We start from the raw sequence: 288,358 nt of genomic DNA on the forward strand, positions 1-288,358 counted from the left end.
CCTCCAGGACCAGCCACCTTCCCTATGTGGGCGCAGATCTATTGATGCATAATCTCTCCCCCCAGCGTGGCCTCCTGTATTCCCTGAAGTGCTGGATGTCACATGGGACGTGCACCACGTGACAGGTGTACGCAGTGCACTGCAGAGGAGTTTCCAGGGCTCCAGTGACAAGGTAAGTTTGAATGAACGGAGGGGCTGCTCTAATGTTTACATGAAAAGAAGGGCTGCTCTAATGTCTGAATGAAAGGGGGGGCTGTTCTAATGTTTGAATGAAAAGACCGGGGGGCCTGCTTTAATGTCTGAATGAAAGAACCAGGGGGGGGGGCCTGCTCTAATGTACGAATAAAAGGACCGGGGGGCCTCCTCTAATGTTTAAATAAAAGGACCGGGGGGGCCTGCTATAATGTTTGAAGGAAAGGACTGGGGGGCCTGCTCGAATGTTTGAAGGAAAGGACTGGGGGGCTTGCTCTAATGATAGGACTGGGTGGCCTGCTCTAATTTTTGAATGAAAGGGGGGCTGTTCTAATGTGTGAAGGAAAGGGGGGTAGTTACTATAATGTGTAAGGAAAGGGGGGTATGTTGATATAATATGTGAGGGAATTGGGGGTTCTTAATATAATAATATCAGGAAAGGGAGGGGGCCGTCTTAATATTACATGGGTGGGAGGTAGGCTATTAATTTAATGGTGAAGTTTAGGTTGGGGGCTAATTATTCAATGGGTGGTATATTATTTGTGTGGTGATAGTGGGACAATTTAATTTATTGGTGGGTGTCAGGATGAGAGCATAAGTCTGATATGATGAAATAGAATATTGAATGTCAGGGCCCAAATAAATCTTTGCAGGGCTACATACAAATTAACCTGATCTTCAACTCAGATAAATGTGTGACCAAATGTTTTTTTTTTAATGAAATCATGAGCCCAGTAGGAGGTGATTAAGTTAAGCAAACCCTTTTTGAAGAGACCAGCTTAAGATATGCAGACCACAGACATCCACTGTATTTGATCATGTATTTCCCTAGCTAATTGACTTCCTTTCAATAGGGTTGTAAACACAAACTAACCCCTAGGTGTAAATTGGAGAGTCATACGCCTAGGTGAGAATCTTGGAGACTCTTGTATAAAACCTCTATGGTCTTTATGCAGGTATATAGAAATGTGAACTTGAAAGGAAATTAATTCATTTTTCATATTTTGGGAAATCTGTGTGCTACTACATAATGAGGACCAGAAAACACACCAGGGTTGTGAATGACAAGCATGGGGGGTATCCGTGAACAGCTAAAATCACATATCTTTGGAAAAGCTATGTCACATTGTCATAATTCCATCATGTTTGGTATTTAAATGTGCGAGAGATTATGACCGTTTTATTGAACGGGGAGTTATCTCTCTGGGAAATATCTGTGAGGAATTACCCACAGGTCAAGACTTTGGAAATATTTGTGAGAAAAGTATAGTGACACCCAGGGTACATCCCTGCCCCCTATTAGCATTAAACACGGCCCGTGTGAAGACCATCCCATTTCATTTGGCTTAAAAAACCTGTGTTTTGGAAAGGACAAACTGTCAGACTTTTTGGGAAATCAATTTACATTGATAAGCTGTCCATCTTCCAAGCCAAATTTCCCTTGGCCAGAATGCAATTCATGTAAGTGCAAATCTGAATGTAACCGTTTATTTTAAACTGTTTTTGCTTGTTGTGTCAAATATTAATTGTTTATTCATTATTTTTCTTTATATCTGAATGCCCTGTATTTTTGTATATTAAATCTATAATTTAATAAATTGCGTCCTTGATACTCTAACGGATCCATTAGCCTATTAGAAGAGAGATTGCTCGACCAGGCTAACCCTTGGAATGCCAGTGTGTGATTTGTTGATACATTTGATTAACAAGCTGTGTGTGCTTGCATTTACATTTGTGTAACAGTCTGGAGGTGTGAAGAGTTGTGGGTCTTGTTAGTTTGTGGATAACTAGAAGCCTGTGTGCCAGTGTGGGACAGTATATTGGGTCCTATTGCCTATACTCAATAGGTGGTGGCAGAACCTGAAGTGTCTGGGGGTGTGAGAGCACTGTGTTTGGGGGCGATTCCGTAGGTCTAGAACCTGTGTGATAGGTGAGAGAGACTGCGGGCTGGAATCGTGTGTGACCTCTTACAGCAAACACCCCAAAGTCACGGCAGCTGGGAGCGTGTTCGTGACAGTGGGCTATTTAATTTTAAAGTGGGGCCTATTAAATTAAGATGGGGTGACAGGGCCTTTAATTTAATACTGGGGTGGTGTGGGTGTATTAATTGAATGTGGGGCTGAGTTTGGGGTGTAGGACTTGTTTATTAAATCTGAATATGAATTATTTAATGTAGGGGACGGTTGTGGGAAATGGTAATATTAAATGTAACAGCTATAAATTTGTTTGGAAATATGTATTTTTATTAAATGTGTATATTATTAATTTAATGTCAGGGCTGGTTGGAGGGAAATAGATCTATTTATTAAATATGAGTATTATTATTTTAATGTTGGGGCAGGAGGGAGGCCTGATTATTAAACATGGGTGCTATTGATTTAATGCCGGGTCTCACGCTTCGCTCCCGCAAACGGGTACCTGTCTCGGTACACGCATCTCATTGACCTGGAAACTGGCATGTTCTAGCGTCAGGCTCACACCACTCATTTATCTACTGTCAGATCTGTGCAGGTGCAAGGTCTGTTGCACTTCAGGAACTCCTACCTCTTTCTCATTGGCTAAATGTTATTTGAGCACTATTTAAACCTCCTGGATTTACCTGTCTGATGCCTGTTCTTCAAGCTCACTTCCTATAGCCTGTGGTTCTGGTTCCTGTCCTCCTTGTGGATTGCGTGCACTTCAGCCTACTCACAGCTCGTGGCCTGTGTTGAACTATCGCTGCTCCAGTATCTCTATTACCATCTCCAGAGTACTTCATCGTGACAGCCTCAGTTCTCTCATCGCTACCTCTCAGAGCCGCTACTACTTCTGCGACTCATCAGCTGTTGTCCAGAGTTACCTCTGCTACTTCAGTCTGCTCTCAGCTCGTGGCCTGTGTTGAACTATCACTGCCCCAGTATCTCTATTACCATCTCCAGAATACTGCATTTTGACAGCCTCGGTTCTCTCATCGCTACCTCTCAGTGCCGATACTACTTCTGTGACTCATCAGCAGTTGTCCTGAGTTACCTCCGCTACTTCAGTCTGCTCTCAGCTCGTGGTCTGTGTTGAACTATCGCTGCTCCAGTATCTCTATTACCATTTCCAGAGTACTTCATCGTGACAGCCTCGTTTCTCTCATCGCTACCAGTCAGAGCCGCTACTACTTCTGCGACTCATCAGCTGTTGTCCAGAAATACCGCTGCTACTTCAGTGGGCTCTCAGCTCGTGGCCTGTGTTGAACTATCACTGCCCCAGTATCTCTATTACCATCTCCAGTATACTGCATTTTGACAGCCTCGGTTCTCTCATCGCTACCTCTCAGTGCCGTTACTACTTCTGTGACTCATCAGCTGTTGTCCCGAGTTAGCTCCGCTACTTCAGTCTGCTCTCAACTCGTGGCCTGTGTTGAACTATCGCTGCTCCAGTATCTCTATTACCAACTCCTGAGTACACCATTGTGACCACTTTGGTTCTCTCACCGCTACCTGGCAGAGCAGCTACTACTCCCGTGACTCATCAGCTGTTGTTCACTATTCTCCTATGTTGTTTTTTCCTCAGTGACCATCAGTATATATTACCACTGTTCCTGTATCTCTACCACTTACCTGCTGGTACCTATGTTACTTCCTGCATCACCTGGCTCCTCCACATCGTTCTGCTGTTCACTCACTCACGGGACCATGACCTGCAGGTTCGGTGCCGCTAAGACCATACTTCCTTGCGGGGGTTCCTGGTGAAAACCACTGTCCTGTTAGACTCCACGCCCGTGGGTGGGCCTAGCCATATTCAGCAGAGCCTAGGGATCTATTTCCATTATTGCCAACCATGACACCGGGGCTCATTGTCAGTTTCTAAATTTCATGTACCCATTATTTTTTCCAAATAGGGCACCCAACATTCCAGGATCCAAACAAGCAGCAACTTATCAAAAGACACCAGCAGCCACATGGAGTGGCTGTGACAAGAACAGGAGGAGAGAGGGCAGTCTTCCAAATTTGGTTGACTGTCTCACTTAGTCAGGATTTGGTCCAACTATAAGGACAGTTCGGAGGTATGTCCCACTTTACACTGTACTGCTCATGACTGCAGAGCTGAGTGCACCTAGCAGTAGTACACACAATATTGCCTGTGTATTTGCCTAAAATGTGTCTAAAATGATAACCCTCCTGTCTTAAGTGCCCCGTGCACCCCAGAGCCTTATTCCAGCTCTGTTGATAATTTAGTGGTTCTTGCATTGATTCCATTGCCTGCCTTCTAGCTTGCACTGGTTCTATCCTCAGATCACTTTGTTGAACATCTGGCCAGCCCCCATTTCACTGATAATATCATTAACCCTGCGTCCTTTGCACTTACTTCATTATCAGCAAACCCTTGGAATAGCTCTCCCCTTCACTTATGATACCGTCTGCCAACCCTCCCTGCACTGTTATTAATTGAAACCACCCCCAATCACTGGGCACATTTAGGACTCATACACATTTGTCATAAAATAATTGTTTTCTTGCAGATGCTTGAAGCATTTCACCTTTGTGGTGATTGCACCTGGACAGCCATTTATTATAAGGATTATTTTAATGCATTTTTGAAAGACACAGTACACACATTTATATATTATAGAGAGAGATTTGACTGTTAGTTTGCATATCATGACATCAGGGAAAAATGTAACAGTGCGTGAGGTGTTCATGTGCAGACTGATCAAATATGATTGGGCCAACATGTTTTGTAAACTTATTAAACAAAGTCAGATATGTTTCTATGAAGAGAATTTTTAGAAGGATGTGTTGGTAGACAACTAAACAAGTTGGAGCACAGAGGCATAAACCAGTCTCAGATAATGCAAAAGGATTCATGCAATTTTATAACACAAGACTGTCAGTTTTTGCCCTGCATTGCTTTAGAAATGATCCACTGTGTCTTAAGTAATCACATCCAGGGTTTCCTAAATGTTACTACAACCAAATTCCAGTAGTTCTAAATCCTGCCTACTTTTGTGTTGGCCCCACCCACAGCTGATTTGGTCTCGCCCACATGAGGCCCCTTCAATAATTTTTTCCAGGGGCCCTTCAAGTTCTCAATCTTCCCCTGACTGAAAGCAGTTATCTGAATAAATTTCTTGGTCGTACCTTGCTGCCTCCATATTCTGTTCATATTGACAACCATGAAGAGTTTCTCCTAGAAAGGATGTTGTCACACAATCATCATTATCACAATTTATTTATATAGCGCCACTAATTCCGCAGCGCTGTACAGAGAACTCACTCACATCAGTCCCTGCCCCTTGGGGCTTACAGTCTAAATTCCCTAACACACACACACACACAGACAGACTAGGGTAAATTTGTTAGCAGCCAATTAACCTACCAGTATGTTTTTGGAGTGTGGGAGGAAACCGGTGCACCCGGTGCTCCGGTTTCCTCCATACAAACTCCTCACAGATAAGGCCATGGTCGGGAATTGAACTCATGACCCCAGTGCTGTAAGGCAGAAGTACTAACCTTTACGCCACCATGCTGCCCACAATACACTAAACATAAAGGACCTGATTCAAGTTTGAATGCAAATCAGATCCAATTTACGTGTTTAAAAAGAGCATGCAACATTTGCGTACTTCCACCTGTATTCAAATCAAAGCAGTTCTTAAAATATGTTACAATTTGATTATTGGTGGTAATACGCTCTGTATAAACAGTACTTCCGTACATATACACAGTAGAATGCGTATAGAAAGTATATGCACATGTGTATGTACAATCATTTCACATCAGATCGCACTTAATTTTTATTTGATCATAATTTAACACAACAATTGGAAACAATATAATAAATAAAGTTTTTCAAATATAATCGATAATTTGTTTCATAAATTATTTTAAAGAAACAAAATTATTAATTCAATTCATGATATGAATTTCGTGCAACTGTGTTCACTGTGTAAGTTTGGTTTCTGGGCATGCGCAGTGTGAAATCACGCAAGATACGCTACGCGGTCATACGCCCAGACTTTAATCAGGCCCAAACACTCCAGTATCAGCTCTTATCTAGGGAAGGAGTGTTTAGAGTGCTTCCGCTGCTGCTCAATGATGTGGGTGAGCTGTGCAGAGACATCAATTGGAGACATTGCCACTCTGCACAGAGTTTGATCCCACATGGAGCAGTGGTGGTGGGAGCTGCTGTGAAGAGCAGATCCTCCTCAACCGGATGCTACAGATCGTAGGAATCTGTTTGAGGTGAGAGCCTTGGCGCACATGGGACAATGGTTGGAGATATATATGACAAGGGAAGAATGTGTATGACAAGGGGAGCTCACTCTCCTCTTGCCACATATGTTCCTCAACCATTCTGCCCTTGTCACATGGGAGGCGGGAGGCACTACTCCTGACACAGATTCACTAACTTCACAAAACGCAAGTGGCAGAAGGTGACCAGAAATTAATCAACAGCTAAATATCTTACACAGTCATTCACTATACAAACAAACAGAAAATATAAAAGCAGAAGAGTTACACTGGAACTTCCCGTGCTTGTCTGTCTTGTAGGATCATCATGTGGTCTCAATGCATTTTCAGACATAAACAAACTGTGAACAGATATGACAGCTTTAGTAAGCACATACATATTGTGTACAATATTGGCATATGGTTATGGCATTTCTTCTTCAAAGTCCTCATTTTTTTTCATGGTATAAAAATAAAATTCTACCTGAAATTTGTACCAGACCACAGTTTGTTCCATGAATTTGCGTGGACCCTGCAGTCTTTCAATATTAGTTAATAATCCAAAACTATCAGAACAAGAGTGCTCACGTGTAGAATCATCAAAGCAAATATATTATTTATATATATATATATATATATATATATATATATATAAAAATAATTTAAATATTTTTGTGGTTTAGAAAAGACTATAACCTTAACTAATTCTAGAGATCAAAGGAGGATTTTAAAGCAGATAACCAGACTGAAGTAAATTACTGTTATTTGCTGTCACATTGTACTGAATGCTCTTTCATTGAGGAGGACCAGAGGCTAGTGGGAGCAGGCAGAGATAGGCAGCTGCTGTGTCTGCAGCACTGAGAGGGGCAGCTTATAAGCAAGTCTTTGTACATCATAAGGGCACGTAGTTCACATATATGTTTTTATGATGTGTGCATACTATAGTTGTATGCTTCTATACATTTTAAAGAACACTTTATACTATTTAATAATTGTCACATTTACATTTTTGAACACAGAAGCTATTAAACAATAATAATCATTACATTCTCATAAAAAAAAAATATTTACATCTTATTGCTATATCTGTGGAGGGATGAGCTGTAGTTAGGTAATTTCTCTGCTGTGCTGGCTATGCTTTCCTTGGTTTATATGAGAAGTACAGCCTTGGCAACTACAATGAGTTGTGGGGAGGCCACAATGGCTTGGCCTAGAGTAGAGATGCTCACTGACCCCCGTGTTTTGGTTTTGGATCTGGATCACCTTCGTGTTTTGGTTTTGGTTTTGCAAAAGCGCACTTGCGTGTTTTGGTTTTGGTTTTGTTTTGCAATTTTGTTTAAAAATCAATGTTTTTGTGCATAAAATAACCTAATTCAGTGCTCCACCTGTTTCTTGGATAAGTAAGGTAATTCTAAAGCTAATAAATTAGGAAGAAAACAGTTTAATCCCTGGTAGGCCGTCCTTAATTCTCCACACAAACCTGGTTGTCATCCTCTTCATCTTGGCCTATTGGCAATGCAGTCATCATCTTTGAGTGTATATTATACCCTCCACTTGTAATTGAATAGAAAAAAAGCATCCTTCATAGACTGTGGAATTAGAAAGTAAAAATAAATGGACCAAGGTAGTTTGGTATCTGTCTGCATCAGACCCCCTCTCCACTAGGAGTAAAATAGTAAACTATTCAACCGTTACAGAGTCTAGAATATAAATAGAAATTGAGAAAGGAAATTTGGCATCTGTCTGCATCATAATCATCAAAATCATCATTAGTGCCCTCGTCGCCTACACAAATCTCCCCCTCATCCTCTTCTAATTCAAAAGTGGCATCCTCAATTGGTGTATCACCGACTACACTCGGGCTGTTAAGGCACACATCAGTAGAACTGCTGAAAGGAACCTTCTTAATGGGTACTATGTCACTAACAGAATGCTCACGATTAGACATACCACTGGTGGATGGACTCTCCCCAGGGATTGGTGTCATTTCTGATTCAGAGCAAACATTATCCTCTAATGCCTTACTGTTTTCTTGCAGCTCGGCTTTCACGCGTAACAGTACTTGTGCACCACTTGTAGGCTCAGTAACATTTTTTGATCTGCCACTAATAGACAAAGGTGAAGGCCTCATTCTCTTATGCGTGTATAGAATGGCATGTTGGCAATTTTTTTTTTATCGGCACTTTACTTTTCCTCAGCTACACTTCTTCTGCGCTTCAACACGGTAAAGTTTTTTGGGGTGTGTGTTTTTTTGACTGATTTCAAAAGACTGTGTAGTTTGACATTGCATTTCCCAGATGACGTACTGGGAACACTACCATCAGGACTGGTGACAGAACCTGGTTGCTGATTCTGCTCATATGTGGACTGCTTAGAATCCATTATGAGCCCAACGCACTTGTAGTGCTACAAATTGTTTTAGATACTGCTGACAAATATGACTTTTGACAGCCACAAAAATTAATGCAAAAGAATGTGGGACACCCCAAAAGCACTTGGGAGTGCTAAATAATATATTTGAAGTCTGCTGACAGATAGTACTTTTGACAGTCAGAAATATTAATGCAAAAGAATGGGGGACACTCCAAAGCACTTGTAGTGCCAAATATTGAAAAAAAAAGACTCCTCTATGCTCCTATCTTTTCTATCGTTTGTTAGCAGAATTGGAATCAGAATTGTATTGTCTGTCCCTGCTCTAATCAGCCTGTGACTACACCCTGCTCTCTCCCTCTGTTAAATGGCGATAGATTGCTGTGGAGGCAGGTATTTATAATTTTCAAGTATCTCGAGAACCGAGCCCCGAGATCCGACGACGTCGTTCGGCCTCGATTTGGATTCCGAGCGGGCGGGAGAGTACCGAGCCTGCTCGGCTCGGTACTCGGATAGGCTAAGTTCGGGTGGGTTCGGTTCTCGGAGAAACGAGCCCGCCCATCTCTAGCCTAGAGCAACAAAACCCATTGGAGTTACCAACAGGCTTCCTGCAAGAGTGGAGATATCTGCAGAAACTTACCAAAAAGGTAAACGATGGAGGCAGATTTTCACCTTACACAGCTTGTAGTGAAATGTGTTGTAATACATTGCAGTGCTCTGTGAAAGGTACAGAGAGTGGCAAGTGCACAAAAATATTCTCGCTTTCACCTTATGGAAGCCCACCAACATGTGTAAATGTGCTTCTTGAGAGAGTTAGGGGCATATTACTATCAACCACATTTTCAACACTCTCCCTTTCAATTCTTATCGCAAAGATAAGAATTAAAGTATTGTGACTATTTATTAAAAATCTTCACTAGGAACAGCAGTCACGAAAAACTGCTGTTCCTGTGAAGACCTGTGTCTTATGTCCTCTATGGTCTCCACAAAGTGGCCACCTATGCGATAGTAACCGTAGGGAGAGCAGGTAAGTTGCGGTAAGGGATCCGATGATCCCTCTACTGCAATGGTCTCCCCATAGGCTTCAGCTGGCGTTAGCCATCAGGCACGTGTTTCGAAAATCTTTGTTTTTCGGAACTTGTTAAATTGAGTAATACAGCAGTCTACAATGTCTGCTGTGATGTCCTCTTAAAAAATTGAAACAGTACTTCAATGTGCGTCTGTCCGTTGTCCGCCCATTTTCGGAGGATTTTCACAAAAAAACCGATTCATAAATAGGCCCCTTATTCTGATTACACAAATCTTAGAGTAGCCTTTTATAAAAAAACAAGTTTAACATAAATTTATGGTAAATATACTTTTAAAGAAGACATAATGATTATCTATTTTGCTTGCAGGACTAGATTTGTGAAAAAGGCCTGTTGTTCCCTAGTTCCTATCCGGCATTGGAATAGTCCCAATTTGGCATTGAATCATGGTATGCTACATTAATGTTAGGTAGGATGTAAGGAGCATGAAAAATAAATTAAAAAATAAATCTGGATTTGTTCGTTTGCATGAAGTGTAAAGCTTTACTGGTTTATTGTTTGAACAAATGTCTTTACAGACATTGCAGACATAATCTCTGTAACTTTTCTCCATCAGTCTACAACCTTAGTGGCCTGAGCCAGGCTGACTGATTGCGTAGAGAAAGATACAGGGGCATAACAATTGTGGGTCAAGTGGGTGCAGCAGCTATGGGGCCTCGAGGTTGAGGGAGGCCAGCAATGCTCCAGCTGACAACCCACCAATGCCCTCGTTCTGCTCTCAAAATTGCAGAACAGGGTGCCTGGGAGGCTAGTGCTGTTTGTCAGACTCCTACCCAAATTTTCCTACAGGGGCAAGTGATGTATGTTGGTATGGGTAGGAATGGAACAGACTAGATGGATAATTATATCCCCATATATCCAAAGTGTGTTCTGCCCTTCTGTAGGTACCATGGATCAAATAAAGGTATATTTAATGTACACATTTTAGTAAAGCTAAAAACAATATAAAAGAAGCACACTCCTGATGGGGCAATGATAAAAACTTAAACGTCACATCTTGGTACTGCAAGCTGCTTTGTTGATCCTTTGGATGCCGTTCCATGCTGGTATTATGGCAGCTTTTCTTCCAGCACTAACCAGTTGAGAAAATCGCTATGAATCAAAAACGTTTTCTGGAGAAGCAGATTACTTTTGTACATTAATATGAGGCTTCATTCATTGTACTAAAGTATATTGAGCAATCTGCATTGTGGCTGTGATTCTTTTCTTTATTTGTGTTCGGATCTCCCAAATCCAGCTAAGAAGCTGCAAAGAGCTGTTTTATCAAAAGAATTACACCTGAGGACTGATATTCTGGCATTTAATTTTTTAACTTTTGTTTATTGAATTTTAAGTTTCTTTATTATTACCAGTGTCAACTTTTTGCAATTTAAAAAAGTGAATTGGTGCTTTATTTTTAATTACTTTATGCTCAAACTATTTTTATAAGCTTAATTAACAATTATGTTTCATTTTTATGATTTTTTATGATTTTACACTAGATATAATACTTCCTGGGCAAATATCCAGCACTTTCCAACTAGGATCTAATCCAAGAACAGTGCTAATTGTTCTTAAATTAATTTCTCAATCTGGATGCCCTGCCTTCTCCTACCGGGCTCTCCATTTCTGGAACAACCCACCTGAGGTATTTTGACACCTGTCTTAGACCTTTCAAATCAATAGTCATGTGACAGCTGTATATGATGTATCCAGGACAGAAAGGTGACTTTTAATGTTATTTTTTAGTACTAAAATATTTTATGAATAAATAAAGTGCTCAGAATTTTGCAGTTAAAGGAACTTCCAGACATTAAGAGCTATTTACAAACATGGAAAAATGCGCCCCTGCAATACATTCTGCTTGCTTAAATGTGCCTACGTATTCACCTATCGTAAACATACCAGGTTTGGGAACATACCGCACATACATTTACATTATTGCAATCCTTGCTGTAAATGTGCATAGTGGAAATAGCAAAAGCCGTTACTTGAAAGTCTAGACTACTAACACTTTAGCAACACCCCATTTAAATGTGTTTATTTTGCTCATTTACGCCTAATTTATATTTAATTAGTCACGAGAGTTGACAACAGAACTGTCTTTATTATATGTGTGACTTTATGTGCTGGAATTTATTAGATGGGTCTTCACATAAATACATTTAACAACATCAAATGTGCTTTGTAGGTAAAAAAAAAAAAAAAGATATAAGATAACTCCCCCAAGCATCTCCTGAACACCTGTAAAAATCAATTCCTTTTGCTGGGAGGTCCTGCAGCCATATGTAGGCCATGGAACACCCCCGCCTCCACCCACCCCCTGCATAACCGCATACACTCAACCCCTTGAACCTTACTTCAATGTATCATTTTGCAAAATTAAATCTGCTTTTTACATTTTCCTAGTCGCAGTCTGCATTTAGCTTGGAATTGCCCAATATGGCCAGCTATAAAACTAAGTACATCCCCAAATGGCAAATAATCTGGGAGAGGGTGGAAGCGCTTTTTTGCACATTTGTAAATGACCCATGCTTGCAGAAATAAAAAAGTGATTTGAAAGTGTACAGTCCCTTTAAAGCTTTGACCACACTGTATTGCAAAGCAGAAACGTCTGCTTCTGTCAGCTTAAAACTCTGTAATGTACTTTTGTTTTTAATAAACTTTGAATTTTGCAGAGCGATTTTAAGCAAAATACGGTACATCTCCGAATTACCGTTACTTAATGAATCAGGCCCAAAATGTCTATCTGGCTCCTAAGTTCAAAGTAATATTAGAAGTGGGGGAAGGCCTACTCATGGATCTGATAAGACCTAGCTGTTCATAGACCCTCCTCATGTCCATCTACTGTAGTGTTAAATCATGTGTGTCCTTACATTAGTTTAGCCGTATCACTTTTTTTGCAAGAACAAAAAAAATTACTTTGAAATGTTAAAACAAAATGTTTTGAAAACACATTCAAATGTTTGTGAAATATTATTATATTTATGAATGTAATGGTCAAGTTTTGTTTCTCATATACAAAATAAACAAAAAAGGTGGGCATATACTAAAGGTTAGTTAGTAGAAAAATGGATAAAAACACTATTTTTAAGTTATTTATAAGTTGATTTCCTCATCACTGACTGTATTAAAGGCACATTGAACTATAAATCACCAGTATTACAAATCTCCCATAAAAGTTTACAGACATTGAAAAATCACCAAAATCACTAATTTCATATAAAACATATTAACAAAAATGTTAACAAATGAATTAACCATTGTCTCTACTGATGTGACTTAAAAAACCTCATTAACGCTGTTGAGTAGCCCAGGCAACATGAAAAAGCAGAATCATTTGGAAATTACCTAGCAACTCCAGAAGCAGGACCTGATTAAGGGCTCTGGCCGCCCTAGGCTAATACAGCTGTATCAAGCTCCCCCCACTTAAATCATCAAAGGAAAATTCAGGAGTATTTTCCTGCAAACAAATTTAGACAGATTCTCTTACCTATTCTTGCTGTTATTTCTTGCTTGTTCTTGCAGCTTTGCTGTCATTTAGCTGTCTTCTGGAATGTTAGTGTCCTGTTTTGAAAATGTACAAACATTACAAACCCTCAATGATTAGGCTCTGAGAGAGCATTCTCATGAATGCCACACAATACAGAGATCATACCCACCCACAAGCGGCCATTTCATGAACACCCCGACCATCTAATCACACCGCAACGGCCAATTCATGACTCCCCTGCACACTGTCCTCCACAGAACACATTCTGTCCCCCCCTGCATAACACAAATCTACTTACCTGTCTTCTTCTCTTCCGTTGGCAGTCAGCTCCTCTCACTGCAGCTCCTCACTTGACATAGTCGGGACGGGATGATGACATCACACCCGACAGGCAGTGAGTGAGGAAGGAGGAGGGAGAAGAGGGGAGGAGTGGGTAGGAGGGATTGATAGTGCAAAGGGGGGGGGGGCATGCAGTAAAAATAAAAAAATATAACATGCTGCTGGCGTTGCACCCCCCCCCCCCCCCTCCGGGTCCCAGCCTATTGGTTTATCAGGCCCTTTCCAGAAGTGTTCCCAGATGTCAAACTATTCTATAACTATCGCAATAGCTAGTAGCGGAAACCTCCATAGACAGGGCTCTTACCATTCAATTCAAGATCATAAGATCATATTGGGGTTACCGTCTTTTGTGGTAGACGGCAGCAAAATTGGAGCCATAGGGGCATATTTATCAATCAAATGTTTCATTAAAATCCCCTGAAAACAGCATTTTTCCGGGGACTGACACATACTTAAGTATTGTGTTAATTTATGATTAGGTATTGCAGATATCTGCTGCTGTCAATGTGTCTTCAAACGCAAAAGCAGTCCCCATAGATTTCTATCAATCAGAGATTTTTGGAACTTGTGCCCGATGGCGTTAGCCATTTTAAACCTAGAGAAAGAACATTGTGTTAGAGGGGTCTTTGGATCCCTCACCGCATCTTACCTGCTCTCCCCTCTGGTCACTATTGCAATGTGCCCACTCTGCGATGGTGACCATAAAATGACATAGGACATAGCGAACTGCTGTCCTGGCAGAACACTTTTAATAAATGCTCACAATATTTCATTCCTTATCATTGTGATAGGGAATAAAAATGATTGTGGAAAAAAAGTGGTTGATAATAAATATGCTCCATAATATGAAATTGTGTATGTACTATGTCATCGTGGTGTGCACTAAGCAACTTATCTTAAATGGGAGCAAAGCTCTTTAACCATTTTCCTACATGGCCAAAAGTAGCTCAAACCTGCTAAAAGCAACAAGAGCAAAGAAAACACCTCTAGCTAATAAGAAGTCAAGTCCGTGGGAAAATGTCAACCAGTGTCAGTTCATTTCTTAAGCAGATGTCCCATTTCCTAATTTCTAATTAAAGTGGAACTAAATCCAAAACGTAAAAACACATTTTAAATGTACTCAATGTAAGAGACTACTATCCTTACATGAGAAAGATGGGAGATCATCTGAGAAGCAATGTAAATGCAGAACTGATATAAGTCACTATCTGTATCCACTTGAGGGCAGATACATCATGTGCCCGTGGAGCTTTCGCTTACCGCAGCTTCAACGGCTGCTAAAGATCATTGATCTCTGCAGCGAATAGTATGATAGTGAGTGTGTGTTGCACATTGAAGGGATGGGCGGGGCCTGTAGTCACAGCCCAGCGTGGTCAGCCCAGAGCACACACTCACACACATACACAGCTCTACTTGAGCTTTCTTCCTTACTAGCTGTTTTTCTTGTAGTCTGTGCTTACTACTTAGGAAGGGAGATGTTTTCTTACCTTCATCGTCACTCAATCAATGTGGTCACCATGGGAAACCCCACGGATTAATTACCTGCTGCGGCTGTGATCCTGCCAGACACTGTGCCCAAATCTCCCCTTCTTTCTTGCACGTTTCCTTGTCTGCCTTGCGTGTGTTTTCCTTGGGCCCTCCTCTCTGTCTGTCTCTCTCTCTATGCAGGAGAGAGAGATGGCTGCAGACGGAGCTAGATCCAGGTTTGGGAATTTGGGCCACCGTGGAGGAGGAAGCAGCAACAGCAGCAGCCCATCTTCCAGTCCCAAACTGGGGGGCATGAGCAGAACACCACCTCAGCAGCAGAAACATAGCCCTTCTTCACCTGGCAGCAAACACCAGCAGCTGAGACAAGCCCCTGCTTCTCCAGGGCATACCTTCAGAAAAGTCACCCTCACCAAGCCCACCTTCTGTCACCACTGCACGGATTTCATATGGGGTCTGGCTGGCTTCCAGTGTGAAGGTAAGGAGCTGTGCAGACCCGGAATACTCTGCTTATTATTATTATAATGTCTCACACATATTGTTACACCCACTCCTAATGAGTAAACCTTTGGAAATTTATGTATAGGTGACCGTGAGCTGGTTGCTGGTATCCTAATATGAGGGACGTATTGTAGTATATATGGCTGTTATTGTCCGCAATTGGTAACCTTTAATGGTCATTTTAATTGCGGCTGCTGACATTGTTACAATCACGATTTGTCATTGGATAGACAGAGGTGTGGCTGACAGGTAATGCAATAGAATGTCTGAACAAACCTTTAAATGGCAGTTCTTCAGCCTGGAGAAGGACGTCTTGTGACGAAGAAAGGGCATTTTGGCACATACAATCAGAGCATCTAGGGATTCTTCATCATCTTGCCAATGCTACCCAGGCAACAAGTACTCAGTACATATATACTACATAGTACTACTCGACATAGGCTTTTAAATGTTAATAAATAATGTATATAAACTGGATGCAGCATATTGTTTGTGTGTAATTGTATGGCTATTGATCCGCCACCCCTTGAATGGTGCTACTGTCTGTCATATATGAAACCCCTAAACTTCTCCTGATGTGTATCCTCACTGAATTTTATGTGTATCTGCTTGTGGTTTCAGTTGTTTTTTTTTTTTACAGCGTGATCTACTATGTGTATAAATTGTATGATATTATCTATAAAACACATGTTTCCTCTGACTAGCAGGATGATTAGAATCTTGCACATTCATAGCTGTCATGTCACTGTCTGAGCATTACAGAGCTTTTACAATAGACTCCACAGGTCATTTTCACTTACAGTTTTGTTTGTTTTGCAAGCAATAAATCGCAGTAAAACAATGTAGTAAACCATATGGTGGCAAATCTGCTATTTCATAGCTATGATCAGATTACGCTTATCTGTTGAAGTGCTCATTTTGTTGACTGATTCAATACAATTAACAAATTACATGTTTAGTTGTCAATAAATGAATAAGGTACAAATTAGGCATCAATCCATAGATAATTATTTCTCTCTCCTTTTTTTTTATTTATTTTTTATTTTTTTTATTTCAATTTTTCTCATATTTGTCCCTTTTTTTTTTCTTTACATTTTTAACAGTTGTCATTTTGGCAATATGGATTGGACACTGTGCATACAGTTTTCTGTTTTTGGTCAGCAAAACAACATGTTGGTATTTAAATACAAACAGAAAATACTAAATGAAATAATGCATGTTTGCTTTGCAATAATAATAGTGTTCATTTCAGTTAGTGTTCAGAATTACTTTGTAACTGGCTGATCATTATCTTAACAGCAGTTGTGCTGCTCTTTTCCTTATGATGAAAACCGTTTGCGCAGATTGCAAAAAATGATCTCCAAATTTAGTGCATATTGTGATTAATTGCTCATCCACCATGGGTGAGCTAATTGGCAGACGACAGCTTCGATGTTGTTCAGCTCCAGGTCATTGCTGTCTTTCCACTGAATAAATATTCAGGTTCACAGGCTTCTAATAAGCCACACTTTAAACATAACCCTGTATGGGCACAGAGGATTTAATCTAGTGCGGTCCAAGTATTTAATTAGGTAGAGCTTGTGGTGATTCATTCTGAGGCAAATGGTCGCACAAATGCCCTATACTCCTGAGCTGGCTTTTATATGTAGTGTTAAGTTGGCAACTTTTAGCTATTTGGACCAGTAGAAGCAATGTTTATTGTTGCTAGGTAAGAAGGAATATACCATTGATCATGTTCAGGAACATGTAAAATCCCACTGATAACGTCCAGTCAAATACAGGGCTGTGTTAACAGCATTATAGGCCCCCGGGCAAAGCAGTGGACTGGGGCCCTACATGTACTAATTGTACAGTACCATTAGTACGTGTATGTTGTTTTCAAGGTCAACATATATATTCGCATCAGCAAGATCGCATGTACAGACAACAGCTGATAGTGAGGAGATTATTCCACCTAAACGTTTTAATAAAGAGGGTTTGAAGGTTCTGAATAAATTTCCGGGAATAAATATACTAAAAAGTTGGCAAGTGTATAGGGGGGCCTTATGTTCGTGGGGCCCCCGGTAACTGCCCCAGGGGCCGGTGCGTTAAGATGGCTTTGGTCGAATGTAGTATGTAATGTTCAAAACAGTGTAATATGCAAATAATAATGTTTGTGTCATGTAATAATGGCCAATGGAGAGCAGTATATCATGTGCAATTACTATTGTTTACTACAGAAGTCTTCTGGTACGTATTTCCCTGTGTTCACTGTTGTCTTCCTTTTTTGCCTTCCAGTGGTTCCTTTTGCCCATTAATCCTGCCTCCTATGCAAGTGCCTAATGTCCCATTAGATTGGGGTGTTTTCTGTCAGCTTCTAAGTAGCCTCTGTTATGTCCAAATTAATGCGGTGTTGTGCACTGCCCACAGTTTTTAAATTAAGAGATGCATATCTTTTAAATTAAGGCTGCCTGGGTGCTATTGTTGGGTTATCAAAATAAATATGTATAGCTAGTTGTTGCCCAATCACAGCCATAAAAATCATTTGCTGCAACCAAGGCCTTTACTTATTCTGACAAATGTAGTAGTACGGTGGCCTCCAGTCATATTGGGACAGTGGCCTGGGGATAATATTGCCCTTTGCCTCTTGTCAGCCTGCGTCTGTTTTAACCTTGGGACTGTCGTTGTTTCACCTTGGTAGCAGCTAGAAGAGCTAAGTACTCATGTATATTAGTAAGGGAACTAAAATTATATATTTTTTTTAAAGGAAAAAGTGGGCATCCAGAGTAATAAAGTGCTATGTTGTTATGACAGGTCCAAATTTCATTGCAGTTAGATAAATATTAAATGTTCAAAATTATGTTAACCCACTAGTGGGAAGCTGCCTTGCTAGAAATACGGAACCACCTTCCCTGCTTGAACAAAAAAAAAAAAAATAGACAAACAAATCTAGTAATGGCACTAAGCAATACATAAAAACACAATACAAAGTGACAATACAAAATATAGTATAGTGTAATACTGTTGGAATGTGGTAACCACTACCAACCATATACAGACAATGGAAAGTAAATATGGAGAAATCTGTTAAAATATAACAATGAATTAAAACACATATCCACAAACAGAACAATGGGACTCGTACCGGAACAAACTTTACTACTGGTGATTCTGGACGTATAACGGGGAATAGCAGTGAAACATAGCTGCCATATTACTATTAGCACCAATTTCGGACATTGTAATTGGTTCCCATGTATTTATATATGGAGTTTGTAGTTTTTGTCCTCCCCACCCGGGCAAAGACATTAGAAAGTTCAAAACGCGTTGATTGGTAGGACTTCATACCGTGTGGACAAGTTGGCATCACATCAAAGAACTCTTTGACCTGGGTGTTTACATCTCTGGAGACTCTGCAAGGCTTATTTGTCAGCTTGTTCTGGTACAAGTCCCATTGTTCTCTTTAGGGATAATACATTGTTATATTTTAGCAGTTTTTCTTCATCCATATTTCTTATTCTATTGTCTATATATGGTTGGTAATTCTTTTTTTTAAATCCAGTATTTTTATTGAAATTTTTTAAGATATAAACATACTAAACAACAAAAAGAAAAGAAAAACAATCGCATACATATCGGAATTAAATGACGGAATTTACAAGATTACATTAAAGCATAATAATAATAAATGTGCTATATTCATTCAGGATCATACATCGTAAATGCTTATACATAAGTATGTTACACATGCAGGGTTTATTACATGGACTCAGATACTTATTATAAGAACTGCGGTAGCCATACATTGGTAATTGGTAATGGTTGGTAATTCTTACCAAATTCTAGCAGTATTTCACTATGTAGTATTTTTATAATTTGGCATTTGGAGAAATACGGAAAAGCAAGAATGCCATTTTATCTATAGAAGATTCTCGCAGAAATCCACTGAGATTCGTAAGAAACTCTATTGCAAGATATCTGTGAAACGCCTATTTCCTATCTGTACCACATGAGCGAAATGCCACATGTTTGATATGAGAGATTTTGAACATTTTTTTCTTTTTGAGATTATTGATTCAAGGTTTGTCTGAGAATACTGGATTGGGTAAAGATTTGCACTTTATTGTTAACTTTTTGATATTTCGTATTGTCACTTTGTATTGTGGTTTTTTTTTTATGTAGTGCTTAGTGCCATTACTAGATTTATTTGTCAATTATTAAATGTTGTTTTCAGTATTATTGATATTAGTGGTAGGCAAAGGGAGCACATACAGCCACTGAGGGCTCTATTGTGGTCCTCTAGTATTTTTCTCATTTCTGTAAAGGAGCAGTGAGTTCTTCTCGCTCACCAACCAGCATGTTATAACCTGTTGTTTAGATTAAAGAAAAAGTGTTCCCTTTGGCGCTAAAAATGGCAGTGGTTATGAGATACCAATGCGTGAGGTCTGCATCCTCAAAATGATAAAATATATATGGAAACTCAGGCCACTAATGAATTACTTGTACACTGCAGGAAATCTCAATAATTAATATTTATTTGTTAAAAAAAATACATAACCTCACATAATGTCGTGAATCTATTAATCAAAAAACACAATAGATGTAAAAACTACTTACACCTTGAAATATAAAAAAACACAACAAGTGATTCAATAGGTGCACCTATATATTAAATTTATCTTATATGTGGATTCATCCAGATGTCAGGCAGAATGTTAAGAGTCACAATAGTAATATATGTTTGTAAGTGATTCAGACCAATCAATCCTGTTCGATCCTATGGGGAATATTACTGATGGAGTAGAGAGTATGGACTAGCAAAACAAAATTGTTTACTGGAATAAGTAGATGAAATTGAGCAAGAGGATGGCAATCCATATGGTACAGAGTTGAATAAAGTCTCTTACCAGATCCCTGGAAGAGCGGTATGTTGTTAGACCTATTCCTTCACGAAGGTTCTTATGAACTCTTAATTGGAAAGTGTTGCCAAGAATGATTTCCCCGAATACAATTGTGCTTGTGTCCAGTTTCCAATCCTGCACAGACTCCGTGCACACGTCTGTGTGTCTTTTCCCCAGATCACAGAGGCTGTTTCCTATGTAGCTTGGTACAGCCTCACATGAATATTAAAATGTCTCTCCTAGTTATCCAGATGAAAATTCAACAAAGCCCAATATCTGCTAGGTTATAGATATGTCGTATTCACAGCAAGAAATAAGATTGTTAAAGTACCGGACTGACGCGTTTCATCGCCAGCAGGCAATTTCATCAGAGATGTAGTTCAAATTCTTCTTAGAGGTCATTTTATATAGTTCAGTTTAATTTAATTGAACAACTTACACCTGTTGTTAATTTAGCCATGTGTCCGCAGTGCACAAATACTTCAAAAACTGGTCTACATACCTATATAGTCTAAAGAGAACAACAAATATGTTCCCAAAGTAATTCACATTCTCTATAACTTTGATTGTATTTATAAAAAACTTTTATTGAACCAGTAATAAATACATTCAGACAATACCTATAAAAACTACAAACAAAGAAAATATCTATCGGTATCAAAATATCCCAGAGATAAGTATACGACACACTGTATAACAGTGTATTATTGTAAACAAAATAACTAAAAGAAACTAAAATACCTCATATAATAAACATACTGTGGCACTATACACAACTATATAGAGGCAATCTCTCACTAAAAGATATAATGATCTAAAATACTCATCCGTTTAATGGGAATCGAGGGAAAAAAAACCCCAAAAACAGCGAAACATAGTATATAAAAATGTCAGCATATATTCTCCCATTTTTTAGATCGCATGAATATGTGTAAATACTCTAATAACATGATGGGTTCCAGTTGTAACCAAAGTGGGATTCCTGTTTGATTTTAAAATCACCAAATAGAATTGCTTGAAGGTCCATTGCTAAGAGTCGCACATGAGGCCCTTAAAAACTGCCATGTGTCCCATTGCTGATTTCTAGGAAATTTGGCAATGATCACATCATCACTGCCAGGCTTTATCTTTTGCACAAACCAACTATACAAATGACAGTACCGTTATTATTTCCTATCTTTCTTTCTTTTTTTAACTGATTACAAGGTTTTGAAACAAAATCCAGTTAACCATATCTTCTTTCTAAGGGGCATATTCAATTACTTTCTGGTATTGCGGCTGCGCTTGGCAGCGCACATAAAGTGCAATTACAGTACCGCCACATTGCAGATTTCCCTTTGCAACCCTATTGGGTGCAAAGGGAAATCTACGGTGTAGCGCTATCAGGAAGGAGGTGGCCGCGCGTTGCCATCATCTGGGAAGGTAATTGAATATGCCCCTAAAAGTCTCATAGTTTTTCTATGGGGAAAATACTTCACCAGACCAGCGACATATAATTCTATTGAAGTTATAAAGTGTTATTGTTTTTGGAGAGGATGTTTTATAGGAAGAAAAATATTTAGGGACACTGTTTTTAAAATAAAAATAATAGCCTGGTTGGTGTTCATGACATCCGTGACATTACCATACTAACTCCATAGGTCTGACTTCTCTGTGCTTTATCTCTGTCCAAGTGTCTGTTTTAATCAACATTATATAAAAGCAGGCTTTTACTGGGGAAAAATATGTATTTGTGTTCTAATATAGTGTATTGTAACCAAAAAATTATATATGGTAAGTAGATATCCTCATTAATGAACTCAAAGAAAATAAAAAATAAATAAACCTCCAAAAGTAAAAATGTTGTAACAAGATAATCAATATTATTCACAAGACTTTTCAGCGGTTTAAATGTTGTGGCTGATTGCTGTGTATGTAAAATGACAGTATATGTGGGCAGCACGGGGGCTAAGTGGTTAGCACTTCTGCCTTACAGCACTGGGGTCATGAGTTCAATTCCCGACCATGGCCTTATCTGTGAGGAGTTTGTATGTTCTCCCCGTGTTTGCGTGGGTTTCCTCCCACACTCCAAAAACATACTGGTAGGTTAATTGGCTGCTAACAAATTGACCCTAGTCTGTCTGTGTCTGTGTTAGGGAATTTAGAGCCCCTATGGGGCAGGGACTGATGTGAGTGAGTTCTCAGTACAGCGCTGCAGAATTAGTGGCGCTATATAAATAAGTGGTAATAATAATAATAATAATATTTTCATTCTAAAACATTTTTCCTGTGGCACACTTGGACTGGTCATCCACTTAAGTTCTTGTTGTATTGTGCTTAACTTTTTGATTCTGCTTTTGTTCCTTGTCCCTAGTCTGACTTTATTACAAACATGTAATGTGCTGCACACATTGTTAGTGGTAATAAAATACATCTCTATTACACGTCCTGTAGTCATATATGAGGAAACGGTTTAAAAGAACACCCTCCCGTCCTGCAGTAATTTCTGTCTCTACAAGCATTCCTGATAATATACTAAGAAATGAATGTGAAATGCCACTTCTTGCATGGATGTTAATCATATACTGTGATCTGCAATATATGCTGAAGTAGAGTTCCTCCCACTACTAAAAATGATGCTATAACGCCCACTCCTCCTCCCCAAAACCTAGCAAATGTTGGTGGTTCTTTGTCTGCAGCCCGAACCATTTGTAAGATTCTAACTCCTCAGCGTGTGGTAAGTGGCCATTGTAGTATGAGACTAATAAGTCTCTGAGATATAAAAGTAGCAGTCTTGATTTGCTGTTTGTACTGATGATGATGCATACATTGCAATGTAGTTCATTGTCTCTTCCAGCTGTTCACATTTGTTGATATAATAACCAAAAATAGCAGACTCAGTATCAACAAAGAACTTTTTGCTGCTGGATAGCATTATTAAAGCCTTATTATTTAACAATTTATTACATGGCTTGTGAGCAGGGCCTCCTTACCTCTGTCTGTATTATTTTATTACCGTGTTTGCTCCCAATTGTAAAGCGCTATGGAATTTGCTGGCACTATTCAAGTAAATGTTGATGCTGATGGAGTGCTTAAACTTACTGTTGCGGCGCTGAAAAATTTACAGTAAACATTATGTTTCAGCTGTTTGAAGTTTGTTATAAAAGGCAAAATGTTACTGTATTTTGTTTTTATGCAGCAAATCACTTGATTGCATAGGACATATTTATTTGTAGTCTACATCCTGACTCTACAAAGATTTGCCATAGTACATGCTGACGTTATCATTAGTTTATTGTATCTGAGCTGTGATATGTTGAGCTGCTCATATCTCAGCAAGAGACTGATACAAGGTGGAAGAAGCTTTGTATGATTGGCGCTTTCCGTTAATGCTATCATTTACACATTTAGCAATGCAAATATGCCTTACTGGTCCATTAGCCCAAAAAGAGAGAAAGCACTCCTGTGAAAATCTGTTTAGTAACGATAATACAACTATATTCATAACCTAATATAAAACAGTAATTCTACTTTACAGATTGATATGTATATAGCATACTGGCTTAAGCTCTTGCAGCCGCTGAGGGATTTCAGATACTAATCAGCAGTGGATAGCCGTGCACCGTTTATTGCTACAAAACACTGGATGAACACTCCATAGTACTGGCGCTCTATATATTTCACCTCTATTGGCTCATCATAAGCATGCTATAGGGTGGGTTAGACATCCTTTTGTATAAATACATGTATATGTTTGTAAACGGTCGGTGAGGTAGACCATGACTTTTGTGGCACTCAATAGCTCCTAAACTAATAAAACATAAATATTTGACTCTTTGACAGTCAAAACTTCCTGGATTGCTCAAAGAGCATGAAAAATGCTTAAATACATATAGCAAACCAAGGGGTATATTTAAGAAAGCACGGTAGTGCACTATCGTGCACTTACCGTGTAAATTAGGCCACGATGTGCACTCCGCAAATTAATTTAAGGTGCATCGCAGCAGATATCATGGATATCTATCTGCTGCTTTGCACTCCTGATCGTTTTTGCGAGCAGTCACCATTCAACAGAATGGTGACTGCTCCTGGCCGCAATCTAACAAGTCCCGAAAAAATGTTTTTTTCGGGAACTTGTTGTGTTAATGTACGCCAGCTGAAGCTGAAGTTACATCATAGGAAATGCTGGTAAAACTTCTGTTCTTCGGTATGTCCAGCTCTGCTCCGGAGAGCGCATGCACAGGGAGTGATCTTGTGATCCCTCCCTGTCACAGCCTCAAGCTCTCCGGACGGCACATGCGCAGTTGCATGAAGAAGAGAAAGTACACCGAAGAGGAGGAGATCGGGAGACAGCGCGACGGAAGAGGCAGTGGTGAGTATGGTGTTTTTTTTTATCACAGAAACAGCAGTTTTTCGGAACTGCTGTCTCTGTGTTCCATTTTTCATAAATTTGAGAAATGCATCAATCCTTATCCATGCGATAAGGATTGATAAGTATTTCTCACTTTCCCCGATACATGATAAATGTGCCCCCAAGTCCTTAATCTAAAAATAATTTTCTGTAAATAATGAAACATATTTTCACTTAAGTTCTTCCTTTTCTAGTTGCATTTTGAAGCCTTTAGTAATAAAGCATTGGAATTTGTACTGTGGTCGACCACAACAAATACTTCTGCTGTTTTTATTCGTCTATTCACTTAACATAAAAAACATTAAATATTATATTTCCTCTTGCAAATTTAACATATTCATTAACAGAATGTTATACGTAGGGCTTGTACATGATTTTGAGTTAGGCAATCTCTAAATAGGAACGCTGACTATTGGATTTCTAGACCCCCGATGTACGTAGGTTAATAGAATTGTTAAGAATAGACACATTTAACCTTTTTAAACCAGTTTGCATCAGGGGCAGATCTAGAAATTTTTTCTACCCCGGGCGATATAGGGGGGGGCGATTTAAGCCCCCCCCCCTTTCTAACTTCTAAGGCTGCCAGCGGCTGCACAGTATGTGCAGGTCCGTTCGGCAGTAATAATGTGCTGTCCCGCTGCTCTGATTGTGTTTAAAACACAATCAGAGCAGCCGGGCAGCACATTATCACTGCCGAACGGACCTGCACAGTGTGCAGCCGCCGGCAGCAAGCCCCTGCTAGGGGGAGCGATCGCCCCGATCGCCCCTCCCCCCCCCCCCCCCCCCCTGGATCCGCCACTGGTTTGCATGCAAAAGGAGAGATATAATGACATTAATAGACTTGCGAAACTCTGTCATATGGGTATCCTAGATTTAATTTCTTAATTATTAGAGCCCTGTAACCATCCAAGAGAACAAATTATTAAAAAAAAAAGCAAAAAAAAAAAAGCATTTTACAGGTTTGTTTATTAAAGCCATATCTCCGGTAAAGACCCTGCATGATAAGAAATAGACCTACGACGCACCCCTCTCCCTACTCTAAATCTATCTACACTTATTGATGTCTGCACTGCCAATGTGCAAAATTGCACTTTATAGCTGGATTGCAGAAAAAGTTAATGGTGTCTATGATAGAAAGGTTAGAACACACAGTAGATTGTATCTTGCTGTGTAGCCGCATACTGGTCAGAGTGTCCATGCTGACCCCAGTCCACCACCGAAAGCTCCTATAACGGGCACATGAGAGCGAGAACTGGATCATGGAACAATGGAAGAAGGTGGCCTGGTCTGAAGAATCGCGTTTTCTTTTGCATCATGCAGATGACTGGGTGCGTGTACGTCGTTTACCTGGACAAGAGATGGCACCAGGATGCTTTTAAATCGTGTCCAAGCAATGTAAAAAAAGGTTGTGTCCAATCAGGGGTTTAGCTAGGAATAAAGGGGCTCCTTAGTAACTTCTAGACGGGCTTCAACCCTTGCTTTCATACCCACACACACAACACTGCTTTTACAGCTGCACTTATTAGCCTAGGGATCTCTCTGCTTTTATGTTATCTTGTGCATAACAGGCAGCTAGCTATACGTTTACACACACACACAAGTTGCTGGTTGAACAGCTTTGATGTAGATAATTTTTTTACTGTTGTTTTTACCTCTACAATATAGCTTTTGAGAAGGTTTTAAGTTCCATGTTTAACTAGTTCAGTGATGGTAAAACTTAAATAATTAAAGGGCCACATTATCCATAATTTCACAAATTAAAAAGAGACCGGAATAGCTAACATTAGTTATTGTTAGAATTTATTTTTTTCTTGTTTTGTTTTTTATTCATTATACACATTGGGCTGTAATTAGGGAAGTGTGATCTCCCAGGGCGCAATACTGAGTGTTTGTCGCGGCTGGGAAAGGGCACCTACAACTAACAAGATAGGGTTGGGTGCCAGTGCTCTTTCTTGCTCAGGGCACTAAAGTCTCTAGTTACGGCTCTGCTCCCTCCATTTTGCAGAGTAGGTGACGTTATGTTGAATTTGGTTGCTCCTCGTCACTCTTATTCTCTGCTTTATAAGCAGAGAAAGACAGATCAGGCAGGGTCTGAAGGCTCACCGGAGTGTTGCCCACCACTGAGCTAGTTGTTCAGGAATGCTGACATTCAAGAGTCTATATAATTTATATTATTGTAAGTTCACTATTCAGCTGTTTGAAATTGGCTTTTACAACTGTACATTATATATGTATATGATATAATGTTATAATTACCGTTAAATAATTCATTTAAAGACTGTGCCAGCTTTCAAACCAGTGATGTAATTTTAATCAATTTAAAATACAATGACATCCCCCTTTGACTGTTAGGGAAAGATTGTGTTTATATCTGTGCCTATAGATTGACTGTAGATCCTGGTCGCCATTTCAAACTGGCATCTGCATGTCATTCTTTAGACGTCATAGAATTTACAATGTCAGTATTGATGTACTAGAATTTTGATTCCTTTGATATAATTTATATTCAGGATATTGTTCCTTAGTGCTCATGTTATTAAAGACTGGTAAACATGATTTGTTTGATAGTTTAAAAAAAAAATGTATGCAGGAGTGTTTGCTTCACTTTGCATCAACTTCAGCATTGCCCGCGGTGTTGATGAATGTTAACGCTCAATACAAAATATCAGGGTTCTATTCAGTTCAACTGCTGGACCCAGAAAGTTCAACTGTTTCCATCTCTGTTCCTCCTCTGGTCATCTCTGCGGCAGCAGCTTCTGCCACAACTTCTGTGAATATGGGGAACAAGTGTCCTACCTATGTGTTCAGGATCTTTTATATCTCTATCTTCCACTCCTCATGCCAACTATACCACAGCACTGGTAGTGAGTGGCACAGAAATCCCACCCGTTAGTGGCTGCTTTAATATTTGTGGCTAATAACGCTTCTGCCTTACAGTAGCCACATGCACTTTGTGCACCAGCAGTACAATTGTTATTCCACTACCTAATGTATCAATTGTTCCCCATACTAGTTAGATTGGAAACTCCTTTGGTCAGGATCGTCTTTGCCTACTACATCATGTTAGTTATTTGTTTCACATCCCCTTAATGTACAGTGCTACATAAAATGTTGGTGCTTTACAAATAAATAATACAAATAATATAACAATACTCTTTGTATGTAGATTGATATGTTGAAGTGGGGCTTTGACTTCACTTTTTGAGCATCTGTTAAAAGTGAGGACAAAATACCAGACTGTGTCTACAATTCCAACAGACATTTTTCAACGCCTACAGGTACAAGCTCTTAGAAGGATTGTTTTGAATTTTTTAGGATAAGGTTATAAATAATTTATTTTTCAACCTTACAATTTTTATATTTGTAGATATGGATCAAATTACTAATGATGCTTTTTTGAGCTGCCTGGAGGGGTTGTATGTTTTGAATAAATCAATTTGTGTTACTATTTGTTTTGCAAATTTTATTGCTTATTTTAAGGAGCGTCTTATGACTACTCTAAACCTTCTAAGACGAACTGAACTCCAGCTGCTGTGAGATCTTAGCTGCACTCCTGGGATTTGGACCTCTTCCTGGAGCTGCATTTAGCTTAGAGGAGGTGATAGAACAAGAGAACAAGCCCTGGAAGTAAGTCTTGGCAGGAGATCTATTGATTAATTCTCCCAATCCAGCCTACCAGACACCATTGTGGAGAAGAAGCTAAGCCCATTGACAGCTGACTGCATGTGGACAGTGAGACAGACATGCCCCATTGCACTATAGTAAATGTCAAAGTATCCAGCTTGACCATCGTGCACAGATGATGTGCGACGTCTGTCCTGCTGTGCTCCTGTGACCAACAAAATAAAGTTTACGCTTTAATTCATCTCGGTTCGGCAGTTGTTTTGATTAAGCAACCTGAGCCTGTTCTCTGCCTGTGGTCTCCAATGATTCATCCAAAGTAGTTCTGCAGCAGCAACAGAGTGCCCCAAAAGTATAAGCTGTTCCAGGTGTGCAGTTGACACTTACAGCTTTGGGTTGGATGGTTTGGTCAAGTGGCATTAATAGTTGTAGTCAGTGATGACTAATTGCTGGTAACTAGTGAAACCCATAAAGCTTTGTGGAGCAGGGTGGCTGAGGAAGACCACCCTGTCACTGTTTACCTTTTTATATTTGAATTTGTAATTGTATAAAATTATATTACTTAAATTGTGACAGTTGTGTCATGAGCACAAAGCAAAAGAATAAAGGTCCGCTCCAAAGAATGAACTCCTCACTTATTCATTACATAAAAAATGTATAAATACTTTTGATGTTAAGGGATGCTCTCCAAACTAAATATAGGGACACAAAATTTGTCCTATGAGATCAGTCACAAGATTAGAGGTTGCTTTATGAGACACTTCGGTCCAATAACAATCATAAAATCATTTTTATTATAAATATATTGAAACATATGTCAGTCTAAGTTTATACCAGTATCTGAAGGCAAAATATTACAATAAAAAGTGAGAAGATATGAAAAAAAAATCAGTGAATTAAGATATTAATAAAATAACAGTCCTTCCATTGAAGTCGGTAAATGATTAGTGTGTGTATTAGGACTTTAGGGATAACTATCCCAAACACTCAGGAGGAGCAGAAAATAAACCAGTCTTTATTAATTCTAACCTCTGTCTCTCACATCTCCTTCTGTTCTCTCTTGCATGTTTTGAAATCATTGTGCACACATGATCATTGAATATATTGGAGTACTTGCGCAGTGGCTGTATAAATCAGCTGTGGACCAAGAGCATTTTAGTTCTGTCTTAGTGATCTATGACATTGTTATGTATGTCTACACTTCTTACAATAATGGGGAGAAGTGAATATGGGGTCTCAAAGATATGTGCCAGTTGTTATAATAAAGAGAATTTATTTAAACTAATCAGAAATATTTATTATTTTGTTAATGTTTTTTTGTAAATTTTGTTTGTATTTTTTATGTCTTATTTTATTCTCTCTCTATTTTATTTTGTATATGTTATTTTTTGTTTCATGTTGTTTGTTATTGATTGCTTTATTCTTTACTCTCAATTTGTTCTTCTCTTTATATTCAATAAACTATAATGGCTCAATAGTTATTGCAATTCTATTCATGGATATCTTTACCCTGTGTTGGACCCCATATACTCATTCATCCAGATTGCAAATAAATTAGGTGCCCATTGTGCAATGAAAGGTTTGGAATCAATGTGCTCAACTGACATAAAATATTGATTTAGTGTTTAATCACCAGGCTTGAATCATCCACATTGGGCTCTGTGCACAGGGCCTTTATATATCTGTGTCTTCCTTCCAATCCTGTTTCAAAAAGCGTTCTCTATGGGATAAAGGAGTGCCTGTGCACACAGGTGCTTACACAAGCTAATGTCAGAGTAGGGAGAGGGGGGAGTAGAGCACGTTTTTCTTCCCTCCATCCCTTCTTTGTCATCATTCTCTCTAAGTGTTGTGCTAAGGAATTATATAAAGAGCAATAAAACTTGTGGTTGCTTTTTATGACTAACTTAAAGCATGTCACCTAACTGTTATTTTCACTACTTAAAAAATCTAGCACTTAATTAAGACAATTGTAAAGGGGAAGGACTGCATTCTTTTTCCTATTCCTATTTTGTCTGCAGTATCATGAGACCAAGAATACATCTTTATTTTGTCATCAAAATCTGCCAGGAACATGACCTTCAGCTATCACTGACTGAAGATACTTGTCTTGGTTTATGCTGACCAACATCTGTCCAACCTTTAAATTTTAACCCAGAAAAACTGTCACTGAGGTTTGTAACATGGTTAATAGGGTAGTGTTTAGCCTCAGAATTGGATGTGAAACATCTACTTGCCTACAGGGCTACATAGTCATACATAAAATCTATATTTTAATGTGCTTTCTTCAAGCATTCTAAACACACTCTGATATCTGATAGTAAAATATTTAGGTAAATAAATGGACATACACACACACACACACATACACACACACACACACACACACACACTTACTGTCTGATAAGCTTTCACTTTGCTTTGCAGCAATTTTAATATTGCCTGTAGCGTTCACAAGCACTAGCACTTAGTGCACTTAGTACAAGGTTTCACTTTTTACAGGTGCTGTTTTTGCAAACCTGTATGTACAGGGTCGTAGAGCGCTGCAATCTCCACAATTCAGAAAGTTAGTTACCAAACTTTTTGCTGCAGCTAGAGGCAGCACTTCTAGCTAAGAACAAATGGATTGCAGCCACGGGGAGCATGCGCCACGTGTTTGATCATGCAGCTTTGAGCTTGCCAGACTGCCATTGATGTATTTTCTGGCGGTACATACACCCTCCTTTAATCTCACAAAAATAACCCTCTTCTGGCGCTAAAATTAATCTGTCTAATTTTTCGCAGCAGCTGCCAAAGAAAATTGCTGACTCAAGGGGGCAGATTCAATTCTCTGCGCTGTTCTAAAGATCAACGCAGGCCATGCACTATTATCGTTACTGCAGTAATATTAACGCTGATTTTTGTTCATAGCTCTGCCCCAAAGTGTAAAAAACAGCGCTCAGGCAATATCTGTAATGATTTATGAATCAATCTGGGAGCAAAAAATAAATATTTAAAAATCTAAAGACATTGCACACCTGTGAATTTGTGTAAACTAGAATTTAATACGTGAAAAACTTCACAAATACAATATTGTAGATTCAAACTATGCAACATCATCCAAAGATTTATAATAAAATGATTAAATTAGTTCAGGTTCTGAACTACAAACTCAAACTTGTTATGATTAAAAATATAAATAAAAATGAAGTCTCTAGATGCTCAATAATTCTTAAGTGGGAGCTAGTGCACATACCAAATAATTAGGGACCTCATAAGTCTTAACGAAGCAACTTCATACCTGGCTACTCTCCCGGCATTCCCGGGAGGCTCCCGAATTTCGGGGAGTCCTCCCGGACTCCCAGAAGAGTAGGCAAAACTCCAGAAATTTGCCGAAATTCACGGGAGTGAATAATTGAGGGGGTGGTGCTTAATCGCATCATTAAGCTCTGCCCCCACCATTCAATGCTGTGAATTTTGGCTTTCCCATAATGGGGGCGGGGCTATGGTGACGCGAAATGTCGCCACGCCCTCCTCCTACCCCGTGTCACATGACTTCTCCCCCGGATCTCCCAGGGGGAGAAATCTTAAAAGTGGGCATGTATGAGCAACTTAATGTCTCAATCATAAGTTTGTTTGTCATGAGGCAAACGATCTTAAAACTCGAGGTACACACAATCCCAGAATAATCAATCTTTATAACGTAGCTTATAATTGCTATAGAGATTCAATGCTCTTCATAAGATCAAATCCTCTTAAAAGGGCTTGCCAGCCATTTGGCAATCTCCCTTTAGAAACTTGCTTTAGGTATTTAAAATATGTCTGATAAAAGTTCAGAAGTCTTTAGATGGTAAACAGTGGTTGCTGCCAATTATTGAGAATAAAGAACACTTACGCATTTATTGCAAACAAGTTACACCCTCCAGTAATGCGTTTCCTAATTTCTCCCAGTCCTTTGCCTAAACCCTATTTTGTGTGTGAGCGTGTGCGTGTGGTTTGTTCCATTTGGTGTTATGACAGCTTACCATCACAGAGCTGCCAAATATTTGTTTTTCATTTTTTTATAGTATTGCCTGTAGTAATGTTTGTTCTGTTACTACAACTAAAATATGGTAATCTATTGTAATACGTTATTTGCTTGAAAAACTTAATAAAATGTATATAAAAATAGTGGTGGTTGCTGTAAAGTAAAATGAAATATAAGGCTTGGATATTAATAGAACAGTGCAGCTAGAATGTCCTCCAACATAATTAAACATCGCATTTCCAGAGTCAAAAGATGGATTACAGATATGCAATTCTTTTATTTAGCAGCCCACTTGTCTCAAATTGCGTTCACTTCTCACCTCTTATACCTCTCCTGGTGTGATCTCTTGGGTAGACATTGAATTCAACCTTCTGGGCATTTTTTATTTATCCCAGTTACAGAGCTTTGGTAAATTATACAGACCTTTCCTTGTTTCTCAAACCATTCCTGAACAATTTTTGCAATGGGGCATGGCGCATTCTCCTACTGAAAGAGGGCACTGCTCTCAGGAAATACCATTGCCATGAAGGGGTGTACTTGTTCTGCAACAATGTTTAGGTAGGTGGTACGTGTAACATTCACATAACTGCAAAGACCCAAGGTTTCCCAGCAGAACAGTTAGGGGAGGGCTGGCAGATGCCCCCCAGCCCACCCTGCCCCTGAGAACAGTGCCTAGAGAATTACACAGTCTCTGCCGGCTTGCCTGCCCCCTTACCATCCATTGAAAAATCCTCCGCTATCTCCATTTGCAGCCTGGACTGATTCCCACTAAAACTGGGAGACCATGGGGTCACCATGTCATAGTCAAGACTAGTCCCTGGTCAGCACAAGGCTGGAAAGATGAGGCTGCAAAACAACAGCATGCACCCTATCATCCCAGAGACTTCTAGATCCGCACTGAAAGTATTGGGCTTCTTTCCAGCACCATTGGGCAGTAGGGATTAGAATTGAAAATTGACTACTCAGGTGGCAAAGTTGCCATTATTCCTACGCTGGCCAAACAAGCCATAAAACGATCCCTCTCATCTGGTTGTGCATATCTGGTACAAAGCAATGTATATCTGGGGGTAAATGTATCAAGCTGCGAGTTTCCAGCAGGTTGGAAAAATGAAGATGTTGCCTATAGCAACTGATCAGATTCTTGTTATCATTTATTTAGTACAATATACTAAATGAAAGCTGGACTCTGGTTGCTATAGACCACAGCTCCACTTTTCAAACCCACCGGAAACTCGCAGCTTGATAGTTACCCCCTGGACTTGTCAAGGACTAAATCACAGCATTCTTTCTGTACTGTCATCAAACTGATGTGCCTGTTCAGCACTAGATGCCTGTTTTACCTGCTATTGGGAATCTTCCCACCACTTCAAACACAATTTTAAGTTTAAATTTAGAAATGCAATAATTTTCTATTTTGAAACTTGATAAATTATAGGTTAACCTTTGTTGCCTAATTACATAATTACATCTTTATATAAAATTGTAAATTCCAAATCAATGGGAGAGTCCTTTATGCATGCGTTTATAATCAGAGTATTAATGCAATGTAACAATTTGCTATTTGTACTCTGGTAATAATTAACGTCAAATACGTTGAATCAAGGAATTTCATTTCATATAAAGGAGTATTTCTCTGCTATAACTATAACTGTTTGTATTATACTTGGTGCTGTTCGGTATGGTGAATGTAATAATGCAGTGACTTGCTACAAGTTGTTTCTCACACCAACTACTCTAAAGTTCTTTGGAATACATTTACAAACTAACTTAACAGACTATAATGGGAATATGGCAGCATGCAGTGAATGAACAACTGTTTTGACATTCAAAATATACAAAGCAGTGCAGTTCATACTATTAAGTTGACCACACAGACTGACAGTTTCTTATCAACAGATCTGTGTTCAACAAGACCACAGGTATGTGTCCAGCATTGGTATCAAAGTATTTGTGTTGGTGTTACTTCTTTATCCTATGCCACGTATTTGCACATTGATATTTCAGTACAACAAAAGCTTCATAAATACAGGTTAATAATAATGTATAAATAGTTGGCTGTATAGGGATTTCAACATACTGAAGTTGAAGTACAGAGGTCAATTATGCATGTTCTAATTTGTAGTGACTCACTCAATATAAAAATAACTTCTTCTTAACAAATCTTTGCTTGTGCTGATGACTGCACTGATTCTCTCCCTATGAATCATGATAAATAAATTGCCTATGTCAGGCTGTTCTGCATTAGTCAAAATAGTTTGCCTATAATACCAGCAGTAGATGTGAAAATTACGGTCTAGTACTTGATGATGACATTGTACTCTTGATTTAACGATGCAGAATAAGGTTTGCAACACTCTGCAAGGCGTGTCTGATTACTGTCTGTATGTAATACAGTAATCATTAGTTGTCGTCACAAAATAAAAAGAATTGAGAAATACAGCCCACACAGAAAACAAACATGCTTTCTACAATGTCATGTTTCCTGGAATAAATCCTCTCCCACCAAGAAGAAAACATATATTGCTTTTTAATAGAAAAAAAAATATTGTTGTAGTTTTATGTTCCTTTTTAGAGGGCACAATGAAACACTCGCTATACAGATTCATTTCAAATGTATATAGTTGTGTTCTAATTTATACATTTTTATATGTACACAACTCAAGCACTTTGAGTATTGTATGAAATTGTCCATATTTTGACCCAGAATTTGTTTCCACCCATTTGCTAATGCAACATTTGTGTTCTCATTTGGTGAGTGTGGGATCGGATTTGTCCTGTAAAGCAATCACATGTGCTCACTAAAGGCATGTAACCTAATGCACCCAAGCTTCCTGATTATGGATGATTATGAAAGCACAAAAGGGCAGTTACATGGACAGTGTTAAATTCATTTATATACTAATTTTTCATTTTAAACTTGGGTAGTTTGTATACTTTTGCAATTAAATCTGCTTGTTTGTGTTTCATAATTATGCCTAAAACATTTGCATGGTATAGAAAAACACTGAAATATAATATGCTTATCTACACTTTTTTTTTCGCTGTAAAATTATTGTTTATATAGAGCCACCATATATACGCAGCGCTGTACAGATAATATTTGGCATTCACATCAGTCCCTACCCCATTTAAGCTTATAGTCTAAGTTCTCTACCCCACACACACAGACTAGGATCTATTTTAGTCAACTGCTAATTAACCTACCAGTATGTGTTTTACCATGACAATTACCACCTATATCCGTTTAATCCGGTTGTTGTTGTTTTTTTTGTATGATCATGGAACGGGTGACGGTTTCATTTCAGTTGGACATATTTTCTAAGAATGCACTGACCACTTGCTAGTGTAGCTGTGAACTCATAGTAGAGACAGCTTCTAAAAGTATATGCTTTATCATAGTAGGGCAGAAATTATGGTCTTATCATTATTACTATTGTAGTCACCATCCTTTTATGTAGTGCTATACAGTTAGGGAGACATTAAAGCTACATTGCAGTAAGGAAAAGTGACATGAAACAAAATAACACGGCTGTGCGGAACTTGTCTAAGGTGGGAATTTAACTGGTCGCGAGGTGTCTCTGGAACAGTCCACGGAGAGACATCGCAAACCTACACTCATTTTCCGTCCCCAACCAGGGAATGGGAAATGAGTAGAGATTTCTGGATGGTATTGGGCAGCATGGCGAGGTGATCTGGCAGCACCTCGCAGCCAATTAATTTCCCCCCTAAAGGTAAGATACTGAAGATTCAGTGGTGATGATTCTAATCTTTTACTCCTTAACAGACTTTCTGTTAGTAATCTCATTGAAGGCCACTGCAGTCAGCCTCATTCAGCCACCTTTAGCAAAAAATTACTGATAATAGACAATAGTAGTTGCTTGCAAATGTCACATAGTGCAAGTGCTGTGTGGATTTTTTAACTTTTACATATATATTTGTGAGTGTTGTTAACATGTTGAGAACACTGGTAATACCAAAAAGCAATCAAGTTTATTATTAGTTACAATAAACTTGACTTTTATGAGGACGTGGCACATGTACTCACCTGTGACATAAGTAGCTGCTGCTAATGCTAGCCATTCAGCATAGCTAAGATGCTGTCATAGAAATACAAACATTCACACTGTTCATAAAAAAAAAAATAGGTCATTGCTGCTGCATTGAGGCACACCAGAACAAATGACAGGTTTAGAATAGTACTCTGCAGGTGTAAAGTAAATTAAGTCCATTAGCATTAGTTGAATTTCAGCAACCTGCATGAAAATTGCATACTGCAATTTTAGTAGAACGTCTTAAAACGTTGTACTGGTAAAATAGGTTTCCTTTATTGGTAAGCCCCCAGTTTGGAGCTCTTTCTGATGTTTTTCCTCAGAGACTTAACTTTTTAATGGAAATTGTTGTTGTTTGCATTATTTTTTTTTTATTATTATTATTTATTTATTTTTTTTAAATTGTTCTAATTATTTTGTCTTTGCTGTTTGGCTTTCAAATAGTCGCAAGTGTCTCTGGAACGACTATGAGACACAAAGCGGTGGAGGTTTGACAGAAATATCGGGGCATAGATTTCTCACTGTAATTGCCCACAATGTACGTAGTGCAATGTGAGTGCCACATCGCCAACAGTTGAATCCCCCCTCCCATAGTGATATTTCTGTGAGGTCTACTTGTTGTGTCATAACATAAAGACTTATGGGCCTCGTGTGTTGTTTGCTTTGTTTTTATTGTGTCCATGATATATTCTTGACCACATGATTGGATTCCTCATGTAAACACTAACAAATTATTTTATTAAATAAATGAAACTGTATTCTGTTAATAATTTTACATAAAAGGCTTTTTAGATATCACTTTATTGCGTGAGCCAAGGTCAGTTCAGTCAGAAAGTAAGTGGTTAAGAGAACATCAGGCGATTGGTTGACATTTGCATGTCTTTCAGCAACTGGATTGCTGCAGTCGGGGTGACCACTGATTTATCTAGCACTCTCTTCGGGTAAAAGCACTGCCTGCTGCATTCTTCTACATTAATTCCTGGTTGCCTGGAGTTCACTGTAGGAAAAGACAGGAACTATCACCAGCAAATGATCGAGATGCCAGAAACATCTTTCCATAATGCTGTGCTGTTACAGAAGACCCGATCACACTGTGTATACCAATGCCATTTATACCGCCACTGGGGTTTTCCAGTAAATACGTAAAGACAGCTCTGTTGGCAGAAATAACATAGTGTTGCAGAAAGATGTGCTGGGAACCATTATGTTTTGTCCATTGTTTCTTGTTGTTGTTTCCTCATAAAAAAAACTGTTCTGTGGACTCCCCATTAGGCCACACTGCTAATTCAATAATTCAAATTAGATTTCATATCACAATTAGAGTATGTAAAGGTAAAAGTACAAAGCAGAATATAAATTTATCGGACTAGCCATATATTCTAAACATAATAAAATACAACTTTGAGTGGGAACGAAGTGATTTTATTTATTATAATCTACTATCTTATTAAAACATACTTGATGTCGGCAATGTAATGCTGTTGTTTTTTGGGGGATATTCTCCATCTAAGAGGTAAGAGTACGTTTAATGAAGTTTACAGCCTTGTTATCTTGTCAACTTCTCGCATCTTTTAGTTGACCTGGAAAGCCTAATTAGGATTCCTTTTGCGTGCCTCCTTTTCTTGTTTTGACATACTCCCACAATATGAATGTGCCAGTTCCAAGATCTGCTTTCAGCATTCTGAATTTCTAGGGACTGTGCTTGTCAGACTGACAATTACTATTGATGCATAGTCAGAATCTGATCAGTTCTTTCCCTTTTCAGTAGATCAAAGACCATATAGAGAATTGCAAACTAAGCAACATAAAAAGGACTGTCTTGTTGGGAACTTTTTTGCTTACAGGGGCTCCATTAAATTGTCACTCAACAAGATGTTCTTTCTTCAACCTATGTTAATTAAGCATTCAGTTTCCCCTCTTGGCTTTTACTTTGTTCACTCCCTAGAAAGTAACCATGCTCCGTTTTTTAAATTCTTATTTTCCAGTGTAGTACAGCATTTGTCAGGAGAATGGGTATAGATGGGAAAATGGAAGATAAATACTTTTCGGCCTTGTCTGCGATCATCCATGAAATATGAATGAGCTTGGCATTAGTCAGATGTAGTAAGAGAGATTATAAAAATTGCACAATGAGGGATCATACACTTTATTCAAGGTGAATATCTAAGTGGTGAGGTCAGAGTAATATCATGCACTTCCTACACCTAACCATATCTCATTTACTACTGTATTGTGACCATGTCTGTATTTTGAATGAAATAACATATATATTCATGTGAAATTAAATATATAACTTGTCTAGGATGCAGTCATATTGGCTTACTAGTATGCCGCATAGCATGACAAATTGTGCTGTCATATGCAGCTTTTGGGCTTGAGTTATAAAGGAGAGCAAAGAAAAAAAAAAAAAGTAAGTTTGCTCATGGACAAACCATGTTACTATGCAAAGGGTACACATTACTTTATTATTTTTCACATATGTTAAATACTGACTTTTTTTATGTAGCACACAAATCTTTGCTGGCTTTATTTTTATTACACTGAAATTTACAGTTGATCTAGGACATGCCCTGCCCCAACTATAAAACTGTCTCCACATTACGTACGTTTACCTCCCCCTCCAATGCAACATGGTTTGCCCAGGTGTAAATTTTCTCCTTTTATATTTATGCTTTGCTCTCCTCAATGACTTGGACCCTCTGTCTTGAGTACTTTTTAAGTGGCAATGGGAGTATCTTAATTTCATCAACAAGAAAGTTCTAATAACAACAAATGCAATTTTAATGTGTTTATCATAATGAGCAAAGTATACTCATTGCTAATATGTAGGAATCTTGATTTAATTGCATTTACAGTGGAATTATAATTTTGTTTCAAAGTTTTAAAATCTAGCTATATGAAAGGCCTGCTCTAACTCTAATAAAGAAAAACATATCATACAATTTGACTAGTAGGATAATAGGGAAATATATAATATTCCTTTTGGTGTCTTTTTTTTGTCTTGGATAAGACATTATGTTCCCATGTCTAAGAAATATGTTATTAACTTAGGCAATCCAAAATTGACACAGTCCACAGAGGCTTACATGAGCCAATCACCGGCACATTACGTGTAGGTAGAGCATCTCTGTTAATTCCCTTGTCTATATACAAATGATTCCTTGCCCAATACAGGATTTATTTCTTAAGTGGATGGGTAGGCAGGATGAACATAGTGATAAAAGCAACAAATTTATTTGGCAACTCATTTTGAAGATGAAACATATTGGCATATAGCAAAAACAGGGAACACTGTCATACTCTTCTGTTAATGATTCCTGTTAAAAGTATATTTAAAGGATAGTTCCCATGATTTTTCTTTGACCACCGATAAAATAGGTAATTAAATAACATAAATAAGAATTGAAAGATTTGTTCATTGTTAATATGATTTAGAACCAAAGTGAAAGGTCAATTAAAAGTGAGCAGTTCAAGTACTACAAATTAGGTTTTGCCTTCTGTTGCAAAATATACACTATGGGCTTGATTTATTAAGGAAAGGAAAACAGAAAATAGGAGAGTAGCTTTTCACCTCGGCAAAACCATTTTGTATTGGAGGGAGGAGGTAAACTTAAAATGTGGGGACAAATTTATAATTGGGGTAGGGCATGTCCTAGATCAACTTCAAATGTCAGTGTAAAAATAAAGCTATCAAGTATTTGTGTCCTACATGAAAAAACAGCCAGTATTTTCCTTATGTGCAAAATAATAAACTAATTTGCATCCCTCAAATTGCAGCATGGATTTGCCAAGGTGCAAAGCTACTAATTTTTTTGCTTTTACTTTCCTTAATGAATCAGGCCCTATAACTTTAACTCCAACAATAGAAAACACGTGTATTAAATCACAGAAACTTAAATTGTTCCATTATTGTAATGAAGTCAACATTTGTTTTGTTTCTTTTTAATCTGAAACTAAAAAGTTGATTATGAATGTTAAAGTATAGAAACATTTCTATGTTTAAACAATAGCACTATGTTTGCCCAATGCATTATTTATTTTATAGTAAGCTCACCACTATGGCTGTAGAAACTATTTCATGAATCCAATCTTCCTGTAAACAAGTTCTTCCTAGTGGTGCCATTCATTTCCTTTAGCCATTGCTATACTGATGGGCATGAGTTTCCAATAATTTACCATGTTATCAGAAATAATTTAAAAAATGATACTCAAACTGTTGATGTGAAGTTTGACATTTCCCTTCTCTTTCTTTCTTTCTCTTTTTTTTTTTCTTTTTTTAACAGTTTGCAATTTTATGTCTCATGAAAAGTGCCTAAAGCACATGAAGACCATCTGTGCTTGTATGACTCCAAGTCTAGTCAGGGTAAGTGATCAAAAGCCTTTGATACATTGTTTCTCTTAGTTGTAATACTTAGTTTTTGTTTGTTTTTTAAAAAAAATTGCTAGATTTCTAATAGATGTGTTGAAGACTCTATAATGATGGACTGGTATAGAATAATTTCAGAGGTGGAAAGGTCAAAGAGCTTACCATTCAAAACAGTGATGAGCACTTCAGGGGCTGCATGGGCAGCCCTCTAACCTTCAGAAGGACTACACAGTATCCTTCATCGCAGTTTTAATGTAAAACAATACATTTGGTCAAAGAAATATGCACATCTGTAATGCCCTATCAACAAGCATTTTAAACAAGTGTTACAAGCTATAGCAAACAAATCTGCCAATGAAGCATGAAAAAGCTGGGGCCACAGGTGTTTTCGTAGAGGGCTGTCTTTAGCTCATTACCGGTCTAGAAGCTGTGAAGACAAGTTTACAGATACTACTAAAGTGTTGCTTGAATTTAAGGTCACTAAATCCTCACATGGAAAACTGGAATGAATATTTTTCTACCAAAGCAGCTGTTTGGATGTGGTTATCCAGTGTAAACACAATAAATATATATATATATATATATATATATATATATATATATATATATATATATATATATATATATATATATATATTATATATATATATATGCTATTTTTATAAGATAAGTATTTACAGAGACCTGGAATTCCTAAAGTAGGCCTCCGTCTCTGAAGTGCTGACGTCTTTACATTTTTTAAGTTAAATAATGCCTGAATTAAAATCACTTGTGTTAACAATGGATATGCTTTGTAAACAGTGTTTCAAAGCTTGCCCTTCCCCAACCATCCAGAAACTAGTGTTACATTAATGTGTAGCAAAAACACATTGGTAATGAAGGCCCACCTGAAATTTATATATCAAAAGTCAGATATAGCTATTAGTATTCATTAATTAGAAGTCATCTACGTTCAAAATTCCTAAAGCAATAATTGAAAAATGCATACCCAGCAAATTTACTGTATAAATTATAATATATTGCAAAAATTCATGAATTAGTGCTAAACTCCAGAATTCATTAAGTGATACAATGCAATAATTAGTTACAATGTAGGTAGTGTATAAACAACAGCAAAATGTACAAAAACAAATACTTTGTGGTCTGACAACTGTCTTTTTAAAGGTATTCCTAATAATGGTAAGATAGGCATAGTTAAATATTGTATATACCAGAAACACTATCAGTTTGGCAGTCGTCGACTGACCTTGTGCCAAAACATCATGGCATTTGCAACCATCACCATAGGAGACACAGTGCTATGTCTGGGTCAGTAAGAACTCATAGAGTAATATATACAAATGAGCATTAAATACGAATATATCTGGTCTTTCCTTAGGCAAGTCCTCCCCAAGCACTAGCAGCCGTGGGATACCTGGGACTCACCTGACACAAGTTGGAATTAATCACTGTAGAGAATGGGGTGCAAGAGAGATGGGACTTACATTATATAAGCAACAGAAGATTATATATAATATAAAATATATATATATATATATATATATATATATATATATATATATATATATATATATATATATATATATATATATATATATATATATATATATATATATATATATATGAGAGAGAGAATGGATAATGCTACCCAAAATGTTTTGGGTGGAATGATCCCTTTTGAAACATTCTACCAATTTTAAAGTGTTTAGCAGATTCATATGCATGTTTTTATTTATTTATTGTTTATTAATAAAAATCTGTTACTTTTTGTGAATGGTTGCTCATTTTTAAAAGTGAGAAGTAAGATGTAATGTATGATCGAGAAACCAGAATGCTGCCTTCCTGACTGCTATTTCTAGGCTTCGTAAACAAATAAATACTTTCTTTGTCTCCTAATATGTATAATTGAGGTGTCAACTTATATTTAAAGGAAGTGGACATAGGCACACAGCACAAAAAAGTCATCACCATGCCTTTACCAAGAAAGTTTAAAAAATTAATCTAAAATATAAAATGTTTTGGACAATCTCCTTAAGAGAAAAACATTTATCTGGAATCAGCTGTTTTCTTTATCCCCTGGGGATCCCTGAAGCCTTCAATGATCTAACATCAGTCTCGGGGGTACTTCCTACACTTGACGGACTTAAAGAGACAGCAGTGCTGTTGATGTGCCTCCTCTGGGAATTTTCCATTCGCATATGCCTAGACCATTGAAGGCTTTAGGGATCCTTGTGGATCAAGAGACCAGCACATCCCAGGTAAGTAAATCCCTGGGGTTTATCTTAAATATTATACATTGCACACAACTTTTACATAAGTTCTCTTCAAATGAAATGCAGCAATATTTGGAGTGTGTGGAAATGGATAGTTGATTATATAGTTTATTATATGGACCAAGCTGACATGAGAACAAAGATTTTGTTTTTTGTTATAGCCTGTTATTAATAAGGATTTTTTTTTTTAAGTCTTCTATTAAGTCTTTCTCCATTACCTGTCACTTCTTGGGACTTTTCCTGTGTTACCCATGCCTTCCAAGTCCATGCTGTTGACCTCTCGTATGAGGGGAAAGTGGAATGCACTGGTATTTGATTTTGGTGTCTCTCTCCTATACACACATAATTAAGCTGACAAATCAGGTTAATAGTTAATCCGGTTGGAGAGGAGGTCTCAGTCTAAATATTTCCCCAAAGTGCAATAAATTGGGGGCTGGTTTTATGCATTGCAGCAGGAAACTACTCTATCTCTTCAGGCAGATATGACAAGTGACTGGGCCAGTACAGTATGATGGATTTGAGCCTCCTGATTGGTGCTTGCCCTTACAACCACTGCACTTTTAAGTTCAATTTTCTGTACCCTGGATGTCATTTTCCATGTATCGACTGATTCTTTGACCATGATTGAACTCTGCCAACCCTGGCATTTTGACTAGTCCCTGAACATTGTACCTTTGCTGCCAGTCCTGACCTACTACTTCAATTTTGATTACTGATACCTGCCCCCTATCCTGACCTTGGTGCCGTTTTGTACCTTGATATTCGGACTTCTGTCCTGATGCCGGCTTTGGGAATATTGGGCCTCTTCTAGCCTGAACAAATACCTACCATTGCTGATCTGCATTTAACACACAGTTTTTGACCATGTAACCTTCTCCTCCTCGTTTCATTTGTCTGACCCTGATGTGCTAATGTTCTTGGAGCAACAGAGAATTAGTGAGCACTTAATTATTTGTTCATCAATAACTGCTGCCACCTCTGTATTAAAGCAGAACCTTTGGTAGTTTAATCTGAAGTATTCAGGTTTGTGTTATCGCAATGCCAAGGAGAAGCTATTTTTGCTGCACACCAGTCTGCCAAGTCCAAATCAACCATCAGTGAACAGAAGCAGCACTGAAGAAAACAGTGGATCAGAATTCCTCAAATATGCCCTAGGATAAACTCGTAAAGAAATAATTACTTCAAGTTACTGTTGCTATAGGTAGTACTGAAAGCTACTATCTTTTTTTTTTTTTTTTTACATATGGCCTATTAGTGTTGGCTTATTTTTTTGTTGAACAAATGATCTGTTGTAGGTGGTTTGTCACATGAGGCTAGACTTGTCAAACTTTAAGTCTTGGTCAGTTCTGGATGACCCACCAACCCACAGTTGAGGGTGTACTATGTAAGACTTGTTAATGCAGATGTATGGCTTTTAGCCTCACAAGTTAGGATTTTGCTTTATGCATTATTTCAGGAGGGTGAGAAATAATTGTTTTCACAGCCACAGAAACCATAAACTCAATAATGACTTTTCAGACTGTCATGTACAGTCCCAGTCCAAAACCCTTCATACTATCTATGATTGTAATTATTGATTGGAAACAGTCTGCAGCACTGAACAGCAACATATGATAGACCATAAACATCAGTAGCTGCAAGCAAGTACATACAAGTATGATGTGATGTTAAAGAATTGTCTCATATCAGGACACTTCACACACAAGTGTACCTTAGAGGATCTCTGTATAATATGACAGGCAGCCTGTGGGGAATGTTGTCTGTGTCCTTGGCTAAAGTCAAAGCAGGGACCTAGACTTGTGACCTTTTTGTGTTAGTTAATTCATGTGGAAATGAAACATTTCCAGGATGGGGCATCACCAAAGAACAATGTGTCACCTCCAGCTAGAGTGATGATAAATCTCTACTGTCAGGGGTGCCTGGGGACTAATGTTGGGAACCTCTCTGATGCTAATTTGAATAGGGCAGATTATGTACTCCTGTCCCTGCAGGTCTCTATGTACTAGTGTGTTTCCTGCTTTGTCAGTTCTAAGTGTGTATGCTCAAAAGAGAAAACAAATTTAAATACACATACACACAGTATAAATAATGTACATTTATAGAGGAGCAGGCCCTTGCTTCTGCACAGTTAATAGCACAGGGAGCCTAGTCAGGATACCAGAAGGTATGGCCACATGAGCAGTTTATAGTTGGCTTTTAACTTTCGTGTGGAGAAACTCTTCAGTTCGAAACCATATTGCAAGTTGGCCTAATTATATTTGGGGCAAAAGTAGTTTGTTTTAAGCAAAACATATACAATTTTATTTTTTATTCTATAGCTGCTCACTTCTCGGACTATAGTTCTTTAAATATTCACTGCAATGATACATAAGTAAGAATGGATATTTGTCATTCCATATACAGCTGAATTCTTAGTGATGGTGACATTGATTGAGGATGTTTTGAACCTCTGTGAATCTGATCATCCAGAACTTGCAGGCATTTCTGAAATGAAAGGATCTTGATAAAGTTTTGAAGTTAATTTGTGCCCAGGTAGACCCAGAGGGTTCTGACCTCATTCTAGTAGAGCTAGTGCAGCTCCTGTGTACATCACAACAGAAATCTTGCTAATGGTTTATTGATTCTAATAGTAGTAAAAAAAAATATTTGTTGCATTTTCATATATTGCTGCTTAAATATACTGCGTCCATTTTTAAATATAGGTCTATAATGGTATAATATGTCCACAAAATGGTAGGAAACAGCCCATGTATGTTCTGTTGTAATGACAAATTGTATGCACATGGACAACATAACTTCTGTCTTACTGTTGTATACTGGAGGCACATTTTTGTTTGTGCCATTAATCGCCCACAGAGTTAGCATGTTTTAGTCATTCACTTGTGATACATAGTTTTGTAAATAAGGGTAAAATAGGGCTTATTTAGGTGGCTATATTTCACCAGCGTATGTTCCATTACATATCTCATGGTACACACACGAATTCCACATGGATAATTTAATTTGCATAATGATCATTGATAATTTTTCATTTGTATTTGTTCACACAACCTTATCAGGGCTTTATATTCACCAAAATGGTACATACACTATTTTGTTCTGTGTAAGGGTACTAGTTTTGTGAGAATCCTAACATTAAAATTTTGTACTACATCATCATCATCATCATTTATTTATATAGCGCCACTAATTCCGCAGCGCTGTACAGAGAACTCGCTCACATCAGTCCCTGCCCCATTGGAGCTTAGTCTAAATTCCCTAATGTAGACACACACTCTAGGGTCAATTTTGATAGCAGCCAAATAACCTACTAGTATGTGTTTGGAGTGTGGGAGGAAATCGGAGCACCCGGAGGAAACCCACCCAAACAAAGGGAGAATATACAAACTCCACACCAATAAGGCCATGGTCGGGAATCGAACTCATGACCCCAGTGCTGTGAGGCAGAAGTGCTAACCACTAGGCCACTGTGCTGCCCATACTACTACATGAATTTGTTAGGTATTTTGTAATGGTAAAGTCCAAGCATTAAACTTTGTTCCATGATGTTTTTTCCATATGCCAGATGAACAGGTCTGAACATATGTTTAGGTTTTTTAGGCCATGTGGGACCAAACCAAAAACAGAGTGCATGCAAATATTGCTTCCAATAAAGGGCTGCACATCAGATATGCAATGTAGGTCTATATGCAGTCATCAATTGTGACAGACAAATACAGGTTTATGCAGCCTCGGACTGGCCTGCCGGCCAGCCGGGCTGTAGACCGGTAGGCCCGGCCGTGATTAAGCCCCGCCCCCTCCGACATTGGGGCGGAGCTTGCAGGGAGCACCTTGTAGACGGTCGTCTGCAGCGGCAGTGTAAGAAACACACTACCGCGCAGGCGCAGAGAGCCGTGCCTTGGCTCTCTGCGCCTGCGCGGTAGTGTTTTGTGAACTTCAGCAGGGGAAGAGGATGGAGTTTCTACCGCGGCTGTCTTCTTGTCACTAGCCGCGCCGCCCAGAGGAGCAGGATGCCGGAGCTTTTCAAGGTAAGGTAAGTGGCAAAACGAGGGGTTACTATTACTACTCGTTTCCCACAGTGAATGAGGGATACTTTTCACCTCTTTTTTTGCCCCCTCTTTGTACTGCAGGTACTGTTAAAATGCACACAGATAGCTGACTAGCATTCACCATAAGTGTGTACAATGCTCTGGATCTTAGGAAAAAGCTATAAAGGGTTAAGTAAAATCAGCAGTGATTAGACTCCTTTGTTGACATTTATTGTGGGAGTCTATTACATTCAGAATTTATGGAGCAACAACCAATGTGAGGTCCAGAAGTAATGCGTAGCACCTCACTCCCTGCCAATCGAGGAGCCAGAATTGGGAGTGCCCAACCTGTACCCAGAAGCCTCCACAGGAGGGGGACCCAGGTTAACCAGTACTAGCAAGAGGTTACGACTCCTAATGTACCAACAAGATGCAGAGGCTGCAAGGACCAGATATCTTTTTCCTCATTGCCTGTGAGCCTTGTATAAGCGTGTGCCCCAAAAACAGGCTGTCATTGGAGCAGGACTGCCTTGCTGGCTGTAAGAGGGGGAGAATGCTAGTTACCACAGGACTGTGCCCAGGGGTTGGCTAAAGAGAGACTGATAATTATAACGTATTCAGTTGTTATGGTATAATTGTTTAACCTTTTAATAAAAAGTACTATAGCTCCGTTGTGTTAAATAAACTTAAGTTTTCATTATTCAGATGTTTGCCTGGATGTGAAAATACCAGTGTACACAATTAATGAAAAACTTTTGTTTTATACATCACGGAAACATTATCATTGTAAAATTCTGTAGATGGTTTAGCCAAACGGTATTGTCACAAGGCTTAGCAAGAGAGTTCCCCTGCTTTGGTTCTATACACTGTTAAAAACACCACAACTCCTGGGAAACAATAAAGAATATATATATAAGTGTGAATTGAGAGTACTATAGCTGCACAGAGAACACTAAATGCTGAGTTGGTTTGGGTCTATAGTTGAATGTGGGGCTGAGTGTGGGGAGGGGGGCTATCTATTAAATGTGAATATTAATTATTTAATGCTAGCAATGGTAGTGGGAAATGGCTGTATTAAACGTAAATGCTATTGATTTATTGCTGGGGCCGTTTGGAGGGAGGGTAATAGGTTTATTTATTAAATGGGAATACTATTAATTTAATGTTGGGGTTGGTTGGACGGAAATAGATCTATTTATCAAATGTGAGTGCTATTACTTTAATGTTGAGGCTGGAGAGAGGCCTAATTATTAAATGTGAGTGCTGTTGATTTAATGGCAGGGATGGTTGGCGTTTCTAAATGTACCCATTATTTTTTCCAAATAGGGCCCTCAACATTCCAGGATGCAGACAAGCCGCAACTAAAGAAACCAGCAGCCACAGGTGGTAAAAGTGACAACAACAGGTAGGACAGTCTGTCAAATGTTCTGAGTCTAGTGTAGGCTTGGCTAACCTGTGGTACTCTAGGTGTTGTGAAACTACAAGTCCCAGCATACCCTTCCAGCAATAAGCTGCTATATATTGGCAAAGCATGCTGGGACATGTAGTTTCACAACACCTGGAGTGCCACAGGTTAGCCAAACCTGGTCTAGTGGGACAATCCTGATTTTTGGTGACTGTTCTGCCCAATCTAAGAGGCAGGTCAAGACTGTGTATTCTTTATACACACACTGCATTCTTTATATACTACACTAAGGTGCTAGCTGTCCTTTGTGGGCTGACCACTCCCCCTCTAGTGTCTGGTCCCGCCTCTATGATGGCTGACCACACCACCTCTGGTGGGCCCCTAGTGTTGCATTCCCGGTGGGCCCTTCATGCCCCAGTCCGACACTGGGTTTATGCCTTAATTGCCAAAAGTAGCTTATATGAAGTAGCCATTTTTTTTAAATTGTTTTTTGCAGACTTGCTCCGCTGATGTCCTTGCTCAAGGAAACCAGCAATTGGATATTCGGAATGTAGTTTTAATGCATAAAAATTAATATTATCTGATGTGTGGTCTCCATTGGAAGGATTATACTATTTAGGCAACCTTCTTTTGCTTTACTGCCACATGTTCTTCGCAGTACTGTGAATATTGGCCTTCCTGGGCATCTTTTGTTAGGTTGCAGTTCATCTGATACAGAGATGTATAAAGTCCAAAAAAATGTATTTGCACTTCTTTGCCCAAACCTGGAATAAAAATGAAAAAAATTGACACATTTTGGCCAATTTACTTGATATACTGTTAATTGAAATTCCCATGTGCTTCCTAGCTGTGTGTAGAGGACTACAGCACTGTCTACATTTAAACTCTAATTATTCTATTCTAACAATCTATTGAAGAACAATATGTTTGTAGGGAATTTTTTACATTTTGCATATTACACATCTTTAGTCTGTGATAAAAGGTTTGTGAATTATATTATCAATTTTCACATATTTATTTTTATCATATTACTGTTGGTAGCTGAGAACTAGAAGTAAAGTTTGAGCTAAAGAAACATGCCGCTGATGCATCCTCATTAAACGTATCCCAAAACTTTCAGTTGTACACAATACAAAGCAATTTGGGTTTTTTAAATACTGATGAAATGTCTCATAAAATTAAATTACATTAGACAACCAATTGTCAGAAAAAGCTTGCGAGGATGTGTAAAGTGCTGATGATGAGGAAATGCAATGCAATGTCAATAATGAAGAATGTCTGTTAAAATAAAAAGTCTAACTGAATATCGGGTACCTGACCCAAACAGACTCTCTGTTCCCTTGGGAGTGCTGTGTCCCAATATGTTAAACAATGATGCAGTTGGTGGTTCCTTGTTGTAAGTCGGGTAAGCCGGTGAGGCGGATCATTAGGGACATGTAGTTGGACGAGTGGGAGGATGGGAGGTGTGGTGTGCATTTCTCCGTGGAACGCAAGACCTGTTCCTTCCTGTATGTCATCAGATGGGGCGTTCCCAACGCGTTTCATCTGGCTAGCAGATCAAATGCAGAAATAAACTTACAATGTATAAACATCAAATAGGCATATAATATAGAAGACTTGATTAGCCTAAAAATGGAAAGCTTGCACTCCTACCAGAATGAAGAGGACATAAGCAGTCAGATGATGTTAGCAAGGTTCCTGGGAAACAGCTATACTGGATATGTACTTCAGAATAGATGTACCAACTCCTATCCTCAAATGTTTTTAAACCTTTTGCACCTGGCCTTTCTCAAGGTGACCCATCTGCTTTTCTTCCTCTCCCAGTCACCCAGTCCATATGATTGGCTTTGATGTGTTATATATGTGACAATAGGGATAAGTAGTTGGGTGAACAGAAAAAAAAATCCTCTGAAAACCTAAATGAAGCAAACCTGCATTATTGTTTACACTATGTAGCAAGCACATGAGTAGTCTGGGCTACTAATACTATTTACCAGAGAGCATGTATAGATGATTTCCCCTAGTACATTACAGTCAGAATGAGATTCAGAAACCCTTTTATAATGCTATAGATTTGGGACATTTTGTTGAAGCTTGCTGTTTGGCATCTTTAGCTACGTGCACTGTGGTTGGCCTGAGGGGGGAATTCAATTAATCTCATACTCCTTTTGGAGTCTCGCATAAAAAGGGTACACTTCCGGATATAAAACATCACTGATTTCATGCGAGGCTCCAATCGAATATCACTAGAAATTGAATTCCCACCCCTTTGACTTCTTGAAGCCGACAAAAGTGTCTGAACGCCATCCAAATTGTAGAATCATTTGAATTGATCTGCCCACCTCTGCTATTGCCTTTTTAGAGACAGCAATATAGTGAGAGCCATAGTATTGGTTAAATGGATTTTCCACTTTGGACGACCATTCCTTAATTAACAATGTATTCCTAATACATGAAGGCGAGAGCAGGCTCTCTGCAGGTTTTTTGTTGTTATTGTAGGACTGTCACTAGCAATTCAATAGAGCTCTTACAGTACTTCTTCCATAGTGCCCTATGGGAGAGCTTTGCCTGGGGTTTTGCGTGCTTGGTGTGAGCCCTATTTAGAATGTGCTGGATTTTAGAGACTGATCACAGGGATAGGTCTCTGGTTGGAACCTCTACTTAGTGGTTGTACGTGGGGGGTGGGGTACGCATGTTTGATTAGAAAGTGTTGACCAAAAGTTGTCAGTTCCCTTTAAGACAACTGTGGAAGGTTGTCATTCTAGATAACCAATTTCTATGTCTTTAAATAATGTACACTATGTGGACACCCCTTCTTTATGATAGTATTTTTTAAGCCACACTATTGATATTGTGTAAGGGTCAATAATCCATATTCATGTTCATTATCTACACTGTGAGATCTGTTCCATGGGGAATGTAGTGCAGAATGCGGCAGGTCTGAACAAGAGGCACACCCTGCTGGAGGAGATTTTCTCCCTTATTTTACCAACAAGTTTTTGGAACGAAAAATGTATGTGAAACCAAACTGGAGCAAGACATCTGACAAAGCCACCTCAAGTCACTGAGTTCTAAATCTTTTTTTTTTTTTTTTTTATATTTAATGCAATATTTGATGCATTATAGATTTCCATTGTAGCAGTTTTTACGTAGACTTTCTAGGATAGTTTCTTAACTAAGCATGAAACAAAGATGCATAACTCTGTTTTCTATCTGCACGTAAAGACTGGTAAACAGCAAGACCAGTAAAAGGTATTTCCTGTGTCTGTGTGTGATACTGGCATGTTTGTGGTCAAAATGAGTCATTTGTAACATGAAGGATGCTTTGCAGATGCCTTTCATTACATGACTATTTAAAACAGCTTTTTGGTAATCATACTCCATATTACATTATAAAGCACTTAGGGAAAAAAATGAAGGTATTATTTTTACATACAATCATATTAACAGAATTAATGAATTTGTGTAAAACATATATAAAATCGTTTTGTGAAAAGAGTACAGACCTGTGCCAGAAAAGGGAAGTGGTTAGTGACGTTGTGCCATCAGTTTTGTTTTCCTCTTGTGAGACCTTTCACAAATTCACAAAACATAAACCTCTGAAAACATAATTTGAACCACAGTGTGTATTGTTGGTGCAATAAGTCTCTGTACGTATACTTCCGGATTCTTAAAGATGTTGCATACGTTAGACTGTGTTTGTGGAAAAATGTGTGAAAGGGTTTGCTGGTTTTCTTAATAAGGCTATTATTAATAGTGCACAGGAAATGGGTCCCCTCTCAGGCAGCAAAAAAAACCCAACTAATTTTAAACCTGCATTTAAGAAAATGAATAAAAACAGAAGTCTTATTTGCATAAACTTGCCAATATATTTTGAGGCCATCTGCCACTTTACAAGGTCCCACTCTCAATGGGATGGTCATTAACTATATCCAATGATAATACCAACATTGGATAAGAAATACAATTCAAAATTGAAAGTGAAATTTGTCTTTCTTCTCATTCATACTCCAAATTTACTAACTTAGTGTTTGACAGTTCTAATTCTAGGGGATAGTCCCACTGTCCTGACAATCATGACTTTTGTAGTGACTGCTGGGAATTTTAGATGTCTTGCTCACTGTAGATGCAAAATGTATTATTATTTTTTTATGGAAATACTATGTTGAAGGAGGTTTGCTACTGTAGTAAGGACTGAACATGGAGACTGTCTTCTATTCTATATGAATGCTTAGAGGTTAGTGGCTTATTGGATGATTTGGTTTCCCGGACAATTCACTGATCTTTTGTTTTAATCCAGAGGTCTCCGTTATAAAGTTACCTTATAAAAATGTTCTGTGCAAGCACTATTAGTTGTTAGAGGAGAAACATAGACATAGCCATGTAATGTATTATCTGTTCATGTTAAAGATATGGCTGATTTCAAATAAAGAATTAATACACATGACTTATACTATCTAAAAGCAGGAATCTATCATGAAAATATTTGCTTCCAGTAGACTGAACATACTAAACATATATAATTTGTACCTTACAGCTCCCACGTGACCCTAGATTCCATCTCTTCTTCCTGATTCTCCCTTTCCAGCACAAACTATGGCTTCCTTGTTGGTGCCTGCCTTACTATTCTGCGCTCTTACTTTACATGGTGCAGTAACGTCATGCTACTGCCCTACAAGACTTTACCACCTCTTTATAAATGCTACAGGCAGTAATGCCTTTACCCCCCTTTCTTATACTAGTCAGGGAGAGGGAAGCAATTTGTTAAAAAAAATAACTAAAACAAAAAGTTGAAACGAGTGATTTTCTTCAATGACCATTTTGAACGTCATTGAACATTTTCAGAATGTGAGATGTGCAGGTTTCTTGAGCACTCAAATGGAAGAAAAGTGGTTGAATGCAAAATGCGAGTCTTGCATTTAGCAAATAAATTAATAAAAATGTAAGGCTATTTTACAAAACATTTCAAATTGTAAAGAGACAAGAACAAAACGGCTTTAGGCTTCCCTCTGCATTGAAAAAGCTTGTGCAAATGATCACGCACTGAAGTCATTGATGTCTGCTTCTGTTTGAAATGGAATTTAAAACTGTTGGCAGAAATCAGACATGTATATTTGCCTACCATATATAGTTGTTTTCTTACAACAGGTAATTTTTTCCCTTAAGGTGAAGCATGCAGCAACTTGTTAACACCTCGCTTTGTTTGGCCAGAGATGCATATGTAAGTTTGTTTTAGTTTTTGGCAGGTGAGCAATGTGAAACATTTTCCATGCCACATCTCAAATAAGAGAAGCAGGAAAGGATCACTGTGACATGGCCTCATAATATAAATTGTGATATGTGTTTTAGGGCGTGAACCAGTGAACAGACTTTAATATCTGCCTTTTTTCCACATGTCTGATGCTTTGGGGTAGATTTATTTTGGCATTGAATGTTTTAATCAGTTCCCTGTGTAGGGCAACATGGTAAAAAGGAAACATTCAATATGATTGTTAAAAGGCTAAAGAGGTTAATTACCTTTTTAAGCATGCATCTGATAGTCATATTGGCTATCTTTTTAGAAATCATTATATCTGTTCAAAAGCTCTCTCCAGGTGCCAATGAAGGAGCCTGGTGGTGGCAGCCGAATCCTCCTACAACTATTGCAAAGTTGTCATTCGCATTCGGCGAGTGTCTGGTGGCAGGTGACACCAGTAGGAGTGGTCAGTTACAGTTGGTTTCTGACAGTGAGAAAGTAACCCGAGATAATCTGTGAAACATCACTCAATCTCTTCCCCCACAGACCAGGTACAAAGTAAGCCCATACGGTCACAAATGGAAATAATGTTTTTGTAATAATTCACAAAAGTATCCGGTACAACTTCTACATACTTTGCAAGGAATCGTTCCACCAAACCTCCTGTCAGCCTGTGCAAACTTCTGCTCCTCCATGAAAGCAGCTATCTTCTACTACAAGTGGAAATCTAGGAGCATTTGGATCAATTGAGGCGCACAATGGGAACAAAACTGATTTTGCACTGACATTTTGTTTGTAAATGACCGCCACTGTATTAAAGTCTCCTTCATATGTGTATTTATACATTCACCCGTGGTGTTTTACCTTGCAGTGCAGTCAGTGGTTAGGTCTAGTGATCAATAACAATACTTACTAACCGTTATTTATTAACCCCACCATGTGCAGTCACACAGCTCACTTTAGTTTAGTTTTACTTTTCGGTTTGCCAATGTAGAATAAGGATGCATCTACTTCCGCATTTGGACCACCCCTTCATTAACGTCAACGTCTCTTTTTTTGTTGTTTTTTTCTCCTAAAGTATGGTTCAAGCATCAGTTAGGTCTTTTACATATTAATATTATTCTTAATATTATTAATTTTTATTTATAAGGCGCCACAAGGCATCCGCAGCGCCGTACAGGGACAAACAAATTACAATACAATGGGAGACAGCACAGTACAGTAAACAGTAAGCACAGTAACTCAGTAAGCTCAATGCACAGCTAGAGAGGGCGGGGAAGGGGGAGGGAGGATCCGCAAACGACGGGGCCCAAGAAGGAGGGCGCGGAAGACAGGGAGACCCTCAGGGGGGAGGAGGGAGCCAGAGTGGACGTGGGGTGGAGGACCCTATGATACCATTGTCTCCTTATGTTTCAAATGAATAACTTCCTGAAAGCCAGAAAAAAAAAGTCAATTTACATAGGAGAAGACCACCCATTTAAATACCTTGTGCCTTAAAACAAAATCTATGTATAACTGATAATGCTGATGATGTATGTGTGTCAGTGTGGATGTAAAACAACTGTGTGCTTGATCACACTTAACTGTATACGCCCTGATTCGATCCCAAATTTTCACAATGATGCATAATCCTTCACAGCAAGCTGTCCACTGCCCATAAATTTGCCATTTGTACTACATTGCATGTTCATTATGACCCTCACTGTGTTTTCATCAAAAGTCTCATGGACTTTGAGTGCAGAAAAAAATAACTCTGATTAGGCCTAATGCCTAGAACATTGCACAAATGAAGCTTGTCACAGTAGTAAATCTAATAAATGAAGCATTACAGTTCAAGCATATGAAAAAGTGTCACACACACCCTGTTGCACAATTTTCCCCTGTATTCTCCACAGAACTCGCATAAGACTGTTTTTATTGCTATTTGAAGGGGCATAACTAATAACCAGCTTACTATGGACTTTGTCTCTTTAGTGACAAAAAAATAAATAAAAATTATGACTAACCATATTTTCTCCTTTTATTGTCAGGTACCAGTTTCACATTGTTTTCGACCACCAGGACATTACAAAAAGAAGTTCTGTGCAGTGTGTAGAAAACTTTTGGAGGATAGCTTGGCATTACGATGTGAAGGTAAAACTTTAATGCACACATTAATTATTCTGTATTGTGAAAATATAAGAAACTTAATGAAAACTATATAGATATATATATATATATATATAGATATATATATATATATATATATATATATATATATATATATATATATATATATATATATTTTATATATATAATGGTGGAACACTACTACAATGCTGGTAAAAGTGGTGGACACTACCATTGGAGCTTTGTAGCAAAGGGCAAACGCACAGAACTGGTGAGCTACATTCGTACATGTATAATTAACATGTGCAAAACAAAAATAAACTTCAGTTATTTTACTATAAGATTAAGTACAAGTATTTTTAAATAGTTTTATTTTAAATCTGGGATTAAAAAAATAACTTTGTTATAGTAGTAGCTGATAAAGATAAATCTGGCTCTATATTTCTATATTCTATATCCCACCCCTTTCTATGGTTCTCTCTCCCCACCCTTCCCCCCTTTTTTTCCCCTCCTCCTTATTCTACTCTGGTTCTATCCCCCTTCTCCTCTTCTCTGGTTCTCTCCTACCCCATTTTGTCAACCCCCCCCCCCCCCCCTCCCCCCAGTAATTAGCTCCTCTCCAGAAAACAGAGCCCCAGCTTCTCCTTTAAGAGCATTAATGTGGGCTCTGCGTTGTTACCATAATACCAGTGGTACTCTACGGCTGACATGGCCAACCCTGAAGTGCGGGTTTGTGTGTGGTTGCACCCCCGAAAAAAGCTGTCCCTGTAGCGGTGACACTTGTTGTCTGGACTACTCAGATGCTGACTAAATGCATCTGTTGTTCAAGTAGCATGGGCTTGGATAATCATTAGAAAGTATCCTTCCAGATCTGACATGTGTGCTGGGCAGGAAACATGTACCTGCCCATCACTTAAGCCTTCCACATCTGCCCTTTTGTCTCGGCACATGTAATGAACGCTGCTATCACAAAAAATTAAATACATATTCAGCAGTGTAAATCATATAGTGGATATAGTGTTGCTATTCCTGGAGACAATCTATGGAAGGAAAAAAACAAGTTTAGAGATGAATACCAAGGCCAAAGAGACGATGCACAATGGTGATCAGAGTTGTTCAAAGATCATTTAGAATATTTCTCATTTTCACATTATCCTTTTATGTAATTTTGTAAATCTTTAATATTTTTAACTACTGCTAACTGTGTAGGACTTATTTAATTCTCTGATTTCGTAACAACCAAATCAATATTTCAAGTCTTACTGCAGGGTATAATTGACAGAGAATATGATATCACACGGGCATTCCCTCTAAACTGGGAGTTAATTATTCTCTTGGGCCTATGCATATGGTAACAATTGACAGTATCTTTATAGAACGTTCAGACCAGCATAGAACAGTGTACAATTGCTATTATGTTTTTCCTCTAACCACATCCCCAGAGAGTGGTGTCTCTGTTACGCATGGTTTCTTTAGACAGGTTGAAATGATGGGTTGCTTTGGCTTAAATTACTTAAAACAGGTCCAGAAAGCAAAAGCAGGAAACCTAGAGGCCTAGAGAATATGCTGTACTTTATTCCACGTAGGAGAAAAACAGGTTTGGCAGCCTGTTAATTTTGATCACAGTAACAGGAATTTGCTGGAGAAACAACAGATTTTTATCTGTAAACTGGTTATAGCTTACTGGTGTTTGTCATTCGTACAAACATACACACATTTTATGTGTATTCCCCGTTCCTCTTATTTCCAGCAAAATAAGTAGTTTTTTTTTTAATTACAGGTAGCTTTTTCCTGTTTTATTGCACACTAATAATTCAAAGCTATTAAAAATCTTACAATATTTGTATACAGAGTGTCCACATTGGTCATGCAATGCTAGACTCTGTCATCAGATTGGTTCATGCCTTATATGCCCCCAGTATAGTTTTCTCTATAGTCTGTACAGACCATAAGGTACACCCGAGTCCTTTTATGCCCTTGTGAATTGGTCATTGCTATGGAAGTATAGACAATACTGGAAGGTAGCTGAGTGATTAGCAAAGAAAGCCTTTCCAATGAGTGGAAAGACCAACATAAAGATAAGCTATATAATATTTGTAGCGGCTTCATCAACTTACATTCAAATTATATTTTATAGAAGAACACCATGCAAAGTTGAGAGATATATATATATATATATATATATATATATATATATATATATATATATATATATATATATATATTATATAGAGAGAGAGATATATAGATATTAGATAGATACACATGTGCATAGAGTAGCATAACAGCAGGATTTCCATGTCCCAGACAGCGCACTAATCCTCAAACTTGCTCTTTCCTGTGTTGATAATGGGTCAGTTATCCAGGGACTGACACCATGGAGAACTTTCAAATAATATTGTGCACAGCAGCCTAATCTAATTAGCATTCTAATTGGACAGATTGTACCGCTTGGTGCATCCATTGCAGGCAAAAAAAACGACATACAGGTAAACTCATAGCAATAAAGTACACAAGATTGGTGCTGATATATACAATTCAGGAAATAAACAGCTGCTTTGGGAAACCCTATTTTGAAGGTTCAATGGACAATGGTGTTTAGGCCTAAAAAGAACATTTTTAGATCTTCAAAACTACACTCTCCCTTGCCAACCAACACCCATGATTTGTCATATTTAGAGCCAGTTTGTGACGAAACGAGTGTACATAATGTGGATTATAGCAAATACTTTTTATAGCCCTTGCTTTTGTTCCCCAGCTTACCAGACTACAAATGCATTGTCCAATTACATGTGGCTAAGGGGTCATTGTAGCTCTTTGTAAATATGTATATTGTGTATTATATATTGATGACTTGCAGTATGGTTATTCATTCAGTGAAGCCAGGGGGATTATGGGTAGGGATCGGGTTACAATGTGCTGGAGTAGGAAAACGAATCGGTGTCCATTGTTCACACCAAGCTAGTACAGACAGGCTATCTAACAGGGGAGGTTCTCTGGAAGGACAGCTCATCTTCACTGCCCTCTCCAACCCCCCTAGTCCAGCACTGACCAATGGTTAAGGAGAATAGACCCAGGGGTTTGCCTAGGGAGGGGAAAACACTGTGGAAATTAGACCCTAGATATAAGGAGCCACTCCAAGGGGGGAGGGGGTGTTCATTCTGGGATTTCATTCATGAACGTGCAAGATCTAGCTTTTGAGTTGTCGTTCTCTACTAGTCTATATATGCAGCTGAGAGAGATCCATGGGTCGTGAAGTCTGGACAGCCAGGTGACTGTAACTCCTTAAGCTATTGGGGTGAGGGACAGATGATGTGGTAAATCTACCTGACATTTATTTACTGTGTATACATAATATTCTAGTGTTGTTTGTATGACAAATGTACTGTTGTATTTTTATAACTGCATTTGCCTGAGTGACCATACGAATCCTAGAAGGTACTGGGTAGACTTCCCTGGCATAGGAAGGCACCTGTGGGTGGCCAGATAAACCCGGTATCTTCACAGATATTATTTGGGGCCTATCTTTGCTTTCTAATATTTCAGTACAGTGAAGCCAGGTACACACAAGTTTCCCTTCAATCTAAAAGAGAAGTGACTATTTATCTAATCTTATGAAATCTAACACATACAGGAAAAACCTGCAGCTATGAATTGTGTGTAGTGATATGCAAATTGAGCATTGTATATCTTTCTTGCAGACAGGGCTGCCAACTTCATGGGGCCCCCCAAAAAATCAGGCGGCACCAAAATTAATTAATGTGGGTGTGGTCATACTATTTCGGGCGTGGCTATGCATCATTGGGGTGTGCCTAGCAGGTGATGAAAAGTGGTATGCCACCCTCCTACACAAAAAAACCCTGCATTGTTGTGTACACCATTTACATAAGGGTGCAGTGCCCGCTTGACGGAGCATGACATATGTCCCTGCACTCCTGACTTTCAGGACATCTAGCATCATAGTGTAGTATAGAAAGAATGCAGTGCGTACATAAACAGTTCACAGTCTTGGCCTGCCCCTTAGATTGGGCAGAACAGTCACCAAAAATCGGGATTGTCCCACTAGAATCACAACATTTCGCACAATGTCCTACCTGTTCTCACTTTCACCACCTGTGGCTGCTGCTTTCTTTAGTTGTGGCTTGTCTGGATCCTGGACTGTTGGGGGCCCTATTTGGACAAAAAAATGGGTACATTTAGAAAATTACAACCAGCCCCGGCATTAAATCAATAGCACCTACAAATATTTATTAGGCCCTCCTCCAGCCCAATTAAAATAATAGTATTCCCATTTAATAAATAAACAGATTTCCCTCCCTGCAAGCAGCCCCAGCAATAAATTAATAGTATTTACATTTGAGAAATATATCTATTTCCCGCAACCATTACTGCCATTAAATAATTCATACTCACATTTAATAAAGAGACCTTATTCTCACCAAACTCACAGCCACATTCAATAGCCCCAAACAACCCCATCTTAAATTAATAGTCCCCACTATTAAATTACCCCACCATCACCCCACAAACAAAATAGCACCAATTAATTAGCCACCACCTACCTCACACACAGTACATTGCCACAAGCCCCCTGTGCCCCTTCATCACAACCATGCTGTGCCCCCTTATGATCACACTGCACCCTCCATGTTGCCTCCCCAGGAGCGCACTCGGGGGGGTTTCTGGAGACCCAGAAACCCCTCCCCTCCGCTAGAAAAAATGCCCTACATAGCGGCACTGTACTATACAGCAGCCGCGGCGTTGTCAAACAGCACAGCCGTGGACGCTTCTTTGACAGCGCCGCGGCTGTTGTATAGTACATTGCTGCCGAAACGGAGCTGCTGCGCATGCGCGGCAGCTCTCTCACTTGCTTTTTCTGTGCGCCCCTGCTCCCCCCCCTTCTTCATCACACTGTGCCTCTCTCCCCCCCTTCATCGCTCTGTGCCTCTCTCTCACCCCTTTCTTTTAACAATTAAACAAATTACCACCTATTCATACAGCTTGGCAAATTTTTTAAAAAAAGTTCTTGCAAATTATACTTATAATATGCATTTTCTTATTGACCTGTATAATTTTCTATGCTTGTTGGCACAGTTTGTATACACACAATAGAAAATACTGCTCACTAACCAAGGAATAGGACCTGTGAAGCAGCTATGTACAATAAGCAAGATGATCCAACCTGCATTAATAATATAAACTGTAAATGAAGACCAGCGCTAAACACAGAAACTTGCTCAGGTGATATAATGTTATGTATTTAATATAATGGTTTTAATATTTTATCTTCTAGTGTGCGAACTCCATGTACACACAGACTGTGTCTTGTTTACTTGCAGTGACTGTCGACTGTGCTACCATGACTTGCAGCAGGATCATGTAAGTTTGCTAAACAATGCTCTTATACCCATTGGGTGCAAATTAGACATTTTAAAGTTTTGGATTTTATGTTAACAAAGCAAAGTGTGGATGGATATTCACTTTTAAGAAGATAATGCTGGATTAAAAGCATTATTGTTATTACACAGTAATTATAAAATGCTCTAATTTTAAATTGTGCTCTACAGTTTGTAGAAGTAAACATACACTTGACACTGAACACATACCAATGCAGATGGATGAAGCAAGTTCTTTTTAGTAACTCCTTGATATTTTTTTTTTATTTTTTCTAATTGACAATCAACGTGGACTACAAAATTTTGCATAGGACAGCACAATTGCCCTTGCTCCACATTTCATAATAATGAGAGTGAAAATATTACGGTTACCACAGGGGCCAGTTCTCCAACAAGTGGAACCAGGGCAACAAGGGCACTTGTGCCAGATAAGTTTAGGGTAATACTTACCAGTAAGAAATCAGCTTTTTTGTGTGGCACTACTGGTCCCAGCAAGCCCTGGCAGCCATAAATTGCTTGGGTATGCTGGTGCTTGTAGAACTACATGTGCCAGCGTATCTGTGGCTTTACCCACAAGATTTTTTTTTTCATCCATAAAGGATAACACATCAAATCAAAATTAAAGGATTGGAAACATTTCCACAAATGTATTAAATTGAAAAACAGAAATTGTGACAAGTAACAAGTGTTTATACCCCATGAAATTGCAAGCTGAAATTTGCACAGGTGCATACATTATCCAAACAAGTCAAACAATGTGTGTATTGTTCATTGTGTAAAAGATTAGTGGGGCGCTTGTTGCCAATACCACTCTCTCTGTGAAGTTCGATAGCATGGTGTATATATTTTTAAGGATGAAAACACATTCCAAACAAATCAGTGATTGTGTTCATGTATGATTATTATATGCAAACCTGTGGAACAGTACTAGCCCATTGCAAACCTCAGTGCAGTCACTTGTGCAGACATAGAAGAAGTATGGAACTACAATCCTACTGTCTAGATAAGTCCACCCCACTAAACCTACTTTCTGTACAAGAATGGCACTCAATAGGAAAGCTTCTGTGAGGCCAGCTGTGGCATTAAACATCTGAATGCTAAAATGTATGTATTGTGCAAGTCAAACTGAACACCAGGTGGGTACATTGTCCCCACCATAAAGTATGGTTATGGTCACCCTATGAAGATGGTTTTCAGAGTCGGTGAATGTTAATCTTAATGGGATCAGTTGGAAAAACTGCTGCCCTCTGCCAAAAAACTCAAATTGTGAGGAAGTTTGGCTTTCAACAGGACAATGATTTGAAGCCCAACAGCAACACTGAAGTGAAAATGAAGAAAATAGTGTTCTGAACTTAATGGAAAATGAGTGACAAGACATCTGCATCACCACCTCTCAACTAACATGACCAATCTTGCGTCCTTTTTCTAATAGGAATAGAAAAATAATGCTCTAGCTCTGTGTTCAAAGTTAATAGAGATTAAAAAGACTACCTGTAATAGCTGAAGCATCTCTGGCAGCTAACTATTGACTAAGGGTATGAATATGTATTTAATTCTAATATTTTAGTTTTTTTACTTTAACTACGGAGGTACCTTCATGAAATGCATGACTCACAAAAAAAATGTGCATTTATTTAAAAAAAAATTCCTTGATTGTCAAGTGGGGAAAAAAAAGGATGGGAGAATGAATACTTTTTAAAGGTACTGTGTGCACACACTCTATAATTTCTTCATACTGTATAGCAAACATATATTGAACTAAAAAGGAGAGCAAGTTCAAATGCTCGTGCAGTGCAAGAAATTGCTCAGTAATCTTTATTTGTATTTCCAACAGCCCAGGTATTTTTTTTTTTTTTTGTACATAGCAGAAATTGTGCACCAGTACTGACTTCTGTATGTGGAATGTCCCAAAAGATGTATTTTAGTTTTGACATGCTTATGGGCATATTGTTGTGTGTTGTATTTAGTAGTTCTGTATAGCTGATTGTGTGTATGCTTGTAACAACCTGTCCACTTGCGTCATCAGTAGCAATAAATACAGCCTCATCTAAGGTTTGGCAAGGTTTAGAGAACACTGTGCTACAAACTAACCACAGTCATGTGGGCTAAACGAAACAAGGTACTTTATATGCTGGAAACTCATCAGACACATTAACAAAACAACAAAGTTTACTCTAGATAGTGCTGAATTCTTTGTAAATGCTATAGGTCCTGCTTAGGTGGTGGTTGTTGTTGTTGTTGTTGTTGTTGTTGTTAATGATATAATTATTATTATTATTATTATTATTATTAGCCTCCACTGGCTAACCAGGAAGACTTGTTCAGACTTAAAGGTGTTATCCACAAACCAACTTCTCTTTACATAATGCCCTCTCATCTTCTTGCAATTCAGGCAGTAGAACGGGAGCCCAAAGAGCCATAGGGATCACTAACCCCTATGGGACCACAGTTAAACATGCTTGGAAATTAGGGGCATTTGGGAATTGATTGTTTGTAGATTTCACTACACTATGGGCCTGAGTCATTAAGGAGAGCAAAGCATAAAAAGGAGTAACTTTGCATCTGGTGAAAACCATGTTGCATTGGAGTGGGAGATAAATATAAAATGTGGGGACAGGTTTATATTTGGGCTAGGACATGTCCTAGATCAACTTTTATATTTCAGTGTAAAAATAAAGCTATCAAGTATTTGTGTGATAGGTGAAAAAACAGCCAGTATGTAACTTATGTGCAAAATAATAAACTAATTTGCACCCCTTGCATTGTAACATAGTTTGTCCTGGAGAACATTTACTCCTTTTTTTTGCCTTACTTTCGTTAATGACCAGTTTGTACCAAAATGAATTTAAAGCTGCAAGTAGGAACATACATTTTGCAGCTTAGGTATTTGGACAAATTTAAGATGATTCAACCACATCTTTCTGTTGTTTTGGGGAAGCAAAGAACACAGATGATGGGAGTCAGTAAAATTCAACAGCGATATGTACAGTATCATTGATTCATACACGATAAAGAGTGTCTGGTAGAAAAGGGATCATGTAGCAAATATATTTCCTAACACTGTCCTGTATACTAAGTAGGTGTAACTGTACAGCTGTTGGGAAGACGAAAACCTCTCACTGGCCATGTCTTTTCAAAGGAAAATGTACAATATAAAATAGAAACACCAGTCTGTGGGCCAAAGCAATAATCCCACCTCAACCCCCATGGGTCTGCCTAACTGTATTTATGAAATACCCCCCACTACAACATAAAAGAAGGTTGTCCATTATTAATATACAAGTTAACCCGTGCATGATACTCATGCATTCTAGTCAAATCAAGCTACTTAAGGTGTTAAAAAGGTTCTTGTCATGCATTTGGGCCTAGCCCAGGCCTCCTCAGGGGAAGAGCATTACTTCCCGACGCAAGTGCCCTTTTTTAACGTGGTTTTGTCCACATGTCACCACCTCATCATTTTTCTCCATCACTTCTTCCTTCATCTTCATCGCCACATCCTTCATCAAGCTACTTAAGGTGTTAAAAACTCCCCACTGTCACCCCCGGCAACCACCAACCACTCCCAACTGTCACTTCTCCTTCAAGAAATATATAGGTCAGTGTATAACTCTGCCCAGCAGGTGGCGCTGCAGCTTGGTGGGTTTTTTTTCACACACGCCACTAGGCATTTATATAGTAGATATAGGGCTTCCATTTTTTTTTAAAGTAGAAAATTAGAACACCCACATGATTGTTTCCTCAATCTATACTTCCCAAACACTTATGTTTGGCTACTAATCATGTTAATCTAAATGTGAAAGAGCCTGAATTTCAGTCATTTAAGTTTTCTAGTGGCAAAACCAAACTGTCCTTGGAAAACCAACATACTTGAGAGTCTGGGGCGTCTTAAACTTACATCTTTAAATAAAAGTTTTATGTGTTTTGCTCTGTAATTTTAATGTGTGTAATAAACTTTAAGAAGTACTTTAATTAAATCTGTTAATAAAAAGTCCCACAAGAAATATTGTGTGACCATCATATTGCTAGCATATTATGTGGAGCTACACTAATGTCTTTGGAATGACTACTCGTGATGCATCAGTTTTAGAGAATGTGAATAAATTGGTCCCTATCACCACATACGCAGGTATTCTCCCCTGTAAAAAGCTTACAAGTACTGATATGAAGTGTTTTATGTACTGATGAGATGAAATACAATCAGATGGCACTGACATAATCTACTGCAGTATATACATTTACCTTTTCATTTGCTGAAAGTCTGTAGATTTTTGCTTTAGTAGTTTTCAAGATTGACTTCCATTCCTCATTTATGTGAACCTGTTCTAATATACACATTGAAGGTAACTTAGACTTATTCTTAGAAAAACAACCGGTCATGATAATAATTTTGCCAGAGATAGGCTTATAGACTTGGCTGAGACAACCTGCCTGTGCCATAAAGTAATTTTGCTAGGTTTTTGACTACCCCATGAGTTTTTATAATAAGTGATTTAAAAATCACAATGCTCTTTATTTTGTCAGCGGTTTTTCCCCAATTTTTGTAACCTGTATTTTGAGAAGGTAACAATCTTCCCAGGGACTGCATTGAAAAAAACCCAAAAAACTATGCAGTTTCCACGCTATTAATATGGCATAGAAGAAAACTTAGCATCTGTGCAGGTGCTCACATCTCTTCTCACATTTTTGGATGTGTTTTGAGTGCTGTTTGTTCCCATACCTCAAGATACCTTGAAAACACATTAAATGTGTATCTATATGGCTGCAATCAAAGGGCTAAAAACAAAATAAAAAAAAATGGTGGAGGAAAAAGTATTACCATAGTAGTAACCATAGCAAAGCCCTATAATATAATTATCTCATTTTGTAACAATTTCTAGAAATTATATGGAGTAAGTGGATTTCATGCGCTACTCTATATTTTCATAGAATTTATCTCAAAGGCACACTATCATAAAAATGAATTGTTTGTTTTTAAATATAGGACATTGTCCGCTATCACAGTAATTACAGTTTTATTGACTTAGAATCATTGTTTGTTTAATGTTGGCTATACATGGAACAATACTGATAAGCTGGGCCATTATCATTATGTATGTGACCTTAATCCGTATCGTGTGTGTGTGTGTGTGTGTGTGGTCATTTACAGACTGCACTAACGTGTCTCCATTTGTTCTGGCTGATCGACCGGACCTTTCCAATCTGTCAGTTTACAAGTCTAGCCAATTTAGAATCTGGTCCACTTGCTAGATGCCGTCCATTGTGTTTTAGCAGCAGTATCAAGGTATTCCTTTGTGATATCTCTTGCTCTATTATTGCTATAGACCATAGTAGTTAAGATGGCACCACATGGGACCATTCTGCCACTCAGAGTGTGCAACAGGAGCAGTGTCATTTTGGACAAACATCTGGCTAACTGTTGGTTTGGTCTGAGTGGCAAGGTTATCTATGGCAGTGATGGGCAACAGATGGCTCTCCGAGCCTTCGTCGTCATCATCATTATTTATATAGCACCACCAATTTCGCAGGGCTGTACAGATAATATTTGTCACTCATATCAGTCCTTGCCCAGTGAAACTTTGTGTAAATTCCTTCGAGTTAATTTTGGCAGCAGTCAATTAACCTACCAGTATGTTTTTGGAGTGTGGGAGGAAACCCACACAAACATGGGGAGACCATACAAACCATACACAGATTAGGCCCTGGTCGGGAAACAAACACATGACCCCAGCACTGTGAGTTTAACATGCTAACCACTGAGTTTGTGAGATTTGTTTGCTATAGCTTGTAACACTTGTTTAAAATGCCTGCTGATATGTTATTACATATATGTGTCTCTTTCTTTGATTAAATGTATTGTTTTAACTTATTACTGAGATGAAGTGTAATGGGAGGCCCTTTTAATGGTTAGAGAGCTGCACCATGCAGCCCCCAAATTGTTTCTGTTTGCCCATTACTGATCTGTGGCATTATTGGGTCCACTTAGTGCAGTTGGAAGGTGATTGTGTGCATATGCCATTAGCAGTCTTCCACATTTTCCAAAATGCCCAGTAATATTCCTGTTTGTTTTGATGGCTCATTATCCACATTGTACTTGTCACCAGACCACAGTAATATTGGGCTATTTGCCATAGTATTAGTGATTAATACTGACATCCTGTTTTAAGTACAGTAAAATGTGCCTTTGATCATTAATCATGGCAGTGTTTGGAATCTTCACACCAGACTCATCTGCTATGAGACAGAAAGGAAGTATGAAGACTGCTGGCATGTTCATCACTCTAACTACTGATTTATATGCAAAGGAACACCGACTATACATTAGAAATATAAATAATCTATCAAAAGTTATTTGCTGCACCAGGTCCAGCTAAGCCATTGGCTGCTTCGATATTCCTAGTGATGACTCGGTTCCAACTGTGATATTGTTCTGCCGACTAGCCAGTCACATGACCTTTGCATATTTATCAGAAGCTGACGGGTTCAGGCAGTGCTTAGGCCATGACTGATGATGCCATATTGTTTGCTAATCATACTAAAGCAATTTTTTAGTTTTTGGGTCAAAATTTTAGCTGGTAATTTTACAAGATGTTTCGCCAAATGTCCTGACCTGTGTACACTTTCGTCACACATGTAGTAGTAAGGCAGTATTAACAGATCCCATGGTGCCCTTTAGTCAGCTGATTACATCACATAGTGATTATTGTAGTCTCTGTCCCACTGCACTGTAGGTTGGTGATGTTTGAAACCCAGATGAAATTTAATAGTTCCTGGCCATCTTTAGTGGCATTTGGATCTACATCAGTGATATTGTTCAACAGAATTGTCACATGTGTAGCCAGTTTAAGGTGGAAAACCACGAAGATAGCAAGACTTTTCTACAAAGGCTTATCTATAGAAAACAATAACTGCTATCCGTTTCTGGAACTTTGCTGGGAGATTGCTATTCCACAGCAGGAAGTTACATATACGGCAGAATCCAGTGCTCATGGCTATTGTGGTCAGTGTTATAGTTTGCAAGTCTATACAATGAGAAGATTGCACTAGCGAAATATCTTCTTAAAAACCATTCTACAAATACTGAAGTATAATTATCTTTGAAAGAACACACAGCATGATTCAATAGCAAATGCTTAAAAAGATATCCATTTATAAAAGTAAGCTTTATTCTTAGCCTGTTATTATGGCTGTGTACAAATTAAATATTTGTGCTGATTCTTATAAAGCCAGTTCTTCTTATCTTGTATTAGGATACATTTCATCATCACTGGCGAGAAGGAAACTTGTCTGCAAGTGCCCGCTGTGAAGTCTGCAAGAAAACATGCGGTTCTTCTGAAGTTCTTTCTGGCATGCGATGTGGATGGTGTGGAATTCAGGTATAGGAAGATTTAAGACTGTATGTCTGCTATAGAAGTATACACTAACTATGGATTTGTTTCCTTATGCTTTTAAATCATATTAAAACACTTTTATTCTGTAAATTTCACTGTCTGTTCTTATTCTATACGTATAGCCCATACTTGCCAACTTTTCCTCGTTGACTTCAGGGAGATCCCGGGGGAGGAGGGTGTGCTGGGGCAAGGCTTGACGAATTGCATAATTTTGGCACCGCCCCCCTAAACGGTTTTCACAATTTTGGCCAGTTACAACAGGGGGCAGGGCTAAGATGACACAATATTTGCGTCATTAAGCCCACCCCATCACTTATCTATTGCGGGATCGGGAACCGGAAGGCTGCCCTTCTCTCCCGGGAGCCCGGGAAGTCTCCCAGAAATGCAAGAGTCTCCCGGACATTCCGGGATAGTAGGCAACTATGCATTAAAGAAAAGCAGCTAATGAATATCTAGAGACTGAAGTGTCTCTTACATTTCTGTCTCCATTTCTGAAGTCATGTTGTCTTACCTTTCAGTCTTTGATTAAATCTTAGTCTCCATGAAAATGGCCACCTCCATAGGCATCAATACATGAACATAGGACACAATTTCTGAACTGTGTCATGCTACAGATGGCGAAGCCAACCACGTCTTGTACTGGCTCAGCATCAGGGAGAATGCCAGACTCTTCAGGGAGTGAGGGAGATCACCCCTATTTCAGGGAGTCTCTCTGACATTCAGGGAGAGTTGGCAAGTATGGTATAGCCAACTGCACAACACCATGTCTCTTTTTCTGTATGTGAGGTATAATTCCCATTGTCCATTATTACGTGCGTTGCTCATGTCATTTGTCAACCTGGAGAAGTGTTGTGTATCTGGTGGCACTCAAAGCATTTGGATATGACCCTTCTCTTTCATCTTTTTTGTTCTTTCTATATTGTTTTTGAAACATGCAGATATAACTGGTATTCAGCATATGTAATCAGTCTGAACTTTTCTTCTTTTTCAGGCACATGCAGCTTGTTACATAATCATGAACCATGATTGTGCATTTGGAAGATTAAGAAACATGATGCTTCCACCAAACTGTGTGCTCTTACAGTCCCGTAACTTTAGCAAAATGCACGTCTTCAGAATATCAGAGAGTCTCCAAACAGAACAAGGTTTGTGTTCAGCGTTGACCTCTCCTTGGTGTGTTTATCTCATTTATCCTTTTCTAGCAGCGCTCTTAGCATTCTTCTTAATGTGTTTATACTTCTGTTCTTTTATTGGAAAGCAATGTTATCACATTTTCACATTGTTAGGCAAAAGCAAGTCACAAATCTCCAATTAAGTACAATGTTAATTTTTTGTTAAGCAAGCGTGTATGGAGCTGGTTCTTTTACTATTGTAATATTGTCTTATTTTAAAAAGCAAAATGATTAACGGGTCATTTTGTTCGGTAAAATTAGAACAGTGACTGTAAAAGTACCGCCATAAGAGTTAATGAGGAAAGAGATCCAAGGGGGATGTGAAGGGAGAAGAAAGGAACGCAGGATTTTTAAATATGTTAGTCACTTTCAGTCAGTTGTGTTCCAAATTATTAATACTACTTCATACTTAAAACAGAAAACATTGTCTTTATAAAATACCAATTAACTTGATGCAATTTAATCATGAATCCATCAAGTTCCATTAATCCACAATTTTCAATAGAAAAGTATTTTATAGCACAAATTAGTATCCGCACTTTATATTAATTCTCAATGCAGTTTAGCCATGGGCACCAATGTAAGGGTATTATATTAGTGGGACAAATATGGTTTTGGTTACTTTTTTTTACAACTTTCAGTATAGGTCTTTTAGACAGCAGACTAATTATGTAAAGACTACTGAAAAGATTGTTGTCACATATTGTATACAAGACTTTTACTTCATACCATGCCAATCTAACATTCTGATATCTGTCTCCATTTATAGATTATACTAATTAATACATCACATTGCTAGATGGAAATTAGGTGCTAACAACCAGTAGGAAACAACATCAAACAATTGAAAAGAAAAAAAGAGCTGGCATAAATTGGTGCACTACAGTCTTGTTCAGTTACCAAATTTGTGATATTATGTATACACATATTGGTTGATAAAATGGAACCTTTATTAAGTTAAACTAAAATAGTCTAATGTTGTTAAAAACAGGGAAATATACAAAAGTGATTGTGAATAATATAGTGAATTAAAATAGCTGTGTGTGTTTCCCTGCTTTCCTTCAATTCAATTCTTGCTTCACTTGTAATTGGACATTCTATAAATAGATATATATATATATATATATATATATATATATATATATATATATATATATATATATATAATTGCACACTGATATCTTATTATACTAACGGAGCCTATAATAATATCATTGTGGATTTATAGAATGTCCAATGTAAAGTGAAGCAAGAATTGAATTGAAGGAAAACAGGGAATATTTGTATATTTTGCTGTTTTTATCAACATTAGACTTTTAGTTTAACTTAATAAAGGTTATGTTTTATCAAATAGGGGTATACATAATATCACAAATTTGGTGATTGAATAAGACTAGTGCACCAATTTATGCCAGCTCTTTTTTTCTTTCCTTTTCTTTTGTTTAATTATAAAAAGAGAGAGGAATTCTATTTCATCCCCAGTCTGTGATCCCACGATGGTAAGACACATTTCTAAACCACAAATAACTCAATGTTTATTAAAAAGTTAATATGATAGTTACTCACTCAAATCAAATGTCTGCGGACCTACGGAGTAAAGGAGAAAGCTGCCAGGCTAACAAGACAGCAGGCAATTCTCCCACACGGGTGCTTATTAGCTTGAACGTGGTCAGGGACATGCCTTGATGACACAAATGAACAGTTAACACTGATTGGGCAGGGGTGTAATGATGCAGTTTGTATCATAAGCTTTGATCTCTCCACTTGATGATACAAATAGTGTGCCAATGCTTTTAGAGCATTTTGAAAGTAGACATATTCATTACTCCCATGGTATGTTTTCTTTCTGCTCTAGAGTGGTCTTAAAATCCACAAGAAAAAGCTGCCCGTAAATCTTTTCTGCTGTCCGTATGCAAAATACGTCAAAACGGTTGACAATGCTTGTTGATTTCTATAGGTAGTGGTTCCTGGGAGTACATAGAGACAGGTTGGAAAAATAAAGTCTGGACATACTTGGAGACACGAGTAGGGCATGCAGAAAATAAGGAAGTGGTGCAGGCAGAATCTAAATGTTTCTGGTTGTTTTGACAGATGAAGACCATGACACAGATGGAATAACCCAAGGAGCAGTGAAGGAAACCCCCACTTCTACTGATTCAAGTATGTGTGAGGATATGCTTAAGAATGTTTGTCGCACAAGATTAAGTACAGTACTTTGCTTTTATTTGTAATATCTGTTAAGCTAACATTTCAGTAAGTTTAGTTAAAATAAAGTGAGTGTTTGCCTGGTTCAGGTTAGTGTTATTACATTACATGTCTGTAAATTTCCCGTATCAACCTTTTCAATGCAGCTGGTGTGTGGTTATGCAACTGACTTTCTTATTTTTCTACTCTCCAGTGTTCTAGGTTATGTTGTGGGCATAGATCTTGGAAAACAGTTTAACATACAGACTATAAACTCAGGGTGGTTTCATAATATCTGTGCTGGCAGTGAGTGGTTGGATTTGGCAGCCATGGATAGATTAAATAGCGAAAGAGCTGTTTACATCGTACATTAATTAATTAAAATCTATGGTTAGGTGAAGCTTTGCAGTCATACGATATGATGTGTTAAGACCTGAGTAGGAGTACATAATAATGTCGCCCATTACTAAAAAATAGATTGTTTTCTATAAAGTCACACTAGTAACTTTAAGAAGAGCCGTCATTTTAGATCAGTGTGTACTATAACAGATCCTCATGAAGAGGAGAAAAATAACCTCCCCGATTGTAGAGTGTATCAAGATTAGGTACAAGAATAATGCCAAACTAATATACATGGGGCCTATTCAATCCCAAGTGAAGTTCAGCCAGAGAATCCACAGCTTTATCCAGCCGCAAATCTCTGCTCATTTTGGCTCAAACATCAGGGAGGTGCAAGCAAAAATGTGTGGAGATTCCTCTGCCCTATTAATTGGAAGTGCAAGCATGTGACTTACCCCCATAGGGTTCTCTTAGCAAGAAGCTCAGTTAAGTTTTTTTTTTTTCATTTATCAGTGTTTACCTTCAATCTGGACAGTTTCTCAATTTCTAATTTGACAAATTAGGTAGACAAGTTAATAGTCTAGTCAGACATAGAAGTAAATTGTCGAAAAAAGCCTAACCTTATATTTCCTCTCCCAGAGTACAACAACACAAATATTAGAATTTGTTGTACTGGTGTTGACTAGGATGCCCAGAAGCAGAGCGAAGAGAGCTAGTGAGAAGGATCCCCCTATTTGGGGGATCAGTCTGTAAAGAGGAGGGGACCCTCTCATGGGTTGGATCTATCAGAATGTTGCAAAAAATTAAAATCTCTGCCCAGATAATATGTGAACAAATAATCCTAGAGAATTTTGCAACCATCTTAATTAGGAATTATAATGTGCTTTATGTGGGTATATAAGTTCAGGCTATACATATTGGACCTGATTCAGAGTTGGATGGAAAAAGCATGTATTTTGCCCATTTCAAAATGCATCCAGCTTTAAATCGGTAGCATAGACTCCAGACTTGCGACAAGCATAAAAATTGCGTGTTTATGCCCATTTGCAGAGCCTTATTGGAAATTAACACTTCATTATTAGTATGTGTACAATTATTATGGTATTTTATGTTGTTAAAGCGCCCTCGTATTTTAGTATGATAGAAAGATAACCTTTTTGATCAAGGAACCAGTCACTTTTCTTTTTTTTTATCTTATTCAAATAAGAAACGCGCAAGGAAGCAACTGCTTCATTTTGTTAAGCGGCTGCAAGCAATGAATGAATCATATGGTGAGTTAATTATACAATCATCAGCGACTAGCTGTGGTTGCCTTTCAGCATCGTGTGTTTGCACTAGCAGCGTGAGGGGTTAATCTACAACCAGCCAATCAGAAACGGACAATTAGTGTTGCCCATCATCCTCATTAGTATTTATACCTGAGGTTGAGCATCCACAAATGATACGGTGTATGTATTCCTGTGATCAGGTCTGAATCGGGTCATTTACCTGAACACACCTTATCTGTACTTCTCCTAATTTGTAATGCCCTTTCCCTCCTCCGGGATGCCTCTCTTTAGGGGTCATAAATAGTGTATGCATCTGATCCGTAATGGGGGGCGTGGCTATGCATGTAGCACTCATACTGGATAGCTTTATTTATACACTGCTATTTAGAGTTGAGCTAGGACGTGCGCCTTCTCCCAACTCTAAATGTCTGCACATTTTTACATTTGGCCTTGTGCTGTGCAGCATGGTTTCGCCAGGGTGCAAAATTGCACTTTCCAGATTGATATTTACTCTGTATTCTTAAAGAGACCAAATATATTTACTGCCACCTACATTTAAACATGAAAGTGCTAGTGGCTTTTCTTACACTCTTACCTACTACTACTTTTAGAAATGTGAAATTAAAGAACTGTTGGTAGTAAATATGGCATTAGTTGTATACTTGTAATTTGTCTGTTGCGTGCTTTGATTTCCTCAAGGCTTTGCTATGCTACAGGGATCAACTACAGACATGTCTTATTCATTCATTTCATTTTCAACTACTGAGAAGCCTTAATTGGTGAAATAGCATTGTGAACCAGTGTCATCTGGCAGTGGCTTGTTATATTCTTGGCACACTAATTGACTGGCAGTGCTCCTTGTATGGTGCTAAATGTACTAGGTAGGGTGATGGTGTAAGAAGAAAACAGGTATGACTGGATTGCCATTTGAAAGCCAATAGCCACATATTAATCAAATTGTGGGAAATACCCTGTAATTTAACATGATTTATGAGATGGCGTATTATTACTGCATCCGTTTACATAACTGAGAAGTCAAGAACCACTGCAGGAAAACAAATGCACGTTTCTAGACCTTTAAACAGGAGAACAACAGGACACTGATGATGCAGTCCACTGGAGAGATTTCAGTTTTATTACTCGATCAGATCCCAAATAAGATTGCTACTTATGAGTACAATCCTATACTGGTAGATGGCAGCAGCACTACTTAGTAAAGGTTAATGTAGGGCTTGTTTCCTTCAAGGGCACAGGCTGTCTCAAAATACATTTTGCTCCAGTAATTATACTAGGCGTAATCAGATTTTGTCCCGATTTATAATGCAAGGTCCTACAGGTTTTCATAAACTTTTTTTGGGAACTTTCCAGCACTGATCGTGTTAAAAGAGAAAAGAACACAATATGTAGTAGGCAGAATATAAGTATATGTGGATATATGAAAGTTTTCAACATATAAATGCCTCTACCTATCAGTTTAGGGTATAATATATACGGAAAAACTTGCAGAACCTATGATACACTCTTTCCTTATATATATGTGTATAAAAAGAAATATAAACACAGTGCACATCATAAATCACAAACCACGTCTGCCACACAGCTCCAAGCCACCTGAAAATCCCAACAAACAAATGAAAACAGAGAAGTCTCTGTTTGTTGCTACAATAGCAGTTTAAACACTAGCACATTTTCATCTAGAAAAATGCATGGACTCCTCTGGTGACCGTTTATAGTGAAGAGGGATTGCTCCTCCCCTTTTTCACACAAATGGATTAAGCCAGGGTTTCCCAAACCCAGTCCTCAGGGCTCCCTAACAGTGCAGGATTTCCATATCTCCTTGCTGGAGCACAGGTGTATTCATTACTGACTGACACATTGTAACAGATCGACAGGTGGTCCTAATTATGTCACATGTGATCCGGAAAACCTGCACTGTTGGGGAGCCCTGAGGACTGGGTTTGGGAAACCCTGGTCATTAAGCTATATGCAACGTTCTCTGATCTTAATTTTCCATGTGACAGGAGAAGAGCATCACCCTTTTTCTTAAACCTTTCACTCTGGGAGCAATCGACTGCTTATAAACACTGTGCATTTTCTACTGTTTAAAGTGCCCATGTTACACCAACCTTTTACAGCATACCCCAAACAGAGAATCTTCTAGCTCCGTGTTTCCCAACCCTAGTCCTCATGTACCCCTAACAGTGCAGGTTTTCCAGGTGACCAGTGATATAATTATACCACCTGTGGATCTGTTACAATGTGTCAGTCAGTAATGACTACACCTGTGCTCCAGCAGACAGATATGGAAAACCTGCAATGTTGGGGGTACTTGAGGACTAGGGTTAGGAAACACTGTTCTAGGTGAAAGTGGTCATTGAAAGTTTGGGCAAGTAGCTGAATCTCTTTACCAAAACTATAGCAATAAAAACAAAGTTTTAGTCAACCGAACACAGATATAAAATATATGGTGTCAAGCAAAAGCAATGCTTTTATCCTTTAGATTACTGATACTAACAATTAACCTTGTTAAATGCTTTGCTTTTACCAAATTCGTCGTGGGTCTTTTCAAAATACAAAATCAAAAGTAGGACAGGATTTCCTACATTTCCAGTAAAAATCAAGATGTAAGAACCCCAAAGCAAAAACATAGCTACAATTATTATAAGTCGGTGTGCCTATAAATGTGCATCAAAACTGGAAGGAAACTTGGTCATTTGAAAATAGTCAGACACAGGAAAGGCACTAACTACACTGTATAGTAGACCTTGGATTAGTTTCCTAGCACACCCCACCTTCTTTGTGTGCCCGGAAATCCTTTTAAGCATAGTAAATTTTCCTGCAAGAAATGGCTTCTATTTATATCCTTGGAGAAAAGACTGGTACAGCTAACTGTCTATACATCACTTACATTCTCATATTGTATTACTGGCTGAATGTAGCATGGGAATGCTGTCTTTTAAATACTTTTGGGCATTCCAAAGAGTTGAATTATGAAATTATGATAGTTAATATAAAACTGTAATATTTACCTTGCTTGTACTGCTCCTTTTTCCCTTTAGATTATAAGCTCTAATTCAAAGCCTCTTTTTAATCTATTTCTATTTGTACGTTGATGCCATTTCAGATGGCACAGCACTGCTAAAATTGTTGATACCTCTGAATAATGATACTTGTTACATTATTCATCTGTGTTTTTATATTCTGTTTCCACTTTTTGTCATTGCTTTGCAGTTTAATCTCTCTATGTAAAGCTATATTAAATTACAGTATTGTGTGAAAGAAGATGATATATTTAATTGAAATACACTGCAATTTTACAAAGCATATAATAATGTAACTTGCCATTTTTTCTTTAACTCTTAAATGACCAGATCTATTTTGTTGCTTAAATTCTAAGCCCATCTCACACTTTTTGCTCTAGTATTCTTTTCCCTTTTCAAATAGAATTCTTTTAACCCATGGGCAGCACGGTGGCTAAGTGGTTAGCACATCTGCCTCACAGCACTGGGATCATGAGTTAGATTCCCGACCATGGCCTTATCTGTGTGAAGTTTGTATGTTCTTCCCGTGTTTGCGTGAGTTTCCTCCAGGTGCTCCGGTTTCCTCCCACACTCCAAAAACATACTAGTAGGTTAATTGGCTGCTATCCAAATTGACCCTTGTGTCTCTGTGTCTCTGTGTCTCTCTGTCTCTCTGTCTCTCTGTCTCTCTGTCTCTCTGTCTCTCTGTCTCTCTGTCTCTCTGTCTCTCTGTCTCTCTGTCTCTCTGTCTCTCTGTCTCTCTGTCTGTCTGTCTGTCTGTCTCTGTGTGTGTGTGTGTTAGGGAATTTAGACTGTAAGCTCCAATGGGGCGGGGACTGATGTGAATGAGTTCTCTGTACAGCGCTGCGGAATCAGCTGCACTATATAAATAAATGGTGATGATGATAAATGGTGATGACGATGGTTGTCTGTTGAATGTCGGTGCCTGATTAGGTGACCATAAAAGCATTAAATAACTTTTTTTTGAGGGTAGGAGCGGTTAGAGGGTACTTGTTAACTATTCAAGCACCACCACTTAGTTCTGCCTAAACAGATGATTCTACAACTTGGCTCCATACAGGCTTTTTTTCTAATCTACCAAGCCAGGCAGCAGGAGCTTTCAGCTATGTGGTAAGTATTAGAAGTACCTATATGGGCACAAACTAAACATCTCTGCTTGATCTCCGCTTTCTTGATCAATTCAACAATATCAGCTATGTGATCCGCATTTCAATATGGCCACCATTGACTAACTGGATCTCAAAGCTAAAAACTGTGATTGAGTCTGATAGTGGGAGATTTGATAGCAGCTGACTTGTGAACACCTTATTCATTACTGGACAGTTACAATAGCCTATACTGTGAATCGCAGAGATTCAAATCTGCTGCTTGGCTCAGTGCAGTGAATGAATTATGTTGGTCATAAAGGAGTTTTGAGACAAGGTTTGAATTGGCTGTGGAGCTACTCAGTCAGTTAAAGTTAGTTAGTGGTGCCTTTATAGGCACCTGTAATGTGAATCACAAAGCTGAAATATCTGGCTGCTATTCACTGATTTGAGCTGATAGGATTGTGGAAACTACTGTTTTGGTAGGCATGATAGAGTAGAGCCCCTATAATTGACTAGTATCGGTTGGATAACATATTTAGTAGCTTAATAACCTAAAATTAAGGGAAAAAATAAGTAGTTGTGTGATGGAAAACCAGGCAGCAGATTCCAAACCCAGAGATTTCGAGCCTCCTACTAACCTGGAATTTTACAGCTGCGATAGTGCTGACAAAGCGAATAGAGCCTTTTGGTTCCCAAATTTTTTTTTCTCCTAGTGTAGATCATCAACACTGGGGATTCTCCAAGGAAACAAGAGCACTTCCACTTCTGAATTCTACTGAATGCTATACATGCTATGTATTTTTAAATTGTTCTTGGCTTTATCACAAGTGACAGGAAGAGGGCTTTGCACTCTGGAACCCTTTAAAATGATTTTCCATTGTAGGTTTCTTCTTTCTGTACAAGTGTCCATTGAAGAAACGGGGCCTTTTTACATGAATTATTTATACATGGTAAAAGCTTCTGTATGAGCACTTACCAACACTTGTCAACTTTCTGTCTATATGCTGAATATTAAGTGCTTAAGACTTGTCCTTGTGCAGACCCCATGCCATTTCAGAGGTTAAACACCTGACTCCATTTAAATTGCTTGTCATAGCCTTGAATAGAGATATTTGCACAACCTTTCATTATGCTCCATGCAGAATCTAATAGTTCAGGAGCGTTTAATGAGAGTTGTCATTCAAAAATACCAGTAAAACTGCAATATGTGGTTTCTCATATTTAAAACTGGAAGAATTAAACGAATGTAAAGGTAGCTGTCTGGCCTTGTAAATTGTGTGTTTGTTTGCGAGTCTGTTTCTTTGTATGTATACAGTCTTTTTAAAATACTTGCTCAGCTATGTCCCCATTTTATTGCGGACTTGCCCTTAAACACCTAGCCCCTGTTGCTATTGTGAGGTATGTAGTGGTGTAGTTTTTATTGTATGGATATCAATTCACAATGACCAGCATATAGTTGCCTGAAACATTAGATATTGTACAGCCAAACACCAGTTTATCATACCACACACATATACCCTAGCTGAGATTCTTTACTATAAAAAGCGGTAATGTGCGCAGCCAGACATCGTGGCGACCAGCGTCAAATATATTTTGAGATGATTATATAGGATAGGGATAGATATATATTAGAGATGTGCGCTGACCCCCTTGTTTTGGCTCTAAACCAGACCAGCACTAGTGTCTTTGTAGAAGAGTATAGGTTTAATCGAACATGTTGCAAGAATATCTTCTCTAAGAATGTTACACCATGTCCCAACAACCATTTCAGTACCAAATAGACTTTCATCAGGTGAACACACTACGTTAGTATCACAGCAGCCATTGCTAAATCTCCACCATGCTTTGAATAAAAAGGATACAGAATAGGAGAGAATTACTGGTACAAAGCTGATTGTATATGTACTAGGAGACTCCGCCATTTGGCTGAGCAGCAATCCACTCATTCATCACTGTTCTGGAAGTGTCAATAGCAAACAACTAGTAACAGGAAAATTCTTTACTCTCCCCAACACAGGCACCAAGTATGCATGTATAGACTGAACTGTGGAAGCAAACTCATCATTTATGTCCTGCAATAACCTTGCTGATTTCTCTACTTCTGTCCACTTTTTCTCACCTTTTTCCTTTATTATCAAATATTATTCTGTACTATTTATGTGCCTGTTTCTGTTCAGATTCACAGGCTTATATAGGGCGTCCATAACTCTATGGGCTCCATGACAGAGTAACTCTTTTCTATCTACTGCTATTTTTCATTTGATTCCTGTGGTGATGTACATCGCTGTTTGAAATTGTTGTTTCACATAGCATTATATGTGGGAATTCCTTTTAATTAGGCCTGACATCATTTTGAGAGTACAATGGCGGCGTAAAAACATGCATTTCGGATTTTCATTTACCAGCTGTTTCTCTGGTGGATAATTAACTCTTTGGTTTCAGCACCATTTATGTGTGTTATACTGCTGTGACACAGTCTTGTTCCCCTGATGAAAGTCCATCTGGGACTAAAACGATCATTGAGACAAGGTTTAACGTCAACTATTTTTTGAGATGTAATTTTTGCAACATGCTGTTTTAAACCTACACTCCTCTATAAAAGTGCCTGTGTTGCTCTGCTTTTTATAATATCTGTTGTGGAACCATAAATCCAAGCATTATACACACACTCTTGATATTATAGGTACACATTGCATGTACACACCGTTCACACATATATGTTTTAAAAACGAAACCCTGTAAATATATACTGTATATGTATGTGTGTATGTGTATATATATTTATATATATATAATTAATAATAATATAAAATATGGTCTTATGTCCTTCTTGTATGTATTAACTCTCTTCATATCATGTCCCCATTATTTTGTGTGTGAAGCTTTTCATTATATTACTTGTCCTACACATAGAAATGCACTTTATCTAGCAGTGCAACATGGGTCTCATACATACTTTAAAAATATTTGGATTGTTTTTAGGTAAACCTCATGATGTTAACCTCCTAATATTAGGTTTACTCGTTAAATATATGCCATATGTGCTAGCCATCCATGTCCCCATACTAATTTAGTCATGATTTCATTAGGGATTGATACAATTCATCATTCATACATTCTGCTCACTGTAATTATGTAGGCCATGATATAGTATCATGTTGCCACTGAAATGCTAAATAAATCTGTATTTCTGCTCATTTGGACTTGGATTCGTGCATTTTAATATTTTGATGCTGTCAAGAATTTTGCAGCATAATAGACCAAGCTTGAGTCCCAAACCATACTGCTTTCTCCAAAACAGCTTCCACTGTAGTTACCTTCAACAAACTATAATTTTAAGATTTTCTCACCATATGTGTTTAAATGTTCCTTCACCAGAGCAATTCCTAAAATTATTTAGGAAAGGAAACTGCATTTCCAGGTTGAATAGATTCAAGAATTGCAATTTTATAGGGAAATGTCTAAAGAAGTTATAAAGATACAACATGGATAATACACAATCACTATTTAAAATGAAATTAAGTAGCTTGCCTTGGATTTTAAATGTCGTCATATGTTCCACAATTCAATTGTTATCTACTACAGCATTTTGAAGTTAATGTGCCAGAAATTAATAACATGGTAGATGAGTCGGCAGTTGTCGTGTAAACAAAACTGTTGGGAAAATTGGCCTAGGAAAGCAGAAATGACTTTCCACAGAACATTGCTAGACAGATAACATTGGGAAACAGGTGTAGCCAGGGTATGTGGCAAACAGCCTGATCTCCTTATGAGATGTATAAGGAATGCATTTACTTACCTTTTTGTCAATCTCCTTTTACTTCACAATTGCTGATTATAAATACACATGTATGATTTATTTTAAATACATCCTCTTTGGCATGTTAGTTATGATATGATTAATGGATGTTATGAATTTATACATATATTGTTCATATAAGATTAAAGGTAATATATCAAACACCAATCAGAAAAGAAGTTGAATATATGACATAGGGGACCTTACATTTTATTTTAATGTTTCTATAATAGGAGCACAATGTTAATTATGTGCAGTAATAACCTACTTGTCGGAGGAGAAGTTATCTGGTAAGTGTGGATCTGGGAGTTGTGACGCTCTTGTGCCTTTGTAACCTCACCACCTGTCGCAATTTCAGCAATGTGGGAAAGGGCCTTACAGTGTGAATTGCGTCATTAAACCCAAATTCGCCCCGGCTTGCGGGAGGTTGCATGCTGTTTCGGGAGTCTGGGAGACTCCATGAATTTCCAGGGCCTCCCAGTCATTCTGGGAGATTAGGCAAATATAGCTAATAATCATTCAGAATGCTACACTGATGATAAAACCTTAAAAATAAAGAAACAACATAAAATAACTATAAACTCCTCATCAAGCAAAATAATGGTGGACATGCGATTAACCTCATGTCCACAACACATACGATGAAGCTGTAGCCATTTTTAACATGTACAGTTGGGAGATATGTGAGTGGCCCTCAAAAGTCTATTTACACTGTATCATACATGATATGATGAGATACAGTAAAAAATGTGGTAATATTTTTGCACGTTGGTAAGAAAAAAAAATAGATATCGGTGAATATGATACCTTTCTGACACTTTCAGATTAAACGTAATTTACACTACAGCAATGGTTTTGAATATGTTCACCTTAAGAAGGGTATAATGGTTGAGTTCAACAAAATAGGTACTTTAATGAAAACATACATTTTTCATGTATATTTTTTTTTCCTCTCCTTTTACAAGCACATAGTGTGTGGATCACTTAGACAGAGAGCACTTAGTCAGTCAACCTGTGGTAGCTTTCTTATGTACTGGAGTCATTGCATGCCTTGCCAATCACAGGCTCTACAATGTCAGCCAAAAGCTAGACGGAAGTGTTAGTACTTGTAGTTTCACAATAGCTGGAGCATTAACACAGGTTTCCTGCACCTTTCTTAGAAGATTACATGTAAAAAAAATAGTGGCCAACTGTCTCTGATTTCCAGAGACAGACCCAGGTTTTAAAGATGTGCTTTCATTAGCTGCACAATAAAATTACTCAGTTTATACACGTTAAATTACATTTTTACCATTTATCTTAATTTCCAGACATTGTTGGCCTGATTCATTAGGACCACAAGTTCCTTTATGTGGTGTATTTTGTGTTTCACTTTTTGGCGTAAAAAATTCATGTTCATGTTTGGCACTTCTGACAATAAATGTTCGTTTTGCGTGGCTTAATGAATCAGGCTCCATGATTTAATAATTATTGAAAAGGAGTATTTTAAAATGCAATAAAGTACAATATTATCAAACTCTAAACCTGGCGTAAGGATTGTAGAGCTTAAATACAGCATCACTTTCCCATTGTAAAATACTTATAAATTTTGACAGCTATGTTACACACATCTTACTTATATTTATTTACATTATAAAGTGTGTGTATATATTTTTGTATGTTCTCACCCCCTATGTGCGGTGCTGCTAGAGCTTCGTGGTCCCTTATAAATACAAGATCATGATAATAACTTTTGTCCTCTGGAAATTTAATAGTACTTCCACTTTTTTGTTCCTTTTAAAATAATGTGTGAGTAAATGATCACTATCAGTATTTTTTTTTTGTATCAATTTGTCAATATATTTCCAAGTTTGGCAATCCACAAAACTTGTATTTGTTGAATTACAAAATTAATCGTTTTTGTAATGTAATGTATTTTTCTTCTAGGCAAACAGAGTTTAAAGATTTACGACGGTCATGATGCAGTGAAGCGGAATCAGCCTCGTATTATATCCGTTCCAAGAATTGCAAAGAGTGAAGAAGTAGTGGTAAGACATAGTGTTTAGTTAGTTGTCCTATAACTATTACATCAACGAATAGACCGTCTGTGAAGTGTGTCACCGTTATTGGAGTAATTAAGTAGTTAAATGCTTGATTGAATGGGAGTGAATACTACTATTTCTGTTCCTGTGTTACAGGAGGCTGCCTTGAGGGCATTCTACATTCCTGATGACCCACAGGACTATGAACTTCAGACACTGACTCAGCAGACATTGGTCTCTGATGACATCATTAACAGAAATGGTGCCACCGATGATAGCAAAGTCAGTTCAGTGTTCAAAGAAGCCACACCTGAAGCTTGGATAATCCGGGCAAAACCAAAGGAGCGAGAAGTCATTAAAGTCTATCTCGGCTGGATGAAGTAGGTTGTTTTACTTTTACATGCAGACGCTAAATTTATTCTGTATATGGCTCAATTTCAGCTATTAACCAGCAGGTTTGGTTTATGCTGAAAAAAGATAATGGGTGAATACAATTTCATTTTTAATTGCTATAATATTATTTCTACTATAGTAAAGTTAATGGAAATTTTTAGTGGTCAGAAGAGATCATTGAAACTAATGCAGTTTCAATTCCAAGCAAAGTTCCACCAGAGCCTCACATGATATTTCCGATGATATTCAGCCTGAAATATATGCTCATTTATACGGCGTCGGCAAAGATGAGCAGATATTCCTGTACCGTTACAACCGGAAGTGTGTGCAGAAGCACATATTGCAAGAGGCTCCGGTGCACTTCTCAGTTAATTTAACCCCCTCCATGTGTTAGATTAATTATCAATCTTGCCTGTTTTAAAGACAACTGCACCTATAGTATATTAATGAAATATGCCTCCAACCTGTAGCAAATTGGGCATGGTCCTTCCTCTCAGAAGAACCACCCAACACATGAAGCAGAGAGTCAGTGCAAGCTTTCAATGCATATATAACATACTGCAAAGGAATCCATAGCTGTTAAATGAAGCTTTATGGAAAAATTAATATAGAGCTCTATTGTAGAGTTATGTGCGGCCTACATCCTCCAGTACCAAGAGCTGCAGCTTGAGCCAACTCTCTGCTTCCCATTGGGCAGGGGGAAAAAGGGGCGGGATCCTCCATTTGCTATTCATGGGGCAAATATTTGATTAGCAAGGACTACAATAAAGGTATGGTTGAGGTATTAGAGGTATTACATTTGAAATGTACACATGGCGGAAATATCCTTTTTGCAAAGAGATAGGAAACCACTTTTTGATTCATGTCCACATAATTGGAATCAAACATTGTTATATAACTGGCAATAGTGGGAAGCTGACTGCCACCGTTTGTTTGGAATACGGACCGTTAATTAATGGAGTACCATTCTGACTTGTGTGTTCTGTCAGCTTTAAATATTATTTTATTTATAATTTGCTTTTATATATACTGCTTCATTTTAGTTTAGTTTTCATGTTACTTCCTGTGCATTTGACTTTTCATACATTATATGCACTTGACATTTTTGTATTTGAGCATAGGCTGCCTCTGGTAGCTAGTTATTACTTAAAAACAGGAAGTTGCTTGACATTTGTCATTATATAAATAGGCCATTTCAAAGAGGATGTGGTACCTGTGAATGACATTATTTTTGTGGTTTTACAAATATATTGAGAAAAAAAATTGGTTACATTCCAATCTGTGAACATTTTGATTTCTGCTTAATTTACTGTGGTGTGGAATACTGTTTGAGATTTTTGGGTTACAAAAAGATATGAATGTGTCTCAACTGTCTATAATATGAATGCTGCACAAATGAACATTTACTAAACTGCATGTGTGCAAAATTCTGTGCAATTTTAATGTTATTTGCTGCCAAATTGTAGTTTAGTTTTAGTGGCCATCCATACTTATGCTGACGACATCCACTAATAATAACCTCATTGCTGATTTCACAAAGCACAAATAAAACACCTTCAGGTACTAATCAAGTGGGCCCTCTGCTCACTGAGCCCATTTTATCCTGTTAATCCAACTGGAAACCTATCTCTGTTCCTCTTTTGCTATTTGTTGCCCCAGTAAAACACAATTTCCTGACTGAATAAGCAGCTTCCATGTGAACAATGACATAGAAACAGTCACTATCCGCCCTAGCTTGTTCTAAACTTTAAGGTATTATGACAACAGTTTACAACAAAACTATACGTACTATACGTAAAATCTACGTTTAACTTACTTTTATTCTTAACATTTTGTATTCCTAGAGTGGGTGTGGCTTACATCTCCATTCCAGTAACTCGTGAGACCACAGTGCAGGACATCATTCGAGAAGTTCTACTACAGCTCAGACGTCTGGTAACTCTTTTCCCCCTTACATCATTTACTTTTAAAGGATAATTTCACTCAGTGATGAAAATGTAGTATTTGGTAGAATATCCCAACTTGCTGATCATGCTCATTCAAGTGGACAACATGCTGCCTCTCTGAACAAAATGAGGAGGCGTGAGAAGTGGGCAGCAGACATCATGGAATTTTCTAGCTTCGTTCGACCTCGTCTTTTTTGGCCATTGGGAGAAAGAGAGTTGAGCAGCTTAAAGGCTTTTATTTGTTTAAGCAATCAAAATACATACTTTCAGAGTGTTTATACAGATATTGTTCCTTGTTTTATAGAAGGAAAATCTGGTGGCTTTCAGGCTAGTGGAAGTCCTCATGGGTAGCAAGCAAGGTAAGATTTGTAATACGTATATAGATTGGAAGCTTACGATCAGTGCCCTATTACCCCTTCATCAGTAAAATCAATCTTGTTTTATTAACATTTGTAAAGCACAGTGCAGGATCCTGGTGCAATAAATGGTATCTTTAAAGGACCACAAAATCTTGGCATTGCAAGATTTTTAGCATGAAGCTAAAAGACATTTAGGTAGGTCATGGAAGGGTTTCTTTGTTTTGTTTTTTTTTGGGGGGGAGGGGGTTGACATTAGTTAAAGGGATGGGTTGGCAAGTTCAAAATCAGCCGGCATCTCTCTAGCACCCCCATGGCCCTCTACAGAAATGCTTACAGTTTTCAAAGGTCATCTCTCAGTCAACTATCCAGTGGCTCAGCTACATTTAAGTGCATTATCCAGGGGAGCAAAGCAGCGTGGAATAGCTCTGTGGCGTTCCAAAGGATACATGCTATGTATTTCATGAAGTATACATGCCATGCATGGGGGAGGCATCAGGTTTTTTCAGATGGTTCTAGTTTGACAATTTTCTGCATGTATCATGTGTCTGATAAGTTTAGTTGTTACCTTTATTGGGGTTTGGAATAATATGAGGTAACTATATAGAATTGTTCATAAGGGAATGTAATTTTAGTATCATCCGCTACCAGCTGCTGATCTTCTGAGCTGGTTTCTTAGGACACAACATTGAGCAGGGATCCCTCCTGAGTGCATATTGTCTAACACTGGATTGTAGTGAGGGGATTGATAGTGTGCAGTCTAGCTTGGACCATGCATCATTAAAAGTATAATTTGTGAGCATTTTCTTTTAATGCAAATAGAACTTTTGGCTTCACAGGGTTCTGCTCCCATCTCACCTCATGTGTCGTCTTATTATCTAGGTCCCACTCGTATAGGTTTTTGTCGATGAACATCAAAGTTTTAAATTGAAGCTCTGAGAAAACAGAGTTGTTTTAGAGCATTCGTTCTTAACTAAGAAGGCTGAGTTGTAAAAATGTTGTAGGTATTAGATGCTGTGATTAGACAGAGAGAACCTGTTTTTTAGGTCTTCAGATAACAGGAAGGTTTTTAGCATAATAAACTCGTTAATGAAGAATATAGTATTTTTTATCCAGAGATGAAAGTATTCGGGTTCTAGGCCTGAATGAAACGCGAATAGTCATATTTTGGGACCATCAGGGGAGGGGACAAGAGAAGTTTAAAACATTTAGATGTTGAAAACCACAATGGTAGTGAGAAGGACATTGTGTGGGTCCTTCTGAACGATATTGTTTTTGCTGTTTTTCGCCAGCCAGAGAAGGGAGACTACTGTTTGTAAGCACTTCAATGTTGACCAACATATGATTTTTACAACAGAATGCCACATAACGCATTGAGGAATTTGTGCGATGTAGAAATATTTTTCTAAGTTTAAAACCGCTACACCACTCTCATGTGTTCAGTTTACTGTCTAACCTGGGGACACTTCTCCAACCAGATGTATCTAGAAATCATCTGTTTAGAAAATTTTTACTGAACATTTTATAGGAAAGGTCTCAAACAAGAATAAGTCTAGGATATGATATTTATTTTCACTCATTCCACTTTCCCTTCCCATGATATGATGTGTCGGCTTAACAGCTGATCAGGATCGGTCAGCTGTCGATCTGGATGGACACTAAATTCAAATATTGAATTAAATTAAACAATGACAGCACTTTACTATGTATTAAGTCGACGTTGACCACTAATGATGCTCTGTCAGTTCTTTCAGATGTATAGCAAAATCTGACAAAGATCCAGCCATGTGTCTGACGGGCCAAGTATTTGCACCTTAAGAATGTGATTATTCGGATCCCATTTAAGTGTTGGCTCTCCCACCATTTATGCTCAAATTCCTCTCGTTTTCTTTTGAGCAAATTGTAACAACAATAATCTGTTACATATCTAACATTAGTTCATTATTCTACATTAGTGATGGGCAACCTGAAATTCTTCAGAGCTGTGACCCTCTAACCTTAAAAATGGCCGCACATTACCCTTAATCTCAGTAAGAAGTGAAAACAATACATTTAGTCAAAGAAAGAGGCACCTGTCTGTAATAACATAGCAGCAGGCATTTTAAACAATGTTACCAGCTATAACAAACACATCTGACCATCAAACAGGAAGCAGCAAGTGAAGGCTCGGAGGGCCTCTTGTTTCCCAACCGTGTTCTACACTCTTATCAAACAACATTGGGGAAGTCTCCTGTGTGTCTGCCTTTTGAACAGCATAACATTCTAATAATATATCTCTATCTTTTCATAGTGCAGAGAATGGTTCTGCCAGTTGAAGATTTAATTCTTGACAGACTTAAGGCTATACGGAAGGTTAGTACATGCTAGATGCATGTTTCTAATAACTAATTGTTTACAGTACACACAATGGCTAGAGAAAACAATTTATCAGCAGTTGTGTTTTGTTTGTTTGTTTGTTTTATTGTTAATTATTATTCTGACCTAACAAATGTTCATTTTAATTTGTTTGGCAAATATTTGTGCAACCCATTTAACTTTTTATGCTTTTTTGTTTTTTTTTTTATCTCAGACTTCTATACGGCAGATGAACCAGACAAGGTTTTACTTGGAAGAAAACACAAAATCTACCATTAAAGTAGAGATTTTGCTCAGTGGATTACCCCTTTTGGTTTCTGCTGAAGAATACGCCAATATCTTAAAAGATTGCCTGGCAATAAAGGGTGAGCAGATTTTCTCAGTTAAATGAAATTTTAAACTCTGTTGGTCTTCGATTTCTGAGTTGAAATTATGGATTTCCCTTAATAAATGTTTTGAAAGACCTTAGCTCAGGACATGAAGTTATCTGATTTTAAAGGTGATGCTAACTAAGCTGTGTATTCGAGATAAGCATGAATAGAAAGTTTTGATTATTTGCTAAAAAAACAGACTTTACTACTCCACTAAGAAATATCCCATAGGTTCCAATTATTAGGAAATGTAATAATCCATAGCGCCATGACGTTGCATTCCTCCTAGCTATTACAGAAACAGAGAGTAACAATTTGTCCCCAAGTCTCTTCAACTGGTAGCTCATTTGGGCAGGACCATATTTACTTTGTGTTTCATGTCATTGTATGTAGTTTATGTATATCACGCACCCACAATGCTGCATAAATAAAGGGTACTAATAGATATGTGTTCTACGTTATTTTCACATATACATATAAATTTTGTTTTCTTTACAGAACATTTGGTCACTGTGGTTCCAACCTACGCTCCCCAAGGTAATGTTCATTTTATGAGGCAGTATGTTGCCATGTATAGGTCCAAAGAATGGTTTGTAGTGATGTGAATGAGTTCTCTGTACAGCACTGCGGAATCAGTGGCGCTATATAAATGAATGATGATGATGAAAGTAGTAAAGTGCTGGGATTATTAAGAAAAAAAGGAAAGAACGCTTTTTTTTTTTTTTTGTGATATTTAAAACTTTAGAACAGCTTTTCATGTTCACAGATTTACAGGAATTTGAATATTCTTACTTTTTACTGTCATTTTACCTGGATTTTGAGAAATGGAAAAGTGTACAGTTCTATCTTAGATTTATTTTTCCATATCTAATCATTTTCCACATGTATAGACATGCCTGTATGTACATCCATAATTTCATACTCCTTCCTTGAAATGTATAAAGACTGCAGTGTATGTTAAACACAACATCACAAAAAGTTGTTTTTCAAATTCATATCACATGTTGACATGCTTTCTGTATTTTCTTCATAAGTGAATTGGACCCGACTTTTTGCTTAATTTTACTTTTATAAGAATGAATCGGAGAGGTTCAGTGGTTACTTAATGTCGAAGGATGGTTTTGTTAGCACTAGAGCAGAAAGCATGTATTTGGAGAGGGAGAAGGGTTAGAGCATACTTGCCAACATGGGCACTATGATTCCCGGGAGGTCCGGGGTGTGGGGGCGGGGCTCGAAGAATCTCGTCATTAGCAAAACAAAACAGACATTACTACTCTGGACCAATAAAAATAGGGGGCGGGGCAATGATAACGTGTCCATGACGTCACTAGGCCTCACCACCTCCATTTAGTTTACACAGCCGGCCAGGATCAGGGAGAATTGCCTGCTCTCCCAGGAGTTCAGGAGGACTCCCAAAAATTCAGGGAGTCCTCCTTATGGGTTAGAGACTGTATCCCTTGTCTTTTTGTAGCTCAAAACAAGACAACAATTGGCTGATTTTAGAACTAGAGGGACAGACAGCTCTTTAAAAACAACCTTTTACTATGTAAGTGAAGATTTCAGAGATATTACACAGACTTCATTGAACACGATGAGGTTGTCTGGTATATGATTTTAATATTTGGTATATGTTATTTCTTTAAACAGTAGTGTAATAGATATCCCTATGAAACAAATCAGAGTGCTATTCACAGTATCATTGTCTTTATAAATGGTGTGTATGCTTTGATTTAAGGATTTTTGGTGCTAGGATTTGCTGTACCTACAAGTAAAAAGAATAAATGTACTCCTCAAGTTTTGTATAATCTTTTTTAGAAATGACTAAAATGATCTAAATCTTTTCCAGGTGCTGTTGTGTTGCAAATTTCTTGTTTTTCTGAAGCTGAGCGAATATTTATGCTAGTAAAAGACACCACTGTTAACAACAAGCAGATTACAGCTGTTATAATCCCCCATATTATGGTAAGTGCTGTTCGTGTTTACTTAAGAAGCAAACTGTAGTCACCAAAGTGCAATGTGCAGTGTTATTGTTTAAATTAAAAAATATTTTGGTATTCACATATGTATTTCTTTGGTTCATCCTGGAATGAAACACAAAACACAGACAAATTTAATAACTTGCAGCTTATTCCACATAGAAAATAAATGGTCTGGACAAAATTATTGGCACCTTTTACAAGTAGTTAGAAATTATTACATTTCAAACAAGTGTATTTTCTTCAATTTGGAACTGAATTCACCTGTAGTGTGTGTAATAAGCTCTCATTAAACAAACCTGAATAGCAAAATGATCTCATTCTCCTGTGTTGTGTCACTATGTGTACAGTCATGGCCAAATATTACAAGCATTTCATACGTGTCAAAGGCTTTTATTGACAATCACATTAAGTTTATGCAAAGAGTCAATATTTGCAGCGTTGACCCTTCTTTTTGAAGATCTCTGCAATTCGCCCTGGTGTGCTGTCCATCAACTTCTGGACCACATACTGACTGATGGCCACCCATTCTTGCCTAATCAATGCTTGGAGTTTGTCAGAATTTGTGGGTTTTTGTTTGTCCACCTGCCTCTTGAGGATTGACCACAAGTTCTCAATGGGATTAAGTTCTGGGAAGTTTCCTGGCCATGGTCCCAAAATTTCGATGTTTTGATCCCAGAGCCACTAAGTTATCACCTTTATGACAAGGTGCTTCATCATGCTGGAAAGGGCATTGTTCGTCACCAAACTGTTCTTGGATGGTTGGGGGAAGTTGCTCTTGGAGGATGTTTTGGTACCATTCTTTATTCATGGCTGTGTTCTTAGGCAAAATTGTGAGTGAGCCGACTCCCTTGGCTGAGAAGCAACCCCACACACTAATGGTCTCAGGATGCATTACTGTTGGCATGACACATGACTGATGATAACGCTCACCTTTCCTTCTCCGGACAAGTGTTTTTCTAGATGTCTCAAACAATCTGAAAGGGAATTCATCAGAGAAAATTACTTTACCCCAGTCCTAAGCAGTCCAATCCCTGTATTTTTTGCAGAATATCATTCTGTCCCTGATGTTTTCCTGGAGAGAAGTGGCTTCTTTGCTGGCCTTCTTGACACCAGGCCATCCTCCAAGTGTCTTCGCCTCACTGTGCAAATGTACACTTGCTTGCTGCCATTCCTGAGCAAGCTCTGCTCTGGTGGTGCCCCGATCCCACAGCTGAATCAACTTTAGGAGAGGGTAATGGCCCTTGCTGGACGTTCTTGGGCGCCCTGAAGCCTTCTTCACAACTACTGAACCTCTCTACTTCTTGATGATCCGATAAGTGGTTGATTTAGGGGCAATCTTACTAGCAGCAATATCCTTGCCTGTGAAGCCCTTTTTGTGCAAAGCAATGATGACTGCACGTGTTTCCTTGCAGTTAACCATGGTTAACAGATGAAGAACAATTGAAGAACAATGATTTAAAACACCACTTTCCTTTTAAAGCTTCCAGTCTGTTGTTTTAACTCAATTAGCATGACAGAGTGATCTCCAGCCTTGTCCTCGTCAACACTCTCACCTGTGTTAAGGAAAGAATCACTGACCTGATGTCAGCTAGTCCTTTTGTGACAGCTGAAATGCAGTGGAAATGTTGTTTTTGGCACAAAGTTTATTGTCATGGCAAAGAGGGACTTTTAAATTAATTGCAATTCATCTGGTCACTCTTCATGACATTCTGGAGTATATGCAAATTGCCATCATAAAAACGGAGGCAGTAGATTTTGTGAAAAATAATATTTGTGTCATTCTCAAAACTTTTGTCCATGACTGTACTGCAATGAGCATGCAGAAAAGAAAGCAAGCCCGATAATTGTCCGAGGAGGTGAGCGAGAAGATTGTAGCCAAGCATGGACAATCTCAAGCCTACAAATCAATCTCCAGAGACCTTGATGTTCCTGTTTCCACTGTACATAATGTTCTTAGGAAGTTTAAGGCTCATGATACTGTACCTCTCTGGAAAAAAGACAACTTGATAGAAGATTGCAGTGCATGATTAAATGGTGAAGAAAACAACTCGATCAAATCCCAAATAGATTGAAACCAGCCTTCAGACACTTGACAGTTTGACTTGACAGTTTCAGCTTGCACCATCTGTCGCCAAGTCATTGAAACAGGGTTATATGGTAGGAGGGCCCGACTGCTGAGAGAGACATAAAAGCCTTTCTGGAATCTGCTAAGCACACTCCTGAACAAGCCAAATTCATTCTGGGAGATTGTCCTGTCGATGGAAAAGACCAACTTCGAGCTTTTGGTAAAACACCCCATATCCATATGTTTACAGAAAGCATAATGAATAAACACCTTCCCTACAGTCAAATGTGGGGCAGGTTCAGTGGTGGTTTGATTGTGGGCATAGCATCATGAAATCTGGAGGTTACCAGGCCATTTTGGAGTGCAATGTTGAACCAGCAGGACAATGACTCTTCAAAAAACACACAAGAATGGTTTAAGACAAGACGTGGGACTGTTCTGAAGTGGCCAGCAAAGAGTCCAGGTCTAAATCCAATAGAAGATCTGTGGATCTGAAAACAGCAGCTGAGAGAAAACACCCTTTAAATCTGGTAGAAGTGAGCAGTTCAAAATAGTAAAATTATTAAGTGTTGTATGTGACAGGCATTGCAATCTTCCATGGCTATTGAAAGTGAGAATATAATGAGTAAAATTGAAATTACATGCTGAAGTATTTTTAGGTATTGAAAGTTTCTTGGTGGTCAGGTATAGTATTAAAACTCCAATTCTATATAATCTTTTTGCTGCAAATTAGTCAATGATAGGTAATTTACTGGTGTTGAGCGGCTTACTAATTTTGATATTTCAAGTGAATATGTATTTTGGAAGGGAAGAAAATAGGGATGCTGATAAGTAATCCTTGTCTTAAATATTTTCAGAAGGTTCAAAAAAGCTCTTTAAAGATTTGTCATTGATGCAGAGCCAGATCATACATTAGGCAACTCTGTCTCCAACCATTAATTATACCAAGAGGCCCCAGATTACTCTACTTATCTCTGGCAGCTGCCCATAAAAACAGGTTAAAGTATTGCAGTAATAGAAAATCTTTTATCGTGCAGTTTAAGAAAACGTTACTGGGGCAGCTAGACGATGCTCAGCTCCTCAGTCATAATGGCTGGCAGCGGTAAAAAAAAATATCTTACCGCTTGCCAAGCCTGTCCTAGGATCCTCTGCGCATGTTGGCTGAAAAATGCTTTATTTTAATAATAAAGGGGCACCCCCAGCTAACACCCTCCTGAGATAGCATTAGCAGTCATTGGACAGCAGCAATACTTGTAAATAGACTTCTCAAGGGAGTCCACGTGATTAATACCCGCCTGCGATAGCCTTTATGGACTTTGGTAACTAAATCTTGCAAAAAATCTCTTTTCGTAGGATTTAGTGCTTATTTCCATTTAGTAAATAGACTCCTGAACTTTACTTTCATAGAGTGGGGAGGGGAGTGGGACAGAGTGATAGGTTAATCAGTTTCACGAAGGCCGACACTAAGTGAAAAGTAGGCATGCAAAGTCTCAATTTACAAATGATTGTTAGCTCTGCTGTTTTTCCAGGAACATACAGCTTTAAACATGCAAATGTCATGCAAATGTTAAAAGTACTTTGATTTGAGGCGTTGAGAAAACATTTGCAATGCTTTTTATAGTTGAATTTAGGCCTGACCTAATAAGATTTAGTATGATGTCTTAAAGAGGGTTTGAAGGCCAGCTAATTTATTTTAGTGTATGTGAATAAGCAGATTTCAAGCATGTGCAATGTACCTTTTGTTGAACTGTTTTTACCCTGTCAGTGGTTCATGACTGACAGAGGCCAGTCAAGGAGTAGGACTGTGAATGTTTAAATGACCTCGCATGCATTCTTTAACTGCAGTACGCTATCAAGTCATAAGGAAAGTGAAATTTAGTGATAGCCGGAGAACTGTCACTGCTTAAAAACATGTGTTGCAGCATCTCTTTGATATTCATACTAGTAGTCATTGTCCATTTTCTAAGCTGCATTGAGCCAAAATTCAAGGCTTAAGTTAACACTTTACCCAATTTATCAAGGGTGTTAACCCATGTATTTTCAATGACTGATGTCCCCATAGACCTCTATTGGAATGGTGAAAAGAGTGAATTCATCAAGCAGTGAAATGCATAGATTTTGCGGCTTTTTTTATCTGTGGATGACGATAACATGCTCCAGCGGAGAGGAGAATCATTGAAAAAATACATTTTTCTTATCCTTCCCCAACAGGCTGCATTTTCTCCCCCTCCATATAATATAAAACTGGGGTGAGTGTTATGCGGAATATGAAACTGGGTTGAACATTATAGTCTTATGATTACATAAGAATTAATACACACACACACTTTTCTCTTGCTTTAATCCTTTGTGTAAAAAATTAATTCTGTTTGTATAAGCAATATATAATTGATATGTTTCATGTGATATGTGATACACATGATATGCGAATTGCTGTGCACAGAACTGCCATCAGAAACTGTGGGGCCCAGTGCAAATTAATCTGGCAGAGGCCCCCCTCCCTCTTCACGGTGCATGCCCCCCTCCCTCTTCACGGTGCATGCCCCCCTCCCTCTTCACGGTGCATGCCCCCTCCCTCTTCACGGTGCATGCCCCCCTCCCTCTTCACGGTGCATGCCCCCCTCCCTCTTCACGGTGCATGCCCCCTCCCTCTTCACGGTGCATGCCCCCTCCCTCTTCACGGTGCATGCCCCCCTCCCTCTTCACGGTGCATGCCCCCTCCCTCTTCACGGTGCATGCCCCCCTCCCTCTTCACGGTGCATGCCCCCCTCCCTCTTCACGGTGCATGCCCCCCTCCCTCCCTCTTCACAGTGCATGCCCCCCTCCCTCCCTCTTCACAGTGCATGCCCCCCTCCCTTTGCACATTATCTCAATTCACTTACCTTGTTCTTGACACAATGTGGCATCTCCGAGACACTGATAGGCTGGGAACACGCCGCGCAGCGATGTCATGTCTGTGCGCGTTCCAAGCCTATCACTGACTGGGAGTCACCACATCGCGTAGGGATACAGAGTCACAGCAATCACACCAGGGGACCCAGAGAGATGGAAGGGTCTGTCTGGGCCCCATACAACGGTATCACTTGTACTCCCCTGATGGGGGCGTCCCTGGCTGTGCATTGCAAACCCTCTCAGAAGTGGTTAAATAAATCCAACTTTTCTGCATTTGAATTTATGCAGCTTTGGAAGACCATATCTACTTTTCCCACAGTCTGTCCTAATGCATTATGACCTTGAATTGTCATCTAACCCCCCTCTACTGCTGAGCACTGCATGTAACCTGAAGATAACCACAACGGAATCTCTTCTGCATATTTCTGTGCCCAGCTATCATTCTCCTCTATAGAAGAGGGGAGAGCCCGGTAGAGATGACATTTGTTGGCAAAAACACTTTTCACCCGCGCTGTCTGGCTAGACTAATTTCATAAATTGCTGCTATGTATCACTAAGATAAGCACTCCCAACAGTTTTCTCCATAAAGTGGCCATTGCATAATTTATGGGTTAAGTTAAGGGTTCACTGCGATAACCCAGTTAACATTTCACAACGCAGACCCCATATATTAATATGGTCTCTGCAAAGTTCTCCAACTCATTAAGCTTTGAAAAGCTTTGATTTTCGCAGCAAGGTAATGCCATGTCATGATGGGATCCTGTCATTTTGTATGGGATCCAGCTGAAGCCTCTCTCTGGGTTCACTGGATCCCTCACCCACGGACGTGCACTTGCTCCATTCACTGCCGGTAAATAGTAACAACAGCTCATGGAGTGGGGGGGACTTTACAGAGACTCCTAGCGTAGCATGGTAAATTTCAGCAGTGTTTAAATATGCATATTGATTGACACCATATAACTTTAATAAACAGACCCCAAATATTGATATTTTAACGCTGCTTGATAGTTATTAATGATAAATATATCCCTTACTCTCCATGTTATGGCTAGCATCCTATACCACAGTCTAGTTCGGAGGAGATCCAGCACTTACAAACATTGCTACTTGTCTCACAGAAACAAAGCCATTAATCCAGCTTGCAAAGTTTTGAACATATTAGATGTCATGATTCCAAGACACAGATCAATGGCTTGTCGCTGAAGCGTCGGGCAGGCCCAAAAAAGCAGCGAGGTGGGGGCTCTTTACTATAAATAATGCTATGACATGGTTCTTATAACGAATAACTTCATGCTCATAGCCAGTAATGACCTGTTTATAATTATTGTTAAGGGTACAATCCCCCACTCCAGTATACCCAATGGTCTATATACTTTTATCATAGAATTGCATGTTCTTTGTATGACAAGTTTACAGACTTCATACAGTCTAATATGTTGTCTCTAAAAGTCGTTAGTTACTTAGCCAAAATTTGGCACAAGATCCATTCTATGTTGGGTCATTTAACTTTGCCTCATTAACAGTTATTTGATCCAACAGTGTTTCCATCATGAAGTTAAAATGTTTTCAGTGTGTCAGTATTACTTATAGAGGGTGTCTAATAAGAAAAAAATATACCGTAAAGGGGAGCTGTTATCAATAAGACAAAATGTATTTAAAGAAAAGTAAAGTGCTCTATATAGCTGTATGGGGTCTCTTATCCAGAAATCCGTTATCCAAAAGTTTCAAAAGCCATAACACAGCAATGGACATTATTGCTGTTTGGTTATTTTGACGTAGAAATATACCTTCATAAATGATCACCAAGTATATCTTCTCTATAGTTACGATAAGGAGCTAAACAATTTATTGAGGAAGGGAATGCCATGGGCAGCATTTGGAAAGACGGATTATTTTTAAATGTTAGTGTATTCAGGCATAATGTAAAAACCCTTTTCTGGAGAACCCCATGCATTCTGGATAATAATCCCTAAACTTGTTTAACCCCAGGAAGTGTTTCCTTTTGTTATAAGCATTTGGTATTGGGTTCAGTAAAATTTACACATGCATCTTGAATAATTTTTGTCATGTAGTTAGCTGTATAAGGTATGAATAGAATTTTTTAATATATATTATTATATCTATTAGATGATCTTCTCTTTGCATGCTTTCACAACCACTCAATTCACTCAGTAGATTATTTATTGGTTTTCAGTGTGTACTGCCATAGACCTGAGAAGTGAATGAGCTAGGGCAGCACGGTGGCTAAGTGGTTAGCACTTCTGCCTTACCGCAGTGGGGTCATGAGTTCAATTCTCGACCATGGTCCTATCTGTGAGGAGTTTGTATGTTCTCCCCGTGTTTGTGTGTGTTTCCTCCGGGTGCTCCGGTTTCCTCCCACACTCCAAAAACATACTGGTAGGTTGAAGGGTCTACAAATTGACCCTAGCCTGTGTCTCTCTGTGTGTGTGTGTGTGTGTTAGGGAATTTAGACTGTAAGCCCTATGGGGCAGGGACTGATGTGTGTGATTTCTCTGTACAGCGCTGCGGAATCAGTGGCGTTATATAAATAAATGGTGGTGATGATAGACAACCTGATTTCTTATCACTTGTGGAGGCTACTGGCAGGGAACAAGTGGGATGCAATTGAAAATATTTTATGACAACTACTGCTGTCATAGCCACCCATAAGATTACATTGTCTAGTGGGACCTTTCTATGTAAGCCCCTCCCTTCTGTCATCTGTAACCTATGTGTACCCAAACCCAACCCAACCTCACCCCTTGCATCTGCATGCATGATACCTAAAGTTACAGCCTGCAGAACACATGAAACGCACTGAAGTAGCCTGCATCGATCCTTAGTGTGACGAAATGCCAGCCACTTGCCGCATATAAAAGCCAATGGAACCCCACTCCTGTTCATCACAGTACTAGATTCCCAAATGACAAGTGCCCTTATATTCTTCCCAGTTGGTTCCCAGGTTATCCAACTTGGTCTAACTGTAATGATTTTGATTATCCGTGTGGTTTATAATTCAAACTTGTGATACATTTATATTTATGCTCTGCTTGCAGAGCGTACCTGGTAAGATTTAACTGTGTTTGGTTTGACCATGCAGTTAAAAGAAATAATGCCCCTGTTGTTGTGATTTATTCGAATGCTAGTAATAATTAGTGAGCTAAGAACCCTTTGTAATGTGACACAAGTGAACCTTGTCTTTTGTCTTTCTTTTTTTACATTTAATGGTGTAATGCTATATACAACAGGACTGAGTGCCAGGTAAGTCATTCCGATAAGAAACAATAGTTGAGCCCATCCCTTTTTCTAGCTCCTTATCCAATTTTCCTAGCCAAACTGGTAAGGTATACGCTAAATGGAAACCCTAGCTGCTGCTGTGACTAGTTCAGTTATTGTTCTGTATAAACAAATTCGCTTGACAGGTGTAGGGGGGACGTAGGAGGCAATTGCATCACTGTGACCCTGACCCTGCTCTTCATTGCCACGATTCACAGCATCACACAGCAGGGGGTAGGGCTTTAGTGACTTGAATCGTGGCATCAAGCACCGCCTCCACCCACTTCAATAGTGAAATGGGTGGAGATTCCCTGAAATTCATGAGTCTCCCGGAAGTTCCAGGAGAGTAGACAAGTATGAATAAATCACGTTTTTAAATTAAATGTGAGCAGTCTGATGCAGGATCTCTTATGTGCAAAGAGAACTAAACAATATTAGCTCCTGTAGACCACCCTATTTATCAGAATGTGTGCTGTAGCCTATGGGAAGTCACACTTCCAATCAGGCCTAGCGCATGTGCAGTGTCACAGTCAAAATGGCCAGTGCTCTCCTATGATTCCTCTGATTATGTCAATATAAGGAGTTTATAGTCACGTGACTTCAGAACAAAATCTGGACGAATTCTACTATGGATTTACCTTGTGAATGCCCATTTTAAACTGGCCTTTTTCTTCCTGACTAACAAGAATAAATGGCATGCTACGTTTCTAATCATTTTACTTTGTTTTGTTTATTTCCAGCATGAAAAGTTACCTCAGAGTTCCTGTCCCCTGCTGGTATTTGTCAATCCTAAGAGTGGAGGTCTTAAGGGCCGTGATCTTCTCTACAGTTTCCGCAAACTGCTAAACCCACATCAGGTTTTTGAACTGACAAATGGTGGCCCTTTGCCTGGGTATGCATTTTTGGTTTCTTTATTCACATCTCAGCAATAAAACATCAGATGCATGATTGTGAAAAGAAATGTGCTGCCTCATTGTCCTTACAGTGTTAGCCTAAACTAAAGCACAACTGTCCAACTATCGGCCTGTGGCCAGGAAATTAATTTTAGTGCTGCTCATACTTTTGTAATTTCGATAACCTATTGTGCTTGGAAATTTTAAATTTTTGGGTAATAGGAAAAATTCCCCATTGCAAAAACAAAAAACAAAGTTCGACAGCACTCTCCTAAATGTTGTCTGAGAAATATCAAATTGGTATGACCCTCAATGCCCTTATATGACTGTTTTTTGTGTCCTTTTTATAAAAGTGCGAGGGTAAAGTTAGTTTATGATTTCTTGCAAATACCACATCACATACACTAATATATTTCAGTTGTTATATCTGTGGTGTATTGTTTTATCTTTGCTGTACCTTTTGTTTATAGTTATCTGTGCTACTTTCTTTAGAATATGTTTGTCTTAATAGTGAGATATTTTGGTGAGGGCAAATTTTATTGCATATATATTGTGTGTTGTGCTAGATAAAAATCAAGGGGAGTCGCGAGAATGTGAGGTTTTGTGCTCTCACAACAGCTACTCGTAAATGTTCACACTTGAAGAAAGAAAAGACAGAAAAAATGCAGGTAAAATAGATGACAGGCACAGGAATGTGTGTGTTTTTTTTGTTTTGTATCTACGGGAACAGGCAAGTTGTTAGTCTTGGGCAGGACTCAAATTTTCCACTTGTCTGGTGTGAGTCAAAAGCTGTGTATGTGTGAACATTTGATGTGCTTTATTATGCTTTACGGAAATGTGACTTTCCATTCGTTTAAGTAACCGCTGAAACTGATTCACGCTTATAAAATAATGGTAGTAAAACTCAGGTACAGTTAATTATATTCTTTCAATCTTTACAGTTTTTTCTTTGTGTTATTTTAAATATACATAGTAAGTCAAGCGCTGGGACACCTACAATACAGATATTAATCTGTCCCTATCATAGGGTACAATTTATGATGAAGCCAAATCAAAATTTAAAATTTATTCATACACCATCTGATATAACATGTATATATAAAATATCCTCAATTGGGAATACAAAGCATCACACAAGTTGGTAAATTCTACTCAATGCATGAAACAGAACATATTTCTTATCTCATGAAATCGTTGTAGAGAGGACCAATTACCTGCACCTTCTATATATTAATAACAAGTGAAACCAATCCCTGTATAAATGAAGATATTATAATATATGGATCCAATATAATGCAGAAACCCAAAAAGTGGTTAAAAAATATGCATTTCCAGTATCTAGAGAAGGAATACATGCATGATTCGAAAAAAGGGGGAGGGGTTAAAAAATTGTAATAGTTGAAAAATAATAATACACCTGAACAAATTGAATGGAAAAAGTACGTAGATAAACTTGCTGGTACTAATGTCCACCGTATGTTTAATGGTACATCCAAACATATATATGTAGAGTATAGTTCCACCTATGCATAGGTAACGGTTGTCATCTATAGCTCCTTTATATCATGTATCCGCTTATTGAACTTAAAGTCCATGTAGATGGTAATAGAGCATAACCACGTGTGGCTGTCTTATAGCAACCTATGCACTCCGGAAAATATGAAATAATAGGGCTTACCCGGCTTGATCTGCAACCTGGAATATAACCGAGATACGAGTACACTATTCCGTCCCCTCCTAGGCAGTTTCCATGGATGGAGCGAGACGGAGCTTGCCCAAGCTGGATCTGTGATCCGAGGAGTGCATATGACGCAAACACGTTCTTCCGTCAACACGTGTATAGGGATACACCCCTTGGTTGCCCAGGAACCGAAGTTTGTTGAAAATAAACCAATTAGTTGCAGCGTAAGCTGTAGTATGGGATAAATCACTCTCCTTTACCTCTCACTTCTTCACACAGCGCTGTGTTTAACGAGAATATGGAGGGGAATCCTCCTGACGCATTTCGTTCTATATCCTAGGACTTTTTCAAAGCTGTTGATCCCACACCTTTGGTTCCTATTTAAGGGATAAGTGGGTGTAACCACCCTCACACATGTTAATGTCTTAAAGTGAACTATTCCATTATTTCCAGAAGGAAGCCAGGTGACATCAGCTAATAATTGTTCCAAATTGCAATGATGTATAGTTCCATATAAACGTTACTCAATCAGATAACTTTGGTTGTTTTCACGTATCAATCCATTCCTTTTTCAATGCATATCTATATTTGTATTTAATCCATCTATTACAATGATCAAATTTACTACTACACGCAACTATATATGATATATTCACCTATAATAGATCCCGAAGCATAAAACAATATACATTGAAGGAAGGGGAAATGGACCCCAGATTAAATCTACCTCACAAGGGCTTAGCCCATAAATCCACTATTTTTGTGGTTCATATAACATTTACAGTACTATACATCACCCTTATCCGAATGCTACAATAGTATGTATAATATAATATATTTTCCTCTGGTAAGTATTTATTTATTTGTGCAGCTTTAACTACTTTTATACCTCAATCTGATCCTTCTTATTTTGTATGTATAGAATTAGTCGAACACCACATACTAATTATTTCTATGAACCCATAGGCCTGGTGTTATTACAATTCTTATAACATACCGGTCACAAGGTTGAACCTCATTATATTTCAAAAAATACAGTATCAAATAGTCCCCTCTTATAGAGGGTGACCATTTCAATCGCAAAAGTCCAATGCCTTATTTAAACCTCGCGGAGAAAGGGTCCCTAATTTAAAGATCCAAGAAGATTCGCATTGGCATAGTCTCCGGAATCTGTCCCCTTTTCTCACAGTAGGCAATACCTGTTCCAAACCCGTAATCCTAACACACCCTGGATTTTTTCTATGTACTTCCAAATAATGTCTCGACACGCTGTGTGTCAAGAGACCATTAAGGATATTACACCTGTGTTCGCGGAATCTTACTTTAAGGGATCTCGTGGTTCGGCCCACATATTGAAGATGACACTCACATTCCAACATGTAAACAATATATGGAGTGTCGCAATTAATAAAATGTTCAATGGAAAATTCCTCCCCATAGGTATTTGACCGTACTTTCGTAGTTCTATTCATAATGTGGTCACAAGTCAAACATCTTGATTTGCCACACTTATAGCATCCCTTAGGTTTATCGGGGAGCCATGTGACACTATTTTTACACTTCTCTTGTTTTAACATACTGGGAGCTAGTATTCTTTTTAGATCCATGTTTTTTCTAAAAATCACTTTCGGTGTACCATCCAAAACATTTTTTAGTATATTGTCTTCCTTAAGAATATTAAAATTCCTCCTCACAGCATTGCCAATTTGTCTAGACTTGGCATTATATACAGAAATAAAAGCTGGATTACTGTTATTAAATTTATTCTTTTTTATTATTATTTTATCTTCATCTGAAGGTTCTAATAAAAGACTCCTATCTAAGGTAGAAGCATGGGAAGCGGCTTCCTTGAGTACATTCTCAGGATATCCCCTCTTGTTAAAGTTGTCCACCATTTTATCATATTGGGTCTTAAAATCATAATCTTCTGAACAGTTTCTCCTTAACCTACCTAATTGGCCTCTGGGTATATTATTCACCCATGGGCGATGATGTCCACTCTCATAGTGGAGGTAATTACAAACATCTGTTGGCTTATTGTAATTCAAGGTTATGACTCTGTTTCCATCAGCTGTTACTGTGATATCTAGAAAGTTGATAGTATCCTTATTAAACTCGTAAGTAAACTTCAGGTTATATATATTATTGTTAAAAGATTCAACAAATTCTAAAACAGTCTATATCCCCCTTCCACACAAAAAACAGATCATCAATGTACCGGCCATATAGGACCAGGTTTGCGCCAAACCGGCCCCCTCATATAAGTTCCTCCTCCACTTGTCCCATATACAGGTTGGCAAAGCTCGGCGCGAACCTGGTCCCCATGGCCGTACCGAGAACCTGCAAATAAAAATGGTTCTCATATTAAATATAGTCTGCAGAGATTTAAACATGGAAATTTTAGTATACAATATTTCAAATAGAACTTTGCATGAAAATGGTAGCATACATTTTAAATGCTTGATATCGGGGCAAAGCAAAAACATCTTTGCAGTAAGCCTAACAGGCTGTGACAGGTTTTTGCCTTGAAACTGCTTTATGTAAATAATACGTAAGTTTGCATCACAGTGTTGCTTATTTTAATGGTGTGTATGTATGTGTTTATGTACGTGTGTGTGTATATATGTGTATGTGTGTGTATATGTATATGTGTGTGTGTATATGTGTGTATATGTATATATATATATATATATATATATATATATATATATATATATATATGTGTGTATATATATAATGTGTATGTGTGTATGTATATGTGTGTATTGATATAGATATATATATATATATATATATATAGAGAGATAGAAAGCATAAGATATATTTGGAAAAAATTTCTGTAAACTTCTAGTGTATAAGGTTACTTTAAGCTGATATCTGTTTTTATGTTACAGGGGTACTTTAACTTCATTGTACATGATATACATTGATAGCAGCAGCACCTAAGAAGACACCCCCTGCAGGGCAGTTTTTTGACTAGATGGGGTATAGGGCAACAATGAAGCAAGAGGTCCCCATACTGGGAATGCTGGACATAAAAGCTTCTCTAACTACTGAACAAAAGTAGCAATACCATGCACTTTACACATAGAGAGTAAGGACTTGTGCGCACTATACATTTACCAGCAGTAGTTCCGCCCATAATCAAGTCCAAGCATATCTCAAGGTACACACAGCCATATATTAGACACACAGAACAGGCTGCAGTATATGCACAATCATATGTACAATAAAAAGTCACATCAGAACACACATATATTTTTTTTGCATAATAAAGATGCATTAAATACATACTGTACATACAATGCATTTATATTGACTATCTTAGTAGCATACAGTTGGTCTGCGATAGCTAGTGGCACACATACGTAAGTGTAACTTTAAAAGCCAAGACTATGCCGTGTCAGTCATCACTGTCAGTCAGTATTTACACCTGCCCTGTATAAGGTGTAAATGATATGGGTGAAACCAAGTGTAGTTGCGAGAAACATGACTAGAATTGCCCGCATCTGTGCATTTGGCCATGAATCGCATTCAGTGGCATAAGGCCTGTTTCTGGGCATGCACACCGTTATTTCACGCAAGATACACAATGCAAACGGATTGTTGTCCGAGCATGTATCAGACCCACAGAGTGTGTTTCGGGTGCATTCTGCTCTGCAGTGAGTATGGAAGATGCATTTGTCATAGGGACCATCTTTATAGCAGGACTGCTTTCACCATGTGGATCAAGGAGACTCGCAGTACTGTAGCTAACAAAAATTCTATTGTATTACGGTCACCTTGTGTGTTTGAACTCTTAGAGCAAATACCTTAAATTACATCGAAAATACAGTAACACTCCAACAAATTACAATACAAATGAATGTAAATGCCCCACCCTCAAGGTAAACTTTTAAATTTTTAATCACAATCAATTTTATAAATTTAATTTAATAAAATTTATTCATGATTTTTTTTATATAATTTTTTATTTTTATTTTTTAAACTTATTTATTTACCATGCTTGGTAGTGGACTGTCGTCCTGTATCATAAAAGCAACATAGTTTGTGCCAGGAGACACTGTCAGAACTCCAAACACACTACAAAGAATTGGAGAAAGACTGACAGGACTGATAGTCTAATTGGACAGGGAGATAGGCATGGTAGACACAGGTTGTACTCGTTCTCTATCCCCTGCAGTTCACACAGCTACAGATCCCCCTTAGCTCTGTGCTTGGTGCCCCCTGATGACACAGAGGATGCCCTCCACACACAATTGGACTGTTCTGCTGCTGCCAGTCTTTATCTTACCCTTCCTCTTCTGCATGGCACCTCTCTCTATGGTATTATTTACTTTCTATAACATGTAACAATAAATAAAAAAAATTACTTGCAGCAATTGGTAACTTTTATGTATGTAGAGAGGTGGGTTCTGGACAATAGGAAACCCCGTCTAAGTGTGTGCCTGGTTGTCTACAGTGTGCATTGTGCAAAGCAGTGTCCTCCTTGCACCCACTGATCTAGAAGCAAAACACATTGTCAAATATTACACTGCCATAATTGTCAACTATCCCTATTTCCAATGGCATTATGGTTTTTGTTTTTTTTATGATTTTCACTGAATGTTTTTGTCTATAAAATATGTCTTGTAAAACGGATATGAACTACAAAGTTCACTTCTCTTGCTTTGTATATAACATGCAATTCTAAGTATTATTTTGAATATATATATATATATATATATATATATATATATATATATATATATATATATATATATATATATATATTCAAAATAATATATATATATATATATTCTGTATGTTGTATGAAGCAACATTTATTTGAAAGAGGTATCTTAAATTAAATGGAATTGTGTTTTGCTCATATTCGGGGGTTATGTCATGTTCAAAGCTATGGTGTCCTATACATAGATAGATTATTGCATATACTATTTTAAAATAAAATAAATACATCTTATCATTTCACTATTTATTACTTATACATCCTGATTATAAATGAATCTGTTATATTTAATCAGAAGTGATGTCAGCAAGGAAGATAATTATTTATTTTACAGGACTTCATGTGTACAAGTATTCACACCACTAATGCATTAACATTGTATACAGTAATGTCAGTTCACAGTATTGCCCATGGATATAGATCAATCAGAATTAATCTCTTGGTGCATATAAAAAACATAGACCTTTAGGGGCCGATTGAGTTTCTAATGGACAATGCAGGATGCGCACTATTACCTTTACTACGGTAGTAGCTGCACATAATTACCATTACTACAATAAATTCAACACTGATTTTTGCTTGGAGCTCTGTGAGGCGCAAGCAAAAATTTGCTTTAAAATTTCCATAGTAACTGTAATAATGCACAGCTATTACCATAAGAATTGAATTGTTGTTTTACTGCCCTTATTGTCTTACTTTCAGTTGATATATGTACTCGCAACAGTTTGTTTTGTTGACCCCTATGAGTTGATACATAGTGCACTTTAGTTACATTAAATGTATAAATTCTAATGGTATTATTTTTCCATTTCAGATTTCATACATTCTCTCAAGTTCCCTATTTTCGAGTTCTTATATGTGGTGGTGATGGTACAGTCGGCTGGGTACTTGGTGCACTTGAGGAAATAAGACACAAGTTAGTTTGTACAGAACCTTCTATAGCAGTACTGCCTCTAGGAACAGGTAAGTACACATTGCTTTGTTGAGTTCTGTAACAATTTTATGCATGAAAACAACACAAATAGGAAAATGTAAACATACTCTCAGAATAATAGTGTATTCTGTGGCAGTGTGAGGAGAAAAATGATATTTGTAATGTACAGGCATAGTGGGGCTCTGTGTCTTTGTGCCTGTACAAATGAGAACCCAATATTAAAAGTAGGACAAGTAATACTATGATGCAGAGGGTGTGAACCCTCTTCCTGCGCCCTTATCTGAATATTAGTTTTTTTCGAAGTATGTGGAGGCTTGATTCCCCTCCCCCTTCTTCCTCCTCTATGCAGAAAGTGGGTTCCAAAGGAAAGGTACTTCACTAAATTGTACATGACATTTTCAAATATTAAAATGTCCCTTTTAAAAGCTTTCACCAAATAATTGTGTGCATGGGAAAGCAAATAGATACTTTTTTTTTATAGATTTTTGTATATAACAGTCTTGTGTAAAATTATTAACTTTTTATTATCTGTAGCATAAAAATACATGTCAAAATGCAGTGCAATCATTTCAGCTCATATAGGAATTTCGACCTTACGGGACCTCATCACTATATTATATGGCTATGTAAATATTGTTCTGGATCAAGTAAGCAGTGTGCACGTTTATAGCTTTAGTACCTTACTAAAGTGTGCTCTCCTTTCATTATAGCCCCATTATTATTATTATTAGGAAATTGTAAGAAATGTAATCAAAGTCTTTCACCAATACAAGTATCAGTTAAACAATGGGGATTTATTGGTGGGATTTATCATGGGCCTGTGCTGTCTGTTATAGATAGAGGATCAATTGTTAAACAACACAGCGAGAGTAAACAATAGAGAATTTGTCATTCAGGACACAAATCATTATTCATCTTATTGTGAAGCTGTAACTATTACTCTACAGATCCTCTGTCTTGAAGCCATGTAGCCCTTCACTGTGTGATTTAAAATCTGAAAGGCAATGGGTATTGCGCATAGTCATGATAGCGAGCACACAGACAGCTGATTTCAGCAGGAGAGTCTGCAGAGTTTCTGTCCTGCACAAAAGCTCTGTGCTTGTATGAATATTGTCTCTTTTGTGTAGTTGTGAGTTGTTGCTCTTTATGGAGCATCACTGTGCAACGTTCTGTGATGGTTTATGCAATAATTATTATATTTTGTACTCGAAAATTTGCATTTTGTTTTTACACATGCTATCATTGCCACGTGTCATTATTTTAGTTTGTAATGTTGATTGTTTTATGCTGCAATTCTGGTCTTGGTTGTGATAAGTCGGTATTGCATATAATTCTTGTGTCCAGCTTTGTGACTATTGTTTGCATTTAGAGAAGCGGAAATACAGCCATCTAGTGGAGAGACTATTTTCTCATTGCATTTAACAGTTCCTTTTAGATTAGAGATCTCATACATTTCACATTGAAAGTACAAAGGTGCCGTCTTTTTTTTTTTTTTTTTTAATAAAAAATTCAGGAAACGATTTGGGGAGAGTTCTTCGATGGGGAGCTGGTTACAGTGGAGAGGATCCCTGTTCAATTCTCATATCTGTAGATGAAGCTGAAAATGTATTAATGGACCGCTGGACAATACTTCTTGATGCCCAAGAGGTTGTTGACTCAATGGAAAATGGTATTTCAGAACCTGAGCCACCAAAGGTATGGTCGTTGTTTTTCATCAATAATTTTATATACTTCTAAACTTTCTGTACTGTTATAGGATAATTGCACATTTACATTGTCAGTTAGCTTTAACTTCAGTGTTAAAAAGTGGAGCAAACTAATATATTTCATACTTGCCAACTCTCCCGGAAAGTCCGGGAGACTCCCGAAATTCGGGTCAGTCTCCCGGGCTCCCGGGTGAGCTGGCATTTCTCCCGGATCCTGAATATCACAGAGAATCATGCCATTTTGGAGGGCGGGAGGGGGCAGGGCGAGGCCAATCGCGTCATTTTAACCCCGACCCCCGCTATGCAAATTAAGTTTTCGCATGGGGGCGGGGCCAAATTACGCAATTTGCCTCACCCCGCCCCCTCCCACCCTCCAGTCACGCCCCCTCTCTTTCCGGGAGTTGGCAAGTATGATATATTTGTTATTGTTCTATTACTGTAATATTTACATTGCAGTTGTACTAATGTGTGTGTGTGTATGTATGTATGTGTGTGTGTATATGTATGTATGTATATATATGTATGTATGTATGCGTGTGTGTATATATACACACACACACACACATATTGAGTTTGAAGTCTTAGAGATATTGATATCTTTTTTTTTTTTTTTTTTTTTTTTTTCATAATTTAGACAAAATATTTTATCACATCCAAATCATTATTTGCTTAATATAGTCTGCTGACTTATGACTACTAGACCAGGTACAGTTGTATACATGGCTTGTTAGCGTAACACAAATTCAGTTTAGTGCTACCAGAAGCCCGTGATGTGTTTTGAAAACCCATTGGGTAGGACTTTGATTCACAGGACTGCTATGTAAATGGCATTTCCAGAAGTCTCTTCTCTTTTTGGAGAGGCTTATTTGTACATTCTTCCTTCCTGGTGAAACTGACCAGCGAGAGACGCAAGTCTTCACTTGTCATTTTTATTGCCTAGACAGAAGAGAGAATAAGGTTTATTAAATATTATACAATCTGGAAATTACTGGAATAGAAAATACATGCAAAGAAATGTAAACTATAGACTACTATCATATTTTATTTATCTGTTTTCATCATTGGGCAAGAGACAGCCCTCAAAGGGGTCCCTTGTGGCCCTGCTTACCAGATTATTTTCCACTGTTTAATCCTCACACTAGTTATTCTGATGTCACCCAGTGTATGTATTTGGTTAGTCCATGACTGATTGACAATGTCTTATCACCAATCTCAATAGTCAGCTATAGGTTAACCTACCAGTTGGCTTGCTGCTCTGATCTTATAATTTCATCTGATGCTCTCTCACAATAATGTAACATAATTGACACCGAGCTGCTTGTTAGGCACCTGAACAATATCATGTTACCTACCACTAGTGTATATAAGTCTACTGGTTTCTGATATTTTGGGCAGCACGGTGGCTTACAGTTTAGCACTTCTACCTCACAGCACTGGGTTCATGAGCTCAATTCCTGACCATGGCCTTATCTGTGTGGAGTTTGTATGTTCTCCCAGTTTCCTCCCACACTCCAAAAACATACTAATAGTTTCATTGGCTATTAAAATTGACCTTAGTCAATTCTGTGTGTGTGTGTGTGTGTGTTAGGGAATTTAGACTGTAAGCTCCAATGGGGCAGAGACTGATGTGAGTGAGTTCTCTGTACAGCGCTGCAGAGTTTGTAGCGCTAAATGGCTGATGATGATGATTTCTTTTATTTATATAAAACTGAGCATGTTAGGTGTTCTGCCCAAATAGAATTAGGAATAGTTTGGACCAGCACATCATTGATACATGGGGCCAATATGACCAAAAAAATATAAAAGCAATCAAAAAGATATTAGCACACATTCTAATATAATGATTTTATCTATATGCTTATCGTGATGAGTAAAAGAAAATGAATAGTTGTGTGAAATGCCCATTTTATAATAAGATCAGCATTGTGATCTAGGCTGCAGTCCACCATAGCACATGCCAATCATTAGTTGGTTGGATGTTCACACAGTGTTTATATTGAATAAAATATATTTTAAATCTACACAACACACTGAGTGCAAACTAACAGTTGATGCTGAGATCCTCAGGTGTATGAGCACTATTGTCAGTAATAATTAGAGAGGCTCAGGCTCGGTTCCCTGAGAACCGAACATACCCGAACTTATCAGATTCAAGCACCGAGCTGGCTCGGCTTGGTACTTTTGTACGCCCTCGGAATTGAAAACGAGGCAAAACGTCATCGTTACGTCGTCAGATCTCACAAGCTTTGGATTCTATAAGTACCAACCTCCACGGCAATCCAGCGCCATTTCACAGAGGGACACAGAAGGGGTAGCACAGTTCTTGGCAGTCTCTAGTGCAGTTGGGCAGCGTCATAGGTAGAAAAGAAAGAGGAGGGGTAGGAGTGTCCTTCAAAGTCTCCAGTGATATTCAGGAGAGCTCCATTGCGAATGGTCATTGCTGAGCTAGAAATAATAGAGCTGACAGGCTTGGTCTTCTAATAGGTAAAACACAAAGAAGGAGAACTCCATTGCTAATTGTCATTGCTGAAATAGAAATAATAGGGCTGGCAGACTCGGTCTTCTAAATCTGCATTCACATTGTACTGTGTTATCAAAATGGCTTCACAGCAGTACGCAGAAGACCAAGAGCACCAAGCAGCTGCTGGCACCAGTCATGAGTAATCCCTCTACGTCATCTGTTAAAGCCTGTGTTAAAGTGCATAGTGTTTTAAATCAGGAAAACAAAAATGTAAAAAAATACCTTTTACCTTGGTCAAGAAAAAAAGTCCTATAATCCAGGCAAAGTTATCTGCAGAAAAAAATAAAATTGCCAACGTGCCATTCTACACACGCAGTGGCAAGGAAAGAATGAGGCCTTCGCCTTTCTTTGAGTCAGTGCTCATCGCCATGTATTACCTGTAGAATTACCACAGTTATCCAAGGAACGGTTGGAGCGATCAAATGAACCATAACTGGTTTCATGATCCAAGGACAATTCCATCTTACACCACTTTTCTTTACTGACACTGCTGTGTGGCAATGTTTCCTAGATGTGCTATGAACTGCCGTGTGTTTGAGTCATTGCTCTGTCGCTTAGCATCCAGCCAGGTCGCTGCAGTCTTTGTTTGAAAGTGTATGAAAATAATATTGTGACCTGTGAGGTGGTCAAAATTGACTGCAAATGACTTGAAATTAGTGTTATTGAGGTTAATAATAATAATGTAGAGGTAAAAAAAAGCAAAAATATGTGACCTGTATAATGGTGTTATATTGGATAACTTCATTACTCAATGATTTTGCTTTGCCAGATTGTTCAAATGAACAACTATTGTGGGATTGGGATTGATGCAGAGTTAAGTTTGGATTTTCATCACGCCCGTGAAATTGAGCCTGGAAAATTCAATAGCAGGTAATTTCTACTTTGTCAACTGATGTTAAAATAATCGTATTTCCTTGATTCCCCCTTGGCCCATGTGTGCTGAGGGAAGAAATCTATCATACTTTTTAATTCTTCACCTTAAAATTCACCCAACATTAGTTATTGCTCTGATACCTGTATTTGTTGTGTACTTGACCAACTGAAACACAGATTAATTTTAAAAAAAAATCTTCTTTAGTCTGGTGGTACATATCATAACAATTTTGATATTTGTAAGTGGCCTAAGTTAGTCAATGTTAATGTAACATACTTATTTTTGAAATAAAACAAATGGTTAGCAGAGCTAGACAGAGATTGCTTTGACTATTACTACATTTGCTTTGCAAAATTTATTAGAGCCAACAATGATGCAACTTGAGTTGTTTCTTATTAGATGAGCCATACATTTTTCCTTTCTATTGGGCCATGTGACTGTACCAATATACACATATTATGCGCAGTATGCCATTATGAGAATAAAGGTGACTATTAAAGGTTTATTTAATTTGTGGTAAAGTTAAGACTTTTTCTTAAAGGTTCCACAATAAGGGTGTATATGTCAAGGCTGGTTTGCAGAAGTTAAGTCACAATCGAAGTTTGCATAAAGATCTAAAACTTCAGGTTGACCAACAAGAGGTGGAGCTGCCAAATATAGAAGGTCTTATCTTCCTAAACATCCCCAGGTGGGTAATGTGACGAGGCAAATATGAAATATATTTTTCTTTTAACAAGAATTGTATTTTTTATTTTTTCAACCTGTGTATGTTTGCAGAGGTGTTTAAAGATTAGGGATTATTTACAAAGTAATATTTTGTCTGTTGCCCATTGTATATAATGTATAGTCCTAGGTTTGTTGCACAGCAATGAACATACTATTTCCTGTCGTAATGCAGTTTACAGTATAATTTCCCTACCACAGCCACACAACCGATGGCAAGTTAGCGACAAGCCTTCATTTTCTTGTATGTTTACGGGCCATGGGAAGAAACACATCTTAAAAAGCAACAAAAAGAAACCAAACCAAGAAAAGGCGTTGGCATACATAATAAAAGGCCACCAATTGTACTAAAGTTACAGTCAATACGTCTATACCACTTTTTTCTTGTTTTGCTTTTATTAGTTGGGGTTCAGGAGCTGATCTGTGGGGCTCAGATAACGATAATCGATATGGAAAGCCAAGAATTGATGATGGATTGCTAGAAGTTGTTGGCGTAACTGGTGTTGTTCACATGGTAAGTACACATACACTGTTTGTAACTTTGTTTGAAATAAGAATTGTATACAATTAATTCAATTACAATATTATTGAATCTTTAAAATATGACACTGATGCAGCTGCTTAAAAATTTGGTCAGATTTGTATTGTAGGTAACATTTCATCAACTCCAGTGCCGCATGTCTATTGTCATGCACCAACTCTCAGGTCCTGTTACTTGCCCTCCGCTGTCTTTCTCTCAGCTGTCCCTGCAGTCCGCAGGCTCTACTGGTCCCAGATCTCTCTGCAGGATGCTGCCCAGTCTGTCTCAACTCCAGATATCCCTTCAAAACCAGTGCATGGGTGCTACCATTTTTGCATTCTGTCACATGCTCCCTCTCAGCCAGTTAGAGTGCTGCTTCAGCACAGCTGACCGCAGCGTCTAATCAGGGCATAGCAGCTCCTATAAAAGGACTTCCTGGACCTTTAACCCATTTCCAGTGCAACATTGTTTCCTCAGACGCCAACCTGTTTTATAGCAATCTGTAGTCTTTTCATTTAATTCTGCCCAGACAACACAGCCAGCAATCCGATTACAGTTCGGTTCAGCATTACGGTTCTGACGCGGTGTCTTTTGCTATATCTGATCACCCACCGTCTTGCTATTCTTGACTTCAGTCTCCAGTGCCATTCATATTTCGTAATATCCTGAACTCTCAGCAACCACTACCTGCTCCAGTATTTTTCCTCTCATGTGAAGGAACCTAATTAAGCCACCCAGCTTTGTGCACGTAGCCACCAGTTCTGTTCCAGAGACACAACCCAGTCCGGGTATAGACAAATCCTCAGGCGTGATACCTATTTTGTGTGGTTGCCGTATTTGTGTTTTAAATGATAACGTTAATTAAGCTTTTTTCTTTAAATCAATGTGTGAAGTTTACGCTATCTACTAATAAATGTGATGTGATGGACCCCTAATTACATTTAGCCAAGTATTTTTCCACATACTAGATCGGTAGTGCAGAACCGACTTTATAGTTGCAATCCGATCAGTTGGCTAAATTAAGTAATAATTAAGGGTCTAATTAAGAAAAATTGAAAATGCAGCGCTAGAAACCACTTTAGTCCTAATACAGTAACCACAAAACTGATATATATATCTAGATCTAGATGTAGATATAGATAGATAGATATACTATCACAATCACCAATTAAAATTGTCACAATATTTAATATACTCTGTAAAATACCATACAAAAACTATTTTATATTAAAAAAAATCAATTCATATACATAGATAATCCTGTTTCATAATAAAATAAATTACTGTAATTCATATAGCATGGATACATAAAGTTTTAAACTACTAATTATATAGTTATACAGATCAACTAGATTGCTAAGTAATCTAATTTCACCTTTTGGGCCAACAGTTATTTTAATAATAAAAACAGTCCTGTTCACAGATCTTTCAATGAAAGAATGACAAATAAATTAGTTGAATTTTCAACATTAGCTGGTAGAGAATACTCTGTTCTGTGCATCAATATCAGACTCTCCTGTGGCTAATAGAAAAAGCCTCCATTAGATGGTAAAATGATTTTTATCATAGGTGTGTGATATACAATATCTCAGAATCCTAACTGCTCATTGGACAAAAAGGATTTTCTGTGAGCTTACTCATCCAACTTGTACGGTAACCGGACAGATTCTCTTTCTGTGTTGTTAATTGTGGCAGCCTTCTGGATTGCAGAATCACCAGCTGTGACCTGTCTGCTATCCTGCCGGCAGTTCTCATCTGTCATGCTGGCAAGTACCCTGAGATCCTGCTTCAATGTCCCATATCTGCAGACGGTATAAATATCCTATAATAAGCAGTGGTAACCTCTCTGCTGCTTAGACTCAATGTCGAGGAGCCTTACATTATTCCATACACATACATGGCATGAAAACGTCCATGTTTTCTTTAACCGATGCAGCCAATGAAACACTCAGTCGGGAGGCAAAATTAATTCAGCTCACAGAGAGACAGTATCCACAAATTGAAGAGAGCTATATTCAGTCCCTTCAGGGAACACTTACATATTATTCGCCACCAAGAGTCCAATATAGAGCATAGCATAGCAAACAAAAAAAAGATAATTATAACAGTGTTAGCTGTAGCACACTATGTATTATCCTGACACGTTTCATTACACAAAGTAATTTCTCCAGAGGGAAATCTGGTGGGTTCTCGAAGGTCATTTATACGGGATTCTTTGCACTCTAATTGATTAGGTATATGGTATGGCAGGAGAATTACGGTTTTCTCACTTTAGACGTACTGTCGTTGTATACTAATATACCACACACTGTAGGGATAGAGACTATTAGGAAAGTTCTTGTACATCCGAGTGTTCTTACAGAACAACACCAGAAATTAATAATTGATTTGATTACTTTTATTTTAACTCACAATTATTTTCTATTTGTGGGTGCATATTATTTACAGGTGATGGGAACAGCCATGGGGACCAGGTTCATCCCAAGCTATGCCAACCTCTATATGGGTACATTTGAGAATAAGCGCATTTGAGGTTGGAGGATTCGGGACGAACCTGGTCTTCTATGGCCGCTATATAGATGACCTTTTGATTCTGCAGTCATGAGGGCTGCCGCAATTAACAACACAGAAAGAGTATCTGTCCGATTGCCGTACAAGTTGAATCAGTAAAGTCGAACAGAAAATCCTTTTTGTCCTTTTAGCAGTTACGATTCTGAGACATTACATATCACACACCTATGATAAAAAATCATTTCACCACCAGAAGCTTTTTCCATTAGCCACAAGAGAGTCTGATATTGATACACAGTATTCTCTACCAGCTAATGCTGAAAATTAAACTAAGTTATTTGTCATTCTTTCATTGAAAGATCTGTGATCAGCACTGTGTTTCTCATTAAAATAACTCTTGGCCCACAGGTGAAACTAGATCAAATAACGATATCGAAGTTGATGTTGGACATTATATTATTGGACATTATATTATTGTATTATCTATACTTATGAGATCGGCTCTGTATCACAATAAGGAATATATACTCTATTATCAAGCTAGTTGATTTTTATAGCTATATAGTTAGTAGTTTATACCTTAATTGATGTGTCCATGCTATATAAATTACAGTAATTTATTTTATTAGAAAACATGGTTTTCTATGTATATGAATTGATTTTCTTTAATATGAATCTGTTTTTTGTATGGTATTGACCAGTGTATATTAAATATTTGTACAATTTTAATTGGTGATTATGAGTATATGTATGTGTGTATGTATGTATAATATATATATATGTATACATATGTATATATATGTATATATATATATATATATATATATATATATATATATATATATATATAGTGAGCAAAAAGATATATGTGGCGCTAGTCACCACAGCGTACGTGTCAGGACAAATGTCTCAATAAAACATGTACATACAATCAGTCCCAAACCAAAAAGTCCACATCAAATATCACTTGACTCCTGTATGAGTGGCAGCCTTGGAAGCCTGAAACCAGATGGTCAGTCCGGACTATGGGAATTGCTGAAACAAAAAACAGGCAAGGCGCCTCATAGTGTAATATCAATTAAAAAGGTGGGAATAAGTAATAACATGCGTACTGTGAGGTAAGCAGCAGTGGGTTTCACAGAGAGAGTAGCTTCTGCTGTGTTCATAATCCTCCAAGTCTCCATGGATCAGCAAATCAATATGGAAAGAGCAAACATAGTGTGACACCGTACTAAAAAATTGCATATAATGGGGATAATACACCATAAACCACCAGGGCTCTATAAGGTGTATGGGACCAAGATCCCAGAATCAAGTGATGGACCACCCATATACGTGCAAATAATAGAGTCTGCGTACCAGATAGTATGAGAAATCTCACATCTCAAACAATTTTTGATGGCAGATTTGCACATGTGCCCAATTGTTAGCTTCTCACTCCCAACCTCACTTGCAAATCAATGTTGAATGTGAGGTGTCCAGGCTCCACATTTTCCTGAGGGCTTGTGATCTATTGAGTTCTAACAAGATGGTGATTGAGTATATATATATGTGTGTGTATGTATGTAGGTATGTATAATAAATATATATATATATATATATATATACACATACATACATACATACATACATACATACATACATACATACATACACACACACACACACACACACACACACACACACACGTGTGTGTGTGTGTTGTCGTTGCTGTATTAGTACTAAAGTGTCTTTTTAGCGCTGCATTTTCAATTTTTCTTCTAGGTACATGTAGTGCAGGAGGGTTGCAACCTCCCCTTTGCAGCCGCTTAACCTGACTATTGGATTTCTATTAGAAATTGTTTATGCTCCAATATCAAAGGTTTTCTTTTTTTTCTAATTTATATAAAGTCTAAATGTATAAAAATAGTCAGGTTCTGGGCGCTTGTAAAGGAAAGATATATCAATTTAATATGGATAGGTCCACAATACGCTCCGGCCGGAACGAGACAGCTTAGATGTGTTAAACAATTAACATGCATCAATTGATACTGCCGAAAACAATGATAATGGTAAAAAAACACTATAAACTCAGTGTGATTGAAAATATGGTTAGAGTGCACTTGCAAGCTACTAAAATATGAAATGACAATTGATATGAACCGCAAAAAGGGAATGTAAGGAAATATAATGTCCAGAGTTGTAAAATAAAAATGTTGGTGATGATGAAAAATGCAAGCAAAAATGAAATTGGTAGCCGTTACTCACATGAAGCAGGGATGTCTGGCTGTCTATAATGCAGACAGGCACTTAGTAGCGGTCCCAGAGTCTGTGCTGATGAGGTTAGATATAACGTTGATTTCAATGATAAAAAGCACCCAGCAGAATGCCAATTTTTAAAACAAGAATGAGGAAGAAAGTTCTTCTAGTTCCTAAAGGGAAATCCTCTCCTTCTTGTTGAAAGAAAAAATGATCCCGCTCAAATAGCGTGTGCACGCTGCGGGATATCTCCGTGTTGAGATTAAATGTATGGATATCAAAATGCCTCCAATAATGGACAGGTACCCAGCAGAATATAGGTGGCGATGATCCAAATGTAGTCCTCCTAATCCCCAACGTAGTCTCTCTCTTTCTCATAAAGTTGAGGCTAAACAGGGGAAGCGGTAGTGCCGCTACGGATGAGCGCATACACGCTACAGGCTGGTCTCCGATGTGGATGTCTGTATATGGTAATGTAAGATGCTAGCATGCTAGTAAGTTGAATAAAACTGAGTTGAGGGACAGTCTCCAACGCGTTTCGCCCGGTGGCAATGGCCAGTGGGCTTCCTCAGGGATAGTAATGTCCAACTGGTCTTCCTAGCCAGTTTTTAAAGAGATCCGGATGTGCCAATCAGCCAAGAGGCAATGGAGTAATTAAGTAATTAGTGAATAAATCTGAGTACTGGTGATTGCACAACAATCCAATATTATATTATATATATATATTATATATATTCATATATTTGGAGGAAGCGCAGCCTATCCCTCTTTTTCAACCATAAATTCTAAATGTGCATATAAATCCTAATTACTGCTTTGAGGATGAGATGTGGGTATTTTTCAATGTTCGAGTAATCTGAAAAAGTAGATAAAACATTTGACTTGACACTTAAACACTAATTATTATGACAGGGGGAGTTAGCCTTTAAGTACAAAGTATTCTCAAAACTTGATAGCTTCATAATCAGTCAGTCGGGTGAATATCAATTTTTTGAGTATACTCCGGCGGTTCCCAAACTGTGCGCCGCGGCTCCCAGGGGTGCCGCGGCGCTGTCACTGTGGTGCCGCGGCGCTGTCACTGTGGTGCCGTGGCGCTGTCACTGTGGTGCCGCGGGCCAGCCATATAAAAAAAAAAGAAAACACAGTAACTTACCAATCCGCCGGGCGCCGGGACCCAGTAGACTCCTCTCTCCAGCAGCTGTCACTGACGTCGATATTCAGTGACAGCTGCTGCGGGAGAGAGGAGGCTGCTGGGTCACGGCGCCCGGCGGATTGGTAAGTTACTGTGTTTTCTTTTTTTTTTATATGGCTGGCCCGCGGCAGAGGAGTTAGAGGGATCGTGACAGCGGGGCAGAGAAGAGGCAGAGGAGGGTGCCAGCGGGGCAGAGGAGGGTGCCAGCGGGGCAGAGGAGGGTGCCAGCAGGGCAGAGAAGGGTGCCAGCGGGGCAGAGGAGGGTGACAGCGAGGCAGAGGAGGTTGACAGCGGGGGAAAAGGAGAGGCAGAGGAGGGTGACAGCGGAGGGTGACAGCGGGGCAGAGGAGAGGCAGAGGAGGGTGACAGCGAGGCAGAGGAGTGTGACAGCGGGGCAAAGGAGTGTGACAGGGGGGTAGAGGAGGGGGCAGTGTGAGAGAGGGCAGTGTGTCTGGATGCAGAGGGGCATTTTTGCATACAACTAAATAAGTATTTTCTGTCCTGACCTAAATACTTATTAAAATTTTTTGTCCCAACTACTTCTAAAACAGGACTGCTCAATAATTATATTGGAGGGGTGCCTTGAAAAAATTTGGAGACTCTAAGGGTGCCGCGAACTGCAAAAGTTTGGGAACCACTGGACTATACATACTCCTTTTTTTTTTTTTTTTTTCTTTTTTTTTACTTATATCATTAGCAAGATGACTATCCCCTCTACATACAGTATATCTGTATTAAAATTGAATACACTTGTTTCATTATAAGTCTGTCTGTGTTGCCAGGGCCAGGTTCAAGGAGGACTTCGTTCAGGAATTCGCATTGCGCAGGGTTCATACTTCCGAGTAACCCTTCTAAGACCTATTCCTGTCCAAGTGGATGGTGAGCCCTGGATCCAGTCACCAGGACAGATAATTATTTCTGCAGCAGGACCAAAGGTAGAAAAGCAGCTTCTTCTTCAATCATTTGTCATTTGTTTTAAGCCAAATATTTTATTTACACATATAATGCAGCTGTTCCTTGAAGAACTGTCAAAACCCTCATTAACATTTTAGATACTTAGTTTTGACAAGCCAGCCAATGAATTTACAATAGCTATTACCTTTTAAAATATTTAGCTACACCAGTGAGAGCTTATTCCAGCTTAATGAGATCCTACTGCTCTGTCCTAGCGCCGAGAGACATTGATAAGCATGCACTCTGTGGTGCAATGGTCAGCTAACCTCCTTGCTTCTCCATTAAAAATTAATAATACGCATCTGCGCTAAACATCCAACCATTTTATTAATTTGCTGTTTCTTTTCCTTTTACAGTTTGCAGAGAAAGTGTGATGTTTTCTCTACCCCTGCCATTAACAGAACTGATTCCTATTTTTATATAGGTTCACATGCTGAAAAAGTCTAAACAGAAACAAAAGAAAACTTCTTCCAGCTCCAAAGACACAAAAGGAGATTCTGTTACACTCAATGACAATGGAAGCTAAGAATGATGAAATCTGTACTGGAACTTTCCAATAAAACACTGCATCGCAGACCCGAGGCAATGACAGGATGGGAGTCCCTCTATTCTACTGCAAACTGCTTCTTCCATAGTATAGCTATAGTCTTTGTAACTGTGTAATGCAGGAAATTTGTCTTCTCAGCTTCTAGTAACAGTTTGACTCTAAAAGTCTTAACAGTAATAACAAAATAATCAGGACTGTAGCCTTGCGTAGTTAGATTATATTCTACCTTTGTAAAGGTGACAGCTTGTGCATGATACAGCATGGCTGCCAAGGTGCAGTTGTTGTTTTTAGTTTAGACACTGTGCCTTGGGTTCCCATTTACCGTTCCGGTTTTGCCTAGATGTTGCAAGGATAAGTGGTAGGTTTTTTTTCGGTTTTTTATCTCTGCTTGTTTTAGACGGTCTTTTATTATTAGTGTCTAAATGCTTGAAGCAGAATTTATGAAAGACCTGTACATGTTATTGTATTTGCAACACACATCAAAAAGCCTTTTTGGGCAAAATTCCCATTCCATGCATACTGTACGTAAAGCACTATATTAGAAAATGTATTTTTTATTCAGTGGGGTTATCTATATGAGATGCAGCATTGTCCAGACAATTTAGCTGGCCCGATCTGGTCAGACTAGAAACTCTATCAAAAAAGTTTGCGTCATCCTACAAGTAGAGCATAGGTCATACAAGGAAAATATTAAATGTATATTTTGCCAAGGATCATATGGTATTATTATGAAATATATATATCTTAGCTTGGAGCTCCCAAAACATTTTTAGAATGTGATTAAGTTAAATGTTTGAAAACATCCAGGAAGTATTTATTGTTTATGTATTATGTCTTTTATATATGGATTTATTTCTTACAAAGTAATAAGTAGCTACAGATCATGATTAGTTCTTAATTTGAACTACATAGGATTTTGCAAGTGGAAAATCCAATAATTTATACTTTATATGTAGATGACTAAATAACATTTTTAATGATAGTTTAATGACCGTGATCAGGTTTTACCAAAATGAGAATAACGTGACTTTGTATTGTGTAGTTTAACTGGTAATAAATTCATGTATAGTATATAGGTATTGCACCAAACTTCAGTATGTACTGACATCCAAGTGCTTTCATTCTAAATTGTCTGACCGTTAAATAGACATTTGCGTAATAGTATGTGGTAATATCTCAAGTGCACTGCTTTCTGAGCTTTGGCTGTGAATATTATAGCAGTTAGTATATGTTTATATCAATTGGAGAAGTTTTGTGTGGGGGTACATATTTAACTAGGGCCTGTAGGCATCTGCTGCTAAAGAATATTACAATAAAAAATATATGAGAACATTGCTGCATTATATTTAGTTTTATCATATTAGTACTAAAAGAAGAAACAAGCCAAAGTTCCCTTATACCAACGTTTAGGATTTGCATTGCGTGTCGAAACTGGACTGTGAGCTATACAATGCACTGTGCCATGACATGCATAAGTGTATTAAAACATAATTTAATTTATTATCTGTTTTGAACTAATTATCTTACAATGATAAAAGTTCAATTTTGGTCTGGATTGTCTAACTGGTTACTAGAGAGCAAATGGTGCAACACATTTTTGTGAGTCCTGCAGCACCTGATTGGTGCAGGACTTGTGTTCTGATCTCGCAAGAGGTGTGCTTTACATATTTTGTAAATTTAGCAAAAAAACTGAACAGTATGTAAAATGAAACCTCTTATTGATAAAAAAAAAAAAAAAAGGTTTAAAAAAAAAATAAAAACTGACAGAATTCTAGAGATCTATAGTCAGCAGCAGAATAGACAAGAAAGTCACCTGCTAAATATTAATTCACCAGCTCCCGAATGGAATCTGCATTATATTTGTGTTTTACTCTTTTTAAACTTAATATTTTGTTAATGTCAGACATGTTGCCTCAATTTGCCTTTTTCTGTTTTTAAAATAGTCATTTTAATTTCCCTGGTTCTTTAGTAAATAGTCAATGTATATCCTGGTAAAGTTGTCTTTTAGGTTGAATTTAGCTTACAGATTTAACGAAGATTTGATATTTTAATTCATTTAAAGCTAATGTTATATAAGGGTGAGCAGCACAGTACCAAGGGAGCTGCATGAGTCTTTAAAGCAGGCCTGTCCAACCTGCGGCCCTCCAGGTGTTGTGAAATTACAAGCCCCAGGATGCTTTGCCAGTAGACAACCTGTTGATAGCTGGAAGGGCATGCTGGGACTTGTAGTTTCACAACATCTGGAGGGCCGCAGGCTGGACAGGCCTGCTTTAAAGCAATGCATCTAATCTCTTGGAGAAGTAAAAACAATCTGTGCATGAAATATACATTACACACATTTTAAAATGAAAATATATTTTGGAGTTTGTGGTGCTAAATTGGATAAAATTGGGGAATATATTTGGGAAATTGATACAATTTGTGTTCTTCTTTTTAACTAAAATATATGTAGTATTGTTAACACCATGTTAAGAGTAATGCACTGTAACAGTAATTTTTAAATACTCCACCATAATAGAATACACCATTGAGTAAGTGGGATGGCAGGTAATAGTAGTTTCACAAAAGAGGAAATGCAATGGGATTTTATAGTAAACAATCAGACAATTGAGAGAACACAGTCAATATGGTATATATATGTGTCCAGGGAAAACCTATTGGCTTTGTATGTTACAATAATACAAGACTTCGGGAGACTGCAATATTAAATTGTATTTTGACAATTAGAGTTACACAGTTGTGTAAAATATTAAAAACATTATTTTACAGATATAGTTGTAATTCAGCTCATTACTATATCCTTAATGAAAATCTCAAACACTTGGATACTGAAATTCTCCATCACATCACTATATAATATGGCAAGTATTTTTTTTTTCAAAATGCTTCTACATCTACTAAATACAGTTACTAATATTATATAAAGTGTTATTGAATTTGTTTAAATATAAAATAGACGACTAAAATAACCTTGTCCAGGGCAGTAATATATCTAATCTATTTGATAAATCCACACGTTTTATATTATGTTGAATCTATATCTTGTGACCATTGGACACTAATGCACTACATAAACTTAAATATTTATTTTTGGTGGAACAACATAAGCTATGGGGCAATGTGATAATATGTGCAGTGATTATTAAAGCATGTTCTCAGTGACATAAGTAATACAAAGTTAACATGAGCACACAAATGCAAATTTTGATTAGATATAATAATCATGTCATTTTTATATTTATTTGTACAAGAAAAAAATATATAGTAGTTATATAAAATGTTAGCAAACCATTTTCTTATTTTCAAGTATTTTTTTTTATTCAGTTGTGATTTACCAGAGTTTATTTTTCATGATGAAAAAGATTTTCTTTTTATATTTTGTTAACGTGTAACACAGATTCCTTATCAGAATAAGTATTCTAGGCTACTGAATTAAATATCTTGCTTATAAGATATGTTTTTGATGGTATGGAAAATAGCTGAAACAAATGTAATTTTATGTTGGTATTATTACATTTTTATTTCTTGGTCATGCAAGTTTTACATAATTATATCCAGCCTCATTATTCCATTGTGCCTTTATGTACCAAGTTTCAGATCTACTGTAGTTGGGATAATTGGTAGCCTAGTATTGTTTTATTTTGATGACCATTAACTGTTTAGCACTGTGGTATTTATGTTATGTCTGGTATTAGTAAAATAAATGCCAAATAATCAATAGCCTCTCACCAGGAATGCAAGTAATAAAATAGAAAGCAACATTCTTACAATAAATTGACACTGATGCTTTTCTGATGTTGGCTCAATAAATCACATCAGTTCAGAGAAAACACAATGAAGCAGTGGAATGCACAGCAAACCACCACCCCTACACAAAAACAGGCATAAAGCAAATAAAGGGGGTCCTCCACACCCTTCCCCAGAAAACTACCTCTGCTGTTAGCTGTATCAGAGACCAGATTCAGATAATAGGAGGATCATTCCCCCATTTGCTTCATGTTGGGGCAGGATTTATTAAGAAGGGGTACACCAATATAGTCACCCCTTGAATGCTCCTGTGTTTAGGATTATTTAAATTTCAGACAAAAAGAATGCAACATATGGAAGATGTCATAAACCATATTTCAAAGAAAAATACTGTTTCCCTGTCACACAAGAATGCTTCAGTGCAGCGCTCTCACAACTGAAGCCCTCTCTAGGAGAGAGATGGCATAACCTGTTGTAAATTGGGTGTCACTAAACTTGCTAGTGAAAGTTACCTAGCCCCCCCCCCCTCAAATAAATCGACATAATCTAGTGTGATACTGGTCTTTAGGTGTTCGTTTTTGGTTTATTTTATTTTCTCACTGCAAATTAAATGAACCACCATTAGCTTGCTTGTTCCTATATTGGTAGTACATTAAATGTTTTGACTTGATTTTAATGATCTTATTGCCATGTTTGCTTTAACCGTTTTTTTTTTCCAAGCACCGAAAAATGTATTTTAGAATTACAAGTGTGTGTCTACATTGGTACTCATTAATACACTTAAAAGCAATAGTCACGTATTCTATGGCTCTGGCATGCACTTTTTTAGTAAATGTGTGTTACTTTTTTAACAACTGTAAGAGTTCTCACGCTGTAAAAATATGCTGATAAAAGTCCATTATAAACAGAAAATAATTATTTTATAAACCATCATGCCACTCACTACCCATCCATCCATTGTGACATTTTTTTATTCTTTAAATGTAAGAATAATGTTGCCTTTATTTTATTTCCTGTAATTCACATTTATTTTATGTTTACTTGTGGTTTAAGCTTGAAAACATGGTTTTCTTGGTGTTACATGTATCCTCTTGTCTCTTTTACAAACCACTGTGTTGGTGATCTAAATGATTTATGATTGAAATGTAACATTTTGTATTTAAAAGCTGTTGTGCTATAGTATGATTCAAGCATAAAAAAAATGTATATTTTTGTCAAGACAGCTGTATATATTTTAGTTTTTGTCATTTTTATTTGCACTGATTTAGTCATGTATTTAAGTGTATATGTGGATATCAGAGTTGTGATATAATATAAATAATAAAATTTTGTGAAATAAATCTGGTTTAAGTGGTATTTAGTTGTAAAAATCACATGGTACAGTAGGTTTAATTGTAAAAGATTTTTCATGAATGTTTAAAGTCTAACAATTGAAGGTATATGCAAAAGAAATGTTTAAAAACAATGTTTAAGCTATATTGTTATATAACTACATTATTTTATTTCATTTGATATCTGTTACAAAGATTTTATTGAATACCTTTTTATTTATTTATTTTTTTTATTATTTTTTTTATAGACTATGGTGTAACAGGTGCTTATACTTTGTGTCGGTATCCCGAGCATCAGGATACCGACACCAAGTATAACTACAAAAAAAAACACAAACGCGTTATTAATGATTATAATTAAAAACCACCTTTACAGTGACGGCGGAGATTACCGAAAGTAGTGGTACCTCTGCTGTACCCGAATCTGCTGGATGCCGCTGTCTGATTGTGACGTCACTGAAGACGTCCGCATCTGTTTAAACAGGTATGTTAAGCATTAGGGTTAGGGTTCGTCGGGAACTTACCTCACGTCCAAATCAGCCGCCGTTATCCACCATCTTCGCATTTAGCAGCGGTCGCATGCCACTACATTCGATAATTTCCCCTGTCGCTTTACAGGTAAGGGTACATTTTAATTATATCGTTAGTAATCTGTTAGTATTTTTTTGTTGGATATATTGGGTGTCGGTACCCACAGCATCGGATCACCGTACCCCACCCGGTGTAACTTTTACTCCAAAGACCATTACATTGGGTTCTTTTTCTGACAGAATAAGCTCAATGAGGGATTATATAAAAGTTTTATTCATATAAATAATACAAATAAAATCTGACTTATTTTCAAAGTGATGAGCTATTTTCCAATGTTTTACAGAATATTGTGTTACATAATCTCAAATTTGACACTATAACACATTTGTTTTGTTAATACTTTCTTTAAACAAATTGCATGTTTTTAATATAATATGTAAATACCATTTTAACATTTTTGTTACAATATACATTACTTTAATTACTAAGTTATCATGGCATTATATGCCTTATTGTCCTGACTAAATGTCATGTATAGGTAATTTGCCCCTTTTTTCATAGTCTAGCCTAGTGAATTCTATAGAAACAAATTTTTAATGTTCAATCTCTGGGTTGTTATAATTGTACCCTTAATGTAGTAAACTATATTTGTTGATTTTGTAGAAACCCATTATAATGAATTAAGATATTCTTCTATGGTTACTAAACCTAGGGCCAAACTGCTTCTCCTTTCGGGTAGATAGATGTGTGATGTGCTTCAAGCATGCAGAAACAATTGCCAGTGTGGACATAGCCTAACAGGCATATATGCAGCAGTATACCGTAGATGAAATCACTACTATCCTCATTATTTAACATTATCCAAGTACCATGAGAATATCAACATTATCCATGACATTTTTGTCTGCATAATTAACATAAGTATTTTGCTCTATAGCATTATATTCACTTTACATTTTGCACAAAGTGTATTAAGATGCATGATTTCCATAGTATGCTGGAGTTGTGACTTTGGTCCCCACTATATGTTATAAACTGAGTACTCACTATATGTGCTACTAATCCTAATTTATGTTGTGTATTTTTAATTATAGCATGTCTATTAGGACCCCATACAAAAAGGATTTAATTTACAAGATCTGGATGGCAAGACAAAATCCTAAAAGGTGTCACTGTCTTGATAGTTGTTACATGCACGTGTAATTCTAGTCCTATTTTCTTATTAACAGTAGCCTACACTAATAGGTTATTTCCCTAAATAGCTATGTATAGACAGGAAAAAACACCCCTGGAATGTATGTTTCAGCTCCTCCTTCCCCTTTGTCCCCCCCCCCCCCTGTATCTACTTGTAGGAGTGTAAAGTCATGACCAAAAGTTTTGAGTGGCACAAATATTATTTTTCATAAAGTCTGCTGCTTCATTTTTTATGGTAATTTGCATATACTCCAGAATGTCATTAAGAGTGATCAGATGACTGTGCCATGACAATGAACTTTATCCCAAAACCAACATTTCCACTGCATTTCATCCCTGCCACAAAAGCTCCAGCTGACATCAGGTCAGTGATTCTCTCATTAACACAGGTGAGAGGTTGAAATAAAATATCATAGGTAGAGGTCTACTAAAGGTAGATTTGATATTGTTAAAATCAATATTTTTTTTCTGATTTACACTTAGATTCCGTGATTAGGAAATCAATCACAGGTAAATCGACCAACAATCGTCAGTTTTGCAAATCTCGAGAAACTATAACCAGAAATCGACAAACCACTGAAATCTACAATCTTTTATTGATACATATAGAACAGGTGACTCTATGAAAGATTAATTTAATTTTTAAAAAAGTTTTCATTGGTTTTAGACATGCATGTGGATAAAACAGGATGCTTTCCAAAAAGTGTAATGCAAATGGGATGAAAGTAGTGGTTATGATAACACTAAACACAATGGTTTGTCATACCCATTTACATGTGTTTACTAATGATAAGGAATAATGCATGCAATTACCCAAGTGGGTTTAAGTCTTTAATTGGTTTTTTTTTCCTAGTCACTAGAAATTTGGAAGCCTTTAAGTGGTTAATTCAGATGTGATCACTGTGGTTATACTCAAAATTAGCAGCTATTACTACTACATCATTAACATAACTGCTTCGAGGGGTTTGAATATTCAACTTAATATTCATATTAATCACAGTGATAACTGAATTAACCAAGCTTTCAAATATCTACTGATGTGATAATAAGCCAATTAACACTCCTGGGAAGCTCCACCCACATAGACACAAAAAAATGCAGGATGATTTGGAATACACATGGCAGCCCTAGGAGGATAGCCATTGTCAAAGTATTCCAGCCTGTTTGAATAGAATGGAAAACTCCATGGATTGAGAGTTTCCCTTATTTCAATGTACTAATTCATTTCAAAGGGGTTTGAACATATAAGGCTCACGCTGGAAACACCATTGATTTGAATGGGAAATGCTCTGATATTTTTAAACATCACTGGTGAAATACAGTTTTAATTTGATGGAAAATTATAAAAATCACTGAAGAAAGAAAGAAAATCACTGCTTCACTGATTAGAGAGTTAGAGCAAAAAGAAATCCTTTTCTTGTAATGTTTAGTGCTTTATATTATAAGGAAGTTTCAAAATCCACAATTAGTAGATGTGTCTCATATATGTCAATTGTTAACTGACAGCCTTAATCCTATTACCAATAATAGTTGTAATAAAATGTCAATAATTTAAGTACTTTACAATCACATTTAAAATGTAATATTGGTTTAATAGCCGTACCATAATGCAGTGATGCATGGTACTAATATCCCTTTAATAGAGTCTCTCTTACCACTACCTCTTTTTCATGCCCACTAACACAAAGACTGTGATGATCAGCGCTGTCAAAGCAAAGCATATCTTGACCACATAAAAAGGCACCAACACCTCCAAACAAACAGAGCAACACACCAACTTGAAAAAAATTGAAGGGGGAAACAAAAATTCGGTATCCTTAGTAGCTTGGCACTCCTTAGCTGTATAAAATATAGCAGATGACAAGTAGTCGTGCCGCTTATTGTGGCCAGATGGGATATCCAAACGAGCTCACCAGACCTTGCTGCTGCTGAGGTGAATAGCCCACACACAGTTTAACTGAATGTTAGGTTTCTAGGCACCAAAGAAAACGCCGTCAATTTACCCAGGAGCTAAATGTTCACCACAATAATACCACTCCTGTGACGACTAGCAGAAAATAGAAAACATTAGGCTGAGTATTTTCTCCACATGTCCCATGAATCTTAACATGAAGAATATCTGTACAAATAAATATAACTCAATTACCAACATACAAGTCCCCGAACACGGTTCATTACAAAGTAACTTCATTAGAGGGAAAATGACATGTATCAGTCGTTGCAGATTGCAGTGCTTTCCTACCACCACTGTGGTCATTTAATGGACAAACAGCTCGCCACCAAATGACCTAACACAAACCCCTTACCCACCAATGAATCCATTCTTGGTACAGTCACAAACCATCTCCAGTGAGGTGAACCCCATTTTGTCTGAACCAGGGATCCTATTTTACTACACTTATGGGGTGTAGACATGTTCACTGAATCAGGGGGTATTCCAGTACCACTCCCCTGAAGCTCCTTAACTAAAGGCCAATGGACCTGTTTTGTTTGTGGCCATCGCTTCCCTGACAGCAGATCCTATGGATGTATCTGGCCAGCACAAATTACCACTGGCCATTTAAGTTTGATCACTCCAGACTGATTTTAATCTTCGACTTGATGGATCCGCTGTAATCAAATCATCCTCTCCTAGAAGCTCGACAAGTATTTCGGGAGGGCCATGAGTCAAAACCTTTGAGACTACGTGGCCGTAGATCCGGCCACTGCATGGTTCTAAGTTACCCAAGGGACGCTTGTACTCCCTCTCTGGTCCAGAGACCAAATCCATGCAGGATTACATTGATGAAAACCTGGAGAAAGGCTTCATCAGGCCATCCAAATCTCCAGTAGGCGCGGGATGCTTCTTTGTTCCCAAGGACTAAGACCCTGTATCGACTACCGAGGGCTGAATCTCATCACAGTCAAGAACACCTGTCCCCTTCCTCTCATCTCCGTACTATTTGATCAACTAAGAGGTGCAACTATCTTCACAAAAATCGATCTTCGTGGTACATATAACCTCATACGTATTAGAGCAGGTGATGAGTGGAAGACGGCATTCAATACGCTTTCTGGCCACTACGAATATCTGGTCATGCCGTTTGGTCTTAGTAACGTGCCTGCAGTATTCCAGGACCTGATTAATGAGGTGCTACGTGAGTTCCTTGGACATTTCGTTGTTGTCTATTTGGACGACATCCTCATATATTCGAAGTTATTATCAGTACATCAGGGTCATGTCAGACAAGTCCTACAAAAATTGTGAGAACACCATCTCTATGCTCAAATTGAAAAATGCGAATTTGAGGTTCAGAAAGTGTCCTTTCTAGGTTATATAATCTCCTCGGAAGGATTCTCAATGGACCCAACCAAGGTCCAAACAATCCTGGACTGGGTACAACCGAATAACCTCAAGGCGGTCCAGAGATTCCTGGGATTCGCCAATCATTACAGAAGATTTATTTGCGGCTTTGCTGATATTGTGGCTCCTATTGTCGCCTTGACTCGCAAAGGAAGCGATCCAGCTAACTGGTCACCCCAGGCAATAACTGCATTTGAAACCCTGAAGAAAGCCTTTGTGTCTGCTCAGGTCCTTAGACATCCGGATCCTAAGGTACCGTTTATTCTTGAAGTTGATGCCTCTGACGTCGGTGCTGGTGCCATATTGTCACAGAAAGATTTCCATACTCACCGCTTACATCCATGTGCCTACTTTTCCCATCAGTTCTCTTCAGCGGAAACCAACTATGATGTGGGAAACCGAGAGCTGTTGGCAATCAAATGGGCCTTTGAGGAATGGCGACATTGGTTAGAAGGTGCTGCACACCAGATCTCTGTTATAACGGATCATAAGAATCTGCAGTATATACAGTCGGCCAAACGTCTGAACCCCCGGCAGGCTCGTTGGTCGCTGTTTTTCACCCGTTTTAACTTTGTAATCACATACCGCCCAGGTTCTAAAAATGTCCAGCAGGACGCCCTGTCCAGAAGCTTTCTGGCACTCCATGCTCCGGTTACTAGTCTAGAGCCTATTGTTCCCTTGTCTATGATCCATGCTGGGTTAACCCAAGACCTGAGCTGTGCCCTACAAAGGTTTCAAAGATTAGCTGCTGATAATACTCCAGTAGGATGCTTGTTTGTCCCAGTTCATCTAAGGAAGGCGGTCCTTGCTGAAGCACATGATAATCAGACTGCTGGACATCCTGGAGTTTTCAAAACATTGGAAATCCTTTCCCGCACTGTATGGTGTCCATCTTTTTCTGCTGACGTCAAGAGTCATGTCCTCTCTTGTGAGGTTTGTGCCAGGAACAAAATTCCCAGGACTCGCCCGGCAGGTCAGTTGGTTCCATTAGCCATTCCTGTAAAACCTTGGACACATTTGTCCATGGACTTTATTGTTGATTTTCCACCCTCTGCGGGACACAATACCATTTGGGTCGTGGTAGACCGCTTCAGCAAAATGGCACATTTCATTCCACTAACCAGGCTTCCTACCGCTCGATCTGGCCATTCTCTTCATCCAACATATTTTCTGTCTCCATGGACATCCTTCTGATATCGTTTCTGGTCGTGGTTCACAATTCATAGCACAATTCTGGAAATCCTTCTGTACCCTTCTCGGAATCAAGATCAGTCTGTCATCTGCATACCACCCTCAGTCTAATGGGCAAACTGAAAGGGTTAACCAGTCCCTTGAACAGTTCCTACGATGTTATACTTCAGAATTTCATGACAACTGGTCCTCTTTGCTGCCCTGGGCAGAGTTTGCCTACAATAACTCATCTCAGTCACCTACTCAAACTTCCCCATTCTACTGTAATTTCGGTTTTCATCCCAGGTCCAATTCTCTATATTCTCTCAAATCTGCTGGTATCCCAGAGATTTGTTCCACAGCTGCTGATCTCAAAGTAATTTTGGAAGAAAGCTCAGTCCTCCTTAAAAAGGTCCTCATTGTCTACTAAAAAAAAATTTGGATCGCCACCGTACCACCTGCTCATTCAAAGTGGGCCAGAAAGTGTGTCTTTCAACTCGAAATGTTAGGCAGCCTTGTAAGAAGCTGGTGCCTAAATTTATTGGTCCGTTCATGATTACCAAGCAGATTAATCCGGTGGCCTTCAGATTGAAGATTCCTGGCTCACTAAGGATCCCCAACACGTTTCATTGTTCGCTATTTAGGTCAGTATTATAACCGAATCAATCCCAGCCTTCAGGTTTTTCCTGTGAGAAATAGGAACATACCACAAAAATTTGTTGTCCAGAAAATTCTCGACTCTAAAAGAGTGCAGGGGCAGGTGCACTTCCTAGTACAGTGGAAGAATCGTGGGCTAGAGGAGCGGTCCTGGGTCCCGCGAAGACGACTATATGCTTCAAGACATTTGAAGGAATTTTTCTAAAAAATTTCCTAGGAAACCTGGGGGTCGGGTTCCTTAACCTCTCCTCAAGGGGGGTTACTGTCACAAGCCGCGGCGGTACTCACAGCCGCCGCAGCTCGCTTTCTGTACTCTCCGGCGTCCCGGCCGTCACCATGATGACCGGGACGTCACTTCCTTCCAACTTCCAAGGCAACGGTCGGACGCCTCTTCAGCGCAGCGTCCCGGCAGCTGGGCGCGCAAGCGCATATGGGGCAAGCAATAAGATTCAGCCTGTGGCTGAGTTAGCAGGCATTAGCCTGCAAGTGTGGATGCCAGGGCTAAGCCCTAATTGGTGGTTAGTGTAGCAGGCAATTAGCCTGCAAGTGTGCTCTATTTGGGGGCAAGCTCTGATTGGTCCATCTGGGTACTTAAGGCAGTGAGGTCTGCTGCCTCACTGCCGGTTATAGCTTCTGTTCCCAGTCTGCTGACCTGCTCTGTGCCTTGTTCCTGCCTATTGAACTTTCTGCTAATTACCCGTGTATGACCCTTTGCCTGGATTTGGACTTCGCTTGTGTATCTCGTGACCCTGACCTCTGGCCTGTTTACCGATCTTCCTGTCTGCTCGTGACCCTTGACCTCAGCTTGCTAATTAGAATTGCTGTCTGCTACCGGCCCTTGACCTCTGCTTGGACTTCACTCTGTTTGCCTGGGTTCTCCCCAGTCGGTACACACTTCACGACCCTCTGTCAGTCTGCAGTCCAGTCTGTCCCCACCATCAGGGGCTCCAGTGAACACCTGATTGGCAGAGTAGACTCCGGGTTGTGCTGTGCTGGCTGGAGGGGCTGCTAACAGCCTTGACACCCAGAACACAAATGAATGACCAGCCACCCTTATGAGTATCAGCCTCAAGCACACCTGCAAGCCAAATACCTTAATGTCGTCCGGATGGACAAATATACAGCTGCAAATAGTCACCCAGAAAGGAGGGGGTAGGGTTGAAGGGGGGTATGGTAACATATAAGAAGGTAAAAAGAACAAAAAATCTTGGATGCACGTAGCTAATCAGGCCTTTGACAAAGGAAAAAAAGGAAAAAAAAAACCTTCATGCCCTCACTACAAGTGAGAAGCAGCAAAACCTTGGGTAACCGACGGTAAATCAAGCCTGATATATGTCCAGGAAAGGCATCGGGCTACCAATAAACTAATTGCTTGAATGCTAAACAAAAAACCTGTTGTCTTTTGCGGCTGTAGCTACCCCAAACCTAATTGAATGGATGCTCTAATGTTTGGGCCAAGCTGTTAACGGCAATGGACTGCATACATCATGCCAAATCAAAATTTAGGTAAGGTGATGCATCCCCATGGAAAAAACGTGAGGGATGTAGTCACAAAGTCCTTCAACTACATGGTGTGTCATAAATTTCAAAACATTATGCACCCTATGTGCCTCTGGGTAACACTGCCTAGCAAACAATCTGTGCCTTGCAATGTGTGTCGGCTACGAGGCCTTGTAGCTATCCCTTCGCCTAATTACATTATAGCCTTTATGGCAGGGCCTTACAAAGCTGCAGCGGTAGCTGCCCCAATTCTAATTGAATGGGTGCTGAGTTCCTTGGAGCTAAGCCAATAAAATTGATGGATGCCAAATGGTAGCTCCCACTTGCAGTTTAGTAATGGAAGAAAGTTAATGTGTATCACCACTGCATTCTAAAAGTTGTATACTCTGTGCCAAATCACCTGGACATACGGACGGGTCTGCATATGAAGCGATGGAGAAAAAAGCCTGTTACATAAATGGTGCTTCTCGCACGTCTGAATTTTGGGCACACAGCGACGTCTTTGCCATACAGCCATTTAAGAAGAAACAAGCTGCAGGTGATCCCCAGGTGGTAAAACTTTCCTTAATTGTATGTTATTATATATATATAATATCCACAGCGAGGTACTATCACCTATAACGCAATGCAAAAGAAGTCGTGTCACCATGTGGCACATGTAGGACCTTGTGTCAGTGAAGTATGAACTTGTGTAAAGTGTATTGTAGTATAGCAAAAGATTCTACTCTGAAATAATCTCATTATTACCATCTAAAATAGTTTTATTATATGAAAATTAGTGTAGGTAACCAGCTGTACATTGCAGTGCACAAACATTAAAGAGCCTGAGAGATATTATGCAATGCACAAGTATTAAAGAGCCTGAGAGGTGTTATCTAAATCAATTGAAAGCACCAGGTAGTCCGCTCAGTACGACAGGGACCCATTGTATCCCCATGAAGCTAGTGTGTCATCTAAATTTTTACCCATTGTCAAGTGTAGTGAGTTAAGAACTGGACTTGAGCATGATACGTTGTTGTGGCTTTGTCTAATTAGTATTGTATAATATGCCCTCAAAATAGAAATAAGTTTATGGCACTTATAGCTGAGATAAGAGCCTCAGTATTACTGAATTATGAGTCCATAGAGCTAAGATATGTGTTTAAAAGGTCCAAAGATTGTGATTCTATTATATTTGTGTGGCTGGATCCCTTATAAATAACTTACTGTATAAGTATACTTTGTCGAAGTCAGAAAATTGGATAAAGTCATTTCAATTAATATCGAGCAAACTTGATTGTCTTTGACAATCGTTATTGGATAGCGACAAAACGTGCATAACAACTTAAATTATTAGCGCTGTGTGCCAATTTATATCATTTCAAATGAACGGATTTTGATACTGTTATCTTTGTGTATTAGAAATGTACTGATTTCTGATGCAATACCCATGGTGGATGACATGTGTTTGTGCAAGAAAGGAGGAAATGAAATCCTAAATTAAGTTAATTAATTATTTTCATCTCAGAAGTGACAAACACCTGCTTTGGCTTGAATGTCCATCAGGAGATCGTTACCTGTTAGCATGTCTTGTTAGAAGGACAGGAAACTAGGAAACCTCTTAACAATGTAGACAGCAAATTTGAGGAAATCACAGGTTAATGTGAAAGTTAAATTGTGTTAAATGCAAAATTAGATTATATCCTGATGTTAAATTATCTAATGTGATATCTGACGTTTCGGTGCCTGGTCGGATCCGGTGGCTGGACTATGCCTTGACAGCATGTGTATAAAAAGAGATCTGTCTTACCATGTAATGTATTATACCATCTGTACCTTCTATAGAGCACTAGTACAGCAAACTAGTGTAACTGTCCTTATTAGGACACTTAAAACATCACTGCTTTGATGCCTATTTACCTGCGGCAATTCGTGTGACCTACAGATTAAACTAATTTAATTCGTTATCTGACTGTTCTGAGGTTGAGCCCCAGCATTCCAGTACCAATGCCTTGCTTGCTATCTTGCAGCTCTGACCAGTGTGATAGGCCACGGAGAACCATGCACAGCAACATCCACAGCAACCCTGATCTAAAGGAAGAGTTCAGGGGTACCAGCCCAGGTGCCCAGTGAGGGGTACACTAGCAGCGAGTTACCCAGAAGGAACCGGTTCTAGGTGCTGGCAAATGAGCCTAGTGCTGGCAGCAGCAAGCCCCTCCTACTGTGTTTAGAGGGACACAGTTTGGGGTAAAGTAAAGGCACTGTGGCAAGGCAAGCCCAGCAAGTTCCCAGCAGCAAGGACAGGGTGGCATAGGAGGTCCATCCTGTCACCCTTTGATTTCTTCTTTTTTTCCAGCTAATGAAGAAATCCCACAATGTTCAATCTGCCTCCTGCAAATGTCCCACTAAAAAAATGTAATTTAAAAAAAAAAAAAAAGAAAGAAAAGTAGCAAAAATATTATTAATTCATAACTTTGTTTAATTATAATTTTTATATTTTACCCCAAAGGTAATATATAAAAAATATTTATTTTGTAAAAAATTTGGTGCATGTGTGTGTTTTATTTTTAGGTTAAGGAAACTGTGTAGTCATGTACATTTGTACCATAATGAAGGGACATTTTGAACATAACTGAGTATCTGACATTATTTGTCCCTTTTGACTGAGCTTTACATACAACACATTTTCAATCATAATGACGTGTGTGATGGGGGAGCAGGGATAAAAAGTATAGTAACTCGCATCCTATTAGTGTGTTTAACGAGGCAGTTTGTCTGTGTGATAATGGTTTCCTTTCCTCATACAGTATATGGCAGCATGGCACTTATAATCACACAGTATAGCATTCCCTCACTATTATCATATCATGCAATATCATACAAATTGCATACATAACATCCGTTATGTCTCCGTAACATTGCCCGCATCCGTCCCTTCCTCTCTCAAGATGCCACCAAAACTATCATCCATGCTCTCATCATCTCCCGTCTCAACTACTGCAACCTCCTCCTTACTGGCCTCCCCTGCTCCCGCCTTGCCCCCCTCCACTCTATACTCAATGCGGCTGCGAGACTCATCTTCCTCTCACGCCGCTCCTCCTCTGCCTCCCCTCTCTGTCTTTCCTTACACTGGCTCCCCTTCCCCTACAGAATCCTTTTCAAACTCCTCACCACCTCTTACAAGGCTCGCTCTCAGTCTACTGCCCCTTACATCTCTAACCTCCTCTCCATTCACACTCCCGCCCGCTCCCTGCGCTCAGCTAATGATCGCCGCCTCTCCTCCACTCTGATCACCTCTTCCCACTCTAGAATCCAAGACTTCTCCCGTGCTGCCCCCCTTCACTGGAATGACCTCCCTCGCTCCATTCGTCTCTCACCCAATCTGTGCTCCTTCAAGCGGGCTCTTAAAACTCACCTGTTCCTTAAGGCCTACCAACCATCCACTTAACCTCTCACCTCCTCTGGTTCTCCCCTGCCCCCTTTCTCTCTCCCTGTTGCTTCACTGGCTTCCTTATGTACCTGATTCTGTTTACCCTCCCTTAGGATGTAAGCTCGTATGAGCAGGGCCCATCTTCCCTCCTGTCTCCATACCTGTTCTTCCATTCCGTCTCTACTGTATCTGCCTGCCTGGAGTTTCTGAAGTACTGGTACTTTGTGTTTATTGTTCTGTACTGTCTTACCCTGTATAGTCTACTGTTTGTACCATGTACGGCGCTGCGGAAACCTTGTGGTGCCTTACAAATAAATGATGATAATAATAATAATAATAATAATAACATAGAGCATTAGAGAATGGGTAAATGAGCAGGGTTAGTATGAAAGTATGATAATAACTTTGATAATAAAACCTGAGTGTAAGGATTACTAATTTATTTATAATTTAAAGTAATTGCAGACCTGTGCATTCCTCGACCAATCAGCAATTCAAATGCATATCTTACACAAAAGTATGTGCGCCAGTGAATTAGCTAGAGGGGCAAAGAAAAGGCAGTGCTATGTGCGCCAGTTTTTACGTCATGTAAGTGACTACTACTGTATTCATCAAGGAATGTGTCTTTAGATCCGCTGCTTGTTGAATCCGGGCATTTGTACACCAGATTTACGTGCTTTTTTAAAAAAAATGTATGTGATGATTATGTATTTTTGTTATTTTCCCTTAATATTCAGGTATGACAATGTATATTGTATGTAACCTTGTAATGTAATCTCAACGTGTGCTTTGCTAGGTGACATGAGTCTGAACCTATGCAAGTGTCAATAATCTTTTGAAACTAGCCAGGCCCGGGATAGATAAGGATCTCGGAGGAGTTTGAAGCCCCAAAATTGTAAACCATCTAGCTACTCAAGCAGAGCAGAGGTGAGAAATTCTCTGATGTGCCCAAACATATATCTTAGTGATAGATAATTTACTTCAGAAAGCTCTGTGTCATTTTGGGAATCAATCTGACTTAATTGAAAATGTAATTCCTAAGGTGGGGGATAAGAGTCTGTAAGAAGGGTTTAAAATCTTCTGCTTTAGACATTACATTGTGCATTTTCATGAGGGGGTCTATCAACACTGAAATATTCCTTCTTTCTTAATTGTGTTCCCTGAAACACAACAAAGTCTTAACTAGTAAGTAGTTACTATGATTTTATTTACTATTTTATTTTCTGAAACTTACTTACGCAATTTATTGTATGTCTTGTCATTAACTTTTTGTAACTAAGCCATGGAAACATTTTTTGGATTAAAATACATTTAATGTAGCACATGATTGTTTCTGAACTTAGAGCCCAGGGAGGCTCATGCTACATGTGTATGTGACTTACGTGTGAAACATTTATAAGTAGTTTTGGTGAACGTAAGGATACCATAATAAATCCCTCGTGGTGGCAGAAAAGGTGTATTCATTGCTAAGGGACTAAGGTGACGCCAGACACGGCCAGCTGTTCAGATTGCTGTATCTGAGACAGGCTGGGTTGTTCGTTACAATGCACATTATATTTGCTTTCCATTCCTTAATTAATCAGTCCCAGGGATTCTAGTGTAGAAAAAGTGTAGCTCTGACTTTGAGGATAGTTGAAGCGATAGTGTTGTATAAAGCAAAAACTACAATTCATTCGGCGCTCAAAGGAATGCAGCTGACAAAAAAAGCAATATAGTGCCACCAACACTTATATAAAGAAATACAATATACAAAAAACATGGAATAATCTCACAAGCGTTTTCCCTGCGTAAACTTAAAAAGTGTACAATAATATATAAGCAACACAAGTTCAAAAAAGTCCAAATTAGTACTCAAATAAATATCCTCTTTTATTCCCAAAACAATCTCCAAAACGATTAAAAAGACAACTTCTTCAGCGATCACTTGTTATTTCAAAAAAGATAAAACCAAATATGGTGCTAGATCATTGAAAAAAGAAAAAAAGAGATTATATTCTATCCACCAATGAATAAATAAAATAAATATTATCATCATGCGAAAACACACTCCGCGTTGTGAATGCACTCACATTAGGGTTTTCACAAGCGATCCTGTAATGCAGCTTTCTATATTCTTAATTACACCACCATGTTCAGGTGATACAGCTACGGTGTACAGCACGGATAAGCTGTTCCTCCAAAGCGATTCCTTTTCAAGGGATTGATTTTCTTAAAAAAGTACAAAAAAATGAAAAGGATCTACTAGTGCAATACGTTTTATTAAAAAGGAAATATAAGCAAGAGTATGTTGCACTCACATAGCAAGTGTAAGATCTCCCACTTGTTTAAAACTGTGGAGTGGAACACTTGCAGTCCCTAAACAATAAACGCAGAACAATGCATCTGCATTGGCCAGCTGGCTTCCTGGCCTATGCTCTATCAAGAATTTAAAATTTTGCAGAGCCAAGAACAACCTGGTTATTCTACCATTGATCTCTTTATTCTCATCCATCCATTTCAACGGAGCATGATCCGTGATCAACCCAGATTTTTGGCCCAAGAGGTAATACCTTAGTATTTACAATGCCCATTTAATTTCCAAGGCTTCTTTTTCATTTCTTTTTTTTAAATGAAAGTTTTATTGAAGAAGTTCAGAATATGAAACAAATATTGTAAAATGATAAATACAAACCTGGAGACAGAACAGAAAACACTAGAGAGTGTATCAGTGTAACATAAACAAAAAAGAATAGTACATAAACCATGACGATTGTGAGAGGCATGAGATTGTCCATCCGCTGAGGTCTCCACCAAATAAAGTCCCAGCGACCCTGCATCCAAGAGAGGAGCATTTAAAAATACACATCACATCAGGTTTCAAAGGTGTATCCTATGCATGAAAATAACAAGGAGGATGATTGTATAATTGGATATCTGAATAACAGGGAGGCCAGAGGGAGGCGGGGATCCAGGGCTCTCAGACATGTATTGGGAGGTCCTGCAGAAATACTCTAGTCTCATACCAAGGTGTCTGGTGAAAACATTCCTGAAGTTGTTCTCTAAGGGGGTAGATAATATAGCTTTCTCAGGTTTCAAAAAACTACCAGTCAGAATTTTTTTCTGGAAGGATGCTTCCAACCAAACCATCTGCAGAATGAAAAACATTTGTTCCTGAAAAAGGTGAAGCGTGGGAGGAGAGCTCTGGATCTACATTTGGAGAACACACTTTTTTGCTTCCGCTGAAATCGCCAGTAGCAACTTCTTGCTCCCTTTGGAAGTTCTTGAATGTCGAGGCAAAATGCCCAGCATTGCCCATTCTGGGGTAAATGGCAGGTAGTTGACCAGTTCCTCTTTTGTGAATCTCCATACGAGGATCCAGAAGCCCCAAATAAGAGGACGAGCCCAAAAGCAATGGAACAGGTCTGTCTGGGGATCATCACATTTGGGGCAGGCAGAGCTATCAGATAGACCTATTACACATCTATGATGGGGAGACAGGTAGCCTCTATGAAATATATGGAGACACATCTCTACATAAGTGGCAGCAGAAAAGAGTCTAACAGAGGAGTCTATAGTCTGGAGTAAAACCGCTTCATTCAGTTTAGGAAAATGGCACATCCACTGACCCAAACCAGTTTTAATTTTGGTATGTTCTATAATAGTTCTGAGGAATGTGTGGTGTATAGAGATCGCTCTCTTCAGAGGAGGGGTTGATAGCAGGAGGTTATCAAGGGATTATCTCCATCAGCATCAGAAAACACAGAAATTTCATGACTAACATAGTATTGGGCCGGGATAAAGGCGAGGTCGCAAATACCAATGAAGGGGAATAACTACCTCCTGGGTATGACAAAGTGGTCGCTTGCGGGATTTATCCAGGAACTGGCCAACTGTGCGTAAGCTGCCATGCCATTTTGGAAATCAGGGTTAGTGACAAAAGGTAAGTGGAAGGATTTATAGGGGTTAAGGTGTAGTTTGTGTCTTAGTATATGCCAAATTTTCCTGAGAGTAAAAGTGGGTTATCTAGTACATGAGAAAAGGGAGTTCTTGGTCGTGGAGGTGAAGAAAGGCCTCAATGTGTAAGTGTGGGACAAATTCTTTTTCCACCGCCAAGTTGGTATATATACTTTTGTTTGCAACCAGTCTCTCGGGTAACGTAAATGTGGCGCATGACTGTGCTGGACTGCATCAGGAAAATGAATGCCCCCATTAGCTTTGGGCTTTTGAACTTTGATGAAGCAGGGTGTTTTTTCCTCCAGATAAAGGTACGGAATAGGCAATTAATGAATTGTGCATTTCGTTTTGTCACCAACAGGGGCAGCGTCTGTAGGGGGTATAACAATATGGGAAAGGACACCATCTTCAGGAGGGTCGCCCTTCCCAGGTATGAGAGGTTGAGGTATTCCCAGCCTGCCAACTCCTTTTGCAGGTTGGAGATGATCCTGCCAAGGTTAACTTTATAGAGAGTGCCCATGTTCTTCGGGAGTTGGATGCCCAGATAAAGTATGGATGTTTTAGCCCACCGAAGTGGGAGCATGTGGGCCCATGGATTTTCTGCCTACTCCACCTTAATGGAAAACTCAATTGAGTAAATGGTTTGGCAAGCATTAGTAGTTTCACTAAAAAGCTAATGCATTCAAGTTCTCACGTTCTTGAGAGAACATGAACTAATATGGTATATAAGGCACCTTTTTCAAGTTCGGACGCAACTTGCATTTATGTTACTTTTTGAAAAAAGAGCATGTAACTTGTGCATAGTTCCAACAATATTAAATACCAAGTGTATCTCAAGATTTGAATCTGGATGTAAGTATGCTCAGCCTAAACACTACTTGGTGCACATAGGGCCACAGAACAGACTAAAAAGGTTTCATACAATTTTTTTTAACACAAAATAAAAGAACAACTGATAATGGTATAACCATTTATAGGAATATTTTACACATTATATAAAGATGATTTTGATGCGTAATGTCTATACAATGCATATTTATAGTCTATCTTAGTTGCATACAGATGTTCTTTGATAGCTGTTGACACATATACGTGTACTTTTTATTTCATGTACAGTAGACATTCCAACATCCAGATAAATGTATTTTATAGAGGAAACAGGTGACAATAATTGATTTTTTTTCTCTGCGTTCTGATGGGACTTTACATTGAACATATGTACTGTACATATCCAGCAGTGGGTTTTCTGTCGCAATACGGCATGTTCCATATAGGCAGAGTGCACCTAGGTCCGTATTCAACAAGAGACTTTTTTTCAGATCCACTTGTAGTTGAATATGGATGTGCATATGCCCAATTTATGTGCATTTTTAAAAAGCCGCACAATACATTCATTTTGATTTAATTGATGAATCAGGCCCATAGTTACTAACATTATATAAAGTAATATTATATTTATTTACATGCTTAAAAGATAACAGCATCCAAACATTCTCATGTGTAGTATGTATCTGATCTATCTGCCAAATCCACGTTTTAAATTGAGTGGAATGTTTAACTTTTGACCATTGTGATATTAATGGACTAAGAAAATAAATGATTTTTTTATGGTAGAACAAAATAAGCTACAGACCAATGTGATATTCTGTGCAGTGATTAATATAACATGTTTTCAGTGACATACAATACAAATATATCCGCACACATATTAAGTTTTGATTAGATTTAATAATCATTTTTATATTTATTTGTACCAGAATATATAGAAAACTAGTTTGTTAGCAAGCCATTTTATTATTTTCAAGTAATTTTTTCCCCCGATTTAGATAAACCTATGATTTACCATTTTTTTTTCATGATGAAAAAGATGTCCTTTTTATATTTTATGTAAATGTGTAACAGATTCCTTATCACAATAAATATTCTAGGCTACTGAATTATATTTATTCAAAAAGTTAGATACATGCAAAATAATTAGCAGAAAATGCAAGTAATACAATTGAGAGCAAAATTCTTAAATTTTAATAACACTATACTGACACTAGTGCTTTTGTGATATTGGCCCAATTAATCTCATTAGACCAGAGAAAACACAATAAAGCAGAGGACTACACAACTGACTCCTAAAATTTGCATATGTTTACATGTGGTTTAAGCTTGAAGACATGGTTTTCTTGGTAGTACACGTTTACTCTTGTTTCATTTACAAAACACAGTGTTGGTGGACTAAATGACATTAATGTTTCTGAAATGTAATATTTTGTATTTAAAAGCTACTGTGCTATAGTATTATTCAAGCTAAATGTATTTTTTGTCAAGAGAGCTGTATATAAATTTGTTTTGTCATTTGCACTGATTTCAGTCATGTATTTGAGTGTATACGTGGATATCAGAGGGATATACAGAATCAAACATTGAATATCTGTTATGATTCCTAGCGAACTCAGGAAGCGGCAACAGAAGTGTAAAAACCAAATGTCTTTATGTAGGCAAAATATATGAACAAGGGTTCAGTTCATGGAATATGCAGATTTTCAGGTAGCAGCATAAACAGGTATAACTCTAATACACAAATATGAATAGGTGTGATGAATGGCAGGAAGGTCCACAGAGCAACAGGTTCCAAGCAAAGACAGATACAGTTAAAATGCAGGAACAACCATAGAGTTACCCTATTGCCAGGATGAGGAGTCTGTCCAGGGAAGCAAACAGAGTAGCTGAGTCCAGAGACCAGGCAGAGGTCTGGGCAACAAGAGTTCAAGCTGAAACCAGTATCCAGGCTGAGTTCAGGGTCACAAGCAAACAAACATAAACTGGTAATCAGGCCAAGGTCAGGGCAACAAGAGTTCAAGCAGTATCCAGGCCGATTTCAGGATCACAAGCGAATAAGCGTAAACCGGAAATCAGGCAGAGGTCACAATGGGAGATCAAGAAGCAGTAGAACAACACTGGAAGAAACATGCAGCAGCCAGGGATTACAATGAACTTCACAAAGCACAGATTGAGGCCGGTATCTGAAGCAGTGAGACAGGTGTAGTTCTAATCAGGCAAGAAGATTAACTTCTACAGGCATTGTGTACAGTTCAGGGGCAGAACAGCAGCACCTCCGGTGGATTTGAGGTACTGCTGCCACATACAAAATATAGGCAGAGTCATAACAATATCCTAAAACGCAGGGGAGGGCTGGAAAATTTTAACCCGGGGGGTAAGACTCGACTCAGCAGCCTATTAGGAACATTTTAAAGGAAAAAAAATCTAGGTGGCCTAGTGAACAAGCCCAAGGTAACCCACTATGGGACCAGTCGGAGGGCAGGTGCCCCCCAGTCCAGCCTGCCCCTGCTGAACAACACCCGAGATGGTATTTTCAACCACCATAAACCAGGCATAAATTGAGTGACTTTTGTCGAAGTCAGCAAATTGGATAAAGTCATTTCAATTAAAATCGAGCAAACTTGGTTGTCTTTGTCTGAAAAGATGCATACGATACGCTACGACGTACAAGGGCACGCTACGGCATGGAAGGGCGTACGCAGCTACAACACGTGGCAGCAACAGTATTTGGTCTTTTACCATACATTCGCACAAACACGCATACTTGTAAAATAGTACACATTAATGGTAGTTGCAACACATAGTCATTTATGTCAAAATATAGTAGTATTTATGTGTTATAATATGAGTTATATGCACTTTAGTGAAATATATGGAACAGGTTGAAAGAATCATATCATATGTGGTATCATAATAAACCTCTTAACATTTGCTACTGTTTGGTTCACTCTGCGAAGGAATCGCAGAGTGCATACACAAGTTATGAATGATAGGGAATTATGAACTACTTAAGACTAAGGAATCTTGGCGGGAAGAGCAGAGCATACCCCCTGGAGAGATGACCCCCTCCTTTGGATTCCTTAGGATGAACTAGCCAATGATTGACAACCCCTTGGACCTTCCTGAAACTTGGACCAATAGAAGCAAGCTATACCATCTTCATTGTATTACTGTATTTCTGTGTGCATATAAGCAGCAGCTTCACATCTAGTGTTCAGACATCTTGTCCCCAGACTTCAGGATTGAATGACTGCACACTGGATCCAGAGCGCCTGCGATAAGTAACGGCTGTACTTATTATTATTTTGCTTGAATTATTCTGCTACTTTTTGAGAATAAATCTTTGTGCTTTGGAAACACAAATCGAGGTTCGACAATCGTTATTGGTAAGCGACAATATGCACTTAACAATTTAGGGTCTCGTGAGCTTTGGAGGTTTCGTTGCCGGACGATACGCAAGACCAACGGATTTTGGTTCCGCAACAAAGGGTGGAGACGCGTCATATACGGGTAAGAACGCAATGTGTTCAAAACCTGAATTTTACTCTGTGTTGTGAAACCGAATGTCCGTTTTGCATTATCTAGGGCACGCTAACTAGAACCTAGGGACAAAAGAGAAAACTGTTTCTTTTACTGTCATTGTGCATTTTAACTGTATTGCATTGCTTAGCGTATGTGTATTTCCTGCTGTGCGTACGCGAGCTTCCGGTAGATTTGCCACGTGGTTAAACAATCGTTTTGATAGTTATTATATGTGCATAGTATAATTACTTGTGAAAACCTCTGAGACATTATAACTGTTGTTGGGAACTTTTGATTTTCTGCGCAGAAAAGGTGTATAGTGTGTGATTTTGTAACGTAGATACACTGTTTACTATTCATTGTGCTCAGTTGCTGTCTGACGAGGCGGATTGCCCAACTGAAGGACGGTATACAGGGCAGGTATACCGAATGCGAAAACGTGGTTTTCGCAAAGCGCTACCAATAGATCGCAAGGTTTGCTAATAACTAGTATTGGTAGGCAGTGCGATCTAACCGCACGACAACCATTAGTGCGAATTGGTGAAGCAGCTAGGAGAAATTATATTGGAAAGGCTGGTTGATTGTATCGACTTTGTTCTCCCAGTTATAATAAACTCAACAGATTTTTTTTTTGTGGTTTAGCCAGGGTATCGAGGAGCTGATAGCCCTTGGGTCCCACAGTGATATTGTCTGTGTTAGGGGTCCTTGTTTAATACAAGAGGAAGCGAGTGGACGCGGCTTGAGCAAATACGTCCACGGCCAGTAAGAGATCTCTAGCGGTAGAGTGTTTGTAGCAAATTGTTGAAAGTGTTTTTGGAAGTGTGGTCTGCATAGATTGGTGTTGTTCAACATGGGTGCTAAGCATACGCTAGAGATGGCCAGTGTACTGCCTAAGGAAGGTCCTATTGGTTCAGCGAGATTTCTCATGTGTAAGAAATATGGTGCATACGCAACTGCGTATTGCGACACGTGGGTCAAGATGACCAAAGATTGTGATAGGCCTTTCCCAACAATAGGGAGTTTTAATGCAGAGGTACTAAATACTGTAAAAGATAAAGTATGGTTGATTAAGTCAACGAAAAAGAGAAATAGACATAATGATTGTTTAAAATTGTGGCAAATGGAAGGTAACACGTGGCAGAGCAGCGAATGCACAGCGGAAGTAGGCATGGCGAAAAGCGCTCGCAGGGCGGAAGTAGCTGTTGAGAAGCGTGGCGGACTCAGCGCAAGCGCGCCCCCGCCACCTTATGTGGCGGGAGGGATAAGTACAGCCGTTATTAAAACTTAAAAAAGAGAAATTGCTAAGTTGTATCCTGTTTTAAGCCAGTTTAAAACAAGTGTATCAGAGGATGAAGATGAACCCACTGTGATTTCGGCCATTGCTCATGCTGTTAATATGCTAGAGGTTCAGCGTAAGTATGGGAAAGGAGCAATGGCTGAGATAGGTGAGAGTAGTGTGATCACTAGGAGTGATAGCGTTCTAAATCTTGAAACAGCAGATCCGATAGTGACTTCTGAAACCAGTGAACCAGTGGGTGCGTACCCAGTCCGCACAATATCAGTTCCCAATGGGAAACCGGATAAGGATGGTGTAGTTCCTTTAAGAAATGTTACAATGCATTGTCCCTGGACTAGATCAGAATTACGTTCCATTATGACTGAATTCCCAGATCCTAGAAAAGAGATGGCTAAATGTCAGAAGTTTGTTAAAGACTTAGGAAATGCACACGAACCAACAGATAAGGATTGGTGGGTAGTGTTGAGGGCGTGTCTTCCTCCCAATACTAACGTACAACAATTCATCAAAGATTGTTCGTTGGAGGAAGATGACACCTTGACGGATGAGATTAATCAAGAGAATATAGAACAAATTGTTAAACATTTAGCCATCTATTTTTCAGTAGTAACGAATTGGAGTAAAATTTTCACCATCAAGCAGAAAGATAGTGAGACAGCAGCAGATTACTTCGTTAGAGCTATATCAGCGATAACACGGTTCACTGGGATATCAAACTTAGGTGAGGACCCACATCACAGAGAGGTAGCTGTAGGAGTATTAATGGATGGCCTTAGAGAAAATTTAAAGACGAGAGTACAAACCACATTACCTAATTGGAGAGGCATCACAGTAGATTCTCTTAGGGAGTCTGCTGTAGAGCATGACAAAAACCTTTTTAGGAAAAAGGAAGAGAAAAGTGATAGGTTAATGACGGTGAGTATACAGGCTCTAGAGGGGATGCATACATGACCACCAGCATACAACCCACATAATAATAAACATAGAGTGATCAGATGTTTCAATTGTAATGAAGAAGGACACTTTAGGAGGGATTGTAAAAAGGACAGATACAACCTTAGAGGTGGGACACATAGATATCCTCCACGGAAGAACTCACATAGACTAGAAGACTCACATCTACCCGCACATATTATAACAGCAAATATTGCGCGGGAAAATGATAGTCAGCGCTAGGGGTCAGGTCATACCTGTAATCTACAGCCAGGGAGGTTAACTGAGAGTCAGAGTGAAGAACCAACAATGATAGTTGACATAGCTGGTAGGAAACAAACCTTTCTTTTAAATACAGGGGCGGCCCGATCTGTGATAACCTCTCCTTTCAATCTACAGGTGACCAGTAAAACTATTCCAGCTATGGGAGTAACGGGAAGAGTGTTACATTATCCACTAACTAAACCTGCTGAAGTTACTATCGGGCCCCTGCATACCAAGCATTCGTTTCTCTTGGCTGCGGCGGCTCCTACTAACTTGCTGGGAAGAGACTTGTTATGTAAAATGGGATGTGTCATATACTGTACTTCTGATGGTGTGTTCTTAGATATACCGGAAAAGGTCGCACATGAGGTACAGGATATATTGGACACCCCTCAAAGGTTAATGTTACACTCTCCTGTTGTAGAACAAAGTCCATCTCAAGTAAAGGGGATGTTGCTGGAAATACCAGGTTCACTATGGACCAGAGATGGACAGGACACTGGACTGATGGCAAACGTAGCCCCTGTCATGGTCAATCTAAAAAGTGGTAGGATAGCTCCAAAAATCCCACAGTATCCATTAAAACCGGAGGTGGAACTAGGGGTATATCCTGTTATTGAGAGGCTGTTACAACAAGGGATTTTAATTCGTACAGCCAGTACAGCAAATAGTCCCATTTTCCCTGTGAAGAAGAGTGGGGGGAGGGGCTATAGATTAGTCCAGGACTTAAGGGGAATTAATAAAGTTGTTGAGAGCCAATTCCCCGTAGTGCCGAATCCAGCTGTCATCCTCATGCAGATTCCACCGTCTGCTAGTCACTTTACTGTCATTGATCTATGTTCTGCTTTCTTCTCAGTCCCTCTTCACCCTGACTGCCAATACCTTTTTGCATTCTCCTATCGGGGAGTGCAATACACATGGACCAGACTGCCCCAGGGGTTCATTGACAGCCCCAGTATTTTCTCCCAAGCCTTACATGACTGTTTGCAATCCTTTCAACCCCACAATGGGTCTGTTCTAATTCAATATGTGGACGATTTGTTGCTGTGCTCTGATTCTTTTATGTCATGTTTACATGATACTAAATTGTTGTTACTTCATCTTTCACAAACAGGGCACAAGGTGGCAAAGGATAAATTACAGCCATGTCAGACTAAGGTCAAATACTTAGGACACTGCCTCACTAAGGGACTAAGACACCTGACAACCGACAGGATTGAGGCCATACAACACATGACTCTGCCGCAGAGCCAGAAGCAGATTCGTACTTTTCTAGGGATGTGTGGATACTGTAGATCCTGGATCCCAGGTTTCTCTATTCTGGCATTACCATTGCAGGAGCTAGTCTCTTCGTCAAAACCAGAACGTGTTGTACACACAGAAGAGTCAGAGCAAGCGTTCTTTAATCTTAAAGATAGTCTGACTAGAGCACCTGCATTGGGAATATCTGATTATGAAAAGCCTTTTGAGCTATACTGTACAGAAGCTGATGGTTGTGCAGCAGGTGTCCTCACACAGAAACATGGTGACGCTAGCAGACCGGTAGCATACTACAGTGCACAATTGGACACTGTGGCAAGATCACTCCCAACATGTCTCAGAAGTGTAGCAGCAACTGCTCTTCTGGTAAGTAAGAGCGAGGACATAGTATTAGGACATAATTCAACTGTCTATACACCCCATGCTGTATCAGCTCTGTTAAATTCAGCCCAAACCAGACATGTTTCTTCAGCTAGATTCACAAAGTGGGAACTAGCCCTGATGGCACCCTCAAACATCACCATCAAACGATGTAGCACCTTAAATCCAGCTACATACCTTCCATATGTGTCTCTAGAGACACAAAGGGTGGGAGATGAGGAGACCCTGGTTGATGATGAGTTAGGCAAGAATACTGACACGCATGACTGTATGGAACACCTGAATAAGACCTTTACTGCAAGGCCCGACATACGTGACACCCCCTTAGAAAATGTAGGTTTTACGTTTTATACAGACGGGAGTTGTCATAGACAGACAGAGACAGGAGAGCTATGTACTGGTTACGCTGTTGTAGACGATCAGGATGTGGTAGAAGCTGAACCCCTTGGTCCACCTCACTCAGCCCAGGTGGTGGAACTAGTAGCATTAAGGAGAGCGTGTGAGTTGGCAGAGGGTAAATCAGCCAATATATATACTGACTCTAGGTACGCCTTCGGGGTAGTGCACGATTTTGGGGCCCTTTGGCATCTTAGAAACTTTACGACAGCAGCAGGTACACCAGTGGCACACTCACAACACATAAAAGGACTTCTGACAGCGATACAGTTACCCAGAACAGTAGTCGTCATAAAGTGCAAAGCCCATACCTTTGAAAAAGACCCAGTGTCACTGGGCAATAACAGGGCGGACGAAGCTGCTAAATGGGCAGCAGGGCAACCTATGACTGTATCGACCGAGACTATGATGGGTTTTCAGACATTAGACATGCAGAAATTAATTGAAATGCAAGATTTGTGTTCCCTGCAGGAAAAGGCGGTCTGGAAGGCGAAGGGATGTGGTCAAGAGTCCTTTAGGACTCTGGAGGGATGGACAAGGTAAGCCTGTAGCTCCCCGAATGTACTATCCAAGCCTGGCTGAAGCAGCACACGGCCTGACTCACCTGGGTAAAGAAGGTATGTGCAAACTGGTGAGAGCATACTGGTGTGCTCCTGGATTTTCCTCACAGGCTGGTAAGAAGGCAATGTCATGTCTTACTTGTTTGAGGAAAAATGTCGGGAAAACTATTCCAACTGAGCCATCCCACATCCCTCCTACAGATGGACCTTTTCAGGTAATACAAATTGACTATATCCAATTACCACCGTGCAGGAATCTAAAGTATGTGTTAGTTTGTATTGATGTGTTTTCCGATTGGGTAGAAGCATATCTGGCAGCCACTAATACTGCTGTGTTCACTGCAAAGAAAATTTTACAAGACTTTGTATGTAGGTTCGGTATCCCTAGAATCATTGAAAGTGATAGGGGTACCCACTTTACTGGTGATAGCTTCCAAAATATGTGTAAACTCATGGGAATCGGTAGCAGACTTCACACCCCTTACCGACCACAAGCCAGTGGTAAGGTGGAGAGAGTAAATGGTACTATAAAGAACAAGCTTGGTAAGGTAATGGCTGAAACTGGGTTGGCATGGCCAGAGGCTTTGCCATTGGTCCTCCATAGCATTCGGACCACTCCTAGACCTCCTCTTAATCTGTCCCCCTTTGAGATACTGTTCGGACGACAACCTCATTTGATCGTAAGTCCACAAGACGACTTGAAGTGTAATAATGAAGTGACTGTACAATATCTTATAAGAATGAGTAGACAGCTAAAGCAACAACAAAAACTAAAAATGCTGTCACCTGGTATGCCAGAAACGAACTGTCATGATGTTGAACCTGGAGACTATGTTATGATCCGCAATTTCTTACGTTCAGGTTGTTTAACAGACCGTTGGGAAGGCCAGTACCAAGTGTTGCTGACCAGTACTACATCACTGAAGGTTGCAGAGAGAGACACTTGGGTCCATTCCACCCACTGCAGGAGAGTCCATAATCCGGAGAAAGTGCAAGATAAAACTGAGACCGACGACATAGATCTGTCACTTGTGAGTCTGTTCCGAGAGACCTAAAGCCTGCAGTCGAGACACCTGAACCAGAGACGTTGCCCCAGAACTATCTTTCCAGCGATGGAGTGGCGGTTTTTGTTCTTCTTTTGTTCCAGGATTTTCCTTGTTTTTACTCTTTCTAGGACATTCTATTTTTGTGAAGGAGGACGGAGGAGGGTTCTGGTAGTGATGCGGATGAGATGGAGGCAGAGGAAAAGTTATTAGGATATTCAGAGCAGCCCATTATCAAGCTTGGTCCGGGGGTTATGAAAAGGTCTGATAGCTCAGGAACTCGGAGGCAGTGTGAGGGGCTATTGTCTGATGAGTATTGTATCTGCAAGTTCTGCGACTCCCTAGTTGAAGAGAGATGCATCCAACGATGCCAGTCCCCCAGTACTCTGAATATAGGCGGGCATCCTTTGGAGGATTATCACTCCCTGGTGGGTAAGGTGCTAAACCAAACCGAGTGTTGGGTGTGCTCTCACGTTCCGCAAGGGCAGCATAATATAGGACTAGTGCCATTCCCTCTAAACATATCCGAAGTACTCGAATTGAGGCGTGGGAGGCCCATAGACGGGAGGTACAATAACACTAGGTCCCCTAGTCTGACGTTTCGACAATACTCCATAGGCAGATCTTTGCTGTGCCTAAATATCTCTCATGCAAAACGTCTGGAGAATTGGGAAGCTGACCCATCAGATCAGACATTGGCTCGCCACACTCATTTTAGAGGGAGACTCACAAGGTCACCAATAGGCAGGAATGTTGATGGAAGTCACAAACTAGGGCGTATAACCAAACATAAGAAAGTAGCCATTGGAAAAGTCTTTATAGATAATTGTAAGAATGTCATCCATGCCGACACGTGTCTGGAGCAAATGGAGACACTAGGCATGAGTAGTTTTATCAAAACTCTGTGTGATATAATTAATGGGCATACTGTTCCTTATGTTCTCCCTGATGATGTGTATTTTGTTTGTGGAAGGAAAGCTTATTCCTGGGTGACTCCGAGTTCCAAGGGCTTGTGTTTCTTAGCTAAACTGGTTCCTGAAATCATGACTATTACTCATGAAGAAATGGTTGGTATTCACAAGACTACATCACCACCATACATACACACACAGTATGAACACCGTGGCAAGAGAAATATGATTCCTGGTGAGGAACCCATAGCTACAAAATTGATTAGTGAAACTGCTGGTTTTCAAGTTATGGTTGCTCTAGACCTCATCAGGACCGCTCGGGGAACATTAAACTTTAAATATATCCAAGACCTAGCTAAATTAATAGATAATATCACCGAGATGTATGATGACACTTTCAGGTATACTGGAAGGGAGCTACAAGCGTACAAGAAGGAGTTGGTGCAACATAGACTGGTACTAATTTATCTCACCTCTATTACTGGTGGGTACTGTGTGACACTGGCCACCCAGTTCGGTGTAAAATGTTGCACGTACATCACCAATAATACCGATTACCCTAAAGAGGTTATAGACCGGAAGATGGATGAAATTTTGCAACTGAAATGGGAATTTCAAAAGAACCATAATTCTTCGTTATATGAGGTCGGGGAAAAGGTGGCAGATTGGTTCTCGTGGTTGAACCCTGTGAAATGGTTCTCTGGTCTGGCAGAGTGGGTACAGGAAATGGTTGCTAGTGTAGGTAAGCTCCTTCTCCTTATACTGGGTGTCATCTTAGCGATTGGTTTATGTGTCAAATGTGTTCCTACTGTGTTGAAGTGTGGAAAATGATCTCCTAGGAGTAACACTGAGAAAGAGACTGAAAGGGTGGTACCAGATACCGAGATCATGATCTGTGAAGAAGTATTGTATAATCCTGAACTTGAAACGGTGATTGGGTGATAGTTTGTTACACTATCAAAGGGTGGAGCTGTCAAAGTCAGCAAATTGGATAAAGTCATTTCAATTAAAATCGAGCAAACTTGGTTGTCTTTGTCTGAAAAGATGCGTACGGTACGCTACGACGTACAAGGGCACGCTACGGCGTGGAAGGGCGTACGCAGCTACAACACGTGGCAGCAACAGTATTTGGTCTTTTACCATACATTCGCACAAACACGCATACTTGTAAAATAGTACACATTAATGGTAGTTGCAACACATAGTCATTTATGTCGAAATATAGTAGTATTTATTTGTTCTAATATGAGTTATATGCACTTTAGTGAAATATATGGAACAGGTTGAAGGAATCATATCATATGTGGTATCATAATAAACCTCTTAACATTTGCTACTGTTTGGTTCACTCTGCGAAGGAATCGCAGAGTGCATACACAAGTTATGAATGATAGGGAATTATGAACTACTTAAGACTAAGGAATCTTGGCGGGAAGAGCAGAGCATACCACCTGGAGAGATGACCCCCTCCTTTGGATTCCTTAGGATGAACTAGCCAATGATTGACAACCCCTTGGACCTTCCTGAAACCTGAACCAATAGAAGCAAGCTATACCATCTTCATTGTATTACTGTATTTCTGTGTGCATATAAGCAGCAGCTTCACATCTAGTGTTCAGACATCTTGTCCCCAGACTTCAGGATTGAATGACTGCACACTGGATCCAGAGCCCCTGCGATAAGTAACGGCTGTACTTATTATTATTTCGCTTGAATTATTCTGCTACTTTTTGAGAATAAATCTTTGTGCTTTGGAAACTCAAATCGAGGTTCGACAATTGTTATTGGTTAGCGACAATACGCACTTAACACTTTGTTGTAGAAAAATGGTGCTGCATACTTCCGGCACAACTGCAGACACTGGTAGGCTCAATGTCACAGTGCATACATGGTGTACTGGCTGCATGTGGTGTGCCAATATCCTATTAAATGACTTTAAATTGGTGTTTCTGTTTATTTGTCCACTGTCCACTAACTGCATGTTCATGAGGTACTGCTTCCTAATGAAAACATTGGCTACATTTTCATGAATTAGTACAACCCACTAAATGGCTGCCTCCACTATCTCTAAATGCTAGGTCCACTAAACGCCAAAACCGCAACTTTCATTAATTCTGCAATCCTATTCCTAAAGAAGACTTTTATTTGGGAGCATTCACCAAAGCCTTACATAGAACTTGCTACACAGGGTCAGTTTGGTTTTGTTTATTTTTTTACAGTAGTTGATACATAAATACAATTTATAAGGCATCAACATCTTACAGAGTTCTGTATAATTAGTAAAAGAAAAGGTACATAGATACAACATATAAGCGCCAAATAAAACTTTGGGAACATTCATTAAAGTCTTACAAAGAACTTACTACACAGTACTAGTTTGGATGTATGTTTATTTTCTAATACAGTAGTTGCTACATAAATAAAATGTATAAGGCATCAACATTTTACAGAGTTCTGTATAATTAGTAAAAAATACATAGAAACAACATTGGAGTGCAAAATAAAACAAAGGAGTGGTTAGAGTTTACAACTTATTCCTCAGGACACATGTGGGGCATATTTAAAGTGAAAACATGAAATTAACTACTATATTCCGGTGGTAGTCAGCATATTGATGCTGACTACCTCGACAAGACTTATCCCAACATCAGGATTCTGAAGGGCTGCTTCCCGACCTTCACCGATGACGACTCCTCTTCGCACTTCAGCAGATGAAATAAGAAGGCGGCCGCACTTGATGACGTCACTGACTACGCCGACGCGATTGTCGCTGTTGTTAAGGGGGTAATGTAAGTATGCACCCATCTACAATGTAGTTTACAAAGGTTTCCACATTGTACATGGGTACATACTTACATTACCCCCTTAACAACAGCGACAATCGCGTCGGCGTGGTCAATGACATCATCAAGTGCAGCCACCTTCTTACTTCATCGTCATTTGCTGAAGTCGGTGTGAAGAGGAGTCATCATCGGTGAAGGACGGGAAGCAGCCCTTTGGAGTCCTCAGGTAAGTCTTGTTGGCGTTCTCGGCATCGATATGCCATTCCCCACCCCTATATTTTATTATGGTTTTCCGCTTGAGTTTTAGGCTTAATACTCTATTAATGGTGCTACCCATGCAGTATATCGAATACTGATTAAAACAGCACAAATCCTTTTCTTAACTTTGAAAGGCTTTGGTAACATGTTGATGGCATTTTAGGCTTGCCCTTTTTTAGTTAGCCAACAAAAACCGTAATAATGCACATTTTCTGAATCAACTTGCTTGAGTACATCTAATAGACTTAAACACTAATTTAACTGCATATTATACTTAATAATATAGGGTGAATGTGTTGAATCACATTTATTTGGTTTAAGTTTTTTGGAACGCACTAAAACACATGTGTTTATTGAATGCATTTATTCATATTTACACATCATTTTGGATAAAGATATTTCATATAGCAAACACAACCAACAATGTGCACTGATGTATAAGAGGCAGTGGTGTGAGAAGGGGTGGCAGTCCAATCACGCAAGAGAGTCAGTACCTGTACACAGTGAAAAAACTAATTTCGGACTACATCAGGTAGGAAATCCGGACAAATGTTGCTATACTTCCTATTGTAATAACACTTTTCTGGCAGGCCATGACCTCTGCGGGTGGTGAAAATCTGTACAGTTAGCAGGTATGCACACACACGTTCACACACTTCTCACTGTTTATATATCTTTATTACAAAGAATAATTATTTTTTAAAAATAACTATTTTCATCCCATTATTTTTTAAAAAATTTGTCTCTGTACAACTTATGGAGTATTCTTTCACAAAACCATAGAAATATTTCTAAAAGCTATTAGCAATAAACAACAACAGTACCAAGATAAATAAGTGTCATGGCATCTCAAGCGAGTCTTCAAATTACCAAGCTGTCTTCATCTTTCTCAGAGACTGCTTCAATTGTTAATCTTTAGCAATCAATATAAAAAAAATGACAAATGTTTTTAAAATTACGCTTGTATTGATTGGGCATCATGTTCATTGTTATCTTCTTCGGATTTTACTTCTGTTTTTAATCTTTTATAGTCTGTATGAAAAAATATGACAAATATGCAGGCTCCAATACTGCACAAACCAGCCATTACTAAACAAGAAACTGTGTAAAAGAAAGAAAAATGTATAAGATTAACAAACCTAATGGGTTTTATGAAAGTAAAAGATATAGTTGTCAGACCTAACAATGAATGATTAATTCAATAACATAATGTAATTAATGATTTAGTTCATTGTACTTCACTTTACATCAAATAATGGTGTTATTGCTATGGATTAGTGAATACTGAAAGATGCTGATTTGCTATTCATTTTCATTACTTGTTACATTGCATTTTCTATAATAAACAATGTTTCTTAATCTGTCCAATATAACATTTTCCCTTTTGATTGTTCATTAATTTTCTCAAGGTTACTAATTACATTTTATGGATTATGCGTCCTAGTTGTTGAAAATACAAGTTTCAATACCGAGGTAAGCAAGTCAGCATGTAATTCCTAGCATAGAGGGAAAAGTCATCAAGACTTATTTACCAGTCTCAATGATAACAAGACTAGAATGTCTTATCTCTCCAGGTGCAAGTAGACACAAGTCCACATTACGCAAAATTGTATACACGTGATTATGTGTACACATTTTTAGTGTACACGCACACCCCTTGCAAAAAAAAAAAAAAAAAGAACGCACATCCAAATCTAAATGAGACCTTAAGTGTTGAAACTCCTGAAACCTGCCCTGACAGTGACTCTTGAGGTTTATAATACAGAGTATCAAATTAACTGAGACACAAAATGCTAAATAGATTACTCTCCGATTCTTTAACAATGCATATCTTGTGCCTCTCCATCAGAAGTGGTAATTATTACATGTGGATGTTTTAAATTGGTACCAACAGTGATTAATTAATTTAAAGTGGGCCCATCACATAAAGACATACTTGCCAACTCTCCCAGAATGTCTGGGAGACTCCCGAAATTTGGGTAGGTCTCCCGGACTCCCGGGAGAGCAGGCATATATCCCGCAAACGGCATCTTCCTTTCAAAATGAGGCGATTCGCGGTGAATCGCGTCATTTTGGCCCCCTACCCGTGACAAAAACTGCATTTTGTCGCAGGGGCGGGGCCAAAATGATGCAATTCACTGCGCCCCCCGCCCCTCCCGCCCTCCAATCCTGCCCCCCTGCCTGGACTCTCCCGGAAAAAAGTTCCAAAAGGTTGGCAAGTATGCACAAAGATAGTGGAGTCAGCCATTGCGTGGGCTGAACCAGTGCCATCACTAAAATACAGGAGACCTTACTTATATTCATAAGAAGCTGGTTCCTAGGAAATTGAGAGGCAGCATTCTATGAGCACATACAATGAATGCCTCATCTTGTGCAGGGAACAGGTGCATTTTAAGAAGAAATTATCAAACCAATCCAGACTTAAAGTTCCACATTCAAAATATAAAGAATACCCTTAATATTCTGAAACCAAAGGAATAAAAAGTTTCAACATACTTGACCAGTCGTATATTTCATTCTGAGTCATACCACACGAAGATAGGGGAGTGGCAGCATAAGGTTTTGTGAGCAACTGAAATATCATCATGAAGATTAATCCCTGGACCTGGCTTAGGGGCGATAACAATTATAACAATTATATACGGTTACAACAGAGGATAACTTTAGACATATTTATATATGATATAATTAGAAAATTATTACTCTATGCAAATTGAAAAATATCCTAGAAAACCGATAACAGCATCATTTTAACCTCTTTGTACTACAGTGTTAACAGGTTTTATTGTAACTGTTGAGCAGCAGCCAAGGATAAGTGCAAAGTGACATCATTCTATGGCCCAGTTGACTAATGTTTTAGTTTCTCCCAAATGACTTCAGGGGAGTGTACCCAACAGCAGTGATTTTTCCAACATGTAAAAAAGTCAATGACAGTTCTTCACTCTCCACTTCAGTAAACAATTCTCTTTCAGTACTCTTGTCTCCATGCATCAAATAGTTGACATGAAGAAAATAATGAAATTTTTCCATCTAATATACTAAAGGTCTACTGAAGCGTTGTAATATGGTTCAAACCTGTATGCCTGTTACATGACAGAAAGCACAGGATTCTATATAGAATGTTTTGCTAGTGTGGTGAGAACAGCGCTGCCACGTGAATTGAATGGTAAGCATTTAGATCAGATTAGCTGTCCTAAAGTGGTTTGAAGAGAAGACCAATCAGTAACAGCTCACTTACATTTAAGCTTCATTTACTATATGTAAACATAAGCTCTAACTATAAAAAATAAATAATTAAAATATGATGGCGCCTATGATAGGGAGAAAAAAAAATCTCATAGCAAACTATTATGGCCTTTATAGATAAGCCAAATATGTAATATAGTATATATATTTGATACCCCTTTAATGGTAAAGACTCTGGGCCTGATTCATTAAGGAAAATATGGCAAAAAAAGGAGTAACTTTGCACCTTAGCAAAACCATGTTGCATTGGAGGGGATTGTAAAGTTAAAATGTGATGGCAGATTTATAGTTGTTATAGGGCACTTCTATATCAACTTGATATTTCAGTGTTCATTAAATTAAGTATTTGTGTGCTACATGAAAACATAGCCAGTATTTAACTTATGTGCGAAATAATACACTCATTTACACCCTTTTCAATGAAACATGGTTTGTCTAGGAGAAAACTTACTCCTTTTTTTGCCTTATTTTCCTTAATGAATCAGGCCCTCTATGTACAAATATATGGGTAGCATTAAATGTGTGAAGACAACAAGAATGGAATTCTGATTAAGTGCTATTTTGTAACTATATATCCAAAAAGTCTATTCTAGTTAATTTTATATTGTTACTTTAGATAGCATAAGTCATAAACAGCTTATCCTGGGAGAAACTTATACATACATAAATTTGGAATCTGGTCCTGTCACCAAAGCATAAAATGCCACTCATTAAAGGGTTAAAGTTTTTTTTATAGAAAAACTTGTGCAGATTTGCACTAGTGTTACAGACAAAATCCACATTCTATGGTGCAGGTGGATTTATCTATTTTTCTTGCACTTGGAGAAAAATTATCTCTCGTCAGTGCATTGAATACATTTAATAATTTGCAATGCAGATCTGTTGTTGTATCAAAGTGCAATAAAATAAACATAATGTAAAATGTTATCAAATCATTCAGTTATTTCTCTCTATAGCTTATATTTTGACCCAATTGCAGTCTGGATCCTTTTTGGAAAGCCTTAAACTCTATTTCTCTATAAACATAATGTATTTATTTGCTCTAAATTATTGGAAGATCAGTGTGTAATCAATTGTAAACTAAAAGAAGTGCAGCAATTTGCACCTTGCTTTGGTTGTTGTGTATTGTATCATTAATTTCTTGTGTAGGCTTAAAAGAAAAATTACAATTCACTTTTGATAAAATTATTTCTAAATATGATTTAGTCTCCTTCCCCCACGGTTGGTGTCTCTACTCTGAGACTCCCTTCCTCAGTGCCTCCGAATCCTTTATGTGCAGAGATGGCCACAGTTAAGTATGATGTAGTCCAGTGGTGGGATTCAAATAAATTAACAATCGGTTCTCTGCTCTAATGACCGTTTTAAGTATAAAAAAATATATCAATATCAAGAGGCAGTTATTTAGTCAAACCCAGGTGTGTGTATAAAATATTTCTTATTTTATGCTGCTAATATCGAGATAATAATAGTAATGAGTCATGTTATGCCACACAGTAGTGCCCCCACTTTAAACTAAGCCACAGTAATGCCCCCAGTTCATATTATGCCACAGTAATGTCCCTCTTCATCACACTCTGCCATGCTGCCTTTGCTCCCCCTTCACACTCTACCATGCTGCCTTTGCTCCCCCTTCACACTCTACCATGCTGCCTTTGCTCCCCCTTGCTTTCGTTCCTTCACTTACCTTTTCTATCTTCTCTTCTTGCTTGCAGACTCCTCTCTGCGCCGCTCCTCACTGAACGCAGGCGTGATGATGTCACGCCCGACATTCTGTGTGGACAGAGCAGAGACGAGGAGTGCCGACGCCGCGGACAGGTGATTTTGTTTTTAATTTTGTTTTTTTTAAAGGAGCCTGCTTCCCCCACGAACGAAGAGGATGGACTTAGCCTGTAGTCACCAGTTCGCCGAACTGAGCCTAAAATTAGGTTTCGGTTCAGGTGAACAGGTGGGAACCGGCTGAATCCCCACAATGATGTAGTTTCCCCATTGCATCGGTGCAATCGCTTCAGCCCACCCCAGGTTATAAGATTGATTAGATATGGGGCTTTCAAGTACATGGGTTCAGTGGGTCCTTTTTAAACCAAAGTTATCAAAAGTGACATTGTCCTTTAGCAAAGTTGCTGGTGTATGAAAGCGGTTACATTTTATTTGTTGGGACGGACATCCAGTTTGATAACAATCTCACTTACCCAGATATAAAGGCCATTCCTGTTGAGCTACCTTCTCCAACTGGGTATGAACATTCCACAGCTAGCTCCATAGCAATTGGATAGATCGAAAATCCAAAAAATCCCATGAAAGAACAAATAAATACCAACAAAACTGCCTGGTTCCGCAAATTTGATACCTAAATGTCAAAGTAAATATATTGGTAAGATATTCACACGAGCTGTGTAGGAAAGTTCTCTTTCCTGCCTCTTGGTCTCAAGTGACAGGAATGATATGCGCAATACTGGGAGAACAAATTAGTTTTCTGTCCCTTTGCACTTAAACATTCATTGCATATATTCATTACTCATGGCAATCATCCCAAAGTGCATAACATGACACATTTGGACTATTATACTGTGTGCTCACCAATAGCATAAACAATACAAGGGAACTGTCTTTTATGTGGTAGGTCAAATTCTTGCAAGATTGTACAATCTATACAACATTCTACATACATATTGTAATTTACCCAAATAGATGACCCTTTAATAAGAAAGGAAGTAGTTCCAGCTTTTCCTGGTAGGCAAGACATTCTAAATAGCTGTCCTATAGACTAAGAAATGCATGACATTTATAACATTGTTTCCGTCGTGAACAAAATACTTAATTTTGAGGGAAAATCTATAGAAATGGTAAATATTGTCAGGCGGCCAGTCGTTTTAACCCCCTTAAGGTAAAAACATGGGAGGAGATATGTAAATCATATTGGATGTTACAAATATGTGCAACTTCTCAGGAAGGTGTTGATATATATATATATATATATATAATGTGTAAAACACATGCAAGCTATCAAGATTAGCCAGGAAGTGTTGATTTAAATATTTTCCAATAAGAGTCACTTATCAAACCAACAGTATTTCACATACTATGAGCTTTCCTGAAATGTGTCTGCCAGTGAGCCAAGGTATAAGAATATTATAATCAACATTTATTAGTGCATGAATTGCAGTTTAGGGACACTTCAGACAAATAAAATGAAATACATAGGAACATCTTCATCTCCAAACTGTGTTTAAATAATCATCTTATAAGGAAGGATGTTATTTAAGCCACTGCGCACATTTTGGGGACCTATGCAAAATAAATTTTATAGCAAGAGACTTTATAAGAAGTACAAAGGCATCAAAGTTTTAAATGAACATAGAAGACTGAGTTCACCAATCAAATTTAGAGTAGAGTGCCAATAAAATCTTTAGAAATCTAAATACCTGCACAACCCTGTAACAATGATTTTCTCTGTATTGAATACAAATTATTTAGCATTCATTATTCCTTAGCAGATTTAACTATTTCTACAGTGGACTTTTGACAAATTTTCACAAGAGCTCTGGTCAATTTCTTCCCACCAGGTGAAACCACAGAGACAAGTGACTTTACGTGCCGCTCACTGGTATCTCTGTAAATTTCGAAAGGAAAAATTTGCCATTGTGAGTGTTATACAGTATTCAAAACTAGAGTATTTTGATACATTTGCATTCATTGCGTGCTGGCTTTTCCATTTTTTTTTTTACTGGAATATACCTACTGTCTTGCACCAAACTTAGAATCCTGCTTGTGAGTATGTGAGTGAAAGCAGTCTTTTATGTGTGTATATGTATATATCGCATATTGCTATTGCAATTCTACTGAATGCGAGTTACAGCTTGGTAGTAGTCGGTATGGTGAAACTTAAAACAGTAGTTTTTTTACTGACTTATGGAATACTGTGACATTTGGACACCCTGTTGAAAATGATATTACAAACGATCCTGCAGTTTTTGTGTTTCCGTGTGCCTAGTGCTCCCCAACAGCTTTATGTCAGATACCCTCTGGTGGTGTTAGCATATTTTAGCAAATGTGTTAGACATATTAGTATTTTCAATAGCACTTGGAGCTCAATGGGAGCTCAATGGAGGCTTTTAAAATGCATTTACCCACGTTAAAAGTATGAGGATATAACAAGATGCTTTCCGAAAATCAGAAATGGAATGCTCTCACAGTGCTAGACAGTGTTGTAGTGGTGGGCATGGTGATACAATAATGGTTTTTTGTTTCATAATCATATGCATGATTTTACTAGAATTAAAAAAATAATATAATGCATGCAATTAACACCAGTGGGTATGAGGCCTTAATTATGTTTTCTTGCATCAATAGAATAGTCTTTAAGTGGTTAATTCAGTTATGATCATTGTAATTAAACTCATTATTGACAGCTATTACTATTATTGCAAAAACTTAACTACTTTGGGAGCTTTCCATATTCAGCATACTCGCAGTCATACAACTGAATTAACCATTTAATTAAAAACTTTCAAATATCTACTGATGTGATACCAATTAATGATGTCTGAAAGCCCCTGGCACATGGAGATACAAAACAATGAAGGATGATTTGGAATACACATGGCAATGCCAAAAGGTTATCCAATGTCACAGTATTCCATAATAGCCTGACTGGATAGTGAGGGAAGACTTCATAGATTGAGCTTTCCCCTCTCTTTTTAATGAGCCCATTCATTTCAATGAGGTTTCTATATGTAGAGCTCTGGCAGGAAACATCATAGAAATGGATGGCCACATTGAAATGGAGATGTGAAATGTTTAAACATTGATGGAAAATGCTAAAGATCAATGAAATTAGAAAGGAAATCATCACAGCTTCAGAGACTTGAGAGTTGTGACAAAGAAATACCTTTTTATCAATTTAAAAAGAGGTTGGAAAACCAAAGCTTAGTAGATATCCCCCATATATGTCATCTGCTATCTGCCGACAGCCCTAACCCTATTACCAATAAAGTTGTAATATTATTGGATCTGTCAATAATTTAAGTACTGTTCGATCACAGTCAACAAGTAATATTACTTTTATATCAGTACCATAATGCAGTGGTACATGGTACTCATATCCCTTTAATAGATGAGTCTATCTTACCAATACCTCATTTTCATACTCACCACTGCAAAGGCTGCAAAGGTCAGCGCAGTCAAAGCAAAGCATATCTTGACGACTTCTGTAAACCTCTTTGTCCGGTCAACATACAATCCACATAAAAAGGCACCAACACCTCCAAATAAAATGAACAGAGCTCCACACAAACCTGAAATAAACTAGAGAGGAACAAAAAAAATACCAAACACACCATTAATGTTTTATTATTAGCCCTTGTGAAATAATACAGAACACTGAGTAATGCAAGATTAAATAAATTAATTTGTTCTTAAAATGATGAGAGTATTAAACCCCATTAGAAAATATTAACTAGATAATGAATATATAAGTAACATGTAAACTCTTACATTGATATTTACCATACACCATATTTTACCAGTGGGTGACATTTGTCCTTTAGTATAGTCCTCACCTTATGATTTAACTTGTAGTCTAATAGTCAATAGCTTAAGTCGGTTTCCACTTTAATTTAAATCATGCCATTCAGAACCATTTTTTCCTAAACGCATTGCTTTTTCTTCCCAGCTTTTTGATACGGTCTATAATATTAAGAAAATTGCTCCCCTTGATCATATGAATACCAGGTGGTAAAACACAGAAAGCAGCCAGAGAAAGAGAGCAATGTATCCAGCAAATGTTACAGGAGGCCAAGAATGAGAAAATAAATTACAGTTATCTGTCATATTGAAGATAGCCAACTACTTTATTTATTTGGGTAAGCCAGGCAAATCTTTTTAATAGGAGCTTTATGTGCAACTTGTTGAATTATTTTAGTACAAAAGGGACAGGAGAATCTGCCCAACTAATCACTTGAGCCACAGAACAACCACCTTTAATTACACTTTTCTTTTTATACGTAACAGAAAATAAATCCAATATAGAGGTAAGAAACTTGTCAGGGAACAAGAGTCTTTCAGCTTTAGCAGGAACCAGATAACTAGGAAACCCAGGAGGAGCAGTTTTGCACAAAGCACCACCAGGATGGTGCAAACCTAATTATTCCAGACCAAAAGCTGCCAGTCCTGGGCAGGATCACAGAAGGTGTTATACAAACCTACTTAATTTTATAAGAAGGAGATTGTTTCAATAATTCAGGAAGTATACTCTGAGAAGTATAGTACATTTTGTGCAACTGCTGTAGCAGTGTTAACCTATCCCTAACAGATGTAAGTAGTTTAGGGGGTGCTGTCCACTACTCATCTAACTGTGTCACATCTGCTTTTCACATTTGCCTACACATAAGCAAGTCCTCCCATTAGCTAAGAAGCAAGAACATATAGAGAAAGCAGGTAGAGAAGGTTCACCAATGTCTAAATAACAAATGCTTACTCTCACACTTTATCTAACCGCAGTAAGGTGGTGGCCATACAATCAAATTTTATAAAGAAGGCTTCAGTAAGTCAAAATTGTCAATTTTTGAATATGTAGTTGAATTGTGGGAAACATTTCTTCAACAATAATTAAATTTTCCTCAAAAGGAATACATCCTTACTGATACAGCACGAGTAGATAGCACAGGGCGGAATTCCCTAGCCTCACAATGCTGGGGTGATGAGTTCAATTCCCGACCAGGGTATTATTTGTGTGAAGTTTGTATGTTCTCCCAATGTTTGTGTTTCCTCCAGGTGCTCTGGTTTCCCACAATACTGGCAGGTTAATTGGCTGCTGACAAAATTAACCCTAGTCTGTGTGTGTCTGTGTGATAGAGAATTTAAGACTGTAGGTTCCAATGGAAATGTAATGTAAAGGACAAATATTCTCTGTACGGTGCTGCAAAATTGGTGACGCTATAAAAATTGATGATGATTTCCTGTAACAAAACAGGCTCTCACTTATCTTATGCATTTTAAGAAATAGAACATGAAATTAAATCCACAGATGTACCTTGACAATTTTATGTTGCTTCATTTATAATTGATATAAATTGAGGGCTGGATTTAGAATATGCAACAATTTGAGGCCCAAAATTGTGGCCATATGTCTGTATTTTGAGTTCCATTTATCTTAGTATACATACTCAAAATACACTATAAATATGCAGCCACATCAATATATATTAAGTGTACATTTTTCTAACTAAAGATAGAGCAATCATCATCAATTTGAAAATGACTGTAATTTTAAAAATAAAAGAATGTGTGCTCCCCCTCCCCTTCCTTCTAAATTAGGTAACCAACACCTGGCAAGGGCACAACGAATGTGGGAACTCCTGGAAAAGTAGCAATCAACACTAGAATATGCCAGGTTGGAATATAGTCACACTATAACAGGCAGACCCTCAGTGTGGGTCCCTCTGTTACTGTTACACTCACCTCTCCCTGTTCCAGCGCAGCGATCGCCGCAGCCCCGGCTCTCACTTCCTGGTGTCGGCACTGTCACATGATCGCGACAGGGCAGGGAATTCAAAACTCCTTCTATTTAAACCTCGCTCTGACGCCTGGGCAGCGTCAGAGCAACTTACTCTGTTCCTGACTGTTCCTGCATTCTAGTGCTCTTTCTCCCTATGTACCAGACCTGCTTACTGACCATTCTCTGCTCTCCTACCCCTGTGTACCAGACCCGGCTATACCTGACCACGTTCAGCTGTTTACCCGTGAACCAGACCTGGCTATACCTGACTACGAATCTGCTGACTCCTGTGTACCAGACCCAGCTTGCCTGACCACGATATTGCATTCTCCTGTGTGCGAGACTCCAGTAACTTACTTGCTGACATCTTCCTAAGCCCTACCTCTAGGGGCAGACCGGTGGACCGCGACATGCGAGCCTCTGCCGCTAAGCCCATCCCGCCGTGGGGAATACCAGGGGGTTCGTTAGACTCCGCACCACCGGCCAACCGGCGCAAATCTAGGGTGGGGTAAGTATCCCATATATTCTGTTACAGTCACAATGTGAAACTGGCCCCATCCTGGTCAGCACAGGGCGGAATTCACTAGAGTAATTTGGCCCACAAATAACAGGGCACACCAACCTTGTACTGAATAACCCCTGGGTTGGTGGATGCCAGTGTTAACAGTTTTTATTTTCAGTTTTTCAAAAATATACGGGGTACAAAAAGCTAAAGGGGGAAAGGTAGGTGATACATTCTGGTTTTCATTGTTGCAAACACATGATAACTGCAACACTGTCCGGCACCTGAAGAGTAGTGAAGTCGTCCTGTTCCTTCAAGAGAGTTTGTCTGACTTTAGAGATTTGAGAAGGTGCAATGGTACAATTATATCTTTGTCTGCTAGGCCACAGTTTGCTACTGTCACTTTCAGGATCAGGATGGACTCACCAATGAGCCCTGGTAAGTATTTTAGGCTAATCTGCAGATTTTAAATAGAATGTTTTATGTTCTACAGAGCTGCTACTAGACATGTCTGCTCTGTTCTCAAGTCATAGTCCTGTCCCAGAAAAAGTCTATATGTTATATCACAAAGGATTAGGGTCTAACAAATACAACTGTTTATTTCAGGATTCTCTGGTGTGTTCCATCCTTAGTTCGTTTCTTCAGGCAGCTACTAATGATATATAATCTGCACAGGGTCATGGACTAACATGACAACCACAGTCACATGGTGCCTAATGAATTGAGCAGAGGCTTTGGAATTCCCATTTTAGCTCTGCCTGCTCTGTGTAATGTAAAATCTCCCCCCTTCTCCTGCAAGCTATATTTTGTAACCTCCAGAGAGAAATTTAAAAGAAGGTAATGGTTTGTAGAAGGACAACTAAGAAAAATCAATACCAGACACATGCTTACAATTTTCTTCATATTCTATGTGAGATTGCTGCTTTAAGATACACTCCTGAATATACTCACTCTAACTAGACTAGAAACTAAGACCTCTGTTACTTCTGATTTACAAGCATGCATTAAAAACTATGCTGAAAGTCTGTATCACTGATAATTCATTGTCACCTAACACTGCCTGCTTTTAAATAGGGTAGCGGATTAGGAAAATAGAGCAATCCTGCATTGTAGATGAGTCTGTGGACTTGTTTTTTATATGCTGTACACATAACCACATATTTGGGGGGTACAGTTAAATGGACCATCAATTTACTGTGCTGAACAAAAAAGAAAACCTAAAAATATAGCCAGTGAATTATATAGCATTGCTAGTGCATCCCTCGGCATCAGAATCTCAAGTACAATGTGATACAAATCATAACAATCTTTAAAAGAGCATTGGTGCAAACCTACGCAGAGGAATATCCTTGTTCTCATCATACTTTATTTTCTTTTTTATGTATCTACAATCATTTTATTGCATTTTAGCAAAGACCTGGGAATGCTGCTTATATTTGTCTATTCATTTATACACCACTCTTTATGGCATGACTTTTTAGAATACTTAAAATATGTTCCTCTTTTAGTCAGTGGTCGAAGTGGAAATGTAAGTGAAGGATATTTATAGTTTTACAATGAAAGCATTATGAGAAGTGGCAGTATGGCATACCACTGTATAACTGCCCACTTCAACCACTGCTTTTAGTTACAAAAATTTATTGTGAACACAACAACATCTTACATCATGTGTATATTATATTCTAGAGATTGAATTGTTAGTAGCTGTTTACACTAAAACATAGCATGCATACTTACATTTGGATAGTCTCTAAAGCACAATATTTGTTCCAGAAATGTGGAAAAGGCTGTGAAGATTCCTAGACCAGTTCCAAAGCAAATCATTAGGATAACGTAGGCTTTATTTTTCATAAGCTTTAAAAGATAAGGAATACAGTTTACTAAATATAACAGGCATAATGCAGGCAAACGTTGAAGAAATATATATGTCCTCTGTATATTGTATATCCGTTCCAATAATTCCTAAATTATCTAAGTTCAAAGTGTAAGAACCAATTTACATACATGTGAATATTTGTACAATTGCTCAACACGCTCATACAAGCATTTCCCATTATTGCTACATAATAGGTTTAGTTGAAATCATTTTATGTTCCCCAGACACATGCAATGATCCAGTCATTCGGCACAACCACCAAACGTCTCTTTTTATTATTATTATTAAAATAATATAACTGATACACTGCAAAAGAGCTACACTGACTCTTTTCAAGAGTTATAGTTATTAGAGTTATCAAATGCCCATAATTTATTATCAGTGTGTTTAAAAATGTTTATTTTAGCCTGCTCTATTTTACAGGTGGAATGAGAAAGTATTCACCGAGATGAGACCTAAATCTTGAATTGCTTGTGCCAATCAAGTACTATATTGTGTTATCACCATCTACTATGTTTAACATGAAAGCTGCGTGACTGAGCTCTCCTCACCCAGACCAACATGTTGTGGGAAACTAATTATTTATCCGGTGCAGTTTGGCACCCCACCTCTTGTCCAGAGTCGAAGGACCGGAAAGCAGCAGTGCCAAAGACCCTCAGAGCAGGCTCAAATGAACATTACAACTAATGACTGAAGACACAGAGACTGATCCAACTTCACATGAAATGTTTCTCTTTCTTTTCAGTTTCAAACAAAAATAAGAGCCCTACCGAATGGTATTGGATAAGTCTTGTATATAGGACTTACCTGCTTTAAACCAACAAAGAAGGGTTCAGAAGAGGAATTAAGTGCACTGGCTGACGGTGGTGTCAAAGGTGCTCTTTTAGTAATTCCTGCAGTTGCCAATGAGCAAGCTAGTACTGCAGGAATGCCATAGACTCCATGCTTTAAATTAAAATATAAAAAAAATGGTTAACGTTTAAGTGCAATCTTTGGTGTACACATAATAATAAATGAGCGGGAAGAAAAAAAGTACTTATACTTACTAATAATGGAATGTATTCAGCTTTAGATACAATTACTGGCGACAATATATTTGCTAGAAATATGCCAAATGGATTTGCTGGGTAAAATAAAAACAAAAAAATTACAGTTTGCATGCATTTCTTTATAAAAAATATGTTTTTGCATTTAGGGAGAGGACATTGCCTGCATTATAGCAAACTCTTTAAAAACCCTCTAAGATAAATGCACAACTTACACATCGAAGCAATCATATTTGCTGTGGCTCGTTGATGTTCTGGAAACCACACAGCAGCAAGTTTAGCTGGTACAAAGAGTACAAGAGGTTGTGCCACAGCACAAATACATTGTCCCACAAATAAATAATACAAGTGACTATTTCCAGTATTAATGAAATAGATGGCACTGGCACAACGCACTAAAGCTCCCAACATGTTCAGCCAAGAACTGAGAATCACCTGCAAGAAAATGGAATGATGTATACAGTTAGGTAAGTGGCTGCATTAACTTAATAAAATATAGAATATTAAGGGTCATGTTTCAATATCTTGCAAGTGAAGCATAAACCTTGTTCATCATTTATCCCTAAATGTCTACTGCCAATATTTTAAAGCAATTTCAATGCTTTACGGAAGAGCAAGTACTTCTAAGCATAACTCCAGCATTACTGCCCACCTGGACACTGGTGCACTAAAAGCCTAACCCCAATGGTAATGATTTGCATTTTAAATACAGTTCTTCTACAAATTATAAAGCCCAACTAAGGATAAATAGTGAACACTGAATTCAATATCTGAATTTTGCTGTAAAGTTGGTCATTACTGGAAAATAGGGACATTTCCAGGGACAGATAATTCCAGAGACAAATCTTTAAAACCTGGGGACTGTCCCTGGAAATAAGGCAGCCCTGGAATTACACACACATATGTGCTACTGTAGATATGATGAGCTTTAAACTGTATGATTATATAGAGCAAAAATGCTGAAAGACAGGACTGTGTGGTCCTGTGGGGTGGAATAAAGTAAGTGGGAGGACCAAACAAAAGCTTTATTCATGGACATTGCTAATTGTCATTATTCCGCCTGCTCACACCTTCCTTCTGCAGCCATTTTAAAGTAGTGAGCGAAAATGTTATCACTTTAGAAGGTAGTGCTGCTTTGAAGGAAAATTTGTGCTGTGAATCTTTATTATATGTTCAATGCAACTTTGCTTTGACAGTGGAGAATCAGCATAAAGCTACACACCACAAGGGGGCGTGCAATACTATATCTATACTTGTGATTTCAATTGCACTAATACAGTCATAGCCAAAAGTTTTGAGAATGACACAAGTATTGGTTTTCACAAAGTTTGCTGCTTCAATGTTTTTAGACCTTTCTGCCAGATGTTGCTGTGGTATACTGAAGTAAAATTACAAGCATTTCATAAGTGTCAAAGGCTTTTATTGACAATTACATTAAGTTTATGCAAAGAGTCAATATTTGCAGTGTTGATCCTTTTTTCTGAAGACCTCTGCAATTTGCCCTGGTGTGCTGTCAATCAACTTCTGGACCACATACTGACTGAGGGCCACCCATTCTTGCCTAATCAATGCTTGGAGTTTGTTAGAATTTGTGGGTTTTTATTTGTCCACCCGCCTCTTGAGGATTGACCACAAGTTTTCAATGGGATTAAGGTCTGGGAACTTTCCTGGCCATGGAGCCAAAATTTTGATGTTTTGATTCCCGAGCCACTTAGTTATCACTTTTGCCTTACGGCAAGGTGCTCCATCATGCTGGAGAAGGCATTGTTCGTCACCAAACTGTTCTTGGATGGTTGGGAGACGTTTGGATGGTTGGGAGACGTTGCTCTTGCAGAAAGTTTTGGCACCAGTCTTTATTCATGGCTGTGTTCAAAATTGTGAGTGAGCCCACTCCCACTAGTGCAGAGTTTGCTCAGGAATGGCAGTAGGCAGGTGTGAGTGCATCTGCACGCACAGTGAGGCAAAGACTTTTCGAGAATGGCCTGGTGTCAAGAAGGCCAGCAAAGAAGCCACTTCTCTCCAGGAAAAACATCAGGGACAGACTGATATTCTGCAAAAGGTACAGGGATTGGACTGCTGAGGACTGGGGTAAAGCCATTTTCTCTGATGAATACCTTTTCAGATTGTTTGGGGCATCTGGAATAATGCTTTTCCGGAGAAGGAAAGGTGAGCACTTCCATCAGTCCTGTGTCATGCCAGCAGTAATGCATCCTGAGACCATTCATGTTTGGGGTTGCTTCTCAGCCAAGGAAGTGGGCTCACTCACAATTTTGCCTAAGAACACAGCCATGAATAAAGAATGGTACCAAAACATCCTCCAAGAGTAACTTCTCCCAACCATCCAAGAACAGTTTGGTGATGAACAATGCCTTTTCCAACATGATGGAGCATCTTGACATAAGGCAATAGTGATAACTACGTGACTTGGGGATCAAAATATAAAAATTTGTGATCCATGGCCAGGAAACTCCCCAGACCTTAATCCCATTGAAAACTTGTGGTCAATCCTCAAGAGGCGGGTGGGCAAACAAAAACCCACAAATTCTGACAAACGCCAAGCATTGATTAGGCAAGAATGGGCGAACAACAATCGGTATGTCGCCCAAAGTTGATTGACAGCATGCCAGGCCGAATTGCAGAGGTCTTCAAAAAGAAGGGTCAACTCTGCAAATATTGACTCTTTGCATAAACTTAATGTAATTGTCAATAAAAGCCTCTGACACTTATAAAATGCTTGTAATTTTTCTTCAGTATACCACAGCAACATCTGACAAAAAGGTCTAATAACACTGAAGCAGCAAACTTTGTGAAAACTATAAGCACAAGAAAAAGTTTGTTAACATTTGTTTTGATAATGAAAAACACATTTGCTATTAAGCATGATATAATACAGCAGACATAATATTCCTTCTCATGTACGAATGAAACTATCAAAAAAATATTTTTAAAATACACCTACAAATTCCTATAATATATGCAAAATCAATGAAGAGAGCACTTTCAGCTTCAGAGTTGAATTTGCAATCAGCCAGTCAGAAGCTGGTAGCTAGCTTTGGCGCCCATCATCATCAGAGTGTATGTGTTTGTATTACCCAATTGAAAAGCGCTACGGAATTTGCTGGCGCTATATAAGTAAATGTTGATGATGATCATATATATCATATATATAACCCATTAAGGCCTATTTATCTGGCCTGTGTAAACATGTATTGTTTCACAAAAAAAGAAATTTAATTCTTACACTGCTACACAACACTAGGCACACCGATGCACCTACTCTGTATGCAACAAAAAAAACTCTGGCGCAAACTTCTCCTCCTCAAATGCCATCTAACTTTGTAAACCAATGCACTTTGCCAGAAATCTAGGTGTACCAGTGCAAATCTAAGCGAGTAGAATAGCCATTGATGAGCCACAAAAAAATCTGCTGTGACATCATATTAGGGGAGGGCAAACAAAACTAGGTATAGAACATTTTCAACAACAGACTAGCATTAACATTTAGTAAAAGGAGCTTCCAGTAAATCATAATGATTAACATAGTGCATTTGATTGTTGGGTTTAGTAAAGTCACAATTTGACATGTATATTTATCAAAGGTTGTGTTTTACTGAACTGAATAATATACATGAAATAATTGGAGAGTTTAAATTCAGTTAAATGTGTCCATTATATTTTATTTTACTGTTCTGTAATATGTTACCATGATAGGATGGAGGCGTTTCTCTAACAGTGCAGACACAGAGTGAGTGACATCCTGGTAGACTTCCTTTTCAGAAAGTCACTGCATGGACTGATATATTCATACACAGGTGTAGTCCGAGTGATGTTACAGCAGCACAAATGACTGTTGTCTCAGCCATAAAGTTGTGGGGGCCTGGGAACTTCAACTGTCCATAATAGGAGTTGAGAGGTGACACTTTATTTTTTAACAGAGCTACAGTGCAATGTCATATAAACAATAATTATTTACAATGAACCTATCCTAAAATTTAGATTTTTGGGTTGAGTGATCATTTAAGCTGAGGTTTTCATTCATGCTAAACTTCTCCATTCTGCCAGCTTAATTTATTGCCAAATTGTTTTACCTAGACATTGCAAGCTATGCAAGTTATGCCTAGAAAAATCATGTATATTTCTATTTAATAGCTATAAATATTTGAAATAACAGAATATTTATCATCTCTGGTAATAAAGGATCATTAACGAACTGAATACTGGTAAAGATATTACTCCTAAAATCAAATTTTTGGAGTTGTGAAATGTCAAAATATAAAACAATTACAGCACAGAATAACAATACTTTAAAATGAACTTACAGCATATCTTAACCCCAGCGTGTCCAGCAGCCAGGATGCAACAAAACCAATTGGTATTGATACAATAACATATACAAGAGCAAGATAGTTGACGGTGTCCAGGGAGCATTTAAAGTAGCTGGCAGTCAAATCGGCCACTGGAGCAAAGCTGATCCATAACTGTAATGTGAAACATGGAAAGAAAGGTGTATAAAGTGAAGATGTCTCTTGGAGTAATATTGAAAAAAAAACCTTCACAAAACCTCCACAACACATATTTAAAAATCTTGTATTACATTGTTTAACATACAGAGTAATTGTACCTAACAATATAACTCATAGGGAAAAAATGTTAATTACAGTATATTGCAGGGGTCGGCAACCCCCGGCACGCGTGCCAGACGTGGCACGCTGGCCACTTTTGTCTGGCACGCCGACGCTGAAGCTGCTTCAGCAAAGCAGCCGATGATGGCCGAAACGGAGCTTCTGCGCATGCGCAGAAGCTCCGTTTCACCCATCACCGGCTGTTTTATTGAAGCAGCTCCCAGGTTTCTGGAGAAAGATGAGTCTACAAAGGTAAGTAAGGGCAGCAAATTGAGGGGCACATATACTTGGCATACTTTATATTTGTGGGGGGGGCAACTGTGGCATACTATATATTTATGGGGGCAACTGTGACATGCTATATATTTATGGGGACAACTGTGGCATGCTATATATTTATGGGGGCAACTGTGGCATGCTATATATTTATGGGGGCAACTGTGGCATGCTATATATTTATGGGGGCAAATGTGGCATGCTATAAATTTATGGGGCAACTGTGGCATGCTATATATTTATGGGGCAACTGTGGCATACTATAAATTTATGGGGGCAACTATGGCATACTATAAATTTATCGGGGCAACTGTGGCATACTATGTTTTTCTGGGGGCAACTGTGGCATGCTATGTATTTCTGGGGGCAACTGTGGCATACTATGTGTTTCTGGGGGCAACTGTGGCAAAGTATGAATTGTGGGCACAACTATGAGGCATAAGATGAATTGGGGACACAATTATGAGGTATGATGTGAACTGGGGCACTACTGTGCGGCATAACGTTTTTTTGCTGGTCCCTTACTGTTAATATGATATTAGCCTCATAAAGTGATATATGTATATATATATATATATAGCTGGGAAGGGGCGGCTACAAATTGCCCGGGCCTGCTTGGTGGCCCGAGTCCCCACTGGAGACCTATCTTTGAAAATAAATTTTTTATTTTAAAAGTACTTTTTTTTTTTTTTTTATTGAGTGCAGGGGGGATCGGTAGTAGCCAAATGCCCTTCAGCTCAGGTAACTTCAGATTCCAGGTCATGTGACTGCAGTGGTCACATGGTACTCGGTGGGCTGCTGGATATCTTCCCATGCTGTGCAGTGGAGAATAAGGTAAGAAGGTGTGCTGGAGAGGGGGCATGTGTGACTAAAGGTGCTGGGCAGATGGGGGGGCAAGTGTGATTAAAGCATGTGGGCAGAGGGGACATATGTGAGCAAAGCTGCTGAGCAAGGGGGCATGTGTGAGTAATGCATTTTTCTTTAAGAGGGTGGCCTGGTGCTTTTCACCTGCTAGACACGCCCCCAATGATGCACTGCCACGCCCCCAATTGTACGACCACTTGCATGGTAAAAAAAAATGTTGCTCCGCGGCGGCACAACATTTTTTTTTGCCATGCTTGACTATAAAGGGGGACACATGAAGTTCCTGTACTGGGGCCATGAATTTCTCTAGGCAGCCCTGTATGTATGTATGTATATATAACTATATATATATCTATCACACCCAGTCTCCAGTGGGGACTCGGGCCACCAAGCAGGCCCGGGCAATTTGTAGCCGCCCCTTCCCAGCTATATATCACACCCAACTGGCACACCTGGGCTTCACTAGATTTTAGCCGGCACTCTGATAGACAAAGGTTGCCAACCCCTGGTATACTGTTTAGAACTTCATAAAAGTCATACGGGCGTATTCAATTGTCGGCGGAAACGCCAAAAATCCCGCGGTCCGCGCACTATTACCATAGTAACGGTAAAAACCGTTACTACGGTAATTTTCTCGCTGGATTTCAGCTCGAGCTCCCTGAGCCGTGAGCTGAAATCCAGCTAGCTACTACCGTAATAACGGTAGTAGTTTTTACGCAGCGGGATCTCGGAACAATTGAATACGCCCCATAGACTTTTAAAGGCAAGTTTTGCCTTTAAAGACATTGCTCTGTCAAATTTGCTGTGCAGAGTCGCCAAATATCGGCCACTTGCAAAAACCGCAGTTTAATACATTTACCACATAGACGTTGTAAATGCTTCTTGTAAGTGTGCCTACTTGATGCAAATTCTGAGTTTAAAATAGATTGAAGTAGAAATCATTGTCACTGATCCACAAAGTATTGATCATTATGTCAAGTGAAAATGTTTCAAAACCTTTCCCAAAATTACTAAAAATGAAAAGCAGAAATTATTACATTTTTAAAAGTATTCATATCCCTTGCATTTGTAAGCTGAAATGAGCACAAGTGCAAAATATTACCACAAAAGTTATACAATTGGGCTGATGTAGAGTTGGACATATGCATAGTGGTTAGCACTTCTGCCTCACAGCACTGGGGTCATGAGTTTGATTCCCGACCATCTGTGTGGAGTTTGTATGTTCTCCCCGTGTTTGCGTGGGTTTCCTCCGGGTGCTCCAGTTTCCTCCCACACTCCAAAAACATACTAGTAGGTTAATTGGCTGCTATCATATTGACCCTAGTCTGTCTGTGTGTTTTAGAGAATTTAGATTGTAAAGCTCCAATGGGGCAGGAACTGATGTAAGATCTCTGTACAGCGCTGTGGAATTACTGGCGCTATATAAATAAATAAATGATTATTATGATGATATGTTTACTAGTAAGTGTTAACGTATCTCTCTGTCGCGTACTCTACACTTAGAGTTGGAACAGGGGAAGGAAAGATCCAGGGTAGCGTATCCCAAGTACAGTAAGGGCAAATGTAGGGGTGGAAGCAGGATCAGATACTCCTGTTAGGAGGCATATATTTTGCACCTGCTTCGCTAGCCTAGGTGGTATCAGCAAAATTAGTGATGAAAAGCATGGGGTGCTCCCGAAAATGCCAATACGAGCACTAGGCTATGTCAGCCAGGGCTGGTGACACTATAACAGGGAAACTTGCAGCGAGGGGTCCGCCGCCAATAGTGACAATCATTCCTAAGCCAATCAACACGGTTCTGAATTCCCTAGGGGCAGCAGGCTCACAAAAAAATGTAATACTCTTCCTAAGAAAATTAGCCCCATGCTGAAAGCACTAGGGGTCATTCCACACCCCTGGTATAGTGTGTACGTGGTAATAAATTATGATTAAAAAAAGCATTATGAAGCTGGTGGACTTGTGGTCCCAGCAATTTCTGGACACTTTAAAGTGGTTGGGCATGCTGGCACTTGTAGAATAATAAAAGCATCCAGGGCCCGCTGCATCCTGTACTAAATCTTGCCAAAGCGCTGAGTGAAAAAACCCAGACACATTGGAAAAACAGTGTAAAAATTGGAGATGGGCGGGCTCGGTTTCTTGAAAACTGAACCCGACCGAACTTAGGAGATCCAAGTACCGAGCCGAAACGTCATTGTGACGTCGTCGGATCTCGGAAGTTTTGGAAACAATAAATACCGCCCTCCACGGCGATCTAGCGCCATTTGAGAGAGGGATACAGAAAGGGTAGGATAGAGTGACAAAGCACAAAGCTCCATTGCTGAATTTCTCATTGCTGAAATAAAATATCCAAGTCCTTGCAGGCTTTTTGTTAGAATTTGCAGCAATAAGTGTAGCGTGTTCTATACACCCAAAGACAAGAACTCCATTGCTATTTTGATCATTGCTGAAATACAAATATACAAGTCCTTGCAGGCTTTTTTCTTAATTTGCACTACTAAGTGTAAGGTCTAATATACAGTTATATATAGTTATAGTTATATCCTTCAATTTCTCTAGCTGCTTCTCAAAAAGTCTAATTAGGGCAATCACATGACTCAAGCTAAACGTGTCTGCACTCTCTTCACAGGTGAATACTTTGCTGGACTAAAGTACATTCCCCTCAAATTCTAGTATTCTTGCAGCTGCTGCATTCTTCTACATGCTTTCCTACATGTCATTGTCATTTTTTAAAAGTTCTGTAACACCAAGTTGATTGTGTGAGCAAAACAAGAAATGTGATGGAATTCCCCCCCCCCCCCCCCCACCCGCTATAATGCTCTAACAATATTGGTGTCGTTATCAGAAATCACATATCCTCAGGAGAGTCCAAGCAGGATTAGCAATGTTGCAATGACATCCCTTACTTTTTGTAACAGATTGTCAGCTGTATGCCTCTTAGTGAAGCTGTTGATACACAGAGTAGCCTACTTCTGAAAAATGTGACGTACTTGGGTACATGCTGCTGCTGTTCCTGCTGGTGAAGGCGAATCACCAACCCAGTGGCTGTCAGTCTTATAATCTTTAGTTTGCCCAGTTCCGCTTGTCCACATATCTGTGGTTAAGTGTATAGTGGGTAGAATGGCATTTTGTAGCCTAATAATTAAATTTTTACAAACTTTCTTGCAGGGGTGAGGAATAGCTTTTGTAGTAAAATGGTGTCCTGATGGACAGAAGACCTCAAGTAACCGTCTAAAACCAGCTGCATTAATAGTGGACATTGGACGCAGATCTAATACTAGAATAGTCCCCATGGCGTCTGTGATCCGCTTTGCGACTGGGTGACAGCTTTCTTGCTTTCTTTCTCTAGCGAAGGATTGTTTAACGGTCAATTGTTGTAAACTATTAGTAGTATTCTTCTGGGTTGAAGATCCACCACCAGCAGCAGCGGGACTAACGCTCAATAATTCTTCAGAGGAATCATGGTTAGTGGAGGACAGGGCCATCTTAACAACATTATGGGCCCCCGGGCAAAGCAGTGCACCGGGGCCCCTACATATATATATATATATATATATATATATATATATATATATATATATATATATATATATATGTATAGAGATACAGATATAGATATAGATATATAGAGATAGATAGAGGTACTTGCTCAGTGACCCTTGAAGGTTTTTTTGCAGGTTTTTTCTTTTGCAGGATTATTTATTCTAATTAAGAGCCCTGCCTATGGGGCCCCCTTGCCCATGGGGCCTCCGGGCACCTGCCCATCGTGCCCAATGGAAAAGATGGCCCTGGTGGAGGAGTCATCTAGCCTTAGCAACATGGATGCAGGACTAACTCCCATCACTTGAGGATATTGATGATGAAGGTGTTGGGGATGTAGATTGCAGGTGCTGGGATCTAGATGAGAGAAGGGAGGTAGATGATGCTGGACTGCTTGTTTTTTTAACATAAGTTTCTGATTTTCCCAACAGCTTTCCATGAACTCGCTTCAAATGCCGTAACATGGATGAGAATCCTAGATGGTTAAGGTCCCTACCTCTACTGAGTGTGGCTTTAAAAACGCTACAAATGGCTAGACAACTGTTGTCAGGATTTGTGTAAAAATAATTCCACACATAAGAGGTGGATTTTTGGTCTTATGCCCAGGCACGAGAATGGCCTTTTTCTTTTCACTGGAAAGAACTGCTGCAATCTTTGTTTGAAAGTGTATGAAAATAATATTGTGACCTGTGAGGTAGTCAAAATTGACTGCAAATGACTTGAAATTAGTGTTAGTGAGGTTAATATTAATGTAGGATCAAAAAAACAGTAACATTTTAGCTATTTTTCTAAAAAAAGAAAAATACAGATCCAAAACCAAAAGCACAACCAAAACACGTAAGGGCGGTTTTGGCAAAACCAAAACCAAAACTCTAAGGTAATCCAGATCCAAAACCAAAACCAAAACACGGGGGTCAGTAAACTTCTCTAGTAAAAATACATTAATAAGAAATAAACATACATCCCATTTTATTTCTCACCAATTCCAGGTGTGCAGGGAGGCCTCTTCTGGAGTTTGAGATAAAAAAAACCCAAAATATGCCAGTCACCCTGCTCATTTCTGGCTCCATTGCCAATGACCAAAAGAGAGCAGCGGATCTATATTTAAACTGGGAAATTCCTACATCATGATGCTTTATTATCACTTTAAATGTAATAACTACCCACACGCTGCGCATCATGCTTGTGGCATGAGCCCTGATAGTTTCGGCCCAGGGTTTGTTGTCACCATTGCAAGGGGTGGGACCCCGGGGTACTTTTCCTTGCTATAGTGCCACTAGCCCTGAAACAATCAATCCATAGCACTATATTTTTTTTGCATAGCATATATATTAACTTTTAACACCTACTAGAAACGATAGTGCAAACAATGTGATACCACAACATTTTTTCACTCCTTAACTATGACGCCATTTTGCACTATACCTGTTTAGGCCATTCGGATGTTACAGTTCACGGTCATTTAAAGGTTCGGAAAATGTCATGTCTATTTCATGGTAAGTAGTCATTTTTTTATTGTAGGGCTGATAGCCATCGTTATTCCCGTCGCTGACAGCTATGTCGGATTTATCATCTCCATTCTCCTGTACCACAACCAGTATGCCATATCCACATCCGTATTCACTATCTCATTCCAAATTGCAGATGTACCACCTTGGACCACAAGCACTTCCCTGTAAATCTAAGTGCAATTGCCTAAAAGTAGGCACATGATGTCACAAGTGCATTTGCATTTTCCACTTTTGCTGTTTGAAAATGATCCTTTTATTCTATTGCAATATTCCTGTCTAATGGAAGCCTTTATTCGTTTCTTTTTTTCAATAAATTTGTGATCGTAAAAGCAAGGGTGATTTACTGGGGAGCTTACAAGTTTTAGGTTATAGGTGATGCACTTACAATGATTTTTTTATTTGTTATTGGTAATACATTTTGAATGTCCTTTATGTTAGAAAGTCAACTTGAGCAAATGCACCAGAAAATCCTGTTAGCCCATAGAAGCAAAGATTCCAAACAATAAGAACTCTCATTTCTACAGATTTAACATAAACTAAGAGCCGATATGTTTTGCGGAAGTGAAAATAACAATTAAGAAATAAAATCTGCTTTTCAAGCATTTTTTAAAAAAGGAAGATGAAACTTACCATAGTAATGTTAAAACATGATATAGGCTAAATTCTTTAAATGCTAATCTCTGAAGAAGAAATGAAACTAAATGTTGATTTAATTATTAATGACTATCACAATAAGGGGCATATTCAATTACGATTCCGGTCCGCGGGATCTTGCCGGAACGGGCCGCGAACTTAATCCACGGTACCGCAATAACGTGGATTTTCGTTTGCAGCCCATAGGGTTGCGTACGAAAATCTGCGTTATTGCAGTACTGTATTACCGGCAATAGTGCGCACTTTCCGCGGTAACGCGCGTTACCACGGACTGGAATCCTATTGAATATGCCCCTAACAATTTCATAGGAAATAACTCCTGCCATATAGAATTCAGATACAGACATTCAACAGCAAATACTAGAATTCACTGGGAACTAGCTAGCTCAGTTTTAACTATATACATAAATATAGAGTAATTTCTTTACTGTTTAATATTATAATAACTGTAATGACTTTAAAAAATGTAACACATTAAATGAAAAAATATACCCTATTTACAAGTAACACTCATAAATGGATTGCACTTTATTCACCTCAGGCAGTGAGAAATAAGATCAATTATCCAGAAACCTGTTGTGCAGAAAGTTCAGAAAAACCATACATTGAAAAAGGCAAATAAATGATTTTTCCTTATGATGTCATTTACACAGACATAATCTTAGACCTCCCTACTTCTACAGTTACTATGATGAGCACTACTTGGGCTGCTCTGATTGACAGAAAAAAACCCTTATCCAGAGGACCCTATAAGGATAATACAGTGTATCACAGGGCCGTAACTAGGGCTGTGCGACAGGGGCAACCGCCCAGGGTGCAATGCTGAAGGGGGGCACAGTTTAGGAATATTTTAGGTTAATTTGGTTAAAATTGAGGGCTAAGGTGACGGAATTTGTCTTTCTCTGCCAGGGCGCTAGAATTCTAAGTTACGGCTCTAGTGTATCAGGTTACCTATCACTGGTCTAAAACATTCTAGATAAGAGATCCCATCCCTGTTTTCCCATTACTTTTATTTAAATCTCATAAGTAATGATGGTTCCCTATGCTAAAAACTATCAGTTTTATGTTTTGTAGCCACTTCATGTATTACAAGAAGGGGGGAATTCAATTAGCAGAGAGGTGCTGACGGACATCTCTGGCTGCGCACATTGCCGGACAATACGTACATAATCATTCATTTCATTAGAGAATCTTCGCTCATCTCTATGGGACGCGAGGGAAAATGAGTGGAGATTTGAAAAAAAAACTCTGTCACAATGGGGCATATTCAATTGTTGAATATCCCCGTGGCGTTAAAACTATTACTGTTATTACGGTAATAATAAGCTGGATTTCAGCTCGCAGCTCCCTGAGCCGCGAGCTGAAATCCAGCATGAAAACTGCCTTAATAACGGTATTTATGCACACCATTACCGTAAGATTTTCGTCATTTCTGCCAACAATTGAATATGCCCCAATGTGTCTCTGCAGACTATTCTGGAGATACAACATGGCACCTGGCATCTAACTGAATCCCTCCCTCCCCCGAGAAACTTTGTTTTGTAAAATAACAAAATATATGGTTTTAAATGGCGTCTGACAGTTGCAACAAAGACAAAAGCTTGTTTACTTGTATTTCCACATGAGAATTAAGTGAATAAAAGTTTATCACAGCAATCTACGACTGATATATAGAATAACATAAACTATAATTCATGATCAATTTAGAAATATTCACAAACTGTTTATTTCAGAAAACTGACTACACACTTTATTATTTTACTGTTAGTATATACATAATATTCTTAAATCAATGACAACTGTAACTGTAGCTACTAGTGACTGTAGTCATCTGCTGGTAAAATATTATGATGACCAAAAGGCACGAGCTATAAACACTTCCCTAAAGTAGCCCTGATGTGCACTATTTAAAGCACCCCAATATAACCTACCATTGCATTAGAGCAGTTGATAAAACAAACCACCACAAGGTAGAACCACCGTTTCTTGTATAACCGGTACTGTCTGAGCTTCCTCAGACTATTACACCGGTCGGAGTTAGGGTCCAGGTCACCTTCCTGAATCAGACGGTCCTCATCCTGCGCTGCGTCCTCGGAGACTTCAGGCTCAGCCATGTCCTTAAATATGTCAGCACTTTATCACCCAAAACACTTCTTGATGCTACTTTGAAAATCAGTTGAACATGAGAGGATTGGGCTCAGGGGAAACAATAAGACGACCAGTAACATGCGGTAGCAGAGTAAAAGCCGTCCTAATACTGCTTATTGTAGTCCGTGACCATAATGTAGAGTGGGCCAGTCATTATTCCACAGACACAGGAGACCGGCTTCACTGTGTGCACTGGTACTAGCCACTCCCTCGGTATTTGTGTACAGCCTGAGTAGGAACAGGAAACTCCGAATAGTGAAAAGACTGTATAACCAGCAATGGGAGTCTCATGACACAGGCTAAAGTCCATCCCACAGTGGTTCGCTCTCTGCTGTCTGTGGTGTTGGGAATACTGATGATTGACTGTGACACCACGAGCTACTGCTAATGGAGTAATAGTGTGCAATGTGTACAATAGTGTGCAATGTGTACAATGGAGAGCGTATTGTTTTTTGTTTTTCCAACAATTCAAAGTTTAGAACTAGCAGAACTGCCAGTAAGATGTGATTTGCAGGGACAGTTTGAGGTACACAGGGCTCTGTGCATACTCCTGCCAATCTTTCTGTTTATCCTACACATTTTCAAAATATATTCATATAGGCTGAAGTAGTTAGCTTGCCCCTGCCTCTGTTTGTGTAATACCTCCCTGAATCTCCAGATTAGATGTTCCCAACTTTTATAGAAGGTAAGAAAAAGTAATAACGTAGAACAAGAAGTAGGTGAAGGAAAATAAACTTTACTTTTTGAATTGCTCCCTGCCACCTCTTACTTTCTTCAAATTGGTAAATCGTGCAACTATTCACCAAATAGCATAAGGAATAGGGTACAACATTGTAGCAGAGGTTTTTTTTCTGCATTCCTTTACTCAGTAACATTAGTACTAACATACAGCAGCAGTCACTAAGGATGGATAAAAAAAACTTAGGAAATGTGTTATGTCATCGATGCCCTTCTGAGCTCAGTCTGTACTTTGACATCCCCTACACCCCCTTCTGCCATCCCATGAGAGCTGTGAGCCTTTGTCTGTGTAGCAGACTGACTATATCTGGCAGCCTTTTTCATTTGCAAATAAGAGGGATTTTGAAAAGGATACATTTGTAGAAGGATAGCTAAGAACAATGATTATCAGATGCATTAAAATGTATTAATCTTGATTTAAAAAAAATAAATCTGTGGGATTGCTGCATTAAAGACAAACTAGCTGCCTATTTATATCTATTATGCCTCTATTACAGAGTTACACCCTCCTTACGCTATTTTGGGGGATAGGCACGCTATTTTCTACTTTGGAATATATTATTTTTCTGCAAGTGTTGCAATGCCAATTTGATCACAAATTTCGTCATCACTAGGAGAGTTTGTTCTTCATAATGTCACCAGTTTATACTTATTATTCCTAACTGTTTTCATACATCTTTGGTGAGTGTCGCTGCTTTTTGTAATTCTACGTGACGTCTTACTTTCTGCCATAGGCAGTACCATACTATTGAAAACCAATGCCATACACATCATTTGAGCAAGTAGCATGCATTGTACTGTACAGGTCGCACAACTCCCACATGCATGGAGCATCTTGGCCTCTTCTTTTATTTCTTTTGGATACTGCATGCCATTTATTGAAGCTTATATTTGGTCAGATGCTAGTACATATAGGGCCTAATTCATTAAGGTAAAGTAAAGCAAAAAAAGGGAGTAACTTTACACCTTGGCAAAACCATGTTGCATTGGAGGGGGAGGTAAATTTAAAATATGGGGACAGATTCATAGTTGGTGTAAGGCATGTCCTAGATCAACTTTACATTTTAGTGTAAATATAAAGCTATTAAGTAGCTGTGTGCCACATGAAAAAAGCCAGTATTTAACTTTAACTTATTTAACTTAATCATCATCATTTATTTATAAAGCGCCACAAATTAATATACTAATGTGCACCCCTTGCATTATATCATAGTTTGTCCAGTAGAAAATGTACTGTTTTTTTGCCTTTCTTTTCTTAATGAATCAAGCCCATAGGGCTTAATTTAGAGTTAGAAGCAAATCCATCTAAAAGGTGCTATTTTGCACATGTTGTGCTGCATTGGGGGGGGATTTAAGATGTGCACCAAGATTCAAAGCTGGAGTGGAGGGGGTGGGGGCACATCCTAACTCAGTTTTAAAAAAGTGTGCGAAGATAAAGCCGGCCAGTATTAGTGTGTTACATGCAAAAATTTGCGTTTGCACTCAATGTATTTTCTGAACCATAGAATGAAATACATACTGTGATCACAACTGTGATTTGGTTCAATTGGTCTATGTACCTACCAATCTCTTCTCTGAGAAAGTATATTTAAACAACACAATGCTTAAAATCCTTTGAAGCATATTTCCTTTTCTGCTTGGCTACCTCTTGACTTTTTGCCCTGAACAACACAAAAGCTGATGCCCTTTCTTGTTTTGGTTTACTAACTCCAAATCCTTGGATGAAACTTATAAAATTGACCATTCTTGGATCATTGCTTTCACAGCCACAACCACACTTTAGCATTAGAAATTCCTCCAGGTAAATGTTTTGTAGTACAGAAACTTTGATTTAAACTTTTAATTACTCCCAAAATTCCAAGCTTTCTAAACATCTGGGGGTAGATTTATCAAGCTGTGGGTTTGAAAAAGTGAAAATGTTGCCTATAGCAACCACTCAGATTCTTTCTGTCATTTTGTAGAATGTACTAAATAAATGATAACTAGAATCTGGTTATTATAGGCAGTATTTCTACGTTTTCAAACCCACAGCTTAATAAATTTACCCCCTTGGCTTAAAAAAAGACCTTGGAAATTATAAGTCACTGTTACTGGTGGTCAGGTCTCTGGAAGGATGTCACTAAATTATTTTCTGCTTCTTTGAAGTGTGCGCATAATAATGTTTCCCTTCAATATCCCATGGGACACTTTTATCTCTTACCATTTCTAGCAAACCATAAACTCTAATCTCTATGGGCTCTATCACCTGTTTCAAGAGGATGTTCTGTCATCTGGGTTGTCGTTGACCATTTTTATAAAATTACTAATTTTGTTCTTTTAGAAAGCCTTCCTACTACTTCCTTTCTTGAACATATATTTATTTAGAGTATATTTGGATTTCAATTTTTGAAGAGCATTCTGCAAAAAAACAAGGAGTAAAATTAAATTTCACTTAGGTCTACCATCCTCAGTCCAGTCATCAGACTGAAAGAATTAATCATATCTTTCAATGTTATTTGGGTTCTTATATTTCAGTGCATCATTATGACTGGTGAGACTAATTACATTGGGCTAAGCTTGCTCACAATAATCAAATTTATCACCTCACCAACACAACCTCCTTCTTTATTGCTTATGGTACTCATTTTAAACCCCCAGGCACAGTTTCTTCTTACTTTGGATTCTCTGCTTCTGGTGCCTCCATATCCAATTTGCTAAACAACTGGCCTTAAGCTTAATAAAGCCATAGGCCAAGCCATCAAAATGCTGCTCCCCAACTAAAACTTGGACATAAATGTCTTCATTTAGAGTCGGACGTAATGTGCGTCTAAGACTTACGTGAAAGAGTAGGAGTGGAAGTGTTCCGCAGCTTGGTAGGGTATTACGAGTGGCATGCAACCCCAGTTGCGTCCCACTCGTAAAACCCTGCAGCCAGTTCCTGCAGCTAGCTAACTGCTTGCGCCACCTAATTTCTAACGCACTTTTTTTGTCTTGTTTGACGTGTGTTCCGCCTGCGTCTTGATCCGACTAGGGTAGTTTTTGCGGGTAGACGCCATAGTATCTGAATTATTCACGGTCACGCCTACATAACTCCATGTTCCACCCTTTCCCTCGTACTGAGACGCAAGCTGTTGCAAGTGTACACTGCGTCTGAAAAGCAGACGGAACTGCAGGGAACTGTTGCTTACTGCTCATGCCCATCAGTGGAAATGTGCAGGATGCATCTGAAATGGACTTTGCGTCCGACTCTAAATGAGGCCCAAAGTCTGCCTGGCTATTTGAAACAACATATTAATGTACCTACTATAAAACTTGCTCCTTCTCGATCCATGAAAAAATGAAGGAAGTTAATCCCATCTTAAATGCTTCCATCTTTGCAGATATCTAATGTCATCCAGGTTTTCCTACTAAAACCTCTGACTATTATTCAGTTTTTGTATGTAGTAACCCTCCCAAATCATTATCTGTGGAGGGACAACAAGAATTTGAAGTCAATCACATCCTGGACTTCAACATTTCCCATAGTCAACTATTCTATATAATTGACTGAAAGAACTATAGCACAGAAGAATATTTTTGAGTATAACATCCAATGTTTATGCCCCCTCCTATAATTAAGAAGATTTATTCCAAACTCTTAAGAAATATTAGCTGTTCTGTTTGTTTGATCATAATCTGTGTACTTACTGCTATTACTATATGTAGGATCATTCCTGCATTGCACTGATGCAGCTGGCTGCTAGGTAAATAGTTACAAGCTTCATTCAGCTATCAGTCTGGCAGCCTCAGGTGTGCAATCACCTACCACCCTCATGCAGCTAATCATCCTGCAGTTCTGATCGGTGCTTCTGCCTTTATAAATCTCTTCCTGGCAGTATACCAATGCTGTTGATAGTTCCTGCCTGACCTAGTGTGCCTTGTATCCTGACAGGGGCGGGCTGGCCCGGGGGGCAGCGGCCCCCCGGGCCGCTCGGTCAGGTTGCTGTTAGGGCCGGGGGGTAGGCTGGCCGGCCGCCCCCCGGATGCAAAATACAATACTTTCCACCGCGGCCGCATCTGATGACATCAGATGCGGCCGCGTCAGCGCACAGGCGGCTGCATCACATGACAGGGGATGCGGCCGTGTCATCAATGACGTGCCCGCATCCCTTTTCATGTGATGCGGCCGCCTCTGTGCCCCCCGGCCACGCCTCTCCCAGCCCGCGCCTGTATCCTGACCTGTTCTGCTATCAGTGTATGACCTCGATTGTTTATAGAAATTTCTGTCTACTCCCGCAGGCTGTCTAATGTAAAAAAAAGATTATTTAAAAAGCAAACAAAATGTAGGGTCCCCGCTTCTAAACACTATTAACCCTAGCACTACCAGCCTGCTGCCCCTCTAGTGCCCTAGTGCTTTCAGCACTCTGCCCAGTGCTGACAGCACTAGGGCTCTTCCTACACCCCTGGGGCAGTGGGTGTAGGGTAATATCAAAGCAAGTAAGTAAAAATAATCAAGGAAACACCATCTTAGTTTGTTGAACTGCAAGTCTCAGCCAGCTCAGGCTGCCTTTAACAGTCTGAGCATGCTGGTGCTTGTACAACTACAAGCACCAGCATACTTAAGTGCCATCATGTTCTGACACCCACGGCTTTCTGGGACTTGTAGTACAACCAAGAAAAATGTTAAATAAACCACAAAACCCTCTTTACCACATTATTTTAATAAAAATAATAAGACCCCTTAAATAAAATAGAGCACCCTCCTTATAATCACATCTATTTATTAAAAATTAAAAAAAAAGCATAAATCTGATATGATGAAATAGAATATTGGATGTCAGGGCCCAAATAAAACATTGCATTGATACATAAATGAACCTGATTTTCAACTCAGATAAATGTGTGACCAAATGTTTTTAAAAAAGGAAACAATTTGCCCAGTAGGAGGTAATTAAGCTAGGCAAACCCTTTGTGAGGACACCAGCTTAAGATATGAAGATCACAGACATCCATTGTTTTTGATCATGTATTCCGCTAGCTAATTGACTTCCTTTCAATAGATATTGTAAATACAAACTAACCACTAGGTGTAAATCAGAGAGCCATATGCCTAGGTGAGAATCGTGGAGACTCCTATAAAACCTGTAGGCTCTTTATGCAGGTATATAGCAATATGAACTTGAAAGGAAATTCCTTCATTTTTCATATTTTGGGAAATCCATTTGTCACTCCGTATCCGGAAACAGCTAAAATCACATATCTTTGGAAAAGGTATGTCACATTGTCAAAAGGTCATCATGTTTGGTATCAAAAGATGGACAGAGTCATAGGGGATTTATGAATGATAAAATTGAATCAATGTAACTCTCTACAGAAAAAATAGATCACATAGTAAAATTGGTTAGGGGGCAGCACAGTGGACTAGTGGTTAGCACTTCTGCCTCACAGCACTGGGGTCATGAGTTTGATTCCGACCACGGCCTTACCTGTGTGGAGTTTGTATGTTCTCCCTGTGTTTGGGTGGGTTTCCTGCGGGTGCTCCGGTTTCCTCCCACACTCTGAAAACATACTGGTAGGTTAATTGGCTGCTATCAAAATTGACCCTAGTCTCTCCCTCTCTGTCTGTCTGTGTCTGTGCATGAGTGTGTGTCTATATTAGGGAATTTAGACTGTGAGCTCCAATGGGGGAGGGACTGATGTGAATGAGTTCTCTGTACAGCGCTGCGGAATTAGTGGCGCTATATAAATAAATGATGATGATGATGATGGTTAGTAAATCAGGCAACATGCAAATGGTGATTGAAAAAGTGTCACAGGTCATAACCCCTGATTAGCATTAAACGCTGCCCCTGTGAAGACCATCCCATTTCATGTTGCTTAAAAACCTGTGTTCTGAAGGGACAAACTGTCAGCTTCTTGGGATCAATCTAATTGAAGGACTGTCCATCTTTTCTGCCTGTCCCAGGCATACAGATTATTATAAGTAAATGATGCCCTGTACTTTCATCACATTTGTTTCTATAACTGTTTGCAATTTTTTACTTGTATGTCAAATCTTTATCTAATTGTTTTATTATCTGTAAGCATTGTACTTTTTGTATATTAAATCTAAAATGTAATAGTTCTGTCCTTATTGGTCTAAACAAATTCATTGCCTGTTTAGAAGAGACAGATTGCTTGGCTGGATTAACTCTTGTCGAAGTCGTATAATTGGATGAACGAAAGTATATTGGTTAATATTGTTTTAACGTGCGATTGCACTCAGTATGCTACGCTACACGTGGCATAGCACGATCACGCGGTAAAATACGCACGCACACACTTGCACTACAACATATAGTTATTTATATATTTCATTATATATTGATTCCAAGGGGGCGTGGCCTGGTGGGTAATGGAGTAAGACGCTTCTGTCAGAGCTCCTCAGCCTAACTATCCTTTTCATACATCCTCCTATGTACCGGCTGGCCCAACTTACCTGCAATTGTGCTGAAGCCTCTTCTCTCCTTTCCGGTCCAGGTTCACGCTGCAGCGGTGACTCGGGGCGCTTGTTACAGGTGTTTGTCCTCCGGAGCTCTGCTGTGAAGAAGATCGCGCTGACGGAGGGGAGCTGGATGCCCGCTTCGGTGAGTCCTCTGGCCAGCGGGAAATTTAAAAAATCAATAATTTGAGGCTGTTAGGAGTGGAACGTAGCAGCCGAAGAGGTCCCTGAGATCCTGGTTTCCCGGCGTGGAACGAGTGGCGGGCGCCATTTTGGGAGCACATAACGGAGGAGAGAGTGAGCTGGCATATAGTGCTAGGAGCTGCAGCTGCTGTAACCATACCCATTATTATATACAGAGGCAGTGAGAGGAATATATTCTTTGCCCCTTTCTCCATATCTGGTTGTGCACGGGCTCTGGCTGATCTGTAGTTATTATCTGGCCCTTCCACAGTATAGAGTCTGGTCATTAATCTAGCCGGGACTGGACGCTCTGCTGCAGCCTTTCCTTGTATGCTAAATTGCATATATAATATCTAAGGGTGCATTTGACAGCGACTGTGCACAGAGGAGGTCAATATGGGTAAACATTCTGCGAGCACCACCGCGGCTGGTAGATTGGAGAAATATGCTCGTTCCAACCCTGCTACGGCCTCAGGCGGAGCTCCTGTATCTGACCTGCAGGTACCTCAGCCTTTGAAAGATCCAGATTCGCCTACTGATTCTACTCTTCAAGAAGTCCTGAAAGCTATTGCTGCCTCTGAAAAGAAGGTAATGGATAAAATGGGAGAGGTGCAGGTTGATTTGTCATTGATGCGGCAGGATTTTCAGAAAATCCGAGAGCGAGTGTCGGAGATGTAGGCCCGCTTCTCTATACTTGAAGATACTACAGTCCCTTTACCGCAGAAAATTGCTGGTTTGGAGGCTCAGAAGGTGTCGGTTAAACAGAAGATGTCAGATATGGAGGGTCGCCTCAGACGCAGTAATATTCGTTTGGTGGGTCTCCCTGAGAAGGCGGAGGGAGATGCTCCGGAGACATTCTTGGAGAATTGGATGATCCAGCTATTCGGCAGAGAGGAGTTCACGGCCCAGTTTGCAGTGGAAAGGGCGCATCGGATTCCGACTCATAGACCGCCTCCTGGTGCACAGCCACGCACGTTTATTGCCAAGATGTTGCATTATAAGGATCGGGATGCTATTCTGCGCCTGGCTCGGATTAAGGGCCCATTGATGTTTCAAAATCAGAGAGTTGCTGTATTTCCTGATTCCTCGGTGGATGTGCAAAAAAGCAGAGCTCAATTTATTCAGGTGAAGCACCGTCTTCGTGAAATGCAACTGCCATATGCTATGCTCTTCCCTGCAAGACTGAGGGTGATTGCGGATGGAACTACCCTGTTCTTTGGGTCATCGTCTGAGGCGACTCACTGGTTGGATAGGAGAGCTCCTAGTGGTCTTCGTCCAGATTGAAGATACTCCTGATGATGTATCGGTTTCCTGAACTGAGATATATTGATTCCAATCCACAGTGATTTATAAGCAGATAGTATTTAGTTTATTATTAGTTTATATAATATGATTATATGTACACTTCAGTGTTATTTAAGGTTCAGGTTATGGGAAATGTGTCATGTCTGATATCATTTTAATCCCCTATTCATCAGCAGCTGTCCGGTTCATTCGCCGAAGAGATCGCATATTGCATACTCTAGTAGTTATTGATGTAAGGGAATAAATAGTCTGAGTGATATTAAACTGTAAAATGCTAATGGACTAGTTGTAACTGGTTTCTGGGTGGGAGAATCATCTGGAATGTTGACCCTCAGCCTTTGAGGGGGTTGTTTGAACTAGCCTATGACCTGTTTACACTGGACCCATCTGAAGTCTGGACCTATAGAAGCAAGCCACGTCATCTACATTGTTCTCTCTGTAACACTGAATGTATATAATCATAGCTGTGATCCCACTGGTTTCAGTCTACTCTGACCACAGTATTCTAGAGTGATATACTGTTCACTGGTACACGTGGGAGCGCAGCGAGTGCATGCAAACACAGCGGTATGTATTTATCTTTTGGTATTGGCTGTACTGTATTATAATCATGTATTGAACTGTTAAATGCTACATCTGCTAAAATAAATGACTTTGTGCATTGGAAACACAATACAATCACTTGGGCAATGCTTATTTGAAAACGATAGAATTACTTTAATACTCTTTAGAAATCAGTGTGTGAAGGGTTAACGGTTAGCTACCAGAGCACAGAGTGTGCACAATTGGGTGGTTAATTCATAGGTTTGCTGAGGGGTGTGAAGCGTGCGTCTGGGTTGGGAAAAGGGACTAGCGAAATCTGTAGCCTTAGAGAAAGAGGTGAGTGTGAGATTTGGGTTGGAATCCTGTGTTTTCCCTTACAGTAAGCTTCCAAGTCACAAGTGCGCAGAGGGCGGTTTGTGACAAATAAAGGGGTTCAGGAGCGGTTTAATGACAAAATAGAGGTGATATATTGTATTACTGTTGGAATATATGTAAAGATATCTAATCAGGGAGTAGCTAGAGGGGGGCTTATCCCTGACACTTTTCAACAGATGTCTTCTGTTCTTGAAAGCTTGCAATCCAATTATACTTATAAACTATGTCCAAATAAATTATATTCCAAATGGTCCAGGTAAATGTTTCAAGTAAATTATATACAAGAGACCATGAAATAATCTTCTTCTCTTCTGGTCCAAACGCATTGTTACATATATGTATGTCTGCTGTCAGGTTTTAAAACATGTCACAGTTTGTAAACTTTGATATTTGCTACATGTTGGCCATGTTAGGTTTTGTCTATCTTAATGCTGTCAGCGTTTTCGTCATCAGCAATATAACTAACACTGCTTTTTCTACAATGTCCTCAATTAAAGAATACTATTATAAGAGTGTGGAAGTCAAATAATTAGATGAAGTAAGCTAAATTGATTAATAATATTTTACCGTGCGATTAGTATGCCACATGTAATGACACAATTGCACGGATTAATAACACACACATTTACATTCACACTTACACTTGTAAATAGTACACATTTATTAAGGCACCAATCTATATTTATTTATTAGTAAAATGTATTAGAGATTATTTATACATAGATAAAACTACATTAAAGTTATCTAACAGTCAGGATATAGGAAATATATCATGTTTAGTCTCATTTTAGTCTGCACATTACCATCAGGACTCCACTACTATTGGTGAAGCGATCTTTTCCTGCAATCGTTAGTTATGGAAGATAAAGGATTAATGCTCAAAATGATATTGTGTTTGTAATGCAAATAGGTTGGTTTAAACTGGATTAGGTTGGTTCCCTTAGGCACATGTGCTTAGCTGTTGGAGTGAGCTGGCCCCCACTTTATCGGAGCAATCCTTTGAACTGACCTATGATTTACATTGTACTGGACTGACCTGACCTCTGGACCAATAAAGAAAGACCTTAGTTTATCTTTGTGTCCATTGTGACATCATCACTGTTGTTTTACTAAATTAAACTGCATATAAGCAAGCCCTGGGCCAGTGTTGGATCTCTCTCTTCCTGACGGCAGCTATATGGACCTGGCCCCAGGACATGCTAGCAAAATTGTAATGTATTCAGTTTATGTTTTCCTGTTTATTGTTATACCTTTTATGCGCCATCATGGGCTGCTATCTTTTGCTATTAAATCTCTTGTGCGTTGGAACCACAATAATCGCCTTGGACAATGTTTATTCGTAGCAACAAAATGAATATTACAAGGGTGAGTACACATTTTTATTTTCTTACTAATATTGGCTTGAATGGTGAGTCTCAGCCCTGAGTCAAGGTTGTTTCCAAAATCCCTCTCTTAGGACCAATTAATCACGTTGGATTGACCAATAATTGACCAATAATTTGCATGTTGAATTGCCTCACCTGTAAAACTTGTTTTTTTTGTAACATTCAGATTATGTTGGCTGAGATAAAACTTATCAATACTTTTCTGGATTCCTAATACCTTTTTGTAGGTTTCTACGGAGTGGTGTTGTAAGTAAATGTTGTGTTGTGGGTTTTATACATTCCCTCATCTAATGCTCTACATTTCTTAATAAAGTCTTTCTTTAGTTGTATATGCTTTAATATATTATCTCATAACTACATTGGGGTTTATCCATATCAATACAGGCAACTCCCTATGTCCAGTATTATCATCTAAAAAAGTGGAATTTGAATTGTTAAGATCAGTATAAATCTGAAGGGAAACACCAAGTCTGAGTTCTGGACTTCGGCATATTTAATGCCAATTTAAATTGGATGCATGACCAGAGATTATTATAGTATATATTTTTGTGAAATAGCTGATCACCTGTAAAAATATAAAAAAATACCTGAATGACTATCATGTACATGTGATCTAAACTTGCTGTGGCATACTTTAACCTCCACAAGTCTACTATTGTCATCATCACCACAATTTTTTTATATAGCGCCACCAATTCTGCAGCACTATACAGAGAATATATTTGTCATTCACATTAGTGTCTTGCCAATTGGAGTTTACAGTCTATAACACACACACAATATAGTTTGTTCGGTCATCAGCCAATTTTATCTGCTAGTACATTTTTGGCGTTTAAAAGAAACCGGAGCATCTGGAGAAAACCCATGCAAACACGATGAGAACATACAAACTTCACACAGATAAGGCCCTGGTCAGGAATTGAATTCATGACCACATCACAGTGAGGCAGAAGAGCTAACCACTGAGCCACTGTACTATATCTTTTGCTGCTGGATTCAGTATGTTTGACCTTGGCTTTGTTTACTAAACCTTGCTGATGGATCTCAGCCTGCCCTTGAACTCTCAGCCTGTTTACCGACCTTGAGTACCTCTCCTGTCATGGCTTGCCAATTGACCATCCTCATTTGTGACCTGTTTGTCTTGTTTTGTCTGTCTGCTGCTGCATAACTGTGAGTTTCCCTGACTCTACCTCACTCACAGGAATCCTGCATGTAAATGCAGGATTCCTGACAAGGGTTTGGGGCCATAATGATTGGATTCACAGTGTATTGCATCACCAATCCCCTTCCCACTTCACTAGGGAAGTGGGTGGGAGTCGGGAGGGTGTTCTACTCTCCCTGTACATTCAGGTAAACTAGGCAAGTATGACAGAAAAAAAATCTATTTAACCTAGTCAGTTAAGTTTTGCTAATCGCAATCAAGAAAATAAAGTGTTAAATAAAGTCACAATCTTTTGATAAATTGGACTACAGTCTTTACTGCCTTGTGTTGTAGAGCTTCTAACTATGTTAAAATGAGAAATTACATGTTTATGATTGTTTGTGATTATCCAATATGAAATGTTTATTATTTTCTACTCCCATAGTTTGACTTAGTACAAAAGAAGAAGAGTATATTTTTCTTTGAGAGGGATCTTGAAATACTAAAATTGATAGATAACAGATAACTGCTCTTCTCCCTTTAGTGTAATAACTTTGGTAACATAGCATACTCTACCTGTGTCCCTAAATTTGTATGGGTCAAGAGTTTGTAGTCCTAGTGAATTTGGGAGCTCACTAGTTAAAACTTACATTATCACTTCCTATTTGCTAGATTCTCTATTACCTACAAACCTAAGTTAACTTCTGCTGCTGTTATCTAAGTTACCTATTTTGTCTTGCATAGAAGAATGAATTAATCTCTAAATTGGTCTGACATCTATCTTGACCCCAGTTTAATATTGTTTGACCATCTAAAATCACAAGGCCACAGGTCAATGTACTGCTAGGTGACTTTTAATTTATTTATTTTTAAAGATAAGAGTACAGTATTCTTATAAGTCATGTTTCAATGTGAAACAAAGGAAGATTACAAGCATTATATCACACAACACTTTCAAAATGAGTAGCGTGATATCACTATTCTTTAAATATAAGTGATGATAACAATTCTCACCAAATGTATGGATATATTTTACATATATATTACAAACAAGTTAACCCGTGCATGATACTCATGCATTCTAGTCAAATCAAGCTACTTAAGGTGTTAAAAAGGTTCTTGTCATGCATTTGGGCCATAGCCCAGGCCTCAACCACCAACCACTCCCCACTGTCACCCCTGGCAACCACCAACCACTCCCAACTGTCACTTCTCCTTCAAGAAATATATATATATTTATTTTTTAAATCTTTATAAACACTTTTAACAATTAACAAATTAAATTAACAAATTAAAAACATCTTAGTATACCAAATTTCAGCCCTTTCTGAATTTTTTTTCCCCACACACACGAAGAATTTAGTAGGTCAGTGTATAACTCTGCCCAGCAGGTGGCGCTGCAGCTTGGTTTTATTTTTTCCACACACACAGACAGACTAACACACGCCACTAGACATTTATATTATAGATATTCATGGCAGGTGTATTTTATATATGTGTGTAAATAAACAAAATGAAGACCGGTTTTACCTTTTTTTTAGAGCGAATATGCAAAATATACTTATTGGGTGGGCTTATAATTGAAGTTTATTTTGCATATTCTTGCTGCACTAAAATCATCTTTATCTAATATATATGTAAGCACATATTGCTATAAAAAAACAAGCCATTGGAAGATTGGTGGTGGTACTTAAAAATTTGTACTTTTATAACATCCTGTAATCTCTTTTAAAACTTTCTTTGAATGGAACATGGAGCTTTTTGAATCAGAAGGTTAATAGCCCTGTAAACCTTTCAAATGAGCCATTTCATTGGAATAACTTTGGCTGAATTAATTAATTGAAGTTATATTCTGAAGAGAAAACAGGAGCTGTGCCAGATATAAAGATTTATATTGGGAGGTAAGCCATCTGTAAGTTTCATATTGAAAAATAAAGTGACAGACCTATATTTGTATTATTGGAAACATTAGTGGCGCTATATAAATAAATGTTGTTGATGATGATTAGTATAAATATTTAAATATAAAAGCTTTTGCTTAAAACAGTGGTCAGGGAACAGAGGTAAATTACCCCAAATGGGGTAAAAATGAAATTCCTGCGGGTAATGCTGCTGATTCACATGCTGTCAGTTGGATTGTAGACCCCTTTAAATGTGAAATTGCCGTTGTACCAGAAGAGCCTCAAGGGTTGGCAGAGGCACTTCTTGAGCTTCGATGCAATAATGAAGCACGTATTGCATTTGAAAACAAAGCAGATCTGTCATATTTTTGGATGTCAACAGCTGCAAAGGCATTCAAAATTGCACATGAGGAGGCAGTCAAAAAGTTGCTGCCTTTTGCAACAACCTACCTTTGCGAACAAGGATTTTCCACTCTAACGAACATAAAACAAAGCAGAGAAATCGATTGGACGCTGAAGACTGTATCCAAATTGCTCTAACATCAAAATGCCCCAATATTGATGCTCTCGTATCAAAAATGAAGCAACATAAATAATTTCTCCAAAACCTGAAGTTTTGAAGTTGAAGCTTTCAAATAAATTTTTAATAGATTAAATACAATTTTGAATTACAAAAATTAATAATATATTATTTCCTTCCTTTCAAATCAAGGGGGTAACGTCGGCGTATCTAAATATATCTTGGGCTAAAAGATAAAAAAGTTCCCTGACCCCTGACTTAAAATGATATAAGATAACATTTTAATGGTTAAACCTTTTCTAATAATTGGAAATAACAATCAGAAAAATATTTAAGTTTTATTATCATCAACCACTTTTGAAACTGAGAAGAGTTTCAATTAGACTTAAAGGCATAGGGAAATCCAATCAACATCATAACATCCTATCATGGCGAGAAAGTGTATTGCAAAAATGATACTAATGCAAATTATAAACTATGGGGATGTAGTTTATGGTACTAAAACTCAACCCCATATACAGTTTAGATACTCTACAACAATATCTGTCATTTTTGTTTACATTCACTCACATTGCAATATTCTGTCAGACCTTGGTTTTAAATGTCTGATTTCCAGGTGAAGTGTTCACTTTGCCTGTCAAACCTTCAAATACTTTTTAGGCAAGTTGCCAAATTATCTGTCCAGGATACTCAACCTTCTCACCTGTGTAGCACAGCTCACTTAACACCTTTCATCCACTTTCAGACGCCTACTAATGGTTCCTAAATATATTGAACAATCTGGTTGCTCTAAATTTACCTAGCAGGCAGGACAAAAAATACCAGATTCTGTTAAATTTTCCTCCAGCCTAAAATATTTTACAACATTTTTCATTTCATATTTGATGGGACTCTGAAAGTGTTAGACATCCACATACTACTTATGTTGCACAACAGGTTTCTGAAAATAACATGTATTTCATATTTCAAGGCTGTTACTAGTTTAACATTTACTTATGGAAAATAAGGAATTTAATATATGAATATTATACCATCTTTAGTATTTGTGATACTCTTCCAATATGATTGAATGAATTAAAGCAGCAATCCCATGAAAACAATAAGTGTTTTTTTTAAAGTGAATCACTGCGGCATATATAAGAAGCAACTTTGTAATTAATTAATTTCCATGGTGTGTTTTCTTTAGGCTGCTGTTAATGATTTATAACTGCAGACTGTCCACAGTGTATTGTGACTACCATAGCGACCATAGTTACATGGCACATGATGTAGTGAGCAGAGAGGCTTTTGAAAGGCCCTCCGAGTTCTTTTTTCCCCTCTCTGCCATTTCATGACTTGCTGAGAGTATGATAGTCTGTGTCTGACAGCCATACTTGCTTTCCCTCCAGAAAGATTTTAGAAATGATTTGTGGGTGTTAAGGCACCCAGCACGAATGGAATGGATTGGTAGTTGCTGCAAACAGAGCATCTTTATTTTGAACACAGGTCACTCAGGTAATATCAAAATGCACTCAATGTTAATATAACTATCGCAAGTTCATAGGCACAACAGATAATGCTGGTGAGATGTATTGCAGAACTCAGAGACAGATAGGCAGGGGTTAATGCAGAATAATCTGGCACTAGTCTGATGGAGAGGGTAGCAGATAATGAGTAACCAGAATTTATTTGGCAGAATGAGATCACGATACAAAGGCACACTGTATCAAACAGGAACTAAAGACTTAGTTATGCTGGTATCCGGGTATAACAGAGGGAGTACAGGTACAAGGTGACTGGATTACCTGGTTTAACCACTAGAGCAGGAGATACTAGTGTCCAGGTTTAGGAGATGGATTGCAGGTACAAGTAAATACTGGACATTAGACACAAATTGTGAAGTGCAGATGGAGGTTACAAGGTTTAGCAGCGACTGGTGTCCAGGTATACAGATGAGGTACAGGCACAAGGAACATTAATACCAGGTTAGTAAGGAGGCATGAGGCACTGGATGTCAGGCACAAATGGAAAAGTGCAGGGTTACCAGGTTTAGCCGATGACAGGAAGCACCAGATGCTTCACAGAAGAATCAGGCAAAGGAGGGTCAGGCAAGCCAGGGGTTAGAAGCCGAAGATCCACAATGATACCAGGAAGTAAGCAGGAGCAAGGTCAAATGAAATTGGGGTCTTGGGTCACAAACAAAGGTGAAAAACGATGGAACAGGTAGAAGTCAGATAATCAGGAGAACAACAGGCGCATTAACACAGGAGTACTGACAAGGACCAGAAGCAGCAAACAATTGATAAACTGCAAGGAGCAATGTTTGGGGTTGGAATATAAGGCAGTGGAACAGTTGCAGGTGATGATCAGGGAAGAATGTTAACTCCTGCAGGCGATGTGGGAATGTCCAATGTCAAAACAGCAGCACCTCTGGCAGCATAGAGGTATTGCTGGCCAGATACAAATTAGGATCAGAGTCCTAACATAGGACCCCCTTTAAGGAGCGGATCCCAGACACTCCCAAAATCTCTAAATTCAGGCTTTTTAACCCTAATTCCTCTTTTGTTTACTCTTTCCTAAAAGGACCTTATAATCCGATGTGAGCACAAGAAAAGAAGTTTCCTCAAGCAATGCATGGACTCGGAAACTCCTTTAAGACCGCAGCATTAAAGGCAACAAGATCTTGTAGTATGGAATCTTTGGAGTCTATGAGGGAATATGTCCACCGTAGTGCCTCTCCTCTATAGGACACGATTATAGAGGCAATTAAGTTCTGTTGAGTGGTGTCAGGAGGATGGTAGGAGAGCAGGAGTTCCCGACTGGGACAGGAGGAACATGTATCTTAGAAGGCTCAGGCTAAGCATGTAACCTATAGGGCTCAGGCTGAGCACGTATTTCTGGGGGCTCTGGCTGAGCATGTATCTCTGCAGACTCGGACAGAGTACACAACTTCGATAGCCCGGGGTTGGCACACAACTCGGAAGGAGGCCTGGACTGGGCACACAACTCAGAAGGAGGCCTGGACTGGGCACACAACTCAGAAGGCTCGGCTTGAGTATTAGAAATTATTGCGTTATAACACTGTGTCTATGTACCTGTGCCGCATTTATATGTCGCACACATACAAGACGACGTGTTCATCACTCGTAATTGTTCTACATAGATGGATTTTCTTACTACTCTGAATAAAAATCACATGACTTTCAAATTTATGGTTTAATTTCATTTATTTTTTTAAATACTTAAAAACTGTAAACAATGCTATACATTGCTACCAGTCACTATCCTAAATTTTTTTAAAATTTTTTTTTTTATTTATAGATAATACTTATTAGTGAAAATTAAATTATAGTACTGAGATAGCTTTCCAAAATGAGACACACGTTTTTAAAAAGATTTCCAGAAAAGAGGTATTACACTACAATATTAAATGACATTTACAAATTTATATACAATACTGTGCAAAAGTTTTAGGCAGGTGTGAAAAAAATTCTGCAAAGTAAGAATGCTTTCAAAAATAGAATTGTTAATAATTTATTTTTATCAATTAACAAAATGCAAAGTGAATGACCAGAAGAGAAGTCTAAATCAAATCAATATTTGGATGTGACCACCCTTTGCTTAAAATTCTTCTAGGTACACTTGCGCACAGTTTTTTTGAAGGAATTCGTCAGGGGAGGTTGTTCCAAACATCTTGGAGAACTAACAGATCTTCTCTGGATGTAGGCTTACTCAAATCCTTCTGTCTCTTCATGAAATCCCAGACAGACTTGATGATGTTGAGATCAGGGCTCTGTGGGAGCCATATCATCACTTCCAGGATTCCATGTTCTTGTTTGCGCTGAATATAGTTCCTAATGACTGTATGTTTGGGGTCAATGATTTGTTGCATAATAAAGTTGGAGCCAATCAGACACCTCCGTGATGGCATTGCTCGATCACAGGTTCCACAATCTAACCTTACCAGCAGAGTTTGGCTATTCCTCACCCAGTTTTAAACCTCCTACACAACTGTATTTGTTTCAGTTAATGACTGTGCTTCAACCTACATATGAAAATGATGATCATTATCACCTGTTTGTTATGATTGGTTAATCATACACCTGACTATAATCCTACAATATTCCTGACTTTGTGCAAGTGTACCTAGAAGAGTTGATGCTGTTTTGAAGGCAAAAGATGGTAATGCTAAATATTGATTTGATTTAGAGGGCTTTGCCTCCCTGCCAGTTATAGCGTCCTGTATGCTGCACAGTTTACTGCTCAGCTTTTTGTTCCTGTGGATACTCTGCATTATTGACCTGATTCGTGTTGTGACCTTTGGCTTGTTTTTGGACTCTGCTTGAATGCTGATTCCCCCTAACCTTTGCCTGCCTTTTGGATTATCTGTGATTGCAACCTTTCCTGACCTCTAGCCTGTCCCTCAGTGACTCTGTTTGCTACTGACCCATGACTTCTGGACTGTCCCTGTTATTTGCCTCCTGTATTACGGTTGCTCTCCACCCTGCGCTACGGTTGCCATTGATAAACTTTTACAGCTCTAGAGTTAAGTCCTGGGGGCATCCAAGTACCTCCGACAGAATCAGTTCTACGGAAAAGGCAGCTGCTAAAGGGGAAGAAATCTATCCTATTTGGTTCTAAAACTTTATCTAGGTAGCCGTTAAAACTAACAGTCACAGAGCTTGTATACTGTGTGAGGGCACAGGGTGGTAGTTATGCGTGGATACATGATTGCTAAATTAGGTGTGCACCACAATATGTTTGGGCATATGCTGGTCCAATATGTGAGGGGCCATAGTTTGTTTATCTGGTGGGGTAAGGAACAGGATGGAAATATTCATGGGAAGCTCATTGATTAAATATTATGTGGTGGTATGGCTGGTACAATATCCTATTTCTTAGCTATACTAATGTGCATAGAGCCAAACCTCTGATTTTTTTAATATTGTGTATGTCACTTTAGCCAGTGTGGAACATTTATTAGGCTTCCTGGTATTAGCTTGGTGTCTAGAAAGCTGGGGTCATAATGTAAGCCCTTGCCCCTTGCATTGAACCTTTGCCAGCCACAAAAAAGGGGCTTTAAGTGGCACCTGTGAGGGATTGGACCTAGCACACAACCATCAAAGGGGCAAGCTTAGCAGGTTTTGTATTGCTTTGAGTACTGGAGAGTAGGGGACAGATAAAGCAGATGTGCAGAAATTAGGATGTCAAATGGAGAGTATATTGGTTGTGTATGTGTTTGTGTGTATATGTGTGCCAGGTTAATTTACAACACACACATGTTCTTTTGTGGGGGGTGATATGATTTGCACATAGTCAGTACACCGACAGTGAGTACACTGACATTTAAAATGCGAAGACTGACACCCCGACAGGACAGAAACAGCGACTTACCATTACACTGACACAATCTGTTCCCGACAGTTGAAAATGGCGTTATTGTAAAATGTGACTGTGAAATGTAGAGTTTTAAAGCGACAATACACGGACATAGCTTTTGACGGTAAGGTTAACCCTTTTCCTAGCCAATAACACTAACCACTAACCCTAACCCTAAAGTACTACTTACATGAGATGATAGTAAGCCGGATCTGTGTATTGCCACCGTGTACTCACTGTCGGTGTAGTAACTATCGTGAAAGTGACTACAACCGTCTTTTGTGACATGTATCGCTAAAACCAGGTGTACTTTTGCAAAAATATTCTTGGTTTTAGGGATATTAGTATAGACTTGAAGGCCAAGATGGCTGCCCCTGAAAATTTGCATTGCTTGATAAAAAGAGTTGACCCATTCAGGATGTTCCTTGCTGAGTGCAGATTGGGTGACAAGCACCACACTCCCAGTTTGAACAGCAGAGAATTGCGCTCCCACCTCATGCCTGCTAAGGTAAAAAGCAGCATGTGTAGAGGAGACAGTGCCCATGGTGGATGTGGCACGTCTAAGGGGAAGAGGAATGATGCCTAGGTTGCCCACAAGGATTGTGCTGGAGACATTTACTCTAAAAAAATTAGAACTTTATTTTACAATTAATCTCTTGGTCATATGGCATATTGACTTAGTATTCTTTAATTAAACTATTCAGACATATAATCCCAGTGCTGGGACCAGTGCTGTCTATGAACCTTGGCAGTCCTCAAGGAAGTGTCACGAGCCGCGGCGGTACTCACAGCCGCCGCGGCTCGCTTCTCATGCGCCCCAGCGTCCCGGCCGTCACCTTGACGACCGGGACATCATTTCCTCTTCCTGTCCGGCCGTTACCAGGGCAACGGCCAGACGCTAGTACACTAGCGCTGCGTCCCGGCGGTGCTGGTAGCCGGGCGCATGCGCATAGCAGGCAGCCTGTGGGCTGATTAGGCTTATTAACAGGCATTAGCCTGCAACTGTGTAGGTCAGGGGCAAGCCCTGATTGGCCTTGCTGGATACTAGTAAATTAGCCTGCAGGAGTGTGTTCAACTGCTGATTGGTCTGTGTCTGTACTTAAGGCAATGAGGTCTGCTGCCTCATTGCCGGTTATAGCTTCTGTGCTCCAGTCTGCTGACCTGCTTGTTCCAGTTCCTGTATCCTGTTATCTACGTTTTGACTACCCGTGTTTGACCCTTGGCTTGTATTGGACTTCGCTTGTGTTTCCTGTGACCGTGATCCTTGGCTCGTTTACCCTTTCCGCTTCCCTGCCTGTGACCTCTGACCTCAGCTTGTTCATCGATACTGATACCTGCTGCCGGCCTTTTGACCTCTGCGTGGACCTGACTCTTCTTGCCTGGGTTCTCCCCAGCCGGTACACACTTTACGACCCTCTGTCAGTCTGCAGCCCAGTCTGTCCCCACCATCAGGGGCTCCAGTGAACACCTGACTGACAGAGTAGACTCCGGGTTGTGTTGTGCCGGCTGGAAGAGTTCCTAACATTATAACCGGCCCACTCACGGAGACAAGATTAGGATGGATGCAAGTGGATCCATCCACACCGTCTCCGGCACAAACCATAGCAGGCCATGTTGAGTCTTTGTATCAGATGATGCAGGGATTGGCTGAGCGTATGTCTGTTCAAGAAGAAGCCACAAAAGCTTCACAACCTCCTCCAGGTCCCATCTGTGAGCCCAAAATGAATTTACCGGATCGGTTCTCCGGAGATAGAACCTTGTTTCGAAACTTCAGGGAGAGCTGCAAGCTCTATTTTCGGGTGAGACCACCGCTCCTCCGGTTCAGAGCAGCAACGAGTTGGGATTATTATTTCCCTTCTACAGGGTGACCCCCAGTCCTGGGCGTTTTCTTTGCCACAGACCAGTCCGGCCATGCAGTCCGTAGACTCCTTCTTTGAGGCATTGGGTTTACTGTATGATGACCCGGATCGAGTGGCCTCCGCAGAAGCTCATCTACGGTCCTTGAAACAAGGCCGACGGTCAGCAGAAGAATACTGTGCGGAATTCCGTAGATGGTCACCTGACAGTGGATGGAACGACCCTGCCTTACGTAGTCAGTTCCGTGTCGGCCTATCTGAACAGATTAAAGATTCGCTGGTGCAATACCCGTCTCCTAGCTCTCTGGAGGATCTGATGCACCTCTCCATTAAAATTGACAGGAGATATAAAGAGCGGAAAACTGAAAAGGAAACGTCATCACCTCCATCCGCCTTCGTTCCTATCTCCCAGGATGGTGAGGAACCAATGCAATTGGGAGCATACCGTCTTTCCTCTGAGGAAAGAGACAGGAGACGGTCACAAGGCTTATGTTTATATTGTGGCGCAAGAGGCCACTTCTCCCGTTCTTGCCCAAACAAGTCGGGAAACGAGCATGCCTAGGGAACGAGGGGAGAGTTCACTTAGGTCTACAAATTGTCTCCCAAAAAAATGCGGTATTGGTTCCTGCACAGCTCACGTTCAGTGCTTGTTCTGTGGGTCTGGCGGCCTTCATTGATAGTGGAGCTGCAGGTAACTTCCTGGACTTCGAGTTTGCCCGCTCTGCTGGAATTACGCGGGTTAAACTCAAATCCGCCATCACGGTATGTGGCTTAGATGGTGCTCCATTGCCAGGCGGTAAGGTTACCTGGGAGACCCCGCTACTACAATTGAGGATTGGGGCTCTCCACTCCGAATCTATAGTCTTTCGTCTCATTGAATGCCCGTCAGTGCCTTTGATTCTAGGTCATCCTTGGCTATCCTGTCATAACCCTGTCATAGATTGGGCAAAAGGAGAGATTGTCCAGTGGAGCTCTCATTGTTCACAGTCCTGTTTGACAGTACCTCTACGTGTGGTTCGGTCCATTCCGGAGCAGCTTCCCTCCCAGTATCATGACTTCTGGGATGTCTTCTCTAAAAAGGCTGCTGATATTCTACCACCGCACCGGGAGTTCGACTGTGCCATCGAGTTAATTCCAGGTACTAAACTACCCAAGGGACGTTTGTATTCTCTCTCCGGTCCAGAGACCAAATCCATGCAGGAGTACATTGATGAAAATCTGGAGAAAGGCTTCATCAGGCCATCTAAGTCTCCAGTAGGGGCTGGGTGCTTCTTTGTGTCCAAGAAGGACGGTGGACTCAGACCATGTATCGATTATCGGGGACTGAATATGATTACGGTTAAAAACACCTATCCGCTTCCTCTCATCTCTGTACTCTTTGATCAATTAAGAGGAGCAACGGTCTTCACAAAAATCGACCTTCGTGGTGCTTATAACCTCATACGCATTAGAGCAGGTGATGAGTGGAAGACGGCGTTCAACACGCTCTCGGGCCACTACGAATACTTGGTCATGCCGTTTGGCCTTAGTAACGCTCCTGCTGTGTTCCAGGATTTAATTAATGAGGTGTTACGTGAGTTCCTGGGACACTTTGTTGTTGTCTACTTAGATGACATTCTCATATATTCCAATTCATTGCCGGCACATCGGAGTCATGTCAGACAAGTCCTACAGAAACTACGGGAACATCATCTCTACGCGAAACTCGAAAAATGTGAGTTTGAGGTTAAGAAGGTATCCTTTCTTGGCTATATAATCTCTTCAGAGGGTTTCTCCATGGACCCCACCAAGGTCCAGGCAATCCTGGATTGGGTACAACCCAATAACCTCAAGGCGGTCCAGAGATTCCTAGGATTCGCCAATTATTACAGGAGATTTATTGGCGGTTTTGCTGACATCGTGGCTCCTATCGTTTCCTTGACTCGCAAAGGGGGTGATCCGGCTGTTTGGTCACGGCAAGCAATAAATGCATTTAAAACCTTAAAGGAAGCTTTTGTGTCCGCTCAGGTCCTTAGACACCCGGACCCAAAGGTACCATTTATTCTCGAGGTAGATGCTTCTGACGTCGGTGCTGGAGCTATCTTGTCACAAAAGGATCCTCAGACTCACCGCTTGCATCCATGTGCCTTTTTTTCCCGCCAATTCTTCTCAGCAGAGACCAATTATGACGTGGGAAATCGAGAATTACTAGCAATTAAATGGGCCTTTGAGGAATGGCGACACTGGTTGGAAGGCGCTGCACACCAGATCTCCGTTATAACGGATCATAAGAATCTGCAGTATATTCAGTCAGCTAAACGCCTAAACCCCCGTCAGGCTCGGTGGTCACTGTTCTTCACCCGATTTAACTTTATTATCACTTATCGTCCTGGTTCTAAAAATATTCAAGCAGACGCTCTGTCTAGAAGTTTTCTGGCACATCATGCCCCAGTCACTAACCCAGAGCCTATTGTTCCTGTATCCATGGTCCATGCCGGATTAACTCAAGATCTGAGCTGTACCTTACAAAGGTTTCAGAAGTTGGCTCCTGACATCACTCCGGTAGGACGGTTGTTTGTCCCAGTTCATTTAAGGAAGACAGTTCTTGCTGAAGCACACAACAGTCGGACTGCTCGACATCCTGGCATCTACAAAACACTAGAGATACTTTCCCGTACCGTATGGTGGCCGTCTCTGTCTGCCGACATCAAAAGTCACGTCCTGTCCTGTGAAGTTTGTGCCAGGAACAAGGTTCCCAGGACTCGCCCGGTAGGGCAGTTAGTTCCGTTAGCCGCTCCTGCTAAACCTTGGACACATCTATCCATGGACTTTATAGTTGATCTACCACCCTCTGCAGGACACAATACCATTTGGGTTGTGGTAGACCGGTTTAGCAAGATGGCGCATTTCATTCCACTAGCCAGGCTTCCTTCTGCTCGAGATTTGGCCGTCCTGTTCATTCAACACATTTTTCGCCTCCATGGACTCCCTACAGACATCGTCTCCGATCGGGGTTCTCAGTTCATTGCGCAGTTCTGGAGATCATTCTGTACCCTCCTGGGAATCAAGATTAGTTTGTCATCAGCGTACCACCCTCAGTCAAATGGGCAGACGGAGAGGGTTAACCAGTCTTTGGAGAAGTTCTTGCGATGCTACACGTCGGAGTTCCATGACAACTGGTCCTCCTTGTTGCCCTGGGCGGAATTTGCCTGTAACAACTCCTGTCACTCCTCCACCAAAACCTCTCCGTTTTTTTGCAATTATGGTTTTCACCCCAGATCGAACTCTTTGTATTCTCTCCAGTCCGTTGGTATCCAGGAGATCCGTTCCACTGCCAGGGATCTCAGAGTTATCTGGAAGAAAGTGCACTCATCTTTAAGACAAGCCGCACTTGTTGCAAAAAAAAATTCGGACCGACACCGTACCATCTGCTCTCTTAAGGTTGGCCAGAAAGTCTGGCTGTCTACAAAAAATATCAGGCTGAAGCAACCTTGCAAGAAGTTGGGCCCTAAATTCATCGGGCCGTTTCCCATCATCAAGCAGGTGTACTCTGTTGCATTTAGGTTAAAAATTCCGGGCTCTTTAAGAATTCCAAACACATTTCATTGTTCTCTGTTAAAACCAGTTCTTTATCCAGCTCAAGCCCAGTCTTCAGGCAAGCCACAGAGGTACAGTGTTCAGAAAATCTTGGATTCCAAAAAAGTGCAAGGACAGGTGCACTTTTTGGTACAGTGGAGGAACCGCGGGTTAGAAGAACGCTCTTGGGTTCCGCGGAGACAACTCCATGCTCCCAAACAATTGAAGGAATTCTTCAGGAAATTTCCAAGAAAACCTGGGTGACCCCTCCTCAAGGGGGGGGTACTGTCACGAGCCGCAGCGGTACTCACAGCCGCCGCGGCTCGCTTCTCATGCGCCACCGCGGTCCCGGCCGTCACCTTGACGACCGGGACGTCATTTCCTCTTCCTGTCCGGCCGTTACCAGGGCAACGGCCAGACGCTAGTACACTAGCGCTGCGTCCCGGCGGTGCTGGTAGCCGGGCGCATGCGCATAGCAGGCAGCCTGTGGGCTGATTAGGCTTATTAACAGGCATTAGCCTGCAACTGTGTAGGTCAGGGGCAAGCCCTGATTGGCCCTGCTGGATACTAGTAAATTAGCCTGCAGGAGTGTGTTCAACTGCTGATTGGTCTGTGTCTGTACTTAAGGCAATGAGGTCTGCTGCCTCATTGCCGGTTATAGCTTCTGTGCTCCAGTCTGCTGACCTGCTTGTTCCAGTTCCTGTATCCTGTTATCTACGTTTTGACTACCCGTGTTTGACCCTTGGCTTGTATTGGACTTCGCTTGTGTTTCCTGTGACCCTGATCCTTGGCTCGTTTACCCGTTCCGCTTCCCTGCCTGTGACCTCTGACCTCAGCTTGTTCATCGATACTGATACCTGCTGCCGGCCTTTTGACCTCTGCGTGGACCTGACTCTTCTTGCCTGGGTTCTCCCCAGCCGGTACACACTTCACGACCCTCTGTCAGTCTGCAGCCCAGTCTGTCCCCACCATCAGGGGCTCCAGTGAACACCTGACTGACAGAGTAGACTCCGGGTTGTGTTGTGCCGGCTGGAAGAGTTCCTAACAGGAAGTGGAATAGTACACATGGTGCATGTTCTCCCAATGTTTCCCTACATTATTATCATTCATTAAAATACATTTTCATCATTATCACACTCTCAGCTAAGACTGTCCTACTGTTTATGGAATTTTACATTTTAAGGCAGTTTCTAGATTATGTAGAATTATGAAATCTCCCAATTTTAAATGTTGTCAGACAAACATTTGGTAATATCCCAATATTAGAATAATGTGTTACATATACAACATAACATTTGGTTGAAGATCCTTTATAATACATTAGACAGTTATTTAACCTAAGCAGAATATTTTCTTCATATATCCACATACACTGCGGTAACCTTTTAAAAAATGAGTTTGCTCACAGCATAGTTTTTACTTAAAGACTTGAAAACCTTTGCGGACATGCTTGAACTGGTTACTAAATTTACCATGTAATCCTTGAGTGGTCCTCAAGTCTAAGTGGCTCCTTTACTGTGAGTGTACAATTTGTACAAGGTAAAGAGTGGAAAAGGATTTCTTATTGTTAACTTCAGCTGAAAAACTTTCTTCACTGCCCCTGTCACGCGGCATTACACAGGGCTCTATCCCATCTCCCATGCTGTTTGCTTTATACATGTTACCACTCACCTCTCCCTATGCAGGAGTGTATATATCACATATACAGTATATATCACATATATCACTATACTGTATATATTTCAGGGATGTGCTCAGACCCCGTGTTTTGGTTTTGTTTCTAAATCCTTCTTTGTGGTTTGATTTGGTTTTAGTTTTGGCCGAAAATCCTCATGTGTTTTGGTTTTGGTTCTGGATTTCATTAAAAGTTGTGAAAAACAGGTAAAATCGTGTGATTTTGAGCTATTTTTGCTCCTTCATTAGTATTCATAGCATTAACATTCATTTGCAGTTTATTTTCTATTGATCTCTCCAAAACTGTCAAAATTTTCACTGATTTTGGGCAAAGGCTGCAGCAAGCTTCCTCGCTAAAATGACAGAGCAGTTGAATAAAAAAATATAATCATTATAAAACACTGTGGCACAGCAGTGGCAGACAGGATGACAGTTTAATAATGTAAATGACACCTTTAAAACCCTTTTAAGCATAATGGCAGAGCACTGGCTGATAGGATGGTAATTTTAGAAACAAAGCTATCCAAGGCTTGGTCCAGCCCATAACTGAAATGGTTTAAAAAAAACGACATATAAAGCATGGAATTCCACCTCGTTACTACCTCTTGCTGAGTGTGATTAATTTGTTCTACAGTTACATGATTAACATTTATATGGTCGACACCCTGGTTGGAAAGAGGACAATAGTGACATCCTCTGTATCATTAGGTTGATAATTGAAATGTAGACAGTATTATTAGGTCCACAATTCAAATGTAGACATTATTATTTGGTTGGCAATTCATTTATTGAAGCACAAACACACTGTAGCAGAACAGGACCGAAAAATGCAATAAACAGACACAATCCAGCAATAGCAGGTAATAATCAGAACTCAGTCCAGGTTTAACAGAATCTGGGTGTGGCTGGATAGAAATAAACATAAACTGGATAACAGGTAATTTACAGGACAGGGAAGGAAGGATACTCACAATGAAATAGATTACAAAACAAATGCTGTGTACCAGACGCTGAAGGCATCCAGGTAAACTGTGAGTATGGAATGATGGTAGAAGGAAGAGTTAAAGTTATTGTTATGAGCGTCTAGTTGCTGTCCAATAACGATTGTCCACTTCCCGTATATGTGGTTCCAAAGCACAAATCGATTTATTAGCAAAAAGTAGCAGTAACAAGTGAGAATAAAATAAGTACAGCCGTTACTTATCGCAGGCGCTCTGGATCCAGTGTACAGTCATTCAGGTCTGAAGGCTGTTGTAGACCGGCTAGTGGGTTCAGAGCTCCTGCTTATATACAGTTAGTGAATACAGTAAAACAATACAGATGCTTGCTTCCATAGGTCCAGGCTTCAGGAAGGTCCACTGTAATGCAGGTCATTGGCCAATTCACACGAAAGTATCCAAGGGTGGGGGTCAGCTCTCCAGGAGATGCATTCCAACTTTCCCACCAAGAATCCAGTTTAAACTAGTCTATTTACACTACACAGACAATATCATTCTAACCATTTATTCCCTATTATCAATAACTAGAGTTCACAATGTGCGATCCCTTCAGTGAATGAACCGGACAACTGCGGATAAATAGGGGATTAGAATGATACTAAACATGACATGTTTCCTGTAACCTAAACCTGTGATTTCACTAACATGTATATAACTTATAATATTAGCCATAAACATTGCTACATTTCGACATAAATACCTGTGTTGCAACTACATTTAATATAAGCTACTTATAAATGTGTATGTTCATGTGAATGTGTGTAAATGTGTAAAACCTGTTGTTGCCACGTGTTGCGGTTGAATACCCTCCTCCACGCCGTAGAGTGCTATACGCATAATTTTCAGACAAAGACAATCAAGTTGTTTGATATTAATTGAAATTACTTTATCCAATTAGCTGACTTCGACATTATATGCCAACAAACAATGGCAAGCAGAATGTCTAGGGCACAGGGTAAAGCAAATAACAATGACCAGCAAGGTGCATGGTGAGGGGTGGGAATAAATAGGGAAGCAGGTGCAGGTTATCCAACAGAGGGATAACATTAACTCCTGTAGGTGATGAGAAAAATGTCCAAAGTCATAATAGCAGCACCTCTGGTAACACAGGGGCACTGCAGGCCTGATGCAGAATAAGGACAGATTTCTAACAAGAAAGGGTTGGAAAGTCGACAATAATGACATCGACAGTATCAATAGATCAACAATTCAAATGAAGACAGTATTATTAACTCAACAATTTAAATGTAGACAGTATTATTAGGTCGACAATAATATCCCTAACCCTAGCCCTATAATACTAATGGTAGACCTAATAATACTGTCTTTAGATTGTAACCTTGCAAGCAGGGCCCTCTTACCTCTCTGTCTGTCTGTATTACCCAGTATTGTTTAATACTGTGTTTATTCCCAATAGTAAAATGCTACAGAATTTGCTTGTGCGAAATAAATAAATGTTGACAGTGATGATGATGTCTACAATCAAATTTTTTCCCTAATAATACTGCCTACATTTGAATTGTCAACCTAATAATAATGTAGATATTCAAATTGTTGACTTAATGATACTGTAAACATTTGAATTGCTGACCTAATGTTGTAGACTTTCTGAATGTTGACCAAATGAATGTCTAGCCGTTGACACATACCTTTGGGGGCGTGGTACATTTGTGTTAAACAGTTACGACTGCATAACTTTGGAAATGTTAGGATGAGTAGCAATGATGATGATTTAGACATAGAAATTGAGGATGCTAGTTTGAAACTTGCTAATGTGTAACAGTATGAGGGAGATAATTGTGGATCAGAAAATGTATTGTACTTGAACAAGATAATGAGGACAATGATGTATGTGTTCAAGTAAGTCAGTCACCAGTGGTACCACCTCATGTCCATGATAAGTGCATTATCATGCCTGAGTAAAAGACCAAAAAATCCACCTCTTGCGTGTGGAAATATTTTTATCCCAAACCAGACAACATTTGTACACAATGTCAGGTTATTCACAGCACCCTCTTTTTTGGGGCCTGCTGCTCACAGGCGAACAGCACCCTGTTTTTGTCAACTAAATAGTTAAGATGTCACTGATACTGCCCCTCACACAATTGCTTTCAGATTGAAACACTTGTGGTTTTGAAAGAAATATATTATTATTTTTTTTGTGGGGTGTGCTCCTCACAGTCAAATAGCATCTGTTTTTTCTCCACTAAATAGTTCAGATGTCACTGATAATGTCCCTAACACAACTGCTGTAGAAGTCTACCTAGAATAATTGATGCTGTTTAACAGACAAAGCGCCACTAATTCCACACCGCTGTACAGAGAACATTCACATCAGTCTCTGCCCCATTGGAGCTTACAATCTAAATCCCTAACATACACACACACATAGACCGAGAGAGACTAAGGTCAATATAATAGCAGCCAATTAATCAGTGTGTTTTTTGGAGTGTGGGAGGAAACCGGAGCACCCGGAGGAAACCCACGCAAACACAGTAAGAACATACAAACTCCACAAAGATAAGGCCATGGTCGGGAATCGAACTCATGACCCCAGTGCTGTGAGGCAGGATTGCTAACCACTAATCCACCGTGCTGCCCATATTTTAGATTCATCTTCTGTTCATTCACTTTGCATTTTCTTAATTGATAAAAATAAACTATTAACACTTACATTTTTGAAAGAATTCTTATTTTGCAGAATTTTTCCAACAACTATTGCACAGTATTGTATGTATGTATATATATACTATATGGACAAAAGTATTCGGATGCTTTACACCAACAGGGACTGTAATGACATTGTATTTAAATACACATACTTTAATATGGAGTTGGTCCTCTTTTTGCAGTGATAACTGCTTACACTTTTCTTAGAAGACTTTCCACAAGATGTTGGAGTGTTTCTGTGGTAATTTATGCCCATTCATTCTGTAGAGCATTTATGAGGTCAGGCACTGATATTGAACGAGAAGGCCTGGCTCGCAATCTCAGTGGCATTAATGTAAGTACAAAAACGGTGTGGCGGGAGCTTAATGGAATGGGTTTCCATGGTCGAGTAGCTGCATGCAAGCCTCACATCACCAAGACCAATGCCAATAGTCGGATGGAGTGGTGTAAAGCACACCGACACTGGACTGTGGAGCAGTGGAAACGTGTTCTGTGGAGTGATGAATCACGCTTCTCTGGCAGTTAGATGGGCGAGTCTGGTATTGGCGGATGCCAGGAGAACGTTACTGCCTGACTGCATTATGCCAACTGTGAAGTTTGGTGGAGGAGGGATAACAGTATGGGGTTGTTATTCATGATTTGGGCTAGGCCCCTTATCTCCTGTGAAGGTCAGTCTTAATACTTCAGCATACCACATCATTTTGGACAATGCTGTGCTTCCAACTTTGTGGGAAGAGTTTGGGGAAGGCCCTTTTCTATTCCAACATGACTGTGCCCCATTGCACAAAGCAAGTTCTACAAAGACATGGTTTGATGAGTTTGGTGTGGAAGAACTTGACTGGCCTCAACCCCATCGAACACCTTTGGGATGAACTGGAATGGAGATTGCGAGCCAGGCCTTCTCGTCCAAGTGTCTGACCACATAAATGCTCTACAGAATGAATGGGCATAAAATTTCCAATAGAACACTAATATTCTGTCTTTGATTATGTACTTTGGCCTCACAAGGCAATAGTTATTTGTGAATAACAGTGCCAGATGGTCTTTATATATAAAAATATATTTTAAAGCATTCTAACATAAGTTCACAATTTATGTTGATTTTAATTCAGGCGTAAGCATGTTGTACATATAAAATATGATAAATATGCAACTCTTGAAGCCTTGATTCTTTTACAGTGCATGATAACTGTGAAATGAGAGTGTGCATAGGCTTACATTTCCCCTACTGCTCACATACAACACCACCTTTTACAAATTATCTTTCTTTACTTCACTCCAGTCCAGTGACAGACTGAAGTTTCGATATTTCCATATACACACCACACATTAGAAGGGGTTAAGCAAAGAGGGTCTAAGGGAGTTCTTACATTTGTAGTTTTCACACAGCTCAAGGAAGTCCCATGCTGTATTAGTATTAATAGAATTAAAAACTAAAAAACGCTTTTGAAACTGTTCCATAGCTTACTCATTAGGAAATTAATTTTGTTTGCAGCGGTTATATGAAGGAGTCATATACAACATAGTAACAAAGTTCAACAGGTTTCTGCACCTAAAAAGGAGAAGAGTTTGAATTTAAAAAGAAGAAGAGAGATCAGGCAAAAGAGGTCTAGTTTTAAACTAAATGAATGAGTGACTTGCACAGACACCATTGATGACTGAATCAAAGTGGGGAATTAATTGCCTGTTTTCTTGTGTGGTGGGAGCCTGGTATCTGTGGGAGGTGACAGTTATTTATCATCTTTGATATGAAGAGTCACTTCAATTTATTCAATTGTATATGATAGGTTGTTATATTTGTACAGTATATACACTGAATTAAATTATTATCCATATGCTGGTCAACAAACAATTAGAAACAGTGATAACATAAAATACCGCTCTATTTGTTTTAGGCATTCATAATGAGGATACACTGAAACTAGTCATTGTAGTTCACATTTATAATATTAGTTAAATAAACAGCTAATTTAATATTTGATGCTATTGAGGCTTTCTTTAATATTGGCAATGTTCTTTCCTAGCAATGCTTTTGAAGTCTTTTTTTCAAGATAGCCACCTCCTTTGTCATTATCAATGTTTAAAGGGGAATACTTATTTCCTTAAAATATATACTTTTGAAGCATCTAGATGAACAGAGTTGTGGGACAAATATTCTATACATTAAAATTAAGCATGCAGTGGCCTTTATAAACTGAGAAAACATGGAAACCCTGGGGTTTAAAAATGATGGAAGGGCGGACATGGCTTGACTGCCATACTGACCTGAACTATTCTCATTTCTTTTTAATATCGACATCCATCTGGGGTTCTCCACCTCAAATTCTATATTTATCTACACTATCATACTCCCAAGTGTGTCCTCTGCTTCTGGATACCCTTCTTTGTGAGTATGGTCTATCTCAATCCAGCTCGAGGACTATGGCCTTCTGAGGGAAGAGATTCAGTCCTTCCCTTTGGATGCTATACTGCCGAGGTCCATTCCACTCTACTCGTCATTGGAAAATGACCCACATATTGGAGCACAAGCCCCAGTCCCTGTGATCAATGTCCGCAACCTAGTGCCATAAAGAATTTGGGATCCATGCCTTGTCAACGCCTCCTTTAATCAGCCGTGCCCGATTTTGCCACCTTTTAGCTGCCATAATTAAATCACGGGTTCCCTACCTCAAGGGCAGCTCTCTGCACTATACTTCCGGTATCCTCTGATATCTCTGTGGCACTTCCGGTAGAACCGGTACTTACGGGCCGCCTACTGTATCCACCTACGAAACTCAGCCTAAACACACATGATCACATCTGAAGCAGAGGACTTGGCAGCCCTGTAGCCCAACTTTGATGAGTATCATTCTGCTGAGAGTTTTCCGGCAGGTTTGAAAAACCAATAAGATTCTAGCTGTCATTTATTTAGAACATTCTACAAAATGATGACTAGAATCTGATTGGTTGCTACAGGCAACATCTCCACTTTTCAAACCCGCCGGAAAACTCTTGTCAGGCGCCATCTCCGCACTGACACTTGGTGGAGGAGACGGACGCCTGCACCTTCTCAGCGACCACGTGTTGTTGCCGAGCAGCGGGACGCTATCTCTGCTCACCTGTCTGCAGCCAGGATGTCTTACCGCCAAAATCTCCCTAATGCTATAAGGAGGCACCTTAGGGTATATAAAGCAGCCTCTGACACATGTCTAGTGCCAGAGTATTTGGTCTTCAGCCTTGCTCCAGCGTTTGTTCCTGTGTTGCTGTTATTTGGATTCTGACCCCGGCTTGTTCCTGACTTCTTCATTGGTTCCTGATTCTGGCTTAGAGTGATATTTGGTATCGACTCGGCTTCCTGACCATTCTCCTGCTTCTGATTTGGCTATATCCGTTCCTCTGGTTTTGACCCGGCTTGCTGACTACTCTTCCATCCTGCATCCCGGTGGGTGGTCATCGCTGCCTCAATTGTTACCTCGCCAGCTGACTGATACTGAGGGCCGCGACCTGCACGTCCCTTGCAGAAAAAGTCCATACCTCCTTGCAGGGGCTCCTGGTGAAAACCAGGGGCGTGTTAGACTCCGTGCCCCAGTACTCAGTAGCGCCAACTGCTGGCAGGTATCATCAATTCCACCTAGTGATTCTGACAACTCTCAGTTTGATACATTTACGCCTTGGAGTTTCAACAACTGTTGCAAATATTTTTTCTACCAGCAATTGAAGTGATGTGCATATCATTTACCTAAACGGGGCTCAGGATCTTTTAAATCATACTTACACCTTAAGAAAGCCCTCTGACAACCCATGATCCAGAAATTTTCCATAAGTGTGAATGCAACAATAGCAAGTCAGAATTTTGTGATCTTGTTTATGGACATTGCTTGTGCATTTTTGTTTTGCTTGGTCCACTTCTATAGCTGAATCATTAAGAGGACTAACCTGTTCTCCAGTGGATATCTATTAGTATAACACTCTCTGTTCTTATACCAGATACTTTTTTAATAGAATATGACACAGCTCTGTCTAAGAAATTTTCCATATGGTATTGGTGTCCTTCACTTTCCACACTTATGATCTATGAGTGGTCGATCTACGGTCACAGATTTAGGTTGCCCAACATATGAAGATCGTACAAGTCCATAACATCATGCATCGAACAAACTAATGCTAGTGTTAGTGCTAACATCCATGCAGTGACGTCATTAAACAATGAGACCTTATAACCTTTATGAAATGTAAACTACAGTTCTCCACCTACTGTATTACAAATGAACCTGTCTTCTAGCCACCATGCCTCCAAAGAAAGCAAAGGTAACCAAATTGCCTCCCCCAGTATGTTTACTTCCTCGTGCAACAGTCAGGGAAAGAGAGTTATCAACATCTAAATCTAAATGAAAAAATAATACACCTAACTTCATCCCAAAATTAAAAGACCCCATCCCACAGTAAGAACTTGGTATAAATACTGTCTCCCACTCTCCCCTAAAAGTAAGAGCTGTGCACCAAATGCTCACTGCTCTTAGAGTGGATTTAGTATCTGAGATAAGAGTGATAGTTAGAGAGCTTCATACAGAAATGGAGGAACTAGTTTCCTCATATAATATCTTAACAACAACCCATGATACCTCTCAAGCCGAAGTCACATCTCTCCAGAATAAGTTGGCTGATCTAGAAGACCGCTTAAGAAGTAACAACATTAAAACGGTCTCTAAAGCAGAGTTACAAGATTATACCCTGGATTTATTTTGTAAACGTCTTCCTATGATAGATGAGAAGGACCTTCTCACTTACTGGATTCACTGGCTTTAAAAAACCCAAAGCTTCTACAGGGAACTATGTCCAGGATACTGTTCAAAGGATCCACTTTTTTCCATGTCAAAGAAAACTTACTGAAAGCGGCAAGACAGTAAGAGAACACTGAAATTTTGGGTCTACAATGTTTTCCTTTATTTCTGTGCAACTGCTTTAGCCAAAAGGTGATCTTTCCAACCTATTACCTCAGCTCTGAGAGCTAATTACATTTCATACTAATGAGGCTTTGCAGTTAAACTGCTTGTCCACTATGACTGATTTCCATATGTGGCCTTCCCATTGAATGTTGGAGTTGAGTTACTTTACTGAATGGTACACTCCAGTTGACCATAGCCCTCTTAAACCAAGAGTTTCAGAATGGTCTCAGACTGACTGAACTGATTTGTGGTCATTAGGCCGGAGATAATTTGTACTTGTTCTAAATGGTCTGGCTCTGTTCTACCTGAGAACTTGGAGTCACTTTAGTATAGGAGTGAACCCCCCTTCTCAGGTCAACTTGCTTATTGACACAACTCAACAAATGGTTCTCTCTATTTACTCTTTAGCAATTTTCACTACTTATTCATTAAGAGGGCAGCCCCTCACAGGACACTAGTTGAGCTATTTGCTCTAGGGTTATGCTTAAGGATTTACTAAAATAAATGTTTCAACACATGACTGTTCAAAGTGTTCTAAATGATTGTCTACTATTGTGTAATTTTTTTTAAAATGGTGTCATCCGTCATCATATATTGAGATCACACTATACTACATCACACTGCATGGGTGGTGGCATTATTGAATGCCCCCCATGCCATGAATTATTTTACTACAAGTTTTCCTAGCGGTAAATACCGATATTCAGGGATAGTTCAGTTTCCCCCTCCCCTTTGCCTGGTTTTTCTCCTCCCTACCTCCCCCATTCCTTGCCTCAATGGAACACATTTATATGTCACTACATAATGTCTCAGCATCCATCACTTACCTTTACTTGAATCTTCCTTTAAATTGGTATAGCATTTATGGTTCGAATTAAATGTAAAGGGATTTAACCTCACTAACAAAGGCATGCTCTATTCACTTTCCATAAACATAAAGCTGATGTAGTAGCAGTCCAAGAAATGCATTATTCCCATTGAGTCTTCCCACCTTTTAAGGAAAACAGATACCGGATTTGTTACCAGCAAATTGCCCATTTAAAAGAAATGGCAAAGCTATTTTAATTAATGCAAAATTGCCCTTTGTTCTCAAACCCAAATTGGAAGATTAAAAATTGTTGTTATTTAATAATCTACTTGAGGACAAATGGGTGACTGTTGTCTCATTATATATATAGCTAACTCCAGACAAGTTCCTTTCCTGAGAGAAGTCTGGGAGGAAATTCAGAAAAATAGGAAAGTTATTTTGGGAGATTTTAATCTGCTACCAGATCCTAAACTTGATAGGTCACATTCTTGTCAAAATAGACTCATTTCTGATACTACAGGCCTGTGAAACCCTTGCTGGTCAGGTGTTGTGTGGTCACTTACTTGGGAACAATGATGTGATGTGGTATCTGCTTGCTGTTGCTCTTCTCTTTTCCTCCGGATATGGGGGTGGGTGTGGCATCCACAACCAGGAGGTGAACTGTAATGTGGAGTGAACACTAGTGGCAATGCAGTGCAGTTAAAATGAATTTTGGGCACCAGACCATCTTATAGAAAAATATATTTTTTTCTTTATTTCAAACACGTTCTCCTCCAAATACATGTCATTATGGTTGCAATAGATAGAAAACAAATGCTAAACTCCTCCAGCACAGATTTTAATGGTTACAAGCTCAACTTCTACTAAACAACTCCAGCTCATCATTTTAGCAGATATTATTGTTTTACAATGCTCTTTCACTCCACCTGCACATTTCTTGCTAAAGTTCAGTATGCATAATTACACAGCTGCAAACCCAATGTTGCTAGATGCAGTAGTTCCACACATTCAATACTACTTGGCTCCCTCTCCGTAACAACTGTCACCACACAATGGGTATACTTCGGAGGTTCATACCCACCTTTCAGTAGAAATTAACTAACATCCCACGATCCAAGAATTCTCCTTGCCACGATGCAACCCATCCCCGACAGAGACCCTTTTACTCCAGCTCCACTGCTGCATCTCACACTGGCACACTGGCACTTCAATTGTGATCCCAATATCCACTACTAGGGAACACACTGAAGTAACTGGTGTAATTTCACGGATGGTGTCACGAACGCGCTCCCAGCTGCCGTGACGTTGGGGTGTTTGCTGTATGAGGTCACACACGATTTCAGCCCGCAGTCTCTCTCACCTATCACACAGGTTCTTAGACCTACGGAATCGCCCCCAAACACAGCGCTCTCACACCCCCCAGACACTTCAGGTACAGCCACCACCTATTGGTTATGGGCAATAGGACCCCAATATACTGTCCCACGCTGGCACACAGGCTCCTAGTTCCACAAACTAGCAAGACTCACACCAGCACCCACAGGGTTAACTCTTCACACCTCCAGACTGTTACACAAATGTACATACAAGCACACACAGCTTGTTAATCAAATGTATCAACCAGTCACACACAGGGTAACCTGGATAAGCAATCTCTCTTCTACACAGGCTATGGATTCTTTAGAGTATCAAGGACGCAACTTATTAAATTTTAGATTTAATATACAAAAGGTACAGGGCATACAGATATAAAGAAAAATAATGAATAAACAAATAATAAATTTGACATAACAAGCAAAACAGTTTAAAATAAAAGAGATAACGTACAGAGCATTACTTACATATAATAATCTGTATGCCTGGGGCAGGCAGAAATGATGGACAGTCCTTCAAATTAGATTGATCCCCAAAAGTCTGACAATTTGTTCCCTCAGAACACAGATTTTTAAGCAACCTCAAATGGGTGCGGCATTCACAGGGGCAGGGTTAATGCTAATCGGGGTTGTGTCCTGGGACACCTTTTCAAACCAAATTTACCTGTTGCCTGATTTATTAACCAATTCTACAATGTGATATATTTGTCCTGGACAGCGTTACATCGATCCAATCTTATCATTAACAAATCCCTTATGACTTGGTTCATCTTGTCATATCAAACATGCCTAAGTACAGGGCATTCGCAGAGCTTCCACTCCTTTTCTCCATTTCTCTGTGGGTCAGAATTCTTAATTTACCATATGAGCTGCCCTTCCTCATGCTATTGAGGAATAGGTGGTTGATCTCTGCTTTTATTGATTTTAAGTGGCATATTTTAAAACTGAATTCTTTCTGTCTATACAGTATTACATATAGGCTATGTTATCCCCTGGCCTCATTGAGCCAGGCTACATGCTGAGCGGTACCTACAAGTCTATTCAAGTGTCACAAGCAAACAGTGCTATGTCCTGGAAGCTGCTAAAAGTGGCAGGCTTATCTCCTCACACTGGGATGTAAAAACCTCCAAACACCATTACATCAGACTCTGCGTCTTTTACTGTTACACTAGCTTATCAATGGATTCATTTGATACAACCTATTTACCCTGCAGTTATGAATTATCCCTTGTAAATAACTGCAAGCTCTCTAATTTACACCTAGGGGTTAGTTTGTGTTTATACTACCTATTGAAGGGAAGTAAATTAGCTAGGGAAATACATGATCAAATACAATGGATGTCTGATCTGCATATCTAAAGCTGGTCTCTGCACAAAGGGTTTACCTAACTCAATTACCTGTTCCTGGGCTCATTTAGTCACACCTTTATCTGAATTGAACATCAGGTGAATTTAGGTATTCATGCAAACATTTATTTGGGTCCTGACATCCAATATTCTATTTCAGCATATCAGATTTATGCTTTATCCTGACATCTCCCCCCTTCAAGAGATGGCATGGGCATTGACTGACAGGTCAATGCCCAAGATCATCTCATCTAATTTCCCCCTGGGTCCACTGTAATAGCTGCTAGCTGGCTCTCACTGTCATTATGAGCCTTCAACCGATTATTATGAAAATTTCTCTCTATCATCCTGGCAGGGGAATCATACCACTGCTTCTGGCTGGTCTGGGCCTGCATCACGTTCTCGTGTACCAACCCTGTTACAGTGTGCACTTTGTCTCTAATCCTCATGTCTTCTAAGTGAAAGCCTGAGGGAAAAATGGCCAGGAATTCCTGATACTGTACTTCTAAGTGGGAACCCCTTAAGGCTGGCACAGCAGAATACCTACTTCTACTCTGCCCTACTCCCCAGTTACAACCTTCCCTGTCAGTGGGACACCCTATGCACTTCTTATCTTGGGGCCTACATAACAGGACACTCCCCTCCCCCTTGGACTCATCTATCTGGGGATGTAGAGTAGCCGGGAGTATGGGCCCCTCATTTATCTCCTCTAAGCCGTTAGATGGCTGGCTAAGTGAGTGTGGGCTAGCAACTGACCCCCTTGTCTCTATGGAAAACTCAGACGAATGGTCAGAACTCATATGTAGATCTGAGTGGTGAACATTCGAACTACAGGTCCCAGCAACAAAGTAAGAATTGCTGTCACTCGCTACTTCCCGTTGGTCAGGACTATGTGTCTCCCCCACATGCTCAATCGCTCTGTATGCAGCTGGTTCAGGCACAGAATATACATCTTCACTCTGCCCTCCCTCCCAGTTACCTGGTACAGCATCTTCCGAGCACATTACCTGGGTAGAAACATTGTCTTTCTCTAGCACAACAGAATTAATCACATTGTCATCTGTCCCATTTCTAGTAAGCGTATTATCTACACCAGTATTAATGCCAACATCTGCAATAACAATGTCCGCTGTCCCTATCCCATGACAAGATGTCAGTGTAAAAACAGGTTTGGATTCTAACACAATACTGTTATTGACATTATCCTCATTATAGGCAGTAGGTCCAATAAGACATTCTCTTTCCTTATCACATCCTGGCACCTCGGGTTCTTCCCGTAAATCATCATAATTGCCAGAGTTAACACTGGCACGTATCAGCTTCTCATCATCACATTTCACTCGCACAGCACCAGATGCAAAATGATTACAGAACAGTTCAGGTTCTTTACACAAAGTCACATCATTGGCAGGTTCAGCATTATCCCATACTACCTGGGCTGAGTCACATGGTGTAACAGAATTAGAGATAGTAGGAACAACATTTGCGGGAACATACTGAGAATTTAACCATCCAAGATCAGTAACTACTAAAACATTTGTGGGAATATCTTCAGGCACTTCCATTTTTCCCCCAGAAATAGTCTTCTCAACAATTATGTCCTCTTTAAAATCAGCCTCCTCCAATAGCAAATTCTGTGCAGCATCTGGTAGTATGCTGCTAGCATCATCAGCTTCCCCCAGCAGATTAAAAGGGGCCTCTGGATGCAAAATCTCGGTAGCATATTCCATGTTATCTGTAGCTGGCAGGGGTACCTTTTCCTCGTGGGCCACCCCTATAGGCTGGGCGATTACTGATCCAGCTTGTGAAAGAAGCTGCTGCAGGTGCTGCCTTTCGTCAGCCACCCGGCGACACTGATCTAGCCAGAATGGGGTATGAAGTCCACCCCTGAAAGATACCTCTTCCTGAGCGTATTCAAAACTCTCCTCCAGGTAGTCCAGCCGTTCCATAAGACTCATCGTGTAGCCCGGAATAAGGACCATCATGCGATACTCGCTGAAAGGATGTATCGGGCTTTCCTCTTCCCAGTCGAGGTGTTCGATGATCTCCCTGCGTGTCTTGTTGTGGCAGGAGAAACCTCGCAGCTGAGCTTCTTCAATTAGCTCTGCCATACTCATCATGACAAGTGGATTCTTTGGATTTAAGAAAATGTACCTACTCGGATCCTCTGGTTCAGTGACATTATCCACACCTTGATCCTCTGGTTCTGTCTTGCTCCCCAGCTCAGGTTCCATATCACATTGCTTCTTTGCATCATCCTCCAATAATGCGTGAACCAGCTCCTTTTTAGTTTTATCTGTCCAGTCGAGACCTCGCTGCTCACACAGGGCAATTAAAACTTCTTTGGCTTTTTTCTTGTAAGCAGCTGCCATCCTTGCAGTCACTTTGCAAAATAAAAGATAGAAAAGAAAAACAAGAGAGAAGGGAAGGGAACTGCTTTGCACGTATGTCTTCAAAAATTATAGCCCTGAGTTTCGTCCTTGTAAAACTATTGTATTCCTCGCAAGGTTACAATCAGTTTATAAGTGCAAGGGTTAATTGCTTAAACCATGCACTTAATACTCTAAGAAATTAAATCATCCCACCGCTATGCCACCAATTTGTCACGAACGCGCTCCCAGCTGCCGTGACGTTGGGGTGTTTGCTGTATGAGGTCACACACGATTTCAGCCCGCAGTCTCTCTCACCTATCACACAGGTTCTTAGACCTACGGAATCGCCCCCAAACACAGCGCTCTCACACCCCCCAGACACTTCAGGTACAGCCACCACCTATTGGTTATGGGCAATAGGACCCCAATATACTGTCCCACGCTGGCACACAGGCTCCTAGTTCCACAAACTAGCAAGACTCACACCAGCACCCACAGGGTTAACTCTTCACACCTCCAGACTGTTACACAAATGTACATACAAGCACACACAGCTTGTTAATCAAATGTATCAACCAGTCACACACAGGGTAACCTGGATAAGCAATCTCTCTTCTACACAGGCTATGGATTCTTTAGAGTATCAAGGACGCAACTTATTAAATTTTAGATTTAATATACAAAAGGTACAGGGCATACAGATATAAAGAAAAATAATGAATAAACAAATAATAAATTTGACATAACAAGCAAAACAGTTTAAAATAAAAGAGATAACGTACAGAGCATTACTTACATATAATAATCTGTATGCCTGGGGCAGGCAGAAATGATGGACAGTCCTTCAAATTAGATTGATCCCCAAAAGTCTGACAATTTGTTCCCTCAGAACACAGATTTTTAAGCAACCTCAAATGGGTGCGGCATTCACAGGGGCAGGGTTAATGCTAATCGGGGTTGTGTCCTGGGACACCTTTTCAAACCAAATTTACCTGTTGCCTGATTTATTAACCAATTCTACAATGTGATATATTTGTCCTGGACAGCGTTACATCGATCCAATCTTATCATTAACAAATCCCTTATGACTTGGTTCATCTTGTCATATCAAACATGCCTAAGTACAGGGCATTCGCAGAGCTTCCACTCCTTTTCTCCATTTCTCTGTGGGTCAGAATTCTTAATTTACCATATGAGCTGCCCTTCCTCATGCTATTGAGGAATAGGTGGTTGATCTCTGCTTTTATTGATTTTAAGTGGCATATTTTAAAACTGAATTCTTTCTGTCTATACAGTATTACATATAGGCTATGTTATCCCCTGGCCTCATTGAGCCAGGCTACATGCTGAGCGGTACCTACAAGTCTATTCAAGTGTCACAAGCAAACAGTGCTATGTCCTGGAAGCTGCTAAAAGTGGCAGGCTTATCTCCTCACACTGGGATGTAAAAACCTCCAAACACCATTACATCAGACTCTGCGTCTTTTACTGTTACACTAGCTTATCAATGGATTCATTTGATACAACCTATTTACCCTGCAGTTATGAATTATCCCTTGTAAATAACTGCAAGCTCTCTAATTTACACCTAGGGGTTAGTTTGTGTTTATACTACCTATTGAAGGGAAGTAAATTAGCTAGGGAAATACATGATCAAATACAATGGATGTCTGATCTGCATATCTAAAGCTGGTCTCTGCACAAAGGGTTTACCTAACTCAATTACCTGTTCCTGGGCTCATTTAGTCACACCTTTATCTGAATTGAACATCAGGTGAATTTAGGTATTCATGCAAACATTTATTTGGGTCCTGACATCCAATATTCTATTTCAGCATATCAGATTTATGCTTTATCCTGACAGATGGTTTATCAGGTAGACCTCTTCATTACATCTCAATAGCTGAGGAATCTGCCTCACTTGATATCACAGTTATTGAACCACAGAACTTTACTCTTACTGTCCTTAAGAGAAGCCAGCTGCCTAGTTGCAGTGACCCTCCCCTCACATTATCAGATTACTTTTCAAGAGGGCCCTATTACAGGTGGAGCCTACTCCCCTAATTCAGCTTCTGCTAGCCATGCTGTCTCTGCAATGACCCCCATCACAGTATGGGGGCATTTTACAAGGGTTCTCTCCATCCATGCCTCACCTCCAGAGGCTCTCCAATCTTTCTGAGACCTTTGCTTCTGAAGAACTCTCCCTCTAGTACACTCTCATGCAGGTGCAACTCCTTGTACTCCTGCATCCACACCCTTTCACTAGTGCCTAATCCATTGGGGATTAATCATTGGTGCCCTCACAGCATCTGCCGTGCACCACCTTCAATTAATTGGGGCTACTTTTACTCCCCCTTACTGGGGTCTATACATTTCATCTCATGGCACTCATCGTGCACCCCCTCGCTGGGGATCCTCCTCCTTTCCAGGTCCTGGCTTCTACAATGGCTGCTGCTCGCTATTCGCTGTGAAAGACTATAAAGACTCTGGTCCCCCCACGAAAGAGCCCTATGTCTTCGCAATGATGTGGCTGCCCTCAGCATCGCGCTCAAATCTTATGGCAGAGATTGATCTCTACGATGTGTGGAAAGTTAAAGCATGTAGAAAAGACTATATATTTTTTACTAATGTCCACAATTCCTATTGACAAATATATTTAATTCTTTCAGAGAAATGGATATTTCAACAATCTACAGCCATTACAATTCCTTTACTGTGGACATGTGATATTCAGCAAACTAGTATACCTCCTAGGCCCTTGAGATTTTCTGATTATTTATTGACTTCTCAGGACGCCAAATTGGCACTTTCAGAGGTCCAAGCAATGTGTATGCAAATTAATAATCCCAATGGCACATCCATATATACATATTGGTACAATTTAAAAGTGGCTATCAGAAGAATAACCATACAAAAAGGGTCTAGGCTTAAAAAATAACACAACAAAACTCAAATGGATTTAGAGGCTAAACTCCTCAACTGGAAGAGCAAAATAAAATACTTTCTACAAAACCCCTTAAAAGTGAACTACAGTCATGGCCAAAAGTTTTGAGAATGACACAAATATTATTTTTCACAAAGTCTGCTGCCTCAGATTTTATGATAGCAGTTTGCATATACGCCAGAATGTCATGAAGAGTGATCAGATGAATTGCAATTAATTTCAAAGTCCCTCTTTGCCATGACAATGAATTTTATCTCAAAAACAACATTTCCACTGCATTTCAGCCAAAAAAGGACCAGCTGACATCAGGTCAGTTATTCACTCGTTAACACAGGTGAGAGTGGTGATAAGAACAAGGCTGGAGATCACTCTGTCATGCTGACTGAGTTAAAACAACAGACTGGAAGTTTTAAAAGGAGGGTGGTGCTTAAAATCATTGTTCTTGCTCTGTTAACAATAATTATCTACAAGGAAACATGTGCAGTCATCATTGCTTTGAACAAAAAGGGCTTCACAGGCAAGGATATTGCTGCTAGTAATATTGCACCTAAATCAACCATTTATCAGATCATCGAGAACTTCACGGAGAGAGGTTTAATAGTTGTGAAGAAGGCTTCAGGGCACCCAAGAACGTCCAGCAAACACCAGGACCATCTCCTAAATTTGATTCAACTGCAGGATTGGGGTGCCACCAGTGCAGAGATTGCTCAGGAATGGGAGAAGGCAGGTGTGAGTGCATCTGCACGCAGAGTGAGGCAAAGACTTTTGGAAGATCGCCTGGTGTCAAGAAGGCCAGCAAAGAAGCTACTTCTCTCCAGGAAAAAAATCAGGGACAGACTGATATTCTGCAAAAGGTACAGGGATTGGACTACTAAAGTCTGGGGTAAAGTCATTTTCTCTGATGAATCCCACAGTCATGAATAAAGAATGGTACCAAAACGTCCTCCAAGAGCAACTTCTCCCCACAATCCAAGAACAGTTTGGTGACGAACAATGTATTTTCCAGCATTATGGAGCACCTTACCATAAGGCAAAAGTAATAACTAAGTGGCTCGGGAATCAAAACATCGAAATTTGGGGTCCATGGCCAGGAAACTTAATTCCATTGAGAACTTGTGGTCAATCCTCAAGAGGCTGGTGGACAAACAAAAACCCACAAATTCTGACAATCTCCAAGCATTGATTAGGGAAGAAAGTGTGGTCATCAGTCAGTATGTGGCCCAGAAGTTGATTGACAGCATGCCAGGCAGAATTTCAGAGGTCTTCAAAAAAAAGGGTCAACACTACAAATATTGACTCTTTGCATAAACTTAATGTAATTGTCAATAAAAGCCTTTGACACTTATGCAATGCTTGTAATTTTACTTCAGTATACAATAGCAACATCTGACAAAAGTGCCTAAAAACACTGAAGCAGCAAACTTTGTGAAAAACAATACTTGTGTCATTCTCAAAACTTTTGGCCATGACTGTAAGTTAAATAGGAAGCCAAATTCAAAACTTTTCATGTCCTGAACCGAGATGGCCTTGACTAGACTGTGCCAAAATTTGTTACTGCAGGCAATAGAGCAGGCAAATCTTAAAGTAAGACAATCTAAAAATAGAATTAAACATATCACAAACCAAGGCATTCAAATTATTAATCCAGCAACAATAACTAATCAGTTTGCTGAATATTATGCTCAATTCTATAATATGAAAGATGACAAGCACATATTTCAGCCCTCAGCTGACTCAATTCAATCTGTTCCTAACTTTCAATAAAATATAAAGATGACCTGAATAGCCTAAATACTGCATGGTCCCCACAGGAAATAGAGCTCATAAATGAAAAATCTCCTTAAAGATAAAGCTCCTGGGTTGATTTATTAACAACTTTTATATCACCTTCCTTGATGAACTGATCGCTACTCCTACAGGATTATTTAATACCATCCCAGACAATGGATACTTCCCCACAGAAATGTTAGAAGCCCAAATTGCAACTATTTCGAAGCCTGTGAAAGATTCTACTGAGTGCAAAAATTGCAATCTTGAATATGAATATTAAGATTTATGCTAAATTAATAGCCAATCATATTTGTCCCTCAGCTTGTGCACCCAGACCAGGTAGGCTTTGTGACAGACAGGCAATCACCTGACAACACCTGTATAGTCAATATAGTAGAAATGGTTTTGAGCACCCTAACAAAGTTTGTTTTTCTTACTTTAGCTGCAGAGAACGCTTTCAATAGGCTCTACATGTAGCATATGCGAGTTTAAAAGATCAAATATTAAACTCAATTCTAGCTTTATATAGAGACTAGTTTTCAGAAAAGATTTTCTGTTTGGAACTTTTAAAATTATAAATGGAACTTTTCTGGGGTGTTCACTTTCCCCTTTATTTTTTGTATTGGTTTCCCCTAGCCAAGAAAATTCACTCCTCCTCAAGATTTCTAGGTTGCGGACAATGTCCTGTTGATCCTTGCTGGATCAATATAGTAATTTTTCATAATACAAACTGTAACAAAAGGAGGCATTTAGCTGGCAATATACAGAGAAAGCAGGGAAGTAGAGTAAAACATTTGTGCAGTAATGCACCTAGAGTGAAGACTTATGTATGAAAAGCAATAGTTTAAATTTGGTTAAACTTACATGATCTGAAATCCTTCCTCTCAGCAAACAGACAGGGCGTGTCTGGTTGTGCAAACAGAGGCAGTGATGGGTGTTTTCTTTTAAAGAGAAGGTGGGTGTGTCACCTGTCCATCAAGCTAAGGCTGGGGGAGGAGCATCATGTATAAAAGCTTGTTTGTTTCATTTGTTCAGGGAGATCAATGCTGGGTGAGCTGGCTGGTCCTGAGAGAGAGCTGGACTATGTATAGCTAGTGTTTAGGGTCTCCATGATTGCTGTACAAGTATACAGTGTCAAACATTTACCATCCTGACAATAAAGCACCATAAAAAGGAAGTTGTTGTTCGCGTGTGCTTCTGCAGTAGCGGGCCCTTGCCACAAAACTTTATCATCATCATCATTAGCTATTTATACTTAATACTACCAAATCTGAAGCCCTCCCAATAAATATATCTGATTACTCTTTGACTATACTCTAAATCAAATTTAAACATAGCTCAAAAAGGGACACCATATTGTAACTTGGTATCCATGTCCCGTCAGTGATTGCTAATATATTTAATGCCAATATCCTTTCAATTATAGCTTAACTGACCAATGTAATGAAAGCCTGTTTAAATTATGAGATCCCCTGTTTGGGCTGGCTGGTGACAGATGATGTTATTGCCAAAAGTAATGTATAGCTGTTGCAGTATCCCATGCTAAAAAAACACATGGCTAAATTACATTTGATACTGAACTGAACAAAAACCTACAAGAATTGCATACAACTGATGACTCTAAACAAAAAACCAAGGGGGCGTATCCCTCTCAAATTTGACAATATACCAAGATCCCTGTATTATGGCGCAAATGAGATATAGTTCCCTTCCAAAACACCATTAACCTTGGGTGGATTTGGAAAGAGCCTTATATGCTGAATGTCGTAAAGTAAATCTTCTTTGGACTCCTAATCATTTATGACCAGCTGCTCTAAATTTGCTAACCTCAGGCTGAGACTCCTTAAAAGTATGTGATAGGGCAAAAGCTCTAAATATAGACATTGTTTTACCAATCCGAAACTTGTCCACAAGAGCTTTACCAAAACTGATCCCATATTTGAACCTCACTCCCTGGTACACAAAAGAGATCAAGTAATTAAATGACCTCAAGTCTGAAGATTTCCTTTTGTCCTTTCATGACCTCCAGGAATGTTTTAATTTACATGACACTGACATTGATAAATATATTCAAATAAGGCATATTTGTGCCATTAGACCCAAGATGTGGGAAAACAAGAATTACCTTTTATAATTTGCAATTACTACATAAAAATGTTCCTGTTAAATCTCTCCAGCAACTTGTTGATGTGAAGGTTTATTAAACAAGACGTATACACCTGCACAATGAGAATAGATCTATACCTCTTCCCATCGAATATCTAACTGCCTGAACCATTCCAAGATGCAGCTTAAACTTTTAAATACATTATACCTCACTCCAGATAGAATGCATAAAATGTGGCTACCAATCTAACTTTTCTATCTGGCATAACTATAATGAGGTAGAGACATTATCTATATCTTTTGGAACTAGCCATTTATCCAACCATTGTGGCGAGAAGTTCTTATATTGGTGAATAAAGTTCTTAATATCGATTTAATTTCCTCCCTGAAGGTAGCTTTACTTCATCTCTATTCTTCCCAAGTCCGTGAGCACCTCAGATATGTGCTGGGCCACATTTTGTTTGCCACAAGTGCAGCCATTGCTCAGAACTGGAAGAATCTGGCTATTTCTTTTTTTTTACTAAGATTGTATCTAAAATCCAGTATAACTTTTACATGGAAACCACAGGAGTATCCTACACAACCTCTATTTGTGACCTATTGTTCAATGGCATGAATTTGTTACAGACGATGAGGGTTCTACAATGGTTGATATCGGGAGTGACTCTATATGACGGACACTTCACCCTGTTGTTCCAGATTATAGTGGATAAAAAGTTATATTGGATTTGCACATGTATTCATTTGAACGTGTCCCTTCTGTACCCCAAATTGTTATTCCTCTTTCCCTATTCCCTGTCTTGCCTTTTGTTTCTCTATTTTTCAAATTTTTCCTTTAATAAAAATTATTGATGTTAAAAATGATGGGAGCCAAATAAGAGATTCAGCCTTGCCTGTCATTTCGAATAAAGAAAAACAGTCTGCAGTTATGATAAGCTCAATGAAATGTTTATAATTAAAAGTTAATGAAAGCTAAAAAATGAAGTACTTTAATTTATCAACCTCCTAAGGGACTTTTACTTAGGAATATGTAATGATTTAATTAATTATTTGATTAAAATTGATATAAGCCAATGGTAGCTTGACTCAAACATTTTCATCTACTCCCTCTTTTCATTTATATTTTAATTGTGTAAAAGTTTTAGCTTAAGTTTTTCAATGCTCTGTTCAAATGATTGATAAATTGTTCCACAGTAATGTATATCCTTAATTCACTAAAGTACTATCGTAATAATTCTCTTTTAGGCAAAATCTCTTCTATTTGTAGCTATTTCAAGTAATTTAAACAAGCAATGCAACACAATAAACATTTTTCTAGTGTATTGAGAAGCAACATACAGCACCTGAGAATAAAAAAGTAAAAGGAAGCTCCACTTACTAGTTTTAAATGTATATTTCCTGAATGATAGTAAGGTTTTCCATTAATAACAAAAATAATTAATATTATTATTTTTATGTTTTTTTTTTGGTGGAAGTATACTACTTACTCAACCTGTTTGTAAAGCTGACAACAGATGGCCAATTTTGCCAGCTGAGGCCTGATTTATTTTAAAAATAGAATGGAACTTGAGTGTAGTTATGGCCGTATTCAAATCCAAACGTATCTCAAGATACACTTGGGTTTGAATCTGAGTGTAAGTACACTCTGCCTAAAGAGTACTTGCCATACATAGACACACACAACAGACTGTCGTATATGCACATGCATAAGTACAATAAAAGGTTACATCAGAACGCATAAAATAACAACTCTTAACAATATAATCATGTATATAAATATATTTTTTTTAAATGTTTTACAATTTTTTTACATCAATAGCCTAAATAAATATTATTACAATGCGTACTGTACATGCACCTGTATACCTGTATGCTCATTGGTCTCTCCCTTTCCCCGTATGTATACCTTTAAGCTCTTAGGGTAAGTTTGATAAGCATGCAGCTATCATTACACTTAATTTGTCACTTTTCCTGTATCCTTATTCTAGTTTGAGATTTACACGCATTTTTTGTTGTTTTGATATTAGCCTTCATTTGCCTGAAGTATGTCTACAAACAGGGGCTAGTGCTATTCATGTATATATACTATTTATTTCTACATGTATTTATTTATTCATACTGTGCTTCATTGCAATTTTGTTTTTGTGTTTTCTTTTCTATATTTAAACTGTGTCTCATTGCATTTTTTTTTCTTTATTTAATGTGTCTGCATTGTGGGAACCAATTGAAATATATTAGTGGCAAATGCTGAAGACACCTTTGCACCAATTTAGGTGGGCAGATCTTTTGATTATATAAACCACACTTGAATGAACATGTCTTCATTTTCAATTCATCTCTGAAGAAGCCTATTAATATAGGTGAAAGGCCTTAAATATAGACATTGCAACATTTTTATGACATGTATTGCCATTAATGAACATCTTTGGACAGCTTTGGAGCAATACATAGCTTTAAATGTGAGAATTAAAGAAGCAGCATCTCCGCTGTGGCTCTCTCAATGCTTACAGTTGGCACAAGCTCTTCTGACTTGGTTAAACTTTTACAAATATTTATTTTAAGAGAGACACAGAGTTAGTTTGTGCTTATTAGAGCAGCAGCACACTTTCTGCTGCCCTATCTGAAACAATTCATTTACAGACGGCACTAGCGCAGTGTGGAACACACGGCAGTTATTTATCTGCACAGTGCATCAGTTTTTCTTCAGTCGCCGCTGGACACATCTGACATCTGGGACCACAGAAAGCATCACCTCTCTTTCAGGAAAAGTAAGAAGAGTCCTTTTAAGTTAATGATATGGAATACACTGAGAAAACTACACATGTAAGTGTTCCGTTTTGTGGACTGTCATCATATTTCTTATTTAACAATTTGGGATATCAGTCCCACTTGCTAAAATACACAATTCACCTATTTGAACTTCCAATCTTTCCCGGTATTGTGCTCACACTTTATTGGAACAACTTGAAGACATTGTCTACATCGACAACTGCACCATTTACAGAGCAATATTTACTAGGTGTTCATTGGACATCTTTTTCGGAACTGTGCCTACAGCATTATTTTCAGATTATTTGTTAGCATTATATCTATATTTTTGTGTTTTGTATATGTATTCTGTTTTTTGCTACATTTCTTTTCCTTTTTTTCTTGATTTATATTTTAATTATATATTTTTTCTTGATTTGTTTTCTTTCACTACATTGTTCATCATTTGCCAATTGCTATTTGCTTACTGTGACACCTTATCTTTAGGCATTGCATGTGATAAAGGCATTGTATTTCATTATAAATTTATTTACAAGTTCTGGCCAAAACACACTTAAATTTTGATGTGAATAAATGTCCTTCACATACACAACTTTCTGTCTAGCATACTAGATCACTCTGACACATCCTCTGGCCACCTCCATGACCTTTTGCGCATTGACGTTTTTCTTTTTTTAATGCATTTTTATAGTGTTAGTTGCATGCAGTTGTTCTGTGATAACTAGAGGCACGCACACATGTAATTTTTAAATCTGTATCAGTCATCACTATCATTCGGCATTTGCACTACAGTCACGGCCAAAAGTTTTGAGAATAACACAAGTATTGTTTTTCACAAAGTTTGCTGCTTTAGTGTTTTTAAACCTTTTTGTCAGATGTTGCTATGGTATACTGAAGTAAAATTACAAGCATTTCATAAGTGTCAAAGGCTTTTATTGACAATTACATTAAGTTTATACAAGAGACAATATTTGCAGTGTTGACCCTTCTTTTTGAAGACCTCTGCAATTCACCCTGGCATGGTGTGAATCAAATTCTGGGCCACATACTGACTGAGGGCCACCCATTCTTCCCTAATCAATGCTTGGAGTTTGTCAGAATTTGTGGGTTTTTGTTTGTCCACCCACCTTTTGAGGATTGACAACAAGTTCTCAATGGGATTAAGGTCTGGGGAGTTTCCTGGCCATGGACCCAAAATTTTGATGTTTTGATCCCCGAACCACTTAGTTAACACTTTTGCATTATGGCAAGGTGTTCCATCATGCTGGAAAAAGCATTGTTAGTCACCAAACTGTTCTTGGATGGTTGAGAGAAGTTGCTCTTGGAGGATGTTTTGGTACCATTCTTTATTTATGACTGTGTTCTTAGGAAAAATTGTGAGTGAGCCTTATCCCTTGGCTGAGAAACAACCCCACACAAGAATGGTCTCAGGATGCCTTACTGGTGGCATGACACAGGACTGATGGTAGCGCTCACCTTTCCTTCTCCAGACAAGCGTTTTTCCAGATTCCCCAAACAATCTTAAAGGGGATTCATCAGAGAAAATGACTTTACCCCAGTCCTCAGCAGTCCAATCGCTGTACCTTTCATAGAATAGCAGTCTGTCCCTGATGTTTTTCCTAGAGAGAAGTGGCTTCTTTGCAGGCCTTCTTGACACCAGGCCATCCTCCAAAAGTCTTCACCTCACTGTGCGTGCAGATGCACTCACACTGTCTGCTGCCATTTCTGAGCAAGCTCTGCACTGATGGTGCCCCAATCCCGCAGCTGAATCAACTTTAGGAGACGGTCCTGGCATTTGCTGGAAATTCTTGGGCGCCCTGAAGCCTTCATCAAAACTATTGAACCTCTCTCCTTGAAGTTCTTGATGATCCGATAAATGGTTAATTTAGGTGCAATCTTACTAGCAGCAATATCCTTGCCTATGAAGCCATTTTTGTGCAAAGCAATGATGACTTCACGTGTTTTCTTGCAGGTAACCATGGTTACAAGCACCACCCTCCTTTTAAAGCTTCCAGTCTGTTACTGTAACTCAATCAGCATAACAGAGTTATCTCCAGCCTTGTCCTCGTCAACACTCACCTGTCTTAACAAGAAAATCACTGACCTGATGTCAGCTGGTTCTTTTGTGGTAGGGCTGTAATGCAGTGGAAATGTTGTTTTTGGGATAAGGTTCATTGTCATGGGAAAGAGAGACTTTGAAATTAATTACAATTCATCTGAACACTCTTCATGACATTCTGGAGTATATGCAAAATGTCCATCATAAAAACTTAAGCAGCAGACTTTGTGAAAAATAATATTTGTGTCATTCTCAAAACTTATGGCAATGAATGTACCTACAGTGCAAAAGATACAGGTGATAACAAGCATACTCATGACGCATATAATGCTGTCCATATAGGGCATCTGCCAATTTAGACAGAGTTAAACAATCACTACTTAGGCCCATTTAATGCAGCTGACCAATGAGACAAACTATATTTTCAGCCATTCCAAATCAATATTTGATTGTTGGTGGTTATTTTGTGTGCACACCTGCAGTGATTCAGAGCTTGTGTAGTGTAAGAATTACCAAACTGGCAACATTGCATGTATGGATGGAGTTCAAAGAGTTCTAAAAGGTTTTAACGCTATTTAAATTAGACTGTGGACTGATTTTATTGTTTCAAATGAGCTAACATAATGTTTATGGTTACTGTGACGTTAAATCCTTTACATTGGCTATGTACCTCTGGATGTGAAGTGGATAATCGAGAAGTGATTATCATGTTTTTTTTCACAGGAACAATCTTGCTTATTTACAAACAAATTATAAAACAAAGCAGATTTCATTGTGCAAATTTTGAGGCTATTTAGAGAGATATTTAATATGCATCTGTTGTTAGTAGATCAATAGGTAGTAAAGTCTTTGCATAGAAACGGGACTAAGGTATGTGAATAAGTTTTCTTTACTGCCAAACTTTGAAAATTATATGGTTCATTCACAGCACGTTGAGAACTATCTATAAATCTTTCTCGGATAACTGTTACAAGTAAAACTGCCATTTTTGTTTCATTAATATGAGGCTATACTTTTGATACAATAAGACAATGACAAATTACTCATCCACCATTGTGCATAATTTAGGACTATGGCTTGGACTACAGCAGTATATAGGGCTGATTTACAAAAGGTTTTAAAATAACATCTAACCCGCAATATCTAATATATAATATATTGTACACAGTAAAGTGGAGCTAAATATAATACATGAAAACACCTCTATTAAATTTTGTAGGTGGCACATAATCTTTTGTTTCATAGTGATGAATTAATTTAAAATGCATAATGCATATACACATATTGGGGTTGAAAACTACCACAAGGTGCTAATTGTAAAAATAACCTAGATAGATGTATAAATAGTGACTAGTGAATAAATACAATATATGCCAAAGCATTAATAAGTTGATTTTTTTTAAGAATAGTTTCCTTTTCTTATAACAGGTCTGTAGATAAAAGTATAAATCAATAAACATTTAATAATAAAATATTAATTCATCTTTCTATGCTACTTAACTAATATATCTAGTTTATATATCACATTTCATAAATAGTAAAAGGTCTTGGCTGTCCTCGGAGTACACACAAACACACATACATGTACAACATTTGTTTATGTGGTTTTTGCAATTAATATTTTATCCAAGACCCATATAGTGGTCCTTAATCCCAATAATAAATTTATATTATATAAAACACAAATTATATGAATAAATGTAAAGCTGTAAAATACATCCTTATTTGTGGTAAGTAGTGATGTCATTCCTCGTCTCCATTAACATTTATTTATAAGGTGCCACAAAACTCCACAGCATCAGAGAGTCAGTATAACTAATCATACAAAAACAAATCATACAAAGAAACAGAACAAGTAAATATTAGGTAAATTGAGAAGATATGAGGCAAAGGGTAGTGGGTGTAGGCTATGCAATAATGAAGAGCTGGGTTTTGAAAGATTGAAAGTTGCACGAGAGTCTGAGTACGGAAAACCATAAGTGGAGAGCAGCATATGAGAAGTCTTGGGGCAGGAGAAGGACCAGTCTCATTGTGGCATTTAAGATTGACTGTAGAGGGAATGAAAAGAAAACCTCATAGGAGGAAGTTGCAGTAGTCTTGGTGTGAGATAATGACAGTTAGTAAGGCTTTTGGTAACATCTTGAGTGAGAAAGTGGCATATTCTGCCAGCACGAGGAACTGGATATGCGGTTATTGCTGATGGTGGAGTCAAGGATGACAACAAGGCAGCAGGCATGGGGGACTGAGGAGCATACGGTGTTCTTAACATTTGACACTGGGAGGACATATAATGAACATGATGCATAGAGGTGGTAGTGGAGGCTGAAAGAGCATAGTTGAAGTAGTTTGGAAACAAAGAGGAGGAGAGAAACATGGTGGTAGGTGGTAAAAGATGTAGATTTAAAAGATGGTTTCTTGAGGATAGGAAACATTAGCATATTTTTAAAGATGGATAAGATGCCAGTGGTAAGAGACAAGTCAATATTTTCTGGCAAGCGTTGTACAGAGGAACGGAGGAGTTGAGAGGAATTTTGGTCAAGGGAACAGGTTGAGTTGCAAGAGGAAACTTTGTGCTCAATGTTCTGTCTTCACTATCATCATCATCATCTATTTATATAGCGCCACTAATTCTGCAGCGCTGTACAGAGAACTCACTCACATCAGTCCCTGCCCCATTGGGGCTTACAGTCTAAATAACCTAACATACACACACACACAGACTATGGTCAATTTGTTAGCAGTCAATTAACCTATCAGTATGTTTTTTTGGAGTGTTGGGGGAAACCGGAGCACCTGGAGGAAACCCATGCAAACATGTTGAGAACATACAAACTCCTCACAGATAAGACCATGGTTGGGAATTGAACTCATGACCCCAGTGCGGTAGGGTAGAAGTGCTAACCATTACGCCACCGTGCTGCCCCACTATAACTTACCTTGGGACTAAGTATAATCAGTCAGACAGCATAACCACTCCTACTTTAATAATCCAGTCTAGATGTGAAAATCTGATGAATTGAGTTTATTTAAGTAGTAAAGAACATGTAAAATCACAATATGTACAGCTATAATGCAATGCAAACATGAAAACATGGCATAAATGCATAACTTGACAGAATATCTTAGCGTCAATGCTGTGCTAAGTGGAGAGATTTACTGCACCTCTAACTTCTTAGCAAGTAAGATCTAAAATGGTGATCTCCTGTCATTACCTAGGATGCACTGAGAACTAACTACAGAGGCCTCATTGTTCAGTTTAAACTGACACTAATCTGTCCACTAGATGGAATTTACACAGAATACATGCATATGTAAAACTACAATGATTTCAGCATAACAATGGGAGATAAAGAACTGGGGGTAGATAGGGGAGTGGAGAAGGTGGGTTTGGGGTTTTGGATCTGGCGAGAGGAGATTTCTTGAATAATAGTGTCGATTTTGCCTTTGAAGTAGGTGATGTCAAAAGCACATCTAAAGCATTGAGGAAAGAATGTCTATCAGTATTGTTGGAAGATGACAATCTCTGGGCGAGACGAAAAGTGGAAATATGTGAAAGAAGTTTAGAGAAGGCAGTATCTTTAGGGTTGTAAATGAGAATTTTGAGATCTTCAAGATTGAGAGTGGGTATTTCAGTGGATGGCAAGTGAGAGAGCCATTCTTCAAGGTTGTCTGGGAATTTGGAAACCATGCCAGAGTGATGATAAATGACTGCAATGCAGAGGTAGGGTGGAAAGAAGAGACATAAAAAAACAGCCACTATTTAACTTAGGTGCAAAATAGAAAACTCATTTTCACCCCTTTCATTTTAACATGGTTTTGTCCAGGAGACTTAAGTAAGAAATTTCTTGCCTAAGTTCCTTAATGAATCAGGCCCAGTTACCTTAATATCAAATAAGCAAATCTGTTAGGTACAGAAGGCTGCTAGCCAATGAAGGATATTGCGATCTCTCAATTACAAAAGTACTGTGTTTGACCCAGCCTTCCTTCTGATATTTAGATTAGCATATTGCTTATCCATGTTCTGCACCCACCCTGACCTCTGGCCTGAACCTTGGTTATCTTTGTCTCCTGTCAGTGCTACCTACATTTCCTCTATTAATTTATTTGGCTTTGATGTTCTGGCAAAACAGTTACTCCTTCACATCTCATGGCCCTCTTTCCATTTCAGTAGTTAAAGTATGAGCAGCAAGTACCCCAATAATGTCAATGTCACCCTTACAGACTGTAGCGATTGCAAACCAGGGCACTGGGCTTTATAGATTGTATTAAACTATTAAATCTATTACATTTGATTATAAAAGACTATGTGCTGTAATTTAATTAAGGTGAACTATTTACAAATGAATGTGTGAGTGTAAATGTATGTAGAAGTGTTCACTAGTGTTATTGCGTAATATGCCCTTCCACGCTGTAGCGTGCTATCCGCATATTTTCAGATAAAGCCAATTCAATTGATGTTTATTAATTTAAAACGACCTCAATTATTTGACTTTCACATCTATTACAGAGTCCACACATTGTATCATGTTGGCCTATGTATATGTGTTCAAACCTATACTAAATAACTTCTTTGATTATAGATAAAAAAATATCCCAAGCGCTGTCTGTCTTTATCAAAGCAAATCTATTTGAGTGAGGTGCTGCCCTTAGGGATCTGAATGTTCTCTCCAACATTCACAATATTCTATAGCAAAAGATGGTTTCCCTGGCGCTCCACCACTTCAAAAATCATAATAATACTCCATAGAACTTGGATATATCTTTGTATGGTATTTATTAAAATTGCTAAAACATGTGCTTTTCTGACCAAAAGTAAAATTCCACACCCATGCGTGGGTTCTATTATCTGTTACTGTGGGCTAGATAAAACATAGGTACAATGAAAAAATTCATGTGTCATAAACTTTGCTTTTAATGTTTACAGCATTTGGTCAATGAGTGACTGTGTGATTTTTTTTCCTTTTGTTCTCCTTTGTGTAATGATTCTCCTTTTGTGTAAAGATTTGCCCCACAGTCATGAGCATCTGGTTTTTGGTGTGCTCTACTCAGGCTCTGTGGTACTCATTGTGTAAATCACCCTTTTAGAGGAGATAAGATAGCCTCCTTGTGCTTTCTGTATAGCACCATCATATTACACAGAATATTGAATCATCCACAACATTCAATGCTTCAATGGAGCTTACAGTCTACACATACAAACACACCCATTTGTTGAAGACAAATAACTTTGGAGAATCCATACAAATGTGAACTCAAGGGTAACCAAAGGCAAAGAGAAATTTTGAATTTTCATCATATCCAGAGGTCAAACTGCTTTATGTAGCGCTTTAAAACCAGAGTGCTAAAAGCCATCTGGTAAGCCAGGGGAACAGCATTCTAATTCAAATTGATGTATAACTAAGTGAGAACCTTTTACATTTGAAGTGCCTATATTCTTTGACCCTTCAAATCCCACCTCACAGACACGTTTACACCAGCATTGTCTGAAAGTGGTGTCTTAATATGGTATCTCTATTCAAAACCTTGTTTTGAACCAAGTATTATTTCCTGAAATATTGTATGGCTATTTACTCTGATTATATGTGTCGCTTTTCTTTGTCTTCATTTAATGGTAATCCATTTGTCTACTGAAGTACAAGGATAAGTGCAGATAAGAGTGAAGAGCAAGCATTATGTCAATACTTTAAAATCTTGACATTTAAAATAAACACACCCTTATAGTTCCCTTATTCACATAAGTTGTTTAACTATGCATAGAGGAGCAGCATAAATAGGGAAACTAACATACTAAGGCCATGTTGATTTAATGAGGAAGGTGAATTTATATATTATCATATAGTTATATAGTCCCAGCACACTCCACAGTGCTTTACAATTGCTTATACATGGTTTTGCAGCAGCACATATGAGCTGCTCACTAAAGGAATGAACAAAGCATATTATACTGGCAGGGTTCATAACCACATTTATACATACTTTAGATTATGAATTCATAAATCCGGTCTCATCATGTTTTAAAGCAAACTTTAAGTTGAAGTAATTTAAAAACAGTTTATTCTTATTATTTAATTCAGATCTAATAAATGTAAAGGTTGGTGAAAGGGAAAAATGTCATGATTAGAAGTTATAGAAAAGCAGAAGAGAAAAGAAAATTGAATATCTACTACTGTACAATGTTTAAAAACTGTTTCAAAGTGTGACAAAATCAAATATATGGAAACTGGAAATAGTATAATTATAGTACAATAGTACTAAAATCAAAATAAGTAAATAAAATAACTTTTTCATTATATATAAAAATGTGACTTTCATCAATGTGTTCATATTTTTATCCAAAGTGTTGTTGAATATTGGTGTATAATGTAAGTGTTAAAGGTTGAATATGTAAGTGTGTAAGGGACTAAATATTTGTTGGTTGTAATTTCAATATATTTTACTGTGCTCTAAATGTGAATTTATATATGGGCCATGTATAGTTGTGGTGGGTGTCCACGTGTAATAACAGTATTATGTGTAGGTAAATGATTAGATGTCTTGCTTATTTAGCATGGTGTTTTCCATCCTTAATTTACTGTCAACAACTATAAGCAAATAAAACCATAATCTTAAAGTACCAACAAAAACAATAGAAGCACCAATCAGCTGCCAACAAGCAGATGTTCAAGACTGTATACTCAGAATGTGATATAATAATCCCCTGAAATTTGTCTTTTTGGTACCAACTGAAGCATTTAAAATGTTTATGTAATGTTTGTATAATATACAATAGACGAATTGCAATAAAACTCTCATAGAGCAAAAAATTGGTTCTTTTACGGCCACTTACACCTAATCCATTCTGAGTATGTTGGCCATTTTTGTTTAAGGAGGCTAACTTATGGGGTAGGTGTCTACCAACCTTTTTAAAAATGCCTTGTGTGCTGCAACTGATGCAAAAAATAATAACTTAATAAGTTTAACTCTTCATGCATATATCAAAGATAATCACTGATTGCTGACACTGGTTCTAAGAGGGTGCAAAAATTAGCAAACTTGCAGTGAGGCCTATGATCCTACACCAAAATCCCTACTTAACAATGAAGTAGGTCTGTGTTTAGCAGGTCAGTAGCCGGAAACTACATGGTCCCATAAAAAAAGTGTGCATTTAATGGCCTATTTAGACACTAGACACTTCTAAGAAAGTTCACCGCCTTTACTTGACCCATACTGAACCCTGACGAGCTGTTCAAAGAACAAGTAGTTTTTGTTTGGTAGTTTTATTTGAGGTAATGGAATATAACTTTGACATAATTTATACTCCAGCAAATGTTACACTTTCCACCACTCTTGAGTCCCTACCTGACTCTCCAACCAAAAGCCCCCGACAATCATTTCCATTGCATCATCACTTGTGAAATTTACATTACTCCCACATTTTGTTTTACGTTACAATATGTGCTCCTTCTTTATTTACAAATAATGATGTAAAAATTGCTGTCTTCAACAACATTTTAAAAAAATGGAAATCACTAATAAAATTATTCACTTTATTGGTCCATTCAACCTTAAGCAATTCATTTGAGATTTTATTTTTTTTAAATATTGTATAGGAATGTTTAATCTTGGATATTCACACATTTATGAACCCGTGTGCAGTTATTTGCAGAGCATGCAAACAGAGGGAATCCAACAATAGAAAAATGCTATTTAGCAACCCCACTTCATAGAGTTCTCTCTGTGCATGCAATGACAATAGTTTGCTCTGTTTTATGGCTTGAAGACAGTTTGTAGCTCTTTGAATGCAGCTTTTCTCTATTCCTTTTATCTTCTTGTTCTGCTTTGATCTCTTGCTCAAACTAGCTGCCATGACGGCTTTTACCATTGCTTCAAATATGCGTTTTCCTCCTTTCATGCCCTCAATGGAAATATCCATTTCTGAGAGACATGCAAGAGTGTGTAGCCCACTCTCCTTCCCCAGGTACCCTGCAGTAGCTTTACGGAAAACTAAAAGGGTCTCCCTGTAGCTGAGTTTTCCATCAAAATCTTCATCCACTTTAATGATATCCTTAAGGCTCATGTCCTTGATCTGCTTTCTACCGAACTCCTTGAACTCTGAGTATTAGTTTTAAACCCTCATGCTCAGCTCCTTCCCCGTCCTCCATCCTCAGTAGGTGCAGCTTGGATGCCAGCTCATCTGCAGCAATAGTCTCAGTCTCCAGCTGACACCTGTAATGTTCACATGTTCCCAGCACCCATTATGTGACCCTACCATCTACTCCCAATATTTTAAATGATCAAAAAGAATGCATAAAAATGATTATGAAATGACGTTTTTCAGATGCAAATTATCATTAAACATGACTTACTATGACAGCTACAAACATAACATAATGTTAAAACACCCAATAATATCCAAGAGTTAAATATACACTTTTAGGAGCCAATCATCATCATCGTCAGCTATTTATATAACGCCACTAATTCTACAGAGAACTCACTCACATTAGTCCCTGCCCCATTAGAGCTCACAGTCTAAATTCCCTGACATATACACAGTCAATTAGTTTAATTCAAGTCTATCACTTTAGTCAATTGAATTGTCTTTGTTCCTTGCTTTTTGTCTGTTTAGCGCTACCAGATGGTGACCAGTACTGACAGGTAATCAGGTTTAGTTTGGGCATGGCCTCTAAACTCTACCTCCCATTCCTCCTCAACTCACATCCCCCTATTTTTGTTTTTATTAAATTTTTCCCTGCTGATAAAGTAAGAAAAAATTTGAACATACAAATTATGGACCTGATCTAGAGTTGGACGCAAGTTTTGCTATTCATGCACAGTAATATTCACTTGAGACCCCTTACGCCTTGAGACGGATTAGGAGCGTAAAATTACAAGGTAAGTACAATACGGGTGTGCACATGTAATTTAGACTAGGCTGAATCTATTGACACGCCTCTTAACAGGTGTACCTGCTGCAGCTCCTAAAAGCCTGGTGTATATATATCAGTGGTGATGCTGATTATTTTCAACAATAATAAAAAAAAACAGGGACCCCCCTAAAATAAATATCCAGCTCTAGTGATGTAGCCTAAAGCAAAAAGTGATGTGTACCTGCAAAAATGGTAACTAGCTCCAGACTATACCAGGCTGGACTGGTCTCAATATAACAGGGAGACCTACAATGTGAGTTCCCTGTATCATACTGTGAAACTGGTTTCAGCCTTGAAAGCAGGGCTGTAACTGGGCCGGAGCTGGCGATGCCGTCGTCCAGGGCGCAGCAGCCGGCCGCTACCTGCCTCTGTACAGTCAGGCTTTTTCTTTCACAGTGGAATGCATGTGCGTTCCACTAACAGGAAGTTCGCCATTTGCAACGCAAACTTGCGTTCCATATGCCGAACTTCCTGTTAGTGGAATGCACATGTGTTCCACTGCGGAAGTAAAAGGTCTCTCTCTCTGGTGGTTTCAGGGAACCCACCCGGGTGTGTGGTCCTCACAGTGGTCTAGCAGGGTCCTCTATTGTGGCAGAGGAGAGAATGACCTGGGGTGATCTGAGACTGAGCTGCAGGTTCAGCCAGGACAGTTCCCTCGGTGACGTCACTGTGTTTTGAGCTGTGCATTTGTTGATAGCAGCAGGTAATATTAATGTATCTAGGAATCCAGTAACATAAGGGACGTTTTTATTTTGTAGCCACCTGAAGTGAGGAGCCCACAGTGTTTCCATGGAAGTCCATACTGCCCAGAATGCACCCCGGGAACCAATGTTCATGTTTTCAGGACCTTTTATAGCAAGTTCTCCGGCTCTCAGAGGGTGACTAACTCGGCAACTCGGTGTGAGTGAAAAGGGGACTGATGATGGTAAAAATAGGTTCTCATAATATCCTCATATTCAGGTGTACTGTAAACACAATGAGCTGACGTTTGATAGCGTCCCTTCAAAAGAGTATATGTTGGAAATAGTAAAACACCTGCTGCTCCTTATATGACTACATGTATTGTGATTAACACAGTCACCCTGTTGATGTCATTCGTGCCAAAAAGAGAAGAACTCTGCTCAGAAAAGGTTTTCACAAGGAACTGATCTTATTAAACTGCAGATGTTCTCTCCCCCCCTCCCTCTTGCCCTCCCTTCCCCCCTCCGGCACATCACACAACAAAAGCACATGGTTGGTTTTGACCACAGGAAGACATTACTGACCACTTTTTGTGCTGGCCTCCTCACAGAAACCTAAGGTACAAAACAACTCTAAAATAAACTCTCTTTTCATGGCGGACTTCTGACAGACAAGATCATCCCAATCATCTCTTATCTCAACACAGTGGATTCCAGTACAAGTATAGCTGAGTATAATGCTATGATATAAATACTGTAGTGCTAGGAGATTGTTGCTATTAAGTAATGCTGTAAGACAAATGGCCAAAGTTACATTGCTGGAATACTACAGGTAGGTTAATTTAGTGTGAAGCAAAGTAGAGGACAGTTGTGTTATACATGCTGGGAAGCAGTGGGCTTTGTGAGAGAAAATTGTATAGTTCATGTGTTTTATATGGAGTTTGTACTTGTAAGGTTATGCAGTGCATTTATACTGGAAACTGAGAATGTGATGTATGTGATATAAATATGAAGATTGCGCATTTGTAGAAAAAGTGAGACTGCATAATTTGTTTCATTAGAGACATATTTCGTGGGAGTAAGAAGGCTGCATGGCAGAGTGTGATGAAGAGAGCCATTACTGTGGCATAATATGAACTGGGGGCATTACTGTGCCATAATATGAATATAATATTAAATATATATAGCCATCATGCATTTGCAAATATGTGTAACAGAATTCTTTCAGTAAAGTGCTAGCCACACCCCCACATTAGGTTGACCACACCCACTTGCCAAATGTCACTCCCACTTAGATAGGGGGCATCGGAGCCCTGTCTCGCCCAGGGCACTAAAATGTCTAGTTACGGCACTGCTTAAAAGAATGTAGCGGATCCCTCCAAATAGTGTTTAATTGCAAAAAGGAGAGACAAGATAAAAACCTCCAATATGTTTTTTTCTGTAAGAAAGTGTAAGTGCATTTCATACGATCGCATATGACCTCTAGGAGCTTCCCTTCTTATTTTAGCACTTCTTTAGCTTACAGAAAAACCCATATCTTTCCATTTGGACAGTGATATCATGCATTAAATCACCTCAAAAATTGTAAACATTTTAAAAATTATACAAAATAGATACAAACGGCGCTATGACACTATACCAGTACTAATATATTAGTAAAGTCCAATAGCTTGAACTGGTTCCTTCATATGTCACACTTCCCCTGTGCGGGCGGCTGCCAATCCTCTGAATCAAGCGGTGTAGCAGGAAAAAATCTAGAAAAGATGAAAGAGGAGGCGCACAATAGTGTAGTACAGTATATTAATGGAGCCAAAAAGAATCCAGAAAAGGAACCTAATCACCAGAGTAAAGTGAGCCAAAACTTTTCACCATGTGGATATCCACAGTGTCTGAAGTGGATAGAAATAGCAAAAATGGTAGGAAGTGACACAGAGCCACGTAGCAGTCAAGATAGTCCCATTAAGCAAAGTGCAAAAAATATACAGGTCACACTAGTGCAGAGATATGCGTACCAGAAACAAAAAGTGTTATGGCTTCTCTGGAGGGATATCCTGTAGACCGTGATGATGTAGTCAATCTTCAGCCATCATGGATTTAACCGATATGTTACCTCAATCAATATACAGAGGGACACAGATGTAGTATCCAAAAAAGTTCACATTTATTAAAAAAGAAGTAACTTACACATCCAGAAGCAGATGACAAGCCTATCTGATCAGCGATGGTAGTAAAACAGCAAAATCTCAACGCGTTTCGTCTGTAAACAGACTTCATCAGGAGCAAACACAAATATCTGTGTTTGCTGTGTCCCTCTGTATATTGATTGAGGTAACATATTGGTTATATCCATGATGGCTGAAGATTGACTACATCATCACGGTCTACACTCAGCCTTTCCTATGATCAGGAAGTCGTCCAAATAGTGAGCTATTCCCACGTGACCCGTTCCTGCCTGTATACACCAGTGCAGGAAGGTACTGAATGCTTCAAAATACGCACAGGACACTGCGCAACCCATCGGCAAACACTTGTCTACGTAGTAACCGTCTGGCAGACGAAAACCCATGAACCTAAACAACTCCGGTTGAAGGGGAAGCAAGCGAAAAGCAGATTCAATATAAAGCTTTGCCAACAAGGCCCCTGTCCCGAAGAATCTAAGTGTAAGGCTTCCTCAAATGACTGATAACTCACGGAACTGTCCATGGCTATGGCATCGTTAACTGATTGCCTATGGGGATGTGACAGGTGCTGTTTGAGCCTAAACTTCCCCACTGCTTTTTTAGGCACTACTCCCACTGGGGATATCACCAACTCTTGTATTGGTGGGGATCAAAAGGGGCCTGCTATGCGACCCAAATCCACTTCTTTCCGTACTTTCTCGGCTAAAATCTCTGGATAAACATAGGCTGACCGTAAATTCTTTTTTGCCACAGCCCTGACCGTAACAATTATGGGAAGAGGAAAACCGTAATTAAAACCTGAACTCAAAAACGCTGCGAGTTTCCTGTCTGGAAACAAGCGAAGCCACCTGTCCAGCTGCTGTGTCTGGACCGGCGATACTGCCTTACTGATTGGGCAGTGGCTCCCCCCTGCCTCTACCTGTCCCCGGCACGGCTCTCGTGCAATCTCTGGCTGGATGAGGTCCCCTGCATTTGGCACAGGAATGCCGATACCTACATGCATTCCCTCAAGCACATGTGCCACTGTTAAAGGCGAAGCACCTGTTTCTATTTTGTGCTGGGGAGAGCTACGTCTCCCCTGCATCCGAAACCTCTGCATACTGAGCTCCTGTCCCTCACTTTCCTTAGGCCGCATCATTTCCATCCACGTCTCCACGTCTCTACAATCAAAAGGGATTATGCGTTTCCCTTTGACCTTCTCCCGGAAGCTCTCGTCATACCTATGCCAGATGGTGCCCCCATCCTTTTTATAAATTTCCGTGATTAAATGTAGGTATCGCCATACGTCCACCGACGCCTCTGTGTAACGATACTTACCTTTCCTCGCTCCCCCGTCGCTCCGTCGGACCCGGAAGCCGCACTTCCGGGTTCGGCGGTCACATGACCGCCAGACCTGGGCGGGGAATTCAAATCTGGACTTACTATTTAAACAGCGCTCTGACACTCTAGTCTGAAGTGTCAGAGCAACTTACCTGTTCCTGGCTACTGATTCCTGTGTCCTCCTGGTTTCAGCTCCTTGTGTGTATTGATCTCCTGTGTACCGACCCGGCTTTCTGACCCTTCTGGATTCTGTTGCCCCTGTGTACCGACCTGGCTTGCTGACCTCCCTGATTGCCTGTGCTCCTGACCCGGATTGTCTGACGCTCCTTCCTCTATACGTTTATCTGCCATCTCTGTGTACCGACCCGGCTAGCTGACTTCGCATCTGTTCTGGTGACCCGTGTACCGACCCGGTTTGATTGACTCCGAGATTGTCTCCCGAATCTGTCTGCATTGCCTACCTGTGTACCAACCCGGCCTGTCCGACTATTCTCATCCTGCTCCTATTCCGCTGTACTACATCTTGAGGCAAACCTGAGGACCGCGACCTGCGACTCCTGGCAGCAAAGCCCATCCTGCCTTGCGGCGGTTCTTGGTGAATACCAGGGAGATCGTTAGACTCCGCACCTCAGGTAAGCCAGCGCTAATCAAGGTTAGTAGTGTATCCAGTAATCCGTTACAGTTTGCTCTGACCATGGACCCAGCGGCTAAAGATCTACTGGAGCATTTAGTGGGAAGAATGGACAAACAGGAGGCGAACCAAGAGCAACTTTTAAAATTCCTTCAGAGTTTATCCACTCAGCTGGACGTTGTTCAGAACACCTTAGTGGCCACCGGACCTCCTGCACCAGTGATTGCGGCTCCGGACCCCCCTTCTGCAGCAGCAGCTTCTTTCTCCCAGTTGCGGATACCTAATCCGCCTAAATTTGATGGAGATCCTAAACTTTGCAGAGGATTCCTGAACCAATGCTCCATTCAATTTGAACTGTTGCTGGGGAATTTCCCTTCTGAGAAGGCTAAAGCGGCCTATGTGATATCACTGCTCTCTGGTCAAGCTTTGGCGTGGGCATCCCCGTTATGGGAGCGGAATGATCCTATCCTGCATAATTTCTCCACCTTCTTGTCCACTTTTAGAAAGGTTTTTGACGAGCCAGGAAGGGTCTCCAATGCAGCTGCTGGGTTGTTGCGTCTCCGCCAAGGGAACCAGTCCGTGGGTTAGTGTGCTGTACATTTCAGAACCATGGCCTCAGAACTCTGTTGGAACGATGAGGCTCTTGTGGCTACATTCTGGCAGGGTCTTTCGGATCGGATCAAAGGTGACCTGGTGTCTCAAGAACTCCCTGCATCTTTGGATGATCTCATCTCCCTCAGCGTTAAGGTTGACTTACGTTTCAAGGAGCATAATTCTGAGAAGGAACAGTCTCGACGCAGTATGATCCGTTTAGCGCCTAACTTCCAAACACCTGTTCTTCCGCCTGAGGAACCGATGCAATTGGGAAGGACCCGCCTATCGGCCAAAGAGAGAGAGAGGAGATTTCGTAATAAGTTATGTTTATATTGTGGAGAGAGCAGTCACCTTCTGAACTCTTGTTCCAAACGTCCGGGAAACGACAAGGCCTGACGTGTTCGGGAGCAGTATCGTTGGGCCTCCTTTCTCAGTCTCCCTCAATCCATTATAATAATGATTGTCTCACCATCCCTATTTCCTTACGGTCAGGACATCATACCTTTTCTCAGTCAGCCCTCCTAGATTCCGGGGCTGCAGGGAACTTCATTTCTGCCACCTTGGTAAGGCAATTCTCCATTACCACGCAAGCATTGGAACAACCTATCTCCCTTTTAGCCATCGATGGGGGAAGAATTCCTGAAGGATCCATCCTTGTACGCACCACTCCTCTTCTTCTTCAAATTGGAGCACTCCACCAGGAGAGTATCTCCTTCTTTGTGATTCAGAAATCTACCAATCCAGTCATCCTTGGACTACCGTGGCTTCGTCTCCATTCCCCGAATATTGACTGTCAATCTGGTCATATCTTATCTTGGGGACAACATTGTTTTTCTCATTGCCTTTCTAAGGTGGTTCCTCGAGGAGATTCCAAATGCCACAAGAGATTACCCTTGGCCCTTCTTCCTGAGCCCTATCAAATCTTTGCCGATGTCTTTTGTGAACAAGAAGCTACGAAACTCCCTCCACATAGAATTTGGGATTGTAGCATCGACTTGATTCCTGGTAAACCAGTACCTCGAGGCCGAGTGTACCCTCTCTCCGTACCCGAGTCCAAGGCTATGGAGGACTATGTCCACGATACTCTGAGAAAGGGCTTCATCCAAAAATCTTCTTCCCCTGCTGGAGCAGGCTTTTTTGTGAAAAAGAAAGACGGGGGCCTCCGCCCCTGTATCGACTACCGAGGTCTAAATGCCATCACCGTAAAGAATCGGTACCCCTTACCATTAATCTCTGAATTGTTTGATCGGATTAAAGGGGCTACCATCTTCTCGAAATTGGACCTCAGAGGAGCCTATAACTTGGTGCGTATTAAGGAGGGAGATGAGTGGAAGACTGCCTTCAACACCCGGGACGGTCACTTTGAATATTTAGTCATGCCCTTTGGGTTGTGCAATGCTCCTGCTGTGTTTCAAGGTTTTATGAATGAACTCTTTCAAGACCTATTGTATCAGTTTGTGGTCATCTACCTAGATGATATCCTAATCTTCTCCCAAGATTTGGTATCGCATCGCAAACATGTCCTGGAAGTCTTGTCTCGGATCAGGGAAAACCATTTATACTGCAAACTAGAAAAATGTACCTTTGAACAAAGACAGGTTCCTTTCTTAGGTTACATCATTTCTGGCACAGGATTGCAAATGGATCCCACCAAGTTAAAGGCCATTCTAGATTGGCCTCAACCCTCTGGTCTGAAGGCTACACAACGGTTCCTAGGCTTTTCCAATTATTACCGCCAGTTTATTAAAGGATACTCTACTCTTGTGGCTCCTATTACTGCCCTGACCCGGAAGTCTGCGAATGCCAAAGTATGGTCTGTGGAAGCTACTCAGGCCTTTGCTACCTTAAAATCTCTCTTTTACTCGGCTCCCATCCTCCAACAACCTGACTGTTCCCGTCCTTTCATTCTGGAGGTGGACGCATCCTCCGTAGGTACAGGAGCAGTTCTCTCTCAACGAGATTCTATGGGTAAACTACGTCCATGTGGTTTCTTTTCCCGTCGCCTCCTACCTGCTGAGAGGAACTACGGCATTGGGGACAAGGAGCTCCTGGCCATTAAATTGGCTCTTTTTGAATGGAGACATCTCCTAGAAGGTGCTCAGTTTCCCATTACTATATACACCGATCACAAGAACTTGCTATATTTGCGTACTGCTCGCTGTCTAAATCCTGGGCAGGCAAGATGGTCCTTATTCTTCTCCCGATTCGATTTCAACATCTCTTTCCGTTCTGGATCTAAGAATATTAAGGCGGATGCTCTTTCCCGCTCATTTGATCCTGCTGACTCGGAACCATTGGAGGAAAATAAATTTATTCTGGACCCTAGCCGAATTTTGGCAGCAACACATCTCAAGAGAAGCTGTCCCCCAGACAAGACCTTCATTTCTGCTAGAGGCTCTTCTACTCCTTATACATATTATGTTTCCCTCCCTCATACATTGTCATATTTTAAGATGAATGGAAGGAAGGAGGCAAAGAAGGTAATCAGATGTGCAAAGGCACAAGCTGAAGAGAAAATTACCCAGTCATGGGTGCAGCTGAGGGGGCTGGCACAGGAGACGGAGGCAGGTTGTAGCAAGTTGGGAGAACACTGATTTCCAGTGATCTGAACTTCTGGAGCCATAAGGACCAGACATCAAGGATTCTATATAGGATGTCGGGAATCTAATTACAGATAAGCTGTTTATTATTCGTTTTTTGGTACGAGGCCAATTCACTTGTTTATCACACTGAGAAGACTAATTGTTGGTCATTTAATACACTATGCGTGGCGCTTCTCTCCTTTTGTCTTTTAGAAATATTTGAGCACTTGCAAATGAGTGCTTTTTTTGAGGAGCTGCCTGCTGCGTAAATCTGTATGTTTTTATATTTATATTGTGTATGAGGTACACACATATACATAAAATATTGTCACAATTTGGTGTTTTTCTATTAATGCACTAAGCGCCTTTTGCTTATTATTTTTATATATATATATATATATATATATATATATATATATATATATATATATATATATATATATATCAGATGTTAAGTAACCATTCTAGTTATATTTCTGACAATCTTACAAGAAAATAAGTTGACATTAGTAGATATCCTAAATATTAGATCCATACTTTGATGATCATTAGACTCTATCAAAACTAGAATCTTCACAGAAAACAACTTCTATGATTGTTTTTAAAACAAACATAGGGCAAAAGATATCAACAAATAAACATCTATTTGTCTAATTTGAGTATTTCATATAATATCATTGAGTTCAAGAGATTCATTCAGACCTGCAGGATACAGTGTGTCTAAGAGATAAATCCAGTATACCTCCTGTTTACATAATCTTTTATATATCCCATAATATCTGGGAGCGATATTCCCCTGAGTTGTATAATATTCTATGCATATCAAAGAAGAGGAGCGATTATGTACAGTTGCTGGACTGGTATATACACAATTCGCATAGCGTGTAGGTGCACCTACTCCGCTACAGGTTGAATTTGGCACTGATATTAGCACACATGTGTTTCTATTGCATTTACCATTTTTGGGTTTTTAATATGTTTTAATAAATACTTTTATAATTGTATACTGTGTGCATGAGTGTTTTTGTGGCAGACCCGGTTATACCATCGCATATTTTGGTTGTTAAAGAAACCAGCAGCCACAAGTGGTGAAAGTTACAACAACAGGTAGGAGACAGCAGGACAGTCTGCCAACTGTCCTGAATCTGGTCTGGCAGTCCTGAATTTGGATAACTCTCTCGCGTAGTCAGGATTGGGACCGTCTACAAGGACAGTTGTAAGGTATGTCCTGCTTCACACTGTACTGTTCGTGAAGGCAGAGCTGCGTGCACCAAACAGTAGTGCACACTGTATTGCCTGTGTATTTGTATAAAATGATAACCATGTAACATCATAGGGGCCCCCCTGACTAAAGTGCTCCGGGTCCCCAGAGCTTTAATCCAGATCTGTCTGGATTTCAGTAAGGCTTTTGGCGCTGTCCCACATCGCAGACTGTTAAATAAACTTGAAAGCTTGGGATTGGATTCTAAGATGGTAGAATGGATAAAATCTTGGTTGCAGGATAGAAAACAGTTATAGTAAATGGAGTGCATTCACAGGAGGGAAAGGTTACCAGTGGAGTACCCCAAGAATCTATATTTGGACCAGTGATTTTTAATATCTTTATTGGAGACATTGCAAATGGTATTAAAAGGAAAGTATGCCCTTTTGCAGATGACATAAAGATATTCAACAGGGTAGACACACCAGGAGGGGTAAAACAAGAGTGGAAACTACAGTTTTAATGCAAAAAAATGCAAAATCACGCACTTGGGTCTCAAAAACCCAAAGGCTAAATATAATATTAATGGCACTATAATGGAAACTACTGAGTAGGAAAGAGATCTAGGAGTCACTATTCAGGTGACTTAAAGGCAGGTAAGCAATGTAACAAAGCAATAAGGAAGGCAAGTCAAATGCTTGGTTGCATAGGGGGAGGAATCAGTAGCAGAAAGAATAATAATGCTACTGTATAGGTCATTGGTATGGCCTCATATAGAATATACTGTGTTCAGTTCTGGAAGCCATATCTCCAGAAGGATATAAATACGCTAGAGACTGTACAAAGAAGAGCAACACAAAATGGTGCATGGCCTACAGCCCTAACTTACCCAGAAAGACTATGATCTTAATATGTATAGTTTGGAGCAGGGAAGGGAAATGGGGAACATGATAGAAACTTTCAAATATATCAAGGGTTTAAACAAGGTACAAGAGGGAGACATTCTTCAAAGAGAGACATATTAGAAAACGAGGACATGCACTGAAATTGGAGGAAAGTAGGTTCAGAGGAAATTTGAGGAAATACACAGAAAGGGTAGTGGATAAGTGGAATAGCCTCCCATCAGAGGTGTTAGAGGCTAATACAGTAGAGGGCGAGTTAGGTGTTTCTGAAAAGTGATACAAGCTGGCTGCTATGGTGATAACCCAGTCCAGCTTGTGAGAGCTGATGTGAAAGCTGAGGACCTTGGAGAAGGAGGTGCTCTGTGTAATCTTTACACCCCACACTACAGAGTGACAGGTGGTTACATAATGGCACCCAACGAGGGGCTCAAGCACAACAGATGGAACAAGTGCTTGCAAGACACAGGGATCGAGTGCAGTACACCTAGCTATAGTAACACCCTTGGGGCACCATGTCTGACCGACTCTAGGTGCCAAACAGAGACCAAGTGTAACAACATGGAGGAGACATAGGTTTTTGCGGAGTAATTCTGTCTGGGACAGTATATGGAGCAGCAGTGTGCTCGTTGCTGGGACTTGTAGTGCCGCTAAACCCAGCTGAGTGGGAAGCAAGAAGAAAGTTCAATGTGTGAGGTGTAATTACAATACAGTCTGTATATTGCCCTTCCTGAGCATTATGGGGAGCAAAGAAAGGCAGATCAGCCATATTGGAGAGAAAGGGGAGAAGGCAATTCTGCTGGCCAAATGCCACCACTGCTTATATTGCTGATATGAAAGTGGGGGGAAATGTATTTGTTGGGAGGGTCCCACGAGAGCCACCTGTCTCTTTACGACGTAGGAGGGGGGAGACAAGGGCAGGTGCTACCTTGCTTTGACATAAAGACACATTTGAATGTACATTGACAAAAAACAACAGAGTACACCTTTGACTCACATGTTTACATCCATTGGGGGTATTGTGGGGTATGCAATGTGAAATGCGCTTTATATTCATACTGCCATTGTATTGATATGCTGTATTCACCTTACATTTTAATCTTTTATGCAAAAGTAATGTAGAAAAATGTCAAGGTTACATGTGTGCATGCATATGTGAGTTGGGTGTGAGTGTAATTAGCTAGGCAGCCCCACTAAGGTGTAGTTTAGGGCACCCAGCTAATCATGGGAGAGTGTAATGCCCCCTAGTGGCGTTTTACTAAACCCTGCACCCCAGTCACCTAGAGGGCAAGTAATACCACTTTCATACTGCCGCCCCGGCAATATCCCGGGTTGTTAACCCGGGATATTGCCGGGGCACAGGGCAGTATAGATAAGAAGATTCCCGGGTCAGCGGGTTCATACTGCACCTGCCCGACCCGGGTTTTAGAAAAAAAAAAGTGTAAAAAAATGTTTTAATTAAAAAAAAATACATAACAAATGTTTACTTAACTTATTTTCAGCCAGCGGTGTCTCCGGTGCGTTGCCGGCTGTCAGGGGGAACTCTGGGTACTAAAATGACGTCATTTCAGAAATGACGTCATTTTAGTACCCAGAGGTCCCCCTGACAGCCGGCAACGCACCGGAGACACCGCTGGCTGAAAATAAGTTAAGTAAACATTTGTTATGTATTTTTTATTAATTAAAATCATTTTTTTTTACTTTGCCATTTTTTTTTTATACAGTATGAATGGTGAGACCCGGGAATTACACGGGTTGCACCATTCATACTGCAGGCGAGCGGGGTCCAACCCGGGAATTACCCCTCGCAAAATCCCGGGTCTAAGTCCCGGGATTTTGTGGTTGGACTATTCATACTGCACCAAGACCCGGGTTTTTCAGCGTGCCTCTGCAAAAATCCGGGTTTTTGGTGCAGTATGAATAGGGTATTAGATGTTTCTGAAAAGTGATATAAGCTGGTTGCTATGGCGATAACCCAGCCCAACCTGTGAGAGCTGATGTGAAAGCTGGGGACCTTGAAGAAAAAGGTGCACTGTGTAACCTTTGCACTTCACACTACACAGTGACACAGGAGGCACAAGTTTTAAATATGAGTCTAATGATTTCTTGTTTAGAGGGGCAAAAATGATTATTAATTATCTTACGGGTGCCAAATTAATTTATGAAAAATAAGTGAATCACATTTCATTAATGATTATAAGTAAGGATATTGTTATATTTTATTATATTATAGTGGCATACTATTTTATTTACCAGTGGGGCAATAATTACTTTTTCTGATGTGGCAACACTTTATATTTCCAAAAGGGGACACCATTTACAGTAAATACTTGTGATACTACAAGTGGTAGCACACACTTGTGCCCATGTGCATGCTGCCACAAGAATGTACTTTAAATGGTGTCCCCATCTGGCCGCAGAGATTTGCATCCATTCTGCCACAAGACAATCAGCGAGGTCAGGCACTAATGTTAGGCATCAAGGCCTGGATTGCAGTCAGCGTTCTAATTAATTCCAAAGATGTTTGATGAGATTGAGGTCAGGGCTCCTCCCACACCAAACTTGGACAATTATTTTTTGATGTTGTGTACCGGGGCATAGACATTTTAAAACAGGAAAGGACTTTCCCCAACTGTTGCTACAAAGTTGAAAACACACAATTATCTAGACTGTCATTGTATTCTGTAGCATAAATATACCCGAGTCTCCTTTCAGAATAATTTTGTCTCAGCAACTTGCTTAAGAACTAAGCTATGCCACATCTCTGATTATCTAATTGCATCCTGTGGATACTATCTGCTGATTCCAAACAGTATTATGATAGGAGAACTAAGCAATAGCAGCTTTGTTATGATTTAAAAAGCTAACAACTTGTAATGTCAGCTGGATCTGAAACTAAGCGGCTATAATTAACCAGTGTAACCATTTTGCTGTAGGAGTTGCTTAAACAATATCAGAAAAGGATTATAATTAATTTGAACCAATATATTTTTTCCAGCAATTACCGATATGGGACAATATTACTGGAATATCAACATATTTATGTCAATTATTGCTTATTTGGAGGTTGACTCCCACTAAGCTGATTATTTAAGAAAAGGTGTGCTATTACTATATATAAGTAAAGAATAAGAGTATGCATGGCAAGTTTTAAAACACTATTTTCACTTTTTCACATTTATATTTTGCTGCTTTTTAGAATCAAACTTTATGTTTTATTCCAATTACTTGGTACATGTGCATTTCAAATTAGAGACCCAATACTAATCAGTGCACCTTTAAGATCCAGTCCTTTTTTCTCTCTTTTTTGTTTACTTCTGACCTCTCTATCATAGCCAGCATAGACTTTTTCAGCAATTTGTGCTACAGTAGCAATTTGTGCTACAGTAGCTCTTCTGTGGGATTGGACAAGACGGCCGAGTCTTTGCTCTGCATGTGCATCAATGAGCCTTGGAAGCCCATGACCCTGTCGCTAAATCACCAGTTGCCCTTCCTTTGTTCACTTTTGATAGATATTAATCACTGCATGTAACCAACAATAATTTGAGACTTTTCAGGGGCTGTCAGTATTTCATACAGAGATAATAAAATATACTTTCCCAACTTTCTGGGCTCATTCGTTCCCACATTGTGTATTCCCCAAATCCGATTCATATAAAATCATAATAGTGTGATACTGTATGGATAAATGTAATAGCAACAAAAAATCCATAAATAATGGTTCAGAAAATATGTATTCTTAATCAAAATTCTTTCCACAAAAGTGCTTTCTCCATATTGTGAGCCTGAAGTTTTTTCAAAATAACGGTGATTCACCCCGACGTGCTCCCCCTAATGTCAGGCTACTCATTAAAACTTTATTTGAACAGGCACTTCAATGTCAGACTTTGTCTCCCCTTCCTCACTCATCATCATCATCATCACTTATTTATTTATATAGCACCACTGATTCTGCAGCGCTGGACAGAAAACTCATTCACATCAGTCCCTGCCCCATTGGAGCTTACAGTCTAAATTCCCTAGCATACACGCAGACAGACAGAGAGAGACTAGGGTCCATTTTGATTGCAGCCAAATAGCCTACTAGTATGTTTTTGGGAGTGTGGGAGGAAACCGTAGCACCCGGAGAAACCCAGGCAAACACGGGGAACACATACAAACTCCACACAGATAAGGCTATGGTCGGGAATTGAACTCATGACACCAGCTCTCCTCTTTTGTTGGATCAATGCCTCATCATATATTGTCCACCATACATCGTATATAAAAAATGTAAAAGAAAAAAAAATAACTCTAGGGTGATATCGGTTTTTTAAAAAAATATACATTTTCTTTAATCACAAAGTATTACACTCACATTACTGCAACATTAAAATGCATATAAAACAACATGTGCAAACACTCCTACCTATTCAGATGAGGATACAAAACCAGTGTACAGATTTAATTCAAAGGGACCTGAAGATGTCCTTAATGTCCTCATCTTAAGATGGTAATCAGTAGGAAAATGTATGTAGATTTAAAAGAATTCAGTATGGCATTCAGCTTACTCCAACCTGTTTCTACTTAAACAGTCACCTTGACAAAGACTGTGTGTATACTTACCTATAAAAGCATTGTGCAAGTATTGCAATATGTGGAACTAATATTACCTGTATTTAATACATAGTACAGCTTTAATAATGTCTCAGGTGAGTGCAGGGGACTTCTAAATTTCCACTTCCACCACTTTATATCAGATATAAATATAGTAGTAGTTCACTTCCTTGCAGTGCTTATACAAAATGCAAGTATAAAATGCATAGTAAACAATTAATAGTTCATGATAATGATAGAGTGAAAATAAAGAAAGAGAGTACTCCATATATTAATGAATATATTTACTGGATTATATACCTTGTGTGGCACAAAATCCATTTTAGTATATGTAAGAATTCTGTTCCTTGGATCAAGATAGCGAGCCATTTTCTGTTGAGAGTCACCAAAGCCTTGTAAGAGGGTGGCATCTTTAATTATTATATTATGAAATCACACTGCTTGTTATTATTGTAAGTAATAATAATTTATTTAGATTATAAATTTACATTCATATGTATAATTTTGTATGTCGGTTGATTGCTGCACACCTTTTAGTCTTTTGCTGGGTGTTCCTGTAATTAAAGACTGTATAAGCAGCTTCCGCTTGGTGCCAAACCAACCCCCTGACAAAGTCCTGTGTGACGAAATAAGTGGGACATAGCCTGGTGTTCTCTCTTAACTTCAACTGCTTCACAGAAGAAAAGAGAGTAACAGTATACTGTTTGCTTCCTATCCTTGGTGCTAATCTGAAGTGATTTTATTTTTTATTTTTCTAGCTAGCTTAATAGACATAATTTATACACATACAAGTTTATAAAATAAAATTGGAATTTTATATATTTAAAACATTTTCCTATTCTCCTTGCATAATTTAATTGTATAATAAACTTGGGGATTAAGCTGCAATGGTTTACAGTTTCCTCAATGATTTTACAGTATTTAAGTGAGATGAAAGCTCTGGCATTGGGAAGGCAGACAGGCCTGCCCTCTAGTGGCAGCATATCTGAATAAGGGCTAATTTAGAGATAGCAGCAAAGCAAAAATAACCCCAAAAGGTGCAAATGTGCTCCTGGACAAAACATTTGCAATGCAAGTGCTGCAAAAACTTTTTTTTTGCATGTAGCAAGAATAATGTCTGTTTTTGCATATAGCAGACAAATACTGGACAGCTTTATTTTTACACTGCAATTTAGAGTTGATCTAGGACACGCAGCCTCCCAAATCTAAAGCTGTTCACATATTTTAAATTTGTCCCTCCTGCAGGGCATCATATTTTTACCAAATTGCAAACTTTTTTATTTTGTTCCCAACTCTAAATGAGGCCAATTTATTTTTAAAAAACTGTTTAAATGCAGCACTAATCTGGATACTATTGTCCTTGGGGCTGTCTTTATGTGTGAAATCTTACATCTTTATAAATTTAGTTTGTTTTTATATCAGTTTATCTGAAAACAGTAAATTTCTTTCTCTCCTACATTTAACAAAAAAAGTGTCTAAATGATAAGTAGTGACTGTTTACATCCAACACATCCAAGATTTTGTAAACATATCACTGTTTTACATAGCTAAAATGTTCCTTTGATCTCACGTAAGACAATATTGCATTCAAAGGTGTACAAGCTCCACTCCATGAAGCTCATATCCCATGTTGTTAGGATAACCAACCATATTACTAAGGTATCCCAACATTCCACAATGGTTAAATGCCACCCAGGTCCAGCCACAATTGCATAAAATCTTCAGCCTATAATATGAAAGTCCAGAAAAACAGGCACACCGGTGCACAACTAGGCTCAGAAAGTCACAACACAGGACGTCAACAGCATTAGCAGCAAAACACCATGTTTTTAATGCTTAAAAATAAATATATCACAAAACAAAAATATTTCTATAGTCTAAAACATCAGAGATTATATTTTGTGTGATACCGTTTTGGACTGTTTAGCATTATTTGAAAGATGTTAGCAAGATTGTGTGTCTTTTAGTTAGTTACATCTTGCAGGATGAATGGTGGAGATCAAAACACAATTCTCTCAAATTCAGGAATTTGTGCTTAGACAATGCACTGAAAAGAGTTTTTAGAATATTACAATACAAATTGCAGGATCATTACATTTTAATTGTATGATTACAGCAGATACATTTCTATCAGTTGTAACCCAAAACTTTTGGATAATTTTTTTTACCAAAAATAATCAGATTATCAATGGATTTGGTCATCTACATTTGATTTTATTGGATTTACTGTCACCCATAACTGTTAGTATTTCAATAATTTGAATAAAAAAAATAGAGCTAATGATTACCTAGGTATCCCAAACTTTCTCAGTTCGAGGCATCCTTAAGGTATCCATATTTTTTTCAAGGCACCCCTAAGCCAAAATAATTACCAAGTGGTCTCCCGCCTTGCTTACCGCCGGCCCTGGCCGCAGCACCCCTGTGAGATGATTGGGAACTGCTGGATTAGACTGTAATATATGTGGCCAGCATTGATTGTTGACTGTAAAAAACGGCAATGCCACATAAATTGGTATTGATGGCTCTCTGTTCTGCTCGTCACTGAAAAAACCCCATATCTCCCATTAAAACACTGCCCATCGTGTTAAATGTTTACATAAAGAGAGATGTGAATACTTGTATAAAAAAACTGTGAATTAAATGTTTACATTTATCAATGTCAGGGGGAGCCTTTAACCATCCTCTAGCACACCGCACATCCCCCAACTGTCAGTCACCACCACTCCTTAGACACTGCCTTCACCCAATCATCATTCATTTCCTCCTGTCAGTATGAGAAGCCCATCGGTGAGGATCACTTGTGCTATACAGACACTATATGTATAGATACCAGAAGAGAAAGAACCTGTGCCACAAGGCACTCTAAGGACTCATGAAATTATTTAAAATTGTATTTTTATTAAAACTTTATTAAAAGGAAAACTTTATTATGTCGTTGTAATATGCCCTTAGTTGGGCTATATCCCATTAGCGAAATATTAAAATAGGTAACTAAATAAAGTGAAAAAATAATAAATAATATAACTCAAATCAAAAGGTGCAATAAAATAGCAGATAACTGCTAATCTGAGCTACTGTCTCAAAAATCGTTATATAATATATATCTGCTTGCACATGGAAGTCATACAGTGAATAGGATGTACATATGAGGATCAGATTCAATTTATATAATAGCCAGAATCTGGTATGTAGGTAGCTATATGAGACCAAATGTCTATTAGTTACCAATGTCCCTTAGTACTCCTTAGTATGAAAGCAATGAGCCATTCTAAGGAACAGAATTGATATTAATCGCTTCTCTGGGCTTTACATCTAAACTTTATACTATCGAATACTCGAAACAGTGCCCGCTAGCCTAGTTTCAGACTTAAGAACTCACCCAGATGGTATAGATGATTTGTAACTTAATATGACTAACAGCCACCCAGTTAAACATGTACTGAAGGTTTTCTGTACTGCTCTTAATTTCAAAGTTTAATATATGAGACATTGGCCACTAAAAGACATTTGGTCTCATATAGCTACCTACATACCAGATTCTGGTTATTATATAAATTGAATCTGATCCTCATATGTACATCCTATTCACTGTATGACTTCCATGTGCAAGCAGATATATATTATATAACGATTTTTGAGACAGTAGCTCAGATTAGCAGTTATCTGCTATTTTATTGCACCTTTTGATTTGAGTTATATTATTTATTATTTTTTCACTTTATTTAGTTACCTAGTTTAATATTTCGCTAATGGGATATAGCCTAACTAAGGGCATATTACAACAACATAATAAAGTTTTCCTTTTAATAAAGATTTAATAAAAATACAATTTTAAATAATTTCATGAGTCCTTAGAGTGCATTGTGGCACAGGTTCTTTCTCTTCTGCTTTCAATGCATACCGTTTACCCTGTGTGAGTGCACCAATTTTGAGTGACAATGAATACATTTCTATGAAATACTTATATATAATTATAACTATATCACAATGTGTCACCAAGATCTTAGGACCTGCCCTGTGCAATTCATATCTGTTTAGTGCTATACAGACACTGTCAGATGTAAGTGAATGGTGATCAGGTCAATCATTTGCAAAACACAGCTGTGTAGCAGCTTTCATTTATCTCATAAAACAAGAAATACATCATAAAACTAAATAGTAGTTATATCAAAATATAATTTAATAACATAATAATAAAATACTGAAATATTTAGCTCATCTATTGTGTTTGTTGCATGTGCAGATGAGTGTACAGTGTTTTCCAGATAGACTGGGCTCAGCTGTGCCCCGTATCTATGAGGTTGTGCTAAGCTGTGCCCACTAGAAACAAGATTGGACTCAATGATGCCCGTTAGCCACTAGATTGAGCTCAGCTATGCCAAATATTCTACATCAGATTCAGAGTATAATATAGTAAAATGCATATGGGGATGTATGCACCAAAATCCAAATACATCACTGGGGATAGGACTTTAAATATTCCTTTAATACAGGTCAATTAACCTAATCTATTGACTTTTCTGTAAATTATATTTGAAAACAAATGTTTAAGAGGGGAGAAGAACAGAAAAATATCTCCAGCAGAAATATGGTTCAAAAGGAGGACTTAAAGAATACACAGGTCTCCAGTTTTCTCAAGCTGTCAAGTGTTGCATGAACAAAATCCAAACTTAAAGGGTAAATAAAGATTTTGCTTTTGTACCAAAATATGTTTAATTTGTTTACATGTTTTTAAATGTTAATAAATTTGCAAGAAATTTAACCCTTAAGAAATATTTGCATAAAAATTTGCTATTGAGGAAAATGTCTCTCAGAAGGATTATGGGACAGCAAATAGAGATAAATTTGATTTTTTTTTCAGCTTGTTTATAAATAACGTTATATTCTACTACTATACTAAAGTCCCAGATACTGAAAAAAAAGTAGGTCTACTTTGAACTTTAGACATTTTACAAACATTACACATTTAGAAGATTTGAAAGTGGGATACACCTAAATAAGGATCATCTGAAGGTAGACAAGATACTAGGGGGTAACTTTATCAAGCTGCAGGTTTGAAATAGGGAAGATGTTGCCTATAACAACCAATGAGATTCTAGCTGTCAATTTTTAGAATGTACTAAATAAATGATAACTGAAATCTGATTGGTTGCTATAGGCAACATCTCCATTTTTCAAACCCGCAGCCTGATAAATTTACTCCCAGCCCTTACTTGAAAAATTGCTCCACATTTTACCCTACCAAAATCAGGAATACTTATTTATATATATTCAAGAAATGTAGTATACAATTACCTACTAAAACAAGCCTATAGAGAAGCACTATAAACAATGTGACGAAAAAAAGAAAAAAAGAATAGGAGACTACGAGAGCACAAAGTAACATGGCCAATAGAGTACCTAAAATTGCTGATTATCACGCATCTCATCAGTTTCGCTCCGTGTGGTTCACTGTGTGCTTTGGTTTCCCTTGGTTACCACTATCTGCTGTTCAGCCTGGCGTTTCTCTATCATTGGACGCCATATTGCTTAGTGGGCTGCACATGCGTTTCCCTGGGAACCTTCAAAACCTCTGCTCTGCAGTGATTGGATCATCTGCAGCCAGTTCCCTTTATAAGCGCCCTCCTCCCTTTAATGGGTGTCAGATCATCAGGTCTCTCTACCTGATAGGGAGTATTTCCTCTGACTCCTGTTGTTCCTGACATCGTGGATGGTGCTGCCTGTTGCACAGAATATCTGTGCTGCTTACTGCTTCCCAGCAATTACCTGTGCAGCTCATCTCTACTCAGCAATACCTGTGCTGCTCACTGATTCTCAGCATTACCTGTGCAGCTCAGAATTCCTGTGCTGCTCACTGATTCTCATCAACTACCTGTGCAGCTCATCACTACTCAGCAACACCTGTGCAGCTCACCACATCTCAGCAGTTACCTGTACAGCTCATTGCTTCCCAGCATTATCGCCGCAGTGCATCGTTCATCATTGGTCCTGTTCCAGCGTTATAACACCTGTGTGGATCTCAGTGCTATTACTCTCTCTAGCTCATTGCTTCCCAGCATTATTGCCGCAGAGCATCGCTCATCACTGGTCCTGTTCCAGCGTTATAACACCTGTGTGGATCTCAGTGCTATTGCTCTCTGCAGCTTATCACTTTACCGCCATATTGGTTAAGCTTCCCTCACAGTCAAGACCTGTAGATTCACTGCAGAGCATCGCGCCTCATCGGTTCTGTTCCAGAGTTATACACCTGTGTGGACCTCAGTGCTCCAGCTCTCTGCCGTGCATCTCTTCACCACTACTACTGTTCTGCCTAACAACTACTTGGTGGTTCTGCGCATTCTCTGCCCTGCGCCCGCTAGAGGACTGCAACCTGCGGTGGAGAGCATCTAAGGCCATATTCCCTTGCGGGAAACCCTGGTGAACACCTCTCCATCGTTAGACTCCGCACCTCTCTGGTGGTAAGCTGTCACTCCAGCAGCAATCAGGGCCATTCCCATTATCCGGCTTTTGTGACACCCGATAAATGAGGTTGTAGGATACTGTTACTTCAGAGAACTACTTGTTAAACACAACTTGTGCTTCTGAGAGGCTGTGTGGGATGGGAAGGTACTGAATTGCAGTTATCTGACCACTCACAGCAGCAGCTAAGTTAACAGGAACATCTGGGAACCTTCTGATTGGAGATCTGCCTCTATTTCACTGAGGCTAGTTGTTATTTTCTACCCATTATAGTGCCCTGAACTGAGCCCATAGGCGTTCCTTGTTCTGATATCAGCCTGTAACCTATTCTAGTGTTCCTGTGTTTTGGCATCACAGTATACTAAAATTTTGAGACAGTTGTCATACATAAACCACCACATGACAATCCTGCAGTTTTGCAGAGAGAATTGGAAATAAATTTGCTCAGTGCTTCAGCAGTTGAAATTATTTCAGATTCTGAGATATTTCACTGAATTCCAAAGCTGCACATGAATCCTGTGGACATCCCACTGTATCTGGAATTGTGTCCCTGGGAGAAGGCCTCTCTCAGTATATAAACATAATTCTTCAATCTTTAGTATAGCTTTAATATCATATGTCAGAGACTCCTCTCATATTTTACATATAATGAAAACGATCAATTGAAGATCTCATTATGTATGGATGACAATGAATGTTGCCTCTGAATATTCTTCTATAGCACACAATTCAGGTCTTCAAGCACTCAAACAATATTTGATTAATTATAGTGATTTATCCATTTACATAGCTTTTTTATTATAGGTACACATTTTGTTTAAGGTAAGAATTATTTTATTTTTAAAAAATTCTTCTACCTTCAGATACAGGCACAGCCATGGGATCAAACTACTCTCCATCAATTATCTGGATTACAGCCCATGCATTGGAATATATTGCTCTAAATATTGACCCAATAACAGATTATCTAAAGACCAAAAGCCACACATGGCGTTAGGCTTCCTCTCACAGTCACTGGTAGGATCAACCTAATTAAAATGGTGATCCAACTGAAGTACATATGCTCCCTACAACACTCATAGTGTGTCTGCCGTTGAAGGTTTTCCAAAACATTAATAAACATCTCATTTCCCTGATCTGGAGTGGTAAGAGAGCTAGGGTGTCAGGATCTGCCTGCAAGGTTATGCATTACATGTTACTTTGCCTGGCAGCTCCTGCCTTTTGACTTTATTAGTGTGTATTTGCAGCAGTACCTCTGATCACCAGAGGTGCTGCTATCTTGCCTTTCATGTTTGCATTAGGGGTTAACACTTTCTCCAATTATCCCATGCACCTGGGTGTGTTCTCATTTCCCATATATATACCTGTTCCTCCCAGCAGTCATTGCTGTTTATTGTTGTCCCATCCTGTTGTCATTTCCTGATGTTACACCCTGTGGATTCTTCCTCCTGTTTTGCTCCTGTGATTATGCTGCATTGGGATCTCAACATACATTCTGCTGACCTGTTTATATCTGTGAACCTGGTAATTTCCTGTGCATCTCCCTGTACTTGCTGCCTGGAATCTTTCCACACCCCCTGTTTACCTGCAACTGCGTATACCTGGTAATTTCTACAAGACCATTATTACATCATCTGTTCAGTCTCTTCAGCAATAAACTTGTATGTTTTTCACCATTATTCATGGCTCCTTAGCTGTATTTCTACATTGATCCGTGACATAGGGTGTGCTTTAACACATTATGTATAACCAAAAATTCAGGAGGACTGGCCCTGTCCAATCTTAGAATTTATTATCTTGCTTCCCAGCTTACACATTTGGTCTCCTGGTTAGGCTATACGCAGGACACCACTCTCAGACACTTCTTGGGCGAGCAGACAGACCCCTCATTTGGAGCTTTGAAGGTTTTGCTATCTAAGCACAGACCTACTGAATTAGCCGCTATAATACGACAGACATCAATAATTTCTCTCATGCTCTTATGGGAGGTGAAGGATTAGACCCAGACACTCCCTTGTGGTTCAATACTGTTTTCAGGAAGCTGGTGGGTTTGGAGGATTCAATGATATGCAAGGATGCTGGAATTCACACCATTGGTCAAATATATTTAGTTAATTAGCTACATATGAACAATTGAGAGCTACCTTCCCATTACCCAACAACCAATTCTTCCGGTATCTACAGCTGAGACATGCACTGAATGCCCAATTTGCTGAAGGTTTGCTTCATATGTCCGGGCCTGCTGCCAAGCCTTCCATCCAGTCCGGGCCTATTGCCAAGCCTTCCGCCCAGTCCGAACCTGCTGCCAAGCCTTCCGCCCAGTCCGAGCCTGCTGCCAAGCCTTCCACCCAGTCCGAGCCTGCCGCCCAGTTCGGGCCCCCTGTCAAGTCTGTTGCCAAGTCTGAGTCATCCTGTGCTGAGGGTGCCAAGTCTGAGCCGTTGCCTTTCTTTGAGGGGCACATTTTCCAACTTAGTGCTCTTCTGAGATTTGCTGCTTCTCATATTCCCTCCATACCAGAGCTAGTTAACAACCCTAAGAGACAGGTACTGTTCCTTATTTCGTATTTTAGAGGAGAAGCTTTGGAATGGGCAAATCCATTTATTGAAACGGATCATTCCATGCTATCGGACTTAGAACTGTTTGTTGAGGCAGTAATCAAAAAGTTTTCTCCAACTCCTGCAGTGCCATCTTGTGGGTCACCTGTGCTTTTGTCAACACTACCCAGCACAACAGTCCGAGAACTACCTTTGTGTTCCACCCACTTGGCTCAGGTCCCAACTCCAAGGAAGTCCCGTAAAAGGGGAGGACGTAAAAAGAAAGGAGGTTCAGCAGTGCTTCACCTTCCATCTGGCATGGTCTCCTTTGCCTCTCTGTCCATTTACGAGGACTTTTCTGCCGGACCCCCCATTCTGGACTATGATTCCGATGAATTCAGACATTTTTGGTAATCGGGTGTCTGGAATCCGCCCTGGGGGGGGGGGGGGTGCTGTCAGGATCTGCCTGCAAGGTTATGTTAGATTAGATGTTAAATATGTTATTTATATGTTGTAAGCAAAAATCTCAATAAAAATACTTTATTAAAAATACTCTCCATCATATGCTATCTTTTTTTATGAGGTAGTTGAATTTCTGTCACATTTTTTGTAAACACATATTCTGTACTTATCACAGGTTTATTGACAATTTTCTTTTCATTTAGGATGAAAGTATTAATGAATTACATGCTTTTATTATGTTAATCATAATGAATATATTTTTTCATTCACTATGTTAGATACTAATATTATTGATTTTCTGGATATTTGTTTAAGAGTCAACATAAATGATCAGCTAGATACAGATATTCTTCTTAATATCAATGTGGGAAACCCCCTTTTAAGATCTGAAGAGTTTAAGCTATCCTAGGCGGAATATTGAGCAAAAATCTACAGTCAAAATTTGTAATTAATAATGACAGCAGAGAAATATAATGAATTAAAAGGAAAAAAAGGAGAAATAAATAATGATTTCACCTTTATTATCTACTGTGGCTCAGATTATAAAGAAACATGCAGAATAATTAGTAAACATTTTCCAGTCCGTTCTATAGATCCAGTGCTTGAGGAAGTAACATGAAGAGATTATTTCTAGATGAAGTAACAGCTTGTTTAGAAAATAAGGAATGTTGAAATGTATTTTTGCTATATTAAGGGACAATTCACCCTAAAGTTGTAATAATTCTTAACTCCATGAATGCTATTTATATCTTATCCCGTCTCTGCAGTAAGCAATATGTGGAATAAACCACTAGGCGATTGAAGAACAACATTAGTGAACATTTGTGATACATAAAAAGGGGTTATGAATTGGCTTTTAGACACTTTAAAAACGTACATTATAGTGATCCAACTGGTTTCAATTTTCAGCTATATAGAAACCCAATTTACCCAGAGGAGTAGATCTGGAATAAAACTTCTATGAAGCGTTTTATTTTATTTTTCAACTTGGCCACTAGGCTACCCAATAGTAATATATACCTTTGAGTTATCAATCTTTTTGAAATAACTAATATCTTTTTTTTTCATAAGACAATTGAGTTTATTGAGTGACAGTGCAGGTCATACATCAAATGACACAGTGATAGCAGTAAAGGGGAGTGTGTATGAATCAAGATTTCCAAAGACTATGAAATCAGAACAATTGAGGACTCTCCTATTTTTCAAAAACAAGACATAAATCAGGGAAAGAGTAGAAGGGATAGGGAAGGGGAGGAAATGGGTAGCTAATCCCATACAGATTGAGGGAGGAGTAAAGGCAAGTTTATCAAGGATCAATAAAAAGCTGCATAGATTTGTCTGGTTATGGTATACCAGTCTTAAAGGATCTATAGGTTTATAATAGCAGCGCTGTGGAATTAGTGGCGCTATATAAATAAATAGATGATGATGATGATAAATAGAAAATATTCTCCACATTATAGTGTTGTTAGTCATGGGAGACAAGTTTTATCATTTTAGATGAATTGTTAACAATATACATAACACGGTCCATTTTATATACCAAACTCTGTTTATCAAAAATGTCAAGTTTGAGGGGTCAGCAGATCTCCAAGCCGCAGCAGGTGTGTCGAATTACCTTATTAATGTACTTATGGGTTCCTGAAGTCAGCAGGGTCAAAAGGAAGAATTCCAGTGACAGTGGGTTGCTAATGTCAATGAGTGGATTATTATTATCCTTTATTTATGAAGGCGCCACAAGATTTCTGCAGTTCGTTACACAATACAAACAGTAGACCATACAGGGAAAACAATACAGGAAAATAAGCAAGTAATACCATGACTCCAGACACTCCAGGAATAAGAATTATAGTGAAGTTGGAGCAGAAGAGTAGGTATAGATACAGGCGGTAAGAGGGCCTTGCTCGTATCCTAAAGGGAGGGCAAACAGACAGCTGGCACAAGGGGCATCAGTCAGGGGGATCAAATAAATGAGGAACAAGTAAAGGGGGTGGGAAGAGAGAGGTGATGAGAATGAGGGTGGAGAGAGGGTTAAGTGGATGGCTGGTAGGCTTTGAGGAAGAGGTGAGTTTTAAATGCCCGTTTGAAGGAACAAAATTAGGGGACAATCTGATGGAGAATGGGAGGTCATTCCAGTGCAGGGGGGCATGCATCTCGGAAGAAGTCTTGGATCCTGGAATGGGATGAGGTGGTCAGAGTGGAGGAGAGGCGAAGGACATTGGCCGATCGCAGGGAATGGGCAGGAATGTGAATGGAGAGGAGATTGAAAATATAAGGGGCAGTGGAGTGGGAGAAGGTAAGGAGTTTGAAAATGATTCTGTAGATGAAAGGGAGCCAGTGTAAGGCAAGGCAGAAAGGGGAGGCAGAAGAAGAGCAGAGTGAAAGGAAGATACTTGCAATGAGAGTATTAGGTCCTCGACCTCTGTTCAGAATTTCTCCAAATTGGGACAGCTCCACCAGGTGTGTGCGAAAGTACCTGTCTGGGAGCAGTGTCACCAACATAGATCTGAAGATTCTAAAGAGAAGACACAGATCCAGGAGGGGACTAGGTACCATCTGTAATACAAATAATTCAAACAAATATTTAAGCCTTAGGTAGGTTTTCATGTATTACAGACCAGTTCTCATGAATAAGGGAGACCTCCAGCTCCTGTTTCCACTTAGTCTCAAAGAAACACTTTTCCAGGGGAGGTGGGGCAATCATTATTTTCTACATGGTGGAGATTAAACCCTTGTTCTGCAGATCCTGCGCTAGTTAACCTTAATTGTAGGTTTGAAAATTAAGAGAAAGAGCCTAAATAGGCCAGCTCGCTGAATCCAATATTGCTGTCAGGATCTGCCTGCAAGCCCCTTGCAGTGCATACTGCTTTGCCTGGCAGCTCCTGCCTTCTGGACTATTAGACTTTATTAGTGTGTATTTGCAGCAGTACCACTGCTGCTATTGTGCCTTTCATGTTGCATTAGGGGTTAACCCATTCTCCAATTATCCCATGCATCTGGGTGTGTTCTCATTTCCCATATATATACACCTGTCACTCCCAGCACACATGGCTGGTTATTGATGTTACAATCTGTGGTCACTTCCTCCTGTTGTGCTCCTAGATTTATGCTGCTTGAGATCTATCTCAACATACATTCTGCTGACCTGTTTCATCTGTGAAACTGGGACTTACCTGTGCATTTCCCTGTACTTGCTGCCTGGAATCTTTCCTCACCTCCCATTTACCTGCAACTGCTGTATATCTGGTAATTTCTGCAAGCTCAATATTTCATCATCTGTTCATACTCTCCAGCAATAAACATTGTATGTTTTTTCACCTTATTCATGGCTCCTTGGCTGTATTCCTACATTGATTCGTGACAATTGCCTGCACCTAAATTGTGAAGAATTGAGTGGTCATTCCTGAAGGAAATGTACATTGTTCCACAGAGGACAAACTGCATTTGTCACAGGAAGCAAGTTATGAGACAATGTTGCAAAGGCCACAGGAGAAGAGCATGGTAGGTATATTCTTCAGTGAAGTTGGCATGAGGGATTGTGGAAGCTGTTTGAAATTGTAACTGGATTCAAACTTTATCTTTATATTCACCATGAAACAGCACAATAGAGTATTACAGGCACTTCAGCATGAAGTCATCATAAAAGTTGGTTGATGGATTGAATAGAATAGTACACATAACAGTCTCCACTAAAACACATGTCTAATTGAGTCCCTCCAAATGTCTATGCCAGTATAGGACGTCAGGTTTAAAGTGAGGCCTCTTCCTCCCCCCCACACGAAGTCGCTCAACAGTCTCTGTAAATCATGAAAACATTTGTCAGGCATGTGAATAGGTAGCGTTTGTAGGAGGTACAGAATATGAGGGAAGATATTCATCTTAAAAATGTTAATTTGTCCTATCCAGGAAAAGACCTTATCCCGCCACTCTCTCAAATCAGTATGGAGCTTAGCTATAAGGGGACCAAAATTAAGGTCGAACAGTAGCAATACGTCTTTAGAGATGCCCAGATATTTAAAGTGGGAAGTGTGCCATTATAATGGGAACGCTTGCTGGAGTCCTTCAGCATATATAAGTTCAGGGCCACTGATTTCAAATAATTGATTTTGAAATTTTATAGGGAACTGAATTGTTGGAATTCTTTGACCAAATTGAGATATGACTGGGTAGGTTACCAGGGTGAGGAGATCGTCTGCAAAAAAAACGCTAGTTTATAGTTCACCTTCCCCACTCGTACAACTGAGATATCAGGATTGGCTTTGATGGACCAGGCTAAGGCTTTCATACAGAGCACAAAAATGAGCATGGAAAGGGGACATCTTTGCCTAGTGTCATTACCAATCAAGACTGTTCTGAGAGCAACCCGTTAATTTTAATTCAACTGTGGGGCTGCGGTAAAGTTCCAAAATCCGGTGCAAACCCGATGGACCTAGACCCATGTGGGATAGCATACACCACAGGAACAAGCAATCAATGTGGTCAAAGGACTTTTCAGCATCCGTGGAAAACAACATGGATGGGGTATTAAAACACAGTGCCGAGTAAACCAGATCGATAACCTTAGTCGTATTGTTCCTTGTTTCTCGGCCCGGGACAAAGCCAGCTTGGTCAGAATGAATTATTACCAGAAGTATGAGTTTCAAACGATTTGCAATGAGCTTTGCATATAGTTTAATGTCTACATTGAGTAAGGATATGGGCCGATAACTCAGACACTGAGACGGGTTCTTGCCTTCTTTGGGTAGCACTGTTATATGGGCTTCTAAGGATTGTGCGGAGAAGGAAGTGTCCCCCGACACAGAGTTGAAGGCCGGCACCATCAGGGGAATGAGTTTATGTTTAAAAGCCTTATAATAAGAAATAGAAAAACTGTTGGGGCTTTTGCCCGAAGGCGTTGATTTAATCGCATCTGCTAATTCACCATGGGTGAAGGGTTCTTCCAGCTGGGCTACATCTACATTTGAAATAGTGGGGAATCCAACCTCTCGCAAATATGAATAAATCTGGGGACTCCTATTAGTTAAGTCTGACCACGGAGCCTTGCCTGAGATATTGTGGAGTCAAGATTGGAGGGAATGGAAGGTCGCCACTATGTCAGAAGCAGACATTCATTACCCTTATTCTTAACCACAGCTATGAAGGTTTTGGCTCTTTGGAATGATAGTGCCATCGCCAAAATGGACCCAGGTTTCTTACCCCACTGAAAGTACTGGTTGCAGCGTTTTCAAAAGTCCAATTTTATTCTATGACAGAAAAGTTTGTTCAAGGCTCTCTTAGATTCCTTTAACTACTTCGGGGGATAGAGTGGTTTTTTTTCTCCATTCTAATTTAGTGATTTTTTGAAGGAGTTGATTTTTAAATTCTTCCTTTTCTTTTTTCATATGCAAGCCCAGTTGTAACAATTTGCCACGGAGAATGCATTTATTTGCCTCCCAAACAGACACCGCCAAGACCACTGAGGTATTATTAAATTCAATATAGTCATCAAAGGCCTGTTCAATTTGCGTCTTGCAATAAGAATCTTGTAGAAGGAGATTATTAAGCCTCCACGAGCAACTCCCTATCTAGAGAGCCATGTAGGGTGCCCCTTACCTTCCCGTGGAAAGACCCTCGGCATCTGGGAGCTCTACTGGATGTGTCGAGTTCAGGGTGCAGGGACCTGTTGAGATTCCATCCCAACATACCCTCCACCAGCATAGCTATCTTCCCAAGACCATTTCCAAGAATGCATGTTGACCCTGGTTCAGAGCATATAGATTGACAAAGGAATGAATGGTGTCATACATTTTACATTTAACCAGGAGAGCTCCGCCCTATACAATTCTATTCCTCTGCAGGACAGTGAAAGGATGTTTTTTAGAAAAGAGTATTGCAACCCCAAGGGTTTGACCTGTACTGTTGTTGCTCAAGAACAGGCTAAGGTAGTAATGATCCTGAAAAAACAGGGAGCCTCCTTGTTTAAAGTGTGTATCCTATACAAAAACAACATCAGAGCCTACTTTATGAAATTTATGAAAGCGTGTGAACATTTTTCTGGCAGGTTCAAATCATTGGCATTGACCAAAGACTACCTTTAGGATATCAGTCATGAGAGCAAGACAGCAGTAGGGTACATGATGATGGAAGCAACAGAGTTATATCCCAAAAACCAGCAAGGAGTTTGGGAAAAAGGGTTAAAGAGGAAAGCAGAAGAGAAAGGGAAAGACATAGAGAATAACACTTACAACAAGTATCACATAACAAATACTGCCCCAAAGACAGAGGAGGGACCTAGCCACTCCCATCCTTTAGGAAAAGTGTACTACGATGGGGGTCAACGGGGATTGGTGACCAAGGCAACTATTGAAACTAGAGATGAACATGTTGTTCAAGGAGGACATTATGAAGGTAGCCATCTAAAGAGCATGAACAATTGAGAAAAATATACAAATAAAAGTAGACCACGGTACTTGGGGGTATCTGATAAAGGCTCAGGTAACATAAACAGGGGACGACGACAAAATGACATCTGTCAGCTGCCGCCTGAGGGCGTAAAGAGGTATATTGCAAACATAAATTTATGTCCCAATTGCGCTCACAGGAATGTAAAAACCAGTAGGAGTAAGGCCAAAAATGGCAAACCATATGCGCTAATAAGTAACCAATAAATGAGAATATTGCATATATTAATATTCTATATGTCAAAAACCCAATGCTGGATAGAGGCAGAAGTCTGACACGCAATATAAATTACATTAAATACAACCATCAAATGGTGATGTTGTGTATCAATGATAATACTATATACTGTACATGGATATAGCATAATATGATTTAAACACTAAATTACATGAATGACCAAAAAACAAAAAAATCCAACAGAAAAGTCCAAATTTGATGATAAAGGGAAATAAATATATATATATATATATATATATATATATATATATATATATATATATATATATATATTTGTAAAAAATATATAATTATTGTCCGATCCAATGGGGTCCAGAAATATATATTCCAAAAAATGGTTGAAAATGTCACATGTGTAAATATTGATGATTTTCAAATGGAAGTCTCTGTGTTGTCTTGGGAAAGATGATACCTCAAAAGAACATACCAGAAACAAAAACAAAAATCAGAACACAAATACAATGAACCAAATAGGATATTGAAACCACTAATGTCACAAAGATTGGGAGGAGTATATAAGGACTAAATAAAATTGGACTGCAGTCCTAATATATTAAAATAATTCATTTATTAAATATATGATTCATTACCATCAATAAAATCAAAAATATAGACCACAACACATAATATAGGATACATTATTACCATCAATAAAATCATGAATATATATATATATTTATATATATATATATATATACCGTATTTGCCGGCGTATAAGACGACTGGGCGTATAAGACGACCCCCAACATTTCCACTCAAAATATAGAGTTTGTTATATACTCGCCGTATAAGACTACCCCCTCTTCCGCACACCTTCCACACACCAAATAAATTGTAAAAGAACATCAGATTTGATTTCAACATGTTAATTTATATTCAAATGCCTATGACATGCAGCAAAACTGTCACAAGGCTGTATGTTATCAAACATGTACAGTAAACATAAAACAGTGCAAGTTTATTAAACGTAATTCACTAGCCAATGATAGAAGGAAGATAACAAATAGAGGGAGAGAGCAAGTGCACACTTACCCCTTGGCATAATCTTTAATGCTTTTTCATTTGATTTCCAGTCCCGCACCATCTTTTCTGTTACTCCATATTGTCTTGCAGCAGCACAATTATTATGTTCCATGGCAAAGTTTACAACTTTAAGTTTAAAACTTGCATCATATTTCTTTCTTTTTGCTGGTGCCATGATAGGGTTGATAGGGGTTTGACTGCTGGACATTTTCTATGCTGTATTGTACTGTACAATGGTCCAGTACTGTGGTTGGCTGTTGGCTGTATACAAAGCCTGATTGGATTGGTCCCTGCTCCCTGTCTGCCCTCCCTGTCAGCAGAACCGGCCGGTCACGCCGAAAAACCTGGCACCCCTGTATCGCTGCTGATGCTCGCCGCAGCCACGCTGATGACCCGCCGCGGCCGCACTGGATACCGCGCGATACTGGACCCGGTGTATAAGACGACTACCCCACTTGGAGGCATGTTTTTCAGGGCAAAAAAGTAGTCTTATACGCCAGCAAATAGGGTATATATATATATATATATATATATACAAGTTAACCCGTGCATGATACTCATGCATTCTAGTGAAATCAAGCTACTTAAGGTGTTAAAAAGGTTCTTGTCATGCATTTGGGGCTAGGCCAAGCCTCCTCAGGGGAAGAGCGTTACTTCCTGACGTAAGCGCCCTTTTTTAACGTGGTTTTGTCCACATGTCAACACCTCATCATTCTTCTCCATCACCTCATCCTTCATCTTTATCGAAACATCCTTAATCTCCATCGTCTTACTGTTCTAAAACCTCTTGGACACAACGTTTCTGCTAAACACCATATCGCTGTGCTCAATAAGTCTTCCTTGAAGGGCAGTATTCATAACCTGCACTTTCACATCACTGCTTCTCCGTACTCGTGAAAATGCGACATACAATTGTCCATGACCAAACACAGGCTCTGGTAAATAAATACCCACACAGTCAAGAGTTTGAGCCCTCAACTGGTAAATTTAGCCTTTACTACCCCTCCCAGGGGAAGGGGGGATGATGGAAGTTAACTGACTTCACTATTATAATTTTTTTGTCAAATAATATTAGTATACCAAATTTCAGGTCAATTGGATGAGCCCTTTCTGAGAAAATAGTTTTTTCCACACACACACACACACACACACACACACACACACACTAACACACGCCGCTAGGCTTATATATATTAGATATATATATATATATATATATATATATATATATATATATATATATATATATTGTGGACTTCAAAAGAAGAGAATGAGAGTGAGGGTTCAGAGGATATGACTTGGAAAAATGTATACTTCCCCATCTTGTCTGTTTCCGGGTCTGGGGGTATAGCTGAGGGAGAGTCCCCCATATGAGAGAGCTGCAGAAAGAGCCAAGTTTCTGTAATGACACGGAAGTTGAGGGATTTAGAAATGAATAGATCATGAATGGATGCAAGTTTGTTACAAACAGATCTGGCGTTTCATAGTGCACAAAAGGGAAGAGAATGTAGTGAATATATGTGGATAAGGATAGTGGGATTGCAAGGATTTAGTGGAAGGAAAGGTTTGGAATGGAGCTAGGAGCGTCAGCAGAAAGTGGGGATTGTACAGGGTCTAGAGTTAGGTGAAATGTCACAGCAGCCATGAGAAGGAAAGGTGAGGAAGAGGACATGCAAGGAGGATTTGTGGGTGTGAGGTTTATTTCTGTTTATGTGGGTTGGTGAGTGTGGCGGATGGAGACAAAACAGTTCATGTGTGCAGACTAGGGAGGAGGGAAGTAGTGAAGGGGAAATCATAATAGGGGAGGGAGAAATAAGATGATAGAGAAGAGAAGTGTGCTAATAGTGAATAGGAAATAGTGTAAATTAAAAAGGTGCATTATGGAGAGGTATGACTGAATGTGTATTAGCTGGGGTAGGGAGATGAAAGAGTGGAAAGGAACACTTGATCCAAATGGTGCAGGGAAATGGAAGAGGTGAAGGATACTTTACCGCCACTTCGCAGGTTTTACTAGAGTAAGCAGTTTCTGTAGCTCTGACACAACAGTCCAGGATACTGACAGTTGGGTGCAGAGGATCCAGCAGCTAAACAGAGATGTCAATAGCAATTACAATTGTGCTTAGTGGGCAGCTGAACAGATCTTTGCACAGCAATGACAACTGAGCTCTCTAGGTCCCAAAGCTGAAGAGAGATGGTAGATCAGTAGATCTTTAAACAGCCTTCTTTTTAGTATGACGTCTAGCCTCAGCGGTGCTGTGACGTTTTGCAACAGTATTCAGAAATATCCAATGCTTTATATTTGTATTTATATAAGAAAAAGTTGGTGCTTGGTTAAAGAGTTGAGCCAGTGTACAGCTTACACCAACTGCCATCCGCATGCCACAAATTTATGTAAATCTTTGATGTCTAGTTGATGGAAAATGTTTTTAGTTACCAAAATAGCACTATATGATAGGCATGATGTATCATGGTAAGCAACAAGATCTACTACATCATTAATCTCAGAATTAAAACTTAAATGTATATTACCATTGCATTATGTTTATAGTGTAAGCTTATACACAAAATAATGGTACTTTTAATATATGGTACTTTTAACCAATACATTTCAAAGACATGGATATAACACACATATCTTTTGTAAAAAATGGCTAATTTGCTAACAAAATTCATATTTTTACTATTCTATATCGACATTATGTACTGTTGGCATTAATGTTTTCAATTTGTACAATAATTTAATTTCAGTTTTAGCTAGTATTTCCCATACATTACTATTCCTCCAACTTTATTTTATCCGTGTGATGTGGCAAAAATGTTTTAGAAAGCTGAGCATGCATGAGACTCCTTAAAATGTAAGAGGATAGAGTGGTTGATCATACCTTTTTTAATATTTATTATTAGTACTTGCACTTTTTGTCACGAAACAGGTGAGGGATGGTTACTAGTTGTCAGGATTAGGGCTACTGAGCTAGGAGGCGTAGAGTCTAGCAAGGCCGTTTGAACTTTGCTGCAAGGGACGCGTAGGTCACGGCTCTCCAAGTCAGTTACCAGCGAAATAGTTGGTGAACAAAGAATGGTCAGATGGTCCAAGTTCAATCCAGCCGAGATGCAAGGTACAAAACATGATCCAAGGATTGGTAAGGGATGTGAGAAGCCAGCAGATTAAGTATGAAGCCAAATCGCTTTCCACGAGTAGTCAGTAACCAAGCCGAGTCAGGAGCCAGGGGAAAGAGATGCAGGGAAAAGGAGGCTGAAGCAGGAGACAGGAGCTGTAGAGAACGATGGAACTAGGTATAGAGCTAATATTCTGGCAAATCTCCCTTAAATAGAGAGGCTGATGGAAAGTAATTTCTGGTGGCCGTGACGTCACTGGGCGACGCCAGAGCTCAGAAACAGAAGCATGCGCAGAACAAAATTGTGTTCACTTTTCTATATTTTGGGGTAATAAAGTTTTCTATCCATATTTTGTACTTTTTCAAGGCCTACTCCCCAAATCCCAATTGTAAAGCGCTATGGAATTTGCTGGCGCTATATAAATAAATGATGATGATGATGATGATGAAATTCTGTGAATTCCCTTTTTAACCCCCACCCCAAAAAAACAACCTGTTTTTTTAACTTCTGTAATATTTGATTGATTATCCATAACATTTTGATTGTGTGGTATGCTATTTATTCAATTTTTGATGGCGATGACTAGTCGTCTGGATGAAGGAATTTTAACTTAGTATTAATACTGTTTTATTTAATATAAAATGTAAATTTTAGCAAAATGTATGCTGATTTTACTAATGTCAAAAGTGAAAAGTAGAGATTGATATTAAGGTATGCACAGAGTGAATCTAGGTCTTCCCTATCACATCTCTAAATGAACAATACATCATCAATGTATGTTAAACAAGACACCAAATTTGCCCCTCCTTTCATGCCCATTCCAAATATTTTGTTAAGACTGACATAATAATGGCCAAATCTGGTGCCCATAGCCTTACTAATTTTTTGTAGATAATATTGACCATCAATATAAACAGTTTTTATTAAGTATAAATTGGATCCCTTCCATTAAGATATTTTTTAGTTCTTTCTCATATATCCCTTGATCCAATGCTGTTTTGACTGCTTCAATACCCAATTTATTATCTAAAATTATATTTATAATTATATAATCTTGGATGTTTATTTAAAACATCAGAAATATCGTTAAAATACAATTTATTCTTTATTATAAAACATTGCTATTAATGGTCAATTAGTTGTTGATTGCAGTTCTGATCAATTGCTAGTCAAGATATTCCCTCTTTCACATGATGCGCCCTCTTGGTAGTTATTGTCTAGTGACTTGCTTGATATGTGTGACTGTGATATATTTGCATGTTCCAATACTGTCACATAGCCAGGGAGGGCTTGTTATTGAGGAGAGGACATGTACTATTAGGTCCTTAGATAGGGGTTATAATGCCCAGATCTTCCCCTTGCTGGCTTCAATGAACTCTGGGGTGCCCTTGACTTTTGAAAAAACAAGATATAATTTGTGGGGCTCTATATAAAAAATTACTCATATTAATGTTGTAATGTTACCAGCCCAAAAAGTGTCAAAATAAACTCAGTACAGCAGTGAGAAAAGCTTCAACAATGAAGAGTATACATGTTTCATTTCTAAACAGACCAGAATGCCATTACTGCAATACAGGGGATTTTTTTCCGGTCTTTAACTATGCTTCAACTGTTATTTTACAAGACCATTATTAATAATTCATTACAAGATATAATTATCCATTTAAGTAATTACTCATATATAGCTACAGTGTAGTCCCCAACACTTATTTCCCGTGTGCTCCACCTGGCTGTTGGAGCCCAACAGAGTTCTATTATAATAGAATAAACCATTGCTTCTACTATTATAACAGGTACTATGTGAGCACTACAGCCAGCAGTGTGTGTTAGACCACAGATCTGACCACTCTTAGCAGGTGGGGGCAAAAAACTCCATTATTCTTTATTATTGCAAAGTATTACAACTGCCCCCACCGGCTGCTTCTTAATGCAGCCAGCTGGCAAATTTTTCTAGGGAGAACACTGAACTAAGCCTACTTCATTATTGTTATTAAAATTTCAGTTGCTTATATGCTCAGAACAAACATCCAGGCTGCTGTTAGGAACCCCTCTAGCCGGTACAGCACAACCCGGAGTCTGCTCTGCCAGTCAGGTGTTCACTGAAGCCCCTAGTGGTGGGTACAGACTTGGCCGCAGACTAGCAGAGGGTCGTGAAGTGCGTACCGACTAGGGAGAACCCAGGAAAGCGGAGTAAGTCCAGGCAAGGGTCGAGGGCCGGCAGCAGACAGGGAAACCAATACACAATCCGGGGTCAAGGGTCACAGGCACGATAGCTAGGTCCAGATACAGGCAAGAAGGTCAGGGTCACAAGATACACAGGCAGGGTCCAAATCCGGGCAAGGGGGTCATACACAGGTAATCAGTCCAACAGGTTTTTACCAATACAAGGCAGGAGCAGGAGCAAGTTAAGCTAACAGGCAAACTGGACGCTATAACCGGCAGGGAGGCTAAGCCCTCCCTGCCTTATATACAGACTTTGGCCGATCAGGGCTTAGCCCTGCAATACATCACAACCCATGCCCCTGACATTAATTAGCCCGCAAGCTATCCTAGCGCATGCGCCCGGCTGGCTCACTTGCGGGGGCGCACCGCTTGTCACACTCGGCGTCCAGCCGTTGCCTTGGCAACGGTCGGGCCCGAGAACCGGAAGTGACGCCCCGGTCGTCATGGAGACGGCCGGGACGTTCACTAGAATCAGGAAGTGAGTCGCAGCGGTGCCCGAGGCCGCCGCGGCTCCTGACAGCTGCCCCTTTCACATACTTTACAATCCACCTTGTTTTCAGAGTGAGACTCTGCTTTTCCTATTCAATTTTAAGCAAAATATCATATACAGAATACCTTTGTCCATAAAGCCCTCTTTAACGCCACCATCCTAGATCTCAGACTTTGCCTAGATATACTTTCCTATTTGTTCTCTTTGTTTTGTCAATGATCTTTGCCTCTCCCTCCTCTCTTTTTGCCACCTCACACTTCTGCCTTCAGGACTTCACCCGCACTGCTCCCCAACTTTGGAATTTCTGCCCTGCCTGACCTCACTCACTACCGACCTCCAGTATTTCAAGGACTCCCTCAAAACTCACCTTTTCATGCTTGTCTACCCCAACCATCCTAAGACAATTCTCTCATGCTCCATCTGCCCCTTTAACTCCTTTCCCTTCATCACTATTGTCTCAATTTGCTATCCTGCCAAATCCTAAACAACTCCCTCTCTCACTTCACCTATCTATTCCACTCACTTCCCTCTACCCCTATCATCTTCATTTGTTTCCCTGCCCCTCTTACATGAGCGTGGCCCTCTCTACCAGCCATCTCCTAAGGTTTTATTTGTTCTAGTTGTGTTGTTTAAAGTTTCATATTAAGAACAAGGGAGTTACTGTACTTATCTGGTTCATCATTGAATTACTAAGGAATTAAGCTAATCGGAGATTTAATATTAATTTTATATAGGCTTGCATATATTTTATATATACAGTATATCTCATGGCTCCCTAACAGTGCATGTTTTCCTTATCTTATTGCTGGAGCACAGGTGGATTCATTACTGACTGACACATTGTAACAGATCCACAGATGTTAATAGTTATTTCACATGTGACTGGGAAAACTGCACTGTTCGGGGGCCATGAGGACTGGGTTTGGGAAACCCTGAACTATGATGATGATGATCTTCAATATTTTTAAATCTCTGATACTGGCAGTTGATGCAGCAGTAGGGGCCAGGCAAACGCAGAGAACTGAATACAGCCATGCATCCCTGAGAATATCCTTTAGATGTTGGTAACTTTAGATAAACCCTGCTAGCAAAGGCCAATCCTGCTGCAGGGCCTAAATGTTAAGCGACGGGAACATTATTAAATCTGACCACACATAGATGGTCATACTGGATGAGATCCAGTAATTTGGCCATTCAAATGACTATACCATTAGTCTTTCAGATTGCTACTCTAATTTCAGTCAGATTACTATTGGTCATCGCAATAATTTTAGAGCAACAAACCATGCAATAATAAGCAGGTAAGTAGGTACTTCCATTTGATAAATTGATCCCTTTGGTATAACTTAATTTAGTGTAAAAAAAATAAAAGTCACGGATGTGGACAATTTAATTCAGCCAAGGTATTACAGTTTGAAAATAAGTGGGAAAAGCAGTTTCATACTGTGAAATGTAATCAAGTTGTTTTCAATAAATTTAAAATAGAATTGTTTAGGCAACAAACCCAGATTGTGGTTGATGCTTTGCAGGCAACCAAGAAAAGTATGTTATTGGTTAGCAACCCTTGGTTAACTATGCTTGCAAACTATTGCAAATTGACACTCATCTAGTCAAACTCAATTAATGAAAACATTCTGATATATCTTTAATTAACCTTTTTAAGTTATACCAGTAAAAACATCAGGAGGGTGCATCTGCCCTCTGGTCCATTTACTGAGGAGGCAGTTCTGAATATACAGATGAAGCATCTTCCTTTTCGATATAGTGTGATTGATATTCGATCATGCTGTTCGGTTAGTGTTCCATGTATATATTACAGAAAACAATTCACTGTAGCATAGTTTGTTTCCGTTGTTTAATTTTTATTGTAAAAATTTACAATACAGTTCAAAAAAGTTGATAAGCAATTGCTATGACTAAAGATAACCACATTTATATAGATGGAGTCAAGAAAAGGTCATTGAAATCCAAGCCTATGTAAGATCATGTAACATTAGAGACGCTGTGGGAGAGATGATGGGTATGACTTGCTACATCTAGGTCCATCTAGTCTCTTTTTGTTTTATTTTAGATTTTAAATATATTTTAGATCTAAGTCTTACTAATAGCTATATATTTGTCCCGCTCATTACTGATTTATTTTATTGTACAACTGCTGGGAGACTATTCCATGGTTGATTACAAAATCATCTAAAACAAAGGTGAGAGTATGGCTTCTTTTCTAGAAATTAGAGTTAATACACTTAATATTTTTGAATGTTTCTATTTTATTACCTCTGTTCTTTCTATCTCTAAGTTGTGCATGTTCAGCTCTTGAAGTTTTTTCTGATCAGTTTTGTTATGCAGCCCATACAGCATTTAAGTAGCCCATCTCTGATTCTTATCTATTATATGGGGCATATTCAATTGTCCGCCGACGATTCAATTATCCGAGGACGATTCAATTGTCTGCTGACAATTACTTATATTAAGGTAAAAAGTAACACTCTATGGGGTGCGAGCAAAAATCAGCATTTCTTCTGTACAAAAAATCCATGCAAAGTGTCTTGCGGCCGTTTCAGAGGCGCCTCATGCAGATTTTTTAATTGAATCTGCCCCTATGAATACATTATTACATTTTTTTTTTGTAGCTAGATCCTCCAGAACTGTACACAGAACGCATGATAGTCAAATGGAAAGTATCGCTGCACTAGATTTAGCTATGAATCCAATAGTTTTGATTGACTCCCAGATTAGAAATTTATATAGTAGTAATAGTATCCTTTCAGTTTTAGTTTAAATGTATGTATTGTCATGGGGCGGTACTACCACCTACAACAGTATAGCTTCACAAATGTAGAAGAGCAGACAAGCGTTACAATGTGGTGCCCAAACAGTAAAGAGTCTGAATTCAGTCATGTACAATGAGATAAAAACCCAAGGTATTCCCCGCCGGTAACGTGGACTTATATTATCTCCATGAAGATAGCATTCCAGTGAAGTTATTAGGATGTGTACAGTGTAGTGGGTCAAAATAGGACCTCAGAACAATCCCATTGTTAAAGTATTTGTCTAAGATGTATGTTATAAGAATGCTTAAAATATAAATCAGTGCAAGATGAATAACTGGGATTAGCTCCATGGCAATCACTGACTAAAGATCTATTTACGCTCTGCAATCACAAAATCGTTGGCTGTGAGTTTCTACAGTGGTTGATACAAGTTTAATAAAGCACAAATTAAATCACATCAGACCAAGCAACTGAGTATCAAGGATTGTACAGCACCAATAAGGGCGCTATATTTTATGCAATCTTGCTCACAGTTTAAATGATAATTCAGAGTCTGCTAAAAATAAACACAGAAAAGTCAGTGAGTGGTGGGTAGTCATGATAAAATAGCCATCTTTCGCACACTGTTGCGTATACCAATACTGCATTAAAATTGCGTAACTCCCTCGGGGTATCCATGGTCAATGATAGATATAGCAAAAGGTACAATGTATGAGGTGTCTGACATGGAAATTGGATCCCTAAGTGAGGCAACAGCAGATCCTCACGGACCAAAACCACTGGTAATAAATAAATTTAGTCATTCCTGACACATAAATCAGAATTCTATTCCTGTGGACATGTTAATTGAGGACACAAGATCGCCAGCGTACTCGCTGTCTAGCATGTCGCTGCTAAATGCTTTGTCAAGACAAAACCAATGCAGACGGAGCAGGATATATAAACTTGTATCAACCAATCATCAGGCAACTTTATAATCGCTCGCAGGCTATAGGTGTACCTGCATCTTGTATTACCTTTTACCTATAGCTTCTCTTCCTTTAAAAAAATTATTTTAAATGTACATAAAACCTTGTCTGGATATGGCCATATAAGAAAGGTGTCATCTATGAAAGGGTGGTAATCGTTTTTACGATTACCACCATAACGACACAGAGAAGTCCTCCAAATAAAAGACAAATCTGTAAAAAAACAATGTAAAGAAAATCAGACTTACCTGTATACCGAAGTTGCAGATGTCCGATTGGCACAGGATGCCGACCGCCTTTGAGTCCGACTACTGAGGTGGCCGTCAAGAGATTTTAACGTCAGTTCGACTTCTTTTCCTTTTAATTTAAAGTGTCAATGTCAAACCCCGCAGGTTAAGTGTTGAAACACTTAACCAAACTTTGCAGCTTTAAATTAAGAGGAAAAGAAGTTGCACTGACGTTAAAAGCTCTTGGCGGCCACCTCAGTACTCGGACTCATTTGCGGTCAGCATCCTGCGCCAATCGGACATCTGCAA

General features: G+C 39.1%; 2 protein-coding genes across 2 annotated transcripts; one reads left to right on the forward strand and one right to left on the reverse strand.

Moving 5' to 3' along the window:
- Window positions 1-15,021: 15,021 nt before the first annotated feature.
- On the forward strand, window positions 15,022-126,446 carry DGKQ (diacylglycerol kinase theta). The gene is made up of 23 exons (XM_075207986.1): window positions 15,022-15,624; window positions 40,874-40,953; window positions 55,929-56,031; window positions 61,301-61,386; window positions 68,651-68,776; window positions 69,783-69,936; window positions 72,055-72,123; window positions 83,609-83,709; window positions 83,860-84,083; window positions 85,941-86,031; window positions 86,347-86,401; window positions 88,689-88,750; window positions 88,968-89,118; window positions 89,623-89,661; window positions 90,971-91,086; window positions 100,077-100,228; window positions 107,454-107,602; window positions 109,087-109,268; window positions 112,570-112,670; window positions 113,216-113,362; window positions 113,800-113,911; window positions 120,641-120,793; window positions 121,237-126,446. The coding sequence occupies exons 1-23, from the start codon at window positions 15,324-15,326 to the stop codon at window positions 121,336-121,338; spliced, it is 2,856 nt and encodes a 951-aa protein (XP_075064087.1). The 5' UTR covers window positions 15,022-15,323; the 3' UTR covers window positions 121,339-126,446.
- A 29,316-nt stretch (window positions 126,447-155,762) lies between these two features.
- SLC49A3 (solute carrier family 49 member 3) lies at window positions 155,763-184,632 on the reverse strand. Its single transcript, XM_075207997.1, has 10 exons — window positions 184,174-184,632; window positions 175,098-175,256; window positions 170,994-171,213; window positions 170,779-170,855; window positions 170,540-170,677; window positions 169,594-169,710; window positions 165,011-165,163; window positions 162,049-162,206; window positions 159,110-159,222; window positions 155,763-157,714 (listed from the first exon to the last, which is right to left on the reverse strand). Exons 1-10 carry the CDS (start codon window positions 184,354-184,356, stop codon window positions 157,569-157,571), a joined length of 1,464 nt encoding a protein of 487 aa, XP_075064098.1. The 5' UTR covers window positions 184,357-184,632; the 3' UTR covers window positions 155,763-157,568.
- Between the last annotated feature and the right edge of the window lie 103,726 nt (window positions 184,633-288,358).

This window comes from Mixophyes fleayi, chromosome 1 (assembly GCF_038048845.1).
Source record: "Mixophyes fleayi isolate aMixFle1 chromosome 1, aMixFle1.hap1, whole genome shotgun sequence".
NCBI lineage: Eukaryota > Metazoa > Chordata > Amphibia > Anura > Limnodynastidae > Mixophyes > Mixophyes fleayi.

Excerpts from the sequence above, each read along its gene's own strand:
- DGKQ (XM_075207986.1), top strand. The coding sequence starts at position 15,324 with ATGCAGGAGAGAGAGATGGCTGCAGACGGAGCTAGATCCAGGTTTGGG. Across the intron at positions 72,124-83,608 it reads CCCCACTTCTACTGATTCAA|GCAAACAGAGTTTAAAGATT; the intron begins GTATGTGTGAGG and ends TTTTTCTTCTAG. Across the intron at positions 112,671-113,215 it reads CCTGGAAAATTCAATAGCAG|GTTCCACAATAAGGGTGTAT; the intron begins GTAATTTCTACT and ends TTTTTCTTAAAG.
- SLC49A3 (XM_075207997.1), bottom strand. The coding sequence starts at position 184,356 with ATGGCTGAGCCTGAAGTCTCCGAGGACGCAGCGCAGGATGAGGACCGT. Across the intron at positions 175,257-184,173 it reads TCAACTGCTCTAATGCAATG|TTATGGATCAGCTTTGCTCC; the intron begins GTAGGTTATATT and ends TTCACATTACAG. Across the intron at positions 165,164-169,593 it reads GCTTTAGAGACTATCCAAAT|TTTATTTCAGGTTTGTGTGG; the intron begins GTAAGTATGCAT and ends GTTCCTCTCTAG.